General features: G+C 37.7%; 5 protein-coding genes, 1 long non-coding RNA gene, 3 other non-coding genes and 1 pseudogene across 30 annotated transcripts; 6 read left to right on the top strand and 4 right to left on the bottom strand.

Annotated features, from left to right (window-relative positions):
• Positions 1-21,315: 21,315 nt before the first annotated feature.
• TAAR1 (trace amine associated receptor 1) lies at positions 21,316-22,332 on the bottom strand. Its single transcript, XM_072638472.1, has one exon. The coding sequence runs from the start codon at positions 22,330-22,332 to the stop codon at positions 21,316-21,318; it is 1,017 nt and encodes a 338-aa protein (XP_072494573.1).
• Positions 22,333-59,094: 36,762 nt separating this feature from the next.
• Positions 59,095-88,721, bottom strand: LOC140526818 (pantetheinase-like). Of its 3 annotated transcripts, none has more exons than XM_072643360.1 (8): positions 88,580-88,721; positions 77,035-77,277; positions 75,388-75,518; positions 69,619-69,811; positions 68,333-68,624; positions 67,571-67,932; positions 66,432-66,599; positions 59,095-60,608 (listed from the first exon to the last, which is right to left on the bottom strand). In XM_072643360.1, the coding sequence occupies exons 2-8, from the start codon at positions 77,245-77,247 to the stop codon at positions 60,429-60,431; spliced, it is 1,539 nt and encodes a 512-aa protein (XP_072499461.1). In that variant the 5' UTR covers positions 77,248-77,277; positions 88,580-88,721; the 3' UTR covers positions 59,095-60,428. The 3 variants fall into 3 exon arrangements, with proteins under 3 accessions (XP_072499461.1, XP_072499460.1, XP_072499459.1); XM_072643359.1 differs by having other exon boundaries at positions 77,035-77,265; positions 88,575-88,691; XM_072643358.1 differs by having other exon boundaries at positions 77,035-77,265; positions 88,580-88,663.
• A 2,901-nt stretch (positions 88,722-91,622) lies between these two features.
• On the bottom strand, positions 91,623-128,979 carry LOC140526819 (vascular non-inflammatory molecule 3-like). 3 transcript variants are annotated; one of them, XM_072643363.1, is made up of 8 exons: positions 128,767-128,979; positions 113,027-113,255; positions 112,453-112,583; positions 99,974-100,166; positions 98,177-98,468; positions 96,224-96,597; positions 94,267-94,440; positions 91,623-92,007 (listed from the first exon to the last, which is right to left on the bottom strand). In XM_072643363.1, the coding sequence occupies exons 2-8, from the start codon at positions 113,237-113,239 to the stop codon at positions 91,885-91,887; spliced, it is 1,500 nt and encodes a 499-aa protein (XP_072499464.1). In that variant the 5' UTR covers positions 113,240-113,255; positions 128,767-128,979; the 3' UTR covers positions 91,623-91,884. The 3 variants fall into 3 exon arrangements, with proteins under 3 accessions (XP_072499464.1, XP_072499463.1, XP_072499462.1); XM_072643362.1 differs by lacking the exon at positions 128,767-128,979 and adding an exon at positions 128,172-128,281 and having other exon boundaries at positions 113,027-113,257; XM_072643361.1 differs by lacking the exon at positions 128,767-128,979 and adding an exon at positions 127,073-127,135 and having other exon boundaries at positions 113,027-113,257.
• Positions 128,980-134,708: 5,729 nt separating this feature from the next.
• On the top strand, positions 134,709-136,257 carry LOC140523826 (probable E3 ubiquitin-protein ligase TRIML1 pseudogene; annotated as a pseudogene).
• A 13,415-nt stretch (positions 136,258-149,672) lies between these two features.
• Positions 149,673-197,262, bottom strand: SLC18B1 (solute carrier family 18 member B1). Of its 17 annotated transcripts, none has more exons than XM_072643373.1 (18): positions 197,136-197,211; positions 195,529-195,662; positions 189,518-189,650; positions 189,081-189,176; positions 188,776-188,992; positions 186,420-186,559; positions 182,526-182,621; positions 179,763-179,836; positions 177,073-177,220; positions 175,786-175,942; positions 165,813-165,949; positions 164,175-164,276; positions 163,116-163,207; positions 162,020-162,115; positions 156,865-156,939; positions 151,917-152,010; positions 151,588-151,637; positions 149,673-150,247 (listed from the first exon to the last, which is right to left on the bottom strand). In XM_072643373.1, exons 5-18 carry the CDS (start codon positions 188,816-188,818, stop codon positions 150,172-150,174), a joined length of 1,380 nt encoding a protein of 459 aa, XP_072499474.1. In that variant the 5' UTR covers positions 188,819-188,992; positions 189,081-189,176; positions 189,518-189,650; positions 195,529-195,662; positions 197,136-197,211; the 3' UTR covers positions 149,673-150,171. The 17 variants fall into 17 exon arrangements, with proteins under 17 accessions (XP_072499474.1, XP_072499469.1, XP_072499467.1 ...); XM_072643368.1 differs by adding an exon at positions 190,181-190,321 and having other exon boundaries at positions 165,813-165,952; positions 188,776-189,176; XM_072643366.1 differs by adding an exon at positions 190,181-190,321 and having other exon boundaries at positions 165,813-165,952; positions 188,776-189,176; positions 195,529-197,262.
• On the top strand, positions 153,528-170,419 carry LOC140526824 (uncharacterized). Of its 2 annotated transcripts, XR_011974549.1 has the most exons (7): positions 153,528-153,870; positions 153,995-154,162; positions 154,922-155,152; positions 156,039-156,173; positions 162,915-163,015; positions 163,489-163,588; positions 167,893-170,419. It is a non-coding gene; the product is annotated as an uncharacterized lncRNA (long non-coding RNA). The 2 variants fall into 2 exon arrangements; XR_011974550.1 differs by lacking the exon at positions 163,489-163,588.
• Positions 197,263-197,301: 39 nt separating the features above from the next.
• RPS12 (ribosomal protein S12) lies at positions 197,302-201,050 on the top strand. Its single transcript, XM_072643381.1, has 6 exons — positions 197,302-197,425; positions 197,556-197,606; positions 197,880-197,996; positions 199,642-199,744; positions 200,213-200,314; positions 200,961-201,050. The coding sequence occupies exons 2-6, from the start codon at positions 197,593-197,595 to the stop codon at positions 201,021-201,023; spliced, it is 399 nt and encodes a 132-aa protein (XP_072499482.1). The 5' UTR covers positions 197,302-197,425; positions 197,556-197,592; the 3' UTR covers positions 201,024-201,050.
• Positions 198,506-198,577, top strand: LOC140530608 (small nucleolar RNA SNORD101). Its single transcript, XR_011976036.1, has one exon. It is a non-coding gene; the product is annotated as a small nucleolar RNA SNORD101 (small nucleolar RNA).
• Positions 200,062-200,145, top strand: LOC140530673 (small nucleolar RNA SNORD100). Its single transcript, XR_011976101.1, has one exon. It is a non-coding gene; the product is annotated as a small nucleolar RNA SNORD100 (small nucleolar RNA).
• LOC140530653 (small nucleolar RNA SNORA33) lies at positions 200,593-200,719 on the top strand. The gene has a single exon (XR_011976081.1). It is a non-coding gene; the product is annotated as a small nucleolar RNA SNORA33 (small nucleolar RNA).
• Positions 201,051-288,358: the final 87,308 nt, after the last annotated feature.

Raw genomic sequence — 288,358 nt, forward strand, 5'->3', positions numbered from 1 at the left:
TATCCTAGTAAAGCTGATCTTACTCAAGCTGTCTTCAGAGCAAGAACTGAATAAGGAAACTAATCTCAGTGTTTTATAATCCCCTCACTCTTGGCCCTTCCCCCCCCCCAAAAGGTCATAACATTTTGAATCCAACATATTAACCAGATTTGACTCCAGATGACTTTTAATGATTTCCAAAAATCAACTCTATTCCCAAAGGAAGATTTTTCCATCATTGAGTAATATTCCATGGTTCTATAGTTTTGTTGTCTGACTACAGTTATGACTTTGAATTACTACTTGTTTTAGGTCCATGTAGCCTTAAATTTAAACTCTCTTCTATGTATAAAACATAATGTTGAGTTGAGTAACAGCTGACCAAGAGAGCTTTTCATTTCACTCTGGGTTCCTTTATGTTGGTAAATTATTATTATAGAATTAGAAAGATTTCCTAGACTTGGTCTATAATCTACATAAAACTAGTAGTCTACTATTTTTAAATGCTTCAAAATATGTCTCAATTGAGTTGGTTATGAAGACAACAAACGGGCTTTAAGTACCCATGTGATGCTTATTTAAACTAGATTTCTGAAATAAGCACCTAATTTTTCTCAAACCTCAGTTCTTTCTATTGCATTCCCATGGGTTGTCTTTAAAAAAAAACAAGAAAACCAAGATGATGTAACATAATGAATAGAGAACCAATCTAAGTTTGGAAAACCTGGCTTCAAGTTCTGAATCTGGCACATATTGACTATGTAACCACGGACAAATCACAACTTTCAGTTTCCTGAACAACTCTCTAAGATATAGTCCCAGGTTTCCATTATAGGAGTGGTGATGAACTGTATGTCTGTCATCTGAAGACCCACCTCACTAGGTGCAGAACTGTTCATCACCAAATTGACTGCAAAGTGAAACAATTTTCCACCATAGTATAGCTGTAATCAGTTTTTGTGGAGTATATATCCATACCAATGAAACCACAAATACTTGATGGAGTGAAGTATTGCAGATATGAATACTAATTAGGGCTAAGTCATGAGTCATGTCTACATGTAGAAACTAGTTGACCACTTTGACTAATGACCCAAAATGCTTAGCTAATTGGTTCATGTAGACAGTTTTAGAGAAATGCTACAATTACATGTTTAATCAATAATCAATGAGCATTTATTAAGTAACTACTATGTCCCAGGCATTGGTGATAAAAATACAAAAATGAAACAATCCCTTCCCTCAAGGACTTTGTATTCAATGAAGGAAATAAGTCTATACAAAGTGAGTACCCACTTTACCCAAAATAAGTAAATAGAAGGTACTTAGAAGAGGACGTACTAATAGCTAGGCTTTCAGGAAAGCTTTCATGTAGAAGATCCTATTTGAGTTGTGTTCTGAAAGAAGCTGGGGATTCTAAAAGATGGAGTTGAAGAGTGAGTGCTTTATAAGGAATGGTTCTCTGGAAGAGGAGGAGGGAAAGATACAGTGGGAAGTGTAGGTAATGTAAAAATAAAAGATTTCCAAAAAAGTTTATCTTAAAAAGAATATATAGATTAATGATAATGGTAATGATATGAATATAAACAAACAAGTGAATGGTAGAATTGACACTTCCAGTATGCATTTTATGTCAGCCACATTATAAAATTTAAAACAGTGATCAAATCTAATGGTCCCATTTAGTAGTTAATGAACCCTTAGGGGTTCTCAAAGATGGTCCAAAGATTAAAAAATAGTTTTAAGTAATAAATAATTTTAAGTAATACTTTTATTTGATTTGCAAAAATATTAATAAAGGTGGAAATGTCCTGCCTGAATTTCAGCCAAAAAAATTTTGCACAAACTGACAAGTGGGATTTTAAAATGAATTTGCTGATTTAGGAAGTGTAGCCAACAATATTCTTCTTCTATTAATATCAAAGCATCTTCATGAGACATATTTTTCAGTCATGATAACCAAGTACTGAAATAAACTGAACTTAATACTAGAACTTCAAATCACTCTGTCATCATGGCAAATTAAGATTTTTTTCAAAAAAATAAGTATATTTAGTCACATTGTTCTCACAGAAAAACAGCATTAACACTAACATAAATACTAGAGAAATTATTTTTGCACCATTAAACAAAAATAAAATATCCTTATTGTTTATTCCTTATCTCACCTTTTAAATTACTTCTCTAAATGTTTTATAATGTATGTAATATTATTAGAGTAGTACATCTATATGTTTTTAAATAAATATATGCATATGATGGCTTGTATTATATATGTATATACATATGTATATATATATATATGCATATATATTACTAATAGAGGTGTGTGATCAAAAAAATTTGGAAAAGATTCGTATAGAGATGTATAAGTATGAATCATCTAAAATTATGAGGGCTCAAGCATTTCTTTATAAAATATAATATTTTATTTCCCCCAATTCCATGTTAAAACAATTTTAACATTTAAAAAATTTTTCATCTCCAAACTCTCTCCCTCCTTCCTTGCCTCCCCTTCCCCCTTCCCTGAGATGTGAAGAAATAAGATATAGATTGTACATGTGCAATCACAGAAAACATTTTGATATTAGTCATCTTGTACAAGAAGAATTAAATGAAAGAAAGTGAAAAATAACGTTTCAGTGAATATTCACGCAATATCACTTCTTTCTCTGGAGGCAGATAATATGCTTCATCCTAAGTCCTTTGGGATTGTCTTGGATAATTCTATTGTTGAGAATAGCTAAATCATTCACAGCTCTCCATTGTACAATATTGCTGTTAATGTGTATGGTGTTCTCCTGGTTCTGCTTATTTCACTTTGCATCAGTTCCTGTAAGTCTTTCCAGGTTTTTCTGAAATCATCCTGCTCATCATTTTTACGGCACAATAGTATTCCATCATTATAATATACCACAGCTTGTCTAGCCATTCCTCAACTGATGGGGGCATTTCTAAAAAAGATTACTTATTGATTAAAGAATGTCACCCTTAGATCTCTAATTAGGAACTCTAGAGTATGATTCCTTATCATTTTAATGTACAGATTTCTTCGTAAATACTGTGCACTTAATAAAGGAAAGTTAAAGTATGATTCATTTTGCTAAGCAGTAGAATTATAGCTTAAGTTCAATAATTTTACAGTTTTTATCCTTTTAATATATATATATACGTGTGTATATATATATATATATATATATATATATATATATATATATAATGTTTGGTCTCTACAGTCCTCTCACCAATCAAGTAAACTACATTTTCCAGTTCCTATAAAATATCCATAATGAAAACACATGAAGCAGATTCAACCTATCTATGAGTTAGTAGGGAAATTCTTGGAAATTGTCCAAAACAAAGGCTTTGTGACCTGCCCACCGAGATTTGACCCTAAGTCTCCCCATCTCCAAGTCCAGCCCTATGCACTATGCCACACTGATTCTAATTATATGCTCAAAAGTATTGGATTTTTTTTACTTTAAAGCAGCATAAGCATCTTTTGAAAGTGATAATACCTCAAATCATATAGGGCGTCTCAGTCTGCTTTCCTGACAAGAATACAGTAGAATAAGTAGTTTAATTTTTCAAAAGATAAACTAGGACTTAAAGAGGTAAAATAACTTGCTTAACATCACACAACCAAAAAGTGTCAGAGCTGGGATTCAGACTCACGTACTATGCTTTATGTGTTGTATTCTTTCCATGCTTTTTATATCAAATGCCTCCTGTTTAGGGTAATTTTCATGTTTTAATTTTACTGAATTAAATCTACTCTGACACCTCAGTGTGGGACAGAGATAACTTAAAGGCTTTGTAAGCAAAGGTCAAGTTCTGATGGTTTCTACAAAGCTAAAAAGGCTTCTAGAATAGCTCCTCTGATGGACTTTACTCTGGTCATCCGAGGACCAGTCCAACACATCTACGTTCAGAGCTGGTCCATCAGAGCATTATTTTTATTTTTATTTTTTATTTTCTTTTTGCCAAAGCAGCTAACCAGGACTATCTATTAAAACATGATACTTTGAAGCCACATGTACCTTTCTTCCCAAACCTTAAAAGTATTAAGCTTTCATAGTTCTTGAAAGAAGTAACAAATACTCCTTACTTCTATTTAGAATTTTAAGTGAACCATAGGAAATATCCCATAAGTCACTAGAGAATAATTCTACCTGGGTGACATGTGGAGGAGAGATGTATCCTGGCACAGCTAGAGAGGATCCCCCTTTCCAGCTCACTCCAAATATTCCTTTTGGTTCATTGAACATCATTAAAACAATGTGCCAAGTAAAGCAACATTTTTTTTCTAGTTATGTTTGAATCCCACCTCAGTCATTAGCTCTATTTCCCTGGGCAAGTCATTTAACCTCTGAACTTATTTGACAATCATAATGAGGATGGTGAAAATGGGATTAATAATAGTGTTTATGTCACAAGATTGTTATGAGAAGCAAATGAAATGTTTTGTGAACTTTAAAGCATTGGATAAAAGTGAACTATATTTAGGCTGCATAAAGCATCACTCTTATCAAAGAGTTTGGTGCTTTCCTTTGTGTTACCCTACACCTTTGTCCCACAGCATTCTGGATAAGTTTGGTATTGTTTTTTCCTACTGCTGTGTTATCTGCTACTATCCTATTCTCCCCACCCAGGTGACACATAAGATGATAGTTTTCTTTCTTGCCTATTGGCATAGGCAATACACCTCTCATCTGGTCCGCACATCTTCCTAAGTATTTAGGGGAAAGGGGAAAATAATCACACCCTTTTTCATTGGATTTTTATTTTACCATTCTCCCTTCCTCCCTCCTCCTCACTTGTGCTGGGCCATATGAAATAACTTGATGCTTGGAGGAGCCTTAAACACCAGGAGTACTGGGGGTGATGGACATTGCAACAATATTGCAACAGAAGCATGCGTTTAGGTCACCACTATTCTCCTGTGTAAGAGCTCCCATTAAAAAAATTGGCAGGTCAGGGACTGCAAAGCAACGGGGGAAAAGAGAGAAAACCCAGAATGTCCTGGCTGAAGCATCTTCGCTGCTATCTCCCCTTTTGAATGTGAGCTCCTGGAAGGTTAGGACTATTTTTTTGTGTCCTCATCACTTAGCATGCTGCCTGGCAAGGGTAGTAACAGATTCATAAATGCTTGCTGACGAATGACAGACCAACCGCCTTTGACAACTAAATGATGGGATTGTTCAGAGCTGAGTCCAGTCATTTTTTTTAATATTTTATTTTCCTTAATTACATGTAAAGACAATTTTAACATTAGTTTTTAAAAACTTTGAGTTCCAGATTCTCTCCCTTCCTCCCTCTCCACACACACCCCCACTGAGAAGGTAAGCAATTCGATATAGATAATATATGTATAGTCATGAAAAATATATTTCCATATTAGTCATGTGGTGAAATAAGACACAGACCACAATAAAACTGTAAGAAAAATAAAGTTTAAAAAGTATGCTTCAATCTGTATTCAGACATTGTCAGTTCTTTCTCTGGAGCATTTTTCATCCTAAGTCCTTCAGAGTTGTCTTGGATCCTTGTATTGATGAGAATAGCGAAGTCATTCACAGATGATCATCTTACAGTATTGCTGTTACTTTGTACACAGTACATTTCACTTTGTATCAGCTACTGTAAGTCTTTCCAGGTTTTTCTGAAAGCATCCTGCTCAGTACAATTCAATAGTATTCCATTATAATCCACAGTTTGTTCAGCCATTCCCCAATTGATAGGCATCCCTTCAGTTTCCAATCTTTGCCACCAGAAAAGAGCAGCTATAAATATTTTTGTACACATAGGTTCCTGAGTTCAGTCTCAGAGGCATGTGTTTCTTCTTCTAAGGAAGAACATAATTGTTACTCAACTGGTTTCATGCTTGTGTTTACTGGAGCCCCAGCTCAGGAACCAGGAAAAATCTCTGGGCAGCCCAATATACTGGTCTACATTTCATACTTGTAAGCAAACTTTCTATAATCTATCAAAAAGAAGTTTTAATTGAAAAGGGCTTTTTTTAAAAAAAATTGCATAGTCTCCAAATAAATTGAAAGATCTCAAATTCTCATTAGGTCCCATAGTGAGTATTCCCAGTGTAGTTAACAGTCTTAGTATGGAGTCCTCTAAAGCAGATAATAGTAATTTTGGTAATCTGGTAGACCCAACTGTATCTCAATTAATCTCACTTACCTAGGTCTTTAATGGCATCCTCTCATATTTGTTTTCAGGTATTCACTTATGGTATCTACTGTTGGGATCCATTCATGGGTGTCATATAGGAGTGATGAGGAGGCCCATTGCTCTACTTAAGAACTTTAGGTTAAACCCAAAGAGAGCATACTATAGTGGAATAACCCTTGGGTTTGGAATCTGAGATCCTGGATTCAAATCAGCATCTCTCATTTATTGTCTTGTGATCTTGGGCAAATCACTTAACCACTCTGTGCTTCAGTGTTCTGATATATAAAATGAAAAGTTTGAATTAGAGAACTCTGAGGATCCTAGGTAAGTATATCTTCTGGTTTGGTTGGAGTTATAGCTTTCTACAGCAGCACTTGTCTTACAAAAACACTGAATTGCAAATACATATGAAAAAACAAAAAGAAGTTTCATTAATCAGCAACAATCAAAAACAGCATGTCCTCCATGGCATACTAGACATTACTTCATACTGGAGCTCAGTCAAGAAAGTGTTATGTATTAAGAAAAAAAATAAATAAAAATTAATTGTAAAACAATGGAGGAGAAGGAAGAGGGGAGGAGGAGGAAAGAGAAGAAGAAGAAGAAGAAGAAGAAGAAGAAGAAGAAGAAGAAGAAGAAGAAGAAGAAGAAGAAGAAGGAGGAGGAGGAAGAAGAAGAAAAAGGAGGAGGAGGAGGAGGAAGAAGAAGAGGAAGAGGAGGAAGAGGAAGAGAAGAAAAAGAAGATGGAGAAGGAGAAAAAGAAGAGAAAGAAGATGGAAGAGAAGAAGGAGGAGAAAAAAAAGGAAAGAAGGAAGAAGAAGAAAGAAGGAGATGGAGAAGGAGAAGAAGAAGAAGATGGAGGAGGAGGAGAAAAAAGGAGGAGAAGGAAGAGGGGAGGAGGAGTAGCAGCAGCAGCAGCAGCAGCGGCAGTAGTAGTAGTGGTGGTGGTGGTGGTATATTCTCTGTTTCAGCAGGTCTACCCTTGGAGATTTTCTTTCTGTAGATCAAGTCATATGAAGTTCATAATCAAAAAACATATGCTTTACACTTCTGAAACCAGAAATTGGTATTCTCCCAAGGGAATATACTTTATTGTTTAGGAGCCCAAATGTGAAGTTATTGGTTATCCCAGGCTACTGTTCTTAATTGCTTAGATAATATTATTCAAATCATACAAGGCTATCAGATGCCTCCATTAGCTACCAGTGCCATTCAAAGTTAGGGTGTATCCAGTTTAATCTAATAAACATTTATAAAGTGTTACGGTGTACAAAACACCACACTAAGCACTGGGAATATAATGACAAAGCAAATAGTTTCTATTCTCAAGGTTTTTGGATGCTTCCATTATTTTAAACTATTTTGAGGTGGAAAGAGGAAGATTTCAACACAATCTATATTTGAAAACCTGCAGTGACAAGGTCCCAACTTGGTTCTTCACCTTACAATAAAAGTCATACTTGAAATATTGCAGAGTATTTGAAGCCTAACCAAATTACTCCAAGTACCACCCGCTAATGTCAATAAACATGGAGCTTTAATATGGTGATGTTCATTCATTTCCTGCACATGTTTCAATGTCAATTGCCTCTGAGTTCCTAGGCCAGGTATATAGAGGAGTGACTGGGTAGAATGAAGAATATGAGGATAGAAGATAATGCATTTTGCCTGATATGTTTTGCTGTTGTAACTAATTCTTAATTTTCTCATTTCCCCCCAAAACTAATATATTTGACTCATTAGTTCTAAACAGGAGAAAGTAAAACAGACATCTACAAATTTTCTATTCAATTTGGCTGGCATAGATGGTCAGTCTGGATAGTAACAGGGACAATTTAATCCCCCAAAGTCAATTCTGCCTCAGTTTTATAAACAGTAACAATTACATAGACCCAGACCATGACAACGTCCTTCATATCACAAAACTTTTCTGTCTCTCCCATCCATTCTGTCTTTTCCATTCTCATTTCTAACACTCCACTATAAGCCTCAATCACCTCTCATGTGCTTGCAATGTCTGCATTCCTTCTCTCCCTGACTCTACTTTCTTTTCCTCCGGTTTCCAATCCATTGTACATACAACTGCCAAAGTAATCTTCCTAAAACATAGAAGTTGTCTCATTACTCACAGGTTCGCAAAACAATGGTTCCATTGCTTTATGAATAAGATCCAAAATTTCTTGATAGACCCTCCTTGAAATGATCTCAACTCCAATTTCCAGGTAACTTTCCATTCTCTTGCATTTTATACTCACCATTCCCCAAACATACCTTGTGATTTCCAGCTAACATGTCTTTATTCACAAATTCTCTCCACCTAAAATACCATCCCCCAATTTTTATCAAAATCTTAGCCATTTTGAAGATATCAATCAGGTGCTTCCCCCTCTATGACACTTTCCTTGATATCACTTCACCCTCAGCTTGAAAGTAATTTCGCTCTCCTTTACTTACATCCCACTTCTCATATCATCTATTATACTTTCTTTCATTTCTCCTACTTAGAGAGGTCTTTTTTAGGAGCACAGACAATGCTTTGTTCATTTTTGTATCCCTCCTAATACTTAGTATCGTCACTTAACACAATATATTCTTCCTAAAACGTAGCATCACCACTTAATATAATGCTTTGTACAGAATAGATGTTCATTAAATGCTTCTTGGAATTAAAAACATCTGCTTCATGTATTTCAGTGAATGGAAGTGAGGGGAATTTGGTAACTTATTTAATTGTTTCAGGGGGTACAATCAAAGTCTTATCCACAAAGAGTATTAGTTTTTCAATGATATAAATGCCTAGTATTCTAGTAAGTAGATTACAAAAAAAAGATACTGAAGTTGTTATTTGTCTTCCTTGAATCAATGTAGTCAATCGCAAGTCCCCTACAACTCTGAGTGGCTACCCCCCCACCCCGCCCCATGCTGTGTCCCTTCTTGTAAGTTGGTCAGTAAGCATTTATTAAGGACTTACCATGTGCTAGGTATGGTGCTCAGTGCTACAAAGAAAGACAAAACCATTGGTTCTGCCTTCAAAGAGCTCATATTTTCTAAGGACAGAGACAACGCAATTAACTAAGGACATACAAGATATGTGTGTGTGTGTGTACATATGTATGCAAATAAACTTAGGTAAGTATATGTATGTGTATACACTGCGTAAATTGAAGGTAATATCTGAGGGAAAGCACTAGGAGAGAGAAATAGGAAAGATCTCTTGTAGAAGCTGGGATATGAGCTGAGTTCTGAAGGAAATGAGGGAATCAGAAGGCAGAAAGGAGGAGAGAAAGAATTCCAGGTATGGATGATAGCTGGTGAAAGGTCCCGAATAAGGAGGTAGAGTGATGGGATTCACGGAGCAGTAAATTTCACAGGATTGTAGAGTTTGTAGAGGAGAATAAAGGGTAAGAAAACTGGAAAAGTAGGAAGGGGCCGAGTTATGAATGCCTTTAAGGGTCAAACAAAAGATTTCAGATTTTCTCTTAGCTATGATTGGGAGCCACTGGAATTTACTAAGCAAAGGGTGAAGTGGTCAGACCTGCAGATGAGATTAGGAAGATCATTTTGCAAGCTTAGTGAAGGGTGGATTGAAGTGGGGGGAGAATTTGGGAAAGGAGCCCAGGTATCTATAATACTCTAGGTATAAGATGATGAGGGTCTGCACCAGTGTGGAGGCTGTGTGAATGGAGAGAAGGGAATGCATATAAGAGATGAGAAGGCAGAAGACTTGACCACAAATTGGACATGTGGGGTGAGTGCAAATGGGTAGAAACACCTAGGTTTCAAATATGGCTGGCCTAGGAAAGCAATGGTCCCCTTGACAGTAATAGGAAATGTGGAAGGAATTGGGGGGAAAGATAATGAGCTCTGTCTTGGATGAATTTTTGATGCTTATGGTACATCCAGTTTGAGATGTACAAAGGTCACTGTGTGAGCATTATGTATCTCAAGTGAGATAATATATGTTAATATATGCCCCTCTCCCTGTATCCTGGGCTATCTCCAGTCATCTCGATAAATATCAGGTCACTGGATCCAGATAGCTCTAGAGAAGAAAGTGAGGTTGGTGATCTTGCACAGCCCTCACTCTCTCAAATCAAAATCAACTGCAAGTCATGTCATCATTTCGCTGATATTATGGTCCTCTTTGAAAACAAAGGACAAACACAACCTGTGAGCAGACCCAGCTGCCTGAATGGGGATCCAGCTATCTGGGTAACTCAGTTCTTCTTTTCCCTCTCCCTCTCCCTTTCCTTCTTTCCAAAGATAGGTAAATTTTGGTGGCCAGAAGTTGCCCAGTTAACTTGGGGTTTGCTGGCTAGATTTCCTCCCTCCCCCCCTTCTCTTTCTTTCTTCCTTCCTTCGTTCCTTCCTTCCTTCCTTCCTTCCTTCCTTCCTTCCTTTCTCTTTCTTTTTTCTTTCTTTCTTTCTCTCTCTCTTTCTTTTTTTCTTTCTTTCTTTCTTTCTTTCTTTCTTTCTTTCTTTCTTTCTTTCTTTCTTTCTTTCTTTCTTTCTTTCTTTCTTTCTTTCCTTCCTTCCTTCCACCCCGTTCACTGATTGGACCACAATAGATCCCTGCCTAAGCTGCACTTAATGGCTGTTTTTTGGGCCCTCCTGCCTTACAGTGAATAACAACGGTAACTATTTCTCTTTAGAACAGCAACCCTGAGGGTCTCCCACTCCCAGATTGATTTTTTTTTCTAATTAAAGGGGTCATCCCTTGACTACTTCTTAAAGAGAACTATTCATTAAATGAGCATTATCTCTTACTCTGAGTGTCTGAAAAAGCCTTACCCTAAAAGGGCCAGGGTCTCCCATTGTATCCTGGGCCATCTCTAGTCATCCTGATGAATATCTGGTCACTGGATCCAGATGGCTCTGAAGGAGAAAGTGAGGCTGGTGACATTGCACAGCCCTCCCTCACTCAGATCAAAGTCAGCTGTAAGTCATGTCATCATTTTGCTGATGTCACGGTCCTCTTCGAAAACAAAGAACACAACAGTATATTAAATGCCATACGAACTTTAAAACTCTATATAACTATGAACTCTTATCAACATTATTATCCTATTACAGGATATAGTAGACTTTGGACACTAATTTAAGACAGAGCTACTGGTCCATGTCTCTTATAGAAGAGATCTCATTGGTTATGTGGTACAGTAGAGCACTGCTGTACCTGGAGTTAGAAAGACTTGAATTCAAATGCATCCTCAGACACTGTCTAACTGTGATCCTGGGCAAGTCCTCTCATTTCTGTCTTCCCTTAAGAACCTAAAGTGTACTCTGATACATTAATCTATAATGATGGTCTAAGCTCCTAAATTGTATATATGACCTAAATGGGACATTCTGAAGACGGTGTTCTTTATCTTAGTTATCAAACCTGACTCTAATAATAAAGTATGAAGTTTCTAACAGGCCAGCCTTTTGGTGGTCTTTAAATTACACTCAAAGAATCAGACCTGAACGTTGAAGAGATGTAGGGATAAGCAATGAAAATGACTTTTATAACACTTCGTTTTAATTCTGTGGTTTCATTCAAGCCTCACAAGTCTGAGCTGTTGTCACTCTTGTCTGGAAAAGGAAACTTAAGTTTCAGAGAAGCTGCCCATGGCAAGTAAATGACAGAGAAGGAACTCAAACCAAGTCTTCTAGCTCCATACCCAGTGCTCCTTCCACTATACCACTAATATTATAACGACATCATAAGTACAATGATCATCCTTCACAAAGCCTAGGGAAATTGATGGTAAAGGCCTACAGTTATATAACACAGAAAAATTAGTATTGCTCCTGAGGGGAGAAATGGGGGAGAGGTTTCTTTTCCCACTGAATTAGTCCAAAAATATTTGACTATACAAATCTAGACCTGTTCCCATAAGAAAAAGAAAAAGGAACTGGAAGAATACAAGGTAAAGGAGGGATAGAGATGATGGATGGAATCTATAGGCTGTGCTATAAAACCAGTGAGAGCATAAACAGTGTAATGTAATGCTTATGGTTTGAGGTTGTAATGGAGGGTGGGCTTTGGATTCAGGAAAACCAAGATTCTGGTCCTGCCTCTGACTATATTAATTTTGTAGCCATGAGCATGTTGCTTTTAGCTTTTCAATTTCCTAGGCAACTCTCAAGATTACAAAGGAGTTACAAGTCTGTATGGGTAAAGGAAGTTTTCATGCAAAGAATTCACCACACTAATGAAAAAGCAGGTCTGGGCTACCACCCACCCCCAAATCAAAATTTTTAATACTGTGTTGTAATTATACACTAGATCTTAATCATTCAGTTCTCTAAAATGTCTATTCCTGACTAGTGTTTAAGGCCATGCTTAAGAGATGAAAACTTTAAAACATTTTTGGAAGTTTTCAAAGGATTACAAATATATGATATTATCCTTCAAAAACTTTTTTGTTTTGAAGAAAAGATCCTGAAGAGGACACTGCTAATGAGCTCCTTAATCAAATGTGTTGATTGCTTGTTTAACAATGCCCATTGCACTTCATTTACAGTTTGACACTTAGAAGTTACAATGCCACCTGAGTCACTTCAACCCCTGATCTAGAAGGGTATGTGTACAAAGCGTCTCCCCCACTTGACTCTCATTTGCCAAAATTCTGAGATGAAACGTAGACCAAAGGGCATTATTAACACATCATTTTGTTATAATGACAAATAATCTCACACTTCTCGATTGGAACAACAGGTGTATTTCATTGGAGTTTGAGGAATAAGGCTCTCTGGTATTTGTCTCCCTTTTACAAAAACTGTAAACAGCTGTGTTTCTGGACTTTAGAGAGTCTGTAAACAGAAGGCAAAGTATTGGCCTAGAAGGGAAAACTTTAGCTGATGTAACTGAGACAAAGAGATGTCCTGTCCTAATTGTCTGGGTTGCGAATCTCAAGGAAAACAGTTTAGCATGTCAAGCAGGGATTCTAAGTATGAACAGGCTTATCTTTAACTATGTGGAAGGTGAATTTTGCTTTTTGAGTTCTAGAATCTAAATTGAGAAAGTTCCTCAGGAAATACCCTGTCCAGTTTATCAGAATTTGAATGCCCTCTAAAAGTATGGAGAATATACAGCTGCCTCCCTGATACAATTTTAGGACAATGGAAAGGTCCTTGTCTCCAAATTTGCTAGCTACCTTCCACACTCTAGATCAGGAGTTTTTGAACTTTTTTGTGTCATGAACCCTTTTAGAAATCTGGCAAAGCCTATGAGCTCCTTAGGATAAATTTTTAAAATTCATAGTTAAAGGAAATTTAACATTTCAGATAAAGATTAGGAAAAATAAAGATTTTTTTTTCCATTCAAGTTTGTGTACTTCCTGAAATCTATCCCCAAATCCTTGGACCTCAGTTCTAACGCCTAGAATTCCACTAATTAATGTTGGGAGAAGTAGCATATTAAACTGATTTAGTCACTTCCATTTCAGTCTGAATAAACATGTTTGGTCCATTCCTGAATATGATTTCTTTTAATTGTTAAACTGGGAAAGAATATAGATTATGAGTTTGATAGTGACACCCATTGGAGAAAGAGCATGGAAAAGGAAAACTAAGCAAGCAAAAAAAAATTCTATTAGAATCAGAATTTACTGCTGGAAAACATAATAAGATTATAGACTCATAGACATAAACCTTGGAAGTCATTCAGTATCACCCCCCTCATTTTACAGATAGTGAAACTTGAGTCTAAATAAATCCATTGGGCTAGCCCAAGGTCATAGGTAGGAAGTAGAAGACCCCGAATTCAAACCCAGATTTTCTGACTCTAAATCTGGTGCTTTTATTATGATCCACTACCCTAGGAAGAAAATAATACATAAAATTCAAAATACGTGCAACATACGGTTGGATTCGTCAAATTATACTCTGCTTAGTGCTGCTATTTCTCTGAGTTTAGCTAGAACCTGACAATAACTGTTATTTAGGTTCCTTTTGCCTGGACTGTCTTCCTTCATCCTTTCCACTTTCCATACCTTTCCCTCATTCCCCTGCTCTTAGGAATTTGCCTGCTCACTTGCCCTTGGCAATATAATATTAGTATAACTTATAGATGTTTGGAGGGGGTAAGGGATGGACATAAACCTTTCCTCCCCAAACCCCTAATTATGTTTAGCCATCATTTATCACAATGTATGTCCCATAGTAGGTACTTAATAAATTCTCATGGGCTTTACTTGACTTTAGCCAGATCATGAAAAGGAATCAATGTAGCAAGAGAGGTACTATATTTAGGCAATTTTGATGAATTTGCTTACATTAAAAAATACCTCTCCTAACTTCCTTCCCCAAAGCCTCCTCATGATCAAGCTGAGCCTATGCTTTTAAAGGAAATATGTAAATTCAGAGAAATCTACCAATTTAGAAAGACTTCATGTAAGAATCCAGCATCAGACTATCTAGCTATCTGGTCACTGGCATAACTGTTTGGGGATATTCATCTCCAAAGGGCTAGCCACTAGATGAAGAATTCTGAAGCTATAGCACCTTACAAACACTATCTAAAAAAAGAAGGGGAAGTAATCATTTCTATCAGTGGAGGTAGTACATGAAAAGTCATATATCTTTGAAATATTCAGGTAAGTCAAAAACTGCAATATCCTGGGCAAGCCAAAATTTGCAGTCCATGTTAATTATGTAATATACATATAAATATTTCATTTAATTAATTCATCACTAAATATGCTGAAAAACTAAAATAAAATGTCATAGAGATATCTACATTCTAGAAAACAGAATAAGAGTGAAACATTGACACTTTTACACTTTGATGGGATTGTGAATCCATGTAGGTGGGTGGTATGTATATAATCCATCCATGCCTTTTCATGATTCATTCCCGTCTGATTCATAATAAATAAATCAATCAATCCATCCATCAATGGATGCATCAATCCATAAATTCTCCATTCCTAACCATCTTAATGTAGTCAAAGCCTTTTTTATAAATCTTGAATATTTGGAGTGACCAGTGCAACATTCAGGCCTTTAGTCTGTTACCCCTCATTCTTATAATGTGAATGGTTGATTTTCTTTTATCATATACATCCTCAATATTTTTAAGACTACTTTTTATATGCAAGTCATCACACATTGTTTTGCTTGCACTGAATCAGAGAATACTACAGGACCTCCTGAATGAACTCCAATAGCCATTCACACAGCTATCCTAGTACTCTACCCAGGAACCACCAAGTAGATTTAAAATGTACATTATGACATACAGCTGAATGAACAGTTCACTGAGATGGTCAATAACTACATAAACCAAGAGGGGTGGGGGCTAGGTGGCACACTGGATAGAGCACTAGACCTAGAGTCAAGAAGTCTTCATCTTCCTGAGTTCAAATGTGGCCTCAGATATTTATTTGTGGTCCTGGGCAAGTTACTTAACCCTTTTTGTCTCAGTTTCCTCATGTATAAAATGAGCCAGAAAAAAGAAATGGAAAACCACTCCAGTATCTTTGCCAAGAAAATCCCAAAATGTGGTCACAAAGAGTTGGACATGACTGAAACAATACAATAACAACATATTTATAGATATATAGACATAGAGAGAAGGAAATGGCAAACCACTACATTATCTTTTCTGAGAAAACCCCAAATGAGGTCATGAAGAGTTGGACAGCTAAATAACAACAACTATATGTGTATGTCTATACATACGTATATATAGACACACATATGTGTATGCATATACATGTGTGTATAAGAGACAGAAATGGGCAGGGAGGAGGAAGGAGAATGTTCATAGTTGTTTGCAAACATATCAGACTATGAGCTCCTCAGGCAGTGATTGACTTGCCTTTACTTATATCTCCAATACTTAGCACAGCACCTGTACATAGTAAGAGCATAGTAAATGTTTTCTGACTCAATGACAGACTGATTATTTAACCTCTATGAACCTCATGTGATTCTCTAAGACTATAAATTAGATATGACTTGCAATCTGTTTCCATTACAGTTCCTGGACAAATTGACATTGAGCATCTACCACAATCTCACATTGCCTTGCTTTTACACTCCCATCTGCTAAAATAAGCTCCCCTCTGCTCTAGCTAAATGGTTTTACTCACTATCCTTGGAGTACATCTTATATTTTCTACTTCATATGGGCAACTAGGTAACATAGGAGATCGAGTGCTGAACAGGGAGTCAGAAATACCTGAGTTCAAATTTGGTTTTGAACCATTATTATCTATTTGACTCTGGGTTTATCTTCTACCTTAACCTTTCTTACTATAATGGTGGAAGCATAGGCACTGATGATGGTAGCATGGCATTTTCCTGGGAGTGGCAATTGCATTGTCATGAGCCTGTCATTCACTCCTTTTGACAGGCCTACTAGTCTGCTGATTATATTAGTTTTGATTGCAAAACCCACACCAACTTCACAGCACTCCCCTTCACTGTGCCCACTCCAGAAAAAAGGTATATCCAGCTCCAGCATCAGTAAGCTGTTCTTCATTTACCAAACTTGTTTCACTCAGGGCTGCTATTTGGACACTATACCTGTTGAGTTCTCTTGCAACAAAAGCAGTTCTTCTTTCAGGTCTACTGCATTTTGTGTTGTCTATTAGTGTGTGCACGTTCCATGTGCTGATGGTGAGGGGAATCATCTTTGCAAACAAAAAACCCTGATGAAGTCACAGAAAAATTTTATGAAGACCTAGAGACCCTTACCATCAATGTGCCAAAAGAGGACAAGCTTATAATTCTGGGTGACTTTAATACTAGAGTAGGCTCAGACCACCAGACTTGAATTGGAAACAGCAATAGCAATGGACATTTACTGCTGAAGACTTGTGCATCGCATGAGCTTCTCATCACCAGCACTATCTTCTGTTTACCTAAATGCAATAAAATTTCATGGATGCGCTCTCGTAGCAAACACTGGCATCTAATGGATTATGTGATTGTAAGGAGAAGAGACAGACAAGATGTGACAGTGACAAAGGCAAGGTGTGATGCAGAGTGCTGGACTGATCATAGACTTATCCTTTCTAAGCTAAATATTTGCATTCATCAAAAGCTCCACCCCCAAGGCAAAATGACTACCAGAAGAATTAATGTCAACAAATTAGATCTCTTCTCTGAGTCTGAACAGTTTGCTGCTGATTTGGAGGGAAAGTTGAGCCAACACACAGATGGCAACAGTAGAGCAGTAAAGGAGTGGGCAGCTCTCAGAGATTTGGTGTAGAGCACTGCATTTTCTCATCTGGGTCAGAACACTCACAAACACCAAGACTTGTTTGATGAAAATGATGGGGAATTCAGAAACTGCTAAATGAAAAATGAGAACTCCACAGGATTTACCAGCAGGATAGTTCATTCACCTCTAAGAAGGCAGTATTTAATTCCATCAAAAGCAAAGTACAAACAAAGCTTAGAGAGATGCAGGATTCCTGGCTCAGTAAGAAGGCAGATGAAATTCAGTTTTATGCTGACAGTAACAATCGAAAGCGCTTTTATAATTCCCTGAAAGCTATTTATGGACCAAAAACCTATGGTGCATCACAACTACTCAGTGCTGATGGAGCTACATTGATTAGTGATAAGGACATGATCCTAGAGAGATAGGTTGAACACTTCCATAGTGTTCTCAACAGACCATCATCAGTCAATGCTGAGGCCATTGACTGTTTACCTCAGGTTGAAGTCAATCCCTGCTTAGCTGAACTTCCAACTGAAGAAGAGGTTTTGGTGCCATTAGGCTCCTTTCATGTGGTAAAGCCCCTGGTGCTGATGCTATTCCAGCTAAGATTTACAAGGTAAGGGGACCATTGCTCATACAAAAGCTGACTGAAATTTTCCAGGTTATATGCCCAGAGGAGGTTATCCCCCAGGAGTTCAAGGATGCCTCCATTGTCCATCTCTATAAAGGTAAAGGGAATAGACTGTCCTGGGACAATCACAGGGGGGTCTCTCTTTTAGTCTTTGCTGGCAAAATTCTTGCTAGAGTCCTCCTTAATAGGCTGATCCTTCACCAGGAAGATGGGCATATACCTGAGAGCCAGTGTGGCTTCAGAAAGGGCTGAAGAACAGTAGATATGGTGTTTGCTGCCCAACAACTCCAGGAGAAATGCCAGGAGCACAACAGATGTCTGTACACAACATTTGTAGATGTGACCAAGGCCTTTGACACTGTTAATCATGAGGGCTTATGGAAAATTATGTCAAAATTTTGCTGCCCAGAGAAGTTCATCAATATTGTACTTCAACTTCATGATGGCATGTTTTCCTGGGTTCCGGATAATGGACAATGCTGTTGTGCCTTCCCAGTCACCAATGGAGTGAAACAGGGCTGTGTGTTTGCTCCCATGCTTGTTAGCATGATGTTTTCAGTCATGTTGATAAATACTTTCAATGAGAATGAATATAGCATCAAGGTCAACTACCATACTGGTGGTAAGTTCTTCAATTTGAAAAGGTTACAAGCCAAGACCAAAGTAGAGAGAGTGTTGGTGCATGATTTTCTGTTTGCAGATGATTGTGCACTCAATGCAGCCTCTGAAGCTGAGATGCAACAAAGTATGGATCAATTCTCTGCTGCCTGTGCTAATTTTGGCCTAGTAATTAACACCAAGAAAACACAAGTGCTCCATTAGCCACCCCCACACCATCCATACATAGAATCATCGGTTACAAGAAATGGAGAAGTTTTGAAAGCTGTGGATAAGTTCACTTACCTCAATGATCTTAGACAAAAATGGAAAGACTTGCATAAAATAAAAAAGAACAAAATAAACAGAATGAAGAAAACATTGTATATAAAACAAACATTACTGCTTTAAGAATGACTTTGAGAAAATAAGTCACTTTGAATATTATAAATACCCAAATTAACTGTAAAGGACACATGAAGAAAGATACTATCTGCATCCAGAGAAAGAACTGATAAATAGAAGTATGTATAGAATAATTTGTCTATTTGTGTGTGTGTATATGTGTGTGTCCAATAATAGCCATCTTAAGGGTGCGGCAGGGGAGAAAAAAAGGGAAAAAAATTTACATGGTAACTTTATTATATATTTAAAAAGAATACCAAGAGATACATGATAGATTTGCAGTTTCTTGTGCAACCATCTTTTTTTAAAATTCTACTATGTTATGGACATGTTTGTTTTATTCTATAAGTTAAAAAATTAAAATTACCGAAAAGAAAATGGTAAATCAGTCCATAAGAGCTCATAAAGGTTACCAAGTGAGAGAATGTAATGTAAAGGGACAAGCAAAAAGAGCTCAGGACACAGCCATGGGGTACACCCATAGTTGGGGGAGGGATAATTTAGATGAAGATTTAGCAAAGGATTCAGGTAAAGAGTAGTCAGACAGATAGGAGGAGAACCAGCAATGAGTAGTATCACAAAAACCCAGGAGGAGAGGACAGTCAACAGTGTCATTAAGATTAAAAAAGAAGACAGAAAAAATGTCATCAAAGACACAAGCAACTGGTGTAAAAGCAATGGCCCTTTTATTATTTAACTTTCATTTGATTTCTAGTTGAAAGTTTTCAATCATACCTACAAGAACTTTAAATTATCTTTGGATCTACAGATATTCTCAGTCTTTCAAAAGTCCCAAATAGACACTTCAGTATCTGTACCATGCATTGTGTGTCATATATAGCTTTTCTATTGATACATTCTATTACATTCTAGACGAAAAACATAATTTGTGCTCAATGTATTTTCCATATATTTTAAACCAGTCATCTTACACTGTGGAATTCTACCACACACCAAGAGAATTCAAAACAGAGAAGCTACTGACCCAGTTCCAATCTAAAACCATGGTTTTCCCAAAATTCTGTTGGTTTAACCTGACTGATTAATGTTTTCATAGCCTTCTTAGGTCAGACCAAGAGATCTGGAAAAGCTGAGATCAGAACTCTGATGGCGTTTCTACTTCAACATCCTCTTTTTATTTAGATAACTTACCCTCTGTACACAGTAAAGAGAATACTTTTTCTCTAACCACCTTCAATATATCAATATATTAAATTTAAGTGATCGCCAAAGAGGAAGAAGAAAATGTTCCATGGTATAGTAGTAACATTATGGGAAGCTGGACCCAGATGATAAAGTCAAGCTCTGAGCCATGCTGTGAAATTTCCAAGGCTCCAAAGATCTCCATTTAAACCTCCCAGAACTTATGGGTAAGTCCTTTGTTATCACTCCTAAGGATCCTCCCTCTTCTGCCTGTTTGCCACAAAAAAAAAGAAGAAAAAAAAGACGTAACTTTGTTCCTAGTCACGGTCTTTTTTTTTTTTTTTAAATTGTGGAAGGCTCACAGACTGCAGAGGAAGACAAGTTGTCAAAGCTTTGACGTCAAGTGAAAGTGTAGAAGATCAGGAAATTTGCAAATGTCTGGATAAAGTAATAAGAATTGTTGTCAGTCACATGCTAAATGAAATTAATGAAAAAAAGAACGAATTGGAACAAAAGGGCAATTTGATAAGGTTCACTGAAAAAGCAATAGATTATGTCTAGATATTTGTCCCCTTAATAGCCTGCTACAAATTTGGAAATACTACTTCATGTTAAATGTTATCTCATTAAAGAAAGAGTTAAATTTGTATTTTGAAAGATATATCAAGCAGAAAATTTGTAGTTCTGATAGAGATCGCAGATTAAATTTCATTTACCCACATGTGACAGTATCATGACTGCAGGGAGAGCAGCCAAGAGGAAAAGGACAGCCTCTTGAATGTTAACTGGAAAACTTAAGCATATAAATCATATTAGGAAAAAGAGAGAAGACTGAATCAAAGATATGTGTGACATTCTCATTTCTGACAAAGTGACCCATTAATTCTTGATACAGTTTGAAAAGAAACTCTTCCTCAAAGAAATAAAATATCCAGAGATGATTTAGTACTTGCACATTTTTAGGAAAAAAAATAACTATTTTAAACATATCCTCAGGAGAGAAGTTGTGTTGACCATCGAATAACTAGGAATAACCATAGCTACCATTATATTTATTAGAAGAGAAGATCAGTTACAATAAAACTTAACATATCTAATTTACTCTAAATAACTTTTTAAAAGGTCAATGATAATAGATGTCTTAACAAATTTCCATTTTTAAAAGTCATTCATTTCTTACCAAAGTATCAAAACCAATTTCAAGCTAAACATATTTCTAAGTATTTAGTCCTAAAAATAATTGGCACCTAGAAGAGTCCTTTTTGAAAACTTTACCAAGGAAAATCATCTTTAGGGCCCTCTGAAACCATGGGTAGAAAAATGCATAGACCATTGGATTCAAGGTAGAATGTAAATAACCAAACCAAATCAGTACATCATTTAGAAATGGTGGAATGGTGTAATCCACAAAAGGATCAATGACTGTGCAGAGAAAGAATGGGCACCAGCAAATGAAGAAAACTCCCATCACAATCCCTAAAGTTTTTGCTGCTTTCTTTTCTTTGATTCCTGAAAATTGTTGTTTCTCTTCAAATCCAATTTGGGGCTTCTTGTTTGACTTTTTTATTGATCTGGCTTGCCCTTTGGCAATAAAATATATTTTCCCATAGATACACAGCATAATAGATCCAGGAATATAGAAGGAAGTCATGAAAGCCAGGATGCCAGCTATTCTGCTGAAAAAGACAAAACAACCTCCTTTGCAGTGAATGTGCTTATAATACAGCTCTTCGGCTCCTTTTAAGTTTAGTTCCAGAAAGATCATCCCAAAGGCAAAAATGGCAGGGACAACCCAGCTTATTGCAATCATCACAAGCACAACCCAGACACTGATCTTGACTTTATATCTCAGTGGGTCACACACGGCATAGTAGCGGTCAATGGAAATGAAAGACAAGTGGAAAATTGATGCTGAGCTTAGCATAATATCTGTACTTGTGTGAAGTTTGCAAAAGACCTCTCCAAAGTACCAGCATTTTTCAACTGATCTAACCATGCTATAAGGCATGACCAAGCATCCCAACAGAAAGTCAACAGTGGCCATGGAATTGATTAGCATATTGGTTGGAGTGTGAAGTTGCTTGAAGTGTGATATGGAGATAATAACCATAAGATTTCCAGTCAGTGTAGTGAGAATCAGAAGTATCATTACACAGTACATGGGAATGCGGACGATGTTTGTCCAACTGCTTTTTATACAGGAACCATTTATGGCTTCATAACAAAATGACATTTTTTCAAGCAAGGTTTTCAGCCAGGTTATTTCCACCTTAGTGCATGAGATGCTATCTGAGCAATGTTAGTCCCACATCCATATTCAGAGTAGAATTGTTTCACCTTTTCAATTCAACATACCCATCCAAGAAACCTGAAAGAAGAGAAATCTAAATCATGAATGTGTCGATTACCCTGATAGAAGGAGCCATGACGTATAGATGAAATTTAACCTACTTTGGAAGGAATTTCACCTCAAAAACCAAAATTGCTAGTTATGGTTTAGATTTTAAAGAAAAAAAATGAAAAATATTTTAAATGTACTTTAAATGAATTGTATTGTCAACCCAATGGCTGCTATTACAGCATTTTGCTTCATGTAGCTATTTCTTATTTAAAACACATTTTTTTCTAGACTTTGGACTTATTAAACTTGAAGTTCAAACTTCTAGACTAGAATAGATGATGTTTCAACAACGTGTTATTATGATGTAGCTCTTTTGGATATGCTTCTACCTAGAAGGTAGAAGCAGGATGGTAAAAGTGGTTAGACGGTAGATCTTAGAATTAAGGAGAATGGAGTTTATGTCTTGCCTTGCTTCTTTCACATACTACCCCTGTGATCACGAGTAACTCACTTCACTTTTCAGTACCCTTGGAAAACTCTCCAAGATCATAAATTTATAATGCATTTCCAATTTGCACTGATGGAAAGAGTTTCCACACCAGGAGTCTCAACAAGACCCTAGGTTCCAACCAAAATAAATATGACAATAATAAACTCCTAGATAAAGAAGATCTCAAAGACACATTATTGGTTCTTTTAGCAACAAATATGACATATAAAAGGTTTCTAAGACATCTGGAAAGAAGGGGAAGATACAAATTTCTGAGATACTAACCATGGGCAAAAATGTTTCAAAGACATATTTTGAAACTGCTTAGAAGTGTTACAACACCCAATATACTATGAATTAGCAATCTTTTTTTATGCTTTCCTCACCTAAAGTGATGCTTTCTGTTTAGCTCATTGGTAAACTGACACTTTGGGGGATCATAGCTCCAAATTAATAATAGAAATTAAATTGAAAATAGGATTTACTTAATTTTTTTATCTATTTATTTATTTAACTTTTAACATTCATTGTCACAAAATTTTGGGTTCCAAATTTTTTCCCCATTTCTCCCCTCTCCCCACCCCAAAACGCCAAGCATTCTAATTACCCCTATCACCAATCTGCCCTCTCTTCTAACATCCCTCCCTTCCCTTGCCTCCATCTTCTCTTTTGTCCTGTAGGGCCAGATAACTTTCTATATCCTATTACCTGTTTCTTATTTCCTAGTAGCAAGAACAGTACTCGACAGTTGTTCCTAAAACTTTGAGTTCCAACTTCTCTTCATCCCTCCCTCCCCACCCATTCCCTTTGGGAAGGCAAGCAATTCAACATAGGCCATATCTGTGTACTTTTGCAAATGACTTTCATAATAGTCGTGTTGTGTAAGACTAACTGTATTTCCCTCCATCCTATCCTGCCCCCCATTGCTTCTATTCTTTTTTGATCTTGTCCCTCCCCAAGAGTGTTGACTTTAAATTGCTCCCTCCTCCCACTGCCCTCCCTTCCATCATCCCCCCCACCCTGCTTATCCCCTTCTCCCCCACTGTCCTGAATTGTAAGATAGGTTTTCATACCAAAATGAGTGCACATTTTACTGCTTCCTTTAGTCGAATGTGATGAGAGTAAGCTTCATGTTTTTTCTCACTTCTCCTCTTTTCCCTCCACTGAAAAGTCTTTTGCTTGCCTCTTTTATGGGAGAAAATTTGCCCCATTCCATTTCTCCCTTTCTCCTCCCAATATATTTCTCTCTCACAGCTTAATTTCATTTTTTTAGATACGATCCCATCCTATTCAATTCACTCTGTGCTCTCTGTCTCTTTGTGTGTGTGCGTGTGTGTGCATGTGTGTGTGTGTGTGTGTGTGTGTGTGTGTGTGTGGGTGTGGGTGTAATCCCACCCACTACCCAGATACTGAAAAGTTTCAAGAGTTACAAATATTGTCTTTCCATGTAGGAATGTAAACAGTTCAACTTTAGTAAGTCCCTTATGACTTCTCTTTGCTGTTTACTTTTTCATGCTTCTCTTCATTCTTGTGTTTGAAAGTCAAATTTTCTTTTCAGCTCTAGTCTTTTCATCAAGAATGCTTGAAAGTCCTCTTTTTCATTGAAAGACCATTTTTTCCCCTGAAGTATTATACTCAGTTTTTCTGGGTAGGTGATTCTTGGTTTTAGTCCTAGTTCCTTTGACTTCTGGAATATCCTATTCCATGCCCTTCGATCCCTTAATGTAGAAGCTGCTAGATCTTGTGTTATCCTGATTGTATTTCCACAATACTTGAATTGTTTCTTTCTAGCTGCTTGAAATATTTTCTCCTTGACCAGGGAACTCTGGAATTTGGCCACAATGTTCCTAGGAGTTTCTCCTTTTGGATCTTTTTCAGGTGGTGATTGGTGGATTCTTTCAATATTTATTTTGCCCTCTGGTTCTAGAATATTAGGGCAGTTTTCCTTGATAATTTCATGAAAGATGATGTCTGGACTCTTCTTTTGATCATGGCTTTCAGGTAGTCCCATAATTTTTAAATTGTCTCTCCTGGATCTATTTTCCAGGTCAGTTGTTTTTCCAATGAGATATTTCACATTCTCTTCCATTTTTTCATTCTTTTGGTTTTGTTTTGTGATTTCTTGCTTTCTCATAAAGTAATTAGCCTCCATCTGTTCCATTCTAATTTTGAAAGAACTATTTTCTTCAGTGAGCTTTTGAATCTCCTTTTCCGTTTGGCTAATTCTGCTTTTTAAAGCAATCTTCTCCTCATCGGCTTTTTGAACCTCTTTTGCCAATTGAGTTAGAGTATTTTTCAGGGTGTTATTTTCTTCAGCATTTTTTTGGGTCTCTTTTAGCAGGGTGCTGACCTTCTGTTCATGCTTTGCTTGCATGTCTCTCATTGCTCTTCCCAGTTTTTCCTCCACCTCTCTAACTTGATTTTCAAAATTTTTTGAGCTCTTTTTGAGCTCTTCCATGGCCTGAGCCCATTGGGTGGGCTGGGATACAGAAGCCTTGACTTCTGTGTCTTTCCCTGATGGTGAGCATTGTTCTTCCTCATCAGAAAGGGAGGGAGGAAATACCTGTACACCAAGAAAGTAACCTTCTATAGTCTTGGTTTTTTTCCCTTTTCTGGGCATTTTCCCAGCCAGTGACTTGACTTCTGAATATCCTCTTCACACCCACTTCACCTCCAGATCCACCCAGCTTGCGCTTGGGGGTCTGAGATTCAAATGCTGCTCCCCAGCCTCAGGGCTTCCATGGGGGTGGGGCTGCTAGTCAGTATGAGATCAAGTTCGGGTGCTTGGGTGGGGGCAGGGCCACCTCATGAGCTCATTTCCCTCAGGGGGTTTATGCAGAGACCTTCAACAATGGATCCAAGCTCATGCCTGCTTGGGGAGCCCTGGTCTGCTCCCACCTCCACTGTTGCCTCCCGAGGGGGCCTGAGTTATGGGGGCACCCCACTCCCCTCTCGACCCGCCAAAGAGACCCTCTCACCGACCCTTGTCACCTGTGGGTGGAGGGACCCGCGCGGCTGCTGGAGATTCTGTCCCTGAAGCCTGCTCAGATCTGCTCCCCGCTCGGATCTTCTCCTCTCGGCGCTGGGCGGCCAACTCAGGGCTGGGCTCTGCTCCGCGTCCGCAGCACAAAGAACCTTTTGCAAGAGGTTTTCTGGCTCTCTGGAACAGAAATCTCGTCCGCTCGGCTGTTCTGTGGCTTCTGCTGCTCCAGAATTTATTGGCAGTTCTTTTTTACAGATATTTTATGGGCTGTGGGTTCAGAGCTAGCGTATGTGTGTGTTTCTACTCCACCATCTTGGCCCCTCTAACTTGATTTTCAAATTCCTTTTTGAGCTCTTCCATAGCCCTGAGCCCACTGAATATTTATTTTGGATATTTGGGATACAGAAGCCTTGACTTCTATGTCTTTCCCTGATGATAAGCATTGTTCTTCCTCATCCAAAAGGATGGGAGGAGATATCTGTTCACCAAGAAAGTAACCTTCTATGGTCTTGTTTTTTTTTCCTTTTTGGGGGCATTTTCCCAAACAGTTACTTGACTTTTGGGTCCTTTGTCAAGAGTAGGGTATACTCTGGGAATCTGTGAGATCTCAGTTCCTCCGAGGTGGCACGATCAAGCATGTACTGGTCTGGACATATAGAGGGATTTTTATGCTCAGAATCTTAGCATTTACCTCTCCTCAGCCACCTGGCCTCCAGTTCCCAAGTCAGCACTGGGGGCTGATTTTCAGATAAGCTGGATGGGCAGGGCCGCCCTTCAGTGTGAGACAAAGACCAGCTCTCCCAGAGCCTCCACCCAGGGCTGAGGTAAGACTCAGCTGTTCAGTGCTCCCAGGGGTTTTTACTCTCCAACAATGGAGCTTCTGTATGGGCTGCTGTGCTGCCTCTGCGGATCGCTGCCTGCTGCTCCTTTCTCCCTTCCTGGCCAGATGATAAAACCGCTTCACTGACCTTTGGTGCCTGTGGGTTGAGGGATCTGAAGACCCCCTGCTGGGACTGGAGATTGCACCCCCGAGGTGTCCTCCTCCTGGAGTCTCATCACGCCTGGCCGAGGCTGGGCTGGGATCCACACTCAGCTCCACGTCTAGTGCAACCAACGTTTCCATGGGCCTTTCAGGTCACTGTGGGCTGGAAATCTCCTCCACTCTGTTGTTCTCCACTTCTGCTGCTCCAAAATTTGTTGAGAGTCCCTCTCTACAGGTATTTTATGGGCTGTGGGGAGGACCCTGCATAAGTGTGTCTTTCTAGTCTGCCATCTTAGCTCTGCCCCCTAGGATTTACTTTATAGGAATTTATTTTACTGGAAACTTGGCTAGAACATCTGCTCCACATACCAATGATATATTTTGGGGAGGGACAAAGTGCCTTTTGAAAAAATATTCCATTGAGTGGAAAAGTACAAAGCACTCTCCTTTCCCCCAATTTAATAAATCTCCAGCCTCATTGGTATAGTTACTCCCCCTAATTGCAACCTATCTATGACCTTTCCTTATGTGAGACTCTAGTTCATGTTTTCCTGAATATTCTCCACAGAGTGTCTTCCAACATACTGGAGACCTTACTTTTGATCTCTTACATCTTTTAGAAACCAAACACAGCAATATTGGCTCCAATGGCCAGATTATTGGCCAGACCATCTCTTTTTCTAGTTATACATCTTTTAGGATACTTCTGGCCACTTTTCATGTTGCTTCTTATTCACACCCACCATGCACCTCTGCTTTGGAATCAGGAAGAGTGGCATTTAAATTCTGCCTTGCTTTGCATAGACCTGCCTATGTATTGTACAAACCACAATTCTTTGGCTACTAGGGGGTTAATCCTTTGGTGACTATGCAGCATCAGCAGAATACTGATGTTAAAAAAAAGATGGGCCTTTGTTCCAGGGAAAAATTTGAGGTCACCGATTGAAACAGATGCCACTAAGGACAATGGCTTCAGTGGAGCTGTGCTTGTTGGTACCCCTTTGGATAGCAATAAGATTAGTACATATCATTTTTAACAATTAAGTTTTTAAATGTCCAGTTTAAACAATGAAATTATTTTGCTTAAAATAGGTGACTTGTTTATTTAAAGGATCTATTATAGCATTATGAGTTGCCCAGTTTTCTATGAATGGGACAGTATGGTATTTTATTCTCTTTGAGTTTCTCATATGCCTGGCTACAAGTAAGAACTATGATGTAGTAAAAAGAATACTGGTGACCTGACTTCTGGTACCTATTCTGCCACCTGTATGACCTAAACTAGGCACCTGACTTTCAGAGGTCTGTTTCCTTATGTCTATCATTAAAAAATTGAGAATCCTAGATGATCTCTAAGGTCCCTTCAAGCTCTTATGTTCTTTCTTTTCCATTTATTTTAGTCATGCTTGACTCTCCAAGACCCCATTTTGGGGTTTTCTTGGGGTTTTCTTGACAAAGATACTAGAATGGTTTTCCATTTCCTTCTTCAGCTCATTTTTATAGTTGAGGAAACTGAAGCAAACAGGATTAAGTGATTTGCTTAGGGTCACAGAGCTAGTAAGTGTCTGAGGCTAGATTTGAACTCACAAAGAGGAGTCTTCCTGGCTCCAGGACCAGAACTCTATCCATTGAATCACCTAGCTGCCCCTCTTGTGTTTATATATATATATATATAAAAGGTACAAAATACTAACTTAAATGAAATTTTCTTCTTCAGAAGATGACTTAGACTGGTATTCTTAACCTGAAGTCTATGAACTTAAAAAAAAATTATAACTGTATTTCAATGTAATTAGTTTTCTTTTGTAATTTTATTTCATCTAATTAAAAACATTCTAAGAAGAGGTCCGAAGGGTTCATGAAGGAAAAAAAATAATAAAATCTGGTTTAGTTTGGATAACTTAAGAAAAATATTCTTATCCAGTTAACTGGGATGTAAACCTTTGAAGATGTCCATATTTAATATCTGGATGGACAGAGCAAACAGCAACACAGTAAATACCATCAAAGAGATATGACTACTGGAACACAGTGCCTGGCACACAGTGAACACTCAATAAATGTTTACATGATTGATATTGATTGATTGAAGGAAAATCCAAAAGAGGTCCCAAAAGGTAGGTAAGATTGAGTTAAGTAAGAAGGAGGAGACAAGGGGAATTAGCTGTGAAAAGTTGGAGATTCTCATTGTGTTTTAAGAACAGTGGATATACTATTATTCTCATTGGAATATAGGTTTCATGTAGCAAAACAAAAAAGATAGGAATACACTTTATATTTCAGAGCATGAGACAGGGTACTATAATTCAAAATTTTCCAGACTCATCATTTTGCAAGTTAGGGGAGAAGAAACCTGGTGTGGGTTGGGTGGAAAAAAGGGGAGAAGTAGCTGGCAAAAGAGACTCCAGCGGGGACAGAGAAACACAACAAGAAAGGGAATGCGAGCAAGGGGACAACTGAGAGAAGGCATGAGGATACACAGTATGGAGATAAGAAAGACCAAAGAAAAGAAGATTTAAATTTGTAAACCAAACCCAGAACATAGTTTGGGCTGAATTCCAAAGTCTTTAGAAGCTCCATAGCTAATGCAGTAGCTTATCACTACCCCCTTCCCAACACCGAAAGAGTTTTCTAGAAAGATCAATTAAAGCAGGAAAACAGGTAAAGAGACAAAGAGCCCTGACAGGGACACAGGCCTGCTGGGATAATGTCAGCACAATTCCATGGCACTGAGCAGAAACTGTATTTATTACCAAGGTAAACTGTTTCTTCTATAAGAATAGAAACCACAATGCCAAATACAAATACATTTATTTCCTTACACATGTAAAAAGAAGAGGTAAAGATGAACAGGAAAAAACATGTTGACAAAAAAAAAACCCAGAATATTGTTATAACTATTCCATTGTATAGATTTCTATAATGTTAATATTAAATAATACAAATACAGCTAAAGGTAAATAAAAAATATCACAATATATATTGAAACAGCATGTAATATAGTAGCAATATTTTCTGAACCAAAAATCAGAACATGTGGTAGTTAGGAATATCTTAACGAGCAAACAAAAAAAAAGATTATTTTTTTTTAAGTCACATTAAAAGTAGATGTTCTTCAGCTTGGGATTGTCCCCCAAAATAAGGGTGCATAGTAACCATTACAAAAGACTGAGTGACCTTTTTAAAAAACATATAGGGTGCATAATATTTACCAAACATTATCTTTTTTAAAATGTTAAAATATGCCATTATTTACACATACTCAAACACATTTTGGTAGAAGGACAAGAAGGAAATGTTTCAAAATTAAATAATACCGTAAGTTCTAAAACCAAGGTAAAAGGTATATTTTTAAAAGTCTAACAAAAAAAGCATTAACTAAATATTATGGTAGAAATTTCAAATAGGAATTTGTCTTTAAAAATTCCATTTTCTAACATTATTCTTTCTTGCTACAAAGTCACTGAATAATTTATTCTGAATCTGATTTCCATAAAATCTGGACAACCTCCTTGACATGCTATACTTTCCTTATTTTTTTAAAGATTATTAGACAAAATGCAATGTTTTACACCCCTCCTGTATTTTATATATTTTAATAAGTGAATATTCAAAATAGAGTGAATATCTTTAAAAAGTATACTTGTAAAGCAATCTGTTTTCAAAAATATAAACATTCCTTTGGTTCAAAGGTTGAAACTAAAAGAAACTGAAGAGTGTTAAACAGTTGTAATTACAGAACTTTGTAGTTATACATTGAATTAACCTAAATTTTGATAGATTGATCATTCCCAAACCACTGCTGTTCCATTTGATTTTATATAAAACATAATCCCTCTCCCTCTGAACTATCTGAAATAGGGCCACTGGAGACTTTGGGCTCTATTTCCTCTGTAGTGACTATCTAAAAACATACCTTCTCAGGAATAGCTGGAACCTAATCAAAGAGGTCAGAAAGCAACAAGTGTCCATGAGTGATGAGTTCATATGAATCCACAGAACTGACTGCTGCTGATTTGAGCCTGTTGCTACTTAACAGTGAGCTGGATGACAGGATGACGTAAATATTAAACACTGGAAAAAGATAAGCTGATAATAAATCTTTCTGAAGGAAAGCTCCTAGGGCTGAGGATGATAAAGAAAAGTGCTTTTGTTCAAAAACAAAATCAGGGAGAAATGAGCAAGCTAAATAGACACATGAATATTACAACTTCCTTTAAAAATATTTTCAAATATGTGCCACCAATTACTGGAGTCATGACCATTAACAGGATATAGCTTCAAATACTTATCTATTGACATGGCTTTAAAATGTTACATTTTCATTTAAGTGAATGATCTCAACCTTGTAAAAGTGTGGCATGTTAAAATAATTCACAGGTGACTTCTACCACTAAATTGAAATAAATACCTAAATAACTGATTAATCAAGGCCAGATATTCCGATGTATCCAAGAGAATAGACAAACAAATAAAAATTTCTTTCTCTTGCGTTAATTATATCCTTTATTTGGTATCTAACATAGAATCACAAACCTTAGAAATGAGAGAAAAAAAAACCTTCTGAGGGTCCATTAGCCTATTTGCCCAAGATAAATCAGGTTTACCCCATGCTTTACCAGGTAGAGTTTCTGAGATTTTACTACTTAGTCAAAATAGGCTGTTTTGGAACAGCAGGTACTGGTAGCTGTTTATTCAAATGTATCTCCAGAGTGTAAGCAGCAAATGTTTCACATGTTGTGGCAACTGGTTATCATAAGGTTTGTTTAGGTGGTTAATCATTTAAAGGAAAAACTGAGATTGAAAGTAGTCCAAGCAAGGAATGGGTCAAGTGAAGGCTCCTGAAAGGTCCAAGATAGCTGAGGAGATGACCAAAAGAACAGAGAGAGGAGCCGTAAGCAAGCTAGGCTGGGATCAAGCAAGAAAGTGGCTTACAGGCAAATGATATTTTAATTCTCACTCCCAGCTTAAAGGCAGTCCCACTTCTTGAGAAATTTGTCTTTAAATTTTTTATTCAACCCCAAAATACTCAGAATTGGGTAAGGTTGTGTCTGGAGCAAAGGAAGAGCTCTCAGAGTCCAGGAAAACAAGCATCTCTTTACCTCTATACTCCACCCTCAGGCTTTGGGGCTTTTGTTGTCCATTTCCACCCTCATCCCCAACCAAAGGTGGAGCCTTTTAACTAGATATTTCCCAGAAAATATCAGCTTTGAGGTTGCCTCATGAGTCACTTCAAGGTGGAACATTCCCAAGTTCAAGACTTTGGAGATCAGATCTTTTAGAAAGAGGAGGGAATTTCCTAAGCATTGTTGCCTTTAGATAATAATGATGATGAAAGAAAACATATATATGTAGCACTTTAAATTTTGCAATTATATCATTTGATTTTTACAATCCTTTGTGTTAGGTGCTATTATATTTATTTTACAGTTGAAGAAACTGAGGCAGAGTTTAAGTGACTTGTCTAGGATCACACACATAGTCTCTGAGGTCTTGTTTGAACTGAGGTCTTTCTCCCTCTAGGCTCAGTACTCTATCTCCTATGCTATGCCTGATAGCCATACTGTTACTTAAAATGATTGTGTGGGAGGTGGCAACTCCCCTTTAACAACAAGTGTGGGTAGATACAAGCTATACCTAAGTTTTGTTTTGGAGATTTCCCAGACTATATGCTGAAATGAGGACATAATGAGTCAAAGAGGAAAAATAACCTTTTTAGATAAAACCCCAGGATTAAATCCCTAAGAGCAATTGATGGTATGAATCTAGAGTACGGGGTGAGGGGGCAGTCCTGGACCACTTGATATAGTTGCTAAGATTATATTTAGCTGTTTTAATGATGTGTTCTATTTTGGGATATGCAACGGTAGATAGCGTGAACTAAATACATCTTCTATGTATTGCCTCCCTGCAGGGACTACATATCTGGGGCAGCTTGAGAAGTGAATAAAGCTTCTCTGAAAATTCTTGCTCATGCAATTTCATGAAGGCCTTCCACTGGATATTTTAATATTTAAGAAATAATGTTATATCACAGATACTTTTTAATCCTACATCTCCAGGATTATTTCCATTATACTATTTCTTACACACAAAACATCATTAGTGTATTGATAGCAAATGTCACAAAAGGTAGAAGAGAGAAGATGGAAGAACAAAGAGATAAACATAATGGTCTTGGGTAGGAACCATTAGAGGGATATTCTAGGACAAACCCAATATATTAAACACAAAAAGAGGCAAGAGAGTAGGACCCCAAGAAACCTCTGAAAAATATTTTGAGCATTGACATTTGAAATTTAGAAAGCTGCCCAAACAACTGTACTGGTTCAAGAATAGGTGCCAATTTCTTCAATCAAACCCCCAAAACTATAGTATCCGATAATGAAGGTACTAGGTAGAGAATCTCTCCAGGGGTCTTCACAAATGCATAGATTACAGATTTAACCTAGATGAGACTCCAACATATAAGGAAGCTCTTCCTTACTCTCCCAATCCATTAAGTGCCTATTGTGTATTTCATATTATACTAGGCTCTAGGGAAATTTCAAAGATTAGGTAAGACACAGTCTCCATTCATTGAAGCTCATGGAGTTCAATTTAAAAACTGATATAAGGGGGCGGAGCCAAGATGGCGGAGTAGAAAGACGCACATACACATAGCTCTGAACCCACAACCCATAGAACGGCCACAGGGAAGTAACTCACGGCGAATTCTGCACCCAGAGGCCACGGAACATTGGAGCGAGGGAGATTTCTGTTCCGGAGAGACCTGCAAACCTCTCGCGGGGGGTCCTTCGCGCTGCGGACTGGGCGCTGGGACTGGGAGCTGAGTGCAGCCCTGCCGCGGTCGCGGCACTGAGAGGAAAAGATCCGAGCGGGCTTCAGGGACAGGATCTCCAGTGGCCACGCAGGTCCCTCCACCCACAGAGGGACCTGCAAACCTCTCACAAAAGGTCCATTGCGCTGCAGACGCAGAGCCCAGCCCAGACCAGCTGTGGCCTCAGCACCGAGAGGTACAGATCCGAGCAGGCTTCAGGGACGGGATCTCCAGTGGCCACACAAGTCCCTCCGCCCACAGGTGATGGGGGTCGGTGAGAGAGTCTCTTTGGCGGGTTGAGAGGGGAGTGGGGTGCCCCCATAACTCAGGCCCCCCCCCGGGAGGTAGAAGCTGAGAGGCGGCTGCAGACTGGGGCTCCCCAAGGGGGCAGGAGCCTGGATCCATTGTGGAAGGTCTGTGCATAAACCCCCTGAAGGAACTGAGCCTGAGAGGCGGCCTTGCCCCTACCTCAGCACCTGAACTTAATCTCACACTGAATAGCAGCCCTGCCCCCACCAAAAGCCCTAAGGCTGGAAGCAGCATTTGAATCTCAGACCCCAAACGCTGGCTGGGAGGATCAGGAGGCGAGGTGGGTGTGAGGAGAATATTCAGAGGTCAAGTCACGGGCTGGGAAAATGCCCAGAAAAGGGAAAAGAAATAAGACTATAGAAGGTTACTTTCTTAGTGAACAGGCATTTCCTCCCTTCCTTTCTGATGAGGAAGAACAATGCTTACCATCAGGCAAAGACACAGAAATCAAGGACTCTGTCAGCCCACCCAATGGGCTCAGGCCATGGAAGAGCTCAAAAAGAATTTTGAAAATCAAGTTAGAGAGGTAGAGGAAAAGTTGGGAAGAGAAATGAGAGACATGAAGTCAAAGCATGAACAGCAGATCAGCTCCCTGCTAAAGGAGAACCAAAAAAATGTTGAAGAAAATAACACCTTGAAAACTAGCCTAACTCAATTGGCAAAAGAGGTTCAAAAAGCCAGTGAGGAGAAGAACGCTTTCAAAAGCAGAATTAGCCAGATGGAAAAGGAGATTCAAAAGCTCACTGAAGAAAATAGTTCTTTCAAAATTGGAATGGCACAGATGGAGGCTAAGGACTTTATGAGAAAGCAAGAAATCACAGAACAAAGCGAGAAGAATGGAAAAATGGAAGATAATGTGAAATATCTCATTGGAAAAACAACTGACCTGGAAAATAGATCCAGGAGAGAAAATTTAAAAATTATGGGACTACCTGAAAGCCATGATCAAAAGAAGAGCCTAGACATCATCTTTCATGAAATTATCAAGGAAAACTGCCCTGAGATTCTAGAACCAGAGGGCAAAATATTCAAGGAATCCACAGAACACCGCCTGAAAGAGATCCAAAAAGAGAAACTCCTAGGAACATTGTGGCCAAATTCCAGAGTTCCCAGGTCAAGGAGAAAATATTTCAAGCAACTAGAAAGAAACAATTCAAGTATTGTGGAAATACAATCAGGATAACACAAGATCTAGCAGCCTCTACATTAAGGGATCGAAGGGCATGGAATAGGATATTCCAGAAGTCAAAGGAACTAGGACTAAAACCAAGAATCACCTACCCAGAAAAACTGAGTATAATACTTCAGGGGAAAAAATGGTCTTTCAATGAAATAGAGGACTTTCAAGCATTCTTGATGAAAAGACTAGAGCTGAAAAGAAAATTTGACTTTCATACGCAAGAATGAAGAGAAGCATGAAAAGGTGAACAGCAAAGAGAAGTCATAAGGGACTTACTAAAGTTGAACTGTTTACATTCCTACATGGAAAGACAATATTTGTAACTCTTGAAACATTTCAGTATCTGGGTACTGGGTGGGATTACACACACACACACATGCACACATGCACACATACATAGAGACAGAGTGCACAGAGTGAATTGAAGAGGATGGGATCATATCTTAAAAAAAATGAAATCAAGCAGAGAGAGAGAAATATATTGGGAGGAGAAAGGGAGAAATTGAATGGGGCAAATTATCTCTCATAAAAGAGGCAAGCAAAAGACTCATTAGTGGAGGGATAAAGAGGGGAGGTGAGAGAAAAACATGAAGTCTACTCTCATCACATTCCACTAAAGGAAAGAATAAAATGCCCACTCATTTTGGTATGAAAACCTATCTCACAATACAGGAAAGTGGGGGATGAGGGGACAAGCAGGGTGGGGGGGATGATAGAAGGGAGGGCATGGGGAGGAGAGTGCAATTCGAGGTCGACACTCATGGGGAGGGATAGGATCAAAAGAGAATAGAAGTAATGGGGGACAGGATAGGATGGAGGGAAATATAGTCAGTCCTATACAACACAACTATTATGGAAGTCATTTGCAAAACTACACAGATTTGGCCTATATTGAATTGCTTACCTTCCAAAAGGAAGGGGTGGAGAGGGAGGGAGGTAAAGAAGTTGGAACTCAAAGTGTTAGGATCAACTGTCGAGTAATGTTCTTGCCACTAGGAAATAAGAAATACAGGTAAAGGGTATAGAAAGCTATCTGGCCCTACAGGACAAAAAAGATGGAGACAAGGGCAGAGAGGGATGATAGAAGAGAGAGCAGATTGGTCATAGGGGCAATTAGAATACTTGGTGTTTGGGGGGGAGGGGATAAAAGGGGAGAAAATTTGTAAGCCAAAATTTTGTGAAAATGAATGTTAAAAGTTAAATAAATAAATTTAATTTTAAAAATTTAAAAAAAAAAACTGGGTTTAAATCCTAGATATGCAGATTGCTTGCCATCTGGGAGGGGGGAGAAGGGAAAGAGGGAGAGAATTTGGAACTCAAAACTTAAAAATAGAGCATTAAAAATTGCTTTGATATGTAATTGGGGGAAAAATAAAAATCTTATTTTTAAAACCCCAAAAAAATACAAAGTGGAAAAAAGTAATACATTCTAGCTATGACACCTACTTTAGGTGACTAGGGACAAGTCACTTGGCTTTCCTGAATCTCAATGTTCTCATCTGAATATTGGGGATAATAATACTTGTTCTGCCTACATAATAATGATGTTATGAAGATTCAATGAAATAACATAGGAAAGTCACTTAAACTGTGCAAAAGACCATATAAAAGTGACCCTTTAGTATGGATGCCATTTCCTTGCTATGTGCTCTTATAAGTATGTTAAAGAATAATAACAATTACCAATATTTAAACAACATAATAATCAATGACAGGAGTGTAGTGCTTTAAAATTTGCAAAGCACTTTAAAATAAAAAAAAAAACTGATATGAATTCAGCTCAAACTAAGCCAAATAAAAACTTCATATTTTTCAGTTAGGCTTATTCCCCTAACCCATGCATACGCTAGTACCCACGGTTCCCAGAGCTAGACTAGCTACTTCTCCCCTTCAGAGTTTTAGGGGTCTCCAAGGTATTGGGGGTTTCTTTCTCTCATTCCTGACTGGCTGTGCTTACCCAACTATTAACATACAGTGATTAGTGCTCCTAATTGCACTTAACCAATTAATATAATTTAGCTTCTACAACGGGATATTTATTACAAAGGTATATAACAAGAAGAGCAGCATAGACATATTTCCTACCCCCTCCAACACCTGGGAGTCCACTCTCTCCTATATCATCTTGATTTCTGGGGAGTGTGAGCTCAAACTTAAGTTAACTGCCACTTTGGATTCCTTTGATATGATTAGTGCCTTTTGAAGGCACCCCAGATATGACTCTGTGGGGAATCAACAGTCCATCTTTTTACTATATCATTGGCAGCTAGTTACAGAATATCTGTGTATGCTCCAAATTGGGGAGCAGGATCCTGTCATTACACATGCTGCACATGCTCACTAGTCCTCTCTTGTATTTATAATACTTGCCTCTGAGAACAAGAAATACATGTTCTAGTTCTTAAAAACAAACTTTAAAAAAGATTTTTTTGAAGTTTTATAGAGATACACTGTGGTGAAGTAGATAGCTGGACTTACAGTCAAGCAAGATCTGAGTTCAATAGATGCATTAGCCATGTGGCCCTGGTCAATTCATTTTACCTCTGAGTCTCAGTTTCCTCAAGTATTAAAAGAGGGCATTGGACTTGATAAGTTCCCTTCCAGTGCTAAATCTATGATCCTGCCATCTTGGTAGGGCATTCTCATATTTCTTCCTATAAGTAATAAAGTTCATTTGAAAATCAAAGTCTTTATTCATTTTACATACTACTTCCTCTGTTTAACAATTTCCTTTGAGAACTTCAGAGTAATTAAAAAAATAACTAAACTTAAAATGTGAGAAATCACAAAAGGTTTGAAAGTATTACTAATTTTTATAAATTGCTATCATAATGGTCAACTGAAAATTCTGAACATCATTATGGTTTGAGCATTTTACTACATCATCACCATCATCTTGGAGAACATTTGTTAGACAACTATTGCTTATATTTTATGCAAAGTTTCTTTCTCTAGTCTGAAACAAATAGCTCAAAGATGGATACCAGCAAGCGCCATGACTCCTATGTTCTCTAACCCTCTATTTTCTATGGTAATCATTAAGGCACTGACTATCACACTCTAATGACATGTGAATGTTGCATCTTCATTTCTTCTTTGTCTGAAGACAAGTGTATTGCTTCCTACTTGCACAAACCTGCCATCATTTTTTATAAACAAGTTACATCTATTTGTGGGACTGAGTTACTATTCTGCACCTTTAAAGGTGTAGAATGGGGATACTTATACCTACAATACTTTCCCCACAGGTTATTGGGAGGTTCAAATAAACTATAAAGATATATAATGTTTTGCAGACTTTGTATTAGCAATGAAAACCAAACACCTAGGCGCTTCAGCTTTTAAAACAATAGTAAGATGCTGAAGCTAGAAGTAGGAGAGAGCGTATTTGTCTTCCTTCAAGACCCTACATAACCATTTAGTAGTTACAAACCAAAACTTTCAGTGAAGTGAGCTGAGTGGTGAGATTGGGGAAGGCAGTGGAATTCCATGAAATAGTCCTATGACAATGGACTTCCAGTTAAAGATGGAAGCATGAAGGGTCACAGGTGAGCCCAGCCCTCCCACATATATACTACCAGTGCTCTAAAAAGTATGCTGGACCAAATAATGATCCAAACAGCAAGAACCCCAGCATACACAGGAAGGCCTTCCGTACAGATTCTTAGATCTGTTTTTCTAAAAGGAAAGCAACTTTTGAGGGGTCAACAATCACTTTAATCAAGCACTTAGATCATTCGCTTAATTCAGGGGGAAAAGTCAGCATCATAAACTTCAGAGAAATAAGGACCAACAGACAGTGCTTCCAACTGTCTGACCATAAGCAATACATATATCACAGATCAACAGACAGATCCAACTGTCTGACCATTACATACATACATAGTTACCAGAGAGAGAAGCACCAACATCTGGGTTTTCAAAGCCCGGGGGCTTATAAGCAGTTTCCCAGAGTCTTATCTGGCACACAAACCTTCTTCCAAAAACTAAGCCCCAAAACAAAACCTCACCTCAGAGTATTTATATACTTTACAGAGCCTGAAAGAGGACCCTCTAACTCAGTGCCTCAATAGAAATTAACAAAAGGTATTGAGGTCTATTAATGGACACTGAAGATCTTTGACTCTTCTCCCCACCCACCATTAACCTTAAGTTACCATTACAAGAATCCAAAGAAAAACTTGAGAAGTTTCTTTCTGAATGAGCCCAGGACTGCAATAAGGACAGAGAAGCTCTGAGCAGCCCCACCTGAGAAGCTATAGCATGAGCTCAGATGAATAGCTAGAAACGTATCAATACCTTGACTGGATATGGAGGATGGGGGCTGATATTGTTGTTGTTCAGTCGTTTCAGTCATGTGTGACTCTTAGAGACCCCATTTGGGGTTTTCTTGGCAAAGATACTGGTACTGGAGTGGTTTGCCATTTCCTTCTCCAGCTCATTTTACAGATGAGGAAACTGAGGAAAACAAGGTTAAGTAACTTGCCTATGATCACACAGGTAGTATCTGAGGACAGATTTGAACTCAGATCTTCCTGATTCCAGGTCCAGCACTCTATCAACTTAACTACTTACTAGAAAGAAAAATTGATTCCAAATTGATTCCAATATTCCTAAAGAACAAGTCTATGTCATTGTCTTATTCAAGAAGCTCCAGATGTTGCCCATTGCCTCTAGGATAAAATACAAACTCTTCTATTTAACTTTTATATTCCTTCATAATCTGACTCTACACCAGGGCTGGAGAACCTATGGCCTCGAGGCTGCATGTGGCCCTCTAGGTCCTCAAATGTGGCCCTTTTACTGAATCCAAACTTCACAGAACAAATCTCCTTAATAAAAGGAGGTATTCTGTAAAACTTGGACTCAGTTAAATAGCTATATCCAAAGACCTAGAAGGCCACAGATTTTCCATCTCTGACTAGATGGATATTTCCAGTCATATAGTGTGATTTCATACACTGTTTTCTAGGGCTTACTGGCCAACTTGGTGTTTCCTTTATGTGGCATTCCATCCTCTATGTCAGAGCCTTTGCCCAAGCTATCTCCCATGCTTGGAATTCTTTCAATAAGTCTGTCAACAAACATTTATTAAGTACTTCCTATGTGCCATGTACTTACTCAACTCTACCCCCCTCAGAACTCCCAGTTCTCTTCAAGGATCAGATCAAGCAAATTCCTTCAGAATTCTTCATTCCCCCAGTTGGTAATACTTCCTTCTCCCAAAAATTTGGTATATTTGTATATACTATATACTTATTGATCTGTAAGTATATAGTATCCCCACCACGGAATGTGAACAAACCTTGAAAGCAGAGACTGGCTCATTTTTTCTATTTGTATCTTTAACCCCTAGAAAAGTACCTGGCATATCATATAATAAGGCACTTGATAAATTTCTAGTGATTACTCATTGACAACTTTATTTAAAACTAGAAAAGTGGGAAATGCTAGCAGCTTTTTGCATACTATGGAGATATATGATTGTCATTAACTAATAGTAACTTCAACACCTTTTTTTTTTTAATGAGAGGTGGCATATGCAGCATAAAATGCACTGGACTTTGGGTCAGGAAGACCTAGATTCAGATCTTAACTTTAACGTGTATTAGTTATGTGACCGTAGGCAAGTCACTTAATTTGTCTCTTCCTTTGAAAAATAGGGATGGTAATACCTATAACTTTACCCATAGGGTCATCATGAGTTTCAAATAAGATATAAAATGTTTTGGAAGGTTTAAGAATGATATAAATGTTAATTATTTCTCATCCACTAAAACTTTTGTAGTTCATGTGTTATATTGGTCAGAGCAATATAAAGATATCCAACATTCAATATTCTAGCTAAAATAAAATGAAATATATTGAAATACACACACACACACACACACACACACAATGTACTTAGAAGGTATTTTATATAGAACATTAGTTGTTGTGGTTGTTTTAACAATGATTCAAGAATTGATCCTTTTTCCTACTATAATAATTATCACCAGACTCCTAGCAATACTACTAGCTCCAATATGTTTCCAATCAGTCCTCAGTCACACTACAGCAGCAAATAGGCCCCCAGTAATTGTCTGTAATATAATAGGATACAATTTCATTGTAGACAGAAAGACAAAATGTCACCCAGTCCTCATCCAACTTTAGCTAAGTAAATATCATAATCTGTTGATGGGCATTTTTTGTAGCTCTATGTAAATTGATATCCTTCTATCATCATCTACCAAATGGATCAGACATGGTCTATCAGGTAAATCAGCCACTTAATTGACAGGTGGGCTCTGTGCCCTGGCAGGGTTTCAAAGTTTCTGAAAAGCTCTGTTAAAGAAAAAATATTAATACAGTACTGTACTCTATGTTATGCGCAAATCTTCCAGAAACAATTAATTATTATACATTATTGTACTCAAGATTTCTAGTTGAGACAAATACAGAGAAAGGGAGGGAGAGGAGAGGAATAATAGGGAAAAAGAGAGAGAGAGAGATTATATCAAGATCTTGTCGGTGGGTAAGACCATCCACTTTATAGTGTCTATGCGTAGTTTGTTAATCTTTTATCTTTCCTTCAAAAATGGGTCAAAGACTTTCTAATATTAGCATATCACATGGTTGTGAAATAATTATGGTTCCTATTTTCCCCCACAGATCTCAGTAGCTTTTGGGCCTAAAAAAACAAATAAGCCAGAAAAGCCCAGGTCCCTAGTTTACCAAAAGGAAGACCTACTGTAACACCCAAAAGCCTTTTTTTTATACTGGGGAGTTTGGTCAATTTCCCGAATGTTCTCCCCAGTGTGAGTCACCACCAGTCCCTGTACACTAGGTCCAGACTCCTGTTTCTTCTCTACAATATGTGGTGCTGTGTAACCCAGATAAAGACCTTATAAAAACTGACCACCTTTTGTACCTCAGCTCCCTGACCTATTTCCATTTTCTCTGACTTCCCCTTGTATTCTCAGTATTTCCACCCAATAAAGCTCACTTGCTTTATTTTTATCTCTGCTAGCTCCCAGCACTGTGATAGTGCTCATCAACTAGGCCAGTTTTCTTTTTTAAAATCATCAGCTGTTGAACAGGGTAGAATAAATAGCCTTTGCATGAAGAATTCCATGTTCTGAGAGTAGGACCTTTCCTTTTTCCCTGACTTCAAGGCTTTGTCTAGGGGCCTGCCCAGAATCACAAGACTCTTAGGGCTGTATAAATGGTCCATGGGGTCTAATTCCCCACTAAGTCCTTACTGTAAGTAATGGAAAATGACCACAAAAGCATAGCAATCTTTTTTTTGCTATTTATTTTTAGTTTTCAACATTCACTTCCATACATTTTAAATTTTCTCCCACTCCCCTCCCCAAGACAACATGCAATCTCATATAGGCTCTGTATATATATATATATATATATGTATATATACATGTGTATATATACATATATATATATTCCTATTAAACATATTTTCACATTAGCCATGTTGTATAGAAGAATTAGGAAAAATGGGAAGAACCATGAGAAAGAAAAAAACAGAACAAACAAAAAAAGAAATTAGTCTGCTTCATTCCGCATCCAGATGCCATAGTTCTTTCTCTGGATGTGGATGGGTTTTTCATCTTGAGTCCTTTGGAACTGTTTGAGGACCTTGCATTGATGAGAAGAGCTAAGTCTAAAAGTCAGTCCTTGCACACTCTGGCTATTACTATGTACAACGTTCTCCTGGTCCTGCTCACTTCACTCAAACCTTTCCAGGTTTTTCTGAAGTCTACCTGTTCATCATTTCTTAAAGCATAAAAGTATTCCATTATATTCATATACCACAACTTGTTGGGTCATTCCTCAATTGATGGACATTTCCTCAACTTCCAGTTCTTGGACACCACAAAAAGAGTTGCTATAAATGCTTTTGTACTTGTGGGTAAAAGCATGGCAATCTTGTCAGCAGCAGAAGATTAGACCTAAAAATGAATTTATGATAATGAATAAAGCTACAGACAACAAAAAAGGTAAGATCTTTTGATCTATAAGGAGGAGGAAGATAAAAAGGATAAGACCTCTGCAAAAATAATGAATGACAGAAAGAAGGTGGGGTTAATCAGTCCTTATTTTGCTTCCAGTTTTCTCTGCCAAAGGGACTGGAAAAGACAACAAAAATGGCTAATAGAGTTGACACCTAAGATAAGTAGGGACATTGAAAGAGAACACCTGAATATTCTTGATGAGTTCATGACTAGACCCATATGGGCTTCATCCTAAAGTGCTGAAATATATTTCCTCCTGCTGATGTAGGCAGTAGCTGTTCAATGTTTACTTGTCTTCCCTCTCTTAAATTTTCAGATATTAAATGTCAAAAAGATATGGAAATGGAAAGGAGGAGGGAAGGTCTACTGCAAAGTGGCGGTTGTGAGAAGTCACATTCTGGTTGTGCTGACAAGACTTTTTAAAGAAAAGGACTTCCCAGGGCACATCTCTCACTACAAAGACGACTGAGGAAAAGGACTGTTCTTTTCCAGAGCCAGCCTTCTGTGATAACAGCACTGTCATATCCCTACTGCCAGTGGCTAGCAATTAGAGACAAGCAAGCAAACATTTAATCCCTTACTAGGTGTCAGGCTCTGGGTCAGGTGCTGAAAATACATACAAAAATGAAACACTTTCTTCTCCCATTAAGGGGTTTACTTTCCAATAAAAGAGCTCAAAATAGTAAATAACTATCATCAATAATGAAAGAAAACAGTCATCTGGAGCTTGGTAAGCGACAGAGACATACACTTTTCCCACTCTGACGCCCCACCCTCACCCACTATGATCTCTGAAACCAAGACCCAGGCAGAGTCTAACTCAAACTCTGAGTGGCACCTGGTGGTGTGTGCAGATATAACACTCGGGAGCTTTTTTTTCCCTAAGTTTTCTGAGTTTTGTAGCGTTCCTTTCCAGCTTAAAGATATTTTCTTGTCAATTATTTTTTTTTGCTGAAAAATATTTTTTTCTTCACTAGAATTATTCCTTTCCAGATGATGATCTAATGTTTGTTTTGTCACTAGAATACTCTACTTCTGACCAACTTAGTTTGTTCTACATTCAAAATTCATCTTGACTGGGGCTGCCAGGGAATTAATTTCTGCCTGTACTGGTATCATATACTATTAGTGACTGCTTGGAGTTACTGACAGAATTGTGATACTGATGAATAACGGTATCCATATTATGTACTCCATTGACTTTTATTGCTATTATGTGTATCATTGTGAATTTTATTGCTAATATATTTAGCATAGTGCTCTGTTGCATGTTTTATTCCTTATAATGATGCCTCATGCTTCTATTTGCTTTATTATGTTGTTGAGTGCATTAACTAGAATTTGAACAGAATCATGGCCAAAACTTTTTTAGGAATATGGTATGCAGTAATGCTCCTATAAACACGTAGAGGACTTTTTATTCTAACAGTGAACTCAACATAAATATAAGGATGTTGTTGAAGCCATGCTCAGATGATGACGACTCACCTAGATAAAGTCATTTGGAAACTATGATGGACACAACTGTTTCCCGTAGATATGTACTATGAAAATAATACTGACTTTGAAACCAGAAGACCAAGGCTGAACTTCCACTTCTGACATTGACTATCTATGTACTTTCTAGAGATGTCCACATAGACAAAGAGTTCAGCATTTGGGAAGCTTCTGAAAGAGTGTGGGTGAAAAGAGGTATTGGGCTGCATGCCACACTGAAGGTCTACAGAGCCATGGTGTGACTTTGCTGTTTTATGCCTGTGAAACCTAGATAGTCTATTGGTGCCATGTCAGAAAAATGAACTGCTTCTACTTGATTTGTCTTAGGAAGATTTTGAAAATCATCTGGCATTTAAGGTACTGGATACTGAAGTCCTCTCTCAAGCTGAAATGCCAAGCATTCAGACTCCACTGCAGGGACACAACCCCAACAAGCTAGTGACTTAGGACAAATGTCAAATGTAAGCTTACCTAAAAGACTATCCCACGGAGAATTCTCACAAGGTTAAGTCTCACAAGGTAGTTATAAAAAGTGGCACAAGGACTCTTTCAAGGTCTCTCTGAAGAACTTAAGTATCAGTTGTGAGACATGGGAGGTGCTGGCACAGGGCCATCCAGTATGACTTGCCCACATCAAAGAAGGTGTTATATTCCATGAGCAAAGCAGAATCACAGCAGCACAAAGGAAACATGAGCTGCAAAAATCCAGAGACATTTCCATTCTAAATGTTCCAATTTTTACTTGTGCTCAGCCTGTAGTACAGCCTTCAAAACTCATGTTGCAGTGATCAACTACAGATGAACACACTGTACCTTGACCCCAACATCAATGCCATTGTTCCTCTTCAAAAATGAAAGACAAATAATAATAATCTTAGGCAAGTTATTTGAATTCCCTTCAGTCTGGGGACTAGACTAAATGACTTCTAAAGGTCCTCAAAGATTATCTTCAATTTATCCTGTCTATGTATTTCTGTAGGGCAACTAAGTGGTACAGTAAACACAGCACTAGGTTTAGAATCAGGAAGACTCATCTTCATGAGTTCAAATCTGGCCTCAGATACTTACTGCCTATGTCACCCTGGAAAAGTTATTTAACCTTGTTTTCCGCAGTTTCTTCATCTACAAAATGAGCTGGAAAAGAAAATGGAAAATAATTCTAATATCTTTGCCCAGAAAACCCCAAATGGGGTCATGAAACGTCTCATACAACAGAAATGGCAGAAAAACAAAATATATTTCTGTAGCTACATGTTATCTTTTTCCAAGAAAATGTGAGTTCCTTAAGAATAGGGACTCTTGAGTAAGAAAACTCTTTCACCTGGGTGAGAGGAGAGCATGGTCCGACCCTGACCCCAGACCCAGGGCAGCAGCATTCACTTTTGGAGCCCTTGGAGACCCTGGAGGAATTGAGCAGCTGATTTGGGTCTCAATCCTGAGTGGTGGTCCTGGGGTGAGAAGGAGAGCTGATGTGGTGGTGGACATGGAGAGGAAACCCTACTTGCAGTTCCAAGGCAGAAAAGAGTGCTTATGGTTGCTCACAGACCAGAACACAGGCCGGGAAAAGAGTAAAATCTTCTCCTTTGATTGTGTCACCTTGGAGAAACTAAGAACTTACAGGTCCCTAGAGATATCTCACAGAACAGCTGCACAAACCTCTGAAGTTTAGAGTAGTAAACCCTCCACTCCACAAAGGACTCAAAAGTCAAGTAACTAGCAGGGAAAATGCCCAAAAAAGGGAAAAAAAATATAAGACTATAGAAAGTTACTTTCTTGATGGAAAGGTATTTTCTTCCATCCTTTCAGTTGAGGAAGAACAAAACATACCATCAGAGGAAGACATCAAAATCAAAGTTTCTACATCCAAAACCTCTAAAAAAAAATATGCAACAGTCTCAGGCCATGGAAGAGCTCAAAAAGGATTTTGAAAATCAAATAAGAGAGGTGGAAGAAAAACTGGGAAGAGAAATGAGAGCAATGCAAGAAAATCATGAAAAGCAAGTCAACAGCTTGCTAAAGGAGACCCAAAGAAATGCTGAAGAAAATAACACCTTTAAAAATAGACTAACCCAAATAGCAAAATGGTCCAAAAAGCCAATGAGGAGAAGAATGCTTTTATAAGCAGAATTGGCCTAATGAAAAAGGAGGTTCAAAAGCTCACTGAAGAAAATAGTTCTTTAAAAATTAGAATGGAGCAGATGGAATCTAATGACTTTATGAGAAACCAAGAAATTATAAGACAAAACCAAAAGAATGAAAAAATAGAAGACAATGTGAAATATCTCACTGGAAAAACAACTGACCTGAAAAATAGGTCCAGGAGAGGTAATTTAAAAATTTTTGGTCTATCTGAAAACCATGATCAAAAAATGAGCCTAGACATCATCTTCCAAGAAATTATCAAGGAAAACTTCTGTGATATTCTAGAATCAGAGGGTAAAACAGAAATGGAAAGAATTCACCAATCACCTCCTGAAAGAGATACCAAAAGGAAAACTCTTAGGAATATTGTAGCCAAATTCCAGAGTTCCCAGGTCAAGGAGAAAGCATTACAAATAGCCAAAAAGAAACAATTTGAGTATTGTGGAAATTCAATCAGGATAAGGATAACACAGGATTTAGCAGCTTCTACACTAAGAGATCGAAGGGCTTGGAATATGATATTCCAGAGGTCAAAGGAAAGAGAAGTAAAACCAAAAATCACCCTACCCAGCAAAACTGAGTATAATACTTCAGGGAGAAAAAATAAAATTTCAGTGAAATAGAGGACTTCAACAGCATTCTTGTTGAAAAGACCAGAGCTGAATAGAAAATTTTACTTTCAAATACAAGAATCAAGAGAAACACAAAAAGGTAAACAGGAAAGAGAAGCCTTAAGGAACTCATTAAAGTTTAAAGTTGAACTGTTTACATTCCTACATGGAAAGATGTTATTTGTAGCTCATGAGACCTTTTCCAGTATTAGGGTAGATAGAGGGAATAAATACATGTAGGCTTGTATGAGTATGTATATATGAGTATATTATATATGTGTAAGTATGATGTACATGGGTGTATGTGTATATGTACGTATATATGTATATGTGTGTGCATATACATATATATACACATGTAGAGGGCACAGGATGAGCTGAATATGAAGGGAGAATACCTAAAGAAAATAAAATTTACTGTTGAATGGAATATACTAGGAGTACATAGTACATAGGGAGAGGTAGAAATGTAGCAAATTATCTCACATACAAGAGGGAAGAAAGAGCTTTTACAATGGAAGGGAAAAGGTGGGAGATGAATGGAAATAAGTGAGCCTTACTCTCATGGGACTTGGCTTAAGGAGGAAAAACACACTTAACTGGATATGGAAATCTATTTTACCCTACAGGAAGGCAAGGGGGAAGGGAATAGGAGAGGGAAGATAATAGAAGGGACAGCAAGTTGGGGAAAGGGATAATCAGAAGAAAACACTATTCTGGGAGGATAGGTCAAGGGAGAGAATGGAATAAATGAAGGGCAGGATAGGTCAGAGGGAAATGTGGTTAGTCTTTTACAACATAAGTTTTATGTAAGTGCTTTGCATTGTTACACATTATGACCTATATTGAATTGCTTGTTTTCTCAATGAGGGTGGGCAGCAATGGAGGGAGAGAATGTGGAACTCAAAGCTTTAAGAATGAATGTTAAAAATTGTTTTAGCATGCAGCTAGAAATTAACCTATACAGGCAATGGAGTATAGAAATCTATTTTGCCCTACAAGAAAATAGAAGGGAAGGGGGATGGAAGAAAGGTGGATAATTGAAGGGAGGACTAGAGGAAGGAGTGAATGGGGTGCATGCTGTCCTGGGAGGGTGGGGAGAGATGGGGAAAAATTTTTGAATTCAAATTCTTGTGAAAGTGAATGTTGAGAACTGAAAAATAAATAAATTATACATTTAAAAAAAAGAATAAGGACTCTTTCTTTCTTTGTATCCCCATTACTTGGGGCCGGCCATCTCCAGTCATCCTTATCAATATCAGGCCACTGGACCCAGATGGCTCTGGAAGAGAAAGTGAGGCTGGTCACTTTGCACAGCCCTCCCTCACTCAAGTCACAATCAATTAATTGAAAGTCATGTCATCATCTCCCTGATGTCATGGTCCTCTTTGAGAACAAAGGACAAACCACAACCTATGAGTAGTCTGAGCTGACTGAATGGGGACTCAGCTGGCCAGTTCCAGTTGGACAACTCAACTCTCATCTCCTCTCCTTTCTTCTCCTCTCCTTTCCTCTCCTCTCCTCTCCTCTCCCCTTATCTGAAGATGTTTTGCCCAAAGGGAGGGAAATTTTGATAGCCAAAAGCTACATAGTTAACTTGGGGTTTACTGGGTAGATTTCTTTCTCAAAGATCAAGCCTTAAACTCAATTCACTTTGGATCTCATGGATTGGACAACAATGGGTCCCTGCTCAAGCACCACTTAATGGTTGGTTTTTGGGCCCTTCTAGCTCAGAGTGTCAATAGTAATTGTTTCTCTTTGAGCCAACAACCCTGAGTGTCTTCCCCTGCCAGTTTGATTTATTTTTTATTAAAAGGGTCAACCCTTGATTCACTTCTTAAAGAGAAGATTCAGTGAATAGGTATTACCTCATACAAAGTGAGAATATCAAAAGGCTTTAGCTTAAAAGGCCAAGGTCTCCCATTGCATCCTGGGTGATCTTAGTCATCCTGATTGATAACAGGTCACTGGACCCAGATGGCTCTAGAGGAGAAACTGAAGGTGGTGACTTTGCCCAGCCCTCCTTCCCTCAAATCAAAGTCGATTGCAAGTCATGTCATCATCTCCCTGATGGCATGGTCCTCTTCCAGAACAAAGGACAAACCACACACAATCTCCATTACTTAGAACAGTACCTGGCCCATAGTAGGTACCTAATAATGCTATTTCACTTGTCTCAATTTTTATCTTATAGATTCTTTGATCTTCTGACTTGATTGATGAAAACTGAAATTTTGAAAAAGGTACAGCACCACCCACAAATAGTATTGGGTCTAGATGTACAACATATGATCATCATTGGTTTAAGTTAAAAAAAATAGTTCTCAGCCATGAGCCTCTAAGCAAGAGCCATTTGAATTTTGGATTGATACAATTGAAGTAATGTAGTACTAGAAAGTGATACAGAAAAAGAGGGCAGATGTAGAGGTTATGTTTTTAAAAAACATTTAAGAATCAGTTTTTGGATTTGTGTAAAATCTGGAGTCATATGGCAGAAATGCTTACCCCAATTAAACATCTCCCTTTTCATTTTAACTACATTAGTTTTGTTTGTGTGAAATCTTTCAAATTGTAGGTGGTAAAAGTTATTCGTTTTTCATCCTGTGATTCTCTTTATCCCTCTATTCTCTCACGAAATTTTGCCCTAGTTATATGTGAAATATTTTTCTTTCATTGATCCTATAACTTTCTTATGTTGTCACTTTTTACGTGCAAGTCATAATCTTTTAAAGTTTAGCTTGATATATAGTGTGAAATGTTGGTCCAGATCTAACTTCTTCCAGACTTCTTTCCAGTTTTTCCGGGAGTTCTTCAGGAATAATTAGTCCTCACCCCCTACCATAGTATCTGGGATTTGGGGGCTTATCAAACACTTATGTGACAGCATTTGTTTCCTTCTGAATGTTGTGTACCCATTTTGTTCCACTGGTCAACTTTTCTATTTTTTAAACAATTATTAAACAATTTTGATCATTACTAAAAATAGCTGGCATTTATATTGTGTTCCAAAGTTTTCAGAGTGCTTTATATATTATCACATTGATACAACCCTGAGTTAGATGCTAAATGGTGCAACGAATAGTGTACCGGGCTTGGAGTCAGAAAGACTTCTGTTCAAATCTGGCTTCAGATACTTACTGTGTGATCCTGGGCAAATCACTTTACATCAGTTTACTTCAGTTTCCTAAACTGTTAAGTGGGGATAATAGTACCTATTGGTTTGATGACTTATGAAATTATGAAATGGGAGCAAGAATCTTTAGTTCTTTGACTCTTTGGGTGCTAACTGGGAAAGTTCATGATTAACAGCAGGAAACAGGGTGGCAGTCACATATTAGGTCTAGAGGATACAAAGACAAGTGGAAAAAGGGTTACAGAGACAGATGTCAGATGGGGGTATGGGATGATGGAGACAAGTAACATGTGGAAAAGAATAGGAAGAGAAAAGGCAGAGAGTATCATTCACATAATCTTAGATTAGATTTGGGAACACTGGGCAGCATGGACTTGCTGGAAAGGAAAGTGTCTTCAGGAGGGCAGGAGTTTGAAGTCTCAATTTTATAGGGTTTCAAAGAGAAATAGACTAACTGTTATCTGTTCGACCTTGCAGTTCATTGATTAATATATCCAAATCATCTCAAAACTATTGGTAAAACTTTAAAGTCATTATCTTAAAGTTATCAGCACCTTTCTGATGTTCTGCTGGTCTAGAACTCTGGAGGTCTGAAATTTGTCTGGAATTTACATATCACAGGACAGAACCCCAACAGCAGTGCCTAGATGAGTTCTGCTGATTCAGCACATGTTACCAGGAAGTGAATTTTGCTTACTACATAATACAATTCATAAGATGATCTTTGGGATGCATTGTACATGACTTCTAGATTCCTCTTTGCAATCTTATTTCCTGTTATTGCCCCTTCAAACTGGCTACTTATAAACTTGCTATACTAGTGGAAGGAGAAGGCAGCGGGGGTGGGGAGGTGGTAGGGTGGTGGTCAAGGGGACCAGAACAAGATACAATTTTATCACACCTACCTGGTAGTATAATTGTTAGGTTCAAATGACACATCCGTAAAGCAGTTAGCACAGTGCTTGACATCTACTAGGTCTTATTTATAAATGTTTATTCCCATCCCTTCTTTATTTGAGGCAGAGGTGTTCAGTAACTTGTCCAGGGTGACACAGATAATTAATGTCTGAAGTAACATTTGAATTCCAGATTGAATACTCTATGCATTATACCATGTAGTTGCCTCTGGTGATTGGTGCTTTGTGGCACTGTTTGAGATGTCACTACTAGACCCTTTCCTTTCCACTTTTTTCCTTTAGATTTTTGACTTTTTCTTCATCTAGTTGAATTTAATTTTTCTAGGAGCTAGATGTATATATACAAACATATGTATATATATATACACATATATTCTAGTATGTAGGTATTTATAGATTTTATATAAATATGTAATATATTTATATAAAATCTATAAAAACAGTATACTATATATCTTGAATTTAATTATTTCTAGTCACTAACAATTAGCTCAAGAATATGTGCAAAAGGTAGCAAATCACAAAAGTATATCTTAAAACCATACTACCAGTGACCAAACTAACTTCAGAATTGCTTACTTGTCCCCAAATGTTATTACTAATGCATGTGAATATAACTGTATATAATAGTAAGTATTGTACATAATTTATCTGTTAGCTGTGTAATATCTTCTGCTGTTTTACATCATTTGCTACTGCATTAACAGTGTTTCACACTGCTACATGCCTATGCGATATAGTTTGTACTATGAGTTAGTTTATTAAATTCTATGAAATACCACCTTCTGATGTGGAGATAATTACCTCAGATATATCTATTAAAATCTGCATTTATCATGATGCTTATGATGCATATTTGCACATGTTCATGTGTACTTCTTGCAGTTTTTCAGGGAATGAAAAATCATTCACAGAGGAATAAAATCCCTGCTCAAGCACCATCCAACTGCTCAGCACTTACCTGTCTTCCTCCTACAGTCTCTGGATCTCAGTTGAAAAAAAAAATATGGAAACATAGAACTGGAAGGACTAGAGGGGAGCTTGCCATAAAAGGCATGACCAGAAGTCATACTTGGGTCATACTACTGAAGGACTTTTTAAGAAGGGCTAGACATAGATATTCTCTCTCTCTTTCTCTCTGTCTCTGTATCTCTCTCCTCCCCCCATCTTTCCCCCTCTCCCCAGTCCCCAATGTGCAGCTTCTTCACATTAGGAAGAACCATGGAAAAGGACAAAAATTTTCCCCAAGGCCAACTTACCAAAATATTGAAACATCACACTTTGCTTGGCAGGTGGCCAGAAGTTAAGAGTTGATGATCACTACCACCAGTGTTCAAGACAAGGTAAGCTGAGTCATGGTTAGCTGGCTCACTCTCTCACCATGATGTCAGAGACTCAGAAGCACTCAGATACCAAAAGACCTTTGAAAATGTTTCTCCAAATGGAGTGTAAGGGCAATGGTCCAAGAGAACTTGGGATTAGAGATTAAAACTCTATGACTAGAAATGGCTGTGCTCAAAACACATTTCATCTTTTTTAAAAATTCTCATCTAAATCAAGAGTCTTGAACTGGTCATCGACCAGTACACAAGAATAAAGTCCAAATGGGTACATGATCTAGGTATAAAGGCTGATACTATAAACAAATTAGGGGAGCAAGGGATAGTGCATCTGTCAGATTTATGGAGAATGGAGAAATTTATGACCAAACAAGAGATAGAAAACATTATGAAGTGCAAAATGGATAATTTTGATTACATTTTTCACAAACAAATAAATACAACCAGGATTAGGAGGAAATCAGAAAACTGAGAAAGAATTTTTACAACTAGTATCTGTGATGAAGGCTTCATTTCTAAAATATATAGAGAACTAAGGTGAATTTATAATAATACAAGTCATTCCCCAATTGATAAATAGTCAAAGAATATGAACAGGCAGTTTTCAGAGGAAGAAATTAAAGCTATCTATCATATAAAAAAATGCTCCAAATCACTGTTGATTAGAGGGATGCAAATCAAAACAACTCTGAGGTGCCACATCACACCTATCAGACTGGCTAACATTATAAAACAGGAAGATGATAAATGTTGGAGAAGATGTGGGAGAGTTGGAACATTAATCCATAGTTGGTGGAGCTATGAGCTGATCCAACCATTCTGGAGAGCAATCTGGGACTATGCGCAAAGGGCTACAAAAATGTGTATACCCTTTGGCTCAGCAATATTGCTTCTAGGGCTGTGTCCCAAAGAAATCATAAAAATGGGAAAGGGTCCCATGTGTACAAAAAATATTTATAGCAGTTCTTTTTGTGGTGACCAAGAACTGGAAACTGAAGGAATTCCCATCAACTGCAGAGTCACTGAACAAATTGTGGTATATGAAAGTAATGGAATACTATTGCGCTACAAGAAATGATGAACAGTTGAACTTCAGGAAAATCTGGAAAGACTTATATGAACTGATGCTGAGTGAAATGAGCAGAACTAGGAGAACATTAAACATAGTATCAGCCACAGTGTGTGAGGACTGTTTCTGGTAGACTAACCCTTTCACAGCAATGCAAGGATCTAAAACATCCCCAAAAGACTTTTAAAGCAATATGCCATCCACATCCAGAGAAAGAATTATGGAATTGGAATGCAAAATGAAGCAGACTCTTCTCTTTTGTGTTATGCTTTGTTTTTTTCTCATGGTTTCTTCCATTCATTTTAATTCTTCTATGCAACATGACTAATGTGAAAATATGTTTAATAAGAATGTTATGTGTAGAATCCATATAAGATTGCATGCTATCTCAGAGAGGGAGAGGGAGAAAATTTAAGACTTATGGAAGTGATTGTTGATAACTGAAAACAAATCAAGTAATGAAATTTTTAAAAAAATAAAAAAATTAAATCAAGAGTTTTTAACCTGATGTCCATGTACTTAAAAAATATATATTTTGACAACTATATTTCAATATAATTGCTTCTCTTGTATTTTATTTTATGCTCTTATAAACATTATTCTGAGAAATGTCCATAGACTTTACCAGTCTGCCAAGAGTCCATGACACACAAAAAAAGTTAAGACTGATTCAGTGAATCATTTCAGGGTAAGGTGAAAGTTAATTATTTGGAGTCAAGCTAACAGTGGAAACAAGACTTGAGACCCAAACAAGTTGGGGCTAGATCAACTATAATAAGTTATAATATACTTAGGAAATAATTTATACCCCTAAAATTTAAATGTATCATGAAAACATAGGGAGTATATAGAGTCAAGGTATATTCTTATGATCCCTCCATCCCTTTAAGTCTTAGCTGAAGGGGCAAGTCCTATAAGACACCTTTCCTGATTCCTCCCAGTCATTGGTACTTCCCTATCCAAAGTTAAATCATATTTTTAATACATTTTTAATTTAATGGTCTATTGATATTTTCTCTCTCCTTAACCCCTTCTCCCCACTCCTACACCCCGTGCCATTTGCTGGAATACAGACTCCTTGAGGGACAGGAGTCTTTCATTTTTATGTAGGTAATACAACCCACATGGCACAGTGTGTGGCACCAAGTAACAGCAATAATAATAGTAACAGCTAGGTTTTATATGCTACTTTTTTAGTGATATTTTATTTGATTCTTCCAACAATTCTGTGAGATAGGTGCTATTAGTATCCCCATTTTTTATTTTAATTAATTTTTAGTTTTCAACATTTGCTTGTATAAGATTTTGAGTTGTGAATTTTCCCCCTCCCTCCCCTCCACCTTCCCGCAAGACAGCATGCAATCTGATATAGGCTATACATGTACAATCATATTAAAAACATTTCCACATTAGTCATATTGTGAAAGAAGAATCAGAACAAAAGGATGAGGAAACTGAGGCTGAGAATAGTTAAGTGATTCCCCTGGGGTTATAAAGCTACTAACTATCTGAGGGAGGATTTAAATACAAATCTTTCTGACTCGAATTCCAACACTTTATCCAGTGCCCTGTATAGCAGGTACTTAAAAATAAATGCTTCTAGAAATGAAATGAATTAAATGGAATGCCTCAGACTGAGACCTGTTAAAGATCTTAGCTTGAAAAGGCCCACTGAGTCCTGGGCCATCTCCAGTTGTCCTAATGGACCCAGATGGTTCCAGAGGAAAAAGTGAGGCTGGTGACTTTGCACAGACCTCCCTCACTTAAGTCTAATTCACTTGCAAGTCATAGCATCACCTTGCTGATGTCCCCATCTTCTAGAATGAAGGACAAACAAACAACTGCAGCAACTTACCCCGTGTTTCATAAAGAACTGGCAAATATGACTCCTGAGGCTTTGTCAGTGATCTTTGAAAAATCATGGAGAATGTGAAAAGCAAATTCCTGATTTTAAATTAAGAGGAAGTTGACAAACCATAGCCTAGGGAGTTAAAAATCAAAGCTGAATTGTATTTTGGGGATTGTTGGGGATCATCTAGTCCCAACTCTCTCATTTTACAGATGAATATAGCTGAAGTTCAGAGTTTAAATGATTTGCCCAAAGCAGTAAGAATTAAAGCTGGGATTCAAACCCAGATCCTGACTCCAAATCTAGTAGTCTTCCCATCGTACTTCCCATAATTTCACTTCTTTTCCCAAATTATGGCACAATTCTAGAATATATTATTAAAGGAATTATTAGTGAATATCCAAAAAAAGGAAATGGTGAACATAAATAATCAATATGATGGCAGACTAACCTTATTTCCATTTTTGATAGTTACTAAACCAGAAAAGTAGGGAAATGCTATCAATATAAATTTAGCAAAGCCTTTCACAAAGTTTTTACTGCTACTCTTATGGAAAATAGGCACTAGATGGCAGTAATTAGGCAGTAAATTAGGTAGACTCAGAACTAGGAAAATGGCCAGACCCAAAGAATAGTCATAGTCTGACATGAAGTTAGAAGGAGGAATATCATGAAGTGCCCCATGGATCTATACTTGGTCTTATGCTATTTGACACTTCTGTCATTAATAAATAAAGGACATAGGATATAAAGTGATCAAATTTGCGGTTGAGCCAAAATTAAGAGGTAACAAACATGCTGGGGGACACAGGCAGAATACAAAAGGATTTCTATAAACATGTATGAGATAGAATTTAGTAGGGATAAATGTAAAGTTTGACATTAGTAAAAAATTTTTGCTAATATAAGAAAAAGAAGACAAAGCTAGACAGCAGTGCATCTGAAAAAAAAATCTTGGGGTTTAGTGGAATGTATATATGAATCAAAAGTATAGCATGTCAGTCAAGAAAGCTAATGTAAACTCAGGTTTCACTAGAGAGGTATAGTGTCTAGAATTCAAGAGGTGATAGCAGAGCTATTCTCTGCCTCAGTTAGACTACATTTGAAGTACTATATTCTTTACTAGAGAGTAAATTTTAGGTAAGAGAAGGGAGAAGGAGAGGGCAAACAAGCATTTATTAAGTATCTACTATAATGCCAGATGTTGTGCTAAGTGCTTTAAAAGCATTATCTCATTTGATCTTCACAACAACCCTGTGAGGTCAGTAATATCTCCATTTTACAATTGAAAAAGCTGAGGTAATCAAAGGATAAGTGATTGGCCCAGAATAATTGCTAGTAAATATCAGGTCTTCCTGACTCCAGGCCCAATGCTCTATCCACTGTGTTACCTAGCTGCCTTGTGCAGTATAATAAAGGACCATGCATTCATCCCATATGAGTACTGACTAAAGGAACTAAAGATGTTTAGCCTGGAAGAACATATGATAGCTGTCTTTGAACATTTGAAGAGCTGTTATATGGGAGAGGGATTAAGCTTGGTCTGCCTGGTCCCAAAAGACAAACGTAATTGCTCTAAGTTGTAGAGAAGTTAACCGCCCAATGGAAGGATGCTATTGTTGTTTGCCCTTCATTTTCAAAGGGGGCCAGTGATATCATAGACGATATCTTGGCTTGCATATGAAATGCATTTAAGTGAGACAGAGTTGCACAAAGTCATCAGCTTCACTCTCTCTTCCAGTCATTGAGTCCAGTGGCAAGGCAAATGTCAAGACACTTGGTGATGGCCTGGGATGTATCAAATGACCTTGGAGTCTTTGAAGTCTGGCCAAGTGCTAAGAGCCTACTTTGGCTTCATGGCCTTCATGGCCTTCACAGCCAATGGAACAAATTGTTCTTATCTGTCTATTCCTTTGGGGAAAGTCTTCACATGCTTGAAATAAGCATCCTCCTAACTCATCAATGGGTTTGAGCCAATGTAAGGATAAATTTTGGAGTCATCCAAAAGTGTCTTGGGAATCCCCTCATTTGAGGTCCTTGAGGAAGGGTTGGATGACTATTTTGGGGGTACACTGTTCTTATTGAGATATGAGTTGGACTATCTGACCTCTGAAGTCCTTTCCAATTATGGGACTCTGATTCTGTGAAGGTTGCAGCCCTGGAAATTTATATTGGTAAACACAAGGACATAAAATAAACTTAAGAAATAAATTTTGCCCTTGAGGAATTTATATTTTAGTTGGGACAGTAGAGAAAACAAAGAATATATAACAAATTATAAAGCAACACACATATAGCTATAGAATAATGTCATTCAAATAAATACAAAAATATATAGTGAAATGATGAGTGCACATAAAGCCAGGAAGAACTAAGTTCAAATCCCACCTCCAATGTTCACTAGTTGTATGACCATGGGAAGTTACTTAACTCCTCTGAATCTGTTGCCTTGTTTAGAAAACAAGGAAAATAATATCTCTAGTACTTACCTCATGGAGCTTTTTTGAGGATCAAATGAAATCAAACATGAACAGTACTTTTTAAACCACAATGAGTTATGTAGCTATCTACTACTTTTGTTAATAATAATCCCAAAAAATATTTCAGTGAAGCTGACTCCCAAGAATATGAATTTATATCCTGATACTTTTTAGCCAATTATAAAAGTCACTTTATTCACTTGTGCAACCATCCATAGATTATTAAATATAGAAAATAGAATAGAAAATTGTTCTGAGTCAATTTTTATCTGAATTCCATCAAAAATTACAAAAATAAGATTATTATTATTATTATTGCTAGATGATGATGATGAAGATGAGTCCTACTTCAGGAGTATAACTCATCCCAGGGCAAGTCACTTACCCTCTCAGTGTCCCAAGCAACTCTATGAGATCATAGATAGTAGCAAACTTTTGAATCTACTTTGGTTAAACAGTTTTCCCACCCGGGGTTCCCTACACTGATGAAAACACAGGTCAAGACAAAATTATTATTGTGGTTGTTATTAATTCCTAACCAACTTTGGACAAGGTAGGGATCAGAACCTGATAAAAGCTTAATTAATACATATCATTTATAAAAAGTTTTTTTTTTTTTTTACTACAGACTCCAATAAGGAGATGACACTGCCAAAGAAATACAAAGTATGTCAAAGAGAAACTAAGATAGTAAAAAAGCTCATCTACAGGAGAAAAAAGTTACAAAACCCTCTGAATTTTTGTAGAGAATTTGTAAATATCAGTCCTAGTTAATTTTAAGTATCTAATAAATATTGAACCAATCAATCACAAAAGAAACAAAGATTTTTATGATGGTATGTTTCTCCATTTATAATTTATTGTTTCCTTTGATGGACAGTTTGACAATTGCATTTGTTTCTATATTTCACAGGATTCTAGTACACTTTATTTAAAAACAAGTCTGAACCTTATGATTGTAATAAAAAAAGTAAAAGGAATTGTTAATATCATACAGCAATAAAGGACTCAAGTGAGTGATGGAGAATCCATTTAGGGGCAGGCAGATTTCATACATAGATCTTAAGTGAATTTGTTCAAGGAACTGTAGTAAAGGATTCTGTTACTCTAGTAACTGTAGCAAGGAACTCTTTTGAAATATATCTATTTAAAGAAGCACTAGCATTTGTTATTTGTATATAGAAAGATGTGATAAATCAAAGACGGAATTAAAAAAAAAACCACAACACAGTTAAAAGAGTGAAATTTACCTCAGAAGTCAATAGACATGAGCCCAAGTGCCTGTCAAGAGAGTAAAATCCTGGATCGCCTAAATAGCAAGAAATTGGATACTCATCTTACTGTCAATGTCCTAACATATACTAAGATGAAACAGTACAAATATGAAATAACATAAACATGAAACAAAATCAATCTATAAATGTACTTTGAAGAGACAATTTTCAATTCCTGACTCTGCCATATGACTGTGTAAGTGGTCAAGTCATTAGGCAGGGGTCTGTGGACCACTTGTAAGAGATGGTATAAAAGCAGGATCCATGTTTAAGGCAATGGTTAGAGTAGATGACTATTTTTCACTTCAAGTCACTTCTGTGACTCACATCCCTGAGCATCAATTGCCACATTACAATACTGTATTACATATGAGCCAGTATAACGATACGAATATTGCTCATCTTCCAGGGATGCTAGGAGAATGGCCTGGCAGAATGTTTGTCCCAGGGCATTCTGCTTAAGATGTTATCTACACATGAAAGAGTGCAGCCTTTTCATTTTATAGATGTGGCAGCTGAGGCCCAGGGAGATTTGACTTACATAAGATCCCACAGACAGTAAATGTCAAGAGCAGAATTTGAACTCAGAATGTGTTCTTCCCATTGCTGATGGCAAGATGCACTTAGTAATAGAAGTGATATAGTTTAGCAAGTAGCACCAGTGGTCCTGCTTTTATAACCATGTGGTAGATTCTCTCACAGTACTTTCCAGTGACCTGTATCATTTGGTGGACTTCAATGTGCCACTGTGGTTCAATAACTCTTCAACACTACAGAGAAAGGTGAGGATTACACTAACCTAGACATTCACCTAAAAATTACTGAGGGTAGGAAAACTGTCCAGACATATACGTTCTTAGTATCAGAAGATAATAAATGGTAGACAATATAATATTCCTACCAAATGGCCGAGTACAGAACAAAAATCAGAGTTATTAACTTCATCAATAATGCAAATCCCAGATGAATTGAAGCACTTGTTGGTTTAGTCTTCTGATACTGCCTCCCAAATAGAGTCACCATTAAAAGAGGTTTAGATGTACCATTCTTGTTTACTATGCGTCCATCACTTAAAACCTAACCAAAAACAAACAAAAAAAAATGAGTTGCCTCCATTAAAAATAGACAATACTTCAACATGATATTACAGTAAATATCTCCAAATTCTTGAAACAAAAGTTATTAACAAATGGGTTAAAATGGTTTGTGGATCACAGCCAGGAATATTAAAATTGTCAACTGTATATATATTAAGTTATAACATATAAGATACGGTATATATTAACTGTTAATATATATTGTTAACTGTTATAAATGGAAGAAAACATAAAATAAAAATAATACCAGGTATCTAATGATGAAACCACTGTAACAAATACATGTAACCAAAACAAATTGCTAAGAAAACTGGAAAACAGTATGGCAGAAATTAAGCATAGACCAACATTTTAAACCGTATTCCACAATAAATTCAAAATGGATATGTGACATTAATTTCAAAGGTTATCCTATAAAAAATTAAAACAGAAACAGAGTATTCACCTTACATAGATATGGGTAGGAGATGTATTCTTGAATCTCCAAGAGACAGAGGCAATTATTAAAGTTGAAATAGATCACTGTGATTATAAGAAACTGAAAAATTTCTGCAACAAATGTATCTAGGATACGAAGGGAAGTGGTGAAATAGAAACAATATTTTTATCAGATTTCTTAGATAAGGATTTGGTATCCAAGAAACAAAAATAGCTAACAGATTAGATAGACAGACAGATAGATAACAGACAGACAGACAGACAGATAGATGATAGATAGACAGACAGACAAACAGATAGATGATAGATAGATAGACAGACAGACAGACAGATAGATAGATAGACAGATCTGATGAGTGCTCAAAGGACATAAATAAATTTTCAAAAGAAGAATTTCAACTTAACAGTCATATGAAAGAATGTCCCAAATTACTAAAACTATTATTAATAAGAAAAATGCAAATCAAAAGAACCAGAGCATTTCAACTCACACTTAGCAAACTGGCAATGACAAAACATAAGAATAGCAAATGACAGCGGAAAAGACCACATCTAGGGTATACAGGGCAACAAGCAAATACTATTATTTTTGAAGGAAGCAAAGCTATCTATATAAACAATTTGATTTAAAAATGTATTAAGGGTGGGCAGAGCCAAGACGGTACAGTAGAAGGACGGTCCTGCTCTTACCTCTACCTCCAAAGTCCATAAAATACCTGTAAAAAATGACTCTAAACAAATTGTGGAATAGCAGAAGCCACAAAATGACAGAGTGAAAGAGATTTCCAGCCCAAGACAGGAAAGGTCTGTTGCATCAGGCTCAGAGCAGAGAACAGTCCAGCCTTGGCCTCGTGTAGTGGCATGGAAAGGACTGAAGTAGGCTGGGCAGAGAATCCCAGGCAGCAGCTGCAATTCTGAGATTTCTCACCCCACAAACACCAAAGACAGTTTCAAAGGTAAGTGAGAAAACTCTTTCACCTGGGTGAGAAGGGATCAGGGTGCAGTCCCTAGCCCAGGTACCAGGGCAGCTGAAGTCACTGTGGCACAGCAACCATTTTTGGAGCCTTGGCCTAAAACCCTGGGGGAATTGAGCCTCTAATCTGGATATTGGCCCTGAGTGGTGGTCCTGGGGCAAAGATGAGCACTGGTTTGGTGGAGCTGGAGGTGGTTGTGGAGAGAGAACCCTACTCATAGATCCTGGGCAGAAAAGCTTGTGGTTGCTCCCAGACCAGAGCACAGGCCAGGAGAGAAGTAAACTCCTCACCCTTGATTGTGCCACCTTGGAGGAACTAAGAACTTACAGGACCCTAAAGTATACCTTCCACTTGACAAAGGATTCAAAGGTCAAGTAACTGGATGGTGAAATCCCCCAAAAAAGGGAAAAATAAGATTATAGAAGGTTGCTTTCTTGGTGAAAAGGTATTTTCCTCTATCCTTTCGGTTGAGGAAGAACAAAACATACCATTACAGGAAGGTAAGTCAAGGTTTCTTCATCCAAAACCTCCAAAATAAATTTGCAATGGTATCAGGCCATGGAAGAGCTCAAAGAAGATTTTGAAAATCAAGTAAGAGAGATGGAGGAAAAATTGGGAAGAGAAATGAGAGCAATGCAAGAAAATCATGAAAAGCGAGTCAACAGCTTGCTAAAGGAGACCCAAAAAAATGCCGAAGAAAATAACACCTTTAAAAATAGACTAACTCAACATGATCAAGGTATAAAGATTGATACTATAAACAAATTGGTGGAGCAAGGAATAGTGTATTTATCAGATTTATGGAGAAAGGAAGAATTTTTGACTAAGCAAGATATAGAAAGCATTATGAAGTGCAAAATGGATAATTTTGATTACATTAAACTAAAAAGTTTTTGCACAACCAAACCTAAAGCAATCATGATTAGGAGAGAAGCAGAAAACTGGGAAAGAATTTTTGCAACTAGTGTCTGTGATAAAGGCATAATTTCTAAAATATATAGAGAACTGAGTCAAATGTACAAGAATACAAGTCATTCCCCAGTTGATAAATGGTCAAAGGATATGAACAGGCAGTTTTCAGAGGAAGAAATTAAATATATTTATAGTCATATGAAAAAATGCTCCAAATCACTATTGATTAGAGAGATGAAAATCAAAACAACTCTGAGGTACCACATCACACCTATCAGATTGGCTAACAAGACAAAATAGGAAGATGATAAATGTTGAAGATGTGGGAAGAGTTGGAACACTAATTCATTGTTGGTGGAGCTGTGAACTGATCCAACCATTGTGGAGAGCAATTTGAAACTATACCCAAAGGGCTACAAAAATGTGCACACTCTTTGTCCCAGCAATACCACTTCTACGACTGTATCCCCAAGAGATCATAAAAATGGGAAAGGGTCCCACATGTACAAAAATATTCATAGCAGCACTCTTCATGGTGGCCAAAAACTGGAAATCAAGGGGATGTCCATCAATTGGGGAATGACTGAATAAATTATGGTATATGAATGAAATGGAATACTATTGCACTATAAGAAATGATGAACAGGAAGACTTCAGGGAGGCCTGGAAAGACTTATATGATCTAATGCTGAGTGAAAGGAGCAGAACCAGGGGAACTTTGTGCACAGCAACTACCACAGTGTGTGAGGAATTTTTCTGGTAGACTTAGAACTTCATTGCAATGCAAGGACTTTAAAAATTCCCAATAGTCTTTTAAGGCAAAATACCTTCCACATCCAGAGAAAGAACTATGGAATACAATCACAGAATGTAGCAGATCATTTTCTTTTGTATTACATTTTGGTTTGTTATATGATTTCTCCCATCATTTTAATTTTTCCACACAACTTAACTATGGTGAAAATGTATTTAATATGTATGTGTGTGTAGAACCTATATAAAATTGTATACCATCTTGGGGAGGGAAGGGAAAGTAGGGGGAAGGAGGGGGAAGGAGGGAGAAAAAAATCTAAGTTCTATGGTACTGACTGTAGAACACTGAAAATAAATACAATAAAAATAAACAAATAAATAAATAGACTAACCCAAATGGCAAAAGAGGTCCAAAAAGCCAATGAGGAGAAAAATGCTTTAAAAAGCAGAATTAGCCAAATGGAAAAGGATGTTCAAAAGCTCACTGAAGAAAATAGTTCTTTAAAAATTAGAATGGAACAGATGGAGGCTAATGACTTTATGACAAACCAAGAAATTACAAAACAAAATTACAAAATGCATGCAGTAATTTATTGATGAAAATTTGGAATAATTAACTTATAGCTTTTTGTATAAGAAGTATTGTGATTAAAAATACTGAACTTACAGAAATTGTCTAAATTTGGTTACTATTGTAGTCCACATGACCACTTGTGCCACAATTCCCTGAAGGTGCTGACCCCTGGCTTTCAAAGAATGAATCCCCCACTCAACCTCATAACTATAAGAAACAATATTCATCAGATATTCCCGGAAAGTTTATACCTTGATGGTTCACCTCACTTTTAGACTGCCTATAGTCTCTCACCACATTACAAATATCCATCGTTTTATTTCTGGAATGTATTTTCAACACTATTCAATAGCTGATACGAGATGGTAGAATACACAGAAGAACCCACTATCACTCTTCAATAACACATATTTTAAGAAAAACAGGAAATGTTGCCCTTTTTGTAATAGCATGTGTCAAAGAATAAAAATGAATAAAAATTTCATTATAGATTGTAACTCTATTTCAGCATGTTTTACATGAAAAAGGCCATTAATAGAAAGCCTTGATAACAATGTTTGTTTTCATGAAGTAGATAATTTTAAATATAATTTTTGTTGCATCACACCAAAATTTAAAATATTGTCTTAAAAATATTGTTATGTTGGCATGACAAATAAAGTAGACAATGGAAAGTTGATATTTTCTTTACATTTCATAGTACCATGTTTTATGACACCTCAGATATAATAGTGCTATCTTTCTCAAATTTAAAATAATCACTTTATATTAAATATGCAAAATACAGCTAAATTGTAATTTAAGAAAGTGAAACCAAGTGGAACTTACATTTAATTGTTGATACAATTTTATAACAATATTTTCATATTGAATTTGTACCATATTTTGTTTGTTTGCACTGTTGTTAAATACACATAAACACAAAAGGTACAAAATTAAAATATTCAGCTTCTAATATAATGCAGTGTAATAGAAGGCATCTTATACAATGAGGGAGAGTGTGAGCACACTTTGGTGGCAACTACCTATCTGTACCTTCTTTAAATAAGAGACTTTCACAATTTATTACATTGCAATCATAACATTAGTGAAGAAAGTAGCCTATTTTGTGAATTTGAATAAGGCACTCAGGATTTTGAAACTGCCAATATGAGGTATATTATAAATTCTAAGATGCAAATACACATCAAAAGTATGTAACTGCTCAGAATATCAAGCTGTTGTTAGCTATTTTTCAGTTATATCTGGCTCTTCATGGCCCCACTTTGGGGGCTTCTTGGCAAAGATGCTGGAGTGGTTTGTCATTTCCTTCTCTAGCTCATTTTACTGATGAAGAAACTGAGGCAAACAGGATTAAATGATTTTCCCAAGGACTATGCCTGGCAAAGGGCAATGAGAGTTTAAGTGACTTGCCCATGATCACACAGCCAGCATATATCAGGCAGGTGCTGGCCGACAGCAAGGTGCCTTTCAACAGCAGCTTACGCTGAGCTGAAGTCTGCTTTCTGGTGCATTATACCCATTATAACCACTTTATACTCATTATTCTAGTCTCTCCTCTGAAGAAAAGAAGTAAAAGTTACTTTTCCAAATCTAAATTTCCTATTTCCAGAGTTGCAAAGACAGTGATTGAGATGCCAAGTCTAGAGTCTCCTCACTGGAGAGAACACTGACCTTAGGGTGAGGATATACTGATTAGTTTTGCTGATTTTTTTTCTTTTCTCTTTCTTTTTTGTTCTTTATAAACTATCATTTGTTATATGGGATGGTTCTCCGGGAAGGAGAGGGGAGAGATACCAAAAAAAATTCTTTTGATACAAAAAATGAAAAATAGCCACAAAATTTAATTAAAACAAAGAAATAGAAGACTAATTTGACCACTTGTCAAATAATCACAGAATACTGGATGATTTACTGCTTTGTTCCCACATATAAATAAGCACTAATTTATGGCTTACCATTTTTACTTAGACCTGTTTTCTGTATCATAGTACTTCTAGTGTTCTTCAAATGCCAACTTACCCCTTACTAGCGCTAAGATATTTGTGACATTTCTGGGCATGGCGATATTCTTTCATTTAGATTTTACTGCACAAACCATTCCTTCATTTCACAAAGAAATTATCTGGAAATGCACAGAAGAGGCTCCTACCTCAAATTCCCAGGCCACCTGAAGCCCACTCAGCAACATCTCCGGAAAAACGTACTGAGAGTCAAACGTGCCGCTGAGAGAGAACATGTCAAATGAGGTAGAAGCATTCTCAGTGGGAAGCCCACACGTTTCTAACATAGTTGTTAAGCACTTCAACAGTGTACAAACCTGGATGGAACGGCAGCAGATCAAAAAATTAGTATAGACCATGTTCAAGCGCATAGAACTATCTTTATTCTTTTGTGAAGTAATCAAGCTTCCCTATTTGATTCAGCCGTTCTTCTGTCCCCAAATATGTCTGGAGCTCTTACAATTCACGTGATAAGACTTTTATGAAAAACGGGACAGCACATGGGTCCATTCAGGGAATATCTGAAATACATACTCATACATCTTTTCTAAGAAATGGAACAAGACCCTAAGTCCTCCCTATCAAAACCTGAAATTACCTGTGAGTGTGCTTACGACTATCATTATGAATTCAATACAATTCAACTTAAGCAAGCAGCATAATGTTTTAAAATAATGACTGAAGTAATTTATTTAATCTAAACATTTGTTGCTTATTTCAGAAAATGTCCACCTGAAGTTAGGAAGGGATCCTAGATGAGGAAACAGAAACCCAGAGAGGGTAAGTGACTGGCACAACATCACACAGCCATTCATTAAGAAAGCATGGAATAAAATCCAGATCTTCTAACTTTCCAGACAATGTATTTTCCATAAGACTACAATGCCCTTCATTAGGGTTCGGTGCCTAGAAGCAGCTGGGTGGTGCAATGAAGAGTGCTGGCTTTGGCCTCTGGAAGACCTGAGTTCAAATCCTGCCTCAGACCATTAGGTATATCACATTAGGTAAGTCCCTTAATCTCTTTCAGACTCAATTTCCTATTCTGTAAAATGAGGATGAGAATAATAGCAGCCACCTCAGGGTTGTGGTAAGAAGCAAATGAGATAAAATATAAATGCTTTGCAAAATTTAAGGCACTATATAAATACTAAAGGTTTTTCACTTTTTAAAAAAATATGTGCAAACTTTAAAGACTAATATTTAATACATAATTTAATAGATCATTTCTTATAAATCTCACTGTTCTAACAATCTTTTCATCTAACTTCCTTCTCCCCAAAACAATTACCTGTATATAATATTCCTCTTCAGCAACGTGAAGTCCATCAAAAGCCCCCAAAACATAAACTTCATTTGCTTTCTTCTCCGACATTTTGTAGCTCAAGTAACAACACAGTGTTTTCTGACAAACACTGTAGTTTCCTGTATCATTAATGAGTTCTTGGAAGGTGAACTTATCAAAAAGGATTGAGGATTTGAACTCCTCTTCCTTTGCTGAGAAAGGCTCTATGCTTTTAGCATAAGAGCTCCAATTCACTGGTGGTAAGAGTTTGGGATGTGAGTCCAATTGTGAAACGAGCAGTGTCCCATTCTCTGAATGCATATCAATATAATACACCTTGGAAGAATCTGGTGCATAGATACCACTCCCTGAAAATACCAAATAAGAAAGTTCTTTTCAGTTAGAAAAGTACAAAAAAATTATATAGCTTTCTAAATTACTATCACTCACAAAATATTTAAAATATTGAACAAATATCAGCATTGCCAGTGATTTCAGAGTTGGGATCAAGAGAAAGGGAAGTCGAGAAGCAGAAAAGTATTGGAAAAACTTTATCTGAACCTTTTTTTTGTCAATATTAAATGACAAATTAAGTATCCAAGTATAGAAAACCAAAGAAGAAAACTATAAAGAAATTAAAATCAAGATTGAGAATAGCCTAATTCAAGTGTGCTGATTCAAAAATTTTAAAGTCTGCATGTCACTTAGAAAAATTGAATTCTGAGAGCTTTACTACAAAAAATAATTTTTTTAGAAATTGTAAATTACCTGTCATTTGATTGACATCATTATGGATGTTCGATACCAGCAAATTAACTCTCATTCCTACAGCCCAAGCTGCATGGAATGCAGCAGGATATAAATATGGTAAATTGTTCATCCAAGCTACTGGTAACACAATTGTGTCTACTTTCAATGTTTCCACCAGAATTACTGCAGGGTCATGAAAAAGTATGTCAAAGCCCGTTAAAATGCCAAACTTTCCAAATGTTGTATTAAAAGTCACCAGCTCACTCTCCAATGGGGAATCAAACTGGACTTCCTTCGTTAGCATATATTTCTGTAATAAACACACATATACACACAAAGACATTTTATAAGAAAGCTGATGTGGATGCAGTAATGTGTCTAAATACATGCGGGCTTAGTGAAAGCTTATAGTAGTTGGATAGTATTGATTTTGCCTCAAACAGAAAGAAAACTTTTGGGGAAAATAGAGATAATGCATTATAGTGCCATATAATTCATCCATAAAAGACAATTCTTATGCATCCTATGGAAGAAAAACGTGAAGATGTTGTTTAAACTCCCTTAACCAAAGTTGATTTTAATAATTATCAAAAATGCTTAATTATAATTTTCTGTGGACAAGTATACTTTGACTGATCTCTCTAATCTGGTAGAATAAACTCTTCCCATTCTACTTCATGTAAAAAAACATGTAAAAAAAAATCTATGATTCCCTCAGCATAAATTTCTCCTGTTGTGAGTACTACCTCTACTAAAACAAAAATCAGTATCTTTAAATGGCTTACTAGATTAATCCTAGGCATGTCCTGAGGCATGTAGAGGTTAAGTGACATACTCAGGCTTCCACAGGTAACAGGTGTTAGAGGCAGGATTTGAATCCAGGGCTTGCTAACTCAGTCCAATATACTATCCACTGCATTGTACTACCATTCTCACTGTTTGGGACCAGCAAAATACAACAATATTTCAATTTACGGTAGCAACTTCTGTTTCTCATACATTCCAATTCATTTTAATGGTGACTTTTTGTTCAATAAGAGATATTGATGACATCTGTAGCTTTGTAGGGCCCTTCTGGACCAGGATATCATTTCCACTTCCTTTACTACTACTTGAAAGAATGAAGTTAAGCAATGTAGGTAAGTAACTTTGATAAAATTACTTCTAAAGTTCTATTGCTATTGACATAACCATTATTCTTATTGATAATACTAATCATCAATATTTTTTCTTTGCCTCCTATTTTATTATTGAAATTACTATTTGACATTCAGTTGCTGAACTACTTAAAAACTAATTCGTACCTTATAGTAACGAGCCACCAATTTCCCCTCTGAATCATACACCACATTAGTGTTGTACTGGTAATAGCCATTAAAGGGACACTTGGACACTGTGGGATCACATGTCTTTCTATCTGCCATGTTTGCTACCACATAGATGGAGTTATTCCTGGCCATGCAGCTGAGTCTTTCTTGCACTGGTGTGCTGCCAAATCTAGTATATGTTCAATGGGAGAAAAAAAAATGAATCCACTGAATTCAACAGCTAAAGAATTAAAAATGATACTACATCTTTGAGCAACTAAGTCATTTTGACTATTAAAAATACTCAAATTCACTACAAAGGACCTATAAAGGAAAATGCTATCTCCATCCAGAGAAAGAACTACTGTAGAAGTATATATAATATAGTTTTATACACATATACATATATATGTACACACATACACACAGGTATTTGTGTCTAATGGTAGCCATCTCTAAGGCAAGGAAGGGAAGAGGAAAAAAAGTAAGTTCTATATAATAACTTTATTATATATTTAAAAGGATAAAGTAAGTTGCACATAATAAATTTGCAGTTTGTTATGCAGTCCTTTCTTTCTATTCTACTGTTACTTTTGTTATATTATTTCTACTTTGTTAAATTTATATTTCAGAATTTTAAAACTATATTTGTGAACAGAAAAAAGTGATACTACAATAAGTTGTCTTACCCATAAACAGACAATTTAATAAGAAAGGCAGAGGGACAAAAAAGAAAGAAGATAAAAGAAAAGTTCAATGAGCAATATTCTCAAAAGAGGGCCAGTAAAGTAAATGACTCCAAAAGGGTATATACACTAAGAGAAAATCCAGGCAATGAGGTGTCCAAAGACTGGTAAAGCTGTTCGAGAGATGAAGCAGGTCCCAGGAAGCAATATTTGGCAAAGCGAATAAGGGCTAGCCTTGGACTCAAATAAACATGGGTTCAAGTCCTGCCTCTGACATAAACCAGCTATGGGACCACGGGTCTCTCAATGCTCCAAGCAATTCTTTATAACTCTAAATTGTGGCTAAATTGACAAAACACATTGGGAAAGGAAGTCTTGATAAATAGTATTTCCCCAAACTTGTAAAATTATAGGTCTAGACAGACAACCACCGCAACTCTCAAAAAAACAAAAAAGGAAGAAAGGAGTTAAGGAAAGGAGAAGGAGAGAGAGAGGGAGTGGGGAGAGAGAGAGAGAGAGAGAGAGAGAGAGAGAGAGAGAGAGGAGAGAGAGAGAGAGAGAGAGAGAGAGAGAGAGAGAGAGAGAGAGAGAGAGAGAGAGAGAGAGAGAGAGAGAGAGAGAGAGAAGAGAGAGAGAGAGAGAGAAAAGCAAATTGAAAGGAAAAAGGATAAGTCCCAAAGGAAAGTACAGTGAATTTGAAGTCCCACATTCTAGTTCTGGCTCTGCTATTTACAAGGTATGATCTTTTCCTCAACTATTAAGTAAGATGACAGCACATACTACCTAACCCAAGAGGCAAGGAGTTGTTATTATGAAAGTACTTTACAAAGTATAAAGCATTGTATAAACGTGTGATATTAATACCATGTGAGATAATATGTCATAGTAAAAGAATAATTAGAACTAATGTAATAAAATGAAAGAATAGAGGCACGTAAGAAAAGGAATTCTTGTTTCTCAAATAGACTGATTTTCCATAATAAACTAGGATTTTTGGGTAATTTAATAAGTTGATAATGCTGTTCTTAGAGTTGCCAAATTTCTCTAGACCCAACTAATAAAAAAAAAAAAGAGAGAGACAACATAATGCAACAGGAGCATTGGCTTTAGAATCAGAAGACGTAGGTTTGAGTCCCAGCTCAGCCAATTCAGTTATGCTGTCATGAGCAAGACTTCTGTGTGACCCACTTGAACCCCTCATCATCTGAAGAAGGATGAAATCCTGTACTAGCCAATGAAGAGGATGATTTGAGCTTTTCTGGACTAATATATCAATAATCCTTTGCGATACTCTCTGAGTAAACCCAAAATCCTTCTGCTGTATCAATATCAACAATCGCAAAATCAGATTAAGCTTGTACATCCCGAGTCAGGGGTACTACCTCACTTTATTGAAAAATGTAACCTTGTCTAACGAAAGGACAGACATCCTGAAGTCAGGGGCACTTCCTTGCTTCATGGCTTCATAATCTGTACAGCCTAACCCCAAGGCACCCTCAGTGCCAACTACAACTCTACAAGCATGCTTGATGGCGTGAAAGAAATAAACATAACCTAATTCTGTCTTTCTTAGACGGAACTCTGAAGGTTGACACCTTTAACCTTATCTGTAAAATGGGGATAATAATACTCACACTACCTATTTTTATAGCAGAGATAGCCATGCCATAATGGCTAGATGGGTCAGAATGACCTGGATTCAAGTATGTCTAATATTTATTGGTTATGTGATGAGGAAAAGTAACTCAAATTCTTTCCTGGGCAATTCTGTATGCATATAAATTTCAAGATAGTTGCCATTCTGTATTCATAGAGAGAATTTCCTTAAATGGAATTCCCCGTATCAGTGAAATTACAAGACAGGACCAAAAAAACCCAACTAATTCACAAGAATTGTTGTTGAGGCGGGGCGGGGGGGAAGTGTTTTGAAAATGTTAAAGCTTTTAGAAATGCAAGCATTATTATAGGTAAGTAAATTGGGGTCTTGAGAGGTTAAATGATTGGTCTAATAAAATATTTAAAAATCAGTCAACAGACTTCACAGGGTTTAAGACAGCAAACTGGCAAAAACGAAGTCAGCTCCTGCTTCTTTTAATACAATGGAAATGGGATATTGCAGCAGGTAAAGAGCATGAAACAGATATAAAATAAATGAAAACACGTTAATTTGGTGCCACCTGCTGGCAAATAACTGCAAATCATCTTTTATACCAAATTATATTTGCAGAGCAAACAATTTTTTTTTTTTAAATTCTCACATTTATAAGACACAAGTTTTCAAAGTGCTTTCCTTACAACTGGCAGGCTGGTAATGCAAGTATTATCTCCATTTTATAAATAAAGAAACTGAGACTCAGAGGTGTAGTATACTGTAAAATCATGGGAGTTAGCTGGAGTCAGAGGTCCTCAGCTCAAATTCTGGTTCTTTGCTAACTTCCTGAGTAACATTTCCCCTTTGGGGGAGGCGGAGGCCTCCACTTCCCCATTTACAAAATGAGAGGATTAGACCAAGATCACTTCCATTTCTAAATCTTCCATATCTAAATTAATGATCTTAGGGCTTTACTAGATCTAGTAAGTGACATTACTAGAATTTCATTCCAGCTCTCCCAACCTGAAGTCTAGCGCTATATCTGAAATAAATATGAACAGCATTCTACCCATAATAAGCAAGGAGATAACCATATTTAGAAAACTGTTTAAAACATACATAGGCAATGGATAGTTTTTGATTTTTGTTTGTTTGTTTTTTTTGTTTGTTTGTTTTTTTTGGAAGGAGAAAGAGGAAAAGGAGAAGAAGGAAAAATAGCAACATCTCCCAAGTTGTGCTCGAATTTTCAGGTTGGGTGTGGAACACCGATGGTAAGAGGGCATGGTGTGGATGAGGATCCTGAAAAGAAGACTGAGGAGGGGAGGTCAGACAGGAAGAAAAACCAAGAGAGAGCAGTGTCCTAAAACCTAGAGAGAAGAGAGTGTCAAGGAGAGTGATCAAGAGTCAAAGGCTACAGAGAGGTCACGGGGACTGAGAAAAAGCCATTGGCTTTGACAGCTAGGAGATAATTTGTAACTTTGGAGAGAGCAGGTTCAGTGGAATGATGAGATCTGAAGCTGGATTGTAAGAAAAGAGTTTAGCCACACAGGGTAAAAGAGATAAAGGATTATAATTAATGGGGATAGAGGGGTCAAGTGAGGATTTGTTTTGAGAATGGGGGAAACATGTAGGCAGTATGGAAGGAACTAGTAGACAGGGAGACACTTTAGTTAAATGAGAGAGTGTGGATAATGGAGGGTAGATGGGATAGAATGGGATCACTTGAGTAGGTAAAGGGGTTTGTTTGCCTTGGTAAGAGACGTGATAGTGGCAAAAGACACATAGGAGATGGGAAAGACAGGCAAAGAGGGAGCTCATGGTGAATGGTCCAGCAGATGGCACAGTGGATAAGAGTGGTGAGACTAATTTCAAATATAGCCTCAGACACATACTAGCTATGTGACCTTAAGCAAGTCATTATTTGCCTCAGTTTCCCCATCTGTAAAATGGGGATAATAATAGCATCTGCCCTCTAGTGTTGTTGTGAGGGCCAAATGAAATATCTGTGAAGTGCTTAGCACAGTATCTGGCACACCCTGAGGTACCATATAACTATCAGCTATCATCATCATCATCATCATCATTATTCTTATTATATTACTGAGCCATTTTTGGTGATCTGTGAAAGACTACAGAAAATGGAAAAGACTGGGGAAGGGAAAATGTCCCATTTTTTTAAAATGGAAGAAACAGTCTGTCTATAAACTGTAAACAGTAACTTTAATTCCTGGGGAAATTCTAGATGGACCCTTAAAGGAATGGTTGGTGAGTTTCTTAAAAAAAAAAAAAAAAAAAGGAAGTAGTAAGGCCTGAAGTAGAAACAATAAGGTTTTGCAACTGACTGGATATGTGACATGAAAGCAGGTGAAGAGCCAAGTAAAATGCTGAGGTTGTGGAACCTGGGACACAGGAAGGAGGGTGGTACCCTCCGCAGAAATAAAGAAATTCAGAAGAAGGATTAGTTTTTAAAGGAAAAATAACAAATTCTATTTTGGACGTGTTAAGTTTGGGATGTCTAGAGGACATCCAATTCGAAATATCCAAGAAGTATTTGGAGATAAATACCTAAAGCTCAGGTAGAGATGTTAAGGACTATTAAGGGGTCCCCTGAATTTGTTTTTTTGAGTTGCCATATTTTTCAGAAACAGTGGAACCAGAGGATGCAGGAGCCCCTGAATGTGTCACGGACAAAGCCCACCAAGCTGATATAAATTTGTTGTTTGCATCCCAAACTGCACTCCCTGAGTGTCCTTGAGAGTCAAGGCAGGTACCAGGCAGTCTGGTTTAGGCTAAGAAGCTGCTTGTGCAGCTGAGCTCAGGTAAATAAGCACACCATCCTATTTTCATAGTTTAGCAATTCCCAAGAAAAAAGAATGCAGCTTTTGCCATCACCTTGGTCCTCTTTTCTTCTGGTGGGGTTTTGCCCTTTTTCCACCTTTGCTGATTCCTTCCCCCTCCCACCTCATGCATGTCTCTTTAGGTGGAGATACCTGGTATCTCCTCCTTCCTTTGTTCTGATTCCATAAAAATACAAACTTCTGTATGATTGAACTCTTTGGGTCCACATGCATGTTCATTTCTCTTGTAATAAACCAGGCTTTCATGTAAGTTTCTTGAAGATGTGATTGCCTGTTGACAAAGACTAAGGATGGATATACAGATCAGGGAGTTATTTGCACAGAGATGATAATTTATTCCTTAAATGTTGTGGAAGTCACCAAATGAGAGACTATAAAGGGCAAAGAGAAGACTTAGGTCAGAACTTAAGGTACACCCATAGTTAGGAAGCATGATATGGATGAAGATATCTAATAAAGGAGACTAAGGAGGGAACACTGAGACAGGTAGAAGAGCCTAGAGAAAACAGTGTAGAGAAGAGACATTATCAAGGAAGTGAGGGCTGTCAACAATGTAAAATGACACAGAGCAATCAAGTTAAGGAGAAGATTAAGAAATGAAGGACAGAGGGCAGACAATATATTTTAATACCTGTAGCGGTCTATGCAAGGGATCCAGTTCACCTGTGGGTGTGGAATATTCTCTAGAAAGGGATAAATCCTTAGTCTATCAGAAATTAATCCAGAAATGCCATATTCTGGAGTCACAATGATATGTGCACCCTGTTGAAAATAAACTTAATTAATAAGTTTATATTAATAATTAATTAATAATCCCAAATAAGCTTCATGACAGTAATAATGTTGGCTAAATAACACCCACCCTTGTGCCACATCAGCTCCTTTATCAGCTTTCTTTAAGCAGTCTCCTAGTCTATCTCTTTAAAATTGAGCACAAATGGAATGCCTGTCCCAATTAATTTCTTGTTGCCTTTTTTATTTTTAACTCAGATTCTATGGCTTATAAATTTTTAAGAGTTAGAAGAGATCATGTTATCCAATCCCTGAATTTTATGAGAAAACTCAATTCCAATAGGAAAGCACAGCAGTAATGTACTATAGCTTTGGTTTTTGTTTTTAATTATTGGATTTAGATGACATAAGACCTGAGTCTCAAAATCTAATTCTGTTAAATTGTCACTTGTTTGACCTTAGCCCTTTCACCTTTTACCTCTGTGGTTTTGATTTCCTTATTCATAAAATTAGGGGAATGAACTAGATAATCTCTGAGGTCTTTTTGACCTCTAAGTTGTATTATCCATGGCTCTTAGTAATGACTGAATTTCTACACTTTTTTTAAAAATTCAACTATTAAGGAAATTAATCTTACTGTTATTTGAGGTGGGGGACATTGACAAATAAAACTTTTCTCTACATATCCCTGAAACCTATATAATATTCATTAAATCAGGACTGTAATTATAAAATTTGATTATAAACATTTATTTTTTTTAATTTAAGTATTAGTTCCCGCTTACACTCAAAGCAGCACAGAAATTCAGAGTTGGAAGTAACCTGAGCATCCATGCAGTCCAATACATGCCTGAATGAAAATACCAGACACATATTCATCCAGCTTCTACTTGAAAACCTCAAGTTAAAGGGATCTCACTTCCTATGTGGCCTATGTCACTTTGGGTAATTCTAATAGTTGGGAAATTTTGCATTACATAAAACATGAATTTGCCTCTTTGCAAATTCTCTTATTTCTATTCTATTTATTCCTGTTCTACTGCATCAATCAAAACAAACCTAACCTTTCTTCCAAATGGCATTCTCTCATATACTTGCAGAAACCTATCAAGTTCCCCCTAAGTTCTTGGCCATCCTCCAGGCTAAACATCCCTAATTCCTTCAGCTAATGAGCATTTGACATGAACTCTAGCCCCTTCATTATGCCACTTTCTTTCCTCTGCATGCTCTCTGGATTATCAAAGTCCTTCCAAACATGCGGTATTCAGAATACGGTACTTCAGCACAGAATAAAGCAGAACTATGCTCTCCCAACATCAGGACACTATGCATCTCTTGATGCAGCCTAAAATTATGTTAGCTTTTCTGATTGACATTATGCTCACAGACACTAAAACTGATAAACCTTTATCAGAAGAGGTATACTGTACTCTAGCCAATGACAACCACAAGTGAATTTCCCACTTCTGTTTCTGGTCATCTTCCTTCAGCGAAGGTTCCAAAGTTCAGATCTCCCTGTACTACAACAGAGTAACAGGAGAAGTACCTGCTTTGCTGCTGATATGATTGCTTGCTCCAAAATGTCCATGTTTTTGTTCATCAAAGTTAAGGCTTCTTCTCGGTTGAGAGGCCTTACACTTTCAGAAGGCATTATCACTGCGTGCTCATATACAGCTGCCTTAAAGGTATCCAGACAAGTGGCTTTGAAGGCACAAAGAGCAATAATTGCCAGATAACCCTGCCACTGAGAAGGAAGCATGATGTAGTCCAAGGATTTCTGAAAAACAAACTCATGTAGTATATATATGTATAAAATGAGGGAAAACTTTTATTATAGCATGTTAATAACTAAAGAATATTGGACAAGTTATAATTAAGCAATAACTATGTGAGTCCATGACTTCTAAATATGGTTTGTAACTGCATATCTTAGTGATCTTCAATGCCCAGATTAAATCCATTCCAAGACCCAACTCTACCTCAAAACCCAAAGCCTTGGTAAACTCAGCTTATCCTATGCAGTGAAGATATTTTAGCACATCGTTCACTTACCTCCCAGTTCCACTGTTCCTAGTTCAGGTTGGGGAAGGATTTAATTATATACCTATATAAAAAAATACTAAGACAACACTCTGCCTTGCACACAGTGGGCACCTAAATTTTGTCAATTTATGATAGCAGTGGATTACTTTTCTAAGTTTTGCTATTGGGTCTTGTTCTATCATATGGTACCATTAGCTTCACACACGGCAATTCCTCCCCTCCTTATCTCTCCAGAGTTGAAAGTTACTTGGATTTCCAGGCCAAATCATTATTTTTTTTTAATTTTCAAAAAATTGTTGTTTATTTTTAAGTCTTTTCTTTAAATTTTGGGTTCTAAACTCTCTCCCTGCCTCCCTCTTCTCTCAAACCCATGTAGAAAACAAGCACAAGACATCAATTACAATGTGAAATTATGCAAAATATACTTCCATATTAGCAGTGTTGAAAAAAGCAAGAAAAATAAAGAAAGTAAAAAAAACGTCAGTTTGCACTCAGAGTTCATCAGTTCTCTCTCTGGAGGTTGACATAATTTTTCATCATAAGTCCTTTGGAATTGTCCTGAATCACTGTACTCATTAGTACCAGGGTACTACCAGGGGTGGGGAACCTGGGGCCTCCAAGGTCATGTGTGGCTTCTAGGTCCTTGGATGAGGCCTTTTGACTGAGTCCAAGTTTTACAAAGCAAATTCTTTTATTGCCACCCCTCATCATCATTTCTTATAGCACAATAGTATTCCTTATAGCACAATCATATACTTGTTCAGCCATTTCCCAATTAATGAGCATCCCTTCAATTTCCAATTCCTTGCTGTCACAAAAAGAGGTGTTATAAATATTTTTATACAAATAGGTCCTTTTTTTATCTTCTTGTGGTATAGACCTAGTAGTGGCATTGCTGGGTCAAAGAGTATACACGGTTTTAGAACCCTTTGAACATAGTACTAAATTGTTTTCCAGAATGACTAGACCAATTCACAACTCCACCAACAGTATATTAGTGCAACTATTTTTGCACATACCCTCTGGCATTCATCATTTTCTTTTTTGTTTAAATTAGCCAATCTGATAAGTGTGAGGTGGTACATCATAATTGTTTTAATTTGCATTTCTCTAATTAACAGTTATTTAGAGCATTCTTTTATATGACTATAGATAGTTTTTAATTTCCCCCCTGAAAACTGCCTATTCATATCCTTTGATTTTATTTATTAACTGGGGAATGGCTCTTATTTTTATAAATTTGACTCGGTTCCCTATATATTTGAGAAGTGAGGCTTTTACCAGAGAAACTTGTAAAAACATTTGCAATTATTTATTATCTATGGTACCTTTTAACAAAATGTAGTTTCCTTGGTTACTCCTTTTAATTAGATCTATTTTTGCTTTTGCTTTGTCTGAGACCATGATTACTACCCCTAGCTCTTTTATTTCAGCTAAAACATAACAGATTCTGTTCCAGCTCCTGATTTTAACTGTGTATGACTTTTTGTTTCAAGTGCATCTTTTATAAACATCTTTGTTTACAGGTTGGATTCTGGTTTCTAATCCATTCTTCTATACTCTTCTGTTTTATGGGTGAGTTCATCCCATTCACATTCACAGTTTATGATTACTAACTACCTATTTCCCTCCAAACTCTTTTCCTTTGTTTATCTTTCTCTCTTTCTTTTTAACCCTGTCCCTTCTCAAATGTCTGTTTTGCTTCCAATAACTGCCTCTCTTAATTTGCTCTCTCTTTTATCATTTTTTCTCTTTTTGTTTATCCCCTTTTCCCTGTTGGGTAAGATAGATTACTATAACCAACTGAGTGAGTGTGTGTGTACATACAGGTATATGTACACCTATACGTACATATATATATATGTATTTTTACCTCTTTGAACCAATTCCAATGATAGTAAGATTCAAGCATTGTCCACAATCCCTGCCCCCCATTTTTCCCTCCCACTGTAGAAACTCTTCCTTGCACAAGTCTTTTATGTGAGATAATTTTCCCCATTTTTTCTCTCCCTTCCCCATTCTCCCAGTGCCTAACTCTTTCTCATCCCTTCATTTTTTTTAGATTGTCCCATGCCCTCTGTGTAGATTTCAAAATGTCCTAATGATGATAAAGTTCTTAGGAATTACATGTATCATCTTTTCATATATGAATATAAACATTTTAGCCTTATTGAGTCCCTTTTGATTTCTCTTTCATGTTTATCTTTTTATTCTTCTCTTGAGTCTTATGTTAGAATGTCAAATTTTCTTTTCAGTTCTGGTCTTTTTATCATGAATGCCTGAAAGACCTCTGTTTCATTAAATATTCTTTTCATTTCCTCTAGAAGGATTACATTCAATTTTGCTGGGTATGTTATTCTTGGTTGTAATCCTATCTCCTTTGCCTTCTAAAATATCATATTCCAAGCCATCTGCTTTTTTTTAATATGGAAACTATTAAATCTTGTATGATCCTCACTGTGACTTCACAATATCTAAATTGTTTCTTTCTTGCTGTTTGCAGTATTTTCACCTGTCCTGGGAGTGCTGGAATTTGGCTATAATATTCATGTGAGTTTTCTTTTTAGGATTTTGATAAGGAGGTGATTGGTGGATTCTTTCCATTTCTATTTTACTCTCTGATTCAATGTCAGGGCAGTTTTCCTTGACAGTTTCTTGAAATTTAGTATCTAGGTACTTTTTACAATCATGGTTTTTAGGTAGTCCAATAATTCTTAAATTATCTTTCCCTGATCCATTTTCCAAGTCAGTTCTTTTTCCAATGAGATATTTCACATTTTGTTCAATTTCTTTTTCATTCTTTAAACTTTATTTTATTGGTTTTTGATGTCTCATGGAATCAATACCTTCCACTTGCCCAATTCTCACTTTTAAGGTTTTATTTACTTCAGTGAGCTTTTGTGCCTCTTTTTCCATTTGGCCAATTCTGCTTTTCAAGGAGTTCTCTTCTTAGTAAAGTTTTGTGTCTTTTACCATTTGGTTAATTCTGTTTTTTAAGGTGTTATGTTATTCAGTATTTTTTATACTTCTTTAAACTGTTAATTCTCTTTTCATAACTGCATTACTCTCATCTCTCTTCCCAATTTTTCCTCTACCACTTTTATCTCTTTAATGCTTTGGGGAATTCTTGTTGGACTTCTGTCCAATTTGCACTTTTCTTTGAGACTTTGCTTATGGCTGTTTTCATGTTGTTGTCTTCTGTGTTTGTGTCTTGTTCTTCCCTGTCACCATAGTTACTTTTTATGGTCAAGTTATGTTTTTGTACTTTGCTCAATTTTCCAATCTATTTCTTGACTTTAAACTTTATGTTAAGGTTAGGCTTTGGTTGGTTTTAAAAAATCATGGAAAGACTTGGACCTATAAAGGAATTTTCTATCCACCTCCAGAGAAAGAACTAATAATTATTAGTATGTACAGTATGGTTTTATACACACTCACACACACACACATACACACAGATCATGTGTATGTGTGTGTATGTGTATTCATGTTTAATTGTAGCCTTCTCTAGGGCTGGGTGGGGAGGGAGGGTGAAAAAAATTAAAAGTGCATAGCAGAAAACAAAAGAAAACTTAGAAGGAAGCACAAAAAAGGCAGGTAGCTTTGAAAACAGTGTGCAGTATTTATTACATAGCTTTTCCAAAAAAAAAAATTAAAAAGTAAATAGTCTGAAATGGAAATTTATGGTTTTAGATTGAACCCTCTATTTGTATTCTGCTCTCTTTGTGTACATGGAAATGTAGAGTTTTTTCTCATTTTGTATTTAAATTTAAAATTAATTTAGAAAAATTTAAAGCAGAGATAGGAAACCTGAGGCCTCTGGGCCACATGAGGCCCTCTATGTCCTCAGGTGAGGCCCTTTATTTAGTCAAAGAGCTACACTTGAGGACTTAGAGAGCCACATGTAGCCTCAAGGACACTGGTTCCCCATTACTGGCTTAAATTTGCTCACCTTGTGGTAGGGAGGCACTGTCCCACGCTTCAGGCTATTTTGTCTTCTGTTTTCAGAACTAGTTCTGGGGGTTCTGCAAAATGTTGATGCTTCTAAGGTTGTGTGATCCTGAAAGAAGTGTATCCACTGTTCTCCTGGTCTATGCTCTGGTCTTTACCCAGGAAGGGCCCCTGCTCCCCTATGGCCATAAGGGCTAGCACTCCTGTATGACCAAGGTCCCTTCTCTCCTGTATCTATAAGCACTAGTGCTCCTCTCTGCCCTGGAACTATGACTCAGAACTATATATGGGCAACAGAGTTACCAAACAGTACCCAGTTCTGCACCCAGTGCCAGCTCAGGTTCCCCTATATTCTCTTTCTGACCAGTTGTCGAATCCCCTTACCACCTCTGGACTGAGAACTCCCAAAGCTGCTGCTGCTGCTGTCATAGTGGCCTCCAAGGCTCACCCCTGGGGTCACTGCTGTGTGCTCTCCAGACCAGCTCCCAGTCCAGTGTCACAGACCTCCCCTGCTGACCTGCTAAGTTGTCTTGTTCTGGAAATGTGTCTTCACCTGACCTTTTGTTGGTTCTGCTGCTCCAGAATCTAATCTGAGACATTATTCTAATACCGTTTGGAAAGGAATACTGGGAAAGTCTGCCTATGTTGCTGCCTCTATTTCACCATCTGAGTTCTACCCCAAATTATTATGGACAGCAATCCATGTTCAAAACTGAATTCATTCCTCCTGAAAACTTCCCCATTTCTGTTAATAGAAACACAAGTTATCTAGTTTGTTCTGTCTTGATGTTCTACAAAATTTCTCTAGCTTTTATTTCCTCTTTTTTGCTCCTGGTGCATGCCATCCTAGTTCATGCCCTTATCCTTACCCTAATTTTTACTTTCATAGCAATCAATCCTGTATCTTTTTAGACTATAAAAACTCATTAGTAGAAATAGCCTACAAATTATGTTTCCCTCCTCTAGGTTTACCCTTTTCTCTTTAGCACTGATACTCAAATAATCTCTCTAGGCCAACTTGATCACATCACTATTGAAAAACCTTCAGGGACTTCCAACTAGCTACCAAATAAAATACCCCATCTCTAGGCCCAAAAGAAAAGCTAAAAGGAATGGATAAGACTAGAGTTAAGCTTGAACCACTGAATATTCTAGTAGCCTTATCTGCTAAACCTCTGAAGCCAGAACATAAAACCGAAAAAGATACTCGCAAAGAAAGGAAAAAAGCTACCCAAAGGGGAGTTAGATATTGGTAAGAATGGGACCAACTCTACAGAAAATGATGGAGAGGTCAAAACAGATAAACACATATGAATTGTTGCTAATTTTTTTGCTAGTTTTAGTGACTGTACAGTTTAGAATATTTTTATTAAGTTTCACAAATTATTCACGCTCAGAGAAGAGCTCTAATTTATTGACATTAATTCTTCTGGTACTCATTTTGCCTTGGGGGTGGAGCTTTTGATAAATGCAAATATTTAGCTTACAAAGGATAAGTCTATGATCAGTCCAGCACTCTGCACCACACATTGCCTTTGTCACTGTCACATCTTGTCTGTCTCTTCTACTTACGATCACATAATCCATTAGATGCCAGTGTTTGCTACGAGAGTGCATCCATGAAGTTTTATTGTATTTAGGTAAATGGAAGACAGTGTTGGTGATGAGAAGATCATATGATACACAAGTCTTCAGCAGTAAATGGCCATTGCTGTTGCTGTTTCCAACTCCTTTCCTCCCTAGGACTCCCTGTCAAGTCTGGTAGTCTGAGTCTACTCTAGCATTAAAGTCATCCAGTATCATAAGTGTGTCCTCTTTTGGCACATTGATGAAAAGGGTCTCTAGGACTTCATAAAATTTGTCTTTGACTTCATCAGGCTTTGTCATGGTGGGAGCATAGGCACTGATGATGGTGGCATTTTCCTATGAGTGGCAATCGTTTTGTCATGAGCCTGTCATTTACTCCTTTTGGCAGACATACCAGCTTGCAGATTAGATTAGTTCTGATTGCAAAACCTACGCCAGCTTCACAGCATTCCCCTTCACTGAGCCCACTGCAGAGAAATGTATATTCAGTTCCAACTTCAGTAAGCTGGCCTTCTTTTGCCAACCTTGTCTCACTCAGGGCTGCTATTTGGATGCGATACTTGTTGAGTGCTCTTGCAATAAGAATAATTCTTCTTTCAGGTCTACTGGATTTTGTGTTGTCTATTAGCATGCGCATGTTCCATGTGTCTATGGTGAGTGGAATCATCTTTGCAGATGTTTTCGTATATTTTTTTGTGTTTCGACCACATAGTGGAATTGCCCACCTGCCGTGGTAATCAGGCAAGGGTTGGGTAAGCAGGCAATGTTTAGGATACCTTTTCTAGCCCCCTTCCTCACACCAGGAGGTGAGCAGTGTGATCCTCAAAAGGTTGCTCAGACACCCAGGGGGCTGCCGAGTTCCTCTACTGCTTCCAGTGAGAAACGACCCTATGGCCTGGGCCCCCTGTGTGCAGGGTCGTGACTACAGCTCCCAGTGTATCCACACCTGCTGCTTCATCACTTGCCTGTTGTCACAGAACTTTGAGGCATAATAGTGAAATGATATGGGTGATGTCTTTTGATTCATGTGTAAATTGGATTTAAGTGAGGCAGAGTTGCATGAAGTTGTCAGACTCACTCTCTCCTCCTGAGTTATGATAGTCCAATGGCAGGACAGAGCTAAGACGACTGGCAATCACTCAGAATGCAGTGGATGACCTTGGCGTTTTTGGTGTCTAACCAAGCTCTAAGCACTCCACGTCGCCTGCTTCATCTGCCTTCATGGTCATTGGAATAAATTGTTCTCATCTGCCCATTCCACCAGATAAAGTCTTCACATGCTTGGGGTAGACACCTCACCACTGGGTTTGAGAACCCTTGGTTACCCTCAACCTGGTTTGGCCCATCTGCTGAAATGGTTTACTGGGGTGTGGCCACTGCACATGCTGTAGCTTCTTGGGAGTCACAGGTGAGAATTAGGCAGAACAGGTAAGGAGTGGGCAGCTCTCAGAGATTTGGTCTACAGCACTGCATTTGCTCATCTGAATCAGAATACCCACAAACATCAAGACTGGTTTGATGAAAATGATGCGGAAATTCAGAAACTGGTAAATGAAAAATGAGAACTCCACAGGATTCATCAGCAGGACAGATCATCTACCCCTAAGAAAGCAGAATTTAATGCCATCAAAAGCAAAGTACAAACAAAGCTTAGAGAGATGCAGGATTCCTGACTCAGGAAGAAAGCAGATGAAATTCAGTTTTATGCTGACAGTAACAATTCAAAGCACTTTTATGATTCCCTGAAAGCTATTTATGGACCAAAAACCTATGGTGCATCACAACTACTCAGTGGTGATGGAGCCACATTGATTAGTGATAAGGACATGATCCTAGAGGGATGGGCTGAACACTTCCACAGTGTTCTCAACAGACCATCATCAATCAATACTGAGGCCATGGACTATTTAACTCAGGTTGAAGTCAATTCCTCCTTAGCTGAACTTCCAACTGAAGAATAGGTTTTGAGAGCCATTAGGCTCCTTTCATGTGGCAAAGCACCTGGTGCTGATTCTATTTCAGCTGAGATTTACAAGGTAGGAGGACCATTGCTCATACAAAAGCTGACTGAAATTTTCCAGGTTATATGCCCAGAGGAGGTTATCCCCCAGGAGTTCAAGGATGCCTCCATTATCCATCTCTATAAAGGTAAAGGGAATAGATTGTCCTGTGACAATCACAGGGGACTCTCTCTCTTAGTCATTGCTGGCAAGATTTTTTTCTAGAGTCCTCCTTAATAGGCTGATCCTTCACCTGGAAGATAATCATCTACCTGAGAGCCAATATGGCTTCAGAAAGGGTTGAGGAACAGTCAATACGGTGTTTGCTGCCTGACAACTCCAGGAGATATGCCAGGAGCAGAACAGAAGTCTGTACACAACGTTTCTGTATTTGACTAAGGCCTTTGGCACTGTTAGTTGTGAAGGCTTATGAAAAATTAAGTCAAAATTTGGTTGCCCAGAGAAGTTCATCATTATTGTACATCAATTTCATGATGGCATGTTTGCCCAGGTTCTGGAAAATGGACAAAGCTCTTGTGCCTTCCCAATCACCAAAAGAGTGAAATAGAACTGTGTGCTTGCTCCCATGTTTTTTAGCATGATGTTTTCGGCCATGTTGACAAATGCTTTCAATGAGGATGAACATGGTATCAAGGTTAACTACTGTACTGATGGTAAGTTCTTCAATTTGAAAAGGTTACAAGTCAAGTCCAAAGTGGAGGGAGTGTTGGTGCATGATTTTCTGTTTGCAGATGATTGTGCACTCAATGCAGCCTCTGAAGCTGAGATGCAACAAAGTGTGGGTCAATCCTGGGCTGCCTGTGCCAATTTTGGCCTACTAATTAACACCAAAAAAACACAGGTGCTCCATCAGCCACCACCACACTATCCACACGTGGAACTATTGGCTACAACAAATGGAGAAGTTTTGAATGCTGTGGATAAGTTCACTTACCTTGGTAGTGCACTTTCCAGGTATGTACACGTTGACAATGAGGTTGATGCACACATTGCCAGAATTAGCTCATTGTTTGGGAGGCTCTGAAGAAAGGTTTGGGAGAGAAGAGGTATTCGACTGACTACCAAACTGAAGGTCTACAGAGCCATTGTGCTGACCTCCTTGTTATATGTTTGTGAAACATGTACAGTCTACCAGCACCATGCTAGGAAACTGAACTGCTTCCATTTGAACTGTCTGAGGAAGATTCTGTGGATCACCTGGCATGATAAAGTACTAGACACTGAAGTCCTTACTTGAGCTGAACTGCCAAGTATTCAAACTATTCTTCAGAGAGAGCAACTCCAATGGGCTGGTCATGTTGTTTGAATGCAAAATGCGTGCTTGCCAAAAAGACTATTTTACGGAGAACTTGTATGGGGCAGGGGATCACATCGTGGCCAGAAGAAACCATACAAGGATACTCTCAAGGTCTCTCTCAAGAACTTTGGATTTGACTGTGCAACATGGGAGACACTGGCATAGGACTGCTCAGCATTGCGTGCCACATAAGAAAAGGTACTATGCTCTTTGAGCAAAGCAGAAGTGAAATAACACAAAGTAAACGTAGGATGCGCAAATTTGGGATATCCATCCCAATATGATCTACCAGATCATATGATACACAGATATGAACTATCTGTGCCCAAACTGTGGTAGAGCATTCCCGAGCTCATATTGGTCTGATCAGCCACAGTTGGACACACTGAAATGTCACTTTACACTCTGTCATTTTGGTCCTCTTGGAAGATGAAGGACAACAACCATTAAGTTTCACAAAAATGTAGAAACTGGGATAAACTAATTATTTTATTTAAGAGCTTCCACAACTCAGTTCTAACTTATTGTTTTTTACTTACCAAATAGTGCTCCCCTTCATGTACTCTACTAGTCCCCATCCCACATTCAGATAATGTCCTTAATGTGCCTTTGCCTAGAATGGATTCTCCAGTTCTGCTCCATACCCTGTATCCCTGCCTTCCCCATTCTCACTCATTAGACTATATACTCTTTATAAACCCACCTCAAACACCTAGCCACTCAATTCCTCAACCTACTCACTGACTGGATTCTCACTCTCTCTCACCCTCCATATCCAAACTGTTACCAAGGCCTGTCAATTTCACCTTTACAACATCTCTGGAATACACCCGCTGTCTCCTCTATGCAGGTCCTCATTACCTCATGTCTGAGCTATTGCAACTGATGGTGGGTTGGCCTGCCTCAAGTCTCTCCCCAATCTGATCCATTTTTCATTAGTGATTTTCTCAATTCCAGGTCTGGCCATGTTATTCCTCCCCACATCACCTGCACCCCTCCCCCTAAGTAAATTTCTGTGGCTTCCTCCATGATTAAAAACAATCCTCTGTTATTAAAATCCTTAATAACCTAGCCCTCTCCTACCTTCCAATTTTCTTAGATCTAACTCCCCACCAAGTATTCTCTGATCTAGTGAAACTGCCTTTCTGGCTAGTCTAGGAACAATGCACTCCATCTCTCCTTTCTGAGCATTTTCTTTGGCAATCCTCTATGCCTGGAATGCTCTCCCTCCTTATCTCCATCTACCTCTCTGGCTTCCTTTAAGTTCCAATTAAAATCCCATCTTCTACAAGAATCCTTCCCCAACCTCTCTAATTCTAATGCCTCTTGTCTGTTATTTTTGTTGTTCATACAGTGTTCACTCCTGCTTTAAGATGATAAAGTTGGCATTTTCATAACTACAGAGAGATTCGTGGGGCTGTTCATCAGGAAGGCATATAAGTTTGAACTAGACTTGGGAAGTCATTCAGTCAAAAATTCTGTCAACAAGAATCTACTAAAGACTGCATGTACAGAAACAATCATAGGAGCTCTTTTTTGTAGTTGCAAAGGGTGAGACACTAAGGAAGTTTCTGCCAATTGGAAAGTGGCTGAACAGAGGATGTTATAGGAATGTAATTTGTCATAACTGATGAGAAAGGGGATGGTCTGAGAGAAATTTGAGAAGACTTGCATGAATTGATGAGGAGGGAAATGCGCAGAACCAGAACAATTTATATAACCACCTGCTAAGGACAAACATTTCAAGACGAGGACTGATGAGGCCTCATCTCTTAACAGAGATGGATTAATTGAAAACATACTTTTTGTATAAGTCCAGTACGATTATGTGTTTTGCTTGAGGACGAATATTGGCCAAAGTTTTTTTTCCTTTTTTTTTCCCCCGAGTGAAAGCAAGATGGGAAATGATTCTTGACTTATGGATAACTAACAGATGTGGGCATACAATAATGGAATTTAGAGGTTGAGAAAGTGGGGAAAGGGAGTTATAAATGGGGGGGGTGGAAGATAGGAAGAAGGGTGGGGCAGTGGGAGAGGGGCATGGAGAGGGGTGTTGAGGGAGGGAAAGGCTTCAAACTGACGAGGTGAGAAAAGAGAGGAAGCGTCATTTCTGACACATGGCAGAGGAGGGAGGCGGTGACACCCGAGAGTGCTATTACCCTTTTATTTTCTGAAATACTACTTTACCTTACCAGGAAGCAGGCCTGAAGAAAATCTGGTTGCCTAGCAACAGCCTGAGCTTGACCACCAGCGGGACAGAGAATGAGGCACGAGGCGAGCGGGCCAGCGCACGTTGGAGGTGGGCTATCCTGTCCGCGTGGAATCTCTATGGTCTTCAGAGAGATCTTCTATCCCTCAGCTCCTCCCAGCCTATGGCCATCAGTTCCAGCCAGTCAGAATGTAGCTCTTGACACTCCTCTCTATTCCCCGCCCCTTTCTCCCACCTTTGAGTCTCTGGGAGCAAGAGGTCCCCCACCTGAGTCTCTGGGAGCAAAATTTGATCGAAGGAATGGGGCAAGCTCCAGTTAAAGTACCAATAGTGATGCTCATGCTGGGAGCATTTTAAGTTTGAGATGTCCTCTCCCAAAACAGCCCTGTGAAGGAGGCACTCAGGGTTAGCATTACCGTCTTCCAAGTGAAGAACGTGGAGTCATAGGATTAGATCTAGAAAGGACCTTAGAGGCTATGTTGTGTAACCGAACACCAGAGAGATGAAGGGAATTACCCAGCTTTACTTTGGGAGTAAATGTCTGAGGTGGGATTTGAAATAACGTCTTCCTGACTTGAGTCTTGACATCGTAACCTCCTAAACTTTAGTTGGGACTAAATTTGGGGAGTAGTTTTTTTTTTTTTTTCCACCTTCTGGTTTGGCCTCTCAGTTGTCTGAGTACTTAAAAGGTTAGGGTTTGGAATAAGACATTTTTGAAGAAGGGAATTTATTTTCCTTGATTGTGCATATTTGCTATGAGAAATTTCTTTTTTATTATAATGCAATGGAAGGTGGGAAGGTGAAAAAATAGTTTTATCTTAATTTTTTTTTTTAATCAGTGGATAGAGTGCTGGACCTGAAGTCAGGAAGAATCATCTTCAAGAGTTCAAATCTGTCCTCAGACACTTACCAGCTGTGTGACTTTGGGCAACTCATTGAATCCTGTTTGCCTCAGTTACCTCATCTCTAAAAAATAAGCTGGAGAAGAAAATGGCCAATCACTCCAATATCTTTGCCAAGAAAATGTCAAATGAGGTCACAAAGAGTTGGACATAACTGAAGAAAAATTTTTAAAGAATTAAAGTGGGATGAAACTGTGGATAAACTATTTTAGATTGTGAGTTGGAAAAGGAGAAAGGGAAGAAATGGGACATCCAAATGCTCCACCATAAGAAGAATGTCTCTAAACCCTAAGAAAACAGAGAAGAAGCAGGTTTTTTCTTTAGTTTTCCTAAGCGTTTCGTGGAAAGATGAGTTTATTCTTTTGGGGTCATCTTAACTTGTTGTAGAGAATACTCTGAGTGCTCCTGTCTGATGATCAGCTACTTTGAGGGCACTAGTTCTTACAACTGCCATATGTGGATCACACTATGGCTATGTGGAAAACTGCCATGTAGAAGACACAGATTAATGATGGAGAATGTTTTAAAGTTTGCAAAATTCTTTACAAATGTTTCTCATTTGATCCTCACAATAACTTTGAGAGGGAGGTGCTATTATTAACTCCATTTCACAGATAAGAAAACTGAGGCAGAGAGAGAGAGAGAGGTTCAGTGACTTGCTAAGGGTCACACAGCTGGAAAGTATCCGAATCAAAATTTTAATTTAGGTCTTCACAACTCTTAAGACCAACAGTCTTAAGCCAGCTAGCTGCCATCAGATTCCAGTAAGATGAATTGTTCTGCTTGGTCCAGTACAAGAGATTGGAAATCTGCTCTGCCCCTCACACATTCAACATCCTTACCCTTTTCATTTCTTCCTCAAGGATTAATAATCAATATTACCTATACTATTGAAAAGAACATGACATTTCACTTCTGTATGGTTCCACTCAGAATCACTCTGACTCTTCATTGTAGATTGCCTTTCCCTGACCACCACTCCTTTCTCTCTCAAATCCATTCTTGTCCGTTCTTTCCTCCATTATCTCTATACTGTTTCCTACTCTTAAGTGACTTGCCCAGTCTATATTGTTCAGAATCTGGACTCAAATCTGACAACAATTCTATGATTCTTCCTGATTCTAAGACTAGGTCTCAGTCCACTGCCCCATGTTATCTCTTCTCCAAAATATGTTGAATATATTTTGTATTTGTAATCATTCCTCTCCCTTTCCCCTTCTCTCAGTACATGCCTCTTCTATACCTTTCCATTCTTCTTTTGAGATGATCCAAGTATAATAGAATCATACCTAAGTCCCTCTGTCTAATTAGATCCCTCTAAGATGCCTTGTGGTAATAAAGTTTTAGGTGGTTACATGCATCATCTCTCCATATTAGAAGGTAAACAGTTTAACCTTCTTTAGTCACTTATGGTTTTCCACTTGTGTTTACATTTTTATGCTTCTCTTGAGTCCTGGATTTATACATCAAATTTTCTACTTAACTCTAATCTTTTCATCAGGAATGCTTGAAAGTCCTTGATTTCATTAAAGATATATTTTATTCTCCTGCAGGATTATACTCAGTTCTACAGGGAGGTAATTCTTGGTTATAAGCCCAGTTTCTTTATCTTTGGAATATCATATTCTAAGTTCTTCATTCCTTAGTTTTGTTGCTAAGTCTTATGTAATCCTACTGTGGCTCTGTGGTACTTTAATTCTTTCTGGCTGCTTAAAATATTTTTCCTTAACAATTTTAGCTATAATATTCCTAGGAGTTTTCATTTCAGAGTTTCTTTCAGGAGATGATTAGTGGATTCTTTGCATTTCTACTTTGCCCTTTGGTCCTAAGATATCCAGGCAGCTTTCTTTTATGATTTCATGAAACTTGATATCTAAGTACTTTTCTTCAGTAAATTTCGTTCAATAAGGTTTTACACTATTTTAAAACCAAGCTTTTAATTCGTTTTTCATGTTTTTCTTCCATTTCTCTCATTTAGTTTTTAAATGACTTTTTAGCTGACTCATTAATTCTTCTAGGAATTCTTATCCATAGAATCTCAATTCTAATTTAATATGTTCAACTCTAGAATTCCCAGACATCTGAGTTTAATAAATTATAAATCAAAAGATATTTCGCTGAGTGTTTAATCAATAGATATTTTATTATTTATCTCAATTGCTTTGAAAAGTGAAATGTTCTTGTCACACAAACAACAAGAAATCCATATCCAGATGGATCCAAGAAATACATATGTATACATACATATCTGTATTCATATGCGTATTTGTGTGCATGTGACTTGCCCAAGTTGGTAGCTGATTAGAAACGAATTAGAATTAGAAGCAATTAGAACCCAAGCCATTTCCTAGCTCTGTATTCTTTCTACACTACCTCTTGTAATGTATCAAGAATAACCACCCTGTCCTGAGAGAGGTGGGTCCTTGTCATATACTCTCCCACATAACGCCATCACTAAAATAGGCAATGGAACATCACTTCTGCTCTCCAGCCGACCATCACTCAATACCTAATTGAAGAAAATAAAGACAATGGGTTCATTATGACATAAGATTTAATTTCCAATTAAAAGTGAAATTATCTAGCTGAAGAAATATACCACAATTTCCAGTCTTGTGTTACTTTTTTTTCAAACCCAGGTGAAGAAGTCAAAGTTAATGATACTAAGGGGTAGAGAGGAAGGAGCATATTTCTGAAATAGGGCAACCAGCCTGTGCAAAGATAAATAATGAAAAAATCCCCAGAATTGTAAATAGGATAGTTTGGCTCTAAGAGAGAGTACATGATGGGGAAATAAGTCTGGAAAGGCATACTGGACCCAGATTACACAGGATTTTAAATGGCAAGCTAAGAAGCTTGAGTTACATCATAAAAATAATAAAGAGCCACTTATGATCTTGAGGAAGGGAATAACATGGTCAAACCTGTGCTTCAGAAGGATTATTTTGGTACCTGTGTGGAGGATGGATTAGAGACAGAAGAGACTGGCAGCAAAATTATCAATTAGGAGCCTGTTGAAATAGTTCAGGCAAGTTATGTGTTTTGGGTTAGGTCTGGTTCAGATCAGTCCTCTAGCCTAGTAATTTATGTTTGATATTAGAATGAAATGAGATGATCATAAGTAATTTAATAGTTAACAAAAGGTGATTTACTTTACCATAGCAGAAAAAGGATAATGAACAAGGATAAGCACTGAGGACACTCCAAGCTGATTCATACAAGCCAACCTCTCCTGCCTCTGAGTTGTCTCTTGTGATCCAAACATCAGATACCTGGAGTTCTTTATGACTGTTTTGTATTGATGTCACTAGTCTGTACTAGCAATAGCCTCACCTTTGCCAATCAACATGAAAAAATGGTTTCAGTACCTTTAAAGGAAAAATTATCTTAAACTTGCATGAGTGGGAGCATAACACTCCCACCACAGAGTGGTGATGACCTGAATTAAGGTAGTAGTCATATGAGTGGCAAGAAGAGGACAGAAGTAAGGGAAATGGAGTTAGAAATGTGAAGTCTTGGAAAATGGTTGGATATTCAGGTAGCCCCTCCACACGCAAGATTTAAAAAAGCATCACTTTCCACACTACTTCTATCTTCTATCATTCCTCCTACATCCCCTATGGTTGACCTGTATATCAATGATATCACTGTAGGATGAATTTGTTAGACTTTATTCCTTCTGCTTTGCTTAATAGCATTTTATTAATAGAGAATCTAAGGGGAAGAAGAGGGGGAGGTATTTATATAGTGACTACTATATGCCAGTCACTATGTGAAAAACTTTTACAAATATCTCATTTGATCCTCACAAAGACCCTGCAAGATAGATACTGTTATTATCCCCATTTTATAGTTGAGTAAAATAAGGCAAATGGAGCTTAAGTGACTCGCCCTGGGACCTACAGGTGGTAAGTATCTGAGGCTAAATTTAAACTCAGGTCTTCCTGACTCCAGACCCAGCTCTCTATCCACTGTGCCACCTAGCCGACTCAGTTTATCATAATAAGTTCTGTACCTTATCACAGCTTTCATGAGTCTATAACTGCTGACAGCCACAGAACTATGATATGGAGGAGTAATGATATAGGAGGAAGACCATTGGCCTGGGCAGATACAAGAAACCTGAATGCCAATTCTGGTTCTACCACAACTAGGTCTGTACCCCTTATGGTCAATTCAATTTCCAAATGTGTGAAATGAAAGGGTAGTACTAAAGAATTTCTGAGATTTCTCTCCTTCTTGCCCTCCATCCACCAAGTCTGCAAATTCTGTATATCTCACCAGAAACTAACCAGGACCTTGGCTACCTCATACTACCAATGAAGATGGTTTCAGTGTTCTGTTTTGACTACAAGAATCATGCCTCCAAAAGTATGAGGTACTAAATGAAAGCAAAATGATGCTTGAACAACTTGGAATCATGTTTCCTTCTCTACACCAATCCTATCCTGTTTCCATCCTGTTTAAAGAAACACATCAACCTTCTTGAAGGCAACATGACATAGTGGATGGAGTGTTGGACCTAAATTCAGGAAGACATGGGTCTTGATTCTGCTTTTGGTACTAAAGAGCTACTTGACCATGGGCAAGTTGCCTAACCTTAATAAACCTCAGTTTCCTTACCTGTTAAGTAATACCTGTAGAGCTTACCATACAGAGTTATTATGAGGTTTTACTGAAAAAAGGTACATAGAATGCTTTGCACACTTTAAAGCACAGTACAGATGACAAATGTTATTATTCAGAACGATCCAAACCACCATCCTACCTCATAGTGTTGCTCAGATGCAAGTTGAGTCCCACTTAGCACTACCTGTGGGAAGACATATCTGGTAGTAAACGTGCCACTAAGGGAGAAGGCTTGAAATTTGGTAAACGCTGATGCAATTGGTGTACCACATGTTTTTAAGTCAGTTGTTTGGCACTTCAATAATGTGCATATCTGGGTGGAAAAGATAAAACCATTAGGAAAAGATATGAAAATGAAAAGAAAGATTTTTTTTTTCCCGCAGCAGAATGGTACTAACATAGAAAGATGTTGAGGTTTTAAAAGTCAAGGGTTTTATCTAGATATGAAAGGTCATATTATAAACAAATTAGAGAAGCAAAGAAGAAAGTATCTTCCTTGGCTATGGATAGGAAGAGTTTATGACTAGACAAGGGATAGAAAGGAGTATAGAAAACAAATGGACAATTATGATTACATAAAGTTGAAAAGGTTTTGCACAAACAAAACCAATGCATTTTAAATTAAAAGAAAAACCATAATTGGGGTAGGGGAGATCCTTGTAGTTTTTTATGAAGATCTCCTATTCAAGATAAATAAGTAACTGATTTAAATATATATGAATGACAACCAGTCTCCACTCTATAAATGGTCAAAGGCTGCTTTCAAAGGAAAATATCCAAGATATCAACATGCATACAAAAATGTCCCAAATAATTAATAATTAGAAAAAGGTAGACTAAACAATTGCAAGGCTTCACCTCACACTTATAAGTTAGCAGGGGGAAAGGAAGGGGACAGAGAGAGAGAGAGAGAGAAAGAGGAAGAGAGAGAGAGAGAGAGAAAGAGGAAGAGAGAGAGAGAGAGAGACAGAGACAGAGAGAGAGAGAGACAGAGACAGAGACAGAGAGAGACAGAGAGAGACAGAGAATCATGGGATGCAGTACAGGAAGACAGATATATTGGAGCTGTAAATTGATTGATTTTGGAAAGCTATTTGGAGCTCAGCCCCCAAAATCACTAAATTACCCATACTCTTTGACCCAGCGATATCATTACCAGTCCCATGCCCCAAAGAGATCAAAGAAAAAGGGAAAGGATCCCTTATGTACAAAAATATTTATAACAGCTCTGTTGTTAAAAAAAAAAAACTACAAACAAAAGGAGAAAATTGGGGAATGGCTGAACAAAGTATGATACATAAATATAATAGAATAATATATGCCATAAGAAATAATGAAAGGAATTGTTTCAGAGAAAACTGGGAAGATATGAATGAACTTCTACACAGTAAAGTGAGGAGAACTTGGCCAAGAATTTATCCTCTAACAACAATACTGCAATCAACTTTGCAAAACTTAAGAACTCTGATCATTCAAATGACCCATAATGATTCCAAAAGACCAGTTATGAAGCATGTTATCCACATCCTGAGAGAAGGATGGGGGAATCGAGGTGCAAAATGAGACACATATCTGGACACAGCAAATGTATGGATCTGTTTTGCCTTACTATGCATATTTGGTACACTGATATTTTTCTTTCTTTCCTTGGGGATGAGAGGGGGGTTGGGAAAGAAGCTTTCAATAATGTTGCCCAAAATAAAAAAAAAGAAGAAGAAGAAAAGGAAATAAAAGGGAATCATTGAAAAGTTTTTTAAATGAGCAGAAGAGAATAAAAGGCATTTCAGAAGAAAGCAGGTAAGCAGGACAGTTTTGGGACTTATATGCTGAATTTATTAGATTCACTTAAAAAGAAAAGCAAAATGTCAATAAAAAAAAACTTTCATATACAGTTCTCTTTTTATCTTCTATTTTGCGTGTAGAAATTTTCTTTTTTTGTTCAGTAAATTCAGAATAAAAAATTAAATTAAATTCAGATAAATAAAAATAAAATTACTAGTCAATTAAATCTAGCACACTTTTAACAATGTGTGATATGATTTATAGAATCTAGCCAAAACAAAATCCTCTGTGGATGTTTTTAAAAGCAATATTACCTGGAAATAATATTCCCCATCAAAAGTGTGAAGGCCATCAAAAGCCCCTAGTACGTAGACTTCATCAGTTCTTTTCTCAGACATCTTGTAGCCCAAGTGACAGCAGAGGTCCTTCTGGCAAACAGTGTAATTTCCTACATCTTTAGTAAGTTCAGTGAAGGTAAACTCATCAAAAAAGACAATTCCAGGGAAGTTTGGCTGATCAGATGTGAATGGCTTGGCACTTTTGGCGTAGGCACTCCAATCTATCACTGCAGCGTAGTTGGGAGAAATTCGGGGCCGTGACTTCAGTTTTGCTAGCAACAGCTGACCACTTTCTGTTTCCATGTCATAGTAATAAACTTTAACTGCCTCTGGTGCATAGATTCCACTCCCTTAGGATAACAAGACACATTTTTATTAAAAACAAAACAAAACTTGGTTTCATCCTTGGGTTTATTTATTTTTAAAGTTGCCACAAATTCAGAGTACTAAGTGTCTCCCAGTGGAACTTAAGGAATAAAATCTAAAATTATTACATCATTAAAAATTCTTCATGAAAAGAGTACTGGACTTATGGTCAGAAGAGGGTGTGAGGTCTGGTACTGAACATCAGCTGGGTTGCCCTAAGCAAATCACTTAATCTGAGTGTTAGATTTCTTCCTCTATAAAATGGGGATACTATTTCTATCAATCATATTATCACGTGTTCCTACTTACTACTACCACTGACGACAGCTGATATTTGTGTAACTCTCTGAAGTTAGCATAGTGCTTGAATCGCATTCTCGTATTTGATTTGATAGGAATATAGAAATTTATGAAGAATTTGTGATACCAATGAGTGGACTTCCCAGAGTGAGAACTCTTTGCCAGTGTGCAATACAACCTGTAACTAAATAGAGAAATTCTAAAGAAATGATTAAAGCACATAAGGATTAATTGACTGGCCAAGGTCACACAGCAGTACGGAAAGTGTTTTGCACATTTTAAAGCACTGTAGAATTGTGAGCTATTAGGAACAGGACAAAGAAACAGGGTCAATATAAGGACTTCAGAGAAAATCCTAGTTTACAATAGTCATCTTATGGCACATCTGTTATCCAAGGGCCCATCTGGCTAAATAAAGAGTGCCTCTACTCCAGAAGTTTAGTTCTAAGGTAATATATTTTTCAACTGAAACTGCTCATGCATGAATGGATGGGTAAATGAATGAATGAAACATTTATTAAGCTCTTACTATGTACAAAGCAATATACTAAGCGCTGGAAAAGAGAAACAGAAAATAGAAATGTATAATTCCATGCTCTCAAAGAACTCACATTCTCATAGGAACTATGCATATGGAAGGTACCAGAATTAGAATATGCATTTACATTAGTAAAAGGAGTAATAACATTGACAAAGCCACAAATCCCTGAAGAATCGAAATAATATAAAAAGAAGTCTGAGTTCTTCTCTTTATATAGCACTTTATGATTACTAAGCACTAGAACATTTCTCATGGAATCCATGGAACAACCTTGGGATAGGAAATAGCACAAGTATTATTCTCCTCATTTTAAAGATGGCTTAATAGTTACCTTCCCAAGGTTACATAAATAGTTAATGGTAGAGTTGGGACTCATTCCCACCCAGAACCTTCTCTATCTAAGTACGTTGAATTCATTATACACAGATATTATTCACCATCTTGATAACTTGCTGGTTATTCAAATTATAACGTAGTTTAATAAAAAAATTTAAACAAAAGATTGGAAAATAATCTAGCATGAAAATAATATTAGTTATTCTATAGCTTTGAACAAATTGTTTAATTTCTATGACTTTAAATTCCCTCATCTGATGGAGGAATCCTTCATTGCTTAAGCACAAATTATTACAAAGCATAAATGCTGTAATAAGTAGAGTTAACAAGTCTGAAAAGTTAATGATTGAATATTATGGAATGAAATAAAAAAGATCTTAAATTACCTGTCATGTGCGAGCTGGTGTTATGAAGATTTGCTGCAAGGACATTGACTCCCATGCCCCTAGCCCAGGAAGAATGGAATGGAACAGCAGACAAGAGGGGTAGAGTGTTCATCCAGGCTGTGGGGAACAGTATGCTGTCCACTTGGAATTTATCCACCAAGACTACAGCAGGATCATAAAACAATATGTCGAAGCAAGTGAAAATGCCAAACTTTCCAAAGGGTGTATCAAAGGTCACATGTGGTGGGACTTTAGGGAAGTTGTACTGCACTTCAGGTTTAAAAAGATTGTACTATTAATGAAAGGGAGAGAAAAGACAATTAGAAATAATCTCCCAAACATGTATGTGTTTAGTATCATAAGAATGTTTCCTTCATACATGGGTCAAGAGAGTTGTATAAAGCTGGTATACACTAATGAAAGGAAATTTTACGTGGTATTTCTTCTGCCTAAGTGAATTTCAGCACTTCTACCTGTATCTCTTATATCTTTATCTTGCATGGGTATTTCTACTTATATCTCTTGTGTAAGTCCCCTTCTCTCCATTCACACTGCCATCATAATGGTGAATACCCTCCTCACTAACATTATTGTAGTAGCCTTCTGCTTAGTCTCCCTACCTCAGGTGTATCCCTATATCAACCCATCCTCTCCTCAGCTAACAAAGTAAGTATAGGACTGATCATTTCATTCCTCTTCAAAGTTGTGCATGTTCATATATTGAATTTCATTATTTTCTAGTCCAGTAGCTAAGGCTAGGGCCCCGGAGTGGGGAACCTGTGGTCTTGAGACCACATGTAGCCTTCTAGGTTCTTGGATGCCACCTTTTGAGTGAGTCCAAGTTTTACAGAACAAATCCTTTTACTGAGGTCATTTGTTCTGTGAAGTTTGAATTTGGTCAAAGGGCCACACTTGAGGACCTAGGGGGCCACATGTGGCCTTGAGGCTTTAGGTTCTCCATCCCTGGGCTAGGCAATCAGGTCTTTGGCCCAGTATGCTAAAGATTAGAGAGTACTGATAGCATTTACACTCCTTCAGAAGCATAGAAACCACTGTTTAATATAAAATTAGTAAGAACTATTTCTTAAAATAGGAAATGACCAGATTACATGACTCCTCTGCTAGAGAAACTCTTTCCCTTCACCCAACATTTAAAAGTGGAATGGTCTTGGGTCTTAGGGTGTTTGTTTCCCAATTCACAATAGAATTTGTGTTCAAAATTGATTTGATCATGTTTTCATCCTGTTCCTCCCAGGTATACATTTTAAGAAATTTGCCTCAAGTCGATTTTTGGAAGCTTGCTCCTAGCATGGAAAATGCTGGTTAGAATTTTGTGAAGCTAACTGGTTACTCTTCATATCTTCTCATTAAAAAGCACTCTGCCTATTATATGAAGAATGACAATAGCATTAGTGCTAGTGTTTTACTATGTTTATGCAAATCTGACACTGACAGTGAATAATCTCTCCTTTTAATCAATATCTGAGATATTTTTTGGGAGGATGGGGTCTGAATAATGTACACATTAGCTGGTTTTCACTTTGGGTTATACTGTCTTAAAGATGTTGGATGGGGTGGCCTATGTAATACAGTAATTCTACTTCCTTCCCATAGGTTACAAAAAGCCCAGAAATCCTATTATTAAACCCAATTTAAGTATCTCCCAGATCTCTCTTATCAATGATCAGAACCTTTGCGTGATGCTATATAGATTTCAATCTTTATCTCTTTCAAATAAGGAATTTAATCAATAGGAAATGAATGTTAATTATTTTACTGTACAAAATTACACCTCACCTTATGGTATCGGGCCACTAGTTTCCCTTCTGAATCAAACACCACATCAGTGTTGTATTGGTACCGGCCATCTGGTGGGCAGTTGGAGTCACTGGAATCACATTCTTTCTTGTCTCCCATATTTGCCACTACAAAGATAGAGTTCTCTCTGGCCAAGCAGCTGAGTCTCTTTTGCACTGGTGCGCGGCCAAATCTAGTTCAAGTTTGAATTCAACAGTTGTTTCTTTAGATAACTGCTTTGTTGAGCCTACATAAAAAGTATTACATCTTAACAGCCTAAGAGTCACCAAAGTTAGTGGAGAATATGTATTGGAAAATAAGTCACTTAACCTCTCTCTGAGCCTTCCTGTTCTAAACTCATGATAATATGAACACTCTCTTAAAGACTCTTACTGACATTTACCTTTCCATTAACTGTAGTCTACTTTAATAATCCAAGAGTGAAACTTTAGAGTGTAACCAGGTAGAACTGAAATGAAATGTGTCTTTTTTTTTTTTTTAGGTGAAAAGATAAATAGCATTTTCTCTTAATATGGTCCATGACGGCAACCAAAGGCAGGGCCTAGAATTTTAGTTATGGTACCAAACTGAAAGTATTTTTTTTTATACCCAAATAACCTGTACACCTACAAAAATCAAATGTGCATTATAACAACGCAAGAACAGAAAACAGAATAAATGGCTCAGCATAGCCATCATCACTATTAAACCTTTGTATTCTGGTGAGATAAGTAGATTGGAAGCCCAGAGATTTGAATTCTAATCCTGTCATCACAAAATAGATGAGTTATGTTGATCCAAGTCAAATATTTTTGTTCTAGTTCATCTTGTGCTGGCATAAGAATTTCACATCTGTCAAAATAGCATAAATGCTGTACATGATCCCTCTTTGTTGTGACCCCAATTCTCTCAAAAATCAATGTTATTATTATAGAGCGATGAATGTGAGAGATAACGGGAACCTCAGAGAGTACACAATACAACCTCTCAAACAACATTCTCTTCTATAACATATTCAATAATTGGTCATCCAACTTGAAGATCTCCAGTGAGGTACAAGCTACTCCCTCCTGAAGGATCCTATTACATTTTTCAAGAGTTCTAATTGTTTAGAAGTCTTTTCTGACATCTATCCTAAATTTGTACCTACAGATCTTCCACCTGTTTCTCCCAATACTGACCTCTGGTCCAAGCAAAGCCAATTGAATAATTTTTTTCCATGTGACTGCCCTCAAAAATTTAAAGGCAGCTACCATGTGCCCCCTAAGCCTTTTTTTCTCTCTAGTCCTGAACTCCTCCTTTATTGTAGCGTAAGAGAACATTAGAGGTTTTTTGTGCAGTATATCACAATGTTGATTGCTTGAAAGCCTGTAATTCATTAAAACTCCCAGATCTTATTTCAGCAAAGCTTCTGTCTAGCCATTATTTTCCCATCTTATATTTGTGAAGTTGATTTTTTTAACCTCAATGCAAAACCTTACATTAATTTTGACTAAATTCTATATTTTCATGTTCAATGATGTTTAAGTATATGATAAAAATCATTTTTAAAAAAAAATTAATCTTATCAAATTCATCCCAATGCTCTAATCCATCAAGATGTGTTTGTATCCTGACAATAGCTATATCGCCCAGGTTTAAACCATCTGAATTGTTTTTATGCCTTTATCCCAATCATTGATAAATGTTTTAAATAGAATAGGGTTAAGCACATGTTCTGAATGTACTACTTTTGGACTTTCTGATTTCTCTGTCATGACTTCATGTCCCCTGCCTTCCCCTGCCTGCCATGATCTTTTCAGCTTCCCTTCAGTCTTTACCCCTTATACTATAAATGCCTTAAGGGCAGGAACTATCTTTCTTTTTTCATATTTGTATCCCCACTCCTTAATACAATACCTAGCACATGGTAGGTACTTAATAAATGTTTATCAATTGTTGATTATTGACATATTCCTGAGAAACACCACAGAAGAACTCTTTTTCAAGCTGACATGGAACCATTAATATCTACTCTTTGAGTTCAACCATTCAGCCAGCTCCAAATCCTTGCTAAGATCATTGCAAACTATATTCAGAGTACTCTCCTGATCTATCAGTCTAGTATCAAAATGATAATAAGGCAATTCTGGTATAATGTGCTCTTGATGAAGCGCTTTGTAATCACTGCTTCCTTCTCTGGAAGCAATGATCATCAGATCATAATAGAATAGATTAAGAGCTGGAAAGGAAGTTGAAAGGCCCCCTAAGTTCCATTCTCCCATTTTACGGATGATAATCTGAAGCCCAAAGAGGGTCAGTGACTTTTCTACAGTCAGATAGCTAGTAGATATCTAAGGCAGGATTTGAATCCAGATTTTCCTGACTCAAAGTCCACAACTCGGTCCACTGGACTATGTTGTCGTACACTTAGATACATTTTGAAGCTGAATCACTTCTTGGCAGATATGTTGTAGAGGGTTTTGTCTCAGACAACATGATCACTGATTTCCTTCTGACTCTGAAATTCTTCTTTGTACTTCCTGAGTCCTCTGGTCCTCCACTTCAAAGATAATTAGTAGATTTAGAATGGGAAGAGGTCTTCAAATCTAATCTCATTCATTTTGCTGATGAGGAAATTCTTCAGAGAATTTAAGTGACATGCTGAAGGACTTTCAAGGAGTCAACATTAAGGCCAAAATTTGAACTCTGGCATTTTTTTTCCTCTACTCCAAGCTACATTTAAATCCTTCTTTGAACACTATTTTTTTCCTAAATGAACTCTTCTCATTAGAAATTAGGAAGAGTTGGATGGCATTCTTTGTACAGTAATTCTTCTTTATAATGCAGTCCTTTAGTAAATCTCCCTCCTACCTTTCTCTTTCAGATGAAATAATACACAGAAAAATGTAGCAAGAGAATTGAATTTTGAGTCAGAAGATTTGGGTTCATATCCTGGCTTTTTCACTTATTTAGGTGTAACCTTGGAAAATTGACTTCACTCTTCAGATCTTCAATGGTTTTCATCTAAAAATAGGGATAATAATACTTGTGAAGCTTATCTCACAGGTCTATTTTGGTGATCTAATGAAATAACATAAGTAAATACTTTGTAACTGTAACACCTTGTGTAATTATAGATGATCATCATCAGCATTCAGTTATATCAGTCATATCAGCTTTCTGGTTTATCAATTTAGGGAAATGAGAAAAATTCAGGACCATGAATCCTTCTGAATCACAGTCAAAGTATACAGTGAATGCTCTCTACACTGGGAAAGGCTCCAACAACCAGCTGAGTACTGCCATCACATGGTCTGATAACAAAATACTTGCAACATCCAGTGAATTCTGTTCAGAGACCAACACAGAGGGTCAGGGTTATGAAAGTCTCACTGGCTCTCTACTCTGTTAGTTCTAGACTAATTTTCAGGAGATAGCGAGTACCAAGTAACCAAATTCAACATTTGAACTTGATTTTATTCACAGGTGTTCCTGATAAGTGGTTTCTGAATAGTCACATTTTAAAGGCACTAAAGAAATTTGCTGTTCAAAGGGTAAGTGTCACAAAGTCTTTGCAAAGTTAGTAAATAGTGCTTGGCAAATGCAATTTTTAGTATAAATTACTGTACTGGTTTATTCGAAGCAGAATATTCCTATAAAGATCCTATCAATGATGACAATAACCTCAGTGGACAGATAAACAGACTTAGTTCCTTCTATTAAAAGTACTACTTTAAAAATAAAAAAAAAACATTTTTTATTTTGACATATAAATCACTTATCATTTATGATTTGTTATATAAAAATATTATGGAATGGCACTGGACCTGTCATTACTATAGTATAAAGAACTACCAATGAGGAAACTCCATCTACTAGTACAGATTGGCATCTGCTTCACGCTTTGTAAGTATAAAACATTTGTTCAATGAAAAAAGGTATGCATTAATAACATTAAAATGTCTGTAAATTAATCAGAAGCCAGACAGATTCAAAGAGCTTTTGTATATTAAAAATCCACTTGCATCAGTGGGATTTAAAAAAAAATTTTGTGCGTAACAAGTTTGTTTATAATAAATTTTGATCCTGAATGTAATAAAACATTCATTGTCAAAGTAGAAAGTTCTTTTCCTGTGTGTATGTTCCATCTTCCTCTGTAAAAGATGACATGTCATATAATATTCAGATTATAAAAAATTTGATTCAGTGAGTCAAGAACATTTGTGTGAATGAATCCTGATTTCTTTTTTATTTAATAGTATTACATATTTCCAATTATATGTATGGATAGTTTTCAACATTCATTTTTTTTAAAGATTTTGAGTTCCAAATTTTTCTCCCTCTCTGCTCCCCAAGACATCAAGCAATGTGATATATGTCCTACATGCACAATCATGTAAAGTATGTTTCCACAATGTGTGTGTGTTTGTTCTTTGTTGCCGAAGAAGACCATGCCATCAGAGAAATGATGACATGACTTGCACTTGACTTTGTTTTGAATGAGGGAGGGCTATGCAGGTCACCAGCCTCACTTCTCCTCCAGAGCCATCTGAATCCAGTGACCAGATATTCATCAAGATGACTGGAGATGATCCAGGATGAGGCAATTGGGGTTAAGTGATTTGCCCAACGTCACACAGCTAGTGAGTGTCAAGTGTCTGAGGTGAGATTCGAACTCAGGTCCTCCTGACTCCTGCATTGGTGCTCTATCCACTGCACCACCTATTGTTTCCAATAGAAACTTCTTGTAAAAGAAGGAATAGAACAAAAGAAAAAAAACAAAAAGTGAAAGTAATAAAGCATTAATTTTCAAGACAAAAAAGGAAATAATTTGGAAAAATTCCAGAGGAAGAACAAAAGAGTTGTCCAAAAGGCAACTTAGATTTTTGTATTTCTTTTTGTATCTTTTAAATTTAGTATTTTACTTTCCCTAGTTATATGTAAGAACAATTTTAACATTCATTTTTAAAACATTGAGTTCCAAATTCTCTCCCTTCCTTTCTCCTGACCTCTCTCATTCAGAAGGCAAGCAATTTTATATGGGTTATACATGTGTAGTCATGAAGAACATCTCCATAATAGTCATATTGTGAAAGAAAACATAGACAAAAAACCCTCACAAAAATAAATAAAGTTTAAAAAGTATGCTTCAATCTGTAGTCAAACATTATCAATTGTTTCTCTGGGGATGGATAGCATTTTTTACCATAAGTCCTTCAGAATTGTCTTGGCTTATTATATTGATGAGAATAACTAAGTCATTCACAGTTGATCATCTAACAATATTGCTGTTACCTTATACACAATACATTTTACTTTGCATCAGCTCATGCAAGTCTCTCCAGATTTTTCTGAAAGCACCCCACTCATTTTCTATAGCACAATAGTATTCTGCCATAATCACATATCATGATTTATTCAGCCATCATCCCCTAAATTATGGACATCCTCTCAGTTTCTAATTCTTTGCCCCCCAGAAAAGAAATGTTATAAATACTTTTGCACAAATAGGTCTTTTCCTTTTTATTTTTTTATCTCTTTTTGGGTACAGACCTAGTAGTGGTATAGCTAGGTCAAAGGGTATGCAAGGTTTTATAGATCTTTGGGCACAGTTCAAAATTGTTCTACAGAATGGTTGAATCAGTTCGGAACTCTACCAACAGTGCATTAATGCCCCATTTTTTTCCACATCCCTTCCACTATTTGTAATTTTTCTTTTCTGTCCTGAAGAAAATAATTCCTTAAAATTTAGAATTGGACAAATGGAAGCTAATGACTTTATGAGAAATGAAGAAACAATAAAATGAAACCAAAAGAATGAAAAAAAATAGAAGACAATGTCAAATATCCCATTGGAAATACCTGATCTAATAGGTATGAGGTACATCCTCAGACTTGTATTAATTTGCATTTTTCCAATCAATAGTGAGTTAGAACATTTTATTTCATATGAATGTAGACAACTTTGATTACATCATCTGAAAACCATTCATAGTTTTTGATCATTTATCAACTGGAGAATAGCACTTTTTTTTTTATTGATTCAGTTCTCTATGTTTGAGAAATGAGATCTTTATCATAGAAAGTTGCTTCTACAACATTTCTTTCACAATTAACTACATTTCCCTCCATCATATTCCCCTTCATTTATTCTAGTCTCTCCTTTCACCCTATCCCTCCTCAAAAGTGTTTTTGCTTCAGACTACCCTCTCCTCCAATCTACCCTCTCTTCTTTTAACCCCTATTGTCTTATCCTTTTCCTCTCCTTCTGTCTTGTAGGGTAAGATAGATTTTTATACCCAATTGAGCACGTATGCTATTCCCACATACAATCAATTCTGATGAGAATAAGGTTCATTCATTTCCCTCCATCTTCCCCCTATTTTCTTGTTTCTTTTATGGGAGATAATTTACCCCATTCTATATCTTTCTTTCTCTTTCTCCCAGTACATTCCTCTCTCACCCTTTAATTTTATGTTTTTAGATATCATCCCTTCATATTCAGCTCACACGTGTGTCCTCTGTCTATATATATTCCTCCTATCTGCCCTAATAATGAGAAAATTCTTATAAGTTACAAGTATCATCTTATCATGTAGGAATGTAAACAATTTAACCTTAGTAAGTCCCTTATGATTTCCCTCTCCTGTTTACCTTTTTATACTGCTCTTGAATCTTGTATATGAAAGTCAAATTTTCTATTCAGCTCTGATCTTTTCATCAAGAATGCTTGAAAGTCCTCTGTCTCATTGAATGTCCATTTGTTTTCCCTGAAGGATTATAGTGAGTTTTGCTGGGTAGGTGATGATTCTTGGTTGTAATCCTAGCTCCTTTGTCCTCCAGGATATCATTTTCCAATCCTGCTGATCCTTTAATGTAGAAGCTGCTAATTCTTGTTTTATCCTAACTGTGCTCCCACAGTACTTGAATTGTTTCTTTCTGTCTGCTTACAATACTTTCTCCTTCATCTGAGAGCTCTGGAATTTGGTTATAACATTCCTAGGAGTTTTCATTCTGGGAGCTCTTTCAGGAGGCAATTGGTGGATTCTTTCAATTTCTATTTTACTTTCTGGTTCTAGAATATCAGGGAAGTTTTCTTTGATAATTTCTTGAAAGACGATGTCTAGGAGGAGAAGCCAAGGTGGCAGAGTAGAAAGATGCACAGACGCTTAGCTCTTACCCCACAGCCCATAAAATACCTGTAAAGAAGAACTCTCAACAAATTCTAGAGCAGCAGAAGCCACAGAACAATGGAGTGGAGGAAATTTCTCTTCCAGAGAGACCTGAAAAATCTATGGGAAAGGTCTGTCATGCACCGGATCTGGAGCAGAGCCCAGCCCTGCCTTGGCCATGCCACACCAAGAGGAGCAGATCCAAGCAGGCTTCAGGGATGGAATCTCCAGCAGCAGCACAAGTCCCTCAACCCACAGGCACCAAAGGTCAGCGAGTTTGGCTGGCCGAGAGGGGAGCGGGGTGTCCCCATAACTCAGGTCCCCTCAGGAGGCAGCAGCAGAGGCAGCAGCGGACAAGGCCTCCCAAAGCAGGCAGTGGCCCACATCCATTATTAAAGGTCTCCTCATAAACCCCCTGAGGGAACTAAGCCCCGTGTGGTGGCCCTGCCCCCAACCTGAGTAGCTGAACTTAATCTCACACTGAATAGCAGCCCCACCCCTGCCAAAAGCCCCTAAGTCTTGGGAGCAGCATTTGAATCTCAGCCCCTAAGCGCTGGCTGGGTGGAACTGGAGGTGAGGTGGTAATGGAGAGGAAACTCAGAAGCCAAGTAACTGGCTAGGAAAATGCCCAGAAAAGGGGAAAAAAATAAGACCATAGAAGGTTGCTTTCTTGGAGAACAGGTGTCTCCCCCCCATCCTTTCAGATGAGGAAGAACAAGGCATACTGTCAGAGGAATTCAAGGCCTCTGCCTCCAAAGGGAACTTAAAATGGGCTCAGGCAATAGAAGACCTTAAAAAACAAGTTAACAGCTTACTAAAGGAAAACCAAAAAAATGCTGAGGAAAATAACAGCTTTAAAAAGAGGCTAACTCAATTGGAAAAAGAGGTCCCAAAAGCCAATGAGGAGAAGGAGGTTTTAAAAAGCAGAATTAGCCAAATGGAGAAGAAGATTCAAAAGCTCACTTGAACATAATAATTCGTTGAAAGAGACAATTGAGTCCAGGGAAATGAATGACCATGAGTTAAACCAAGAAGTTAGTAAACAAAACCAAAAATTTGAAAAAATAGAAGATGAGGTGAAACAACTCATTGTAAAAACAACTGGCCTGGAAAATAGATCCAGGAGAAATAATTTAAAAATTATTGGACTCTCTGAAAGCCATGATCAAAAAAAGAGCCTAGACATTATCTTCCAAGAAATTATCAAGGAAAACTGCCTGATGTTATAGAATCAGAGGGCAAAATGGATATTGAAAGAATTCATCATTCACCTCCTGAAAGAAACTTGAACAGAGAAACTCCTAGGAATATTGTGGCCAAATTTCAGAGTTCCCAGATCAAGGAGAAAATACTGCAAGCAGCTAGAAAGAAACAATTTGAGCACTGTGAAAATACAATCAGGATAATACAGGATCTGGCAGCTTCAACATTAAGGGATCAAAGGGCTTGGAGTGGGATATTTCAGAAGTCAAAGGAACTGGGATTGAAGCCAAGAATCACCTAGCCAGCAAATCTGAATATAATATTTCAAGGGAAAAAAAAATGGTCATTCAGTGATATAGTCGAATTTGAAGATTTCATGTTGAGGAAAAGACCAGATCTGTACTTAAAAATCTGACTTCCCAAGACAAGAATCAAGAGAAGCATGAAAAGGTAAACAGAAAAGAAAAATCATAGAAGACTCTCTAAAGCTGAACTGTTTGCATTACTACATGGAAAGAAAATATTTTTAACTCTTGAATCTTTTCTCAGTATTTGGGTAGTTGGAGAGATTGTACCTACACATATACACACACACACACACACACACACACACACACACACACACATACACATACACCTAGATAGATAGAGAGCACAGGGTGTGTTATATCAGAAGAGATGATATCCACATACACACAAAAAAAATAAAATAAAATAAAAATAAGGGGTGAAGGAGGAAAATTCCAGGAAAAGAAAGGGAGTAATGGAATGGGGCAGGCTATAACTCATAAAAGAGATAAGAAAAATCTTATTCAGTGGAGGAGATAAGGGAGAAGGGGAGAGGGGGGAAAATAGAGCTACTCTCCCCATGTGTGGCTGAAAGAGAGAATAACATGCTCACTAAATTTGATATGAAAATTTATATCACACCAGAGAAAAGTAGGAGAGGAGGCGACAAGTGGAGTGAGGGGAATGTTAGAAGGGAGAGCAAATGGGAGAAGGGAGTCACTAGAAATAAACACTTTCAAGAAGGGACAAGGTTAATTATAGGGGAGACAATAAGGGGGGATAGTGTAGGTCTGAGGGCAACATAATTTGTATTACACAACATGACTACTATGGGAGTCTTTCGCAAAACAACACATATTTAGTCTATATTGAATTGCTTCCCTTCTCAGTGGGGCTAGGGAGGGGAGGAGGGAGAGAAGTTGGAATTCAAAGTATTAGCAACGAAATTGCATATAATTGGGAAATAAGAACTACAGGGATAAGGATATGGAAATTTATCTTGCCCTGAAAGAAAAGAAAGAAGATGGGGATAGGAGAGGGGTTGGGTGTGATGGAGGGGAGGGTACATTGACGGAAGGAGTAATCAGAATACAAGGTATTAAGAAGCAGGGGAGGGGAGTGATGGGGAGAAAAATTGTACATGTTACAAAGTGAGACAAAAGCAATTAGTATTAAAACAATTGACTGCATTAATTACTGAGACTATATCAATGACATTTTTAGTTTGGAGAAAAGAATTTCAGTCTAAATTTCCTAGAGGAAGGTAACCTCAGGTAAAATTTGGCATTGATGGAAATAGTCAAGGTTGTAATGGTAAATTTGATTTTATGATTGCCATTTAATCAGGAGCTAGAACATGTATAGAAAGATGTAAGCCACTTAAGACTTGCCTCAAAAGATGTTCCTTAGCCAAAGTGAAACTATAATCATATTTTAAACCTGGTCATTGGAACTTGCCATTTTTAGATGCTATGGGACTATTAAGTGACTGTTCTTCTGAGTCTAAATCCAGGTATGGGAATCAAGAAAGGTGATCTGAGCCTCCAATACATGATGCCAGTAAGCTGATGAGATTCTGGTATGAACTGTATAGGTGATCTCAAGGGAAGGGTGGGAGAGCAGCTGTTCAGCATGGGCTGAGGTGGGATTCTCCTGACTCAATTTCCCCACTGACACCTGGAAGACTTTAAGCCTGACTGAATGCAAGTGGAAAATCTAATCCTGCCTGGAGATGACATGAAGTTGGGGGGATATTGTATCCTTGCAACATCCTTACTATTGGTGGCAATTTCTTATAGTCAAAAGGTTTGTGAGCTTAATACCAGATCTATTCAATTATAGATTATGGGTAGGGGAACATCCAAGGTCAAGTCTAAAATTAAGCTATTAGGCATAGGACTTTAGACCAACAACATTAAGTTAGGGTCCTTTAATTCTTAGTAATACTGTGGAGAAAATTAGGTCAAGAGCTTGTGAAGTTAGCAACATAAATATTATCTGTGTCTCAGTTGGTTAATGTTTTAAAAAAATTCTTTTGTGGTCTATATTTCAAATGGTTTAAAAAGATGTATCACCTGACCAAAAGTTTGAATTGCTTTATCTGTTATAAACTGTGTTAAAAATAAATTTAAAAAAAAAGAAAAAGAAAGATGATGTCTAGGCTCTTTTTCTGATCATGGCTTTCTGGTAGTTCAATAATTTTTAAATGATCTCTCCTGGATCTGTTATCCAGGTTGGTTTTTTTTTTTCCCAATGGGATATTTGACATTGTCTTCTATTTTTTTCATTCTTTTGGTTTCATTTTGTTGTTTCTTGATTTTTCATAAAGTCATTAGCTTTCATTTGTCCAATTCTGAATTTTAAGGAATTATTTTCTTCAGTGTGCTTTTGTACCTCCTTTTCCATTTGGCCAATTCTACTTTTTAAGGCATTGTTCTCATCTTTTACCATTTTGTCTATCCTGTTCTTGAGGTGTTCTTTTTTTGAATATTTTTTGTATATCCTCAACCAAGTTGTTGATTCATTTTTCGTGATTTTCTTGCATCATTCTCATTTCTCTTCCCAATTTTTCCTCTACCTCTCATACTTGTTTTCAAAATCTTCTTTTGAGTCCTTCCATGGCCTGAGATCAATTCATAATTTTCTTGGAGATGTTGGACTTTATTATCTTCTGGGTGTTTTAATCTTCCTTGTTACCATAGTAACTTTCTGTGGTCAGATTTTTTTTCTGTTCTTTGCTCATTTTACCAGCTTATTACTTGATTTTTAACTCTTTGTTACAGTAGGCCTTTACTTCCAGGTTGGGGGACATTCTGTCCCAAGCCTCTGGGATTTTGTGCACCTGGGTTCAGAAATATTTCTAAGGACCTGTAAGTTTTCAGTTCTTCCTAGGTGGTATGATCTAAGGAGAGGTGTTTACTACTTTCCTGGCCTGTTCTCTGATCTGTGACTGAACATAAGCACTCTTGTCTGCCCTAAAACTGGGAGGAGGGTCCCCACTGTACTGTGGATATAAGCTCTGGTGTGACAAGGTCAATTTTCTTAAATTCCCAACCCTGCTGGGAAAGCACTGCTATGGAGGTGAAAGATTCAAACAGAAGCTATTACAGAGTTCACCAGTGTGGTAATAGCTTTCAAACTTGTCTGTCAGGATTTATATTTTTGGTGAACAGTTGAAGAATAAAGCTATCCTGTCTTGTGATACATTGGGAGTACAACATTCTATTACACAGATACTTCAGATTTTGCATATTTTTAAATTAGTTTTTGTGGGGGTTTGGAACTATTATTTTGTTGGTGAAGTGAACCAATGATAAGTGTGGAGTCCGCTGTTATAGATTCCAGCAGTTCAACTCCTCTGTAACTCAAAGTTAGGAAACTGCCTAGGTACTGGGTAAAAGGGAATGGTGTTAAGTGGTCCATCGACATTCTGCTAGTATGTGTCAATAGCAGGACAAAAATCAAGTCTTCCTGATTCCAGTGATACTTTTCTATTCAGTATACCATACTTCCTCTTTATCATCTATAATTTATTATATGTAAATATTATGGAATGGCACTGGACCGGTGATTACTATAGTGTAAGGAACCACCAGTGAAGAACCTCTCTTTACTAGTACAGATTGGCATCTACTTTTTAGTCTTCTAGTCTTAGTTGCCTGGGGCATAGAGAGGTTCAATGGACAGGTCAGAGTAAGTGTCAGTAAGTGTCAGAGGCAAGACCTGAACCCAGGTCTTCCAGTGTAATCAGAGTTAATAAATTTACTTTAAAGTCACTGTACATTTTACAGAACTATATCTTCTTTGTTCAGATAGTAACAATAATTAAAATACCTGTTTGGTTCAGTACATGGAATCCAATTCACTTGAGGGTCTGGGATGTCTTCTAGGTAGGGGTAAATGGTTTCCCTTGAGAAAACCCAGCCATAGATTCCGTCTTCAGGAGTCACGATAATCTGTGCACCCTGCTCAAAACAATGGAATCATAGAATGCTAGATCCATAAAAATATGATGTATCCCCTTATATATATCACCTTATAAAGCCAGAGGCCTAGAGAGTTAATGATTTCTCCAAGGTTACACATATTGTTAATCAGAACACTTGAACCTAGTTCTCAAGAATCATAGGTTCAAATATCCATGAAGGATGACAGAATTATTGATATAAAACTATAAGGAAACTTGGAGATCATCTGATCCAACCTTCTCAAAAACCAGAATAGGTCCAAAGATATTAAAAGACTTTCCCAGTAGTAGAGTCAGGATTTGAACCCAAATCCCCCAATCCAACGTTCTTTCTGTCCCTATTATATCTGATAAAAATCAAAGCAGTTTCTCAATATAAACAAAAGCACGGTCTTTCAACTTTCTTTATGTCTTAACATCTTGCCCAGCAAGGAACCATACCTTTTCAGCAGCCAGTTTGATTGCTTTCTCCAAAACATCTAAGTTCTTGTTCATCAGCAACAGGGCATCTTCCTGGGAAACAGGTGTTTCTGTCCTATTTGGTAGTATAACATTATGTTCATATACAGCAGCAATGAATGTATCCAAGGCACCAACACTGAGGACACAGACTGCCAAAGCTATCACACAAATGGGAAAGCAGGAAGTAACCATGGCTGAGGTCGAGTGTCTCTGAAATAGAGATCATGAATACCAGAGTATTTATATATGGGAAAATAGCTACCTGGTGAGTCACTGTCAGCTAGTGGGTATGTCAGTAAATACATTATGCAATCCAACATTAAGAAAGAAGGTTGTGCAAGACAACTATTATGTCCAAAAGAAGTGAGAAGAATCAGGTAGTACACATACATAATATTCTTTTTTATATTTTTGCAAGCCCAAATCAGAACTATTGAAGGGTAAGTAATGAAGCCAATTCATATTTATTAATAGAGTAGTAATGTACTTATGCAATGAGAACCGGCCACTGAATGGGGCTTAAGAATTGCTCAGAGAACTGCTGAAGTGATGCCTCATGTTGATGATACTAGGGAGCTTACATCCAGGAAAACTGTGATGATGTGTCATTGAAATGCTTGGAAAGATGGCGAAGCTTATGTAGACAATAAGTACCTAGTTCTGGTCTACCAATCATATAGTAATTGTAATTGATTGACCATGGTTGTTTAGCTACAGCTACAGGCATATCCAAAAGTCACTTTTGGTTTATTCTCTGTTTCTTTGCTGGATTTCTCTCTCTTTGTTTGATGTCTGTTGACTCTTTCTTGCTGATGGTATTCTGAAGGTGAGAGATGAGATACAATTCTATTGGGGGAGAAGAAGAGCCCTATCTAAGGCTAACATGTGACTAGTGACACACGGGTCATGGTTCTTTTTGTCAATGTTTTTTTCATTTTTAGATAAAGAAGATAATTAGAACCTTGTTAGCTTTAAAAGGTCAGGAAAGCAAATCACCGGAGGTCAAGGAAGTCCAGGAGTCAAGTTTATTATGGATTTTCTAACTAGTCCAGCCAGCATCAATGCCAGAAGAAGAGAGAAACAGTCTTCCACACCCCTCCCAATGGTATCTGAGAACGGACTTATCTAATGCAATGCCACCTTTGGACATGAACTTACTGGGACTGATGTTATCTAGAGAATACATTACATCTGAACCAACTTTTCCTAGTAACTGAGGTGGTATAAAGGAAAGTATGTCTCCAAAGTGCTGGGAAGAAGTATCAGTGCTTCTATTCTTGCTATATACTAGAAGCAAGCTCCTTCTTCAATGAGTTCCATACCTGGCCCACAACCTTTCTTCCTCTCCAACTCCTGGCCTTATACTAAAGGATTTCAGCATACATATCATTGCTCCTTCAGACACGTTAACCAGGCAGTGTGCATCAATCAATTCACTTCCCATGGCATATCCTGCATAACACCTCAACTGCACAAAAATGATCACAGTCTTGACCTTTCCATCACCAAGTGTTCTATTTAGGAACTCTGAAATTGCCTCATCTGACCACAACGTATTGGCTTTCTACCTCTCCCCGTACCTTCCCATATGAAACTCTACTATTCATTCATATTAGCATGTCCAGTCTCCTACCCCTCAGTTCTCTCAGGCCATCATCCCTACAATTGCCACTCTCTCCTCTTTTTACCATCTTGATCTTTTGGTGAACCAGTTGAACTCTGCACTTTTCTCTTCTCTTGAGTCTCTGGCCCTCATATTGCTGATTGTGTCTTGCCTAGCTTCAGCCTTGGATCACTCCACCATCCATAGTCTTTGCTCCTAAATGCATGTTTTTGAATGAAGGTGGAGAAAATTACACAGTTGTTCTGGCTGGGTCCACTAAAAATTTATGTTACAAAACCTCAACTGGGTCCTCAAGGCTGCTAAACAATCTTATTACACATTCCTTATCAACTCACCACGCCACTCTCCACAGCAGCTCTTCTAAACATTTTCACCTCTTTTAAAACTTCCCATAATTTCCTCTCCCCTCATCTTAACTGAGAACCTTGAAGAAAGCAATGAAACTATTCACCAAAAGTTCCTACTTCTCCCTTCTTTCTCATATCACTCAGATGTCTTCTGCCAGTCTCTCCTCCTTCACCCCTGCCTCATATGAAGTGGTAGCCCTACTCCTTGCAAGGTCAAACCCCTCTACCTGAACAAATGATCCCATTCCATAACATCTCCCCCAACATATTGTACCCTTTGTTATCCCTACTCTATCACTTCAATCTTTTCCTGTCTATTGGTTCCTTGCCTATAGCCTATAAACATGCTCATGTCTTTCTCAACCTCAAAAAATTCTCACTTGATCCTTCCATTACCACTAACTATAATCCTATATCTCTTCTGCTTTTATGGCTAAACTCCTTGAAAAGGCCATCTACATTGGATGTCATTTCTTTCCTTTCAATCTCTTCTGAACCCCTAATATCTAGCTTCTAATATCATTCCACTAAAACTTCTCTCTCTAAAGTTACTAGTGATTTCTTGGTTGCCAAAGCCCATGGCCTCTTCTCAAACCTCAGTCTCCTTGAGCTCTCTGCAACCATTGACACTATTGAACATCCTTTCTTCCTCTTCTCTCTGGGATTCTGGAACATCACTCTCCTGGTTCTCCTCCTATCTGAGTGCTCCTTCTCAGTCTCCTTTGTTGGATCCTCATCTATTTACTCCATACTCCTGTCAGAGTTTCTGAATTTTGTACTATTGACCTCATTCTGCTGGATATGAACCTTGCCTGAAGAATACTAACTTGTAAATGAAAAGTCTTATGCTATAAAAAGTGATGTTTTAATAATCATTAAGCTGCTAGAATGGTAAATTATTATTTAGTTCATTCACACAGAAGTAGACCCCTGAGGCAGAGATGGAAAACAAATTGAGTTTGACTAGCTTCTCCTTATTAAAACTTTACATGTCCAATCTCTTCAATGCATACAGCATTGTATGAAGCACTGAAGGAGAAATAATGACCAAAATATCTGTTCTTATGGAGATTATAATTTGGTAAGAATTCCTATGTTTTCTTTTCGTTTGTTTGTATATAAATACTATCTTTACATTGCTGATTTATGTTCTCCTAGGTTGAAATGTCTAGGGATACAACGGTATTATGTGTAGGCTAGTTTCTGACTGGTACCCTGTTAGTTTAGGCTTGGTATCAGAATAAAAGAAGGCACCTGTAGTTCGGCAAACAATAAGGCTAAAGCATGGTAGCCCATGCCATTAACCCTAGCTGCTCGAGAGGCTGAGACAGGCAGATCTCTTAAACTTGAGAGTTCTGAGCTAAAATGAGTTATGCCCATTTAGCCTCTGAACAAAGTTCTGCATTACAATAGTAAAGGAGGCAGGAGGGAATCAAATTGCTTAAGCAAAAGAGAACTAACCCAGGTCAAAAACAGAGCTGCTCAAGACTCTGACAACCCCATAGCAAGATAGGGCTTTGAGAAGCTTTTGCACTTTCAGTCTCAGTAAGATTGGGAGATCCATTCTTTAATAAATAAATGTGTGTATGTATGCGCATGCATATAATTAACAAAAGGAGAGTTGATTAACTGTCACATTGAAAAGATATTCAACAAGGATACTTCAAGCACTTAGCTTGAAAAGATGCAATTCTGCCCCCTTTCTATATGGCAACACTCCTGGATGTGGAAATTCCAATAGTCCTGGGATATTCACCAAGTCTGAAGGTATCAGCTCCACATGGGTGAGCCTTTTTATGCTCTTAGGTGACCAGAAAGCCATGTCAATATGGCCAGAAGTTGGATCAAAAGTGGCATAGCTTGAGATTTATCCCCCTGGGTCAATTGTGTCCTGAGGACTACTTTGTCAACTTTCAAGGAAAAACCAACCTGACCTATATGAGAAAGCAAAGGAAAGAAATTCTTGTAGATAGTGATCCTATCATATAATACTCTTGGTCAAGGTCTAAAGGATAGTCTGAGGGACTATTCACCATTGAAATGCCATTAGGATTTTGACTGAACAAGTCTAATCTTGTCAATTTGAGGAATTCGGTATGCACAGGAATTAAGATGAAAAAGAGGGATCTTGAGTGACTAAAAAAAAATGGAAAAGAACAAAAAGCAAAAATTCCAGGTTTTTCCTGCTTTGGAAGAATCAAGTACCAGACCTCAATGATTTGGTCCACCTGGTATGTGTAATTCTCAATGCATTTCATGTTGTGTAATAAGGATTTTTAAATAATTTTTAAAGAACAAAAGTTGATTTTTTTCTCCCTCCTAATACCTTCAGTATTGGGGGGCAGGGGGGAGATAAAAATACAATCCTTATTAAAAATATGCCTAGGGGGGCGGAGCCAAGATGGCGGAGTAGAAAGATGCACATACACAGAGCTCCGAACTCACAACCCACAGAACGGCTAGAGGGGACCAACCCATGGTGAATTCTGCACCCAGAGGCCACGGAATATTGGATTGAGGGAGATTTCTGTTCCAGAGAGACCTGCAAACCTCTCGCGGGGGGTCCTTTGCGCTGCGGACTGGGCGCCGGGACTGGGAGCTGAGTGCAGCCCTGCAGCAGCCGCCACACCGTGAGGAAAAGATCCGAACGGGCTACGGGGACGAGATATCCTGCGGCCACGAGGGTCCCTCCACCCACAGAGGGACCTGCAAACCTGTCGCAAAAGGTCCGTCGCGCTGCAGACGCGGAGCCCAGCCCGGACCTGCAGCGGCCGCGGCTCCAAGAGGTACAGATCCGAGCAGGCTTTAGGGACAGGATTTCCAGCGGTGGCACAAGCCCCTCCACCCACAGGTGAGGGTCGGTGAGAGAATCTCTTTGGCGGGTCAAGAGGGGAGTGGGGTGCCCCCATGGCTCGGGCCCCCCCGGAAGATAGAAGCTGAGAGGTGGCTGCAGACAGGGGCTCCCAAAGCGGGCGGGAGCCTGGATCCATTGTGGAAGGTCTGTGCATAAACCCCCTGAGGGAACTGGGCCTGAGAGGCAGCCCTGCCCCGACCTGACCATCTGAACTTAATTCTCACACGGAATAGCAGCCCTGCCCCCGCCAAAAGCCCTAAGGTGGGAAGCAGCATTTGAATCTCAGTCCCCAAACGCTGGCTTGGAGGACCAGGAGGCGAGGTGGGTGTGAGGAGAATATTCAGAGGTCAAGCCACTGGCTGGGGAGAATGCCCAGAAAAGGGAAAAGAAATAAAACTATTGAAGGGTACTTTCTCAGAGAAAAGACACCTCCTCCCTCCCTTTCTGACGAGGAAGAACAATGCTTACCATCAGGCAAAGACACAGAAATCAAGGATTCTGTGTCCCAGCCCACCCAATGGGCTCAGGCCATGGAAGAACTCAAAAAGAATTTTGAAAGTCAAGTTGGAGAGGTGGAGGAAAAACTGGGAAAAGAAATGAGAGGGATGAAAGAGAAACATGAAAGACAGATCAGCTCCCTGCTAAAGGAGAACCAAAAAAATGTTGAAGAAATTAACACCTTGAAAACTAGCCTAACTCAATTGGCAAAAGAGGTTCAAAAGGCCAATGAGGAGAAGAATGCTTTCAAAAGCAGAATTAGCCAAATAGAAGAGGAGATTCAAAAGCTCACTGAAGAAAATAGATCTTTCAAAACTGGAATGGTACAGATGGACGCTAAGGACTTTATGAGAAAGACAGATATCACAGAACATAGCGTGAAGATTCGAAAAATGGAAGATAATGTGAAATATCTTATTGGAAAAGCAACTGACCTGGAAAATAGAATCAGGAGAGACAATGTAAAAATTCTGGGACTACCTGAAAACCATGATCAAGAGAAGAGCCTAGACATCATCTTCCATGAAATTATCAAGGAAAACTGCCCTGAAATTCTAGAACCAGAGGGCAAAATAAATATTCAAGGAATCCGCAGAACACCGCCTGAAAGAAATCCAAAAAGAGAAACTCCTAGGAACATTGTGGCCAAATTCCAGAACTCCCAGGTGAAAGAGAAAATATTGCAAGCAGCTAGAAAGAAACAATTCAAGTACTGTGGAAATACAATCAGAATAACACAAGATCTAGCAGCCTCTACATTAAGGGATCGAAGGGAATGGAATAGGATATTCCAGAAGTCAAAGGAACTAGGACTAAAACCAAGAATCACCTACCCAGCAAAACTGAGCATAATACTTCAGGAGAAAAAATGGTCTTTCAATGAAATAGAGGATTTTCAAATTTTCTTGATGAAAAGACCAGAGCTGAAAAGAAAATTTGACTTTCTAACACAATAATGAAGAGAACCATGAAAAGGTGAACAGCAAAGAGAAGTCATAAGGGACTTACTAAAGTTGAACTGTTTACATTCCTACATGGAAAGACAATATTTGTAACTCTTGAAACATTTCAGTATCTGAGTACTGGGTGGGAGTACACACACACACACATGCACACACGCACACATACATAGAGACAGAGTGCACAGAGTGAATTGAAGAGGATGGGATCATATCTTAAAAAAAAAAATGAAATCAAGCAGTGAGAGAGAAATATTGGGAGGAGAAAGGGAGAAGTTGAATTGGGCAAATTATCTCTCATAAAAGAGGCAAGCAAAAGACTTATTAGTGGAGGGATAAAGAGGGGAGGTGAGAGAAAAACATGAGGTCTACTCTCATCACATTCCACTAAAGGAAAGAATAAAATGCACACTCATTTTGATAGGAAAACCTATCTCATAATACAGGAGAGGGGGGGACAGGGGCACAAGCAGGGTGGGGGGGAGGATGGAGGGGAGGGCATGGGTAGGAGAATGCAATCCGAGGTCGACACTCATGGGGAGGGAAAGGATCATAAGAGAATAGAAGTAATGGGGGTCAGGATAGGATGGAGGGAAATATAATTAGTCCTATACTACACAACTAGTATGGAAATCTTTTGCAAAACTACACAGATTTGGCCTATATTGAATTGCTTGCCTTCCAAAGGGAAGGGGTAGGGAGGGAGGGAGCTAAAGAAGTTGGAACTCAAAGTGTTAGGATCAAATGTAATGTTCTTACCACTGGGAAATAAGAAATACAGGTTAAGGGGTCAAGAAAGCTATCTGGCCCTATAGGACAAAAGAGAAGACGGAGACAAGGGCAGAGAGGGAGGATAAAAGAGAGAGCAGATTGGTCACAGGGGCAATTAGAATGCTTGGGTTTGGGGGGGGAGGGGATAAAAGGGGAGAAAATTTGTAACCCAAAATGTTGTGAAAATAAATGTTAAAAGTAAAATAAAAAAAAAAATATGCCTAGTCAAGCCAAACAAATTCCTGCATTGGCCATATCTAAAAAATATGCATCATTATCACCCAGAGTCATATATCACCCTTCTGTCAGGAGGTCAGTACCATGCTTTCTTATGTAAGGAAGCAGCAGTTAGCAAGAGCAGCACCAGAGACATTGAAGCCACAGAACAGGTGATGACACCTTTGAAAGAACTCTATCAATCTAAAAAACTAATCAAAAGTGAAATAATAAGAGAGGCTGAGCTACCCTTCCCAAGTAACATTTCATCTTTAATCAGGAGCTTCCCAGAAATATCTTTTTTTTACTCAGTAAAGTGCAAAGGGGAGAAGGGAGGAGAACAGGAAATTGTAATGATGGGGAATTTAAGGTATTAAGGGAAAATGTCTATTTTGCCATATATTGTGCATGTATTGGGAAGGATGGAGGTGGGGACAGGGGTGAGGGTGGGAGGGGAGCACTACTTGCTCTGTTGCATAACAATAAAGTTTATACTTGTTCTAGTTACTTAAGTACTGTTTTTCTGTAAATCCCCACCAGAGTCTTTGCTGTGATGGAATCCAAGCAATGAAGCCAAATATAGCAAGCATCCATCAAGGCTTTTTATAAATTACACAGAAGGGAACAGAATTTAGTTTAGAAGGAAACACAGGTTAATAGGATGTCTTTGAAACTATTTATTAAAAAAAAAAGTTGTATGTAATAAATACTCCTGGTTTCAGATAAAATCCTCTTTCTGTTCTTTGTATATGGAGCTTTTTTGGCATTTGTATATGAAATTTTTTTGCATTTGTCAAGTTCAGAATTACTAAAAAAATTACTAAAATTACTAAATGTTTTAAAGGTCACAGAATATTAGAACTGGGACAGACCTTAGAGATTATCAAGTCTAGTTCCTTCATTTTATAAATTTCCTCACAGCCTAAATGTGTCTCTCTTTTACTCATTGTCCTTCTGGGACCAAAGATAACAAGTCTAGTTCCTCTTTCCCATGTCAACCCTTTGAATACTTGAAAACAGCTATATTCTCCTCTCAAAAGTCCCCTATTCTTCAGGCTAAGCATTCTCATTTCTTTCAACTGATCCTCATATGGCATGGTTTTCAATTTCTTCATATCATGGTCACCTTTGCTGCACCTTCCTGAAATGGGATGCCCAGAAATGAGCCTAGAACTCCAGAAGCACTCTGACTGGGACAGAGAAACTATCACCTCTATTTTTCCTGGTGTATTGATAATGCATTTTTGCTTATTCTTAATATAATTTTGCTTCTTAATAGGAAGATCATCCCCATCCATTAAGGGGCCTACCCATTAAGGAAAGTTTGATTAGGGAAGATTGGTAGGAAGGCTCACACCTTTTGTTAATGAGATACTGGTTCTCAAGGGTTGTGATGCCCTCTGGCTCTAAAAAATGTATAAATACTCTGAGGTGAGGTTTTACTTTGGGGTTTACTTTTGGGAAGTGTTTGACCAGATGAGATTTTGGGCAGCCACTAAGGAGCTCTCTGGTCTTTGAAAACCCAGATGTTGGCATGTATGTAATGGTCAGACAGTTGGATCTGTCTGTTGATCTATGATGTATATATTGCTTATGTCAGACAGTTGGAAGCCCTGTCTGTTTATTTTGATTTCTTTGTATTTTCACTGAAGTTTTCCCTCTGAACTAAGTGAATGATATATGTGCTTGATTAAAATGATTGCTGACCCCTCAAAAGTTGCCTTTCCTTTTAGAAAGGCAAATCTAAGAACCTGTGATAGCAGGCCCTCCTGTGTATGTTGGGGTACTTACTTTTATGCCTAGTGACTCTCCCTATCTTAATGCAGATTAGGAAGCGCTCAAAAACACTAATACAATAAATTCCAAACAATCCAAGAAATCATTAGATGAGCAAAAGAGTCATCATCCTCACCTTATGGTAAAGAGGCACCAGTTTTCTTACTGCATCAAAGACTACATCACTGTTGTACTGGTAATAACCATGAGGGGGGCACCTGAAATGAGTGATTATATGGTTTCTTGTTTCCAATATTTGCCACCACATAGATAGAGTTCTCCTTGGCCAGGCAGCTGAGTCTTTCTTATACTGATGTTTCACTAAATCTGGTTAAAATTTGAATTAATTTGGTAATTAGCACTACTATTAAACTATAAAATGTTTCTTATCATTTCATTGTTGCTATCACCACCATTATTATTCCTCCACTAACTCCTATCCTGATGCCTAAGCCTACATTTTCAGAAGCTATAACAAGCGGAGCCTAAACTCTAACAATTCCTGCCAAGTGGTTTGTGTATTTATTGGCACAGATACTTTACTGACCTAATGTGAGTTGCAACTCCTCTATACTTGAATAAATGGTCATAGTCATAGTCAAAAATTCATCATTCTGTGGCCAACTGGTGATGAGTCTCTTTAAGTTTAGCAAAGCTGTTCCTCAGTTGATATACAGTCTGTTGCTATGATCGTAAGTAAGGCTTTTCCAACTTGAAAGGAACCACTAGAATTTTTACTCCCCTGGCAGTCTTCAAGCACTCAATCCCTTACACCCAGATAGGGCTTTGAAACAGGATATTGACAGAGTGGTCTCATTTTCAACACATTGAAGGTTCTTTGATCTAATTGATAGGGTATTTCCTTCAGTAGTACAGCTCTCAGCCCATCTATGAGGCAGTTGATGGTGCAGTGGATAGAGCACCAGGCCTGGAGTCAGAAAGACCTGAGTTGAGTTCAAATCCAATCTCAAACACTTACTACCTATGTGACCATCAGCAAGTCACTGAACCCTATTTACCTCAGTTTCCTCATCTGTAAAATGAGTTGGAGAAAGATATAATAATCCATTTTAGCATCTTTGTCAAGAAAATCCCAAATGGCATCATAAAGAGTCATATAAATGGAAACAACAGATCTCCTAGACTGTTATGAGGACCAAATCAGATAATATTTGTTAAGTACTTAGCACAGTGTTTGGCAGAAAGTGTGTGTTATGTAAATATTAGCTATCATCATCTCCAGGAACTACTATCTATGTCCTTCTATAACTTCCATAGTGGGGCCACCCACATGCTGAAGACCTTCCCTCTAGATTTCTTTACATTTCATGGCCACTAATGGAGTACATAGGCTCTCCATAATGACCTGACCACCTCCTTTTCTGGCCATAAATTCCTCTTCTGAAACCTTTCAGATCACTTTTGCTGTGTCACTGGTAATATCTTGTAACCCACTCGTTCACTATATGCTTCACTATTGACTTCTAGGTCACTTACCATTTTGAAGGCTGATTTCTAACCAACCATTACTCAACTGAAACTGCACTCTCCAAAGTCACCAATATTCTCTTAACTGCTAAATTCAATGGCTTCATCCTATTGGACATTTCGGCAGGTTTGGTTTTGTTTTTTTACTCAAGGTGGCATTCATATTAGTATAGTGTTCAGAACAAGGGAGGTGACTGTCACCCTACACTGGTCTGACCATATCTGGATTATTATATTTAGTTCTGAGTGCCACCCTTGAGGAAGGAAATTCACCTTTACTTGGACCTTTTAACCCTCAAGCTATCATCCTAAATGTATTCTCCCTTCCACAGTCAACACTTAGAAAAATTTATCTGATTTTTGCCTCTACTTCCTTATCAGATATTACCAAATAAGATAATAATTGTAAAATGCGTAGCCCAGTGTGTAGCACATAGTAGGTGCTTAACAACCATTCTCTCCAACTCTCTCCTTTCACCCTTTCTGTCTCTGTTTCTTCATATAAGCAGTTCATCATTTCAAGAGTGCACTTGCTTCTTACCTCATTGTCTCAGAATCCTTATATTAAGATTCAACTCACTCGCTACAGGAAGCCTTTCCAGGTTCCCCCACTGTCTCTGTCCTCAAAATTACCTCGTATTTACTTGAGTACAAACATCTTGTACCATAAACTAAGGAGCTTGTATTTTATCCTAGATATCGTAGAAAGTCGCTGAAAATTCAAAGTAGGGGAAAGCAATGGTTAGATCTATGCCACAGCAATAGACTCCCCCAGCACATAGAAGATGCTTAATAAATGTTTATTGATTGGCTGAGAATAAGCTTGAGAACTAGGGCTCTTCTACTCTTCTATCCTTCTTCCCCTTCCCCTACCCCCTGCCTAGTATAGTGCGTTGCACATAGTAGGTACTTAATAAATGCTTATTGAGTTGATCTTAACTTAGAGATATTCAGCCTGGAAAAGAAAACTGCACTGTGGGGTGTCCTGAGCTGGGCCTAAGTCAGGCCCCTTCACTGGTGATTTAGGTTTGATATTGGAGCAAAATAACATATTCGTAAGTCATTTAACTATTAACGAAAATAGATTTACTTGGTCATAGGAGGACAAGGCTATTTGAAAAGGAGAGGCCTTGAGGCCACTGTGATTCAACTCAATGAAGTCCCCCTTTTTTGTTGCCTTCACAGTTTATTAGTCAAGTAGTGCTCAAGAGTTTTTAGTGGTTGCTCTGAATTTATATGATGACGAAGTCTTACTCACAGCCTAAACTTTTAGACCCCTGAGTCAACCAAGCCTCAAGAAATGTCAGATCTCAATATTTTGTAAGGAAAAAACTAGCCTAACTTTTATGGGGGGAAGGGGTTACAATGTTGTTCCTACCGCAGAACCGTTATCTGTAGAAGAGAGAATAAATTTGTTTTATTTGGTATCTGTGGAGAAGTACTGGTACAAAACAAATGTCTGCTTCCTATGAAGAAAAATATTAATAATTAAGAGTTATTCACAAATAGAATGAGATATCTCAGAATATATAAGCGAGGTTAAGTAGCACTCTTCAAGAAGAGGCCATAGGGAATGGTTGTCAGGGATTTTGTAAGGGAGATTCTTGTTCAGATAATTTGGACTAGATGACTTCTGAGGTCCCTTTCACCTTTGAGATTTAATGACTCCAAGAACTAGAGTACAAGGCAAAATGAGGCAAGTGCAAAAGAAAACTCCCCAAAATGCTCTGAGTGATTTGATTTGGGAGAGATCACTCCTAGCTGGGGTAATCAAGAAAGGCTTCATGCAGGAAAAGCACTGGAGTAAGCACTTGGAAGAAGGGAGGGATTTTTAACAAGTGGAGATTAGGGGAGTAGGAGGGAGGTCTGTTTCAAGCACTGGGAGAACAGATATAATAAAGACACTAAGAGAACAGAGACTACAAGAAGAGGAGACAGTGAGTAATCCAGTTGGGTTGGAACACAGTGTATGAAAAAGGAATAGTCTGTGAGAAAGGTTAGAAAGATACATTGGGACCAAGTTGTAGAAGGTCTTGATTGCCAAGATAAAAACCATGTGCTTTATTTAGTAAGCAATAGGGATCCATTAAAGGTTTTTGAGTGGAGATACCCCTCAAACTAGGAAAGGGAAGTGACCATAGACAAATAACCCACATAAAAGCTGATTGCAGCAACAGGGGTGAAAGTCAAAGTTCTAAAAGGACTGTTATCAGTGAGAGTGAAAAGGAGAGAATCAATGTGGAAATTGATTAGATGCAGACAGCCTAACTGATCTCTGAGGGTGAAGTCCTAACAAAGATTTTCCCTTTCAGCAAGACTGCCTTTAATGACTTTAAAGTTTTATCTCATCTCTCCTGTCTTCTGGAATTCCTGGTTTCCTTGTAGAGAGATCAAGAATCATCTTCTACTCATAGACTCCCAAAGTTGGCAATATAGCCTCCTGGGAGGGAGGGATTGCTGGAACTGTAAGTGGGGAGGGGAGGGTAAGTAGCCTCAGGTGTAATTGGCGAGGAGGTGTTAAATAAATTAGGGGGCAGTGGAAGTATAAGAAGAGAAGAAAATTTTGAAAAAACCGTTTATACATGTTCATCTGTTGTGTTAACAGAGTTAAAGTTGTAGCGATTACATTATTTTCCAAATAAACACACAAAATGCAAGTTATTCAGTGGTCAAGTCCACCAATAGGTTTTAAAAAGGAAGTGTTGGCAGGGGAATGTGTCTCTAGTGCATTGGCAGGAATATGTTCTTGTAATGACTTGTTTATAATATATTGCTACATGGTTACATGACTCATTAAAATTTCAGTGCAGGAAAGAAACCACAAATTTACAATACATTATTAAATTTAAGATGCATCATTTAAAAAATATGTATATATATATATTAAAGAAATGATACAAATTAAAAAAAAATCTTAAAGAGTTAAAGAAAGTAGATTTCCAGAGATTATTGAGTACATTTTTTTGAAAAGGGTGCGGTAGGCCAAGTAAGCTTGGGATCCTCTGTTCTACATGATCTCCCCAGCTATTAGTGCCATCCCTCTCAGAATTGCCTTTTATTAATATACTTACACATGTGCATGTTATCTTCCCCCTTAGAATGCTCACTCGTTAAGGGCAAGAATTATTTCATTTGTGTCTCTGTGTTCCCATTACCTAGCACAGTACTTGGCATAAAATAAGAAATTTGAGTTACTGTGACTCAGATGGTGAGGTGCTGCAGTAGAGAGAGCACTAGACGTGGAGCCAGGAAAATCTAAGTTCAAATCCTGCCTGTTATTTACCAGCTATGTGACCCTATGCACATAAATGCCCTCATCTTCAGTTTCCTTATCTGTAAAACGAGGATAAAAATACCACTTAACAGGATTGTTGTGAAGGTCAAGTGAGGTAATATACATCAAACACTTTGTAAGGCTTGAAGTTCAATGTAAGCGCTATCTATTACAGAATCATAACTCTTTGGTTCAAATATCAAAGGTAAGGGACATACCTGTGAGGTTCTGCACATGGAATCCAATCAAGATGAGGGAATTCATATTCATTATAAAGGATTGCTTTCTGGGTAACAGGAGAGGAATGTATTGGGAAATGTAGGTGACATAAAAACAAAATATATCAACATGATTTTAGAAAGAGAAATAAGAATACCTATTATACTAACGTACAGATTACTCATCATCTATTAATCAACCAGCAAGCACTTATTAAGTGCCAGGCATTGTGCTAAGTACAAGGGATTCTAAAAAGGGCAAAAACACAAAAACGGCTACTATTAGGGGGCTTACATACTGAGAGAGACAACATGTCAATAAATGAGTGTGTGTAAGGCATATACAGGGTAGAAAGAAGGTAACTTAGACTTGAATGAAAGGCTCCAGTGACTGAGGGGTCTGCGGAAAGTTTCCCATAGAAGGTGGAGTTTACCATGGGATCTCAAGAAGCAGAGATGACAGCATTCCAGGCATGGGAGACAGCCAGTGGTACTTACTCACCAAGCTATTACACTGGCTGCCCTAATCTCTCAGCTCCCTGATTCCTATAAATCTTGTTATAGCCCCCAAGAACAGGTTCTTGCTAAGCAGAGGGGATACACACACACTCTCCTCCTGAGGGTGGTTCCAGACACCCTCAGGCCAACTTTTCATACCAGGAGAGAGCTAAAGGAAGCTCCTTTTTGGCTTACACCAGGCCACTCACTTAGGAAAGAATGCCTAAGTCCCTAATGAAACCCATTTTCACGTTCAAAAAAAAGTCTGCCGTGCCTGTCCCATATGTGCCCAAGTGAATGTTGAAGGAGCTGTCAAACCCCCTCCCCTCTAAAACCTGATCACAGAAGGTGCACTTATCCAGGTGAGGGTTGGCACTCACATGCAAAGGCTTTAAGGTTGTTTTTGCCCTAGCAGACACATTTCCCAAATGGGTCAAGGATTTCCCCACGCAGAACTAAAAAAGCCCAGAAGGTATCAAAAGTCCTCCTCAAGCAAATCATTGCCCAATTTGCTCTGTCCCATTCCCCTGCAAAGTGACAAAGCACCTGCCTTCACTTCCCAAGTAACCCAAAGAGTGGCTGAGTCACGAAAATTACTTACCATTTACACACTGCCTGGCAAACTCAATCATCAGATAAAGTAGAAAAAATGAATCACACTCTCAAACATGTTGACCAAATTATGCCAGGAAACTGGAGAGCACTGGGTAAAAGGTCCTCTCTGTGGGGTTACTACCGGTTCACTTCACTCCCCGGGATAATATTAAACTTAGCCCCTTTGATCTCCTGTACAGGAGCCTTTCGTCACATCTGATGTTCTTGTAGACGCAAAACAGCATTTAATCACCCAGTTTACAATGCACCTTGGAGCAGTCCAAAGACCCTGACTGAATATGCTAATGAACATCTCCCAAAATCAACCTTTCCTTGCAGTAAAGTTTTTACCCCAGTGCACCAGGGAGTATGATGTTTTGAGTATATATATACTTAAATATTTAAGTATACTTAAAGTCCTGGAAGGCCCAGGGGAGTGAGCACCTGGATACAACATGGAAGGGGCTCTCTCTGGTCATTCTTACAACTCCTACTGCTGTGAAACTCAAGGGCCTCTCAGCTGGACCCATGTGTTTCACATTAAACCTGCACATCCCCCTTACTTTCTCGGGTGGCCCAGACACCCCAACCATTCCAGCCACCCCTGTGAGCCACTTGAAGACCTGAAATTGCTGTTCTGGAAAGAGTCGCCCAAGGGGACTGCGAAAGGAAATGGGTGAAATCCTCCGGGTGATCCTGTCTCTCCTCTGTGCACTCCTCATTAATTTTTTCTTTATTTAACTCCCACTACTTGCTCTCATTTGCTGCCTTGAATCATTTATTCTGTCCTTGAAAATGTTCTTTTACTGCACTCCCCCATGTTTGTTCTCTGCCTGGCTTGCTGGCCTTTTGCCCAGGGTTGGCATGACACTGATTCCTTTGAAGAAAGTGAACCATGGGCAAGGAACTCCTTGGTTTATGTGAGGGTGTGGAATGTGGTGACATTCAGGATTGCTAGATCTGCTACTCATACCTCCATAGGAGACCTAAAAGAGGACCAACTGCAGTCCATCAATAATTCATATCAGGTTGAGCTCAGAGTTGAAAAAATATGAGAGAAGGTAGGATGGATTAAAGGACTGCACCATGATCTAATTTCCAGTGGCTCCACCTCTACCTGATTACTTTCCATTCTTTCCCCTATCCTAATCCCACACCCATGATTTTCCTTCATTTGTTATTTGGGCCTTGTATAATAAATCTCTTGGCCTTCTTTGTCTCCTCCAGACTGGCCTATGTCAATTCCCAGGTGGTCCTACAGGACAAACACCAACAGAAATCCGAGCGCCCAGTTTCAATTACTCATCTTGTGCCATTTACTTCCACCTCCCTCTCCCCTCTGGGACCCAATGAGGCAGGAACAGCTCTATGCCAGCCTGAAGAAGTTACAAAAGTAGAGACTCTCATCCCTTTTCCTAAATGATGGTGGGTCCCAGCTGTTTGAGGGGGGAATGATAATATCTTCAAACTGCCCTCAGCCCTAGTATTCTAACTTCCTTATGGGACACAATGAACAGTATGCCCACTGCCCCTAGCTAGCCACTGCTCCCACATCCAATCCACATATTTGAACAGGTGTGTTCTTGTACCCAACCACAATCACATCATCCATTTAACCCAAGACAAGACAACAGTATCTAACTATCCATCTTGAACAGATGACCACAATAACTAGCCAAACAGAAAGCAGCATGACCAAAATGTTTGACCATCGAACCATAGAAGGGACTCCCTCCTCTATTAATTAATCCCTTAAGAAACCCCTCCTGCTTTTCTAATATCACTCATATTCCTATATTCTATGGAAATTTTGATTGTGTAATCAGCATCATATACTCTATAAAATTGTCTGTCTTACCTTACTGAAATTGTAAGTTCCTCTAAAGAACTTAGCCACTCACTAGAGCATGAAATTGTAAATCCACAATAAATCTCTCTAACTGACTTGTACTCAGCATGAGTCTTTGGAATTCTTTGAGACATTCTACCACATCACAACCTGACCCTCACCAATATCTCATTGGAAAAAATACTTGATCTGGAAAATAGATCCAGGAGAGATAATTTTAAAAGTATTGGACTACTGAAAGCCATGATCAAAAAACAAAACAAAACAAAACAGCCTAGGTGTCATCTTTCAAGAATCTCTCAAGAAAAATTCTAGAACCAGAAGGTGAATCAGAAATTGAAAGGATCTACCAATAACCGCCTGAAAGAGATCCCAAATTGAAAACGCCCAGGAATATTACAGCCAAATTCCAGAGTTCCCAGTGATAGGATGCTTGGGTGCTTGTGCTTGGACCCCATTTCCAAGATCACATTTCTCCCTAGCCTCAAAACACCATGCCTGGCAGTTTTCTCCCTAGTCCAAGAACACTATGCCTTCAATTACTCATGAGTGGGCCCCAGTAAGACAAACTATCTTTCCCCACTACAAGAACCAGCTATAGAAATTCCCTTGTAAAAACAGGACTGTCTTATAACCACAGAATGTATTGATTCCCACAGTTACCACACACAATCCAGAGGTCAAGCTATAGACATCAGTTCTCAAAGCTATCTTGCGACAGATATAACAGATCAAACATATATTCCTTAGGAATCCCTTCCCCTGGTTTCCAGTAGTGAATGACACCTGTGACTAAGGTTGTATATTATTGCCAAATTAGCATACGTGCCAGATAATCCACTCCCTGCTTTTTCTATATAAGCTTTAGCATGATTTCTATTAGGTTGCAAATTCCTTAAGGAGCTTGGTCCACCATATTGGTGTTACAATAAACCTTTGCCAACTTGTTTTAAAGAATGTTTGAGTACTTGAATTCATTCCAGAAGACCTTCTACTGTACTTCAGTCCTTGAAGGATCCTGTGAAGCCCTTCAAACTTCATCAACAGGGCAAGGAGAAAATATTTCAAGCAGCCAGAAGGAAACAATTCAAGCATTGCGAAGATACAATCAGAACAGCACAAGATTTAGCAGCTTCTACATGAAAGGAGAAGAGGGCAAAAGAACTAGGATTACAACTGAGAATCACCTGCCCATAACCCATGGTGGGGAAATGAACATTCAACGAAATAGAGAACTTTCAAGTATTCTTGATGAAAAGACCAGTGCTGACTTGAAAACTTGACTTTCAGATACAAGACTCAAGAGAAGCATAAAAAGGTAAACAGGAAAGGTAAACAGGGACAAAATAAGGTTAAAATGTTTACATTCCTACATAGTAAGGTGACATTTTGGCCATTAATAGGTCTTGGGGAACCGTGGAGAGTGTGAGTTCAATTGGTTGGTAAAACTGGAGGCTGGATTTGCAAGGGGTTCAGGAGCGAATGTGGGGTACAAAAATGAAGGCAATGATTATAGAGAGATTATTTCTGAGAATTTGACTATGAAAGGGAGAAAAGAGATAATACAGTATAAAAGTACTATAAGCAAACTTATCCACAGAGGGGAAAGTGCTGAAAGAAAAGGGGATGAAAATAAGAATAAATATTTTAAGAATGGAGGAAAACATAAGCCTAACACTAATAACCTTAAATGTGAGTGGATTAAATATCCAATAAAGTGAAAGAATAGTAGAAGGGATAAGAAGTGAACAAACAATTCAAGAACTTGGATGTGAAAAAAATTAGAGAACCTTTTGAATGGTAACACTAAAGGATACACAACCACCCACCCACTCACCCTGACACAAATATATGTTCTCAGCACCACATGGTTTCCTTATAAAAACTGACTATGGGCTAAGGGACAGAGAATTTATAAATACAGGTAAAAAGAAGAAATCTCAAATGCATGCTGTGCAGACCACAACAAAATAAGACCAACTAATAAACAGGACACAAGCGAAGGATATAAGTAGAATATAAGGTTTAATGTAAATTAGAATGGGAATCTATATGTCTCACTTTAGTCTATCTTCTGAAATCTAATCCCACATCACCAACTACGTGTTGAAAATCTCTAATGGGATTTCCCTCAGGAACTTCGAAACCAACATTTTCTTTTCTCTTGTATTTTTTCCCTCTAAAAACTCCTCTCTTTCTTAGTTTCTCTTTTTCTGTTTGGGGAACTACCTTCCCTCCAGTATCGTAAGTTCACTTTTCTGATTTCATTTTTGATTCTTCACTCTCTCTACCACTACTTACATCAAATCAGTTACAAAGTCTTACTGTATCCACCTGCACAATATATCTCACACCTGTCCTTTTCGATCACACAGTCAATAGCCTAGCAAGGGTCTTATGACTTCTTAATTAGACCAGTAGACTCAAATAGAAAGAGGGGCCACTAAACCATGCCTAAGGATCCCTGTGGTCCTAGAGTGTCTTAGATAAAACAGATACTAATATTATCCATATTTCCACAGTATTTTTATGTATTCTATTAAATGTTTCCCAAATACATTTTAATCCAGGTAGAACCACATGTGAGAGTGTTTTAGGCTATGCATTTGACATCTCTGATTGGAAACATGACATTCAAAGATGGCACATTAGAGGGAACAGAGATGAATTCCCTCAATATTTTCCTCCAAACAATTTTAAAATAATTCCACACGTGGATTTTGGAGCAGAAGAGTTTAAAAAAGGTCTCAGTTAGACATTTTTTGACCTAAGAAACCTTAGGAAGCCAGCTGGAGAAGTGTGTGATACTGGATTGGAAGCCTGAGGGTAGGGGTGGGGGTTCACACACTCCAAAGCTTCTGTAGCAGCAGCAGCAGCAGCAGTGGCAGCAAGGATAGAAGCTTCAAAAGCTCTCAGGCCAGTGATAGTGAGGGAGTTGGATAGCTGGTCAGAAAAAAATGACAGCAGACCCTTGGTTGGCGCTGAGTAGAGCTGGCATTGATTGGCAATTCTATTGCCCAAATGCAATAGTGGGTCATAGTTCAATGGGGAAGACGTGAGTGCTGGGGATTAGCCACAAGGAAGCAAGGGTCCTGCTCACAGGTCCAAGGCAAAGAGAGCATTACCACTTGTGACTGTTGGGGACAAGGGGCCCTTACTGAGAAAAGAACACATTCCCTCCTCCACTCCAAATGCTGATGTCCCAACTAAAATCCTACTTCCTGTAGGAAACCTTCCCCAATCCCTAATAATTCCAGTATTTTAATTTCTCTTTTAATTATTTCTTGTATAGATTATAGATATCCTGCTTTGTATATATTGGTTTGCATGCTGTCTCCCCATCATGTCCCTGTTCATTTTCCGTCATTATCATTGTTTAAATCTTAAATTAATCCTGTGAGTTAGTTGCTATTTTTATATATTTTTTTCATTTTAAAGATTAAGTCCTGAGGCAGCTTAGATGTTACACACATGTATTTAATTGTAGTAACTCTATGTAGGAAGTCCACTAGCACTTCAAAATCAACTTCTGAACATTTGAAGGGAAATTCATCTCCCATCAACCAGGCCATCTACCAAACTTATCAATTTATATTAAGAATCTATGCCTCAGGTCTTGATCCTTAAGATGAGGATAGTAAAATATTTATGATCTAAATCAAAGGACTAATTAAAGATTCAAAAACCATAATCAATGTAAAGCACTTTAAAATGTATGAATTTCTCCATTACATCAGGAACTACTCCTCTATGAACATCATACTTTAATTAGTATTACATTGATTTGTACTCTTGTCTAATTCCCCTTAATAGCATGCTTAAGAAGAATTCCCATTTTGCTCCCTCAAAATAATACTGTTTGCAGGGTTTTTTTTATTTCATTTTTATTTTATTTTTTTACTTAATATATTTTTTTCCAATTACACATAAAAAGCATTTCAACATTCATTTGTTGGAAGATTTTGAATTCCAAATTTTTTCCCTCTTCCTCTCTATGCTTCCCCTTCCCCTCACCCCCAAGATGACAAGCAATCTGATATAGGTTAGACATCTGCAATCATGTAAAACATATTTCCACATTAGTCATGTTGTGAAAGAAACAGAACAAATGGGAAAAAAACAGAAAAACAAAGCGCAAATTGTATGCTTCCATCTGCATTCAGACCTCATCAGTTCTTTCTGTGGGTGTAGACAGCATTGTCCATCATGAGTCTTTTAGAATTGTCTTGGATCATTGTATTCCTGAAAAGAGCTGTCAATCATAGGAGATGACAGCAGTCTAACTGTTACTGTGTACAACGTTCTCCTGGCTCTGTTCTCTTCACTCAACATCAGCTCATGTCAGTCTGTCAAGGTTTTCCTGAAATCTGCCTGCCATCATTTCAGTAAAGAATATTTTAAAAGTATTTGCTGAAGTCAACTCCTTGAGCTGTGAAGCTTTTGCCTTGCTCAGGACCAGGTGTGAACCTGGGACCTCTGGAACCTGATTCTCAAGTAGAACCTAGAGTACCAAGGTGTGAATCTCTGGAGTTAGCACCTACCAGGTATGAATCAAGAGAGGTGGAGTCTGGGGGCTCTGAAGGATATAAAAGGGACGCATCATTAACTTCAGCTTCAGACTTTGACTCTTGGGAGCTCATATCTGGAGCTATAGAGCCTGAAGGAAATCCAGCAGGTCAACAGAAATAGAGAAATATGGCCGCAGCTCATTTAGCTGAAGACCTCAAGGAAGAGTTGACCTGCCCTGTGTGCATGGACTACTTTAACCATCCAGTGACCTTAGGCTGTGGCCACAGCTTTTGCCACTTGTGTCTCCTCAGGAGCTGGGAAGAAGCTGACCAACCCAGCTTTTGTCCTGAGTGCAGAAGGGCCTTCCAGATAAGAGATCTAGAGCCCAACCATCGTCTACGGAAGCTGGCCAGCATAGCCAGGAACCTCAGGCCCTACTTGCTGCAGATCAGGGAGGAAAGGATCATGTGTGAGAAGCACAAGCAGGAGCAAAACCTGTTCTGTGAGGAGGACCAGTCCTTTCTCTGTGTATCCTGTTTCCAAAGTCAGGAGCACAGCACTCACACAGTGCAGCCTCTCAACAAGGCTGCAGAGGCTGCTGGAGACAAGCTCCGGGAAACTTCAGATCTTCTCTGGACAGAAGTGGAGACAATTCAGAACAAGCTGACTAAGGAGAGACAAAAAGAAGAGATCTGGAATAAACAGACCAACTCTTGGAGGGAGATTGTTAGAGCTGAATATGGAAGATTGCTTGATTTCCTCCAGGATGAAGAGAAGTGGTACTTTAATAGACTGGCCTGTGATGAGATGGAAACCCTGCAGAAATTAAGAGAAAGGGAAGTCAGGCTCTCACAGCACCTTCAGAAATTAAGGGAGGAGATCATAAGCATTGAACAGATCTGCCAGGAATGCAATCTCCAGCTTCTACAGGTGGCAGGAAAAACATTTAGGAGGATTAAATCACTGCTGAGTGACCATCCAGAGCCTGCCAGACATCCATTGACCATGACTTGCATCACTGCGATGTTTGAGTTGATGAGAAAATTCAGGGTGAATGTGACCCTGGATGCTGACAGTGCCTCTCCCTATCTCATCGTGTCGAATGATTTGAAGACAGTCAGAAACGGAGGATGCCTGCAAAATCTACCTTTCACTCCAGAACGATTTGAAGATGAAATCATTTTGGGGGCTCAAGTCTTCACCTCTGGCATTCACTATTGGGAGGTTCATGTGGGAAACAGTCAGCAATGGACAGTTGGTGTGTGTAAGGAGTCAGTGAGCAGGAATGCTGATGTCCCACTCTTTCCTGGGGATGCATTTCTGATTACATATATACAAGATGAGGATACTTACACTGTGATCAGCAATTCCTCACAGATACCACCACAGTCAGTGTACCCTATCCGAAGGGTAGGGATTTTTCTCGACTATAATCAAGGCTTGATTTCATTTTATGATGCCCTGGAGAGATACTTTCTACTGAGTTTTCCATATTTTCCCTTCTCTGAGCCTCTGCGACCAATATTTTCTCCTTGTCCCCCAATAGGGGGAGAAAGTTCAGTTCCAATGTCCATCATACCATGAGACTTTCATAGCTGACCTCTCTTCTATCCCAGAGTCTTTATGACATATACAGTACCAAACTCTCAACTGGGTTCATGATGGCTGATAGAAAAGCATTTTTTCCTTAGTGAATGGATGTGATTCAACATCCATCATTTGAGTTCAAATCTAATTAGACAAATACAAGTTCAATTAAGAAATAAAGGAGACTTTTCAAAAAGACCACTATTCTCTTTTTTATTAATTTTATTTCAAACAAATACCCTTTAAGAAAAGAAGAAACATTATAAAATTAATACAAAGTAAGAAAAGAAAAAAAAAAGATTGCCATGTGCAGAGTAAGAGGATATAAAATATACAGCAATACATCTCCATTTCCAGAAAGCCTGTATAATAAATAAATGCTGCACATTGTTTTCAAAGATGTCCATCTTTTCTTTTTTTCTTTTCTCTGCTGCGCACTTTTTACTTTGTGCTTTATTCCTGCTTCTTTCCTCAGGCAACAACTGTTTGTATATGTAGACACACACACACACACACACACACACACACACACACACACACACACACACACACACACACACACACACACCCATACAGACATTTCTATGGTTAACAAGATATTAATGACCCTGAGAATGAGGAAACAGCACACTAGAGTGAAAGTGCCAGTAATCAAGTAGCAGGTTAATTCATGAGTTTTGTTATGAGGAAGAGATTTGCAAATTGTAGTAGTGATGGCAGAGATTACATGTACATATATATATATATATATATGTACACACATATATACATATATAATATACTTATATATGTATATATGTGTGTATTTATGTATGTGTGTGTGTGTGTGGAAAAAGAGTTATAAAGGGGGATTAGAAACACCCCGCACCCCACCCCCCAAAGCAGGCAAATCCCATAATCACTAAGCTTCAGATGTCCTGAAGTTCTGTAGGAACAGCATTGTTTCAGGTCCTTGGGGGTTTGTCACTTGATGGGTCACAGACCCAGAGTTCTGGGACAGCCACAGGTTCTAGACTCCTTGATTAGATTCACTTAAGATACACAGGCACAAGAATGCAGTGATTGTGAGATACTTGTCAAGATTTTGATTGACCATTTCAAGCTGCATTGTGAGCTTCTGACTCAAAAGTTAGAAGTAATTCTGAAAAATCTAAATTATTAGTATACTCATTACATAAATCAGATTGATTATTAAGAAAATCATAATTCCCTTCACATTCCCTACTTTTTGTCAAAGGTCAGAACGACTCTGAAGATGGATGAGGAATATTCATCTGAAACATAATTTTAAAGAGAAACAAGCTTCAGAATGTTTTGGCCCCTCCATTCCATAAATCTTCCACTTGCTTGTTTAGAAACATTAAGGTCTTCCTCTATTTCAGAGGACTGGTTGACATAAACACAACTTTCTTTCCCAAGTTGGTGCAGGCCCCTCCCCTCCTCCAGTCATTAGGGTGTCCAGCAACTGACTCTTTTGTAATACCATGAGGACAAGTGAATTGGCTTGTATTTGGAGACTGGTGAGAAGCTTGCCCGTACTATTTCCAGGCCCATGGCTAGTTCTGCCAACAGGTTCCTGACAGCCAGGTACAACCTCCCAAAGGTGACTGCTATACCAATAGGGGTCCAATGGAAGACAACAGGGCCCTAATGGGCAGGAAAGCAAGCCTTGTGTGCCACTGGAGGGACAACTTTAACTGGGGAGGACCTACAACGGAGTGGTTCCCTGGGAATAAGGACAAATTGAGCAAAATGTAGACAAAGCACAGAAAGCTTCCCAGAAGGGAGGGAGGCATAGTTTGGAGCCATGTAAGAACAGTCCTGTGGATAGGAGTGGGACTGGGGATGGAGAGGATTTCAAAGGCAAAGGCATGGGTATCAGAGGGTGAATCCCAGGCAGAGTGAGTGAAACTCATTGAACTCAGTGCCTGCAGGCATGAGTGTTTAGCTCTAGCATGGTTGTGGAACCAGAGGCCTTTCTGGGATTCCCATACTAACCTGGAAATTGAATAGATGCTTTCACAGTGCCTTTGTTGTGGTAAAGGTCAGAGGTCTGATGCCTCATTTGGTATGGCAGGTCCCCCAACTCCATTTGCTACAGGGGGCTTTTGCAGTGTTATAAGATGCCTCAGTCTTAATCAGGGAAATCTGTAGCCAAAGGAGCTGGCCAGAGGAATCAATGAGGCATTTAGGAAAGCAACCCATGTGGAGATCAGAATAAAGGTGAGGGCCAATGCTCCTGCTCATGCCCTGGATGAAGACCTGTGTTTCTAGAGAGACCCCAGAGTGTAATGAACCCTGCAGGTAACAGTCTGATGTGCTAGGGGCCCTAAAGCCTGTTGTTAAGTCTATAAATTCTTGTTTAAGGCATTCCTTTATCTTATGGGCAGTGTGGTGCTTGTGACTGTGGTGTTCTGAGAACGGGGATAGAAGTGATGGTAGGGGACACTAGATGCTCCTTCACATAAGCTGCTGTTCTACTAAGCAGATGGGGGCTGGGTGGATTCTCCGTCTGGAGAGGAACAGGGGTTTTCAGGGCATGTCTTGGAGGGCCAGTAAAATAGACCCCTCCCATTGGGGTCATGATCTGGGCTTCTAATGGGGTGGCTAGGGCTAAGGGGTTGGGACCTTGAATAACATGCCCAACAGGTAGATCAACTGAGTGTTTGACAGAAGCATTGTATGAAGCTTGTTTTCGAGAGTGAAGGGATTACGAGTAGGACAAACATTCTGCAAAATGACATGCCAGAGACTATTGCAGTAAGAAGAAAGGAAAGGCTTAATTTGCAGAGGGAGTTAACTGCAAACCTCAGGCCATGTCCCATTTCTTGGTTCTGTAGTCTATGCCTGCTGTCCTCTTCTTTTCATCCTGGGGTGTTGGGAACAGTTGTCTACTAAAGATGTTGGTTGCCTTGCACCCCTATTAATTTTTAGTGTCAGGTCACCTGTTGGTTGTGCCATGCAGGTGGGTGGTACTGCCCTTTTGAGCTGTGACAGGTGGATCCAGGACTCCACTCCCAGAGTTTGGCAGCAGTGGGGGTGGTGAGCAGGACTTCAAAGGGGCCTTTCCATAGTGACTGCAGGGAGTGTTTTCAGAGAGGTGGTTTCTAATATACCCAGTCACCAGGTGGGATCAGGGATAGAGTCTCATTTGGTATATCTAAAGAAGGAGACTGTGAGACAAATTGGTAAGTCTGATATTTTCTGAGCCAATGAAATACAGGAGTGTGTGAGGGAGCCTTTGGCTGCTATGATTCTCACCCATAGGTAGAGTGACATTGGGCATCCTGTTACTATCTCATAGGGACTAAACTTATAGGAACCAAAGGGTCTAGATCTAAGGCTTAGCAGGGTATAGGAAAAGCTTTGGGCCAGGGGATATCCAGCTTCTCAAAGAATTTAGGAAGGGAGGTTTAAAGTATCCCCTTAACTCTTTCAGCTATTCCTGCTGACTGACTGGGGGTAGTGGGTCTTAGGAACCCCCCATAATGGAATGAGTTTTTCTAAGAGGATTTCTGCAACCCCAGAAGCTATGGCAGCATGACAGGGCAACACTTCCACCCATGGGGAAAACATACAGACCATAACCAGGGCATTTTTATCACCAAGGGCAGGTGGCAATTGAATGGAGTCAATCTGCCAAGTTTCAAAGAGAGGAAAATGCTCATGGGTGGGACAAAGGGTTGGATGCGGTATGTTGGGGAGGGTGGGACATATCAGGATGGGTGACCCATAGTCCCATAGTCTTATCAAGTTAACATCCCTACTTCGGTAGCTTTTCTTGCCTTGTGATAAGCATTCTTTTCTGGGCAGTGGCTATTTCTTCTTTTGTTAGGCTAGAAGGATTAGGGAGGCCCTCAGGATAAAATGGATGTACTCAGGCTGTCCTTAGGGGGAAAGTGAAAGTTCTACAGAGACCTGTACTACAGGAGCCACTTCCTCAGGAGTTTCGAGAGTTAAAGCTGTGGTTTTCACTGCTGGGTCAGCCAGGTCATTTCCATGGGCATGAATGCTGTTTTCTTGGCTGTGTCCTGGAATTTTAATTACTGCTATGGCCTGGGGAAGCAGTAAACAGTCTAATAGAAAGGAAACCCACTTCTGATTTTTACTGGGCTGTCCTGAGGAGCTGAGGAAGCCTGGTTGTTTCCATAGCACAACAAAGCCATGGTCCAAAGTCTCACCTTTACTTTCCACCTCAGGTAAATTGGTGTACTTACAACTCCATTCTCTCCTTTCTCAGAGGTGAATAAATCAGATAGGAATACTAACTCCACAGCAATCTGTGGGGCACTGATAACTGACCCAACATCAGGAACATCTGAAGCCCACAAACTGGAGGTAACTTGATTAAGAGCCAGATGGTCAGAAGAGGCTAAAGACAAGAAAAACTTAAAGGAATGGAGACACTTTCAGATGTGGAGGGTGTTGGAGATAGAAGACAAGGAAGTATTCCCTTCTGGGTCAAATGAAATAGTGGCCTGTCCTAATAAATGGCTAGGGACCAGGAAAAAAAAAAGATTGAAAACCTCTGATCCCTCAAGAAAAAAGCGGGGTGGGGAGAATGGTTCTGAGACATGGGCTACAATGGTCTTATTTAGCAATCTCCACAACTGAGATACTCTTTTAAAAGTACATATTTATTTAGTTTGAGTTTTCAAGATTTACTTTTATAAGAGCTTTAGTTTTAAGTTTTCTCCTCCTCCCCAAGATGTTGTGCAATTTGATAGAAGCCATACATGTACAATGATATTAAACATATTTCCACATTAGTCATGTTTTACAGAAGAATTAGAACCAAAGGGAAAAATGATGAGAGAGAAAAAAGGAAAAATGGCGTGCTTTAATCTGCATTCAGACCCCATTGTTCTTGCTCTGGATGTGCGTAGACTTTTCTATCATGAGTCTTTTGGAATTGTCTTAGATCATTTCATTACTGAGCAGAGCTAAGTCTATCAACTTGATCATTGCACAGTTTACTGTTACTGTGTACGATGTTTTCCTGGCTCTGCTCACTTCACTTAACATCAGTTCGTGCAAGTCTTTCCAGGATTTTCTGAAGTCTGCCTGCTCATCATTTCTTATGGAACAATAGTATTCCATTAGATTCATGTACTACACCTTGTTCAGCCATTCCCCATGTGATGGGCATCCCTTTGCTTTCCAATTCTTGGCCACCACAAAAGTGCTGCTATAAATATTTTTAGTCATGTGAGTCCTTTTCCCATTTTCATGATCTCTTTGGGGTACAGACCTAGAAGTGGTATTGCTGGATCAAAGAGTATGCACAGTTTTATAGCTCTTTGGGCATAGTTCCAAATTACTCTCCAGAATGGTTAGATTAATTCACACCTCCATCAACAGTGCATTAGCGTTCCAATTTTCCCATATCTTGAGATACACTTGACTCCAGGGGAGGAAACTGAGGAAGGCAGAGGGGTTTAAAATTGAGAGTGTGGAACCTGTGCCAACTAAGGCAGACTTTTCTTGCTTCTGAGTGAGCCAGGAGCCTTCTCCAATGGAAGCACCTTCAAATTGGACAACTCAAAATGCTACTTCAGTGGCCATGGCAGCAGCCACAGGAGCAGGGCAACATGTGCAAATGCATCAGCAGCATTGTTAGGGGCAGCATTAGTGGGAGCAAGAGCAGGAGCCATAGCTGCTTCAGAAACTTTCAGCACAGTAACAGTCAGGGAGCTGCATAACTTGTCAGAAAGAAACTATAGCAGATTCTTTGTTGGCACTGGGTACAGCTGGCACTGACTGGCAACTCTATTGTCCAAAGGCAATAGTGGGTCATAGTTCAATGGGGACGAGGTGAGTGCTGGGGTCAGTTACAAAGAAGCACAGGGACCCTGCTCCCAGTTCCAAGGCAAAGAGAACATTACCATTTGTGGCTGTAGGGGACCAGGGGACCTTATTGGGTAAAGACCAGAAGAAGAGAACAGTGACCATAACTCTCCCAGGGTTACATCACCTTGGAGATACCAAATACTTGCAGACCCTCAGAATTAGCTCTGAAAACAACAGCATGAAAAATTCCTGAAGCTTGAGACAGAACCTCCCCATGCCCGGGTGAGCAGAGCTCAGCTTTAACATATTTAAGTTCAAAGTCAAGAAACAGGCAGAAAAAGTAAGAAAATAATAAAAAATTAATTTGACCATAAAAAGCCACTATGGTAGCAAAGAAGATCAAGACAAACTCAGAATAAGACAATAATGAAAACAAAACAACTACAAACAAAGTCTCAAAGACAAATATTCATTAAAACCAAGCTTAATAAGAATTCTTGGAAGAGTTAAAGAAAGAGATGAGAGTAGTAAAGAAAAATAAAGAAAAGAAATGAAAGTGTTGATAACTTCTTCCTACTCTTCCAGTTTTCTTATACTTTATTCCCTGACACTTCAGTCCAGCAACGTTGCTTTGTTGGTTGTTCCACAAACAAGACACTTCATTTTTTGGCTCTGGGCATTCTCTCTGTCCCTCATATCTGGAACACTTTCCCTCCTCTACTCCAACAACTGATGTCCCAGCTAAAATCCTACTCATTTATAGACATGTACATTCATATGCATCTATGTAAGATCCTACTTTACTTATCCTCTGAGTGGATAGCCTCTACCTTCACAAATCCAAATATATTTTTCCAAGTCCACCAATTCATCATTTCCTATACCATAGCAATAGTCCAACCTTACTCTATCTAGTTATTTTAAATAGTCCAAAACACCTTTAATGAATATAGCTGACATATAGTGTAGTTTTCCTATTTTTCTCTTTTAGCTTTAATTTTGTCTGATATTGTGATTACCACCACTGCTCCTTTTTCCCTAACAAATTCTACTCCTATTCTTTTTGTTTGTGAGTATCTCTTATTTCCTATCTATGTTTGCCCCAAGGTGCTATTCTATCTCATTTTTAGGGAAAATCTTCAGAGCTTGGAATTTTCTGCCTTACTTCATTATCTTCCCAGAATCTTCTCCTCCAATGTTTCTTAAAAGGAAAAAAAAATGCATATGTTAAATTGCACCCAAATATTTACTTGATGGAACTGACCTAAATCTAGGAATATAGAATTTAAAATTTTAAAAAGAAAAAGGAAAAGCTAATAGTATATCATGCTATCTAAAGTGAATATAACCAAGAAACAGACAGACAGACAGATAGACAGACAGACACACACACACACACACAAAGACTACAACAGAATATACCAGCTTGGTAATGAGAAGAGCTGAGAAAATGTGCTTTAATCCATCAACAAGCATGTAATCAGTACCTATGATGTGTCAGGATGGCAGCTCGGTAGCTCAGTAGATAAAGCAGTGAACCTCGAGTCAGGAAGACTTGCGTTCAAATGCAACCTCAGACAGTTACTATCTATAAGACCCTGGGCTGGTCACTTAACTTCTGTTTGCCTTAATCCGCTGGAGAAGGAAATGGCAAACCCCTCCAGTATCTTCGCCAAGAAAACCCCATGGGCAGTATTATCATGCCACAGTTTATGGGACCATGAAAAGCTGAACATGACTGCATGCCTGAATAACACCTAGTGCTGGGAAACATACTAGGCAGAAAGTATTAAACATTTGCGGGAATGAGAATTTCATACAAATTCTAATTTCTTTTTAAATCCCAACTGGGAAAGTAAGCATGTCTCAAAGCAGGTGTATCAGTATTCATACCAGGAGCTGCTGTACAGTAAGACCAATAACACCAGCACACAGTAGGGCTGCCAACACAGGTTCTTGATCTGCTTTTCTAAAGGAAAGACAGCTTCAAAGAGGTTAATAAACTAACTTTAATTAAACAATACAGAAGCATAAGGATATATAAATAGACAAAAGTGAGTATCCAAGAAAGAATTCAATAGACAGGGCTCCAACCGCCTAAACAAAGTAAAGGTAAATACATCACCAGATCAAGGAACACAAACATCTGTGTCTATATTTACATTTATAGCCGGGGTGGGGGTGGGGCCCTTAACAACAGATACTCAGAGTGTGGCATGGAAGCCACAAAGACCATTCTTCCCAGGAATGAGCCCCCAAATTAAATACATGTGTGTGTATATATGCACACACACACATATATGTATTGATTATATAACAGAATATATAAAAAAGACTTGACCCCTGATTGGCTGAAAATCTTGAAAACCCAAGTGGTTAGTGCCTAACAACAGCACTTCTCAGGACTCTACAGGACTCAATATATCACAGCTGAGCCAAAGTTCAAAGCAGCAAGACATGTTGTGACTGAAATACCTTTGTATGTTTAGACCTGGGAACACAGTTCTTGTTCCAAAGAAAAAGGAGATACATGTGGTCACATAGGTCAATCAGGGGACAGGGAAGATCTGATATTTCATTAACCCCATAGCAGGTCAAAAAGGACAAGAGATGCTCAGTAGACATTCACCTATATTCTTAGACAAAATATCAGAGTATTTTCAGGATGCAGTAACTTTCCCTCACTAATGCCTAAATAATTTATAGAGCCATGTGCACCAGAAACAGAACAATTTTATAAAGAGTTGGAGGGAAAAAATTTAGTCTTGCATTAAAACATATTTTTAAAAATTGCTATTTTTTCCTGTCTTTTTCAAAGGATATGACTGTAACAGTAAGATTATTCAGTGAGTCAATCAGAATTTATTAAGAATTTAATATGGGTCCAACCACTATGTCAAGCTCTGGAGATACAAAGAAAGGTTAAAAACAAGGCCCCTGCTTTTAAAAAGCTCAAAATTCCAGCAGCAGAACCAATATGCAAACAGTAAAATACATACAAGATATTTTGTCAAGGCAGTTCTGGGGTCTTCAAGGATAGGCCTGGGGCCCAGGGCTGCCATCTTTGCAGGCAGGCTGCTGCTCTTCCTGGAGAGCTTCCCTTGGCCCAGCCTTGGTACCTACAAGGGCCTCAGCAGTCTGGAGCTGCTGGGCACCATGGGCAGTGCCTATCCAACCCTCAGTGAGCCAGAGACATGGCTCAGTACCTGCTGTCTGATAGCCTGTTCCTGTATGGGTTGGTAAATAGAACTTGCTGTGCTCTGGCTTTGTCTTCCTCACTCACCTTTGGCTGAGTTTTGATCACCTACAGACTCTGGAGCCTTTTAAGGATAAAAAGTAATTGATTGGTTGTACAGCCACATAAGAAAAGAGTTTCTCAGCTTGCTGATGGCCAGTTGTTGAGAAGCCCTTTATGTTGCTTCCTTGTCAGAGGCAAAGTGGTTTGACCTGCACAGGTGAGAGGCAGGTGAGAGTAAGAAACCTGTATACTGCTGACATTGTTGCTTGAGAGTCAGTCTCAAAGAGGATGATGACATCAGGGAGGTGATGCCCTGACTTTCAAATGAATTGGATTTAAGTGTATAGCCTGCTACCAAAACAGTGCTAGTATGTCACCCTTACTGAATATTGACTGAATTGGAGCCCTGGTTGCTCTTGTAGATTTATTTTTACATGCATAATTAATAAACTGATTTTCCTTAGTAAAACCATTTAACACTTAAAAAAAGGTCCCTTGGTCCCTCTCCATCTAGCATATATCCCACCATGGCACTCATGTTACACGATGAAGGTTGCTTTCTGTACAGTTCAAAGGCATTTACAAAAATTAAATTATATTAAAAATACATTTCCACATTTTCAAAATAGCTTTGTCAGGATAGCATTAATAAACTAAATGGACTTTTAAAAATAATACTGCTTGCCGTTTCTTGACATTGGTGGCCAAGCTATCCAGTGTGCTGTATTTAGTCCTGAGGTCCTTTGTTTTCCTGCCACCACACCAATGAGCAGCCAGGTCCCAGTGTTGACTCACCTGACTGCTAAGCTACTCTCTTGCCGTGGATTAGTTGTGGTCTGCGACGTGATGGGCTATACTCTTGGAGTGCACATTCTCTTCTTTGTATGTGTATTATATTGATGGAGCTCACTTTGTTGTCCCTGGATCTTAGGTCCCATGTTTACATGCTGCTGTTTGGCAACATGTAGTTGTCCATGGTCAGCTTGGTGATCTTTACACAGCTACGTTATCTGTTCCATGAGGTACAAAGCCGAGTCCATCACCACAATAACTCCTTGCATGTGTTTGGAGATACGGAGACCAGGTTTGCAGTTGTCACTTCTGAAGAACTAGCTGTCAATAGTGATGGCTGTGCCACCTGCTGGCACTCCATGCAGTCTGTCAGGAAACTGCCCTGCAGACACCTCTTTCACAAACATTTCAGAATACCTGATTGACTTGCTTTCAAGTTTAGCCCAAGGAAATACCATGAGTAAGGAAGAATATTCTGTTTACCTTGAATTACAGATATGAAGTGGTCATCAACATAAATTAGTATATCAGTCTAGATGAGTAGGCTTACTTATTAGCTGCTATATTTTCTTTAAATTTTAGTTCCCTTGTCCATCTTTCTCTTCAATTTTTTGCATAATGGATCCCTAGAGATCTGGATCTCTCAATTCCTATATGTATTTGAAGTTCCTTGTTTAGCACTTTCAAATCTTTAAGGGAAAGAGGATAATACCACCATAGATCCTAAAATTATAGAGCTATGGTGTTTAGCTTTCTCATTTTACAGATGAGGAAACTGAAACCAGGGTTTGTAATTGATCTAAAGTTAAGTTGGTGATGCCACTTCATAATAAATTGTATGATTCCTGGTCTAGGTCTCTTCCTACTATTTATCATTTGTTATCACAGGCATTTTTCATATGTTGACTATGTGTGGAGCGCAGTTTTCATGATGCTGATAATAGTAATTGACATTACCTTAATGCTTTAGGCTGACAAAGCAATTTTCAGGCATATCATTTGATACAACCTCTGCATTTAACTGATGAAGAAACAGAGGGTCAGAGATTTATTGTGATACAACCAGGAAGTTTGGGGACAGCCTATCTACCCTGAGCTTTGCTAGTTCAGTCTTCTTCTCTGTTCACAACAACAAACTTTCTCTACATATTTGTATTATCTACACATCACAGGATTTGGGGGAAGATACAATGAGACCATTTTTGTGAATCTTAAACACTATGTAGGCACTGAGGCACAAAGCAGTGTTAGAAGACACAATTACTTAGTCAAAGCGGTTTCTAACTTGTTAGGGAAATAGAATATTTACTTGAAAATCTAATTACAACATAGGTAGCACATATTGAGTCACATGTACGAAACTGATTGAAAAATATGCCTTTTATATAATAGAATTATAACATGGCAAGGGAAGGAATCAAGGAGGAATTGGACATGAACTGGGCCTTGAAAGAGGATAGGGCTCACACAGATAGAGGGGAGGAAGGAAAGGACCATTCTAAGTGGAAGGAGAGTATATGTTTCTTTTCTGCGAAAGATTAGTAGGTAAATTGGATGCCACAAGATTTTTTTAATAAATAATTATTAAAGAAAAAGGTTTGAAGAAGTAGGAAAGGACCAAGAAAAGTTCTTGAAACCTTGGGATAAAGTTTTTTAATATATACTAGAGATTTTATATACTTGATATATAGGGTTCTTTTAGAAAGATTAATTTGTCAGTGGGAAAAAGAATTCTACCCTGAGAAGAACTGTCATTATTTCCTATGGAAATTTAACCATTGTAGGGCAATCACTCCACTTTGGAGGTTAAAAGAGCCTAGAAACTTCCTCAGCTAGCCAACATTTGGTGTTCTTGCCAACTAGAAGACACTTGGCAGTCAACAGCTTAACTAGTTTAGGATACTAAATAATCCATAAAACTTAATAAGGAAGAATGATCTTGATTTATGAGCAGTATCAGCTCAAAACAAGGAAAAGTGGTAAAGGAAAAAATAAGATTGCAAAAAAGTTGGTGTGAGACTCAAGTAAATCAGGTTATTTCAAAGGCATTTAAAGAACAAAAGAGAACAGAAAACAGACCAAAAAAGGAAAATATTTTTCAATATGACTTTAATAAAGTTTTCTTCAGTCACAATGGAGCTACTACATTAGGCTACTACTTCCCCATTAGATTGTGAGCTCCTTGAGAGCAGGGACTGTTTTTTGCCTCTTTTTGTATCCCCAGCTCTTAGCATGGTGCTGAGGTTATCACATAGAAGGTGCTTAATAAATGTTTTTGACTTAGAAAAAAAAAAACTTTTCAGTCGTTTCTGATTCTTCATGACCCCATATGGGATTTTCTTGGCAAAGATACTAGAGTGGTTTGCCATTTCCTTCTCATACTCATTTTTACAGATGAGGATACTGAGGCAAACAAAGTTAAGTGACTTGCTTAGGGTCACACAGCTAGTAAGTGTCTCAGACCAGATAAGTTTTCCTGACTCCAGACTCAGCTCTCTATACACTGCACCACCTTGCTATCTCATACAAGATATAGACAGTGTAAAAGAGAGGTATTCTCAGAGAAAAGACACTTTCTGGGGGAGGGAGTATATCTGGAAACACAGCATTTGAGCTGAGTATTGAAGGAAACTTGAAAGCAGCGAGGTGTGCTGGGTCTGGAGTCAGAAGACCTGAGTTCAAATCCCACATCAGACACTTATTAGCAGTGCGACTGTGAACAAGTCACTCAACAAACTCTGCCTCAATCCACTGGAGAAGGAAATGGCAAACCACTCCAATATCTTTCCCAAGAAAACCCCAAGGATAATATTGGCATGCTGTGGTCCATGGACTCATGGAGAATTGGACACTGGACAGCAACAATAATTTGAGGGAAACTTAAGGAAAATAAGAGAGAACATTCCAGTCACAAGGGACAGCCAGTGCAAAGACACAAGGAAAAGCAAATAAGATATCAAAAGTGTAATAAAACTAGAAACGTAAGAAGTGACCAGGTTGTGAAGAGGCTTTAAATATCAAGTAGAGGACTTTCACTTGATCCCGGAGGGAACAGGGAGCCACTGACATTTGCTGAGCAGGGAGGTGACTACACAGAACTAAGCTTTAGGAAAATCACTTTGGCAGCTGAATAAAAGATGGTTCTGGAGAGAGGAGAGACTGGAGGGAGGGAAATCAGTTTGAAGATTATTGCAATCATTCAGGCAGGAAGTGATAAAAATCTGAACGAGGATGGTGGTTATTTGTGTGTGGAGAAAAGGTGATGTCTAGAAAAGATGTGAAGGTAGAAAGGATGAGATCTGGCAATGGGTTGGATATGGGGGGGAGGAGGATAAATAAAAGGAGTCCAAGATGATCTCAAGCTGGATCTAGGGCAGTTTCTGTCCTCCATCTACAAACAGAAAGTACTGCACCTGACTGTCTGTCTAGGACTTTTAATTTAAATAACAGGAGTTTTCAAGCCTATTATTTTAATAGAAAACCTCTGAGGTAAGTGATCTCTCCATTTTACAGATGAGGAAACTGAGCCTAAGGTTGCCAAGGTTGGATAAATCTTATTATGTAAGTCGATACCTATATGTTATAAAAAGACAAACTTATGTAATGTTATTCATGTGCCTTTTGAAAGTACAACATATTATTCTTTTCTTTTCCTTTCTTCTTTTTTAAAGAAAGAAGGAACCATTTAGATTTCAACTATAGTAAGAAGGAATTTTCCTTTCTGAACCAGATAGACAAATGAGTTAAACACTATGAAAGAAGATCTTTTATTTAATTTCAAATTCATTCTTTCAAATATTTTGAATCATTGTTAAGTTCACTGAGGGTATCAGTTACCCAGAGGTAAGTTGTCATTCTCTCTTCCCAACCCCCTTATAAAAAAGTGCTATTACAGAATGATTGCACTTACAGTAAAACATATACTGAAGTAGTAAGAAATCTGAATAAATTCAGCCACCCAGCCCAGAAGCAAGGAGCTTTGACATAAACATAAAAACAGATCCACATATCCAATATCTGTCCTGTACAATGTGCACCAAATAACTGAAGATGGCCAACTTATCGGGGCACTGACTTCCTAACTTTGGATCATAGAAAAGGTAGTGTCAACTCGTTTAGAAGGCTGGTTTTGGGGTGCTGTGTTCTGTTTGTGGGCTCTTCTTTCTGAAAATAATGTTTCTGATTTGTAAAAGTAAATGAGAATGCAGCTTCAAGCATTCTAGCCATCCGCGGTATGTAAGGCTATATCCCATGGGGCAACAGAGATGTTCTTTCGTCTCTTTCCTCTTCTGTGTGGAGGGTATTTTGGAGTTCACATCTACAGTTTTTTTAGAAATAGAGAAAGGCATTACATTACAATGTTTATTTTGTAATTTATGTTTTATTTTCATGAAAGATCTTTCTTCTCTCCCTCCCAACTCCACTCTGCCCAATGAGAAAATAATCCAATGTCTCTTAAAAGGAAAAACTGAATATTTTAAATTGCACATTACTCTTGCCAAGTAATATGAATTCATCTCCTTGGAACTAAACTGACTCTAGGAATATAGCATTTAAAGTTATACTACTTTCATTCCCTCAAATCAAAATTTTAAAAAGAAAAGCTGATAGTACACAATGCAGTGCATAACCAAGAAAAAAATATACAGAAAGGACAACGATACAACATAACTGAATTCTGTGTAATTATAATGATCCAGTCTGGCAATTTGAAGGGCTGAGAAAATGTTCTTTAATTACTCAACAAGCATGTGATAAGTGCCTACTATGGGTTGGGCACTATATTAGGCAGAAAGACAAACAGGAAATAGTTTTTCCCTCAAAGACTTTACATATAAGAGTATGTTCAAATACATTTAAGATAATTATGGGGTAGGTACTAGCAGTTGAGGGAGATCAGGAAAGGTTTGATGGAGGAAGTGGTGATGAAATTGGGGCAGCTAGGTAGCGCTATAGTGCACAGAACACAGGACCTGGAGTCAGGAAGGCTGTGAGTTCACATTTGACCTCAGAGACTTCCTAGCTGTATGACCCTGACCAAGTCACTTACCTTGTTTGCCTCAGCTTACTCACCTGTAGAATGGGAATATTATAAGCATGTTAAATAATATAAATATAAAATGGGGAGAACAGCACCTGCCTCTCAAGGCTGCTGTGAGGGTAGCTTACAACAGTGCCTGGCACACAGCAAGCACTACAGCTGGAGATGACGAGAGGGCATGCATCTAAGTAGAAGGGAAAGCCTATGCAAACACAGGGAGAAGGGAAACAGAAGGTAGTGTATGAAAGACAGTAAGGAAGTTACGCTGGAGTATAGGATGGAGAGTAGTTCATAATAATACTGGCAAAGTAGTTTGAGACCAGATTATTAAGGGCTTTAAATACCCTAAAAGAGGAGTTTGTAATAAGCAGAAAAAGAAAATCCTCCTTCATTCCTGGAGGTGAGAAGACTTTAGTTGAGGTTATTGCATATGCTGTCAGTTAAGGTCCATTTCTTTGTTGGTTCTGTTAAAACTATTTTTCCTTTTTAAGTCTTTGTAGAAGGCTTATTGATTTGGGGGGGAGGAGAAGGAACATACTTGACAAAATGTTATGGAAGAACAAACACAAAAATCATCAATAAAGGACAAACAAACCAGAGCAAACAGTTTAAAGTACCTCTTTCTTTGCCAGTGCTCCACAATATAATACAGTCCCATTGCCAGTCCCTTTAACAGAATAACAGTAGCTAGTTAAAATCACTTGTACAATATACAGGTATTTTTATATGAAACTGTGAACTTCCATCACATAGTTTTAAATGGATATTTAAATTTATCCAAATTGTGCTAAAATTGCCCTGCTCATCTGTGTTCCTTCTGAAATTCTTTCTGTTCTCATCTATGCATTTTTCATTGAAGTTCTTTCCTTTTTCTTTTTTTTTTTTAAATTTGAACTTATTTTCCACAAGCACTAATATAACATATGAGAAAAGGATGATCACTTACAGTAATTAGAGCCCAGAGTCCTTGTATAGCTGCAGCCCATTCGAAACCAATTTTTTCATATAAAAATCCACCTAGTGTTGGTCCTATGAATGCTCTAAAAAAATAAAATAAAATAAAAGGAGAAAACAAAAGGTACTCTCAGAAAGTTGTGTTTTTTTTTTTTTAAACTCAAGAGAACCTCTAATTCTTTGGAATTTTGCTTACGTGGTAATTTAGTTGAATTGCTGAAAGAAAAATTATCTTTTTAAGGTTATCAAACCACATGCATTTATTAGTTAAATGTAGGACTTGAGTTAGGAATTCTACTTCATAGAATCTTAAAAATTTAATTCCTTAAAAGCGGATACCATATTTATCACATGCCTTTTATGTTTTTAATCCATAGGCCTACAAGTGGTATTTTTAATTATGTAATTTGTTTCAAAGAATACCTATCATGTTAGGTATGGTAGAATATACAATGACAGCATGAAATATGGTCCTTGTATTCAAAGAACTTACAATCTATTTTCAAACAGTCATGAATTGTTGCTGTTGTTACAGTATGTGATTAAAGTTCCAACATGAACAGTAAAGACAAGTGCTATAGAAATCTTGAGAAAGGAGAGGTGAGTTGTGAGTGGACAGAAGGGACAGAGGAGGTCTCTGGGAATGAATGTGGAAGGACAGTGTGAGCAAAGAAGGCAGAAATGTATACTGTGACATATGATAGGATAACAGTGAGGAGAAAAGCACCTGCTTAAAGTCAGCTCTGAACTGGGAAATGTGCAAAGCTGGATCAGTGGATGGCTTCTAAACTGCAGGGGAGAAAGTTAGACTTGTACCTGGAGTTGACAGGCAGTCACCTCAGCCTTTTGAGTAAGAACAACCACCATGATAGTCAGAGAATTTTAGAAAGATTAGTGTGGCAGCTGTGTGAAAGACTGAGTATGGGTAAGAATTTGGACATGAGGAGACCAGTTAAGAAGTGATTGTAGACTTTTGAGTAAATAAAACATAGTAGTATTAAGCTGAATACAGGGTTTATTTTCTAATTAGCTTGAAATAAGAACATATATATGTATATGGACACAAATAAACACATAGGTATCTTTAAATAGTATGGTGTAGTGGATAGCATCTTGGGCTTGGAATTAGGAAGATTGGAGTTGAAATACCACTTGTGACACTTAGTAACTGTGGGATCTGGGCACTTCACTTTACCTCTCTTTGCTTCAAGAATTTCTTTTGGGTTTATCTACAGGTCATAGGATGGAGAGCTTACATTGGGAGCTCCTCAGGCTCACAGATCACAGAGCCTTTCTTGGAGTATTGTTGTACGCGTGTATACATATCCACACAAATATACGTATACATATAAAGAATTAGAGAAGAGGGTGTGTGTTTGAATGTGTGCATATATGAAAATATTAAAAGATTAGGCCTGGAACTGATCTATTAGGCAATTGGCATACATTGCTTAATAAATCGATATGCTTGAAAACTCAAGCTATTGTTTTCTCAGTCATTTTACCTTTCACCCACTACAGTTTCTGGCAAAGCCAGCCAGGCTGGAACAGGACTCTGACCCTTAGGCTGACAGTTTTCTGAAAAACTCCCTAGAGTTCTCTGGCTACCAAGCTCAAGTAAGGTTTAGGGTACAGTTATACATTAAGTTTGTCCCAGAAGTGGGGTGATGTGGTGTTGATTACCTTTTCCCCAGCAGAAGAGTTAATAATTAGAGTTTTCCCCAGGAGAAGGGAAAGTTTAGGATGAAGTTTAGGTTAAAGATTAGGTTTTCCTCCAGAGGTGGAAAAGAATTATAGATTCTCATAATAGTAAAATACCAAAGGGTTTCCCTCTTAGATAGATTTTGGTAGCATAACACCAGGGAATGCTCCTAATAGTTACAGGAATGATTAAACAACACAGTTGAATTATGTAACATCTGACAAATATGCAAGAGATTCAGCTGGTAGTTTATTTTGGTCCTAATTTGGCTCTTTTCATTACTAGAAACTGAAAATAATTAAGGCTAGCCAATACATGTTTCTTATCATTTTGTCTGTTTTTGTTTCTTTGTCTTTTATTGTGTTTAGTGTTGTTTATAGGTCCTGCCACCTTGAAAGATTTCCAAGGGGAAAATGCAGACAGCCAGAAAAACTGACAAAAAGCTGCACTCAAAGAGTTTAAAATGCTGAAAACGAGTAATGAAGTTTCACATTTGAAGCAGTTGTTCCAGTAAGCAAGACTGGCTCTCACTTTAGGTAGGAAATTAGATTTTAAGGAGAACCCCCCCAAAAAACAAAACAACAACAACAACAACAAAAAAACCCTGTAAGACACTTGCATTTCAACTATAGTCATCTTGGATTATGAAGGTAAAGCCAGATAATCAAAAAAAAGGAAAACTTTTTCCTAGTTTGTAGAACTGTTAAAAATATCATAGCAGATTGTGGAGGTTTACAGATTAAGGAGATTGTAGATTAATCATTTTAAGATTGCATGGGAGTAATGCCAGGAACTCACCCCTTCTCTTTGATAGAACGCTTAACAATTGAAACTTAACGTATGCTAAAATATCTTAATGAGTTGTGAAGTACCACTCTGTAGAATTTGTTTTAAGGAAAAATAACAATTTAATTTTGTAAAAGTTTCCGGGGTAAATAACACTTAGATCACTTTTTCTCAGAAGATTGATAGAGCTATTGTTTTAGTGGATTTAAGGCAGCTGGTGTGAAAATAATCCCAGAGTGAAGGAAAAAGAAGCATGCAATTTGTATTTATAGCCACCTCTTGTTAACCTTTCCTTGACATGAAAAGGGAAAGCTTGTTTAAATTAGGGAGCAAAAATAAGTCAAATCTAATTAACCAAAAAGGGAGGGATCTTTTTAGCCCCACCCTCCCACTCCAGGTAAGAGAAATTCTCCTCTGACTCCTAACCTACCTTAGAGGACTGGCCCCCTCCTGACTACCCCAGCTCAGACACCCTCTCCCTCTGACTTTGTTCACTCCTCTCATCTCAGATCAGGTTCCCAAATAAACGTGCTGGACAACAACAACAAAATGCTGGAAATGCGTGGAGAAGATGAACCTGAGTTACACTCCAGTCTCAGAAATTTATTAACTGTACGACCTTAAGCAAGTCATCTCTTTGTCTTAGTGATCTGTAGAGGAAAATAGTATTGGTACCCACATCCCATGCTTGCTGTGAGGGCCAAAGACTGTGAAGTGCTTAACATGATGACTAGCATATGGTAAGCACTATATAAATGTTGACCATTGTTATTCCTATTATTTCTTTAACTGAGTGTAATTGCATACCAGGTTTTAGATGTGATTAATATGAAATATCAAAGGTAATAAGATTAATGACTTTCTACGTAAGATAATTTAGAAATGCATTCAGCAAAATCGACATCCTGTGACTGGTAACATGTCTTGTTCCATATTTTAAATACATGATATTGTATATGTTATTATTGGATTTCTAAATTCTCTTATACTGTGGCATTTGGAAAACCACTGTATCAGAAATGCTGTTAAAACAATAATTTTTTTAATCTTTACGCTATTAAATTATGAATTGAGCTTTTAAAAGAATGTGATAAAAACTTCTACTTGAAAACAAATATTTATTGGGGTATATTTTGTTTTTAAACAGATAATAACAATAATAAGTTTACTATAATAGTGAGTTATCATTTGAAAATTTTTGGATATAACATAATAATCATGGAAATATACAGGGTGTTTTAAAGATGTAACTTCAATATATTAATATGAAGTCAACTGTTAGCTATTTGCTGCATGTCTGAAAACCCAGAATGTGGTTATTTTTAATTTATAAAGAATAAATGAAATGTAACTATTAGGGGAACATGAGATGGTAATAGTATTCAAGTCCTAACTTGTAGTTAGTGAAATTTTGTTATTTGAGGTAATAACTCTCAGGATTATAATTTTGTTTTGAGTTTTGATTCCAGGGATGCTTGCCTAAATTGTAATGATACCAATAATAGAAAATGGCTGCAGTGTAAGAACTGCTGTAGGTGGGAAAAGCTGAGGAGACCACCTTGGTGTGGCCTACGTTAGAATCATCTCAGTTCAGTTTCCCCATTGTGCTATTTCCTTTCTGAACAGGAAATTTCCTCACCTGGTTAATCCTGACCCTGCTTTTGATATCCTGTGACTACATGACACAGAGATGTACATTCATACACACAGATCTGGGAAGGGACTTCAGAGGTCATCTAGTTCAAGCCCCTCATTTTAGAGGTGAGAAAACTGGGGTCAAGAGGGGGAAGGAGGGGAATAGGAGCAAGCATGCATTTGTCAGATGCCTACATGCCAGGGGGCAGCTAGGTGGTGCAGTGGATAGAGTACCAGTGCAGGAGTCAGAAAGACCTGAATTCAAATCTCACCTCAGACACCTGACACTCACTAGCTGTGTGACCTTGGGCAAGTCACTTAACCCCAATGGCCTCATCCTGGATCATCTCCAGTCATCCTGATGAATATCTGGTCACTGGATTCAGATGGCTCTGGAGGAGAAGTGGGGCTGGTGACCTGCACAGTCCTCCCTCACTCAAAACAAAGTCAAGGGGAAGTCATGTCATTATTTCTCTGATGGCATGATCTTTTTTTGGCAATGAAGGATGAACACACACACACACACACACACACCACATGCCAGGCACTGTGCATGTTACCAATAAGAGACATTAAGAGACTTTTCCAAGATCATATAGTTAGTAAGGAGGCAGAAAGGAGTTCTAAATTCACATCCTCTACATAAAATCAAACCCCTTCCAGTGTTCCAAGATGCTTAGGAGAGGATTTCAGGATTCAATGGATTGAAACTGATATGTCAGTTCTTATATGTAAATCTTATACTGCTAGCACAATAAATGTTACATGAAAAAACAAGTATAAGTATAGCTAATTCTATAGGAAAATAATTTCTTACCCAAGTGACCACATTGCACCAAAAAGCCCAGACACAAGTCCCAATGTGCTTAGTTCTTCTTCAAATCCATTTTCACTAGAGAAAGAACAACCAAACATTTATTAAGCATAAGTGTTAATAGCACATGGAGAGATAAAGACAATGACAAAAACCTTTGTTCCTGTGTGCTGCCTCAAGGAGTGATGCTAGGAGCGTTTTGGACCTCTGTTTCTGTCTGACTTCTCTGGGGTGCTTTACCAGTGATGGGATCACTTGGTCACTTTTCTTGCCTAGTTCAAACTGATGTCCAGAATAGCTGGACTGACCTGCAGCTTCAACTGCATGTATCTGTGTATCTGTGTGCCTGTTTTCCTATAGCTTCTCCACCACTAACTGTCCTTTTTTTCTTATATTTTTGCCAATCTGCATGGTATGGGATGAAACCTCAGAGTTGTTTTTAATATTTAAATATATAGAATTATTATAAGGGAAGCAGAAAAGTGATAGCATCTGTGGGGAGAAACTCCAAGTTTGGAGGAAATTAAGGAGAGGGGAAAGAAGGACATTCCAGGCATGGGGAACAACCTGGGGAAAGGTACAGAAGTGACAGATGAGATGCAGTGTAAAGGAAGACAAAGAAGGGCCATTATGGCTGAGGAGGGTAGATGAAGGAAGGCAAGAAGTTGGACCAGATATCAAAAAGCTTTAAAAGCCAAAGAGAGTAGTTTATATTTTACACTAGATGCAAGAGGGAACTGATGTGTTAGTAAGTACCTGTGGCTGAATTTGAACTCGGATCTTCCTGCCTCAAGGCCCAGTCCTCTATACCTAGCTGCTGGCATAGAGTGCTAGAATGGGAATCTGGAGGAAGATCCAAGTTTAAATCTAGCTTCACAAACTTAATGTTCTATGACCCTGGCCAAGTCACTTAGCCCCTATCTGCCTCACTTGCCTCAACTGTAAAATAGCGTTGATAATATTACCTAATCTCCCACGGTCAGGTTATGAGGATCAAATGAGATCTCTTTGTATAGCACTTAGTACAGTGCTTGGCATATATTAGGTGCTATATAAATGTTTATTCTCTCCTCTCCCTGCCTCCCTTATCTACTGTGCCACCTAACTGCCTCAATTGATGTAGGACTACAGCTCAGAAGAAAGACTAGGGCTAAAAATCTACAGCTACAAGTCAGCTGCACAGAGATGATGTATTCATTGAACAAAGTTGAATCCATTACCACAGATATCATCAAGACTACAGAGAGAAAAGGGCCTTTTGGGTCAGAGCCCTAGTGCTCTCCTGTGCAAATGGAGTCAGACACAGATGATGTTCTAGCAAAGGACATTCTAGTTCTGCCACTATAACTTGATAACTTCTGCTTTGTGGTGTCCTCTATTTGTCTGCGTCACTCCCTACAGATTTCTGTACCTGTCATCATCCTCTGGCATCTGGGTCACTCTCCTGTCATTCTCAAGCAATCTGATATTTGGCTAACAATCTTCTCTATTCCCAATCCCTAGCCTCAATCTTGGGGACAAATATTCATGTTATCCCCATGAACAGTCTGGCCTCAGTTTCTTAATCTCTTCAGTTCTCATAACCTGTATCTCCATTCCAGCTCCTATGCACAGAGGTAGTCAAACATTAAACCCCAACATCACCCATAACTCTATGATCTTGATCTTTCTGTGATCCTTGTCTCCTAACCTTTCATCTCCTCCTCTGCTCTACTCTTTTTAAACTTAGTCCCTCCAGTTGGCCCTTTCCATACAGGCCAGTACAACTTTGTTGTAGCCCCCCTTTGTTCGTTTGACCCTAAAGTCAAGAAGTTTAAGAATACACTGCTGACTTTTATTCGCTTACTCCCCTCTCCTTCAAACCCTGCCAATCCTAGGTCACCCCCTCCCACCACTCCCACCCTCTCCTTTCCTTGCCCTTTGCTCAAGTTGCTGAATGCTACAGGAAGGCATACAACACCACTGATGGGGAACCCTATAAATAATGCTATCTAATCTCACTTGGGCCCTCGTTGATGCATGAAATTACTTTAAAAAGTGATATATTTTGCTTTTTTCCACCTTCATTATAAACATATCCTTACCCAATGGGTCATCTCTTACAACAAAAAATATGAAAGGGGAAAAAAATAGCTCAGCAAAATGTATCAGCTAAAAATATATCCAATATCCTAAAATCATAATCCCTTACCTCTGCAAAGAAAGGAGAAAGGTGTATTTTTTTTAGTCTTTGGGACAAGGCCTGGTGATCAGAATTATATGGCATTTGGTTTCTTTGATTGTTGCTGTTTTTTTTTTCCTTTTGTAATATTGTAGTCATTTAAACAGTTTTTCTGGTTCTCCTTATTATACTGTTTCAATTCAAACAAATTTTCCTGTACTTCTCTAAGTTCATCATATTAATCTTCTCTTACAGCACAGTAATATTTCATTACACTCACATAATGTAATTTGTTTGGTCAGTTCCTAAATCAATAGGCACTTTCTTTGTTTCTGTTTCTTTGCTACTACAAAAATACTACTATCCATATTTTGGTATGTATGAACCTTTCTGTCTTTGACTTTGTAGGGGATATATATCCATAGGTGGAATCTCTAAAGATTGTGAACATTTTAGTTACTTTTTAAAGCATAATTCCAGGCTGCTTTCTAAAATGGTTGGACCAATTCACAGCCCCACCAACATTATACTATGATGACTGTCTTTCCCCTGTGCATCTGTCATCGACTGTCTTCATCCTTGCCAACTTTAGGGATGTGAGGTGAAAAAGTATTACTTTTATTTTCATTTCTCTTTTTATTAGTGATTTGGCACAATCTTTCATATAGTTTTTAATAGTTTGCAATTCTTTTATCCTTCCCTGAATGACCACCAAGTTTCCTGAAGCAGCTATTTCAGACTTCCCCTTCAATCCTCAGTGCCACCTTCTCTTTCATCAAAAACTTCTGTCCATCTCCAGTAAGGAAATTAAGGAAATGCTTTGCAAATGCCCTTACTTCCCCTGTTCCACACCAGCATCTCTACACAGCTAGAAGCAACATCAAAGTTGCTTAGCTCCAGTCATAGAGGAAGAAATGGGTGTGTTTCTGGCCAAGGTTGACCTCTTCTTGTGCAGCTGATCCCACTCTCCTCAGGAGCTTTGCCTCACTGATGATTTTTCTCTTTGTTTTCTTCAAACTCTCCCTGTCCACTAGCTTCTTCCCCATTGCCTATAAACATGTTCAGGTATCCCTTATCCTTAAAACAAAAAAGTAACAACAACAAAATACCCCAGTGTCCATTGACCCCTTAAGAAATCATCTTCTCTCTCTCCTGAACTAGCAGAGTGTTCTGTACTCACTGTCTCATCTTCCTTCTGCCCACTTACTTTTCAATTCCTTGTAAACTGGCTTCTGCTCTCCCAGATGTTATCAATAATAACTTAGTCACTAAATCCATTATTCTTCTCTTAGTTCTCATTCTTCTTACCCTTTGCAACTCTGAACTTCCTCTGAGAGATCTCTCCTCTCTCCTCCTGGCTTTAGTGGTACTGCTTCCTCCTTCTTCTATGTGATCCCTCCTTAGTCTCCTCTGCTAGTGCATCATCCATCCCATTTCCCACTCTCTAAGTATGGCCATCTCCCAAAAGGCTCTGCTCTCTCTGCTTTCTCTCCTTTAGTGATTTAGCTTGTTTTTCCCATGAGTTCATTTACTTCTAGAAAGGAGATTTCAAAATCTATATAACTTAGTTCTCCATTCTATAAAATTCCAAAACTATCACCAAATGCTCTATCGAAACATTCACCTGCATTTCCTTTGGCTCAAATTCAATATGCTTAAAACCACCCTGTCTTCTTCCCTAAAATCTGTACAACTTCCCTAATTCTGTCTTCCCAGTCCCATCTTCCCAGTCACCTAGGTTCAAAAACTTTCATTCTTGATTTTTCTCTCAATCATATTTCCCACCCTCCATCTCATCAGCTGCCACATCCTGTTGACTCTACCTTGTCAAACTTTGTCATCCATGCCCTTTTCCACTCATAGCATCACAACTGTAGGACAGATCTTAATACTCCTTAACTGAACTGTTGATCCAACAGATCCAGGGTCCCACCCATGTGAGGGTTCCTATCATCAGAGCAGGCCACTGCCCCATCTATACTTTTCATTCTTTGTGATTCTCATTCCTATTTTTCCATAATGCTTCATAAAGCATTTGTCCAGTATGCTAGGGGTCTTTCTCTAGGTGCTCTTACACTTCATAGACAGCAAGGAAATACCTAGGCAGTCCATCTGTTGTTGAGTTGATTCAGTCTGGTCTGACTCTCTGTGACCCCACTTGGGATTTTCTTTGGCAAAGATTACTGGAGTGAGTGGTTTGCCATTTCCTTCTCTAGTTCCTTTTATAGATGAGGAATTGCGGCAAACAAGGTCAGGTGACATGCCCACAGTAACAAAGCTAGTAAGTGTCAAAGCCCATATTTGAACTCAGGTACTCCTGACTCCAGGGCTGCATCCTATCTACTGCGCCACCTAGCTGCCCTTGTTATCCCTTCTCATTTCACAGAAGATTCAAGATTTAGAGGTAGCTCAGAAGCCTTCTTCTTTAACTTCCTCATTTTAAGTTTTTCTCATAATGATCATTTGAGATGCCTATCAGGCAAGGAGGTAGCAAAGCAGATAGAGCGCTGGACTTGGAGTCTTGAATACTGACTCAGTCACTTTCTAAGTGTGTGACTCTGGGCACCTTACTTAATTTCTCTCAGCCTCAGTTTTCTCATCTGCAAAATGGGGGTATAACAGCACCTACTTCACAGAGATGTGAGTACCAAATAAGAAAACATGTAAAGCAGAGATAATATATGTAGAGTACTATTAAAATGCCTTAATTAAGATCATCATTGTTATTATCACTATCATCATCATCATTAAAGAAACTGAAGCCTACAGAGGACGTGTGACCAAGGTCACATATGTAGTATCAGAGGCAGGATTTGAATCCAGGTCCTGATCCCAGAGTCAGTGCACATTCTGTTATGCCATAATGACTCCACATGGGCAGCTCATCTCCTTTTCTAGTTACACAGTTTTTCCACACAGTGAAACTAAAAAAAGTTTCCAACAGTTGTTATTACTTCAAATACATAAACAGTCTAGTCAACTGAAATGATCACTTACTATGCACAACTGAGTACCTCTGGGAAAGTTGGTATTATACTCATTCCAGCAGAGATGCCATTCACAACCAGTACTAGGACTAAGAGCCAGAGCTGACTGCCAAAAAGAATTAAGAAAAAAAAATTAGTGTTTCAAAGAAAACAAAAACTTAGTAGATTGTGCTAGTGGGATCAAGGTCACAAGTTAGTTAGCTTTACACAGAGAAGAACTGCTGTTGGTCATTGACTCTAGAAGCCATTCTTCACTCTATCAGAGATTCACTGGGATCACGTTGGTGTCACGGTGCCTGGCAGGAAAGGGGAATGCCTGAGTGTAAATATCAGAGGAACCATCACTGGTACTAAGAAGATATATAAGCATATATACTCCACTGAAACCATTGATCTCCATATTTCAAGAGTAGTCCATTTACCTTATTTAGCCTTTTCTATCATATTTCCTCCCCTTCTTCCTGTCTTCAGGTCATTTCCAACATCTTTTGATGTTGGGCATACCTTTCAGTCTTGCTTCTCCTATGGCATCTCTGGAAGCCAAGTATATGGTAAATCCTTGCCATACCTACTACATATCTGAATTTTATACCAACAAATGTCTTTTGCAGTAGTCTTTTTGGTAAAGTTTGGATTGGTTGTTGTGCTAAGTTGGGAAGAAATCCAGCTCCCAGAGTCTTTAGTGACTCTTGCCACCTCAAAAGGCATCCAGTTCAAGTTCAGCAGCACTGTCATATTTCCATTATCAGTGCTTTAAAAAAAGTTTCTTTTAAAGGGCAAATGAGAGCAAAAGCTAATCAAGTTGGGTGAGCTTTTGTTTTTATCAGAGCATCAGAACTGTCCCTTTTATTTTGGCACACAAAGAAATGAAATGGATCATAATCAATTCTTTCATTTATTCTTAGTAACAGATCATTGAAGAAGTTCAGATCCTTGTGCTGTCAGTCATATGCAGGTGCTGGTCAGCATTCCATATGGCCCCAGCCTCAAAGCTGATACAAAGCAGGTAAAACTAAAAAACGGTATCTCAGATTAATTACAGTAACTTAAAGGCTTCTCAATGATACTTACACAATAATTATGAGAAAAGAGAAGAGAAATTTTACCTTTCAATATGCAAAATGGGAACAGGTCCTAAAAGCATATAGCATACTGCTGTTATTATGTTTCCAGAAACCAGGAGCCATTTCCTCAGGTACTAATAAAGAAAAGGCATAGACAAGATGAAATCCATAGAAGTAAAAACTTTTTACTAATAGAACAGCATAAGTTAAAGGCAAGACAATATATTTATAAGACTCAAGTGAACAGAAAAACCAATTCCCCTTGCATTTTGAGAAAATAAATGAATGGTAAACTGAATGGAGCCAGACTTGTGTGGCATTCATCAATGACAATCATCACCATAATAATAACATTTATATGGTATTTACTATATGCTTTATAATTCTCTCATTTTTATCACATTACCCCTCAAAGGAAATGGTGAGGGTGGAAGAAGATGAAGAAAAGGCACTTGTTTGCTTACTATATACACAGTTGTCAATCTTAGAGATGTCTTCTGAGTTATGGTTTTCAGGTAAGTAAAAAAGGTTCAGAATTAGAGAAAGTTATATTTATATGCCTATGTCTTCACCAAATCTCACCTTAAAAAAGGCTACTTATTAAATTAGAAGGGAGACATGAGGTAGGAAAGGATCTCTCCTATAAAATTACTTTTTAAAAAAATCCATAAATTGTAAATTTTGCCTCATATAAGTCGTTGAAAAGGAGCTAAACATTACAAGGTAAAATAAACAAGAGATTCAAAATCTTTCACAGCTTAGTCCAAGTTAAGGAACGGAAGTGGCACTCGGTGATCTCACATACCACCAATAGCTATTTCCTTGGTCAATTCCTTCTCCTGCAAGCAAAATCCAAATTTTGTGCCTCCCAAAATTAAAATTCTATGTTTAGGTCTATTCTTTCAAAATCTAGAAATGAAAGAATTAAAAAGAAAAGAAGGAAAGAGGAAAGGAAAGAGGGAGACAGACAGGAAGGAAGGAAGGAAGAAAGGAAGGAAGGAAGGAAGAAACCTTAGCCAGGGATATGTTTATTGGTGTTTTACAACCAGAGAATGTGAAAACACAAAGGTAAATGTTTAAGAAGAAATAAAGAATACTTACTGGAATTTTATCACTTAGCAGTCCAAGGAGGGGTGAAGAAATAGAATATGATAATGCCAGCCCTAGAAATACGAGCCCCACATATCCTGCTGACAAATTAAACTGCAAGAGAAATATTGCACTGAAGTCATGATTAAGTCATTGATCTAATTCGGGGTTCTTAACCCATCAGGAATCTGCAGGAGAATTTTAGAAGGTCTCTGAATGTGTATGGGAAAAGTTACATTTTTATTTTCAGTAACCTCTAAATGAAACTTCCCTTATTAATTAAGAATTTAAAAACAAAGCATGTTTCTGAAAATGAGTCTATTTACTTCACAGGATTTACTAAAAGGATCTATGATCCCCAAAAAGGTTAAAAACTTCTGATTCTTCTAACATCTCCTCTTTTTGTCCCTCCACCATTTTTCATGCTCCTATTCTTTAGTAAAAATCAACTAATAAAATTAAGACCCTTTCTTATCATACCTTCTAATTCAACTTATATAAGCTTCTCCCCCCCCACTCCCAATTTTTCCTTTCTACTTATTGGGGGCTATAGAGAAGCAACTTGGGACAGCAAAAAGAGTACTAAACTAGGTAGGAGTCTGAAGGCATCCTTCTTAAACTCTGAGTGCTTCTCACTAGCCAGGAACTGACAGGTCAGTAACCTCTCTGGGATCCATAAAGGAGGAATAACTATGCACTCAATGATGTGTGTATGTGGAATCCCTCTGAAAGATGTAAAGCACGATACAAATGTAAAATGTTGTTTAATAGTTTAGTGTTTTAAATGTTTTCTTAGTGCTGATATTACTGGTTTCATCTCTTCTTCCTCTCCTTCCCCCTAGAAGAAACTGAAGTCTATCACTAAGAAAATATATTAGGAAACAATATTTAAAGCAATTCAACTTCTCTAAGAAGTTAGACCTTTAGAAAAAATCATGGTAATAGGATACAAAAGCCCGAATATGGTGCTTAATCATTTAAATATCAACAAAATATTAATGATTAAGTCAATTTGGTCTCTAAGCTAAGTCAGTTGTCAGTATTAGTTCTTTCAAAATATTTTAATGGATCTAATGCTTTCGTGAATGTCCATCAGTGCAGATCACAACCCATCCAAGCCTTCTCATACTTTACAATCCTTTTCTATGTTCTCTCTCCAATAGATACTTCACAGACACTTTATCCAACATATAACAATGAAGCATTTGGACTAAACCTTCAACTGAAGGCCATCTAAAAAAGATTAGGGATTTCGCTGCTGCCCAGGAAGCTTCTGAGGTCACTTTGTCCTTCTCATAGTTACTATCTTTCCAAGTGAGAGTGTTAACTTTTGTAAAACACTTTTAAGGTCTGCAAAAGCCCTTTAAAAACATGATTTCATTTGAGCCTTATATTTTACAAATGAAGAAACTGAGGCCCAGAGGAGTTGAATGACTTGCTAGTAGTCCCAAAAGTGGTAAATGTCATAGAGGGAATTCCCAAAGGTCCTTCTTGACTTCAGAGGCAGCACACATGCCACTAAACCAGACAGGGTGGAGAACTCTGAGCTCATGGAAAACCTTCTTATCGTATATCCTTTCCTAAAAGTGGAGTAGTAGGCAGCTTATGGTTATATGCGAAAGTGAACATTTTTATACTGATATCACTTACTTTCTTCAGTACAAAAAGAGACAGTGTAGGATCCAAAAAGCCAAAGCCTCCACTTAACGAAATGATGACAAATGATATAAGTCCAATTTTGGGTAGAGCAATCAGTTTCCAGAATGAGTGTTGACTAGGAGCAGAATCTACTGAGCAAAGAAAATAATAGGAATAACTCCTGGTAATTTTAAATTTAACTTTTAAAATTTATTAATAATGTATTTGTATAATCATCTTTACATTATTTATATTAATTATATATTAATATAATTATATAAAACATATTTTAATATAATAATATAAATGTTAATATATAATCATATATTAATATATAAAATATATTTATATTATTTTTCCCTTCCCCCTATCTAAAGATCCAATCCTATGAATTATGAAATGCATACCTATGAGATTTGATAGTCTTCAAGTCCAACTTTCTCATGTGAAGACAGGGGTTTAGAGAACTAAAATAACTTGGCTAAGGTCGCACAGTCACTTAGTGACATAGCTGGGACAATACTTTTTACAAACTGGAAAGGATTGGAAAGCCTTATTCAAAAGGATCTCCCATATTTTCCCCACTAGCCTTTAAAGAGCACATAACATTCCTAACCAGCTGTGAGAATTACCCTCTTGGCTTGATAAGTAGTGATTAATTAATCAATGTCAATCCAGAGAAAGAGCTTCATGCCCTGGTATCTAACCTTGATTGACCTTGTGTTGAACCAATCTATCATCAGTGGTTTGGGTGATAGCACACTTGCAAATGACCTAAAGCTTGGAGTGATAGACAGTGAAGGCACTGTCTAAATGGATGACAGAGTTAAGATACAAAACGTCTCTAAAAATTAAGTAATGTGGCCTTTAGATAGAAATCTAAAACTATTATACTTATTTCTAGTAAAATTTAAGGCCTACACTTAAAACAAATAAACAATACTGTCTACACAAAAACAGAAATGGAGACAACACTTCATGTGAAAAAGTCTGGAGGCCTCAGAGTCCTTAAAGTTCAATGAGTCAACAATATGACTTAGCAGTTTAAAAAATACAATTTTAAATTGCACTGAGAGACATAATGCATAGAACAAAAGAAGAGCCACTCTCTCCATACTCTTCCTGGATTAGAGCACATCTAAAGTATTCTTGTGGTTACCACATTGTGTAGAAATGGCATTGAAAAACTGGAAAGAGTCCAGAGAAGGGTGGCCAGGATGGTAAGAGGAGCAGAGACCATGTTACATAATGATTGACTGAAGAAGCAGGGCGGCGTATGGGAGAGTCTCCTAATCAGAAGTTCTGCTAGGTGCAGGGATGTGTTTGTTCTGTGAAGTTTGGATTCAGTTCAAAGTGCAGCACTTGAGGACTGAGAGGGCCACATGTAGCCTTGAGGCTACAGGTTCCCCTACTCCTGCAGAGCATGCTAGATTTGAAAGCTGGAATATTCCAGTCAACAGAACAGAATTGAAAAAGGATGGGATGCCACCAAGTGGCTAAAAATGGTGCCTGCATTTTTGGAGAAGCAAAAACCAGACAATTAAAACTGCCTTTTTTTTTGAGTTAACTTTAAAATTCAAATGCACATTTTGAACTGACTGATCTTTTGAAGAAAATTTAGCTAAAATCTTAAAATTCAGCCAGTGATATTTATTGATTATCTATTCTATAACGAACACTCTCTCTATGTATGTATGTATGTATGTATGTATGTATGTATGTATGTATGTATGCTGGAATAAGGACATAAAAACCCTTTCCCTTAGGAATCTTAAAAATGTACTAATGCTTAAAGAGATGTCCAGAAACAATAACAATAAAAATCTAAAACCTATCAGACTATGCAAACAAACAGAATAAACAAATTAAACGCATAATACTAAGCAGTTGCTAGATTCACTCGAGGAAGTAAAGGTATATAAAATTAACCAAGACTATTTCAATCCCTTCTTTCTAACATCTTCAGTCTCTGCTTCTTCACTGGCTAATTTATTTCCCTCTTCAAAACAGACACAAGTATCCTCTATCCTAGAAGCTTCTTTTCATTTTAATTTGCCCTCTGTTATCATTTTTCTTTGCTTTCTTTCTGCAGGTAAAACTGCCCTCGTGTGATCTCTAGGAGATCCTTCCCTTTCTCCCAACTCTGGTGAGCCTACTAAGACGGCTGGTGCTCCTACTCTATTGAAATAGCCTTCTCCAAGCACAGTGACCTTTTGGGATCTTTCTTGTTCCCTCACTTTGCTACCTTGAAGATTTTATCTACTGTGATGGTAGGTCAACTGAGCATGACGTTGAGAAGCAGAGGTGTTGTGAAGAAAGCAATGGGCTTGAAATCAGGAAGCATGAGTTCAAATCTTGCTTTAGACTTGACTTAAAATCTGGATGACCCTGGCCAAATCACTTAACCCCTCCGATCTCCAGTTTCCTCAGATGTAGGTTGGGAACATTACACCACCTACCTCACAGAGAGTGTGAGGATAAATTGAGATGATTTATGTAAAGCACAGCGTAAACTTGGTCAGTCACGTGTAAGATTCTGGACTTGAACTCCGATCATCTTGACTCTGAAGCTGAATCTCTATCCACCATGTGATCCTGCCTCTTTATCAGTTATTATTATAATGCTAATAATTAATGATAGTATCATATAACATAAATAATTTTCCCCCTCAGCAACTGATTTCTAAGACCCTTTCAACTTTTTTTCAAAATTATTATTTGTTTTCAGTTTTCTACAATCACTTCCATAAGTCTTAAATTTTCTCTCCCTCCCCGAAGACCCTTTCAGCTTAAAAATTTTATGAACCTGCTGTCAACATCAACAATCTCTTTCCCTGTTTCCCTGTCCTTTATTCCATGCTACCATTGAACTTCTTCAAGCTGTTTGTAGTTAGCAGAAAACTACTCCAATATAATAATAAATTCCCAAATCCAAGGTCAACCTCAACTTTTCAGAAGTTTTCATCCATTATCACATTTATCATTTCAAAACCAAAATTAATCAATGCTATATAGTGAGAGAAAGAATATTATGTTGAGAATTAGGAAACTTCGATTCTAGGAAAGTATAACTTTGGAAAAGTCACTAGCATCATTTTTTTTTCCCTTTTCAGAGGCAACTGGGATAAAGTGACTTGCCCAGGGTCACATAACTAATAAGTGTCTGAGGTTGGATTTGAACTCAGGTTTCCTCTGACTCCAGGGCCAGTGTTATGTCCATTGTGCCACCTAGCTGCTCCCAGGTTTTGTTTTCTTATTGAGAAATAAGGAATTAGAATTGATTGGGGATCCCTAACTCATAGACCATAATATGCCCTTAAATAATCAAGATATTATTGATAAATATCCAAGCTGATTACAATAGATGCTTCTCTGCATCTTATCAACCTTTAATGGTTTCCAGGGATGAAAATAACCATAGCAAAGACAACCTTCCTCTCCCCCAATCTGTTCTGTTCCAGTTCTTGACCAGGTGATGTAATGTTTGGGAAAATAAAATTTTCTTCACAAAAAAGTATAATCATCATTAATGATTCTATAAATGAGAAGCATGAATTCTAATGACATTTGTATTATCAGAAACTTAGTTACCTGAGATAAGCAGCTCAGGTACTTCACTGTCAGCAGGCTGTTGCACTCCTCCCCTGCAATTTACCCCCTCAGCAACTGATTTCTAAGATCCTTAAAAATTTTATGAACCTGCTGTCAACATCAGCCCCTCCTCCTGTTTCCCTGTTCTTTATTCCTTGCTACCATTAACCTACTTTAAACTGTTTGTAGCTAGCAGAAAACTAGTATCTTTGCCAAGAAAACCCCAAATGGAGTCATGAAAAGTTGGACACAACTATCAACGACCAAACAACAGATGCCTGTCTCCCAATAGCTTTCCTGTCCGCATCCCATCCGCATCAGATTAATCTTCAAAGAAAACATCTCCTTCTTCACACCATCTCCCGGCTCAAACATTTTTTCCCTATCTCCCCACTGCCTAAAGGAAAAAAGTCACACTTCCTAGTGACATTCCAGGCCAGAGTTCAATTCACTGCCTGCCCCACCACACACACCTTATTTTCCTGACTTTATTCACACCATTCCATCACTTGTTCTGTGCTCTCTGCCCCATTTTCACCCATCAATACATTATATCCTTCAAGTCTCAGTTGAAATTACTCCATGAAACCTTTCCTGATCATTACAACAAGAAGTGATTACTGATCTTTCTGCATCATTATTGCAAGCCTGTTATTAAACAATTTATAAGCATATACCCCTAAATGTGTCTTTGATATTTAAAATAAAATATATATACTACTGTACTAATAATTATGCAAATTATAAAACTTAACCAAAAAAAGAGAATGAGATAAAGATAAAACAATATTTGATGCTAGAGTCACTAGGAATGCCTGGAGTTTATTATTAGGGGAGTAACATGGTCAGACCTACCCTTTTGGAAAAATCACTTTGGCAGCTGTGTGAAGAATGGATTGAATATATAGCAATAGTCCAGGTGAAAGGTGATAAAGGCCTGCATTAAGGCAGCAGTTATGTCAGTAGAGAGAAGAGTTCAAGATGTAAGAGATACTGTGGAAATAAAAAACAAGACTTGACAAGTGATTGGAGATGTAGGATGAATGAGTGAGGAGTCAAGGATGACACTGGGACTGGGAATCTGGGTGCTTGGAAGGCTGTTAGTGCCCTTTACAGGGATAGGAATATATGGAAATGGGATGGATAGAGGGAGGGAAGTGAAAGACAACGTAAAGAGATCTGCTACGAAGATCTAAGCCCATTACAGCTTGCTTATCTTGTGGGACCCAGTTGGTTACACTGAAAACAAAAAGAAGGGTGGGGTGGAAGAGACAGAATACAGGAAATTCTTATTCCACATAGCAACTCACTTGGAGGGGAGAGGCTTAAGTCAGCTACAGCCACCAAGTGACCTGGGGGCAGGGGGTAGATTCTACTTGCATGACCGCTGCAGATATCAGAGCCACAGTTATGTTATAAGTACTATGTAGGGCTGAAGCTCAAGAACAGGCATTAGACACCAGTAATGGGAAAATGTGAAGTAATAATAGGGGAAGGGCATGGTACAATTGTGTTGAAGATGAGCCTGTGATTGGCTATCCTTCCCACTTTCTGATTCTCACATATCCCTTACAAGATCATGCCATAGACCCCCAAAGTGTCACCTGGTTGCCTCACATCTAAAAGTTATTTTACTATAGTTATTTGTAGGTTGAAACGACAACTTATTAAGCTATAAGTAAAAACAAACAAACAATACTGTCAATTGCATCTAATATTGGTCCATAGGATTATAGATGAAGAGTTTTCGCAGGGACTATTTAATAAAAGCTTTACAAATCTTAGCAAGGCACAGGAGGCAAAAACAAAATTTTGCTGGATTCTGGCAGAGAGGCATTTAATTCACTGAAAATAAACCCTGCAATTTTAAATATATAGAACAGGTCAAGTCTTAGCTCCTACCCTTATGACCTTAGAAAAATTATTTAATTTCTTTAAGCCTGTTTTATTATCTGAAAAAACGGATAATACTGCTTCATTCATATACCTTATAAAGTGATGAGGAAAGGCCTATAGGAAGTTACTCTGGTAGTATTTTGAGTATATTACCAATGGATAATTGTACAAGAGAATCCATGTAAAAGACAGCAGAGATATATGAATGGAAAAGGAAAAGGAGCTGGGTAGCAAGTGTGAAAGGATAACATACAAAAAGCTCACCTACTTTATTGGTATATATGCCATGCCAAGACTTTCTGAGGAAAGACTCTGGCACACTGGAAGGACCTATAACCCTGCTTCCTAGAGGGTTGTAAGAAGCAGGAGAGGGGCTACTGAGTGGGCTCCTTTGGAGTTAGGGATTTTTCTTTGTTAGTTTGGGTTTTCACACAGACTGAAGAGGAGTGGATGGTTGTAATCTGGGAGTACTGACATCAGTGAGAACATAAATCCATTAATATAACCAAGCAGCAAATCAATTTAAAAAATTTTATTAAATACATACTACATAATCATCCTTCTCTCAAGAAGCTAGCAAAGACCTAAGTAGCTTTGCTATAAGTATACTGCAGGAGGTAAACAACAAGATGGAGGCCTAGATGTTTTTTGATCCTCATGATGTCTTAAACCTCTCCAAAATAGTTACTGTGCCCTAGAGATAAAGAAATTTCAACTGTCTCCAGTCTAAGACACCAAAAACCCAAATAAGGTAATAATCTGATGAACTACCAGCAGAGAAGAATCTCTGACCCCTTACAAGGTCACTCAGAAGTTCTCTACATACCTCCTACAATTCTCCACGAAGCAATTGTATAAGCTGAACCACCTGTTTGCAAAAGAACTCAACTTTATACCCTGACCTATTCTCCTCTTCCCCAGTGCCACAGAGGTGCAAACAGAAAAATTAGTTCTGCCAAAACAGTGATCAGCCAGAGACCAAAGGGAATTGAGGTAGGATGTATGTGTGATTGTGTGGCATTCCATCAATCCTGAGGGAAAGAGCACAGTATCCATCAGGGGTCCGTTCTATTTCCCCAAGAAGTCACCTGAGGCAGAGACCTAAGGTGGTAATGGTGAATTACTCAGTGTAGGGGGAGACTGAGACACTTTGAGGTCCAAAACCCAAGGGAAACTACCGTCAAAAAGTGAGCTAAATAAGAAAATAAAGGGAAAAAAACCCTGAAATTAGCAAAGATCTCAGGAGGAAAAAAAACCACTTAAACATTGAGCATAAGTAGATAAACCAATAGGGAAGATAGCAATAGCAGAAGAGAATGTGGCCTCCAGGTCAAGTAGAAGAACTCAGCACCTATGAATAAATATTGCAAGACAAAGGAAAGGAATCAATGCCTAATGAGGCAAAAGAGCCTATGGTTCCCTAAGAGAGCATGGGACCACAGTAGGATGTTCTTACATGGTTTAAAAGAGAAATAAGGATTGTGAAACTATAATTCATGCCCTGAATGACAAAGATAATTGGCAAAAGAGGAAAATTTGAATTCACAGTGGCCTTGCCAAAGAGACAAGAGAGGATAACCAGTTGGGAATGGAAATACACAGAAGCAAATGACAATCTAGAAGAAAAAAAGCATAATGCAATAACATTAAAAAAAAGCAGTATCCCCATACAAGCAAAATATATTGAAAAACTGCATAGAGACAACGTAGCTATTACAAGGTTCCCAGGAGAACACAAGTCAAAAAACCTGAACGCTGTATTGCAAGAAATAATACAAGAATACTGTCAAGAATTTTTGAACTCTGCAAACAAACTACCAATCAAAAAAAATCTAAAATTACCTCTAGGAAAAATCAAAAACAAAAAACTAGGCTGAAAACTCCAAGACACAGGGTAATTAAAAAATAACCCCACTGAGATGCAACAAATTGGAAAGTGACCTTGAGAGACTTTCAGATACAGAAGAAAAAATCAAATAACATAAGACTAGAACCACAGAAGGAATGAGAAAACTATATTCCATAGCAAAGGACTTCAAGAAGCAGCCCAAATTTACCCTACAAATATGAATCTATTAATAAAAAAGGTGAATATTCAATAAAAAGAGGTGTCTGAAACATCCCTAGAGAGAAAACCAGATCTAAAGAAATTATTTGCTTCTCAAATACCACAGACAACAGAAATACAAGAAGAGGAAACAAATACAATAACCAGGGATAATAACAACATAACAAGAGAGAGACCACTGAAACATTTCTTTCCAAATGTACCTGAGGTAACAATGACAAGGGTAAGAGCAGAAATCAGATATAAGTGATTGTGGAGAAACAGTCCTGACACATCATGGAGCAAGTCTCATAGCACTCCACCTACAAGTGGGTAAGGTCTTTTTACAGAATAGGAGGGCACAGAAAAAGGGGATGGGGCAGGAAGAAGTTGGAGGGGAATACATGATATACCCTAATCAAGTTAAAGGCTAACAATGAAACAACGAAAATATCCTGAAGTCTCTCAGGGAGAAGATATCCTTCCAAAGGATGAAAGAGGAGGCAAAGGAAGAGATTGAAAAAAGGGAGAAAGAAAGGAGAAATGTTATTTCAGCGGTAGGAGGGGAGTACCACTGATGAATGCTCCTTCTAGAAAAAAGAAAGATTCTATAAAGGGAAATGGGCACCTTACAATAGGTAAGATCTGCAGGGATTTAGTGCTTAGAGACCATTCATCCTGCCTTAGGGAATCAGAGCTCCTGGGGATACATGACATCTAGAATGGAGGAAGAGCAGAGACCCAGGGAAGAGATTTCAAGGCAAATGGGGAAAAAAAATTACTAAAGGGATGGTAATGGTCAATAACGACTTGCACAATCAAGGACATAGGAAAATTCTTATCTAGGATAATCTTTCTATCACTGATGGGAAAGTGGTATTTATAAGAGTGAGAAATAGCAGAAAAAAGGAGGCCAGGGGGCAAGATCTACCATACAATGACAAAGAAACTGTATAGATGAAGATACCCAAATAGGTATACCTTTGAAGTTTTAATTTCATGAGGAACAGAGAGACTAAAAAGGCCTAAATAAGTACAAGGGTCATGAATCAAAGAATAAAAATCTAGAATACACAGAAAAAGAAGAGAATTGAAGGAAAGAAATTATTTTTTTAAAAAAGTGCTGAAAATTTAAAAAATCATGAACAAAACAAGTTGAAGGGAAGAAGGGATACTCTACTTGAACACTTAATTGAGAGAAAAAACAAGAGAGAATCAAAAAACTAGATAAAAGCAAGAAAGGAAAAGCCTCCTCCGAAAGCCTATAAAGGAAGAGAAGGTACAGCCTGCATTCACAGTTCCTCACTTGGGAGTTCCCAATGCCAATGAAATTATAGGCCTGTTCCTTTCCTCTAACACATAAGAAACGACTCCTTTAAAAGATAACATTGGAATGTTATTAGATCTTTATTTTTAATCGAGGGATTAAAAATAAATAAAACAGAATAAAACCAGCAATTTTCCCCTACTCAGTACTAAGAATGGAGAGGAATTTAATTGGTATATAGAATTTCTGGATGAGGAAACTCCTTCTGAAATGCAAGTCAGCACTGGTATCTGTGACTTAATTGAGAGAGGAAGTATAGTGTGGAGAAATGGGAAACTGGAATGTAAAGAAGGGAAAGGAATTTTGACTTGAGGTAGCAAAAAGTGACAGCTGGGGAAGGCATGGCCACTACAGCACATGCTGAAGGCAAACTTTGCTTTCTTTATAAGTTTACTTATAGCTAGTCTCATACCTAACAACACAGTTTTCAGAACTATGTCCTGCAGGATGGTGAGATTTTCTTGTCTTGTGGGTTGTCATTTGGAGTTCCCTTTGCTCTTATACTATGTCATTTCATTGCTAAAACATAACTATTATTTTTTAAAAATGGAGTATACCAACCTGTCACTTATTACCCTGTCAGCTTAAGCAAATCATTTAAATCTCTATGGGTCTCAGTTTTGTCATCTGTAAAGGGGCCTATACTCAATGGAAGAGGTTACTAAACTGGGATTTTTAAATTCTTTTGTGTCATGGACTCCTTTGGCAGTCTGGTGAAACCTATGAGCCCCTTCTCAGAATAACGTTTTTAAATGAAAAAATACATAAGATCACAAAGGAAATCAATTATTTTAAGATACAGTAATCAAAATATTAAAAAATCAAGTTCATGTCATACAGTTACAAAATATAAGAAAATCAAGTTCATGATCCCAGGTTTAAAACTCCTGGATTAGATAATTAGATGAAAACTCCTGGGTTAGATTACCTTTTGGTAATAAAGATATAATCCTATAATAATAGCTGCATCTTCTAAAGAGGAAAAGTAAAGAATCTGTAATTCATAGTACAGACATAGCTTAATATAAATCACATGTTCATCAACATCTTGGGGAAGGGGTATATATTCACAAGTCTCTTCTATCTGGTCAAACATCAAAAATGAGTAAGAAATGCAGTCTTACCATAATTAGGTAAAATACACATGTTGATTGGCACCATCAGTAGAACTAAGCATCCAAGAAAAATAAAGGGGACTTCATAGCCAAAGGTTTGGTACAAAAAGCCACCTAGAGGAGGTCCCAAAACTAGGCCCAGCCCAGAAAAGATTTCAAGGCTTCCCTAAAAGTAGGAAAATTAAAAAAAAATCAAAAAACACCAAGTCAATGTGTTTCACTGGCAGCATTAAAACTACTGAGTACTTAAAGACCACCCAAAAGTAAACTACTATAAAGTCATTTCCCCTCATCAAAGTTTAAGCTAGAGACAGTTATTTTGCTGATATGGTAGCTTTTGGTAATAAAAGGTATAGGTGTAGAGCTTTTAGGTGGCAAGCCTGAGGAGCGGGTGCAGAGAAAATACCCCACCACTGATAAGGTGCTTCTTCAAGGAGATAAGGCGGCCCTTAAAAGTGAAGTATAAGCTTACTTGTAAGAAATGAGCAGCAGTACAGAATCTAGAAATCAGAGTGGTATGTGACACAACTGTCTGTATGGTTATTTTACATCCATGCATTATATAATCTTCAAGAATTCCATGGTAGTAGGGAGGCCCAAAGGGTTGTCTTTTCCCATACAAGGAGACCAAAAGAAGCATCTATGGACCTATAGTTCTGAATATTTCAAAGTGGAGGATTAGGATTCAATATTCCATGTTGTGCTACAGATCTTATACAAATGCAAATTGGGTGATGGTGGCTACATTCATACTTTTACCAAGCCAGAAAATGAAATTTAGTTTCAAAGAAAATTAGAGGTGAAGGAAATAATTTGGCTTTTACTTTATATTTATATACCTCTATCTTCAGAAGGCTGTAGAAAATGAGTTACACCTTCCTAATCAACTCCAAAGAGTCATTAATGATAATTCTATGGCACTGGAATATAAGATAGGAATGCATTATTTTTTTGATCCAGATCTGTGATTTCATCCACACTGGGGTAAAAACTGGTGAGAAAACCCTTTCTACAAAGGCAGAGGCTGAACTATTTGGCAAATTATAATTTTAGAGGGCTGCCTGGGACATTGAAAGGCTAAGTTCAGGGTCACCCAATGAGTATGTTTGCAGAGTCAATTTGGGTCCTTCTTTCTCTGAGGCTCTTACTTTCTAACCTGCTTCTCAAGAACCTAGCATAACGAAAGTTTCAGGAGAAGAAAACATTAAAGTGCATGGAAAGAAGGACCCACAGCCTCTTTGGAAGTGGGAACAACTCAGGAGCCAACAAAGATTTGGCACTCACTTAAAGACATACCATCACTGTAGCTACATTATTTGGAAAAGCTTTGGCAAGAATAGAAGACGATGCAGTCATTGATGCAGCAAAGCTTATTGCATCCACCACTCTCACGAGAAAACACATAGTAATAAATACTGGTCCATCAGAAGCTCGGTCCAACATACTATAAAAGAATAAAGGCAATTCTCAAACATACTGCATTCTGCCCCAGTCAAAAGATCAGCATGACAGCCTGATTAGCAAAGCAAATGTTCAATTTCTTTAAGAACTGAGGGACAGGTATTAAAAAGTTTGCTTTGGGTTACACTCTCATAGTAAAGAAGAATACCAATTTTTAAGAATTTGATTTGTCTTGGGGTGACTCAGTTTCTTTTTTTCCCCCAGCTCTTGAGATAATGTTCAGAGAACACACAAACAGTTCCACAGTGCCTGGCACATAATGAAGTATTTAATACTTGTTGACAGATTGATGAATGAGGGTGCAAACTGAGCATCTTCAGAGTGATTTGAAATCCCTTAGTACCACCCTAAACATAGAACAGCTTGGGCAGGATCACTCAGAATGGCTACAGGTTCCTCAGCTTAGACTTTTAACTTTCATAACTTTGAGCTGCCCTCAAGTCCCTGGCCCTGGCTGGCCAGAGGTAAGGAGAAGGTACCTCTGATACCTTTCAGAGCAGGCTTGCTGTCAGTCACCAGGGTCTACACTACATTAAAACTGTAGTAGCTTAAAGGGGACCTTTATGGTAATCAAAGTTTGATGGGACTTAAAAGTGGACTTTGTAAAACTGGAACCACATACTATTACTGATCTAATAAGAATGCCAGAGCTCAGCATAGCAATATTTCTTCTGTTCTCTTCCAACTCCTCTCACTGCCTAAACTAATTTTCAAAAGGCAAGAAAACAGAGTGAACATAAAGTAAGTGATAACATTATATGTGCGCTTTTAAACACATCTCCTACTACTTTCTTAAAAGTCTAGTTTTCATTGCAACAGAGATGAAACAGGATACAGGCAGTTTGACTAGGTTCTAACTAAGCTTTTGGCTCTTTGTGGTACCCAAGTTAATAATCTTCTACATCCAAGCTGGATTCTGTTTTTTCTTGCCTGGGTTCTCCATGTTTCAATTCTAATTATGTTGTAGTTGTTTTAATTAAATTATTTTAAAATGTTTATTATTTATTTTTAACATTCTTTTTCTTTTTAAATTCTGAGTTCCAAATTTCTCCCTCCCCACTGTCCCTCCATCACCCACTAAAAAGGCCAGCAGTATGATAGGATATCAGTTATACATGTGAAATGATACAAAACACATTTCCATATTATCCATGTTGCAAAAAAAAGCAAGAAAAATAAAGTAAAAAATTATACTTCAGTTGGACTAGAGAAATGTTTTGTTGAGAATAGAAGCAGGCATGGATTCTCTTTTGTGGCCATTACCTCATGATTTAATCCTGGGCACACAATACTAAAGGGCACCAGGCCAAACCAGTTGTATGCTTAATTTTATTCCTGGGGAATGTTCAGACTAGGTTTCTAAGACATCTGAGAAAGAGAGCTGACACTTGAATTTTACCTAAAGGGGAACAAAATGTGGTTGCTAGTTATAGAAGGTAAATTTTGGATTGGTTGTAGATCCATGGATCAGTGACTCACAGTCTTACTTGTGTCTCTCTGTCACATTACAGGTGAAAAAGTACTCAGAGAGGTTAAATGGGGAACATGACCTTGTTTTAAGAGTTACTGAAAATTCATGTTCATATAACCCAAAAGAGTTTTGTGTCCCACCTGGCTGAATGAGCATTTGGTTGTTGTTACTGTTCAGTTATTTTCAGTTATGTCCAACTTTTCACGACCCCATTTGGGTTTTCTTGGCAAAGATACATGAATGATTTGTCATTTCCTTCTCTGCATATTTGACAGATGTGGAAACTGAGGCCAACACGGTTAAGTGACTTACTCAGGGTCACACAGCTAGTAAGTATTTGAGTCCAGATTTGAACTCAGAAAGATGAATTTTCCTGACTCCAGGCCTGGTACTCTACCCACTACGCCACCTAGTTGCCCACTGATTGAGCATATATGGAACTAAAGATATTGGGGGTATGTGGCAAGCAAAATGAAGGAAAACCATGACTCTAGATGTTTGCCTTTCAAAGTAACCTCTCTCCACGCTGCCTTTGAATGATGGCTGCCAAAAATAAACTAGATGCAAAACACTGAAACCTTCTAGGAGTTGTCTGGTAAATGATTTTTACATTTTTACTTCATTTTAATCAGATGATTATATGACTATGGTCCCTCAATACATATATGCCTTCTCTCTACTAATTTGCTCTCACACTTGTTAGCAAAAGACTCCACAGTTGTTTATTGTATATCAGTTGTGGTTTAACCCTCAATGAACTGTGACATTCTTGAGGACAATACATATTTCCAGTTCTAGCTTTTCCATTTATCTATTATATTACTTCAGACAAGTTATTTAACCCATCTGAGCATCTTGAGAATGAAAGAAAAGCTCTTCATCTTTAACCTTTTGCCATCTCTCCCATTAGTACTTAACATAATTTCAGTCACACAAGAAGAAACTGAAATAAGTTTTTGCTGATTTAAATGCACCCACACAAATTTCAAAATGAATACAGATTTTGAAGATGATGTTCAACCTAACTGCCAAGCCCAGAAAGCCAGATACTTACCCAAACAGAATTGTAGCTCCTCCTGAGACAAACATTCCTGCCACAAACATGAACTTTGCTCCAATGTATACAAGCTATAAATTGTTAAATAAGAGTAATGAGTTAATTACTCCAACTCTATATCTATGTTAACAAAACTGAGTATCCATTATATCTAATACTGTACTAAGAGACTCAGAGGACTTATCCTCATATCTCCCATGTATCTAGTACATTGCATTTGACATATGAAGTATTTAATAAATGTTTTCTCAATGAATGAATTTACAGAGTATGGGGCAGATTATGTCATATAACATCTAGCATTTGTATAGTATTTTGATGTTTGCAAAGTGCATTACAAAAAATTTCTCATGTTATTCTCACAACCCTACGAGATGGGTACTATTATATTATCCTCATTTTACAGGTGAAGAAACTGAGGGAGACAGATGTGGCACTCTACCTCCTATTAGATCGAAATATGAAAACAGCTGTCTGTTTTGCATCTTTTGGGTTGCTATTATGTATCAAGTCAGGACAAGAGAGCTTCAACCTTATAGGCTAATTATTTTAAAATATTAATTAAATTTAATTAATTCATTATACTGGCTACTCCTTCTTGTCTTGGGTATACTCCCTTCTTACTTTTGCCTCTTGGAATCACTACTTTCCTTCAAGGCCTAACTCAAGCACCACCTTCTATGATAAGTGTTTCTTGATACCCTCAGCTGCTAGCCTTCCCTCCCAAGACTAGTGGCATGACACATTCACCACCCTGGACTATTTCAATAGCTTGCTTTTTGGTCTCCCTGCCACCTCAAGTCTCTCCCTGCTCTGGTCCATCTGGAGCAGTCAAATTGATTTTCCTAAAGCAGAAGTCCAACCATGTCACATTTCTACCCCTTCTCCCAACAAATTAACTCCATTGGCTTTTTAGCACCTCCAGGATCAAATATCAAATCCTCTGTTTGACTAATAAAACCCTTCATAACTTGGTTGCTTCCTATCTTTCCCATCTTCTTACACCTTACTCCCTGCCATGTATTCTCTGATCCAGTGACACTGGTCTCCTCGTTGTTTCCTAAATATGACACCACCTCCTGATTCAGCATTTTTACTGGCTGTCCACCATTCCCAGACTCACTGTCTTCCTCCTTATCTCCAACTCTTGGTTTCTTAGGCTCCCTTCAAATCTCATGCTGGGGATTTGAAATCTAAAAGCGTGTTTACAGAGTGACTACTTTGCATTCATTTTGTACATATATGTATACTTATACAGGTCGTCCCAAAAATATTAGTCTAGCTTTAAACTACTAAAGCTTAAAATTTCAATGTATGGGACTTCCTGTATCCCTTATGGAAAGGACTTTTTCCACTTTTATCTTTGTATCTCCAGCACTTAGCACAAAGTTAGTCAGTTAGTCTGTCAGGAAACATTTGTTAAGCACCCACTACTATATGCCAGCTAGGTGAAGTGAATAGAGTGCTGGTCATGGAGACAGGAAGACCTGAGTTAAAAATCCAGCCTCAGACACCTACTAGCTATGTGACCCTGGGCAAGTCAGTTTCCCCTATTTGCCTAAAAATACCCCTTCTGTATCACTGCCTTGCATAGCTCAATGAAATCATGAGCCCAAGACAGACAGGTCATAGTGGAGAGCTCTGACAAAAAAGGTGATCCACTGAAGAAGGAAATGGCAAACCACTCCAGTATCTTTGCCAAGAAAACTTCAAGAGGGAAAAACCAGTCCATGTGGTCACAGAAAACTGGGCAGAACAATAACAATGTGCCAGACACTGTTAAGGGCTGGGAATACAAAGAAAGTCAAAAGACAGTGCATACTCAAGGAGCTCAAAGGAGACAACTTGAAAAGTAACACACAGTAAGTGCTCATTGACTGATCAGAGACATACAGGGTATGATGAGGCTTTGTCAAACATGCCCAGATCACCTAGGCTGCAGAAAACCACAGCCCCTGCCATCTTTCACATGGAAACCTCCATCTTAGGTGATTTGGACATAATCAGCAAAACCCTGTTCTGATAGTATTAGAGCAAAGGCAGCGGACTTGTTGTTTGGTACAGGGATCTACAAGGTGAGGAAATTCACCACAAGCCAGATCACCTTCTCTCTCCCCTCAGTGAGCACTGAGAGACATCCTCCAAATGCCAGATGTGGAACTTGAACCCTGGTCGTTGGGGATTTGAGGCCAGTTCTTGATCCATTCTATTTTCTGATGCCTCTCTACACAGTACTTTTAAAATGCAATTATATACTTAAAATGCAATTTAATATTTCAAAAATTTTGTTTCATCAGTGTTGGTATTTCTTCTGCCAATATATATTTCAAGTTCTAGCTTTTCTATTTATTTACTGTGCAACCCTGGACAAGTTATTTAACTTGTCTAAGCATCAGTTTTCTCATCTGTCAAATGGGGATAATAATACATAAAATACTTGCCAAACTCTTTTGTTGTGATCAAATTAAACAACATGCAAAATAACATAACTACTCATCATTATATAAATATGTGCTATTATTATACTTGGGAAATACATACAAATTAATTTAAAAGACATAGTTAAGACAAAAAATTCTTTACTTAAACCATTGTTTCTGAGATCAAGAGTGTAACTAGAAGAATAACTGATGGTATTATTTCTTTTACCCAATATATAGCACTGATCACTCCTATATAAAATGGAATGAAGGACAGATCATTAAGAAAACATGATTATCATGCAACTACAATTTACATACTAACTCTAACAACACTTACATATTTCCCAAATAACAAGGATGACAGCAAGTTGAACACAGCATAACATCCAAAGATCATTCCAATAACTGTATTGCTGACATCTTTTTTTTCAGCCTTTAAAGGAAAAACAAAATATTAGCATAAGCAATGCAAAATAAAATCTTTAGAATTATAGTCTTATTTTCTAAGCCCTAGCAAAGAGAGCACTGGATTAGGAATTAGAGAAGCTAGATTCAGATTAAGACATTTAAAATCACAAGATTAAGATCAGCATCTACTGAGAATAAAAACCCAGCATTAACATTGATAGGAATGTGGCAGTGACTTGGAGTCAGTAAGACCTGAGTTTGACCCTGCTTCAGACACTTACTGGCAGTGGGATTTTTGTCAAGTTATCTGACCTCTCTGAGTTTCAGTTTGTTCATCTGTAAAATGAAGGGATAAGATTCTATGGCATCTAAGTTCCCTTCTAGCTCTAAATATACGATCTTATGATCATTATATTAATATTCCATCTTAGGAGAAGGTGGTCCTCTTTGATATTAATTGCAAAGGATTATGCTCCAAAACCCTACTTTCTTCTTAAACAGCTAGGAGACACAGTGGATAGAGATTGGACTTGGAATCAGGAAGATGTCTTCCTGATTTCAAATTTGGATTCAGATATTTAGTAGCTAAGTGACCCAGCAAGTTACTCAATCCAGTTTCCTCATTTGTTAAATGAGTTGGAGAAGGAAATAGTAAACCACTCCAGTATCTCTGCCAAGAAAACCCCAAAGTGGGGCTGTAAAGAGTTGGATGTGACTGAAAAACGACTGAACAATGGATATTATCCATGAATCACTTAAATATGAATCATCAAAACTATTTTGTTTGCACCACCTTTTGATATAACTAATTTCATAAAGATGCTACCTGCTACATAAAAACATGCTTTTTTTGTGTCCTAAGTTTACTTCTTCCTGGATACTCTCTCACATTATGGGCCACTGCAAATAGACTCTGTCACCCAATCTCCTCAGAATCCCTGTGTCACCTCCCACTCTTCACTTGCCCTCATCTCAGAAGGAGGAGATGATCCTGCTCTTTGCCAAAGCCAGCCTCTCTTGCTATGCCTTGATCCCTTCCCTTTTCATCCCCTCTTGCTAAAGTTATCATCTCCCTTCTCTCATCTCAATCTTTGCGGATCTACTTGTGCTTTCTGAAGAGTCTCCTAATTGATTTTCCAACCTCAAGTGTCTAAATATCCTCCCAACAACTCTAGGAAACAGGAGGCACTTAATAAATACTTTTTGGTTGATACCCTTCCTGCACTATACAGTACAGCCAAATTGGCTTTCTTGTTTCTTGCACACAACACTCTATCTCATTTCTTTGTATTGGTTGTCTTCCATGCCTGAAATATACTTTCTCTTCACCTTGGCTTCTTAGAATACCCTGTTCTGCTCCACTGTCACCTACATGAAGCCTTTTAAGATCCACAGATACTAGTGCCCTCTTCACCCCCGAATTTATACTTTGTGTACATGTGTTTCTATACTTATTGTCTTACCCAAGAGGGTAAGCTCTTTGAGAGCAGGAACTGTCATTTTTGTCTTTGTATCACCTATGCCTAGTAGGAACATAATGAATGGTTGATTGGTTGCCTATTACCTACAAACACACAAAGGAACAACTACTACCCCCCAAAAAACCAACAACAAACATCCAAACAATTTCCTTCCATTCCAACTCTCTCTCTCTCTCTCTCTCTCTCTCTCTCTCTCTCTCTCTCTCTCTCTCTCTCTCTCTCATATCTCCTTCTCTGCTAAATTCCTAGAAGGGAGAAAAATCTCCACTGTCCCTTGTCACTTAGTCCTCCCATGTAATCAGCCTCTTTGCTGAAACTTCCCTCTCAAAGACTCTCAATGCTTTCCTAACTTGTAAAGTTCAATAATATCCTTTCAAAATGCATCTAAAGTTTTCTGCAGCATCTCACTTTTGAGTTCCATCTCTTTTCCTTGATTTCTTTTGATGACACTGCTCAGTCCTGAGTTTCTCCTTACCTCCCTGGCTGATCCTTGTGTATCTTCTCCTGGTTTTCTTCCTCTTCCTACACTCCCAAGTTCAGTCATCTCCTCCAAATCATGCCCTTCTCTTTCTTTTCTTTTCTTTCCACACACTCTCCCTTAATGATCTCATTTGTTCTCATTTCCTCAATTATCATCATCTCTCAAGTCCTGCTTGATATCATCCGAATGCCTTGCCATCATCTCTAACTCAAAATACCTAAAACTAAGTCATCCTTTTCCTTCTAAAACAGACTATTCTTCATAATTTCCTCACTCATTCACCATGGTAAGACCATTTACTCAATGAATCAATTTCCAAACCTTAGGTCAGTCTTGGTTCTTGCCTCTCCCTCACTGCTCCCAGATCCAGCAAGTTTTAGAGGGTCTGTTGATTGTCCTTTTCCAACAGCCCTAGTATTCAATCCCTCCTTTTCACTTCCACCACATGTTAAAGCTCTTATCACCTCCTGCCTAGCTTCAGTGTTTCTCATCATTTCTCTCAATAATTTGCATTTTTATGTTCACATTTTTAATCTGCATACATGCATATCTACTGTTTCCCCTGTAGAATAAAAACCACATTTTATGTGACCTATTAATCACACAGGTGATTAAGAAATTTTGTGAACTGTTTCTATCAAATTAATACAAGGAAGAAAACAGGCTAAGTTTTAGGAATAAAATGCTGAGAATCTAGACTCAGAGTGGTTTTGGAGAAGGGATAATAAATGGAACATAGGACATTTAAACCTGTAACATGATTATTAGGGAAACTAAGGCAACTAAGGCAAACTAAGAGGTTAAGTAACTTGCCCAGGATCACATAACTAGCAAGTGCCTGGGGTCAAATCTGAACTCAGGTTTTCCTGATACCAAGTTCAACACTCTATTCACTGTGCCACCTAGCACTGTGCTGAAAGAAATTAAAAATAAGACTTATTTCAGAAGCATTAATGACTTCCAAATTTTGTAAATAGAAACTGGTAAGTCAGTAAACCAAAGTCTAATAAAACACTAGGGTAAGTTATTCTCAGTTATTCTTTCCTGTCAAAAAAAATAACTCAAAAGAAGGAAAATTAGAATGTCCAGTAAAGTTCCACTCAGAAGAAATCAATTATATAAGCCAGCCAACTCCAAGAAACTGTCTATATTCTTATGGTAAAGGATTTATTTATATCAAAATGAGAAGCATCTGTGTTATATGGCAGAGCACACTGGACTTGAAGTCTGGAGGACTTGAATTAGTATCCAGCCTTGGCCACTTTCTAGCTGAGTGACCCTGGGAAAGTCACTTAACCTGCCTCAGCCTCAATTTTCTCATCTGTAAACAGGGGATAATAGCACCTACCCCTTAAAGTTCTTGTGAAAATACATATAAAGCACTTTGCACACCTTTAAGTTCTATGTAAATGCTAACTCTTTTTATAGTGGAAAGAACATTAGCCTTGGAATCAAGAAGACCTGTATTCAGTTCTGTCTCTAAGAAATTCTGGCTATGTGACCATGGACAAGTCATTATATCTTTCAATGCTCTAGACAAGTCTCTGAGAGTATTAAGTTGCAGAGAAGGTGCCCACCTTAATTGATGGGTAAAGGGAGTTTCCCTTATTCAGGAATTCTCTGTCCCAGTGAAATCTTAGTTCTCTATTGCTTTAGATAAGTGGGCTTCTGACTTAGTGTAATATCTTTTTGCTAAGTTAAGATTTTATCTACTGATATTTGTTCTAAGACATTTAAAGCTTCTGTATAATATAAAGTACAACATATGCCTTTTTTTCTTAAGAGGACAATTAAGCTCAGCATTTACCTCTGTCCTTTAACGGGGTGTGGGGAGTAAAGATATAAAAAAAAAACTTCTTACCTCATTAGGGAAAAATGGTCCCAATATTGAATAGCACATCATTGATCCCAAATTAATAGAAGCAGCAGATATTAGTGTAGAAAGCTGTTCTCTTGAAAGACGTCTTGATTCTTTTCTGACAGCTTCTGGCTGGCCATCATCTTAAATACAAACAATCTGAGGTTATATAAATTGAGGTACTACTAGCCAATTTATTTACACATTAGCTTCTCTCTCTCTGTATATTTATCTATATATAGGTATAGATATATACATACACACATACATATATACACATATGTAGATAGATATAGATACATACACATATATACTATAGATATACACATACATATATTATACTCAATACTATTTTTATAAGAAAATTAACATTAACAATAGTTTAAAAAAAGAAATAATCAATTAGTTTTTGCAGTTGAGATACACAATATCCTTCTTGTTTTACTGTAATTTTAGAGACATACCATTTTCATTTTTATCTATTTGGCAATAAATTTTTCAAGCTAGAAATTTACAAAAGCATCTAATTAGTTTAAAGGGAATGTTATACAAAAGACACATATTTTTTGTTTTTGTTCTGTTGTGTCCTACTCTTCTTGATCCCATATGGGGATTTCTTGGCAAAGACACTGGAGTTTTTTGCCATTGCCTTCTCCAGTTCATTTTACAGACAAGAAAGTGGAATAAACAAGGTTAAATGACTTGCCCAGGGTCATACTGCTACTAAGTGTCTGAATCTGCATTTGAATTCAGGCCTTCCTGATTCCAGGCCCAGAACACCATCCATTGTATCATCTAGTTGCCTCATATATTCTTTAGTAGTGCCCCAAACAAGGGAATTAATTTCTGAACTTTGCTGTTGAATTTACAAATCTTTTTTTGACTAGTTTCATATGCTAGAATAGATTAATTTTTCATACAGAATTGAGTGGTAGTTCATTATTTTTCATTTAAAGGCATCAAGGGAAATGAGGGTACAGGCAAATAAGTAAAATCAGACAGTGGGAGAATTACAGGAGAGAATGTATGCTTTAACAAAAAAAAATTCCTATAAATCTGGAAGTTATATCACATTGAAACTAATTAATATATTCATGTATCTTTTATTATTTTAAAATTTATTTCATTTTATTAAAGATCTCCCAAATTCAACTAAAAAATTAACATTCATTTTTTTAAAAAATTGAGTCCAAATTCTCTTCTTTCAATTCCTTGAGAAGGCAAGCAATATTATATTGGTCATACATATGAAATCATGCAATATATATATTTCAATATTAGCAATGTGCATACCTTTTAATTTAGTTTTTATTTTCAGGTCTATGGTATTCAAATTAGTTATTATGCTCATGTAACTTTTAATTAGGGCACCTAGGTAATCAAAGTGGATTGAGTGCCAGGACCTGTATCTGAAAGACCTGAGTTCAAATCCTGCCTCAGAAGTGTAGTGGCTGTGTGACCCTGAGCAAGTCACTTAACCTGCCTCAGGTTCCCCTTTTGTAAAATGAGCTGGAGAAGGAAATGGCAAACCACTCCAGGATTTTTGCCAAGAAAACCTCAAATGGGATCAAGAAGAGTCTGAAAGACTAAACAACAGCCTTCCAATTTAGCTTTTAATTCAGGACTACAACATTCAAGTTAGTTAATAGACTCATGTACTTTTAATTTAGCTTTTATTTTCAGAACTAGATCTTCATTTAGTTAAAAAGATGTGAGAACTTCCCAATACTTCGAGGGTCAGTTACTAAGAAACTGTCATTGATGCAGAAACAGTTGCAGCTTGTCTTCTCTAAATGTTTCCAAAAAGCTGCATTGGTTAGTAAATAACTAGAATGGTCCAATTAGAGAAACCTTGAGGGAAATGATTGTATTTGCATAAACCAGGATATCCATGAAATTCACCAAATAGATACAAAACTAAAATCCAACAACCAAATCACTTTGCTACACACTAGCAAATCTGGAATAGGAACTACCGAAGGAGACCGGAAAGGATCCCAGAAAAAAATAGAATGAAAAATAGCTGGAGGGCGGAGTGAGGAAGGAGAAGAGGAAAGGAGTAGAGTGCCGGGGAAGAGAGGAGACATAAAGGGAAACAGAGTCTCCTTGCCAAAACTCCCGGTTGGGAGACACTATAGTGAGTGGATGTCACGGCTACGGAGGAGCTCACAAGTCATCTATCCCAACAGCCCAATATCCCACAGGAAATGACTATTGTGACAGTCACGAGGACTTCTCTCCGGACGAAAGGATCCCGAAGCTCTCCTCCAGACTCGGACCTCTCTTTGGGGAGGGCAGGGGAGGGAGAACCCCCTTCGGAAGGTTCTCAAAACCACAACTGCGCCACTTCTCTGACAACCTGAGGTTAAGTTGCTCTCCGGCGGCTGCAGAGGTTTGTCCATCCCTAGCCTGCGGGGCCGGGAACGCGGCGGCTTCTAGGGACGGAATCGTGCCGGAGGGTTCGGGATTCTGCCTTCACCCGATCAGCGCCCGCTTCTCCGCGCCCTTCATTTGTGCCCGAGCATCCTTCGAGCGCGGGGAGGTTCTCGGCCTCTCACTCGAGGGTAGAAGGGTTCCTGGAGGAGATGGAGGTGGGGGGGGTGGTGGTAGCTTTTTTCCCCTTCTTTTCTTTCTTTTTTTTTTTTTAAAGGTACAGGCCACTACCGTAATTGCCAAAGAGAGAAGGGGAATTCAAGCCTAACCCACGTGGTACTACTTCTGTTTGGTTTAACACTGGCATATAATCGAACCTCTTTCAATCTAAAAAAAAAAAGCACATGTCAATTAAAAATCAAGAAAAAACAAAATATATGCGTGGAGTTTGATGTGGGAAATTAATATAGGTTATTGTGGTGAAAGACAAATGCTGGGCTTTTAAATCATGTGCCTTCTCACCCTTTTAAAATTGCTCTAAAGCACTGTAAAAAGCATAGAATGTTTAGAAATGGAAAAGAGCTGAATATAAAGATAAATTAACCCCGAAGGTCTTGGGTTCTAAGCTATTGGTATCAAACTGTTAGTGCTTTACACACTTCGACTCCAAGGTTGTGCCTGAATTCAACAATGAGATATAAGAATTAGAGTGCTCAAATTCTACTTACAGCCCGGTAAACTTGAAGCCTAGTTCTTTCCAGAGCCCCCACTCAATCTTTGTAAATCATTGTCTTCATGGCCCCACCTTTTACCTGGCAATTATTACTGAAGTTGAAAGTACTGATATGATATGTGATTGATCTGAAAAAACATGTGACAACATACGAATGTATATTAATTTGACTACTGACAATTAAATTTGGGGATAATACAGATTCAGTTTATTTTCCTCCCTTTGGAGGAATTTTTACATCATTGAAAGCCCTCAACTCAACAATAACTTGATCTTAGACACTCTACTTATCTTAGACCAAATAAAATAAGAAATCGAAAATGCAGAACTCAAAGGACTTGAATAGTACTTACAAATTGTAGCTTTGTGGTGGTAGGTAATATATTGTTAAACAAAGTTTGTTTATTACATGTGATTTTCAATAATCTGTCCCATTTTGGTAAGAAAGACGAATGATAACCTGAGATAACCTCAAATTTGTGGTACTCTTATATGAAATTTTGCTCCTTTACAATGGCGAACTCATAAGCTTCATCCTAGAAGCAAGGTTCTGGAAGGCTCTGCCAATGTAGCACACCCATATCAACAAAATCAGAGAGCCCTGGAGAACTGCATACCCTCCCCTCCAATAATTGTACCAATTCTACCCAATTCTTACCTTTACAACATTGTCCTGTGTGAACCTTTCCCCTTTCTTTCCTCCAACTACTACCACCTCAGTTCACATCTTCCACACCTCACATCTGTGGTATTACAATAGCCTCCTGCTGGTTGGTTCATCCTACACTCTGTGGTCTTCCTAAAGTGTTCAGACTAGGTTATCTCCCTATTCAATAAATTCCAGTAAATACCTATCACTTCTAGGATCAAAAGTAAAACCTTTCATGTGGTTTTTAAAGCCCTTCCTAAACTGAGTCCTTCTGGGATCCAGTGATACTGCATTCTTTCCATAAGATGAGCTCCAGGCTCTGGGGTTTTCATGGACTGTGCTTTATGCCTGGAATGTTTTCTTTCCTTACCTCTGCCTCCTAGCTTCTTTCCAGTTTCAGCAAAAATTCCACCTTCTTCAAGAATATTTTCTTGGTCTCCCTTCACTCTGATATTGTCTCCAATTTATATGGTATACATTTTGTTTGTACATATAGTGAGGGCCCTAATAGTTTAAATAATGAATCCTTTGAAGTGATCACATTATTTAAATTTGCACTTCATCTGTAGTTGTTTTCATGCTGTCTCTACCATTAGACTGTCAACTTTTTGAGGGTACGGGCTGCTTTTGCCTTATTTGTATCCTTAGAAATTAGTAACCAATAGGTACTTAGTGAATACTTCTTGACTTGACTTGAAAGATGGGGAATTCATTGCCCCTAGATCTATGATGTCCAGATCTACATGTTACAGCTCCAGTCTCATTGCTGCCTGCTGCACTTTCTAAAAGCCCACCTGTGAGCTTTCCTGAACACACTGGGGCTTTCTCAGGGGAGCCCTCTGCTCATGGTCTCAAGTCACAGAGCTTTGTAGGCTACACATGTTTTTCTCTACTCTGTTTATTCTGGGATAATACTCTACACTGGCACCAACGACATGCTGGAGTTAGCTCATACTGGCTAAGAGTTGATTATTAAATTTTCATGATTAGAATTTACACCTCAGAAATTGGCAAACGCTACAAATCAGGGCTTGACTAACTGTTTTGCTGATTACCTAGCCTTAAGAAAGTGATGAAAAAATATTAATAAGGAAGATTAAACTTAAAAGTGCATCATATCTACATTTTTTCCCCAGAGCTGGTTATTAAACATTTATTAGCACACCCCTGACAATTGATCCTCTTTCCTATTTTTCTTCGTCTTCTGGCTGACCTCTTGTGTAGTTTTCTCAATGAATTTCTTGTTCATTTTTTGGTGTGGTGCAAACTTAAAGTTTTTGCTGAAGTAGTATGTGGGAGCTGAGCAGTTTGAATGATATTGTCTAGCTGCCAGATGTATGATCTTAAAGACATCTTTAAGAAACTGATCTAAAATAGATAATACAATTAGTATGGCTTTCATGGTTTAAAAATATCCATTGATTTTATCAATTTTTTAGCATTAATGATTCCATTCAATTTTAGGAATTCATTAAATACTTATTATGTGTAAGGCTGAAGATCCTCCGAAGTGCTTAAAATATAAGACAAGATAAGGACATGAATATATCTGAGAATGAGGTAGGTGCAAATGCAAATGCAAAATCCAGGGAAATAATTTGGGGAATGAATGAATGAAAAAACATTTTTAAAGTACCAAATATGTTTTCAGCAATTTGCTAAGCACTGGGATACAAATAAAAACAAGCAAGACAATCCCTCTATCTTTGGTGCAGTGAAGACAGCCCTAGACCTGGAGTCAGAAAGACCTGATTTCAAATGAGATGTGTGGCCCTAGCAAGTCACTTAACTTCTACCTGTCTAAGTCTCCACATTTATAACATGGGTAATAATAGCATCTACCTCCCCAGGACTGTTTTGAGGATCAAATGAGATAAATACTTGTAGTACACTTAGCACAGTACCTGGCATACAGTAAGGGATTACTGAATCCTCCTATCCTTCCTCCTACCCTAAGGAACTTACATTCGAATAAGAGAAGACAACACCTCTGGGAGGGCTGGGCTAGTGCTAAGGAAGTTTAGACTCCAAAGAGGAGTATTTTGAACAGAAAAAAGAGACAGATCAGTTTCACTTTGGATATGATCAGGGAAGATTTCATGAAAGATGTAGCATCAGAAATTAGGTCTTGAAGGCACAGATTTAAGGCTGGACCGGACTTTAGAGGTCATCAAATCTAAACCCTCTCATGTTATAGATGAGGAAACTAAGACACAGAAAGGTTAGTGTTTTGTCCAGGGTCATACAGCTAGCAAGTATTAAAAGAAGAATTTGTAGTGCAGGTCTTGACTCCAAGTCCAGTGCTCTATCTAACCATTATATCATGCTGCTTCTCATCAGGATGAGAGGGATTTCTATGGATAGTCTTGGGAGGAGAATGCTATATTTATCCCTAATATGGTGACCATGTGAGTTAAGCCACAGAACACGGGACAGAAAGTAGTCTAATTTAAGGGAGGCAGCATAAGGAAGGAAGTGGATAAGGTTAAGAAGGGGCAACTTGGGGGCTCAGCAGATTGAGGCCTGAAGTCAGGAAGACCTGAGTTCAAATCTAGCCTTAGATACTTACCAGCTACTGTGACTCTAGGCAAGTCACTTAACCCCATCTGACTCAGTTCTCTCATTTGTAAAATGAGCTGGAGAAGGAAATGGCAAACCATTCCAGTATCTTTGCCAAGAAAACCCCAAAAGGGGGTCACAAAAAGTCTGACATGATTGAATAACAAAAAAGATAAGGTAATTCCAGGCAGGTAATTCCAAGCTAGATTATAGAGTATCTTTAATGGCTGGGACTAACACTCTATTCATTAGACAGGTAGGAGCCACTAAACCTTTTCAAGAGAGGAGAATACTAAGATTATCTGTGCAGCATCGTGAAGGGTAGATTGACTGGAAAGGAGTTAGACCTGAGGAAAGAAGGGCTTTTAAAAGGTTATTCTGTAAATAAGGTCCAGGGAGGACAAGATGGGGGGTTTAAATTAGGGTGGTTGCCTTGGAAGTTGAGAGAAGTCCGAAAATGAGGAAGATGACCATAAAGGCCACCTAGGCCAATCCCTTAGTGGTTTTGTTTTGTTTTGTTTTTCCTTCCCTTAATAGGCCTAGAGAGGTTCAACAACTTTTCTAAGGTTATGAAAGCAGTTTATGGCAGAGTGGCATTCTGACTGAAGAAATGATTTCAATCTAGGTCTTCAGACTCCAAAACCAGCATACTTTCCACTACACTATACTGAATCCAATAAGGGTTCAGAAGCAACAGAATTTTGTAACTGATTAGAAGGATGGGAATGAGAGAGAGGGAAGTCAAACTTGATAGCTGGGATACTCAATACTATGGTGGCCATTTACAGAAATAGAAACAAGTTAGGGGGTAGAGAAGTTTTAATGGGACAAACAATGAATTCAGTTTTTGATATAATAAATTTGAAGTACCAGTAGAACAGCCAGATTGATTTGTCCTGCAGGCAATAGGTCATGGGGACAAGCTGTTGGTGAAAATTTGGATTCCAAGTTATGAAACACCAATATTTAAGGGGCATAAGGAAGAAGAGTCAGAAGAGGAATAATTAAAGAGATTATTCTAAATAAACAGTTTTTTATGAGCTGTTTTGGCTACAGTTTTTTATGAGCTGTTTTGGCTATAATTTATATTTTCTACAAATCTTGAAATAGCAGATAATAAAGTTATGGTTACTTGCTGTCTGTCCCCCTGGACTATTTGCAAGAAGCCAATGGCAACAAAGCCAAATGGATTTATGAAGAACATTCTTAGCTGGAATTATTAAGAATTATAGAAAACCCTCCAAAAACAGAGGATGACCTCTGTTTCCACCCCTTTATCCCAAATTTCTGGTCTTTTCCAAAAATATAGTATTTCCTTCTTCCTCTATGCTGTCCTATAGTAACATTCCCCTACTTATACATATATTCCCCCCTCAAACCTCTCACTCATACTTCCCCTGGTAACATCCCTTCAAGAGGAACCATGGGCTGCAGCCTTCTGTAGACTCTGTGTGTGTGTGTGTGTGTGTGTATGTGTATGTGTGTGTGTGTATGTGTATGTGTGTATGTGTGTGTGTGTGTTCATGTACCATTTAGGGGAAGTGACCCTAGAGCAAAGGGATCAGCCTGAGTTTCAAATTATAGCAGGTAGAATTTAGATTAGATTTGAGACTGATTGATCAGTTAACAAGCATTTATTAAATGCTTACTAGATAGCTCTGTGAACTAGATGCAAACTGCTCGGCTCCCACATACTACTTCAGCAAAAACTTTAAGATTGCACCACACCAAAAAATGAACAAGAAATTCAATGAGAAAACTACACAAGAGGTCAACCAGAAGACTAAGAAAAACAGGAAAGAGGATCAATTGTCAGGGGTGTGCTAATAAATGTTTAATAACCAGCTCTGGGGAAAAAAACTATAGATATGATATACTTTTAAGTTTAATCTTCCTTATTAATATTTTTTCATCACTTTCTTAAGGCTAGGTAATCAGCAAAACAGTTAGTCAAGCCCTGATTTGTAGCGTTTGCCAATTTCTGAGGTGTAAATTCTAATCATGAAAATTTAATAATCAGCTCTTAGCCAGTATGAGCTAACTCCAGCATGTCGTTGGTGCCAGTGTAGAGTATTATCCCAGAATAAACAGAGTAGAGAAAGACATGTGTAGCCTGCAAAGCTCTGTGACTTGAGACCATGAGCAGAGGGCTCCCCTGAGAAAGCCCCAGTGTGTTCAGGAAAGCTCACAGGTGGGCTTTTGGAAAGTGCAGCAGGCAGCAATGAGACTGGAGCTGTAACATGTAGATCTGGACATCACAGATCTAGGGGCAATGAATTCCCCATCTTTCTCAGGACATAAGACAGGGCCCTGAAGATTCAGCATTCTGAACCTCAAAGGTCCATTTGAATTAACTCCAGAGGTTAAAGTTCAGCCCAGGAACACCCACCCTGGGTGAGACCAAATAGGGTTAATCATCTCACTCAAAGTGTAGCATGGGACAGAAACTAGCCCCACAACAAAGCTCCCATTCAGGAACTGAAACTGCAGAAATTAAGAACTCTAAAAAAAAAAAAAAAACAACAACAACCAAAAACCCCACTAACCAATATGAAAAGTTATTGTAGATCTAGAGATATTTAAAAAAGATACATAATAAAACTGGGTTCAAATCCTGGCTCTCTTATTTATTGTGTGACTTCAGGAAAGTCATTTAATCTTTGTGGACCTCAATTCTTTATCTGTTGATTTTGTGAGTTGAATCAAATGATTCCTAAGGTCTTTTCCAGCTCTACATCCATTACTCTATGTTCAGGGACTCAAACAACTCTATGTCTACACAGTTTTCCCATTCTCACCTTTAGAATCATACTTCTATAATAGCTTGAAGAGATTTCAAATAACACGTTAAATCCTCCTTATTTTACAGATGAAGAAACTTTTCCTCTTATGCCTTCAAGCCCCTTCTCCAGTTTCTGTGTTTCCCTAGTATCTTTGGGAAAAAAAACAAAAAACAAAACTTCTTGAATCATATGCCAAAACTCAATACACATTGGGTGTGAGAAGTTGCTTGATATAATTTTTAGGTCAACAAGCAACTTGCTAAAACATCACTTAGTAATTATAAACCTGTTAGTTCAAGACAATACAGCTTTTAAGTAAGTGTCCATCAACTTCCAAGACGCAGTGGTACAGTGGAAGAATGTGTCGACATTTTGAATGAGAATGGATGTGAAAGCACTTTGAAAAAAAGAACACCTCACTCTTGTGATATTAATCTTGATTACTGTTATTATAACTCCTTTAAATAAGAAATGTGATTATTCATGTATAAAACAAAGCCTACACATCACTTTTTTTTCCTGGTCAGGAATTCTAAAATTATAAAAAAATTATACAATAGGTCCTTCTCCACCAAGGCACTCCCCTCCCCTCTTTTTTTCCCCAGAGTAGTTAGTTATACTTCGCTATTTTTCTTTTCTTCTTTATTTGGGGCTAATAGTAATTCCGCCATAGTAAAATTCAGGGTTGCCCTTGTACATAGTTTTCCAAGATCCCCCAGTTCCATTCCTCACCCCAACACTAGGACACCGAATGGCAAGTAAAAGATAGAAAATATAGTTAAGTTGGGATTTTCACCTAAACAATGCCTTTCAATTTTCTACCATGAAAATTGGATAAAACATCACAACTTATACTGTATTCACCAGACTACATCCAGAAAACAAGCAGTTTTCCAAGTGTTCTATTTTTTATTCCTGTTGCCCGTGATTAACATGAAATCACCCTCCCTTCCTGTTTTTGACCAAAATGAATTTTATCATTTTTTTTTTTTGGAGAGGATATTTTTAATTTTTTTTTCAAATTTAGCTGAGTTAAGAAAAATGTTGAAAGCTGTGGAAGAGGGAGAACTTGGCAAGGTTTTATCACCAGTCCTCCGGAAGATGAGGGCAGACTGGACTTTCTCTGGAGAATAAACACTTATTAAATGCCTACTGTGTGCCAGTCTTTCAAACGGGATCCTCCTAACAGTCCTGGCCAGGTAACAATAATAACAGCACACAGCCCTCAGGCCGTGCTAGACGCTGCGCTGAGCGGTTTACGATCCCTTTCTCGCTTGAACCTCACTACCCCGGGAGCAGGGGCGCTGGGATGACCCCATTTTACAGATGATGAAGTTGATTTGTGGGCTGAATCAAAGACTCCTACGGTCTTTTCCAGCTCTCCGTCTACTACCCCAGGTTCAGGAAAGCAGAGGCTACGTGACAAGCCCAAAGTCACACCCTTAGTGTCAGGGGCCACTTCTGATCCGAGGTCCTCCTGACCCCTGGCCCCGCGCCCTGAATACTATGAGGTGCAAAGTCTGTCAGAGCGTGGTCAAAAGGGAGACCCCACGTATCCTGCATCTCTGGGGAGGACCACAGAACGCATGCTAAATACTCAGGATTAGAAAGGAGCGACCCACGTGCAGATCAGGACATCCACGCACACCTTCTCCCGGCCTCATCTCCAAGTCCTATCCTGGGCCCGGGAGAACAGACCTGGCCTGCCCAGTCCTGTGCCTGACGGTCGTGCCCGGAGAAGATCGCGGGACACCAAATCTGGAGACCCGGCAGTACCACAGCCACCTCTCTCCGAGGAGGCTAATGAGCATGCGCTCGAAGGGGTCCTGAGCCCTTTAAATTCTTTCGGGCGGGGAGAGAGGCCCTCTTTCCCTGTCGCCGCTGAGTCGAGCGGTAGGCAGAGGCTCCCGGGGTGAGTATGGGTGGCGGGCGCGCGCGTTGGGAAGTTAAATTTTTATCTTTTTGACTTCCGCCGTGGGCTCCTGCGGTGGGCGCAAGCAGCCGTGGACCTTTCCCTTGACGTGCTTGTGTTTTTATTCCAGTGTTTTCAAGATTTAGCTTCACCTGTGAACCGCTGCCATGGCCGAGGAAGGGTAAGTGCGGGGCTTGCGGGGGAGGGGTGAACCTTAGGTGAGGCTCTCTCCGGAGGCTTGTTGGGTCTACGGGTTCGAGCCGTGGCCACGTGTGCTCCTCGGCCGCAGCCTCCATGCCTCGGTCCGGGTTATCCCTGAGCTTGCTACCTTGCATGGCTAGGGACGCTTGCCTCCACGTGGCCGGCAGTCTCGGGTGGAATTAGGAAGAATGCCGAGGCCTTCGTGGAGTGGTAGATGAGCCCCGGTTTGACGAGATCCCTTCGTTGGTTACAGCATTGCTGCTGGAGGTGTAATGGACGTGAACACCGCTCTCCAAGAAGTGCTGAAGACCGCGCTCATCCACGACGGCCTAGCTCGTGGAATTCGAGAAGCTGCCAAAGCCTTGGACAAGTAGGTCTCGGGGTTTTACAGTTTTCAGCCAAGTATGTCATATTTGATAACTAGTAGGGGATTCCTAGCTTCTAATGGTTGATGCTTAAACGTTGAAGTTTCCAAGTGGAGAAAAATAAAAATCAAATTTGTATTCCCACCCTTTTAGGTATTGGGAAGGGATAAAAGACAGATTGTCCGTAAGGAGATTTTATTCTACTGAATATTAATATATGTGCTTTGTATTTTAAACGAGTTGGTTTTTTGAGGGGAAACTTTGTGCAGTTCCGTAGACTGAGGCCATGTAGTAGACACTCAGGTTATCTAACTGTACAAGTAGATTCTTAACTGACTCAAGATTTTGTAGAATTTTAATAACAACTCAGGTACAGAGCTGTGGTCATTCTCACAGATTTTATAAAGGAATGGAATATCCTTTTTGATTTTGACTGCAGTTTACTTGATATTTGTGAAAGTAGGACTGAAAATTTTGTCTAGTAACTCCTGCTGATGTTTTTGAAATCTACGGTGTTTGAATGATGACTTGATTGTCGGATACCCCTTCACTCCGTTTATGAGTGATAAATGATAGTCTGACAAACCTGTAGTGATTGCAGTTCTTTAATCTAACTGGAGGGAAAAAAGTTAAGACAGGTTCTGAACCTTTTTGTGTAATGTAACATTTGTCAGGCTGCTAAAACCTGTGTCCCACCTTCTCAGAAGTCTTAAGTGCATAGAGTAGCATTACAAATGAAGTGAGTTGTATTTACAAAAAGTTCATGGACCACACAGATTAAGAATTCCCAATCTATTCATGATATGAATATATTTTTTGCACTCTGGACTGGAATCTAGTTTTGTACTCAGGAATATAAACTAACCAAAATAGTTAGCTTAATTCATGTTACTTGGTACAACTGATTGAGTAATCAAATATTATTTGGACAAGAGCCACTAGTTAAAATACACTTGATGGTCGTAGTTGAAAGTATTTTTTTTTCTATACTAGTTACCTTGGCAAAGTAACTGCATGTGTTAAATACTACCTGATTTGGTTTTGAAAATTGTACGTTTTGAAAGCTTTCTAAATCAGATGAATTTCAAGTCAGTTCAATTCACTTTGGTATAGACTTGGGCAGTTCAATCCATTGGAAACATCGACTGGATGTACTTCAGTGCCTGTCATGAGTCCCTTTCAACCTTAGCACCTTGGGAATGCTGCTGCACAATTTAAAAATGGATTCTAATTCGATGTCTGATCCAGCAACAGGTAACAACCCTCTATATCTGCTGGTTGATCCTAATGTTAATTATCATCTCCAAGTCAAATAAAAACTGAGACAGGCTAAAGTTTTAAGAGTGCATGCTTTGTTGGTTGCCCATAAGCTTTTAGAGCTCTTCGGTCACAACTAAATGCAGAAAATTCAAACTTAGAGAAGCACAAATGCCAGACTTAGGCCACTATGTTGGGTTGCTATTATAGGACTGGATGAAACCTGGCATATAGCACTTTGCTGGGTATTTTATTGGTAGTATCATGCTGTTTGTTGCCAATGTAGCCAGTGTTTTAAAAAAACTTTCAACATTAAGACAAACTGTATGTAAGCATGACAGGTTTTTAACAATGCTTTTCTAGACTGTAACAAGATTTTTTTGTGTCTTTTAGACGCCAAGCCCATCTTTGTGTTCTTGCTTCCAACTGTGATGAACCTATGTATGTAAAATTGGTTGAGGCCCTGTGTGCTGAACACCAAATCAACTTGATCAAGGTGAGATTTTTAATTGCCAATTTCTATCAACTATAACAGGACCCTGATAAACTAAGATTTGGTCAGTTGCTATTACTAGGAGATAACATTTTTAATTTCCTTTTTTCTCCTTAAAGTTTGCTGCTTCATTGCCTTTAGTTATTAAACAGGGATCTAAAAACTTTGGATTTACTTTTCTGGACTTCTTTGGATCTTTGCAAACCAGTTGTAGTAATGCAGGATTGTATTTTACTTATTTTCTTGTTTGCAGTGGTTAAATGATAAAACTTAAGGGACGAGAAAGTTCTGTTGAAGTTAGTGGGATCCGTTTTGAAACTGCTGTACATGATGACAACTTGGCTCCCTCTACTGATAATGTTGAAGAGAACAGCCATGTCACCCAATACATCTGAGCGTACAGCATCTACCTACCTTTTTTGTTGTTGTGCCAGCCATAGTGCCATGTTCAACATGTATATTTTTTAACAGGTTGATGACAACAAGAAACTGGGAGAATGGGTAGGCCTCTGTAAAATTGACAGAGAGGGAAAGCCCCGTAAAGTGGTTGGCTGCAGTTGCGTTGTTGTTAAGGTAAGTTGATGTTGTTTTTCACCTTTTAGTCATCAGCTTTAGACCACTGAGCTTAAAAATTGACTTGCTTTCTTGTTTAGAGGAAGGAGCTGACATAAAACTTTCTAATTTCTAACAATGTGAGAAGGAAAGCAGTTGTGGAAGAAATGGTTTGAGTTCCTTTATTTGAAATGAAAATTTTTGTAGTGATTTTTAAAAAAAAATATTGTACCTACTCTTTCTTTTCATATGTCATTTTAAGCACATCATCAGACAAAGAATGTTAAAAAAAATCCTGAAAGCCAGTGAAAATTACATCTGGATTACCTGAATGTGTTTTTCAGAAGTAAAATGCTGGCAATAGTACAGCCATGGTACGAGCCTCAATGACTAAGGTCCTTGAGGTCCCTGAGAATGGCTACATCATATCATTCATTCTATAATTGGGTTTTGGATGTTATCATAGAATTTGAAAGGGTTTCTTTTTCTCTTTACAGTTTTTGCTTAGTAAATGTTAACTTTTTGTTTTATAACATTAAGTGTGTGTATTCCTGAAGAAATTAATTCTATTCTTGCTAGTTTAGTAATTTGGTAATTGAGCTTAGGGTTGTGAAATGTGAATTCAAAAATTTTCATAAATTTAAAAATGCTCCTTAATTTCTTTTAGGACTATGGCAAGGAATCTCAGGCCAAAGATGTCATCGAAGAATATTTTAAATGCAAGAAATAAATAAATAAAAGCCTTGGTCTGATTTGATTTGTTGTTTAGCTGTTATTTTGGATAAGCCACATTACTTGATTTTGCCTAAAAGTAGTTATTTAGCATTTTCATATCTCATTTTTAGGGACAGTTCTTGAGCATGAAACGTGGGTTTTTCAGGGAAACAACTTTTCCACTAATATAAATCTGAGACTTGTTTACTTATAATGGTATTTGGAGATGTCTTGACCGTTGCCTGACGCTAGTAATTATTTGACTTGATAAATTTGGATTTCCATTCATCTAGATTAAAATAAGATTGAGGAAACCTACATTAGAAAAATATGCTTTTTAGAATTTGTTCTTGAAGTTATCAAATCTTAGTTGTCATATCTTAAGAGTTTCAAGAACACAATGATTTGAATCCAGTAATGTATGTGGACAACTTAAGTAACTCAGAATCCTGTTCCATACAAATTAGAGGTGTGGTGTATTTGTATATCTATTTAACAGGATCTTGGAGGGGGAAAACTTGTAAATTGGCAAATGTTGTAAGTAATGTTAACATGCAAAGAGCAATAGCTCTGGGGCATTATTCCTGGTCCTTCTGTAACTGCAAGTTTGAGGGTGGCAAATTCATAAGGGGGTAGGATGATTTTTTTCCCCCAAACCATACCTATATTAAGTTCTAGACTGCTTCATTCAAATACTAATGATTAGTGTAGTACTTAAGCATATTAGTTAAAGTGGCTTTCATAGATTCATAATACAATTTAAAATTATTCTTGCCTAGCTCAACACCAGATGGGCAGTAAAGAAATAAGTTTTGAAAGTCACAACATAAGTGCATTTCATTCTTAATCAGGAAAGGCCCAACTAGAATCAGTAAGAGGTACAGGCTTTGAAGTTGAAAATAATTGAAGACTGCGAAAAGAGGGATGAGGCAACGTTAGTACTTGTTTTCTGCAACCTAAACAAAGGTGCCTTCATTTAATGGTAAATGGAGAATAGGAGTAGGAGTCTTGTCTATTGTGAGGGTAAGAGCGTTTACCAGGCTCTTTTGGGGTCTACCCAGTATTGGATCTAAAGAATCAAGTTTTCTTATATGAGTCTGGCATGTTATTGTCTGGCATCTAAACTGTCAAGAATATAGGCCCTCTTAATATGTTGTCAAATTTTGTTAATTCTGTGCCCATGAAATCACTTAAATTGATTTCACGTGGGTACAACCCTAGTTAATGACTAAATAACCCTTAACTGGAGTATTGCTTTAGTGTTCTAATGGAATTCTCTGCCTCTTCTCCATTTCCTGCACAATAACTTAAAATTTGGGGAGAATTATGAAACTTGAAGCTTCAGTACATATGTATGATAAAATACAAATTTCTAGGTTTGACATAGTTGTTCATCTGTCTTCACCATATCTTAACTAAACTTACACATTATTTGGCCTACAACAACTTGAGTTTCGGTTAAATGGTTTTCCTTACGCAATATTCCACCTGCCTTTTTGGATATCCCTGGAGTGTTCTCTGCCTCCTGTAGTCCCTAGCTCACTTTAAGCCTCAGCTCCAGTGCTACTTCTACAGGAAGTTTTTCTAAATTCTGCCAGTCAATGCTGTGCGAAAACAATGTGTCTTTTGTCTAGTTTATCTGCATCCATGCATTATAAACTCTAGTTAGTGGTTTCTACCACCACTAGTACAAATTAGAAATCTTTATTGAAGACCCTTCACAACTAGACTCCCAAGCTGCCTTTGTGGGCTTTAATCTAGTACAGGGGCAGCAGAGTAGTTTGAGCTAGTCCTGGAGTCTGGAAGATGAAATCTAACTTAGTTCAGATCTGGCCTCAGACGCTAGTTGCTGTGTGACCCTGGACAATTCACACTTAACCCTGTTTGCCTCAGTTTCCTCATCAGTCAAAGTAGCGGCAGAAGGAAATTGCAAACCACTCCAGTGTCTGCCAGAAAAACCCCAAATGGGGTCATAGAGTTGGACCTGACTGGAGTGACTGAACTATATATACTTAGGTGTAGTTTCCATTGGCTTTACTGTTCATCATGTAATGTGACTCACATCGTCATGCTTTTTTTTTTTTTAGTTTGGTATTTGTCCTGCCTGCCTCATACTTCCCCATTTTTAATGAAAAACATCAAACAAAACATTTCCTATTGCTTATGTATCTGATACACATACAGTATATGAATTTTGAATCTACTGGAGATGCATAGCACATTTCATCACAAGGCCTTTGAGTTGGGGTTAGTCATTTCAATGAATATTTTTAAAAGTTTCAGGATTGTTTATCATTGAGAAAAATCCTGTTTCCTCACTTTGTATTGGTACAATTATTCCCAGATTTTTCCGAAACTGTCCTCATTTTTTTCAAAGTTAACACTAATGTCATTTTCACAATTTTCCTTACCCTTTTCGTTTCTTACTGAACGTGAGTAATTATATTAATTCACTATAATTTGTGCAGCCATTCTCCAATTAATGAGTGACACCCCCACCCCAGGTATTTTACAGTGTGTGTGTATTGGGGAGGTGGTTTATGTGTCTCAGTTGTGTGTTTAATAATGGTTGCTGGGCTAAATGATACATAAGAGTTTAGTAACTTGGCATAGTTCTGTGTTGCTTTTTTAGAATGAGTGTGCCAGTTTAAGAGCTCCACCAGCAATGTGTCGTTTTATGTGACTCCTCTAACATTTGTCAGTTTTGAAAAGTCTTGATTATTGATCCTGTAGTGGAACCTCAGTTGCTTGAATGATCTGGAGCACTAATTCCTATGTTAGCTTGCATTTATTCTTTGAAAACTGCCAGTTCATATCCTTTTGACCATTTTTCAGTTGAGGAATAGCTTCATGCTGTTCCCCATCCCTGGAATACACTCCCTTTTTTTCTGTTCCTGTTAGAATCCCTAGTTTGATAGGACCTTGATAGAACCTTTGATAGCTTCCCCCCTTGTTCTGTAACGGGGAATAGTGTTCACTGAAAGCTGTTTCCCTTGGTATACCTTCCTATAATCTACCAGCGTCTGAGACTTATCCAACAACCTCCAAAGAGCTAGAAATGAGTATTACCAGGAGGGCAATACGTAGTGAGTATGAATGGGTTGAGACATATAACCAATAAGAAACTTTAAAGAAGTAAAAGATGTCATCAGTGGTTGCTGTCTGAAACTGAATTTGAACTTGGGTATTCCTCACAATAGCCCCAGTTCTCTGTCCACTTCCCCAATGAGGGAGGGCTGTGCAGGTCACCAGTCTCCTCCTCCAGAGCCATCTGAATCCAGTGCCCAGATATTCATCAGGATGACTGCAGATGACCCAAGATGAGGCAATTGAGGTTAAGTGACTTGCCCAAGGGCACACAACTAGTGAGCGTCAAGTGTGTGAGGTGAGATTTGGACTCAGGTCCTCCTGACTCCTGCACTGGTGCTTTATCCACTGCACCACCTAGCTGCCTCAATTGTTATTATTACTATCTGAACAAAGAAGATATGGTTCTGTAAAATGTAAAAGCTGCTTCAGTAAATACTTGAGAATTAATGAAGTGATTACTACATGCCAAGCACTGGGGACAAATGTGTGAGTGAGAAAGAGAGACAGGTTATAAAGGACTTAATGTAAACAGCATTTTACATTTGATCTTGAAGTCATAAGGAGCCTTTAGAATTGAGTAAAGGAGGGACAGGGTCAGACCAGATCACTTGAGTGTACAATGGATTGGTATGGGGACAGAATTGGGGCAGGAAGACCAACCAGCAGGTTATTGCAATAGTTCATTTGTGAGGTGATTAGGGCTTTCACCAGGTTGGTGGCAGTGTCAGAGGTGAGAAGAGGATCCATTTGAAAGAGTTACTAAGCTAAAATTGACAGACCTTGACAACAGATTAGATAGAGAATGAAAAATAGTGAAAAAATGAGGATGGACTACTCACGCCTGAGTGTTTGGAAAGATGATGGTTGGTTTCTTGGACAGTAGTAGAGAAAGTGTTTGGGATGGAAAGATAAGAGTTCAGTTTTGGACCTGGAGAAAGTGGAAGGATGGGTACTACCAACCAACTTCTTTATGACTTCACAGCCTCTATTTCCTTTAGAGTCTGGAGAGAATGCTGTTTCTGATTCAGCCCTTAGGGGATTGAAGTAGAAAGGAGTTCATTTGGGAAAAAGATTACTAGCCCTCACAGACAAGGTACCCAAAGGGATAGAATGTCTATTGAGATTTAAGATTCAGCATCCTGTCCTTAGTAGTGGCTGTTCAGATCTTACCAAAGACTTAAGAGGCCTAAACCTCCCTTTTTGTAAATCAAACACCAAGCTCAAAAAACTAAATGCCCCGCCCCCAAAAGAAAACAAACCCAACTTAGAGGGTCTTCCTGGGCAGATGAAAGCTGTTGACTTCTTATTTTCCTCTGCCTGGCTCAGTATTCACTGTGCAGAACCAACACTAAATCCTCTGTGAATTAGACGGACTGGGACATCTTGTAGTCAAATTGTAATAATGATCTCTTATTTCTTTGTTTAAATTATGGTAGTCTACACACATCCATGTCTTTCCAGTCTGTCACTATGGATTGTGGGGCTGGATGATGATACTACTGATTTCATGAGGCTTCGAAAGTCTTCCATCTTCAAAAAAGTTTTTGAAATGATCCTTCCATTCTGCAGGCACTGAAGGAAGGGATTCAAACAGTCTAGCAAAAAGAGATCTTATCCTATCTCAAAAAGAGAAAGGTGAGGAAGGAATGCGTTTCAGACATGGTGAACCATCTGCTAAACAAAGGAGGCAGGAGATGGAATACTGCACATGGAGAACACCCAGAGGCCAACTTAAGTGTAACAGTGCATATGATCTGAGAGTGGAAATGCAGGGAAGGGCCGATTATGAAGGGTTTTTCAATACCCTAGAGGCAGTAGGGACACACTATAAAGATTTTTGAATGGGAAGTGTTGTAGGTTTTAGTAATATAAATAAATTATGTATTTAAAAATTCAGTTCACCACGCATTTATTGAGATCCTGCTATGTGGCAGGATTTTTGCTAGGTACTGAGGTCGTAAAGAGAGAGGAAATATTGTCCTCAAGGATCTTACCTTCTATTGGGGAAAACCACACGTACTGCACTGACTTTAGGGAAACCCTATATTTTATATATACTTCGTATATTATACTTAGTGCAGTTTTAAGCCTATTAAAACTTAAAACCTACACTAAGATCTGGTATACCTTGTATGTGTAGACTTTGCAGTGTGTTATGTTTGGGCCCTCTGGGCCAGGACTGCCATATCTTCTTAGGGTTCTCAGGCATCCTGAGGGATTTGTTTGTCTTTCTTTTCTGCTATTGCCTTAAGCCCCTATCAGTTCTGTTTCCCATGTTTTTAGGAGCCCAGGGACTAGCACCCCAGTTCCATTTAAACAGATAACACTGGGCAACTTTTACAAAGGCTATATAACAAGAACAAGTGTACAACATCTTCCCCTGCACTTGAGAGTCATAATACACCTTGTACCACCTTGGTCTATTGTGGGTAGGTGGGAAGTGGTAATTGGACTTGAAGTTGATCTCCGTTCTCACAAAGTATTGATCCACCAAATTTCATGTATGTGGTGGTGCTTAAGGCCTCTGCTTGGCCAGTTTCTCAAAGGTCACTCCATGCTTCTCAGTATATTGATTCTGGTCTGCCTGCAACACCTAGCCTAGATTCCTAGACTTCTGTTGCTTGTGTTCCCAGCCTTTGAACTCCCGAGTTTGGAGTTTTTGCCTAGAACAGAAAGGAAGGGACAAAAGAAGATCAAGGAGGTCCCATTTTGGGGGAACCATATGGCCTTGCTGGAGGGCAGCCATATAGCCATTCCTTCTCCTTACCCTGTGGTCTCTCATCTGGTACTGTGAGGCAAGTGGAATCACCTCTTCCCCCATTGCTAGGGCAGCCAAAATCCTGCTGGAGCTGAGTCAGGCACTTTTGAAGACAGTTTACTTTACTCAGCTAGTGGAAAAAGCCTCCCACTTATGTGATAGGCCAATCAGAACCAGTTATAGACTATTCATGCATGTACTTTCCTCATCATCCCAATTCGAGAAGTAGTTCCCTACTGTACACTGACTGATGGGGTCTTGCATACACCAGACCCCCATGAAAAATATTGGTAGGTATCACAAAATTTGTTACTTGCTTTACTGAAATCCAAATAAGCTATGTCTGACATTTCCTTGGTTCAGCTATTTCTATACAAGTGGATATAGAATTCTGGACCTGGAGTCAGAAAAGACCAACATTCAAATCCTGCCTCCCGTTTTTAATAGCTGTGTAATCATAAATGTGACAATGGCCCAAGCAACTCTCTTTAAGACCAGAAGTTTTTTGGTTTTTTTTCCCCCCAGAGGCAGTCAGGTTTAAGTGACTTGCCTAGGGTCACACAGCTAGTAAGTGTCTGAGGCTGGATTTGAGCTCAGATCCTCCTGATTCCAGGATCAGTGCTCTATTCACTGCACCACCTAGTTACCCTTGACCATAAATCTTAAAAGTCTTAACTTGGAATCTATCTGCAGCCTCCATTTGTGAAAGGAGACAAAAAAATCACAAAAAAATCAATACTGATTCTAATAAATACTTCAAAAAGGAAAGGAGGTTAGTCTAGCATGACTTTTTAAAATAATGTTTTTATTTTTTCTTAATTACATGTAAAAGCAATTTTTAATAATTTTGAGTTCCAAATTTCCTCCTCTCCTCCCCCACCTTGAGAAAACTAGTATTGTTCAATCATGCAAAACATTGCCATATTAGCTGTATCATGACTATTTTAAATGAACTTCTGTTAGGTTTTAGTAATCATTGCTTCCTTTTCTATGGGATCACAAAATGCCTTTAACGTTGTACTCTATAATTTTCCTAGGGATCAAAATCAAGCACATTGGCCTACAGTTTTCAGAACTGACCTTTTCCTGCTGCTAATTAGACATCTTACCTATAGTGAGCATAATCTGTGCCAATTGTGATACAAGTGTGATGATTATTTCTTTGTGCCAGCCCATTCCTGGTGCTGCTGGTATTGCAACTGCAAAAGATTGCTTTGATGGTTACTGAAGCCACTTCCTTCCTGGCTTTGGAGGATCTCATGAACTGAAGTTCATGAGGTTGCTGGGACTACTCCATATCAAAGTTGCTGATCAGTAACTTAGTTGGAAAAAACAAACAAAAAATATAAGAAAAGAGAGGCAGCCCCATCTCAGGTACAAGCTTTCATAAGCAGAACACAGGGACCAGGTCAGGATAAGGCTTGCTCCAGATGCCTCCCTCTGCCTTCCACTTTCATGAACAAATATCCAAATTGCCCTCAGACATTGAAGCTAGAAAGATAGAAGAGCCCTAAGGATCAGGTCACACCTTTAGTATACCACAGAGTTCTAACTCAACAGCACTTTGAAAGACTATTATCACACCATTCAAACACCTGACAATATGACCAACAGACAGTTATCAAACGACATCTGTGCATCTTCTGAAAGGGGAGAAGTTCATTTATTGACTACACCAGATTAAGGGTAATCAATAGGCCTCAAACCCATTGGGGAGTTGGCATATTTACCCCAAACATGTGAAGACTTTCCCCAAAATGGGCAGAGGAGAACAAATTGTTCTAATGGCCATGATGGCAGCTGAAACAGGAGCTTCAGACATTGAAGATGCCAACATCACCCACTGCCTCTCTGTCATCTTGACTTTTTTCTTGTTACTGAACTTTGATGACTCTAGAAGGGAGAATGAGGCTGACAACTTTGTACAACTCTACCTCATTTAAATCTAATTTCACTCTCAAGTTAAGACATCACCCCATGATGTCATTGGTCCTCTGAAAATGAAGGATACACAACTGAGGGGTGGTTTATATATGTGTGTAGATAGATATACACATTTTTTTCTCTTGCTTTCATCTTTTTTGAATGTGCTTTTTGTAGATGTAAGCATATCTTGGACGCCCTTGTGCAATAGCATTGATTTAGATAGCATTGTCAAAATTCCATTTTTGAGAATCTCTTACCTCTTTTTGGTAGGCTTGTCTTAGACCATAGGATCATACCTATCTTTTCCTTTGCATTTTTTTTACCTCCCTTAAAATACATTTTGGAATATATTTGTTTCCCCTGTGTATTTGTAAGATATCTATTACTAAAAAATTAACAAGTACCCAAAGTTGACCAGTGGGCAACTAGGTAGATAGAGTGCTGGCCCCGGAGTCAAGAAGACTCATCTTTCTGAGTTCAGATGTGACCTCAGACACTAGCTATATGACCCTGGGCAAGTCACTTAAGTCTGCCTCAATTCACTCATCTATAAAATGATCTGGAGAAGAAAATGGCACTCTACTCTAGCACTACCAAGAAACACTGAAGAGTCAGACATAACTGAAAAACACCTCAAAAACAAAGTTGACCAAGTCAACCATTTTCAACAGGATATTTACCTGCATTAACCTGTGGTTCTAGATGGAAGCCAGCCTCTTAGCTGTTTTTTTCTGAGTCGTTTGCTATCGTTGTTTTCCTCTCTCTTTTTTTAAAGGAGCTGGATAGACCAGTATTGGAGAGTGAGACATTCAGTTTCTGTGGAACAAGATTTCCTTGGAATTTTAAAGTTCAATCCGTAAATGAACTATATATTAAATACCTAGTATGTACTAGGCAAGGCAGCTAGGTGGCACAGTGCTGGGCCTGACAGAGTGCTGGGGCTGGAGTCACGAAGACTTCTCTTCCTAAGTTCAAATCTGGCCTCAGATACTTAGTACCTTGGTGACCCTGGGAAAGCCACTTAACTGTCTCAATTTCCTCATCTGTAAAATGAACTGGAGAAAGAAATGACAAACCACTCCAGTACTGGCCAAGAAAATGCGGTCACAAAGAATCAAATGTGACTGAGAAATAATAGCTGAGTGTACTAGGCATTGTGATAAATGGTAGGGATACAAGCACAATGAGTGAAGCAATCCCTACGTAAGGAGCTTACATCCTGTCTGAGAGTCAAGAAATATGTATATGTATGTATGTATGTATGCATTTTTATATGTTCAATAGAGAACAGACATAAATAAATACAAAACAGTGTGATACAGGATAGTTCGAGAGGGAGACCTCTAGAAGATGAGGGGACCAGTAAAGACTTCCTTAGAAGGTGGTGCTTGAGCTAAGTCTTGAAGGAAAAGAAGTATTCTGTGGGATGGAAGTGAGGAGGGTATGCATTCTAGGTACTGAAGACAGCTAATGGAAAAGCACTAGAACCAGGTGGGGAACATAGAGAAGGACAGTTTGGCTGAATCACAGATTTCAGGAGGGAGAGTAATGTCCAAATTAGGCTGGAAAGATGGGTTGGGGGCAAGGTGATAAAGAGCTTTAAGAGCTAAACCATAATTTATATTTCATTCTAGGAACAATAGGAAGCCATTGGAGAAGAGGAGTACCATGGCTGATCTTGCTTAAGCAAAATCACTTTGTTAGCAATGGGGAGGGTATATTAAAGTGGCAAGGGAATTGAGGCAGAGACACCAAGTAAGCTGTTGAGATGACTAGGTGAGAGGTGATACAGTCCTGAACTAAACTTGTACTCGTATTAATAGGGAGAAGGGTTCTCAATGAAATCTTTTAGAAAGACTACCTCCATCCCCAGAGATATTAATGTTTTGCAACATGGATGTAAGTTAGACCATTATTCTTTTTAGGGACATATTGTGTTTGTTTTTAAGAGACAGGAGCCAAATAAGAATACAGCTCAGGACCCCCTCTCTCTTTATCCAGTCTTTCTCCTCCACTGGCAATCTTCAAGCAACAACTGAATGATTACTTTTTTGTTTTTTGGAAAAGGGAATTGTTTTTGAAATATGGGTTGGACAATATAGCCACTGAGGTTCTTTCCAACTTGGAAATTATTTGACTTACCAAATGTGTTTTGAGCATGTTTTTAGAATTTAACAAAATTATGAACTTAAATATCAACAAACACAAAGATTCCAATTTGCAAAGAACAAAAATGGATTAAATATGAAACCATGAAATTTGGTATATAGTTTATTTTTAAAATAAATATGTAAATTGAAAGGGCAGTATCAGAATTTCCCTTTTCTATTGTGTCCTCCTCTAAACTCGTTTCTTTTGTTTCAAGAATTTTAATTTTAAAAAATAGAATTATTGATATTTTTAAAAATTTTATATCATTTTTAGTTCTGAAGAAGCTCTCTCCTTTCCCCACTCAAAGATCCATTTATTAAATAAAGAATAAGAAAAGAAAGAGAGGAAGGAAAAAAATAGTTCAGTGAAATTAACTAACACATTGACCAGGTCTCACATTAAATGCTGTGATCATGCTCACAGTTCCCACCTCTACAAAGAAGGGAGGGCAGTATAGTCTTCTATCTTTTCTTTGTGGCAATTGTAGTATTCCTAAGTACACAGTGTTTACTTTGGATTTTTTTCTACCATGTATATTTTTGTAGTTTATATTATTTTCTTGGTACCACTTACTTCACTTTACACCAATTTGTGTAAGTCTTCCTATATGTCTTTTGTGATTGCTAAGTGTTTAGTTGAAGTCTTCTGCTCTAATGGGGCAGGCGGACAACCCTTGAAACGCTGTTTAGCCTAGCTTCTTGCTGTGAAAACAAAACATGATATGAAAATTTTCTGTAAGACTTTCTAAACAAGGTGGAATATCTTATTTTAAATAATTATCTTGGGAGAGTAGAAATGTAAATAGAAACTCAGTTAAGGTTTAATTGCTCTTCCCTGCTGCAGATATTAATGAAAATCTTAGGTGTGACACATTGGGAATTTCTATAATTTTGAGAGTTAGAGCAAGAAAGAAAAAAATATGCTTGTATGTTGTGTGTGTGGTGGGGGTGCTTGTTTTGGTGGGGGGAGGGTAGCTTGGTGGGGCAGTAGTTAGAGTGCTGGGCTGAAGTCATGTAGACTCATCTTCCTGAATTCAAATCTGACCTCAGACACTTATTAGCCTTGTGACCCTGGGCAAGTCACTTAACCCTTTTTGCCTTGGTTTCTTCATCCATAAAATGAGCTGGAGAAGGAAATAGCAAATCAGTCCGGTATCTTTGCCAAGAAAACCCCAAATAGGGTCACAAAGAGTTAGAAACAACTCAGCAACAAAGTTTTTTCCCCTCTAGAATTGATGACTGAATACAAGCATCACTAGCAAAATCCAAATTTTGATACTGACTTTGAGTATCCAATAAAAATCGTCATGCTAGAAATTACTTTTGAGTGTGTTAACGTATAATTTAATTTTTACTGTATGGCACTGAAGTTTTCATATCTTAAATCTTTAACCCATTGTGGGAGCAGAACATCTGAATTCAAATCCTCTTTCTAATCTCTGTGACCTTGGGTAAGGCACTTAATCTCTCTAGGCCTAGTTACATTTCCTTGTCAGAATTCAGGAATTGGACTTGATAACCTCTCTTCCAACTCTAAATATATGATTCTGTAAAATAATATTTAAAATTTTATTACTATAAATTCCCAACTCATTACTTGTAGAAAAGTCAGAAGTTTCTCTAGTGCTTTGGGAGATATATCAGCTAGAGTTGGAGTTGTCATATCAGAATATAAATTAGAAACTTGTACTAGCATATTCCTGGATGATGAAGAAAAGTTTTGCTGATGGTCATGAAGCACTGGTCCTGGTATGTTGATTATGGATTCAGACCCTATTCTACTAACCACGTTGGGAATTTGGCTGGAATTCTTTGAAGGTCAAAAGAACAGGCTAATTCTAGAAAGTGGATTCCTTCCACTCCAACCCTTTTCTCTTAAATGAGAAAATAATAAATTTGACCAAAAATTTTTTTTCAGAAGGTGAGGGTGATCATCTCTTTAATTTAAACATCTCCATCTTCCCTTGACCCTTTAATATATCAGATTCATGTCTCCCTGGCAAGGAAAATGAATCTTTCCAATTGGGCCTCTCTTGGAGTATGATGGTGCCAAGCTGTCTCAATTTCCCTCCACTTCAACTTCACCCTAGGGAACTGGGTGGAGCAATATATATCCCATCACAATCTGGGGTACATAGCTCTAAGAGCCTGAAAAAATAATTTTAAAAGCCATTTTGAGGCCTGGGAGCACTAAAGAGCATGTGAAATCAGGGAAACTATTTTTACACTGCTATAACTCCTCTTTGAAGCCCATTTATTGAGACATATGCGAACAGTACAGTATTTTAAGAGTGAGGTGCATAAAACATTATACAAACGCAGCATTTGTCTCTCTATTTTTCCTTCTCTCAACCTAACCATACCTAAGTAAAATTTACCAAAGGATATAAAACTCCTGTTTATACCTGGTTGGCTTGTTAGGGAAAGAACCTTTAAAAGACCTGTGGTGCTTCTCATTACTGCCATACTGGGTTAAAAGGAACAACGTGCATATATATATTTAAAAAAAAATGTGTGGGATCAATAAAGGGAAAAGAAAATATTAATGTACAAATTAATTCAAAGTTGAAATTTGGCTTTTCAATTTGATGCTTGATAATGTGTCAATTTTCATGGATCAGCAAATATATTATCAACTCAGCAACACAGTGGGTCTTGCTGAAAGGTACTAGTGTATGCTTAGGTAATTAATACTGTTACACCATTTTTTCACTAAGGATTAATCATTTGAGTAAGGGTAAAAGAAAAACTGCATCCTTCCCCATTTTGAAATAAAGGAGTCTAGGTTAATCAATTAAACAATCACTGACCATACAAAGGAAGGAATAATCTTTGCTTTCCATGAGCTCATATTCTTTTGAGGTCAAGATTTTATTTATGAAATATTTTATTTTATTTATTTTAAATATTTTATTTATTTATTTCTGTCCACAAATTTTTTTTCCATTAAATCATAATGCTGTTAAGATGTTGATGCACTATTATATATGCGGAAGTAGAGAAAGGTTTTTGGAACAGTAAAGGATGTTTGTGAGAATAAATTTCATAATGCCCTCTGTGAAGTATGTTAGGTCATTGTTTGAGTGCTAGATAAGTAGGTCATTTTGACGTGTTTTTTAAAATTGAAGTAAGTTGCACTCAGAGTGACATAGTATATTGATTGTATTATAAGCCAATGGTCTGTGTTGGTTAGAATAAGTCTAGAATGTAGGGGGGTAGTCCTGGAGTTAGGTGGGTTCACAGCTGTCCTTTGAGTCTTTCTACAAATGTGACTATGGGTAAGCCACGTCTCCTTTCTCAGCTGTACTTGCCTCATCTGTAAAATGGGGATAATACCTGGGGAAACTTCTCAAATGAGGTAATGTAGGCAAAACGCTGTATAAATTAGGTAATTTTATCATTAGTGGATTGCTTGGGGTAGATGTCCAGAATATTCACATGCATAATTCCTTATGAGTAATTGATGCTTAATAACCATTTCTTAAGCTGAATCGCATTGAATTAGGTTTACAAGAAATCTAACTTGCTTCCAAGTTGAAAATTAGTATGCATTTTCATTGGGAGGGACAGGAAGGAAAAAGGCTCACATTTTAGAGTACAAGCAGTTTTTTGTTTTTGATTTTTTAGGATGAAATTAAATCTTCAGTGGACATAAAGTCATTTTTTTCTAAGCTTTGTGTTTTTATCCAAAAACATCTTTAAAAAATTGATAGCATGATGACAGTAAAAAAAAAATCCCATGTTCTAAGAGGCTGTGAAACCTGTGGATGCTATCAATCAAGAGTTGACCTCATCTTTCATGTAGTAACAAGAGAACATAAAGTACTTTATGTTTTGGCAAGCCACACATTCTCAATAAAAATGGTACTTTATTGGACTGAAAAATGCCAGTGATGTTTCCTCTCTGATGGGCAAACCACAGAACAGTAGTTGTGATGCTGTAGATTTTACTTCATTCATTAAAGTAAAAGACTAGTCCATATCACCTGTGCTATTTTTGAGGTATTTTTCTAGTCAAGTATCCATCGATATTCAGAATTTGCATCAGTCAATTTGGATGTGATATGTTATAGCATATTTTTAAAGGGAGAAAAAGATGCCCAATAGTAACATCATTTTTACTTCTATATTCAGATAGGAAATTATCAACCAGGAAAGATGGTCTCCAGGGATGTGACCCCAAGAGATTTACTCTGTTTAACATTTAAATTAGTGACTTGGATAAATATAGAAATGACATGCTTATTGAATTTACAGAGGACACAGTATTATAAAAAAGACTAGAGCATTGGGACAAACACAATGACTTTTAACGGAGATCAATGCAAAGTCTTAACACTCGGATTAAAATTTTCAAGTATAAAAGTGTAAGTTGTGAGAGAAATGGCTAGAAATGAGTTCACCTGAAAAAGATGTAGGGGTTTTGGTGGAACACAAGCTCAGTATGACTGTGAGCTCAGTTACAGCAATATGGCAGTCAAGAAAGGCAATGCAAGCCTAAGTTAAGCGAGTTGGAGCGTCCATGACCAGGGAGGTAATAGTACCTGGCCTTGTTCTGGGTCAGACTATATCTGTAACATCAATTTCAGTTCTGAGTACCATATTTAATGAAGAAGAATGATGTGCTGGAGAGCTTCCATCCAGAGGAGGGCAACGAGCGTGATTAAAGGCTGCAAGTGTGAGGATTATTTGAAGGAACTGAGGATATTTATCTTGGAGAGGAAAAGACTTAAGGAAGATATTGTTACCTGCCTTAAAGTGTTGGAAGGGTTGTCATGTGGAAGAGGGAATAAATAGACTTGTTTGGTTTAGCCCCAGCAGGCAGAACCAAGGAATGATGGGTAGAATTTGCACAGAAGCAAATGGAGGGCTGAGAGCAGACCATACATACTTCCTAATAATTAAAGCTATCTCAAAAAGGAATGGAGGTAGGGAATTTCTCCCTCAATGGTTGTTTCTGGGCAAAAGGTGCATGACTAATTATCATTAAAGAGAAGTGATAGAAGGGTGTGGATTGTACTATGTGACCTCTAAAGTTCCTTCTAACTCTGACAGTCTGTGATTCTGTGAAATAGTCTCTTACCTGAACAAGAAAAAAAACAAAAAGCAAGCTAGTGTTGTACTTAGCAGAGCTCTAAGATTCTTTCCAGCTCTAAAATTCCTTGATTTTATGACTTCTGTGGAGGAGTGAACCTCATGACATGCCAACAGGAATTATGTGAATGTTGGAGTTCTGCTATCTTAAGCCAATCCTATACTAATTTATGCTTTTTTTAGCCTTTGGAAGTGAGCCCACTGGCCAGGGGCTTTGTCTAATTCTAGGTTCTATGTAAGGCAGAGCAGGTTGGTGTCTGACTAAGGCATAATTGCGCACTATATTTTTATTTTACGTCCTAAAGTTAGCTTTTCTCGCCAGATGATTACAGAATCTTTTTTGCTGTTCAGTCATGCCTGACTCTTTGTGACCCCATTTGGAATTTTCTTGGCAAAGATGTTGGAGGGATTTGCCATTTCCTTCTCCAGCTCATTTGACAGATGAGGAAACTGAGGCAAACAGGATTATAAATGTCTTGCCCAGGGTCATACAGCTAGAAGTGTCTGATAATTAAAATAGCTATGGGAAAATTATATATGTGGCTTAAATAGTTCTCTTTCATTTTTTTGGATACAAAAATATATGCTATGTTGAAGATGTGAGTAAATTTGTGTAATACTTCCCTTGCCTATTTAAATTTTTAGCAGTGTTATTGATATCTTTTGGTTTTATATGACTGTCATTTCTAAATCTATTCCTTTTACCTTGCCCCATCTACAAAGTCATCCTTGATAACAGTGAATAAAATTTGAAAGGAAAAATAAATCATCAAAACTGGCCAACACATCAACACATTATCTGTAGTTATCCACACATAAAATAGAATAATGAGAGGTGTATTCCCGTATCTCTTCTTTGGGACCAAGGTTGGTCTTAATAATTATACAACATTCAGTTTTGATGTTATTGCCCTTTCCATTTCCAGCGTTGTAATCATTGAGTGTATTGTTTCCCTGTCTCAACATTCTTTACTTTCTGTCAGTTCACATAAGTTTCCCTGTGCTTCTCTGTAATTTAAACAGTTTGTTACCCAATAATATTATCATTACTGAGCCATGGCCTATATCATAGCCATTGCTCAATCTAAGGTCATATACTTTGTTCCCAGACTTTTGCTACTACAAAAAGTGATGGCATAAATATTTTATTATATATGTGACATTTCTTTTTATCTTTGACCTCCTTGGGATAAACACTAATAGCTAGCATTTATGTAGTGCTTCCTTGTGCCAGGCATTGTGTTAATTGTTTAACAAATAGCATTTAATTTAATTCTCACAACAATCATGGGAGCTAGGTGCTATTATTATCCTCATTTCACAGTTGGGAAAACTGAGGCAAACAGGTTAAATGACTTGCTCAAGGTCATACAACTAATGAGTATCTGAGACCATATTTAAATTCAAGTCTTTGTGACTTTAGGCCCAGTATTCTATCTGCTCTGTCATCTAGCCACAGGTCCCGGAGCCAGCATTTAGGAACATTTTAGTAACTGTCTAAGCATAATTCAAAATTGGTTTCCAGGATAATTTGGACCAGTTAATAGCTCCACTGACAGTGTATTAGAATGCCTATTTTTCCACCAATGCTTCAACATTGACCATTCTCATCCTTTGTCATCTTTGACATTTTGCTAGCTATCACTACTTTAATTTTTATTACTGTTTTTGTCTTTTGCATATGACTAGCTTAAGAAAGCTTCTTTCTTGCTTCTTATATTTCTTAAGGGTGTGTAGATTGTGTGGTTTTTCATATCGAATCTGTGGTTAAAATCTTGATATGGCACTGACCACTTTCATATTGTAGAATTTATTCAAAATAAATTGGAGGTTTTGAATTACCAGCTGCAGGGCTGGAAGTAATAGAGAAGACAGAGAAATATTGATGAGCATTGTCCCTTTTGAATGGTTATAGTTAGTGTTATTAAAAAGTTTGGTACTGGAAGAAACATTAGATATATAGTTCAACCTTTCGTCACAGATGAGGAAACTGATGTCTAGAAATGAGGTGATTTGCCCAAGTTATCCTGTACTTTAAACACATTTATTATTTGTAGAATATTACTTAGAAATTTCTTTCACATTACGTTTTATTTATTGATGTGTATAATTCGTATATGTTGGACAGCAATATAATGCTGATAATCTTAATGCCCGTGAACATTGAATAAGAAAATCTTAGTAGTAATTCATTTTTCTTCCAGAGGAGCCCTTCACATATCAAAAGAATATGGAATGATGAAACAGAGTTTTCTGAGTACCCCTTCTGCACAGAACTGCTCACTTGTTTCCTTACAGGCTCATGTAGTATCATTTAAATATGCATGATTTGCCAGAATATGAAGATAAAGGTGTCAAACATGTTGCAGCCCTCCCCAGTGTACCCAAATCAGATTAATATATAATTGAAAATTATATAACAAAGTAAATAGATACAGCAATAGAACATAGATAATGTTCCTATGTGACTTTCTAAGTCACTATGCAGCCTTCAGGGATCTTTATCTATGATTTAGTCTATTTGATTTTGATACCATTAGTATACTAAGTTAGATAATCCTCCAACTACATTTGCTATTAATTTGCTTTTTGATATTCTAACTAGTATGCATGTCAGGACTGAGAAGTAGAGGGTAATGAGGAAAAAGAAATGGGGGATCCAGAGTTACATCCTGGGATGGGTTGGTAAGAATGTGAATAATTCCTCTATGTGAACAGTTTTGATGTAGTCCTAGTGACTTGAAGACTAAGCAGACTCCTAAATTCTTACTCTGAGTAGTTGGATTCTCATCCTAGGTTAGAAAGAACAAGTATTTATATAGTACCTACTATATGCCAGGCATTGTGCTAAGTGCATTTTACAAATATTATCTTATCTGATCCTTACAACAACCTTATGAGGTAGGTGCTATTAATACCCCCATTTTAGAGTTAAGGAAACTGAAGTTAAGGGATGTACCCAGGGTCAAAACAGCTACTGTCTGAGGTAGGATTTGAATTCAGGTCTCCCTGACTCCCAGCACTCTATCCATGACACCACCAATTGCCTCCTAAGGCCAGAAGGGAATTTTTGTTGCAAAGTTTAGGATTTGGGCATTGATTTCAAGGGACATGAGATGACAGAAAAGAAAAGGAACAGTAGTGAAAGTATGTTAGGAAAATAAGATTTAGCAAATAAGTGCCAGCTCCCAAGAAGTGAAAAACTTGAAAGGCAAAACTATTTGATATCATGTGTCTCACAAGAGGTTGGAATAAATTCACATCAAACCCCAGCCTGACATTTGTTTTTTTTGTAGGTAATCATGATTAAGTGACTCGTTCACGGTCACATAGCTAGTAAGTATCTGAGGCCAGATTTGAACTAAGATCCTCCTGACTCTAGGGCTGGTATGCTATCTACTGCACCACCTAGCTGCCTCCAGCCCTTCACATTTCTAGATCAATCTACCCATCAACAAGCATTTATCATGTACCTGCTACATGCCACTCACTATATTAGACACTAGGCATATAAAGATGGAAATGAATCTCTGTCCTCAAGGAACTTATAATCTATCATTCTTCCAGTAATAGAGAAGCAAACTATTGAAAAGTTTCTTTAACTTGATTTCTTTTCCTTATATAAATAAAATTCCATTTCTTGACATTCTCAGAGAGTCAGCGAGAGTGTGTTATTTTTAAAAAAATGATTCAGCTACTTTCTTTTATCTATATTTAAAACAATAATTCATGGAAGAGGTTTTTCTAAATCTATTTTAGCTTTATTTAACTAGTTTATAGCAGGAAATAGATTATCTAAATGGAAGTGCTGCAGGGAACAATGTTTAATAAAGCCTTAAAAGAAAAACTCAGTTCTGAAAGTAACCCTTGAGAACTACTGTGTGTTAACTACCTCTTACAGAATGTGAAGGGAGGTCTCTATTTAACACTTCAGCTAATCTAAAAATATTTAGACTAACACAAAATTCCATGAAAGCTCATGCTTTAAAGTGTAGCTTTTTGTAACTTGGAAAAAAATTTATTTATTGAAAAGTCAGACTTTCGTAGCTTCTAGTTTTACATGTTGTGTTTCAAAGGGTGATTGATCACTTGACATTCTAGGCTGTGAACAGGAGATGGCAGCGTGGCTACAGCCATCAGCAGGGATCCCAGCCCTCCTCAGGTCCAGCCTGGCGAAGGAGATGTGGCAGCTGATTGAGTTCTTAGTCATAGCAGCCAGTGCAACAGCAATCAATCAGAGTCCATCAACCTGGGGACACAGGAAACAAATTTCAAAAGGAACTATTTAATGCTTTTCAATGCTGTAGATTTTTACACATATTTTCCAGTAAAATAGCCCCTCCTCTTGTGGAAATGAAATGATTCAAATGCTTCAGTTTGGAGAAATGTGTGTATGAAACAAAGTGCTTAGCTATATAGCAGAGGCATTTTTATTCTTTTTCTTTTCATTAAGTAGTAATTCACTAAGAAAAACGAGGTGCCCACCGCCTCTCAGTAACACATATCCTAATGGAGATTAATTAGGAATAGGATTTCAGATTATACAAATTTATCCAGGAACATAAACTACTGATATGTCTTGCCTAGTTACTAGTTTATAATTAAGAAAGTTGTTTATAATTATAATAGTATATAATTTTAATTAATGTACAGGGAGCATTGTGTCATGGATAGTCAAGTCTTAGAGCCAAGAAGATTCTGAGTCTAGCCTGTGATACCTATTAGCTCATAGAACCATAGAGTTAGGGCTGGAGGGGGCTTTAGAGGGTATTTTAAAGGTATAGAAACTGAGAGCCAGAGAGTTAAGTGACTTTCCTAAGGTTATGCCATTAGTAAATGGCAGAGGTAAGTTTTGAATTCAGGTGCTCTGACTCCACATTCATTGTTCTTTTCCTATACATTCCATGTGATCGTGAGCAAGTTGTGTAAACTCTCAGTACCCTGAAAAATTGTTTAGGTTACATTACATACACCTATCTGCATTAGTGTAGGTGAAGCAAGTTTCAATTCTGGGACTTGCTCACACAGATGAGGACTCCCTACCCCCAAAACATCAAGGTAGTGAGCAATGGAATTTTCTACTTTTAATGTTTCAAGTGTTCAAGACACTTTGGAACAAAAGAATGAACCTTCCACACAGTGCCCAAAATTGTAATGTACAAATGTAATTCAGTCTTGTTCATAATAGCTTTTGTTATATTTATTTATGTGTGATATAGAATTCCCCCCACCCCCCGACTTTAATCAATATGAAAACCTTAATTGATAAACAGAAGAGCCCAAGTGAGGAGACAAATCTTTTGAATCCAGATCAGTGACTTAGAAAATAAGAAAATGAAGGCTTATTTTATTACCTTTAAAACTATTGATCCTGATATGTTTCAGAGATCTATGATTCTATCCTGTGGAACCTCAAAAGAGGAAGTCACTTGTACTCTAAGAAATGAGCATATAGGGCCACAGGTTCTATCAGGTGACAAATGATAGTAAGAACACAGACATTTTCTGTTCCTGTTTCACCTGGAAACCTCCCTTTGGAGGATTTTATGTGCAAATACATGGTCAATTTTTGTAAAGGTGCCATTCAGTGTTGAAAAATATGTATACTTCTTTCCTATTCTTTTAATAATTACCACTGATCTCATATTTATATTTTCTAAATCCTATTCATGTCCTCAGTTTATTTATCATTTTTCTCCCAAACTATTAGGAGAATTTTACTATTCTTCCTTTTGATTAATTATTCATTTAAGTACCTAGATTCCATGCCATATGATGCATATATGGGTATATCTATATTCATATATATATGTACTGATTGTCTATGGTGATTTTAGGCATAATGTGGTTCCCCTATTTTTCCATTTTATTTGATTTTTATTATTGCCCTCTTTGAGATTATGATTGCTACTCCTGGTTTTTTGGAGTTTACCTAAAACATAACATTTTGCTCTAGCTTTTTATTTCAGTTCCATGCAACCATATTCATTTCAAATATATCTCTTGTGTGCATCATATGGTTAAATTTTAATTCATTCTGCTAGCCCCTTCTGTTTTATGGGCGAGTCCATCTCATTCAGAGTTATAAGCATTAATTGTGTATTTTCCCCCATTATATCCTAGTATATTTTTTTCTCTCATTGCTCCCCTCTACCCCCTTTTTACAAAAAATAAAAGAATGTAGGTGAGAGAAAAAGTGGTTATTTATAAGTGATATGATTGGCTTCCATTCCACTGCCCCCATGTCTTCCCCTCATCCAATCCTCAGTCACCCCCTTTATCTTTCTTCCTTTCTTTTTATTTCCCCCTCTGTAATCCAGTCTCTGAAATTAGAATTTATCTTGCTTATGACTAATCTCTCCCTTATTCTGCCTCTTACTTCTGACATCTCATCTTCCTAATCCCGCTTATTTTCTTGTAGAGTTGCATGTTTTTCTATACTAAACTGTGTTCAAACTTCCTTTGTCTAGTTCATATGAAAATGAAGTTGATGTGATTCCTATTCCTACCACCTCTTCCTCCCCATTTGTATAGTTTTCTTCTCACATGCCATGGTTACATGAGATAAATTTCACTTCCTTTCTCCCTCTTTTTTTTCCTAATGTATTCCTTTTTTCTACCATTTTTCTGCTCTTAAGATAATTAAAATATAACAGAATCACTTCCAGGACCTTTGCCTCATACGTTTTTTTTTTTCTACCACCCTAGAAGATATTAGGTTTCTAAGGGGGAATATTTGTTTCTTTTCCTTTCTTCCTTTACTTAATCATACTTAAATACTTAATCATAATGTCCCTTCTAGTCGCTCAAATGTGCATCTTTCCACATTTCTCTCTTAACTCCTCTGTTTGCATTTCAAAGTAAGTTAGTTGGCTCTGGTCTTTTTTCCAGGAAAGACTGGAAATCCTGTATTTCATTAAAGTCTTTTTTTTCTGCGTGGGATTTTTCTCATCTTCTGGTTAAGTTATTCTTGTTTATATGCTTTTGTTTTTTGTCTTCTTGAATATCATGATACAATCTCTCCTTTCTTTATGTAGTAGTCTCAGTTCTTGTGCGATCCTCTGTCTTTCTATTTTTTTAACTTATTATTTCTGGCTGCTTGTAGTGTTTTTCTTTGATCTGAAAACTCTGGAATTTGGCTAAGATGTTTCTGGGAGTATTTATTTTGAGATTTCCTTTAGGAGGTGATGGGTTCTTTTTTTATTTTTACTTTTATCCCTGATTCTAATAGGTTTGTGTAGTTTTCGTTCTTAAGTTTTTGAAATATGTTATGTAGTTGTTTTTACTACCAGTGTTTTCAGGCTGTTGGGAAAGTCTTAGGTTGTTTCTCCTTGACCTGTTTTATAGGTAAATTATTTTTTTATAGGAAACACTTTGAATTTTCTTCTATTTTGTAGTCTTTTGATTGTTTTCTAATTTATCTTGCTGTTCAATGAAATTTTTATATCTGTTTAGTCTAATCATTTAATTTTGTTTCTGTTTAGTCTAATTTCAAATTCTTTTATTTGGTTAAGACTTTATATCTTGTTTTCTTAGTTATTTTCTCCTAATTCTATCCCCAGACCAAGGGTCCCCAGAGCCAATCTTCTGAGTCATGAACCCTCTTTGGCAGCCTTGTAAAGCCTGTAGATCCCTCTTAATATTTTTTAAATGTGTAAAATAAAATACATAGGATTAAAAAGGAAACCAATTTTATTGAAATACGGTTGTCAAAATAGATAAAAACAAGTTCAGAGATCCAGTTTAAAAATACTTGCCCTAGAACCCTTATTTTCTTTATCCACCTCTTTTTTCCCTTGAGAGACCTCACTTCATTTATAATATTTTGGTTCATTTCAATTCAACAAGCATTTGTCAAGTACTTATTATGTGCCAAGTGCTATGCTAAATGCAGCAGATAGTTCCTGCCCTCAAGCTGCTTCCATTCTAACTGGGAAAGACAGCATGTAAAAGAAAGCTGAAAAGGGTAAGTAGGTAAGTAGGTAAGAGACAAAAACAACATGGAAAAATATGTTTGGGGATCAAATGAAAGAGGCCAAAACATTTTAGGTTATTCAGAAGCCTAAGGCTTATATGTCATAGCTCTTTTCTTCAGGCAGACTCAGAAGGCTTTGAATGTGGCAAGCACCTAGCAACATCATTAAAAAATGAATTTGACTGTATCTTGACAGACAGGAAGAGAGTGGTTATAGATGTAAGGGTCGTTTAGTGTGCAGTCTAATCATTGAGTCATTAGAGCAAAAGTCAAACTAGTTATCAAATTAGAAGAAGAAAGAAAGAGAAATTGTGTATGGTTGCATCACCTTGAGCTGAGAGTTTTCATATGAGTTTTCAACTTCAAGGAACATACTCTCATCATTTCTTCGAGATGTTTAACAGCGCGAAGGTCACCACAAAGGAAATCCTAAAGATCACAAAAAACACTTGGGACATAAAACACATTCTCCTTGTCAAGGAAAGAAACATTGAAGTCAAGGGTAATGATGCTTTAGAGTACAAACTCATTTATGTAAATCATCATGGAGGATGGTAATGGAAGCCTAGGAATAGTATTACCTTACAAAAACATGATAAGCAGTTGAAGAGAAAACATGGCTGGAGAGAATAGCCCCAAATCCAACCAAGCTAGATCATTTGTAAATGGGGTAGCTTAGGTGGTGCAGTAGACAGAGCACAAGACCTGAGTTCAAATCTAGCCTCAGTCACTTGCTAGTTGTGGGACCCTGGGCAAGACACTTTAGCCCTGATTGACTAAAAAAAAGAAAAAAAAAAAAGATAATTTAAAATGAAACTAGAAGGATAGTCACAAACATATGTGAAAAGGAACAGATATGCTGGTATTTTAGAATGATTCATTTTTACTGATGATGCTAGTTTATCAACCATGTTGGGACTCCTCTGCCTCAGTCCCCAGTGTTCTGTGTAAAAAAGGTACAAAGATCACAGACTTAGAACTGAAAGAGATCTTACAGGTATCTGGTATAACCTTTTCATTTGACAGATAAGGAAACTGAACCCCAGAGTGGTTGACTGACTTACCCAATATCAGTATTACCCAATATTCAGACTTACCCAATATTCAGTAAATTTTCGGAGATGGCATCTGAAACCACATCATATGAATTCCCACTGTACCATTCTGCCTCCAAGTAGATGAAATTGGGAGGAACAGCTGGACCTGCTCATCCATCCGTAAACACTTGAATAAATTCATAAGACTTCCTTGCTGGAGGTCATACAATTAAGCTAGAAGACGCAGCATGGTGTAATAGAACCTGGACCTGGAGTCAGAATAGCCCTGAATTCAAATCCTCGCTTTGAAATTTACTCGCTGTTGTTACCACAAGCAAGTCATCTAACCTCTGTCTGAGAATCAGTCTCTTTGTAAAATGGGGGTAATATCTATATATCTACTTCCCAGAGTTGTAGTGAGGATCAAGCAAGATAATATACTTCACAAAGCAATTTAAAAGCTTTAAAACTCTAAATAAACATCAGTTATCATATTTATTGATTTTTACAATATCTTAAAGAAGGAAAGCTTCTAAAAGAACAGAAAAGACCACATATGATCTTTTACTGGAATAAGGCAAATGTTGAAGCATTAGCAAATACCAGCCCAAGATGTCGTTGATGAGAGGAAATCTGGGAAGCTTTTGCAGACATTTTTCTAGAGCAGACCACAATTTATAATTACATATTTTCTCAACCATGAGAGGTGGTGACTTAAAAAATCTTCCTCTATATCTCCTTATAGATATATATGTATATGTATACAAATATACATATACATGCATAACTATCTATCATGGCATTACAGGTGTCCTTTGAATAATATTTCTTACACGCATGCCATATACAAGATTTTTTTGGCAGAATTAAAGAGCAGTAATGTTATCTAGGAATCCACCAAATGTTGAAATCAAAACAGTCCTAAAAAAGGAAGACATATTTACCTAAGATGATTGCCAGTGTCATGGAAGATGTCCTTTGGAAGAAGGATTTCCTAAGATGGAGGAGGTTATTGAATGAATGAAAAGGCACGTATTGAAGGTCTAGGAAGTGTAAAGCACTCTGCTAAAGTTTGGTGGTTGTTTTTTCTTCTTTCTAAGAGGACGTGACATCATGGAGGTGATGCCATGACATGCAAGTGGATTGGATTTAAGTGAGGGAGGGCTGTACAGTCACCAGCCTCACTTTCTCCTCTGGAGCCACCCAGGTCCAAAAGTTTGGGAATACAAATGGAAAAGTAGATAATCCGTGTTCATAAGGAGTGCACATTCTTTTTTTTTCTTGTGCATATGAGTTGTGGCAACTATTGCCTTCACTATTACATTACACCTAGAAGTCACTTTGTTCAACAACAAAAATCCACATCACTGAAACTCAGCTTCAAACCAAATTTCAAGCATTGCATAATGAGACTCCTCCAGAAAACGAGAGAGGCAGGTATATGGGGCATTACTGCTTTCAGCCCAGTTCAGTATCAAGCCCGTGGACCTACTGCTTCCCAACCAGAGGTCCTAGCTCAATATCAGTGGAGGAGTTCACATCCTAATAGGGGGAGACAATATATATAGGTAGGTTCAATTGCAGGATGATTAGAAAGGTCCCATGATCCCTAAGGTACAGTGACAGAGTGAATGGTAATGCATCTTTAATATCATTTTCACTGAAGAAAACATACCTGCCTCTGACAGAACAATTTAATGGTACCAAGGGCTTTGGTGTTGTTTTTCCTTCAGTAACTTTGGTTGATGAAGAGATGGCGACTTTAGTGCCCTATAGAAATAATTGCCAGGGATTGTTTTCCAGGATGATTGCTGCAGGGGGCTGGGGTGTGGGGGAAGGAGGCAGTAGCATTCCTGGGGCTCTTGGACTTCACTGCCTGAATGAATGGCGGTTATTCAGTGATTGGTATTGGTGGTGATAAGGAAAGTATGTCCCTTCCTACATTAATTACTCCTGTATCTGATAGCTGTGGAGTCCAGTCTGGAAGCACAGCTGTGGTACAGAAGACAGTGCTATACCTAGGTTTTGGGTTCAGTGTCCTTTACTATTTCCATCAAGGTCTGAAAGATGGTTGTGGTCACAGTGGTGGCAATAGCTTGAATAGCCTGGCACGTGCTGCTTCCTATCTGTCCCTCAGGGCGATTTGTTGTTTCATCTAAGCACCTCAAATGCTCCAGTTTTCAAATGCCATTGTACTAATTGCATCACACTCTCCTTGTAGAATACTACAAAGCTTTCTCAGTGAAACCCACAGCAATGTGAAAAAGATTGGACTAACTGACCACAATGGAAAAAACAAAGTGGAGAAAAGTATATTGCCTGGACCAAGGCCTCACTGGAGAGGCAGTCTATGGAATTCATGTTTCAAGATATATAGCAGGAACTTTCACAGAGAATGTCATGGACCACTTTGTTTATTTCTATGCCACTCATACAACTAGAAAATGTTCAAGCTTAAAATGGAATGTGTTTAAAGAGCCAAAATTTAACATGAAAACATTAAGGGTGAAAAGTGTATCCTTTTAGAAAGCATTTGTCTGCTGCATATTTGCTATTTATGTGTTAAAGTGGCCTCCTGAGGGATAAATGTGCTTTTTTGGATGTAGTGATCAGGAGGTTATCTTTACTCAATGTATTAACTACAAATATTTGTGTTATTTATCTCTAATACAAAATAATTGTAAATAAAGAGCAGGGAAAATGGCATACTATTGATAAATAATAATGAACAACTGACTACACAGGGCCCTGGATCATAGCCACCTTGCTATACACAACCTGCCCGACTACAGGAAACTCACCTAACAGATTCCTCATTCTGTCATTTTCAATTTCTGTGACAACCTTAATTGGCTCCTGAAAGCACAGTACTTTTTTTTTTTTTGCTGAGATCCATGTAGTGTAGAGCAAAGTTGAAGCAGCGAGGTGATATAGTGGATAGAGTGCCAGACTTGGTGTCAGGAAGACATGAGCTATAATCCTGCTTTATATACTTACTATGGGATCCTGTGCAAGTTATTTAATCTCATTTAGTGTTAGCTTTCTCATCTGTAAAATGGAAATAATAATCGTACCTACCTTACGGAGTTGTGAGGATTGAATTTGAGACAATATATCAAGCACTTTGTAAGCCTTAAAATGATATATAAATATTAGAAATTATAGGGGATGTTGTATGATTGTATGCTGTTTAAGTAATATTGATTCTTTTCATCTTACTGAAGGATTAGTTTGGTTTTGGAATGGAGAGGTGAAGTAGAGTAGAATAGGCAATAGAATAGGCAAGGAAAAGCGTCCCCTGCTTAAAATGATCAATCTCTCTTTGAGCCTGTCAGTGTTACATCTGAATTGTGGAGAAATTTCCTCGTTATTACCTCAGCCGTGCTTGAAATGAAATGATAAAACCAAACTATCAGCAATGAGGCTCCGCATCATGGCTTGTTCAGTGGCATCAAAGAGGTGCAACTCTGAAAGGGAGGACCTTTGGGGATGAGGAGTAATAGGAGGCCACCTAAGCAGCTGCTGGATAGCATGGGGTACCTGTGGGTCCAAGAAACAAAAGGAACAGACTGACTTACAGCAGCTGTAGAATGCTGGGAAAGCGCATCAGATGACAGGGTGACCCCACAGTTAGTAACCAGAGATGAAGTGGCTATTTTTGAGAAAAAGGTGACATTCAGCCTGTGAGGTACAAAAACAGCAGGCTAGACAGACAGCAGCTCTGGCTGCAAACCAAAACACTCTTCGTTGCATGGAAAAAAATTGTTGGTCATGCATAACCTTTCGGCTGCATTTGTGTTTATGGTTAGCAAAGACTTCTTTGTATATAAAGAATATATATGTATATGTGCACACATGACCTGTCAATTCAATATAATACTGACCCTCATGCTCAATAAAGATTTATGGAATGAACAAATGAATGAAAAATTCTCCAACAATTAGCCGGCTAGAAGAATCTACCTTTACTGAAACTTTTTAATTTAACTGTTCTTATTTATTTATAAGTATAAACTTTTTATTTATTTATTCAGTCATTTAGCTATTGATTTATTGATTTATTTGTTGCTGCTTTATTTAACTGGTGGCTGCTATCTTAATTAGGAAAAAGGGTTTCTATTAGGGAATATGTATTGGATCTGTGATTTCATTAGTATAAGGATTCCTCCCCACAGGAAGGAAAATCCCTCTACCAATACAAGTCAGAACTTTCTTTGAAACTTATAGTTTCGGAGATGTACCTAGACATTGAGAGTTTAAATGACTTTGCTAAAGGTCATATAGCTGTAGTTGTCAGAGGGAGGATTTGAACCCAAGGTTTCCTGGTTTTGAACCTTGTTTGCTATCCATTATCTCTTTAGCATGATTAGCTATTAATCTATTTATGAACCAAAATCCTATGGTACATCACAACTACTCAGTGCTGATGGAGTCACATTGATTAGTGATAAGGACATGATCCTAGAGAGATGGGCTGAACACTTCCATAGTGTTCTCAACAGACCATCATCAGTCAATGCTGAGGGCATTGACCGTTTACCTCATGTTGAAGTCAATCCCTGCTTAGCTGAACTTCCAACTGAAGAATAGGTTTTGAGGGTCAATAGGCTCCTTTCATGTGGCAAAGTACTTGGTGCTGATTCTATTCCAGTAAAGATTTACAAGGTAGGGGGACCATTGTTAATACAAAAGCTGACTGAAATTTCCCAGGTTATATGGAAAGAGGAGGTTATCGCCCAGGATTTCAAGGATGCCTCCATTGTCCATCTCTATAAAGGTAAAGGGACTAGGTTGTCCTGTGACAATCACAGGAGAGGTCTCCCTCTTAGTCATTGCTGACAAGATTCTTGCTAGAGTCCTCCTTAATAGGCTGATCCTTCACCTGGAAGATGATCATCTACCTGAGAGCCAGTGTGGCTTCAGAAAGGGCTGAGAAACAGTCGATACGGCATTTGCTGCCCAACAACTCCAGGAGAAATACCAGGAGAAGAACAGAGGTCCGTACACAGTGTTTGTAGATCTGACCAAGGCCTTTGACACTGTTAGTTGTGAGGGCTTATGGAAAATTATGTCAAAATTTGGTTGCCCAGAGAAGTTCCTCATGTATGTCAGTTTCATGATGGCATGTTTGCCCAGGTTCTGAATAGTGGACAATGCTCTTGTGCCTTCCCAGTGACCAATGGAGTGAAACAGGGCTGTGTGCTTGCTCCTAAGCTTTTTAGCATGATATTTTCATCCATGTTGTTAAATGCTTTCAATGAGGATGAACATGGCATCAAGGTTAACTACTGTACTGATGGTAAGTTCTTCAATTTGAAAAGGCTACAAGCCAAGACAAAAGTAGAGACAGTGTTGGTGCATGATTTTCTGTTTGCAGATGATTATGCACTCAATGCAGCCTCTGAAGCTGAGATGCAACAAAGTATGGATCAATTCTCTGCTGCCTGTGCTAATTTTGGCCTAATAATTAACACCATGAAAACACAGGTGCTGCATCAGCCACCACCACAACATCCATACGTGGAACCATTGGTTACAACAAATGGAGAAGTTTGGAATGTTGTGAATAAGTTCACTTTAGTAGTGTAGTTTCCAGGGATGTACACGTTGACAATGAGATTGACACACGCATTGCCAGAGCTAGCTCAGTGTTTGGGAAGCACCGAAGAAAAGTTTGGGAGAGAAGAGGTATCAGCACTGTTGTGCTGAGCTCATTGTTGTTTGCCTGTGAAACATGGACAGTCTACCAGCGCCATGCCAGGAAACTGAATTGCTTCCATTTGAACTGTCTTAGAAAGATTCTGAGGTTCACCTGCCAGGATAAGGTACCAAACACTGAGGTCCTCGCTCGAACTAAACTGTCAAGTATTCAAACTCTGCTTCAGAGAGTGCAACTCCAATGGGCTGGCTATGTTGTTCGAATGCAAAATGTATGCTTGCCAAAAAGACTATTTTATGAAGAATTCACAAGGGGCAGGTGATCATATGGTGGTCAGAAGAAGCAATACAAAGACACTCTCAAGGTCTCTCTCAAGAATTTTGGATTTGATTGTGTGACATGAGAGACATTGGTGCAGGACCGCTTAGCATGGCATGTCCACATTAGAAAGGGTGCTGTGCTATATGAGCAAAGCAGAATTGAAACAGCACAAAGGAAATGTAGGATGAGCAAATTTGGAGTATCCACCCTAAATATTAGCATGTACTATCTGTGCCCAGCCTGTGGTAGAGCATTCCGAGCTCATATTGGTCATACACACTGAAACTTGACTTTATCATGGTGGTGTCATTTTGGTCCTCTTCAAGAACAAAGGACAACAACCAACCAGCACTATTAGCTTATAGGAAACAGTGTTCTTTGAGCTTGGCCAAGCTTAAAAAAGTCATGTGTTTCAAGTATTAATTTTTTTGATATATTAGCAATCCCTGATGTTGACAAGTATAGTATATTAATTTACTCTTCATTGCTGCATATTAGCTGCAGCACACATATACTGTAGAAGTGTATCTGTGCTAGATGTTCAGTCAAAGCACAGCAGTAATGATGTTAAAGTCACTGGTTTGTGTCTCACTTGAGTGACAGACTTTCTTTGGTCAATATTTGCTTCCATAGACTTGATCGACAAGGCCAGGAAATAATAAGGATGAAGAGTCAGTGAAATGTCTTTACCACAATAAGACAAGTTGTTCTAAGCACGTCCCACTGATGGTGAAGCATCATCTTCACATGTAAAGAAAGAAAGCAAAATGTCTTGTATGTGTTACATACCAAACTGAGTGAATGGGGAATATTATTTGCTCACTTTTAAAAGCCCTATTCTATATGCCATCCTAAAAAACGAAACAGAAGAAAAAAAAGTGGGGAAAATGTGTTCCAGGAACTAAGTTGGATCCATATGTAGGTGTAGTTGAAACATTAGGATTGGGATTAAAAATGAACTCATATATAGCATACTTTACATCCTATATAATAAAAGGCTGCAATCTGATATGCCACACATCTCCATTAACCTCTGACATTGAATTTGTTCTATACTGATTATTTTTTCATTGATACAAGTGTTTGGAGAGGAATTAAACAGTTTTCCTTCACAAATGTTTTGTTTGATTTACAGCGTTTTGGGTCCAGTATTCCCGCTTAGAATACTTTACTGCTGAAATCTTTAAATAAAACATTGGTTGAATTCCCATAGGCCAATGTACATCCATTCTATGTTTAGCTCTTTGTTCAGACTTATTATTTCAGCCTCCAAAATGTGTTTTTACTAACATAATAGTGTGATAAATGCAAGAAGTGTGTGCACAGCTTAAAACATTTGGAAATGGTTCTGCTAGAAGCTTTTCCTCTAGGCAGTTTATTTTCTGTATAAAGGTATGCTGTGTTCTCCTCTCTGCTGTCCCATGGGCTTCTGAACGGTGAGTGAACACTGCAAATGCTAGTTTTCTACTTAAGATGCAGATAGTTTTAATCCTTGATTAGCTCTTTGTGTTTACAGTTTTCTTCCTATTTACCTGTGCATATTCATATCTATTTCACTTTTATTCTTTGCAAATTCTTATGGTTTGACAAGGACAAAGATTTTTCTGAATTAATAAAATTCAGTCCTACTAATAGGGTACTTTTGATGCTTATTCAGTTAGCATCAAAAAATTCAAATTTGAAAACAATTTGTGCAACATTGATGGAAATCATCTTGGATATGTCTTCATCCTACTTTTGGTATGCCCATACCCTCAATTCTTCACTTATTGACTAGAGCCTCAATATCTAGGGCCTCTCTTTAAAGACAGTATCTTGGGTGAGAATGGGGACAGTACTCAAAGCTTAGCCTCAGACCACTCTGTATCAGAGTTCTTTAGACAGATGGGATGCCATTCCAGTACATCCAGGAAGATGTCCCATTAGAAAGTAAGGAAGTTCTGAGGGAGAATGTCTAGGACTTAGTCATAATTTTAATCTTTTTCTCCCTTTGGGTGTTTCTTTACTTCTTCAGTGAGTCATTCTAACAGCCTAGCATGTTGCTCCATGTTTTTGATATCTGTTGCACTATCAAAACAATCTTTCTGTTTGTACCAGGAAGAAATCAGCTGAAGTATTAACATCTTCCCCTGTATGTTCTTTCCAAAATGTTGGAGGGAAAAAGTTTGGTGTCAGCAGCTCCTTACATCCTTATGAAGGATACATCTGGACACTCAAACTGCTTTCTCTTTCTCCTTCTTCTTGATTCTCATTCCCAGAATTCTCCAGAACAATTCCATGAGTCTTCATATGCAATTCATGGCCCCAGCAGCCAGTAGGATCCTGGGAAAACAGTATCTTCATGGCCACCCTGATATAGAGTCAGATTATGATAGGGAGTTACAATAACATTGAATGTCTCAGCAGACTAATGGAGGAGTCTTAGCACCCCTTACATCACAGTACGTGGAGAGATGCCAAATTTGTGTCATTCTGGCATGGAAAATACCTTGGAGTTTTGGAAGCAATGTCAGTATGATGCAGGTTTTGGTAAATGCTGCCCAAAGCTAAAAGTAGGAATCTTAGAACCTATAGCAAAATTATTCAGGGATGTAGGGAGGATCATTATGGGCTTCAGGAGAAATAGTCATTCTGGCTAAAGTCGTGCTGGCATAAAAGGCAAATTATCTTCATCTCCATGTTCTGCTAGTCTGTAACCTCACTTCTTCAACCTCTCCTCAGACTCAGCTTCCTACCTAATTTTCATGAAGGCACAGACAATGGATTCAAGATATGGGGACAGAAGTCTCCAAAATGCTGTAGGGAGGAAGCATGCATCTCATTTTACCAGATCCTGGATAAGAGCTATTATATTCAAATTATGACTCTGGTCCCAGCAATCTGGAAAGTACACACAGAGAAGTGAACTTCTATTTAAGGACCTGCCTAGTTAAGTTTGGAGAGGGTCATCGCTAGAAATTTGGTCACCAGTTGATGACTTCTTTTGGCGGTAGTAATCATTAAACCATTTAGTAGAGTATTCGAACTTGCTTGCAATTTGCATCAGTGATAAGCACATGATTCTGGATCTTTTGAGATACTGATGTAAACAAGACAAGCCTGAAGAATGGGCTTTATGGTACACCATCTCTAGATCACTCTTTTCGACATTTGTTCATAGGGTCATGGCCAAGAATATAAATACCACAAAGCAAGCAATCACCATAATAAACAACTCATTAGCATGTCCTCCTTCAGGTAATAAAAAAAATATATATCAGAAGCATTTTATAACAAAAGGATACCCAAAATAATCAGTATGTCTTTTCTCTTCAATAATAGAATAATGGGTAATTTGGAACACATTTTGATGGGGGTATAATTTGAACTAGGTCTTCAGGTAGAAAAATATTTTCTTTCTCATGCTTTCATTTTGGATATCCATCCTGAGAGAACAAAACTGGATATTTATCATTGGAACTCTTGTGTTAAGCTTTTCCTTCTTTTGATGAATGTGGCCTCCTGAAAGAGGTGCTCTACTCAAGCTTGAAGCCAGAGTTCTTTTAGTCCTTTTCCTGAAAGAAAAACAAATAGATTTTTGGGAAAAAATACTGTCAACCCCTTAATCCTTCATTTTCCATCTTCTTTTCCCTGAGTAATACCTTGGCTATTTTAGTCTTTAGGGATGCATTGCTCATTTTAAAAATAGCAATAAATGTTCCAAATATGCATTTTATGTGTGCATGTATGTCATATATGTGTGTGTATATAATGCATATATAAATGTCTATATTTATATAATTATATGCATGTGTATATATGTATAAACATATGTATATATGCACTATATATGCATATGTGGTGGAGAGATAATTAATATATGTGAACAATTAGTCATTTATGGATTCACCACTGAAAGCACCCACCTAGTTCCCATGTGTTCTCTTTCCCCAGTACTTTCCTTACTGAGAGGAAATCTGGACACCGCCTTATTGGATTGATATCTTTAATAATCATCAAGACTATAAATCACTTGTTTTCAGATCCCTGTTTTCATTATTACTAAAATATAGAAATACCTTTTTTATAAAATTCTCAAAATCTAACAGATCAAAAGAGATTATAAATTTTATGTAATACTTTTCAAACCTTAAAGCACTATATAAAGGAGAATTTTTGTTATTATTATAAATTCTTCTTATGATGTTGTCCCATATCCAACAGTCATTCAAAGGTCATTTAGTGACAATAAATAAATACATCATCTGTATCAAGACAAAGCATTATCATAACACCACAGGTGACAGAAAACAATCAAGCAATGTTAGTCTTGGAAAAAAAAAAGATTAGTACAATTTTTGAGTAGTATGATTACCTTGAAAGAGTATTCGGATTGATTTCAGGAGATCTGTGTGCTAGTTCCTGCTCTCCCAGGTAAGTATGAACTTGAGGAAATAACTCTGGAACTTAGTTTTCCTGATTTTCTTTTTAATAATGTTCAGGCAGAGAGGTGACAGAGTAGACAGAGTGCTGAACCTGGAGTCAAGAAGACCTGAGTTCAAATCCCATCTCACACATTTCTAGCTGAGTGACCTCAGAAAGTTTCTTAACCTCAGTTTTCTCATCTGAAAAATGGGAGTAATAATAGCATCTACCTGGCAGGGTTGTTGTGAGGATCAAATAGTAGCATTCATAAAGTGCTTTGTAAACTTTAAAGTGACATATTAATGTTAACTATTATTGATTTTTAAAGTATCACCTAAGGTTCTAAACATGTGCCTTTTTACTTCTCTAGCCATAGAATCATTCCCATTATATAAAAAGCAGACAGAGAGAAAAAAAGAGATTCATCAAAACTAACCAAAACATCAACCTGGTCTGATAGCATATGGAGAGTTCCACACCCATAGTCTCTCCCATCTGTATAAAAGGGAGAAAAGTTTACCTTTTCATTTCTTTTTCAGGGTTGTGCTTGATCATTATAGTTACATGGGGTCCACTTCTTTTTTATGGTTGTCATTTTTTTTCTATTTGCATTCTTGTCATCATTGTACATATTGTTTTCTTGGCTCTACTCACTTCACTTTTTGTATCATGTAAGTCTTCACCCCACTTCTCTGTAATCTTCAGATTCATTGCTTCTTACATTACATCCATGCACCACAATTTGTTTAGCCATTCCTCAGCTGTGGGGCAGCTAAGTGGTACAGTGGATAGAGTACCAAGCCTGGGGTCAGGAAGACTCTGATCTCAGACATTTAGTAGCTGTGTGACCCTGCGCAAGTTACTTAATGCTGTTTGTCTCAGTTTCCTCATCTGTAAAATGAGCTTCAGAAGGAAATGGCAAACCACTCCAGTGTTTTGCCAAGAAAACCCCAAATGGGGTCATAAAAAGTCAGATATGACTGAAACAACTGAATAACAACAAAGACCAATGAAATCACAGGTCCAGACACATCTCTACAAAAATTGTGGCTATACATATTTTGATTTACTTTTCTTTCTATCTTTTATTGGTTTTCCTCATTTTTAAGATTTAGTTTCCTCATATATAAAACAGAAAAATACCACTTATAATATAATATTCCTACTAGAGGTATTTTGAGGAAAACATTTAGTAAACCCTAAAGTTCCATAGAACATGGGAAGAATGTATTACATACAAAGCGATGTATCCCCAATGTGTCATGTTGCCTTTGTGGTAAGTTTTCTATGATCATCATGCTAAACTCTGTTCGCTTATGCTCAGTGTTCTGTTTCTAATAAACATGTTCTATACACAACTTTAAGCAATCAGAGAGGATATTGTTAAAGAGCATCTTTTAAAAAAAAATTTTGTTCCTAAATTTCTCATCATAGCTTTCAGCTACCATTTCTGAGGAAGCCATTTTTTATAACAAAGATGGGAAAAGAAGGCAGAAAAAACAGTTCAATTCAAAGCTTCCCTTCATGATTCTGACTAGCAATATGTGCTGGTTTAGCATTTGGGTTTTGGGAGAATGATAGGACCCCTAGCAACTTTTCTGTTGTGTTACTCATTGCTTGAGGATTCTTGAGTTTTGCGATGATCAAGTAATTCTCATAGTGACTGAAAGACCAGTGGACCTTTAAGATAAGGGAATGATTCCATTCTTGGTTCTTTCTTCCTTAAATTCTCCAATGTATCAGGCATTTCCTTCTCACTAGGTTTCTCATGAAGAGGATGGGGGAAGGACAGAGCCCTTTCCCCTCCATCTAGGTCATATGATAAACTCTCTTACTTGGCAGCTAGATCTAGGTGAAATACAACTTGGGACTTTGTTTGCCTTTTCTAGTTTTTGTTTCCTTTAATGAGTACGTGACCAAACATTGGCCTTGAGATGGACATTTCTAGTATTGGAGGTGATTGTGAGTTCAAGGGGTCTTGAAATTCCAGGTCCATTGAATGGAGCTGACTGAGAGGAGGGGAAGATTCTGCATCAGAGAAGAATATCACCTACAAGATGAGGGGCTGCAGCTTATCTGGCCAGTGGAAATGGACTATAATGGCTCAGTGCAGAGTCAAGGTGAAAATGAAAAATGCCTATTTAGCAGTCCAGAAACTGATGAGATTTAATGATGAGATTTAAGTATCAGCTTCCCAGGAGAATATAGCAGTAGATCTAAATTAAGTTACTGAATCTTATTTTAAACCTTTCTGTATTTTGCATGTAGGAAATAAATGACTGTCCCACACCTGACTCATATTGTACATAGAGTTCCTTGAGACAAGTTAAAAACTAATCTTTGAGTACATCATTCCTAAGAAGTAATGAGCTGAAAATCATGAAAAAAATGAGTGTAACCTTTCTCATTAGATCCTATGCTCTTAGAGGAATGAACCAATTCCAACTGTGGGCAATATTCCAGGGTTTAGAAGACTCCTAAGAGAGAGGGAGTGTGTTCACTATCTTAGCTCCTTTGTTCCACTGGCAGGGGAGGGTGAAAAAAAGAGCAAAATGGGTGAAGGGAGGGAAAACACTGGTGAAGAGGTAAACTATCCATCTCAAACAATAAACTTTATTAACATTAGCCTGAATTAAATCCTTGTATCTGGAATGTGTTATCACATTTTTGGAAGATGTTTCATGATGGGGCATTCACATAGACTAAAAATTAAGATATCTTTGATTAGAAATTCATTGGTTAAGACATAATAGGACCATTTATGAGCAGTCATATGAAGCCTATGTGAAACAGGAGGTTTGCTTTTAACTGCTTCCCAACTCTTCTTTCTCTAGCTATTCCCTCCTGATTTTTCTACCCTTAATCTAAGTGATCATTGCTGCCAAGAGCCCTACACACCAAAACTGTTTTTCTCTTTTTCTCCTTCCTTGCATCCAGGGATGTGCTGGAGAATGTTTAACAACCAACTTCACCAAAGCTCAACATATACTTTTAAGTTTAATTTGCATTTTTAGCATTTTTGTCATTACTGTCTTAAGTCTAGACAACCAAGAAAATGATAAATCAAGCCCTGATTTGTAGTATTTGCCAATTTCTGAGGTGTAAAAGCTTACGCTGAAAATTTAACAATCCCTAGCTGGTATAAACTAACTTCAGCACACCCCTCCCAAGCTCTCCTACCTAGAGTGTTTAGCCATTTAGTTCACTCCCAAGGAAGCATGTGATTAACAAACACTAAAAACTTTAGATTAAGCCTCCTAGTAAAATTTGCATTTTAAAAGAGAACTCCTAGAGATTTAATTCCTTAACTTCAAAAGAACTAAATGGAGAAATTTTAGAAACTGAAAAGCAAATTTATTAGCTGAGAAAAAGAATCCAGAAGTTGTGGATAATTGAACAATAGCCCTCTTTTGTGTTCTAAAAAAACAAGGAATCTACCACAAGGCTGTGTAAATGATAATAATAATGGTGGTAATAACAAATAATATAAACTAGCATTTATATAGCACTTGAAGGTTTTCAAAATGCTTTATAATATTTTACTGTTTGATTCTCACAACAACTGCCAGGGTGATTGGCACAGCGATACTAAACATGACACATCTTTCCCTTATAGTTTGATTGGAGTCGGGGTGCTATTATTAGTGCTATTATTATTCTCATTTTCTCTGGTCTTTCACCTATTACTGACAGTGGCTCAGTAATATAATAATAATATTAGTACGTTATATATGCTATAACATTATTAATAACAATTATTATTATATAGTGCCTATATGTGTCATGCACTATGCTAAGCACTTTACAGATATTATCTGATTTGATGTTCACAACAATCCTAGGAGGTAGGTGCTATTATTATCCCCATCTTACAGATGAAGAAATTGAAGCAAACAGAGGTAAAGGTGACTTGCCCAGGACTACACAGCCTGTAAGTGTCTGAGAAGAGATTTAAACTTGAGTCATCCTGATTCCAAGTCTAGCACTCTGTGTACTGTTCCACCAAGCTGAATGTATTATTTTCTGAGTAATTAAGAAAAGAAATATTTTAGGAACTGGACACTTATTCTCACTTGTAATTTGCATTCCCTGTGTATATAAAGGAAGCTGTGTTGTGGTGTATTGGGTAGAGACCTGGCCTTGGAGTCAGGTGGACCTTGATTCAATTTCTGCCTCTTACTATTACTTGAGCAGATGCTGATCAGAATTGGTAGAGTGATTTTCCTCACTGGGAGTTCCCTATACCATCACAGGCCCAGTGCAAAATGTAGGTAAGATGCCCACTATTAATATTCATTACAAGTTCTCCCTGGTAAACATCTACCTTTATGAGTGGTAGTTATTGTGTGAGAATGAAGAAAAGTTGAATGCTTACATCAGGTGGATGATTTCTTGTAAATTGATCAGCTGAAAGAGAAGATTTAAGCCCACAAAAGGAAGATTCCAGGCAAGCTTCATGAAGTATTACCTCATATACCATATAAAAATACTTTTAAAATAATAGCCCATTTTAACAGGAAGCTAATGTTTTTAAAGGAGGCACAGTCATAGGGGAGTGATGTAAACAAAGCTTGAGTGGGAAGTTTATACCCTTCTATGGAAGGTATTTCAGTTTAGATAAAAGATGACTAAGTGGGTTAATTGGTTGACATAGGGAAGAAGCTCTGAAATCTGAATTGTCTTCTATGTGTGTGGTCTATCCCAGCTAATTCTCCTCCCCTTCATCAGTATTCTTCAATTTGATGCAACCCGCCTAAAAAAAATCCAGCATATGGAAATCTTATATGGGGTGTTAAGTGATAGCATCCATCTTACCATCCTCAGATTCTGGTACCAGAATATTCATTGTTTATATTCAAGCCTTCTCATGTTATATTGCATAGAGCTTATCTTACACTCTTCTAGAGAAATGTTATTACTAAACTAGCATTAAAAAGTATCAGTAATGCTGCCCTTTTCCTACTAATGTTTTCTTCAATCACTTAGTTGTCTCATGTGTCCAAAGAGTGGGATGAACCCTAGTGAATGTTAATTGATGATATGGTGTGCCCATAATGATCCTGTGCTTGATTCACACTCATTTTAAAATAGTTTTAAGCTGGGTTGCTTTGCAATGACCTCTTTTTTCTTTGGATTCTGAAATTTTTAAAAAGAAAAAAAAAACTGTACTTGGCCAAGGATCAGAAATTAATTGTATTTGTATATCATAGAATCTTAAAGCTAACTGGGGCCTCGAGTTATTTTATACCAGTTATAACTGTGGTAGGAACAATATTCTCTAAGGTCCCTGCCATATGTACTAGGTTATTTTTTTTCTAAAAAAGGAAATCATTTCTGAGACTTAATTGGTCCAAGGGAGTAAGGCTTCAACTATTAAAGTAACTTTTGGTCTTAATATAAAAGCCTTGCCCATGAGGAGTCACAGACAAATCAGGCTTGACACAGCTGACTAGGCATGCCACCATGGTAAATGCAGAGACAAGGGATCGTGCCCAGTTGGACTAATACTGCATCCTTGCTGAATGTTGTTCTCCTGCAATTAAAAAAAAACTTTCTTTTGTTAAATGTTAGATGGTCAACAAGTGTCCTATTTGACTGAGTCAGAACTACCCTGAAACAAATTCTGTGAAGGAATTCACTGTATATAATAATATGTTATGTTATGCTATGTTGATATGTTTATAATACATTATTATGTATTTATATAAGTATAAAATATATTCAATGTAATATAATATATGATATATATACAATATAATATATGTAATACTAGCATCTACCTCCCAGGGTTATTGTGAGAATCAAATAATATAATATTTGTAAAGTACTTAGCACAATGCATGACACATAATAAGTGTTTAATAAATATTTGTCTCCTTTCTTCAAAGTAAATGTCCTTTTCAAAATCCATATTCCTTGATAATGACTAATTGTAAATAGACTGGGATGCTAGTCATTGGCAACTAAAAGTGTGTGCCTGAGAGGTGCACAGTCACTGGGAGCTCAAGCTGGAGATGAAATACCCTTTAAAACCCTGAGTGTATTCTGGATTCCTGGAACAGGGGCAGATATAACCAGCTTGGCTTTGGGTAGTGAGACAGAGCATACTTGATCTGTTTGAAAACTTTCCATGGCAAGGAATTCACTCCCTCAAAAACAGCCCATTCCATTGTTGGTTAGCCTTGAGGGGTGTATGGGATATTCAGGGAGGACTAGCACCTCTGGTGTCAGGGCTTGTTGAGACTTTTCAGGGCTGCTCATCATCTTGGTGGATTCATCCAGCTCTCACCTGTGGCTCCAAGAAGCTGCAGAATGTACAGTGACCACACGCTGGTAAAACCGCTCAGCAGACAGGCTGAACCAGGTTGAGGGTAACTGACAAGCCTCCAACCTGCCAGTGAGTTAGGAGGATATCTACCCCAAGCATGCGAAGACTTCTAGCTGAGGAATGGGCAAACAAGAACAATTTGTTCCAATGACCAAGAAGGTGGATGAAGCAGGCAGACTCTGAACACTTAGAGCTTGGTCAGATATTGAAGACACCTAGGTCATCCACTATACTGGCCCATTGCCAGTCATCTTGTCTTTTGTCTTGCCACTGGACTTCGATGACTCTGGAAGAGAAAGTCTGAGGACTTTATGCAACTCTGCCTAATTTAAATCCAATTCACCTGGGAGTCAAGACATCACCCAGTGGTAGCCATTGGTCCACTTTAAAATGAAGGAGAAACAAACAACAGTCCTAAGAGAAAAATTTTCTCTTATGATGACTTGATATTTTTTTGTCTTCTAGCTTCTTTCTGCTTGTTATTTAGAAGTACTTGTAATAAATCTTTCTTCTTATTTTGTCAATGTTCATTTTAAAAGGCAGGAATTGGGAAGACACCCAGAACTGAACACAATATCCAGATGTGATCTGATCAGGATTCTAGGTTTGGAGCTGAAAGTATTCTTAGAGGCTATCAAATCCAACCCCTCATTGTACAGGTGAGGTGATGGAGGCCCAGAAATATCAAGGACGTTATTCAGATTTACATAGTAAATATTTGAGCCTCTAACCATATCACATCACTGATGAAGATTCATCCTGCACTCCTCATATAGATATTAATCCCCACCCTTCCAAAAAAAAGCCCACAAAAAACAAAACACATTTTCTTTTTAATGTCAGCTGCATTGGTTTTGTCCATGAAAAAAAATAATTTTATGCAAAAAATGTCTGTTTTATTGTCTGTGACCCTCTCCCTTATCTGATCATGAACTCTTTGTTAGCCATAGTGGTACTTATACCAACATGTAGAAGGCTAGCACAAAAGTAGAAGAAACTCTACAGGCCCAGAAAAGTAAATTTCCATTGGGAAATACCAAGGAGAACAATTGGAAGTTTTTGTACTCTCAGCTTTCTATATTCATTCAATATTTTTCTAGTTAAATTCATCTCTATAATAAATCATATCCTTTAATAAATCTCACTAGAAAAACATGAGTTGTACATTGGGTTTTACTTTCACTTTTAAGAGATGTAAAGGTAATGTTTACCTCAGAGCTAGTCATTTAGGGGTCATTTGTAATTAAATGTTGGAGGACAGGAGGAGATCCTGATTTCCACTCCAACTCATAATTAGCCTCACCATCACTTTTTATCATTTAATATAGCACAATATATTAACACAGTATAATTTGATAATAATTATTATAATGATAGAATTGACATAGAGTTTTAAGGTTTTGCAAAGCACTTTAAACATGTTATTTCATTTTATACTCATAACAATCCTGGGATGTAGGTGTTATTATTATCCCCATGGCATCTTTTACAATAGTATGATTTTATACTTCCTGTACTAAGCTATGGACCATCTCCAGTCATCCTGATGAATATCTTGTCACTGGATCCAGATGACTCAGGAGAAGAAAGTGAGGCTGGTGATGTTGCACAGCCCTCCCTCATTCTAAACAAAGTCAAGTGCAAGTCATGTCATCGTATCTCTGATGTCATGGTCCTCTTCGAAAATAAAGGACAAATACAACAACAATAACAATTTTGTAAATGAGGAAATTGAGACATGCAGGTTAGATGACTTGATTGGGGTCAAACAAATAGTGTTTAAGGTTGGTTTCAAACTCAGGTTTTCCCTACTCCAAGTCCAGCATTCTATACACTGTACTACCTAGATGCCTTTGTTAATCAATTTCTTAATTGATAGTCATCCCATTTGTTCGTAGTTATTGACTGTTACAAAAAATAAGCTGCCATAAATATTTTTGTTCATATGCATCCTTTTCCCCTTTAAAAATATAATATATATACACATAATATATCTATGTATATATATATAATATGTAATATATGTATGTGTATATTACATATATATATATATATATATATGTGTGTGTGTATGTGTGTGTTTTGACCCAGTAATACAACTAATAGCTTTAAACCCCACCCCCCAAATATATATAATAGCTAAAACTAATAGTGGTATTACTAGGTCAAAACTCAGTTTAGTAACTTTGAGAGCATGGATCTTGATTGTTTTTCAGAATGCACGCATTCACACTGCTTCACCAGTTGTGAACTGTGCTTGTTTTAACATAGCCCTTCTAACAACTGTCATCTTCCCTTTTTTGGTTATGTTTGCCAATCTTATAGGTGTGAGATAGAACCTCAGAATAGCTTTTAATTCACATTTTTCCAATTATTTGTGATTTGCAAAGTTGTTTTGTATATTTATTGATTTTTTTTCCTTCAAAGGCTTCTTATATCCTTTGATTATATATCTATTAGGATATGGCTCTTATAATTATAAATTTGACCTAATTTCTTATATATTTGGGAAACAAGGCCTTTATCAGAGAAACTTGCTGTAAAGATATTTTCCCTTCCAGTTAGCTATTTCTTTTCTCATTTTAGGTGAAATAGTTTCATTTTTGTAAAAACTTTTAAATTTTATGTAATCAAAACATTCCATTTTATATTCTGTAATCCTTTCTATCTCTTTTGGTTATGAGCTTTTCTAAAATCTGTAAATCTGACTGGAGCTTTCTTCTTTGTTCCTCTAATTTATGATGTCATCCTTTATATTAATAAGTCATGTTGGAGAGCAGAGCCAAGATGGCAAAGTAAAAGCAGGGATCTGCCTGAGCTCTCCACCCAAACCCTTCAAAATACCTGTAAAAAAATGACTCTGAACAAATTCTACAGCAGCAGATGCCACAAAATGACAGAGTGAAACAGATTTCCAGCCCAAGACATTCTGGAAGGCTGACAAGAAAGGTCCATTGCACCAGACTTGAAGCAGTGTGGGCCATGCTGGCTGAGCAGGTCGCAGGGTGCTGAATCACTGGGCCATGGTTTCCAGACTTTTTGACTCACAAACGCCAAAGACAGCTTCAAAGGTCAGTGGGAAAGCACTCTCACTTGGATGAGAGAGGAACATGATCTGTCTGTAACCTCAACCCCAACCTCAGGGTTGCAGCAGCCGCTATTACAGTGGCTAGCTGCTTGTAGAGCTCTCAGACTATAGACAGTGGGGGAATCCCGTCACTGATCTGGGTTACAGTCCTGGTTGGTGGTCCTAGGGCAAGGAGAAGCACTGGCATGGCAAAGCTTGTCGTAGCTGTGGAGAGGGAATCCTACTCACAGATCTAGGACAGAAAAAAGTGCTTGTGGTTGCTCATAGACCAGAGTGCAGGACAGGAGAGGAGTGAACACCTCTCCTTTAATCATACCACTTTGAAAGAGTTGAGAATTTACAGGTTGCTGGAGATAACTCTGAAAGCAGCTGCACAAAGTCACTGAAACTTGGGGCAGTACACCCTGCACTTAACAAGGAGCTCAGAGGTCAAGTAATTGACTGGGAAAATGACCAAAAGGGGGAAAATAAGATTATAGAAGGTTATGTTCTTGGTGAAAAGGTATTTTCTTTCTACTAGGAAGATCAAAGCATACAATTGGAGGAAGACAGCAAGGATTTTGAAAATCAAGTAAGAGAAGTAGAGGAAAAATTGGGAAGAGAAATGAGAGTGCTGCTAAAAATCATGGAAGACAAGTCAATAGCTTGCTAAAGGAGACCCAGACATCATTTTTTCAGGAAATTATTGAGGAAAACTGCTCTTATATTTTAGAACCAGACAGTAAAATAGAAATGGAAAGAATCCACCCATCACCTTCTGAAAGAGGAGTTTCCAAAAGGAAAACTCCTAGGAATATTGTAGTCAAATTCTAGAGGTCCCAGGTCAAGAAGAAAATATTACCAGCAGTCAGAAAGAAATAATTCAAGTATTGTGGAAACACAATCAGGATAACACAGGATTTAGCAGTGTCTACAGTAAGGGATCAGAGGTCTTAGAATATGATTTTCCAGAGGCCAAAGAAGCTAGAATTAAAACCAAGAATCACCTACCAGCAAAACTGAGTATAATACTTCAAGAGAAAAAATGAAAAGTGTATCTATATTCTGAAGTGAGGTTTTGCTTTGGGGACTTACTCTTTGGAAGAATGTTCATGTGATATGATCAGATGAGACTCTGGGTAGCCCTTAAAGAGTCCCCTCTTTGAAAACCCAGATATTGGTGCTTCTCTCACTGGGAACTATGTATATATATATGTAACAGTCAGGCAGTTGGATTTGTCTGTTGATCTGTGATGTATGTATTGCTTATGTTCATACAGTTAGAAGTCCTGTATGTTGTTCCTTATTTCTCTGTTTGTATTATTTCTGTTGGTGAATGTAATTAGGATAGATTGTTGACCCCTCAAAAGTTGCTTTCCTTTTAAAAAAGTAGATCTAAGAACTTGTACAGCTGGCCCTCCTGTGTATGCTGGGTAGACAAACTTCTGATATAATTTAAACATTCTATAGTTATTTTAAATGAAATTTCTCCATTTCTTCCTGCTGAGTTTTATTGATGCTATAAAGAAATACTAATGATTTATGTGGATTAACTTTATACCCTGTATTTTTGCCTAATTTATTGTTTAACTAACTTATGGTTGATTCTCTATGGTTTTCTAAGTAAATTACCATATCATCTGAAAAAAAGATAATTTTGGAGGAGCCAAGATGGTGGAGTAGAAAGATACACATATGCTAGCTCTGAACCCACAGCCCATAAAGTACCTGTAAAGAACTCCCAACAAATTCGGGAGCAGCAGAAGCCACAGAACAACAGAGCAGAGGAGATTTCTGTTCCAGAGAGATGTGAAAAACTGACCCGAAAGGTCCGTCATGCCCCGGACCCAGAGCAGAGCCCAGCCCTGCTTTGGCTGCGTGGCACGGAGAGGAGCGGATCCGAGCAGGCTTCAGGGACAGAATTTCCAGCAGCCACGCAGATCCCTCCACCCACAGGAGCGGGTCAGTGAGAGAGTCTCTTTAGCTGGCTGAGAGGGGATTGGGGTGTTGGGAGGCAGCAGTGGAGTCAGCAGCGGACATGGGCTCCCAAAGCAGGTAGGAGCTCAGATCCAGGTCTCTGCATAAACCCCCTGAGGGAACTGAGCCCTGTGAGCCCTGCCCCCACCCTAGCACCTGAACTTAAGCTCACACTGAATAGCAGCCCCACCCCCGCCGAAAGCCCTGACACTAGGAAGCAGCATTTGAATCTCAGACCCCAAGCACTAGCTGGGCAGATCTGGAGGTGAGATGAGTGTGGAGAGGAAACTCAGAAATCAAGTAACTGGCTGGGAAAATGCCCAGAGAAGGGGGGGGGGGGGCGGAAATAAGACCATAGAAGGTTACTTTCTTGGTGAACAGATATCTCCTCCCTTCCTCTCGGATGAGGAAAAACAAGGCTTACCATCAGGGAAAGACGTAAAGTCAAGGCTTCTGTATCCCAAATATCCAAAATAAATATTCAATGGGCTCAGGCCATGGAAGAGCTCAAAAAGGATTTTGAAAATCAAGTTAGAGAGGTGGAGGAAAAACTGGGAATAGAAATGAGAGAGATGCAAGAAAAGCATGAAAAACAGGTCAACGCCTTGCTAAAGGAGACCCAAAAAAATGCTGAAGAAAATAACACCTTGAAAAATAGGCTAACTCAATTGGCAAAAGAGGTTGAAAAAGCCAATGAGGAGAAGAATGCTTTCAAAAGCAGAATTAGCCAAATGGAAAAGGAGATTCAAAAGCTCACTGAAGAAAATAGTTCTTTCAAAATTAGAATGGAACAGATGGAGGCTAATGACTTTATGAGAAACAAAGAAATCACAAAACAAAACCAAAAGAATGAAAAAATGGAAGAGAATGTGAAATATCTCCTTGGAAAAACAACTGACCTGGAAAATAGATCCAGGAGAGACAATTTAAAAATTATGGGACTGCCTAAAAGCCATGATCAAAAAAAGAGCCTAGACATCATCTTTTATGAAATTCTCAAGGAAAACTGCTCTGATGTTCTAGAACCAGAGGGCAAAATAAGTATTCAAGGAATCCACCGATCACCTCCTGAAAGAGATCCAAAAAGAGAAACTCCTAGGAACATTGTGGCCAAATTCCAGAGTTCCCTGGTCAAGGAGAAAATATTGCAAGCAGCTAGAAAGAAACAATTCAAGTATTGTGGAAATACAATCAGGATAACACAAGATCTAGCAGCTTCTACATTAAGGGATTGAAGGGCGTGGAATATGATATTCCAGAAGTCAAAGGAACTAGGACTAAAACCAAGAATCACCTACCCAGAAAAACTGAGTATAATACTTCAGGGGAAAAATTGGTCTTTCAATGAAATAGAGGACTTTCAAGCATTCTTGATGAAAAGACCAGAGCTGAAAAGAAAATTTGACCTTCAAACATAAGAATGAAGAGAAGCATGAAAAGGTAAACAGCAAAGAGAAGTCAAAAGGGACTTTACTAAAGTTGAACTGTTTACATTCCTACATGGAAAGACAATATTTGTAACTCTTGAAACTTTTCAGTATCTGGGTAGTGGGTGGGATTACACACACACACACACACACACACACACACACACATACACACACATACATGCACACACACAGAGACAGAGAGTACAGAGTGAATTGAATAGGATGGGATCATATCTTTAAAAAATGAAATTAAAGGGTGAGAGAGAAATATATTGGGAGGAGAAAGGGAGAAATGGAATGGGACAAATTATCTCTCATAAAAGAGGCAAACAAAAGACTTTTTAGTGGAGGGAAAGAGGGCAGGTGAGAGAAAAACATGAAGTTTACCCTCATCACATTCGACTAAAGGAAGGAATAAAATGCACACTCATTTTGGTATGAAAACCTATTTTACAATACAGGAAAGTGGGGGAGAAGGGAATAAGCAGGGTGGGGGGGAAGATGGAAGGGAGGACAATGGGAGGAGGGAGAAATTTGAAGTCAACACTCTTGGGGAGGGACAAGATCAAAAAAGAGAACAGAAGCAATGGGGGGCAGGATAGGATGGAGGGAAATATAGTTAGTCTTACACAACATGACTATTATGGAAGTCATTTGCAAAACTACACAGATATGGCCTATATTGAATTTCTTGCCTTCCAAAGGGAATGGGTGGGAAGGGAGGGATGAAGAGAAGTTGGAACTCAAAGTTTTAGAAACAACTGTCGAGTTCTGTTCTTGCTACTAGGAAATAAGAAATACAGGTAAAGGGGTATAGAAAGTTATCTGGCCCTACAGGACAAAAAAGAAGATGGGGACAAGGGAAGGGAGGGATGATAGAGGAGAGGGCAGATTGGTGATAGGGGCAATCAGAATGCTCGGTGTTTTGGGGTGGGGGGGAGAGGACAAATGGGGAGAAAATTTGGAACCCAAAATTTTGTGAAAATGAATGTTAAAAGTTAAATAAATAAATTTAAAAAAAGATAATTTTGTTTCATCTTTTCTATTCTTATTTCTTTAACTTTTTTTAATGTGAATTCATAATTGCTTCCTCTGCTCTTTTTCCTTCAGCTGAGGCATAACAGATTTTGCTCCAGACTTTATTTTAACTCTGTGAGAATTTTTGTTTCAAGTATTTTTTTCTTTGAAAATGACATACTACTGAATTATGTTTTCTAATCCATTTTGCTCTCCCCTTCTTTTATGGGTTAGTTCATCCCATTCACATTTACTATTCTGTTCACTAGTTATATATTCCCTCCGTTCCGTTCTTATACATTTTCCTTTCTTTGCCTCTTTCTGTTCATGGAAGGCAAATGCATGTAAAAGAAAGGCATTAACAAAACTGTCATAAAATAAATTTTTTAAAATGCATTGTGATAGAAAAAAGTGATTAGAGATTCTTTTATGTCTTATTTCCTTTTTAATTTGAAGATCCTTGGCAGAAATGAACATGAAAGAGGAATTGAATAGTTAGCTTTCTCTTCATCATTCCCTTCCTCTCAAGGCCTAAAAAAACAAATTTTTCTTTTCTTTTTTTTTTTTTAAAGATATCAGTTCATTCTAGCATTGGTCTGTTTTATGCCATTCATTTAATGTCATTATTATGAATTATCTCTCCAGAATTTGGACATATCATTTGCAAAATGACATGTAGGGCTTGCTCTATTATAGAGCAAGATTTTCTTTAATAATTTAATGTACAACAAAATTAATAATTAAAATATATTGTCCCTTAAGAAAAATGAAATTGTCATTTAAGAAAAAGTGCTTAGTGTAAATTTTCAAAAAAAAAAGAAAAATAAAAAACTATTACTGAGTGAAAAAAGCAGACTTTTATTGACTTAATTTCAAGTGGGAATGTAGTGTGGAATAGTGAATAGAGAATTGGTCTTCAAACCAAAAAGATCTGGGTTCTTATTTCTCTAACAGGCTGTATGGCCCTGGGCAAATCACTTGATCTCTCATCACTCAATAAAGCTTTCTGAATTTCAGAGGGGGAGTTGACCTGCAACAGTAGAGGGAAATTCCTCATGTTCATTATAGCAGTGAAATTGTAATTTCAGTCTCTATCTCTAACTATAAATATCACATTAATTACTATATGTATGTGCATATACACAGGTATGATTTGTGTTAAAAATAATTTCTATTAGCATAGGATTTTACCTCATCAGAATACATACTCTCATCTTTTCTCTGAACACATTTGTTTGAGAGATTCATGAAAAAGCAGAAACAGCAGTGAATCTGGAGTCAGAAGACTTGGTTTCAAGTCCTGGGTCTGACACTAACAATATTTGCTCCCTCTGACTCATGATATAGAATTATGAGGAAAGCATTTTGTAAACCTTTAAGCATTGAATAAATGTGAGCAATTATCACTATACTTTTTCCTTCAAAGAGAAAGAACATTAGGCTTCAGTGGTGACTCAGGATATTTGCTTTATAATTTTTACAGTGCATATATTATACATAATACATACACATATGTATATACATATATTTACATAAAACAGCTCATAAATTTAGTAGACTAAGTTTCAATGTCAATTACAGATAGGACTGTCTTTGAGAAATTAGGGATAGAATTGGCTTTCAAAATAATTAATGCATGGTGAGGGTAGTCTTATCTCTGGAAGAGAAGTGGAGGTGGGGGGAATTAAGTTTAGTCAACTAAAAATAAGAGAAAATAAACAAAATTTTAAAAAATCTGCTTCCAAAGCAAATCCCAAGTTAGGGCTTCGGATCCTAACCTGATTTTCTTGCTACAGGCGCTTGGTATCTTGCTTCTGGCTTTCTTTTCCTTAATCTCTATGTCTTTGCACACTATGCTCAATCAATCAGAATTGCATAGTCATACAAACATGGAATTTGAGAGTTGGAAGGGAGCCATGTAGCATTAGCTATACAGGAAAGAAATCTCCACTATTAACTCAACAAATGCCCTGTGTTGGCACTGGGAAGACTTTTTTTTTCAAATGAGACAGTTTTTTACCCTTACAGAGCTTATGTTCTTTCAGAGAGATAAGAAAATATAGGATATACTACATACAATAAAATAACAGTAATTTGGAGCAGCGTGAAGGTCAATAACTGGGGAAAATTAGGAAAAATACCTCTAGAAGGAGGAAGCTTTCTGCTGTCCATCAGCACTGACTCTGTGAACTAGACTGGCCATTATTCTTTTGAGAAGACAATCATTAATCCTATCCGTTTGGCAGACAATAAGAATTTATTAAGCACCTACTATGTGCCAGCACTCTGCTAAACACTTAAGATATCAATAAAGGCAAAAGACAATCCCTGCTCTCAAGATGTTCACAATCTAATGTCTGAAAATGAGAGCAAGGATCAGTGTGCAGGGCATCTGGAGGAGAAATAGCAACTTGTCCTATTCTAGAACACCCTAATTTGGGAACAAATATTCTGTCCTCCGTAGCAGATTGGCCTCCAGATTTTTTTCAACCACACTTGGTTTGCGTAATTCATTTAAGACATTTCTAAACATCAAAGGGACAGGTATGCTCTTAGTTAGCAAATGTTTATTATACTGTAGACCGTACTATGAGATTCCAAAGCTTTATTTGATAATTGATTATCTGTAGAAAACCAGAAGAAGCCAACTGACCAATAGTAAAGTAGAAAGTACATTGACTTATGACAGTGGAATTCTAGCTGTGCCTCTGTTGTTAAGTGGCCATATGACCTCAGGCAGATCACTTAATTATGAGGGAGCTTAGAAGTCAGCTAATCTATCCTGCCTCCTTCAGGAATCTCTTTGGGAGCACTGCAGACAGTAGTCATCCATCATCTCCTTGAATACTTCCAATGATGGGGACATTCTTAGTAAAAAATAGTCTCTAGTTTACCCAGCTACAAATGAAAGGGTTAAATTAAATAATGTCTCAGGTCCCCCTTAGGGCTAAAATTCTAAGATCCTCAGGGAATGTGCCTGAAATAGGAATTGAACCCTGGAGAACAATATGGATTAGATAGAGAAATCATTCACATGATGTGATTGTTCACATCGTAAGACATTTACATAGGTAAATATTATATAACTTAGAATGTGATAAGGGAATGACTATAAAGTATTATTAGAATAAGAATGGTTTCAGGTTTTAGTTAGTTTCATTCTTGCCTGTTATCATTTATCTCCCTAACTCCTATCGTTCTGTCATGTGATAGTTTTTTGTTTTTCTTTTTCATAGTAGCAATCTGAATTTTTAGTTTCATTTATAAAAGCCATGAATGTAAGATTTATGATATTCTAGCCCTGCTGATTTCTCTGTTAAGCCTTCTGATAATACAACAAAGTTATCACTAGAGTTTTACTAGTATTATTATTTTCCAAAGGGTTAGCTAGCTCTCTGTCTAGGAAACCTGGTGACAATGATAAACTTGCCCAAAGTACACTCATGTAGTTTGTAACATAACCAGAAAGACTTGGGGGAAATCACAGCTTTATTCCTTCTGAGGATTCTTGTTATTGACAAATTGTAAGAGTCTTCTTCAGTGCCACATTGTAATATAAAATTGCAATTTCGTTGAGCTAGTCTAATGACCTCATAAACCAGAAGAGCAAACGCTGAGTAGTTTATCAATGTCAACAATATGCTTGCCAGATGAAATTTCAGTCTCAAGGGCAGTTCTTGAATGTATGTTTTTCATTATTATAATTTACCTCTAAAAGAGTACATTTCTATTAAAAATATACAAAGAAAAATGTAAAGTTGAAATGGAATTGTCTTCTGGAAAGATGCAATCAACTGCTGCCAATGTGTTTTCTAAGCAAAAATTTTATTCTTGATTCAATTGATTCTGAGAGGCAAATTTTTCTAGAAGTCCACCACAGGAAAGAATCATTGTCTGAGAAGTGAAATTATTTTGAGATGTTTTTTAGGCTAATTTCAAGGCAGATTAACTGAACAATCTAGTAAAAATGCATTACCTTAGACACTACTGATAGAGGATATATAATAATTCAGATATAGTCTAAAGTTAAATTTACCTGCATTTTGCCTTTGAAGAAGATGTTGCTCAGAAAACAGTATACCTGATATGGTAAAGAAAAGAGATCACTTCAGATCAGATTTCTCAAGTACCTCTTTCATTTTACATATTTATTAAACACTTACTATGTTCAATTTACCATCCTTTGGAATGTCATCATGTCTCTGATGGCATGGTCTTCTTTGGCAACGAAGGACGAACACGAATGTTCAATTCATTGCACTACTAGGTGCTTCCAGAATATAAAGATCAAGAAAATATGATCTCTTCCCTCAAACAGTTTATCCTTAAACCCACATCACTCTGGTTTTCATAGATTGGCCAACAGTAAGTCCCAGTCCAAGCCTTACTTGGTCATTGTTTGGATCCTGATAGCTCAAAATGAGTTTAAATAGCAATTGTTTCTGTTTTGGCCGGAAACCCAGAGGGTCTTCCCCTTCCAGATCGATTTTATTTTTTTTACTAGGTAAAAGAGGGCATTCTTTGCCTCCTTTCTACCTAGCCTTAATCACTGAGTGGGCACTGCCTCAGACAAACGGACCTGGGAAAGACCTTAGCTTGAAAAGATCAAGGTCTCCCATTGTACCCTGAGTCATTTCTAGTCATCTTAATTTATATCTTGCCACTAGACTCCGATGGCTCCAGAGAAGAAAGTGAGGCTGGTGACTCTGCACAGTCCTCTCTCACTTAAATCCAATTCACTTGCCATGTCATGGCATTACCTCCATGATGTCATGGTCCTCTTTGAGAATGAAGGACAAACAGCAACAATATGTTAAGTGGAGATAAGAATCTATATAGGCAAATATTATATAAATTAGAATGAGATAAGTGAAAGAGTATAAAGTGTTATTAAAATATACCATTTATTTGTTATTGTTGTACTCACTGCAAATGACTATATTCATTAAAGCAGGTTTAGCTAGACTTGGATCTGCTCACACATGCAGAGATCTCAAACCCTTCATAAGCTCTGGGTCCCTTTCTCTTCCACTCCCTTAGGAGATATCTTAGGAGTCCTATGCAGAGACTCCTGTGCCATTTGGAATTCTCATATCCATCAGGTTTTGTCATCATTGTCCTCAGACTTTAGAATGACTCCATAGAAGTTATTAGGATTCCGTGTGACCTAAAGTTCACCTGTTGCACCAGTCTAGGGCCACCTGTCTCTCTGTATGACCTGAATTTTTATTTACCTCACAAATCAAATCTCAGAATAGGGAAGAACTTCTGAAGCCTCTGAGCACCTCACCTGAGCTCCTATAGATATGTACTTACTTGCTCTCAGCTTCCACAACCATGTCGCCCTTATCATGCTCATCTTATCAAGAATTGGTAGTTAGCAGTTACCTTCAAGATATTTAATCCAACCTTCTACCACACATAGAAATTACCACTACATATCCCAGGCAGATAGTTATCCAGCCTCTTCATTCATATTTGCGAAGTTACCTTGCCAGTAGACACACTTCTGTGATACTTAGCACTGGCTAACTTAGTATAGGTTGACATCTTCTGTAGGGTTGATGAGCCTACTGAGTCAGGCACCTTCTACTAAAAAAATCCTCATTGACTTCTAGGATAAAATAAAAAATCCTCAGCCTGGCATTTAAAACCTTTCTTGATCTGGCTCCCACTTACCTTTCTAGTTTCTTTTCCTTTTGGAAATTTTTCTTTTTCTTTCTTTTTATTATGAATTTAACAAACATGAATATCCAAGTACAAAGAACAAAAAGAAATTACATGTGACACCATGAATCTCTAGTATGTGCATTATTTTAAAAAATATTTGTTAAATTTAATTCTTTATTTGCTACATTGCTCTGCTTGTCTTTATTTCCTTCTTTTCTGCTAAGTTCTGTGTATTTCTTTTAGCTTTATTGGTGTTCTTTCTTTTTGATGTTATTATCAATGCCCCCATCCTTCCCTCAATAAATTTTCCTCTCTCACCAAAATAAAGGCCCTCCCTTGTTATAAATAAATTTAGTCAAGAAAAATAAACCCAAATATTAGCTATATCTGAAAACACATTTCAATCAATTAATCATTCGGTGTTTATTAAACATCTATTATGTGCCAAGCACTATGCTAAGTGGTGGGAATACAAAAGGAAGCAAATGACAGTCCCTGAACTAAAGAAGCTTACAATCTAATAAGGAAGAAAACATGTAGACAAATATAGTCAAAGCAAGCTATTTAAAGGATAAATAGGAAATAATAAGCAGAAGGAAGGCACTAGAATTAAGAGGGATTGGGGAAGGCTTCCAGAAAAAAGATGGGATTTTAGTTGGGACTTGAAGGAGGAGAGGTTAGTAGTTGGAGCAGAGAAGGAAGAATGTTCCAGGCATAGAGAATAGCCAAAGAAAATGCGTGGAGCCAAGAAATGGATTGTCTTGTTTGTGGAACAGTGAGGCTCAAGAGTCACTGGATCAAAGAGTATGTATGTATAGGGCAATAAGGTGTGGGAAGACTGGAAAGGGAGAAAGGGAATAGGTTGTGAAGGGCTGTAACCTGTCAACTCTCTGCCAAGAGGTGGGAAACATGGATCATTAATAGTGTTCTGGAATACAGCTCTATCACTGTATTGACTATAATTTTCGAATCTTTATTGTCTCTAATGTTATAGTCATTGTATGAATTGTACTGGTTCTGCTCACTTGTTTGTATCAGCTTATACAAGTTTCCCAAGCTTGCTCTGTATCTATTTCCCCATATCTGATATTATTCCCTTACATGTACTCTCAGTTCTAATCAAATCCAGTTGTTATCCATTTCCTACACACAGAATTCCATCTTTCACCTGTGCCATTTGCACAAATAGTACCTTCTCCCCTAATTTCCCAAATCTAGAATGCACTGCCTTCTAGCTTGAGAATCTCTAGCTTTCTTTGAAGCACATATCAAGAGCCAGCTTATATATTAGACCTTTTTCTTATTTCTCTATTTGTTACCACTCTTTCTCTTGCATTACTTTATATTTACCCATTTATATTGCATATTTTATCTTCTCTCCTTTCCCTCAACAGATGTAAACTTCTTGAAGACAGAGACCGTTTCATTCTTATATTGGTATCTCTAGTACTTAGCACAGTGCATTGTGTATATTGAGTGTTTAATAAATGTTTAATAAATGAAGGGGATAAATTTTCCCTTCATTATTTTTGTATTTGTTCTTGTTTCCTCCTTTTGTGTTATCCAACTGGAAGGCTGGGATCAGGTCAAATTTTCTAGTGAAAAACTTAACCTCAAAATGTTTCCCTTTACAACACAAGTTATGGTACCACAGTTTTGGGGGTTTATGCAGATTTGCTTAGGTAAGGCAGAGAGAGTACAAATCCTAGAAAGCTGTTTCTCACTAACCTGGCTTCATAAAACTATCCAGAGTCATTTTTCACAATAGTACTGAAAAGCAAAGAACTAAAATAGGTATTAATCTGCTGCACTACTTACTAGCCCAGTCTTCAGATCTCACTTCTGCGTGCATTTAGGTGCAGGGATGTATCCCAGGAGAACAAGAAGTAGCAGGTGAGGGGGTTAAATAAGCTCCTTAAAATGGTCTCCACTCTCCAATGGCCCTGTTTTGAAAACCTGGGATTAGTCACTAGAAATACTGTTTATTCCATTATTAAAACGAGCTGGGTGGATAACTCTCCCTTTTATCGACTGGATGTTTTTAGAAAGTGAGTTGCACCCATGTGACTATAAGTCTTTCTATTAAGTGTGAACTTTGCATTCAATTGTAATTGCAAACAAAATATGGTTTACTAGTAAAGAATGCTGAACTTATAACAAAATGTGCCTTTTATTTGTACAGGAATGTGGATCTTAACCAAATGTGTCCGCATGGTTCCAATTAAGCTGGGGAACGTTTAATGTAAAACTTAAATTGATGAAAATAACCTAACTTTTTGACAAACCAACAAATGGGAGTTGAGAATTCATTGTGCATATAGTTTGACTGGTCTGGGTAAATGTCAGTTAGTCATCAGTTTTTCGCTCAAAAATATTACATTTGAAAAGAAAGCAGGATCAGTGTGAAAGTAATTGATGTTCTTCAGAACTTACATATAAATAGAAAATATAGAACTTACTCATGACTAGATGGACCTTGAAGGTAATTGTTTATACTTGAAATTTCCTTGTTGGAATTTTTGGAAATTCAAGGCAAGTTTTGAGGGGATTAATCTATTGCACTCTGATCAACAATTTGTCAAGTGACTTGGCAAAATGTCCCATCAACAAGGCTTTCTTCCAGTCTGTACAGATTAAAATGACTGTCTTTGTTATGCTGAGGATATTGAGAGTTAATTGTTTTTTCTTTGATTCTGTTCCTTCAGTGCATGATACTCCTGGCACACGCAGACAATAACTCTAGATATATTTGTGAATGAAAGTGTGGAAGACAGGAAGGGAGAGTTGTGCTACGTAAAGTAAGAATAGAATGGTCCCTATGGACCAGTACGTGGTGATACCCTCACTACTTAGAAGAGAGATTTGAAGTTTCTTTTGAATGCAATATGAAATTACATGGTTAAAAATCAGATTCCATGGATGGGATCATATATCTAAAGCTATTAGAGATCTCAGAGGTTTGATCCCCTCATTTATAGATGAGGAAACAGAGGCCCAGAATGGTTAGGTGATTCAACCAAGGTCACTCAGGTGGTGTCAGGTCATATTCAAACCTAGTTCATTTGACTTCAAAGTCAGTTTTTTTTTTTTTTTCTAGTACACCACTCTGAAAAGAAAGAAAAAAATCTCTTTTTCCAGATGAGGAAACAGGTAAAATGATAATAAGGTATATTATTCCCTAAGGTCAGATAGATGGTTAGTCCCTTTTTTAATCTTTCCATCTTAACTATGAAAACCATCCAAAAGTACATGTACTTTTGGATTTGTGGAAAATGGCAAAAAATTTAAGTCAGAAGTCCAAAATGGAGATAGAGACTATTTATTTTCATCACTCTTACACTAGTTTAGCATAAGATAGGTACCTACCTAACTTGGGTACACGGCCAATAACCTTTGTCCCCTGAGTCTTTACCCTAAGTCTACTCTTGGCCAAAATGTTTGACCTGCGAGCTTTCATTTGCCTGGGAACCCTAAGCCAAAAAGAAGCTTTAGGGTGGCCTGTCTTCATAGCCCTTTTCATATCCTAGTACCAGCTAGACCAGAGGTCCAAACTTGGCAAAGGCCCAGCCAGCAGCCTACTCCAAATCCTGTTAATACCATAAAATGTTTTTCTTCTCACAACACTGGGGTATAATCAATTTGCATCATGAAGTGGCCACTCAACACTTTTGTAAATTGTAAAATTATTTTTTTTTGCACATTGCTGTAACTCTGCTGTCTTTTGGTCACTCTCAACCTGGAATTAGAAACCTTTCCTCAACACCCATGTGGAAGTAGAGCAGTTTCTCAAATGTCAATTCAAATTCACCTGAAAAAGCTCAAGCCAGACTAAATTACAAAATTCATCTTTATTTTGACCCCAAAATTTCACATGTCTACTCAGGGGGCCTATTTTAAAATTTAACTCCATAAGGAGGAGGAAGCTGAGCTTTCCTTGGATTAACCCCTATTTCAGATAGTTAACTTCATACATTCTGTCAAGTTGTTGTTGAAATGATTGGTGGGGTGGCCACATCACTGGATCAAGAAATCACCCTGTCGAACCCCCAGTTTAGGAGAAGAGCAGGTAAGCCTACAGAGTCTGCCTGAGTCCTTGGGTATCCTGAAGGTAGAGGGGAGAGAGGATTGTTTTTACCCTAGATCTAAAGAACTCTAGGTAGTCTGGAAGACAATTACTAACCGACGGTCTCAGATACTTGACACTCACTACCTGTGTGACCTTGGGCAAGTCACTTAACCTCAATTGCCTCATCCTGGGTCATCTCCAGTCATCCTGATGAATATTTGGTCACTGGATTCATATGACTCTGGAGGAGAAGTGAGGCTGGTTACTTGCACAGCCCTCCTTCACTCAAAATTAAGTCAAGTGCAAGTCATGTCATCATTTCTCTGATGGCATGGTCTTCTTTGGCAATGAAGAACAAACGCACGCTACAACATTTTCAGGGTTCTTCCACTGGATTCTGGTAAGTTCCTGGATGATACCCTAGGCTTCAATGAAACCAAGACTTCTAAGATCCCTAAGGATAAATCAGAACTTCTAAGGGAGTCTTGGAGAAATCACCCTTGGTAGAGGTGTGTAGATTAAACCCTAACCAAAATTAAGAAGTTAACAATGTTGGTCACAAACATAATCTCTCTGCATTAAACTGGTCCCCTCAGAGGGCTCTACTTCGAACTCCAAAGCAACTGGGTTGTTTTACAAGTTCAAGGTGGAACTCCATCCCTCAACCTTTTTCTCACTGAGACTGACCTATCTTATGCTCGATTTCCTCAAGTTCCTGACCTCCTAAATGAAGGCTAATTAAATAATAAACTCATTCATAGTTGTGGCTTACAGTGTGAAGGTAGGAAATCTCATTCTGCATAAGTAAAAGCTAATAGGATATACCCACTCACACTTCTCCAAAATCCTTTGGGTACATATGTTTAACAAGTTCTAATTCTCAACTGTACTATCATCCAGTCCATGGTTTTCCATCCTATTTACAAAGACAAGTCCACCAAATCCTCCTCTAATAGCTCATTATGACATGGAAATGAGTCTGAATTCTTAGAGTTTGTACCATGGGATAAAAACTCTATTAGGTTCAATTAATCTGGAAGGATTTTAAGTTTGGTCTCAATAATAGATTATATATTTGTTGTTTAAGGATTAGCCTCGATAAGGTCTGAGGGGTTCATCAACAGTTGACTGCAGGTGAGGCTTTTTGTGTTGTTCAGAACAAATCTTGCAGACCATGTACTAAATAATAGATGGGTTACAGTTTGCATCAGTGGAGGGAGTACTCATATCAGCAAAATCATATTCTTAAAATACTGTAGTACGCAAATATATCATAAGCAACTTTGTCCATCGCCTTGGTGAAATTAAGTTGTAGTATATGTACATCATAAAGGGTAGCTTGCATAGGGGACTCAGACCTTAGAGTCAGTTCTATCTAGGTTCAAGTCTAATACTACTATAGGCATCATCCTGGGCAAGTCATTTAATCTTTCAGGCAACTTTTTGAGACTATATGCACAGGAGTTGCTGATCTGTCTGAGAGGACACAACGGTCTGTAGTGATGGAATCATGGATCTGGTCTGTACCTGTTCATTCTTTTTCCTTCCTGACCCCTTATAGGGCAGTTAGGTAGTGCAGTAGATAGAGCGCTGGCTCTGGAGTTAGAAGGATCTGAGTTCAAATCTACCTTTTGACAGTTAGGGCAAATCACTTAAACTCTATTTGCCTCAGTTCCTCATTTCTAAAATGAGCTAGAAAAGGAAATGGCAAACCATTCCAGTATCTTTGCCAAGGAAAACACTGAATTGGATTATGAAGAGTTTAAAAATAACTGAATAATGATAAAATCCCACTTATTCTCCATATAAATCATTCCCTTATCTTACTATTAAAAAGTGAAATTATTTTAGTAAAACTTGATTTTAGTTTACATGGACTCTCAGTAATAATGATTGCTTTGTTTTTGAGGTGTTCACTAATACTTCCTTAATAATAATGTTTTACCATTTTGATGGGACTTTATTCAGGGGTGTTGTGATTCTCAAATCAGATAATAGATGCAAAGCACTTTGCAAATCTTAAAGTCTTTATAATCTTAGTTGCTATTATTATTCTTAATCTACAGCTTGTAGAACTCCAGTTTAGTAATTGACTCCAATCCCATAGCCTTCTACTGCATTCCTGTTGAACTCAAGCCATGTTCATAGAGCAATATAGGGGTATGCTTGTTTATATTTAACAACCAGACTCTCCCTGGGGGGGGAAACATTCATCCACATTTTAAAGTTTAGTCTTGTGTGATTAACATTTTCTTACATAACAATAAATCAAGTTCTGTTTTGTAGCAATTATTAATTTCTGAGGCATAAATGCTCACACAAAATTTAACTCAATTTTCTTGCCTCAATTTCCTCAACTGTAAAATGGGGACAATAATAGCACCTTCCCTCCAGGGATGTTGTGAGGATCAAATAAAATAATATTTAGAAAATACTTAGCATGGTGCTTGGCACATAGTAGATACTATAGAATTGCTGTTATTATTGCCCTTTTTCTTGTCCTTTGCATTTTTAAAGCCTCTCGGTTTTTTTTTGGGGGGGGGGGCTTCTTGATGGTACTTTTATGGGTGAGAGGGTCATGGGATCCATAGCTTTAAATATGTAAGGGATATTGGAGGTTCTTCAGTACACTGCCCCCCCCCCCCATTTCCTTTTACAAACCAGTAATCTGACACTGAGAGAAGTTAGGGGACTTGTCCTAGGTCACATAGGCAATAAGTGGCAGTTAGGATTTGAATCCAGGTCCTTGGACTCTATTCTTTTGTATACCAGCTCATCTTTGGTTATTTTTTCCTCCTCTCATCTTTTGTACATAGTTTTACAATGTGATTTCATCAAAAAGTCCCCTCAGCAATCATATTGATTTTGTCTTAAAATTATGATAAAATTATCTAAGTATTGGGCTAAGAGTCTTAGTGAAGAGACAGGTGGTGTCAAAGTAACAAAAACCTAGATCCAAACAATTAATATTCAGTCAGCAAACATCCCACTTCTGACGCATGAAGGCTGTGCGACCCTAGGCAAATTATTTAACCTCTCAGTGCTCCAGATACTGATACTATAAATTACAGGGGAGGTGCTGATCTGCATTGGAAGAGGGAGTTTCCTCACCTGGGCATTCCATATAAACTGTTAAACCACAGTTCCGGAGGAAGAGTCTTGTAATTGGGGTTGGGATGGGGGTGGATTGGGAAGATTTCCTGTAGAAGGCAGCACTTGATCTGAGCTTTGAACAAAACTAAGTGTTCATGAGTCCAGTCTTGTACATGATGGACTTTCTCTGGCCCTGTTGGGTCTGTATTTGCATATGATGAAAATGTCAAAGGCATTATGAAAAAGAAAGCTCTCAGCTTTCACTCCCTTTTGTGCAATTGGCTGCCTTCACTAAAGGAATTAAAAGAAGTTCTTTCCCTTAGAATTTTGACTTTCTCATTTTAGTCCTGTTCTTTTTTCTTGTTCATTGTTTCTCCTCCATAGAAAGTAATAACTATTTGAAGGATCATCAACTGAATCTGCTACTTAAGAGTTCAAAAACTACTTAACTACAACATGACATCTCTGTTTATGAATTATGTACCCAAAAAGGTCCTTGATTTCATCAGTGTGGGCACTAGCCTTCCAATGCAGAACAATGCACCTCTTTGTCTAATGATAATAATAATATTTATGTAGCACTTTAAGTTTTTCCGAGTGTTTTACACTTATCTCATTTGATCCTCACAACAACCATGGCAGGTAGGTACTATTGCTATTCCATAAACTAAGATGAATAGGTTCAGTGACTTGTCCAAGGTCACAAAGTTGAACAAGGTCACATACTTGTCGAAGGTCACAAAATCTGAACAAGATTTGAAGTTTTCTTGACTCCAAATCTAGCATTCTACGCACTGAGGTACTTAGTTGCCCCTAACTTTTAATTTGATGCTGTGGTCAATAGGATACTAATATCTAGCATTTATAGATAACTTTAACGGTTTGCGAAGTGCTTTAAAAATTTTGTCTAATTTTACTCTCACAACAATTCTGGTAGGTAGATGCTATCATGATTCCCATTCTGTGATAAGGAAACTGAGGCAGAGGCTAAGTGATTTGCTGGGTCACATAGCTTGGTGGCACAGAGGATAGAGCATAGGGCTTGCAAACAGAAAGACCCATCTTTCTGAGTTGAAGTGACCCTGGGCAAGTCACTTAACCCTGTTTGTCTCAGTTTCTCATTTGTAAAATGAACTGGTGAAGGAAATGAAAAACCTGTATCTTGCCAAGAAAACCTGAAAATGAGGTCATGAAAAGTCAGACACGGCTGAGATGACTGAACAACGACAAAACAAATAGTAATTAATAATAATAATGATAATAATATTGTGGTGGAGGCTAGATTCCAGGCTCGGATCACTATCCACTGCCTGCCACCTACTTGCTTTATATAATACACGTATATATACACACATATCTATACACGTGAGTACACATATTATTTGTATGTGCATATACATACATGTACAAATATATACATAAACATACTATATATTATATATTCTATGTATTCACATATATAAACATTTTTTCTCTCTCTCTCCCTCCTTCCTTCCCTTCCTTCTTAACCAAACTTATTGAACTAAGTTCACAATTTAGCTGGGATGAGAGATATACAGTTTTGTTACTGGATCTATCCTTGAAGTTTACCATTGGATAATACCTGCCAGAGCTTGGACTCTGACGGCAGACACTATAATTCATTATAAGGTAAAATGGTGATTGTCTCATCACTTTTCCCTTCACCCCATCTCATTAGGTAGATGGAGATGATCCATACTCACTCCTGTAGATTTGGCATTCACTTCCTGGTCAGTATGCTTAAGCTGGTTGGTCACTGAATGCTCCAAAATCAGAGGCAGAATTCTTCCAGGGACCCTAGAAAGTCCCTTTTCCTAGCTCAGTGCTCTGTGCCTGCTATCTGTACTCACCAGCCTCCAGGCTCTTTAGCATTTATTTCTCCATGTCTCTATGTGACAGAACTCACTCAAATAAAAAGATATGGGCAATTAAAGAGATTAGGAAATGTTTTCTGTAGGAGGTGGCTGTTGAGCTGAATTTTGAAGGAAAGTAGGCATTCAAAGGATCAGTCTTGTAGTTGATGGGCTTAGAGTATCATTCTCTTAAGCACATTATAACCTCAAACCCAGAATAGCAAGAAACAGAGCGGCCTAATTGAGAGGAAGAATATTCCCATAACTAGACATACACTCACATGAACCCACATACAGAAAGGTCATGACATTCTTTTAAAAGTCTTTTGTTGGAGAAACTAGTAAAAAAAATCCTATCCAAATAATTTCAAGATACATATATAAAGGGTCTGGGAGTTAATCTGTCAAGACATAGTTAAGATCTACAAATATAATTAGAAAAGTTTTTAAAGAATAAAAGATTATAGGTAATCTGAAGGATATTCATGGCTCATAGATGGCTTGCTTAAAATAGTTTGCAAATTTATTGCTATATCAATCAAACTAATGAGCAGTTAGCATAGAGTTCGACTGAATGATTATGAAATTCATTTTGTGCTCAGAATAAAAGAATTAGACTTAAGAGAAATCATGAAAAAGTAGGAAGGAAAAAGACTAGTGTTTCTGTATAACTGTATAACAACAAAAATAGTAAGAATATTATAATAACACAAGATAAATGTGGTTAAATAATTTATATAAGCTTGTACATCTAAGAAAGTATCTGAGGCAAAATTTGAACTCAGGACTTCCTTGCTCCAAATCCAGTAGTCTGTCTGCTGTGCCAAATAGCTTCCTCAAGACCACCCTTACCTTCAATAAGGAACTTATATCTGGATGGTAGAGACAACATGCAAATAAATATTTACATACAAGATATATAGAAACTATTTGGTAATCCTCGAGGGGAGTGCTCTGCTAGCAAAGAGGACCAAAGAGGTCCTCTTGCAGAAGATGGCATTTTAGTTGGGTCTTGAAATGAGGGATTCTAAGAAGTAGTGGGCAAGGAGGCAGAGGATTCTGGGACAAGTAGTACAAAGGGAGAGATAGCTGAGCTGCTATGTCAGAGATACGTGCAGTTACTGCACTTCCCTGCACAGAGTAGGTATTTAATAAATGTTGATTGAATGAGTCTATTCAATCCATACATACAATTCAACTTCTAAAATTTTGCCCGTTGCTAAGCATTTAGATGATATTGTATAGAATGTATATATCTATTTCTCATATATTCACATATATAAAATGGATAATGAGATTGATTTCCTTTAATCAGGCACTAAAACAAATGCACCGAAGAAACTTATTTGCCAGTGGATGTGGGGAAAAAAATAAAATTTTGAAATGAGGAGTGAAACTTTTGGTATAAAAACAGAAGGGGAGTGAGTCCTAGAAATTTCTCCAGAAGTCAGTAGTGGACCTCAAGAGAGAAATTTTGAAAACTTCTTTTTACACATGGTGGCTACTTTCTTCCACCCAGGTATAACAAAGAGCATTTTGTTAATAGAGCTATTTATTTCAAATGGCTTTCATAGTGTAAGTAAGACTCCAGGGGTGAGAATGTATGCTTTCCTTCTCTTCTCCGCCATGAAAACTCCTTAGAATTTCACTCTACCAGCTTATATTTCTCTCATTTTTCCAAGACCAAAGCTTAACTAAATTCTCAGAGCAGAACTCAATAAAGATATGAGTTGTTAGAAATATTTAGCCACTTGGTCTTGTGACCACAACAAATCGTTCACTCAAACAGAACACGGAGGGTTTTTATTTTCTGTTATAGGAAATACAATCTGGGCAAGATGGTGAATGTTCCCAAATGGGTGATGTTGGTGGGTCACTGCAAAGTTAATTCAGACTTACCTTGGGCTTCGGCTCCCCTTGTCCCCACATCTTCTTTTTGAAGGAAGTATGTGAGCATAAACATCTACATCTTCATCTTTAGAATACATAAATACATACAAATGAAGGTTTGCATGATTTGCACTATTTTTTACATAGTTTTAGAAGTTAATGGACATTAGAAAGAAGACCAACTGGTGCCAAATAATCAGCAATGATTTAGAGCTGTTTAAGCCCTCAGGACATATTTTTATACTTTCCCAGAAGTTTGATAACTAAAGACTATAAACCTAGAATGCTTTGTATTAATCCCTGTAGGGTGTCACTGTTCACCACTCAGATTTTACAGTATTTTACAGAGACCTGCACAGTTTTGTTCATGGCTCAAAAAGAAAAGTAATTTCTCTTTCCCTTGAAATATTGGTGTATGTTATAGTCTAAATGTTTGTGCACTTTAGAAGGAAATTGTATACTCAGTGAAAATACCATATTTTCTCTTTTGAAGATTAAAATGATATTACTATGTTCTTAAGTGTGAATAACTTCCCTGGAAGAAAATAATTACCTTTCTTTGTTTCCTTCTTTCACATATATTGGGCTGGGAAGAGAAGAAATTTTTTTCACATTTGTAAAATCTGAGGTCCCAAAGAATGAGTTACAATGAAAATACTTTTATTGTTATTTTGTTTTTAACTTTTATTTATTGTTTTTATTTTAGTATATTGTTATTGTTATAAATACATTTATGTGATTCAGATCTTAAAATAATTTTAAAAATTTCTGAGCTTTAGGTGCATTCAACTACATTGAATGATATTATGAAAGCTGTACATTCAATAGTAAAATAACCTGTGTTCTCATTTTACAAAGTCAAGACCAAATAATTTTTTTTGTCCTAAGGAATAATACATTTAGGTCCTTATTTATATCTGTACTTACCTGGCCACTCAAATGCATTGTAGGTAGGTAGGATGACGTCCCTACCACCATTTCTTCATAAATCTGATACTCCCTTCATGAAAATCACCTTAATGTTCTCAACATAATTCTTCTCTTTTTTTGAAATGTACTTTTTATTTTCCTTTTTTCAATTAATAAACATTTTTTCCCTCTCCCTCTTTTTTCCTCTCACCTCCTCACATATGGAATAAAAAGATAATTGAAATCAAAACTTTGTAGAAGATACATATAGTCAAGTAAAATGAATCCCCCACTGGCCATGTCTGAAAACACATTTCTTATCCTGAACCTTGAGTCCATCACCTTTTTGTGAGGAGGTGTGAGGGTGTGAGGTAGATTTGATCATAGATCCTTTATAGAGAATTCCCCAGGTTTTTTCTAAAACTATTCCTTTTATTATTTCTTATAGTACAATTATATTCCATTATATTCATATTTATTCAGTCATTTCCAAATGTGAACACTCTAGTCACCCCCTTTCCTCCCCTTTCCACAAGTCATTTTTCCTCCCAAGAGTAAACATCCTATCTTTCCTTCTCTGCCAGACTTCATCCCTTCAAGATGAAGCAGAAAATCTGAAATCATCAGGGAGTCTTTTCTTACTAGTGTAAGACCATTTACCACCCTGGACCATAGTATTTTTTAAAAAGACAATTGATGTTTATTTTTAAAGGTTTTTATTGATGCCACTTGTTTTCTCTACTCCAGATAGTCCTTGTCCTAGAATCTACTTTTATAGCAAAAAACAAACAAAATATCAGATTAAGCAAAACCAACTAGCATTTTAACTATATCTGATGCATATAGAGCATTCTGCAATTATAGTCTTCTACCTCTATAAGGAGAAGAAGGAAATATGTTTCATCTTAACTCCAAGTTCATGTGCGTTTTATTTGTTTTTACTAGGTACGAAAACTACCCTCACTTTTATGTGCATGTTCTATGTTTAGAAATACATGCATATATATACATTAATACATATACATATGTGTAGATGCATGTATATGCATGTGTATGTATGTGTGTATGTCTATGTCTATGTCTATATATTAGCTTCTTGGTAGAGTAGATAGAGTGAAAGGACTGGAGTCAGGAAGACTCATCTTCCTGAGTCTAAATCCAACAGACGCTAGCTATGTGACCCTGGGCAAGTCACTTAACCCTGTTTGCTTCAGTTTCCTCATCTGTAAAATCAGCTGGAGAAGGAAATGGTAAACCACTCCAGTGTCTTTTCCAAGAAAACCTCAAATGGGGTGAAAAAGAGTCAGACACAACTGAAATGACTAAACAAAAAATTATCTATCTATCTATCTATCTATCTATCTATCTATCTATCTATCTATCTATACACACATATATAAAATACACACACACATATATACACACACATACATATACATATTCATATATATATTCTGTTATTTTTGTGTATCACCCTTGTTGGAGTTACTATTCAAAATCATGTTGGCATTATCAGGTTGTGGCCCCAGAAAAGCAACTACTTCTCTCAGGATTCCAGGGATAAACCCAAGGGGCTAGCCTTCTCGTATTACTGCTCCAAACCCATATCAGTGTGTTCCTTCTTTAAAAATCAGCCAACCAGACCTAATTAGCTTTTAGCAAAGACATTTTACTAAGATGATACAATAAGAACAGTTGCTACAATGTATTGCCTCCCCCCCAGACCTCGGGTGGACTCTTCCACAAATACTCAAAAAATCCATGAAGAGGTTGAGTTTAGTCTTAGAGAACAGGGGTAGTGCAGTGCATATGTAGAGAGCATGTGTGGCAAAGGGATAACAGCTCCTGGTGTGGAAGTTCTTTTCTCCCTTTGCAAGATTCTTCTGGAGGAGAAGTGAGTCTGGTGACTTGCACAGCCCTCCCTCACTCTAAACAAAGTCAAGTGCAAGTCATGTCATTATTTCTCTGATGGCATGGTCTTCTTTGGCAATGAAGGACAAACACAGACAAGGTTCTTCTAAAGTTACCTTTAGGTGTAGCTCTCTGCTGAGATCCAAGAGTTGGTACCTTTTTAGAGTGCTTAGCTGCCATTTCTTACTACCATGAGTGGTCATGCTCCTTGAAGATGCCTTTCCTTGGGAGAATATCACTCTGCATTAGTTCATACTTGGTGTGTCTCTCTACTTTTGAATTAGCTGCTACCACTACTATTGGCCACTACTTTGGTGGACACTGCTATGACCATCATTTAGGCAGTCGTCTCCCCATGTCAGCAGCATAACTAGAAGCTTTGTTTAGGATATCTATAGTTCCTTTTGTAAGACCTTAAAAATGACTATAAATGGAAAAACAGGATGATATGTGATTTTTCATCTTATTTTACTGTGAGCACTTGCTCCAGTACCAGCAGCACTGAGAGAAAAAAAATGAACAAGAGGAACTGCCCTTACCTTACTTCTACTTAATTGTGTGTTTTTTTATTAAAGAATACATTTGCCAGATTTACTATCGTTTCTCATAAACACCTGCAGTTGAACCTGTCATTTTTTTCTGGCATTCCTTTGCTTTTGGTCTAAAGACACAATAAGAGTCACAGTGGAAGGAATGATTTTTTTTTTTCTAGTGGAGGTCTGGGAGTTCCATCACCTAATTCATTATTAGGAAGACTTCTGTGTCTACCCATTAGGCAAGAGCCTAAGAGTAATTGGATGTTATGTGTAGAAGAACTTTCAAGTTAAAAGAGATATTAGAGATTAATATAGTCCAACTCACTTTTTAAAAAATACTCAAATGAGGACACTGTGCCCTAAGTCACATAGCTAGCTAGTTAGCCTGGGACAGAGTCTACTGATTCTTATTCCTGTGTTGTTGTTTAGTCATTTCAATCATGTCCAACTCTTTGTGACCCTGTAGACCTCTGTCCATGGGGTTTTCTTGGCAAAGATACTGAAGTAGTTTGCCATTTCCTTCTCTAATGGCAAACAGAGGTTAAATGACTTGCCCAAGGTCACAAAGCTACAAAGTTTCTGAGGCTAGATTTGAACTTGTCTTCCCAATTCCAAGCCAATTCCAAGTTCTCTCTGCTGTTCTATCTAGCTGCCCCATTCATGCATACCAAAATGTTATTTGGAACAGGGGCTAATTTTGGTTCCCTTTCCATAAACAATAATCATATACATCACTTAAGATCTCATATGAAGCCTTATTGTGGCTTTATTCATCAGCTTAAGTAAAACCCTAGATCTTCATTATACCTTGGCTAACTGCAACAGTCTGGCAATAGAATGCTTCAGTTAGTAGAATTTTCTGCTTAAGTGAGGTTTTGTCCCTTCACATCTATGACTATCTAAACATCTCTGGTAAAACTTTTTAGTAGCAATTTTCCCCAAATCCACAAGATGGCACAATATTAACTAAACAGAGATTATTCATTGCATGGTTTTTCAGAAAACGTGGGATCCTGTAAACTCAGGTTTTCATAGCAGAAAATTTTGTTTTTGTTTGTTCATTCTTTGGCATTTGAAATGAATAAAGGCTATTTTTGTTAATTATGCTTACAAAGTGTGAATTTTTTTCTACTTTATAAAAATATCTCTGGATACTTTTATTTTATTTTGGTTTTTAATTCTAAAGTATTGTATTTAAAATAGAATCACCAAACAATGTGGTTTAGGTACTTGACAGAAGTTTTGCAAATACTGAACTTTTAGCACTGATAGAGAATGACATGTTAAGTTTTATGACCCTTGCTAGGGACAAACAGCCTAAACTATGCTACTAAAAAGACTATGCTACTAAGTCTTTTTAAAGTGACTTCTTGAGCAGAATTTTCTTTTCTCTGAAGGCTTTTTAAGATAGCTTTTGAAAATAGCACAGGAGTACTTTGAATCTTTTGGGTTGCTTTGCAATTCATCCTTAAAAGATGCTAGTGATATCTTGTTGTTCAGCTATTTTTTTTTTTTTTTGTCAATTATGTCTGACTCTTCATGACTTCATTTGGAACTTTCTTGGCAAAGATACTGGAATGGTTGGCCATTTCCTTCTCCAGCTCACTTTACAGATGAGAAAACTGAGGCAAACAGGTTTAGGTGATTTGCCCAGGGTCACACAGCAAGTAAGTGCCTGAGGCCAGATTTAAACTCAGAAAGGTCTTTCCAATTCTAGGCCCAGCACCCTATCCACTGCCCACCTAGCTAATGACTTAGGGGCAGTTAAGTGGTGCAGTGGATAGAGCACCAGTGCATGAGTCAGGAAGACCTGAGTTCAAATCTCACCTCAGACTCTTGACACTCACTAGCTGTGTGACCTTGGGCAAGTCACTTAACCCCAATTGCCTCATCTGGGTCATCTCCAGTCATCCTGATGAATATCTGGTCACTGGATTCAGACGACTGGAGGAGAAGTGAGGCTGGTGACCTGCACAGCCCTCCCTCACTCAAAACAAAGTCAAGTGCAAATAATATCATTATTTCTCTGAAGGCATGGTCCTCCTCCGCAATGAAGGACAAACACACACAGCTAATGACTTAGATACTGCTTAATTCAGTTTCTCTATAAATAAGTGATGAAGTAGTGGAAGGAAAAGATCCTTGTGGGGTGGAGAAAATGTCTCGAAATGGGAATCAAGGATGTGTAGGATTGGATTGTTGCAGAAGAGATAGGAGGTTGCTACAGTCAGAAAGGTCAGCATGGATAAAAGTAGAGAGATAGAAACAAATAGAGCATGTACTTAGAAGAGTAAAAAGACAGGTCTAACTGTTGCAGAGCAGAAAGGGCAGGGGAAATAAAGTGGGCTGTGTAAGTAAAAATAAGGCTTAATTAGTATGATGAATGCCCTTGGTGGAAGGATTTGAATTTCATGCTGAAATATGAAATTTGTTTTAAGGATTCCACATAAGCAGAAGAACTATATGATGAAATTGTTATTTTAGAAAGACTTATCTAGCACTGTTTTATATAAGACAGATAAAAACAGGGAGAAGCTAAAACATACTAAGAGATCATTTCACCATCCCAGGTATGAAATGATGAAGGTCTGGACTCTCCAGTATAGTCTTAAAAGACTTTAGAGAGAAGATGAATTCAAGGTCTATCCTGCCAGCATCAGGAGGGCTTAGTGACCTACTGCATAACTCTGAGGTTACAAGCTCAAGGGGATAGGGGCAATGGGGAGAACAGGGAGCATTGGCGAAGTTTGGGAAATTGAGGAAGGAGTTGACTTAGGAGAGTAGATGATAGATAAATGTTATTTTAGAAAGCTTCCTAGAAAAAAAGCAGCTAGAAACACAATGTTGTAGCTCAAATGAAAAATGGGTTCAGGAACCATCTTTGAAGACATACCAGTTGAAACTATGAGGCTGAATGAGTTATCTAATGGAATTACTAACAAAGAAAAAGAGAGAAAGGACTTGGAGCTGTCTATATTTATGGCATGGAAAGAAGGAAAGTAGACAAAAAAGAAGAGACACAGTAGTCAATGAGATGAAGAGAGCCATGTGATAGAAAGCATTTTTAAAGACAGAGATCATTAGTGATCAATGGCGTGAAGCAGAGGAAGATGAAGACTGAGATGAGATTTTGAAAGATGGACTAAGACTGTAATGGAAGCTATATATCCAAAGACTCAGAACTCAATGTGTGGTGAGGAAATGGAAGCATAGTAAATACAGATCCTTTTCAATGAAATTTATAGCACTTAAAGCCGAGAAGTACCTTAGGGATCATCTACATTCTGGTTCAATTCTCACATTTTATGGATGAGGAATGGGACAGAAGATAAAATGAAGTGACTAACCTAAAGCAACACAGCTGCGATCCAAACTGACGTCCTCTGATTCCAACAAATGGATTTATTAAATTTTCAACATGTTGCTTTGGAATTTGAGCTGGTTTTTATTTTAACGGGAGTACTGTCTTATTGTGAATTAGATCTACTCTTTTAGCTTCCTAAACCAATTCAGGAATGATACAACATGCTTAGTAGTATGTTCCAACTGCATCACCTATTTGTTTACTTTCTGTTTGCAATTTAAGATGCTGAATTATTTTTAACTTTTAATTAAAATTTACTTTTTTTCCAATAAAAAAACCCACTTATTTTCTCTACCTTTCACTTTTCCTTCTGTTATAGGAGAAAACAAAACAAAACCTTAAGGTGTTGATTTTAGCTTACAGTGTATGCCTACATTGACCTAAAAAACAAAGTTTTCTTTTGTATTTCATTCAGCTGAAAAACATTATTCAACTTTTAAACTACAATTGTACTTTATGTGACAGCTGTAGTAAATTTTGGTCAAGAGTCAAGGTCAGTAAGTAATTCCCATGGGGTTTTCTACATGCTCTAGGGCAGAATCATTACAAAATAGTTTGGATGATTTCAATTGAACAACTCTGTTGTGGTCTATTCATTCCATGGCATCACTGGCAAGGACTTAGAAGTATCAATCACTCCAATCACCCCATTGTGTAGATGGACCATGGCTTCTTGGTTCAATTGAAAGTGCCAGATTTTGTCTGGAATAGTACAGGGATTGCTCTGCCAGTGAGAAACATGAAGCCACAATTCTTGCCTTAGTCTGTGTCCATACACATAGAAAGAATCTAGAGTGTTAGGTTCTAGTCCCGGGTTCTCTGTGTATAAGCTCTCTCACTTATAATAATAATGTACATTCTACCTTATCTATAATCACAGGGGTGTTATAAAAATGAAATGACATTTCAGTTCAATTCAAGAATTATGTATTAGGCACCTAGTACATTCCTGGGACTTGTGACACATTCAAAATTCTATTATTACTATCATTGCTACTATAATGTGGAACACTAAGCCCAATATCTAGAAAACAGGGGTAACTCCTTTTCCTTTACTTAATTAAATGCTTTTGCCATAGGTTCTTTCAATTTTCTAAGTATTTCATGAGAAAAAAATGTTTAAAATTTCATTTATAAAGATAAATTTTTCAATGCTTCACTTAGCAAATAAGACATAGCTTCATTTGCCTTAAAGATTTTTATCAATTTTCCAGAGGTTTCTAATTTATACTCAAAGAATAGGTCATCCCATAAGAGAAAACAAACCACAGATATCTTTGGTTGGGAATATTTTTGATGAAAGGCAGGATAGCATAATGGATAGGACAGCTAGCTCCACTTAGAGATCAGGAAGATCTGGCAGGTTCAAATACATTTATGTGTGCATGTATGTATATGTGCATACACACATACATATATGTATCCACAGATACACATATATTTTGTTGTTTTTCAGTTGTTTCAGTCATGTCTAACTCTTTGTGACCCCATTTAGGGTTTTCTTGGCAAAGATACTGGAGTGGTTTGCCATTTCTTTCTCCATCTCATTTTATAGATGAGGAAACTGAGGCAAACAAGGTTAAGTGACTTGCCCAGGGTGACGCAACTAATGAATATCTGAGGCAATAATTGAATTCAGGAAGATAAATATTCCTCACTCCAGATCAGGCACTCTATCCATTGTGCCACCTACCTACATATATGTAAACATACATGTATGTATATGTATTTATGAGTATGTGTATGTATGTATACACACATATGCATATATATACATATACATATATAATGACTGGTCAAATTATTTAACTTCTCAGTGGCTCAGGTAAGACTCTCTAAGACTATAAGTTGGTGTTGATTTACACTGATAAAAAGTTTCCTTTCTGGCAGTTCCCTATACCAATGAAATACAGATCTCATCCTATGTAGGTATTTTCCAGATTTCAAGGAAAAAACATTTACTAGTTTACCTCTTATCTATGAGACACTTGGCTGAGTACCTGTAATAAAGAAACAGATATGAAGTGGATTTTGCTCTTAAGGAGCTTACTATACAATGGTGAGGCTGGGGGAGTAGAGATGGATAAGGATAAGGCAAAAAAAAAATGCACAGAAAAAGGTCTAGAGATTGTGCTAGGAATATATGGCACAATATATAGGGATAGATATTTTAGGAAGGGGAAATCAATTTTACCTGGGAGGTAGTGGAAAGGAACACTTTATGGTGAGCTACATCTGAGATGGGAAAGTATAAAGAGTGGAGATTGAAGGGGTGTGAGTGTGTGTGTGTGTGTGTGTGTGTGTGTGTATTGTCTAGTTCAGGTATGCAAGATGGCATGAACAAAGACAGAACTAGAAAAAGGACAGGATGAGAAAGGGAGTGGAGAGTTCTCTAGTTTGGCTGAAATATGGATCACTTGAAGGTGAGTAGTATCAGATAACTCTGGAAAAGTAGATTCTGTTCAGATTGAACAGGTCCTCAAATGTCACCGAGAGTTTTGGATAGATAATAGATGTCATTTATAGGTAGATATAGAAGGGAGTTCCTCCTAAAGTAGACCTAGGTCTGGTTCTCCAATGTAATTCCATAGGAGGTTGGACAAGTAGAGATTACTTAGGAACTTTTACCTCATGAGGCTTAACCTATCCAGCTTCCTATTTGCTTAAAGGGCTCGTCTACATTACATCTGGAGGTATGCAAATTATGACATGTATTAATATCCTCTCTTATTTATAATAGGTAGCATTTGTTTGGCACTTTATGGTCCACAAAGCTCTTTACATGTATTATGTCATTTGAGATACTTAGAATTTAAAACATCATACAGTCAAGAAGTAATTTGATCCTCACAACCTTGGGAGGAGGGTGCTATTGTTATTATCCCCATTTTACAGCTAGGAAACTGAGACTGAGAGAAGGTAAATTATATTCTCAGTCTCACATGACATGTAAGTGACTGGAGCAGGACTGAATCTTCCTGATTCCAAGTTCAGTGCTCTATCAATTACACCACTGAGCTGCTATGAGAATATTATTGAAATATATCTCTCTTGATTTGGGGAAATTCAAATGAGATCTATGTTTACTATTCTTCCCTGCCAAAGCTTGAACCGAAGATTTCCCTCCATTAATATCTATCATTCTTTCAAAGGGTCAAAGCCTCTTCCCAAATGTCTATCTACATCAGCATTATTAGCCTCACAAAGAAAAATGTAGGATTCTGCTTGTTATTCCCCCTACTTATTAAACATACAGACATATGGAGAATGCAAAGCAGAGTCAAGAAGTAAATAATATGAGTAAGTACTAGCTGCTATTGGCTAGCAAAAAGAGGGAAAGACCCTGGTGTTTTCTCCTGTCTCGTCTTCCGCTAACTAAGTAGGAAGCAGGGTAGAGTCAGCAGCTAGCTTTCTAATAGTTTTGAGAGTAGTCACTGCCCTCCCACTTCCCAGGGGAGCAGGGCAGTAGAGCAGGTATACAGAGATCAGACACACACATGTGTTTGACCTTGTCCTCTGCCATCCCTTCTGCATTGTTCAGTTTCTTCTTCCCAGAAACCACAAAGGCAAGTTGGAAAAGATGCCATCAAATTAGTGTACTTTGAGACAAAGTTTATTTGATCATTTTTGGGACAGGATATTCTCATTGCAATATTTTCTGGACAATAACTCAAAAATTGTGGTAACAAAGATTAGTTATAGTTTGGTAGAAAATAGGGAGCTATTGAAAGTTTCTGAAGAGAGACATGAATCAATCTGAGCAGTTTATTACAAAAAGGAATTAGGTATTTATTCTAGTAGTCTATGTGAGAAAAAAGTGAGGGTGTGAACTAAAGTGGTCAATGTGGGAGTGACCAGAAATGGATGTATATCGTATATAAGACATGTCACAGGGGAATTGGTATAATTTGTCAGCTGATTGGACATAGATTTTGGTGACTTCAGATAAATTCAGAGTGCTGAATCTGAATGACGTTGAGCATGATGGAAACAGAAACAGAAATATAGCTGTTTGGAGGAGAGTGGACTTTGAGGAGAATCATGGTTTAGTTTTGGACAAGCTGAATTTGAAGCAATGGTGTGGCTACACCTAGAAATAATAATAAAGGTCTTGTGATTTGGAACATGACTGTGGAAGGGCATTCTTAATCTGAAGCAAACAAGAAGGACAAAAGAAGAAATGGAGTAGTTTTTCAGAGGTGGTCCCCCATGACTGGAATGCCTTCCCACTTCTCCCCCTCAAAGAATCTCTAACTTCCTGTTAGACAGTTCAAGTGCTACCTCCTATACATGGAATAGATGTCTCCTAGGCTACTTGTTCCTTAACCCATGGAAATTATTTTTATATATTTGATATTTACTTAATTATTTTCCTATTGTTTCTTCCCTATAGAATTTAAACTCACTGAGGGTCTTTTTATTTTTAAATTTTCTTTCACTGTAATGAAATATGCATTATGATAGTACAATAATTAAATGACTATACCTTTTTTAGGCTCAATCAATCAACAAGTATTTATTATGTGCTATGTGCTGAGGGGCTAAAAAATGTAAAAACAATTCTTGTCCTCAAGACAATATACATAAATTAGTACATATCCAATAAATACAGAGTATGTGGAAGTTAGCCTTAGAGAGGAAGGGGCTAGTCTACTGGATTCCAGGAAAGGTCTTCCATAAGATGGAATTGACCTGCCTTAAGGGAAACTTGAAATTCTAAGCATCAGTTGTGAGGAGGGATGGCATTCTAGCCATGGAGACTAGAAATGGAATGTTGTATGTGAGGCATAGCAAGTAAGCCAGTGTGGCTAACCCATATGGTACATAAAAGAGAATAATATGCTAAAAGACTAGAAATATAAGAAGTGGCCAGGTTGTAAAGAGCTTTATATTTTAAATGAGGGCATTCCTAGAGGAAATAGGGAGATATTGGGGTTTACTTACTCATAAGGAGTTGATGTGATCAGATCTATGTTTTATGAAAATCACTTTAGCAACTGCATCCTTATATTGGAACAGGGAGAGATTTATATCAGGTAGGTCAATGGGAATTTTATTATAATAGTAAGAACCAGAGGAGATGAAAACTTGATGATGAGTGAGGGGATGGGGGCACCTGTAAGATACGTTGTAGAGGGAAAAGTTACATGATTTGGAATTGATTGGCTATGTTCAGAACAGGGTTCCTTTTCGGGATAAAGGGGATGAGTTCTGCTTTGGACATGTCTAGTTTGAGATGCCTATAGGACATCCTGTTCAAAAAGTCAGCCAGATGTGAAACTGGACTTCAAGAGAGAGACTAAGGCTGGATAGACTTGAGAATCAGGGAGTCCTGAACCCATGAGAGCTGATTGGAGCATCACGAGGGGATTTAGAAAGAAAAGAGAAATCCTAGGACAGAGTGGGAGACACAATGAGTAAGCGTGAGGTGGATGATGACTCAACAAATGAAACTAACAAGAAGAGTCCTGATAGGCAGGAGAAAAACAAACAAACAAACAAACAAACAAATAAACAAAAAAGAGCTGTCATAAAATCCCAGAAAGAATTAAGGAGAGAAAAGTGGTCAGCATTGTTAAGAGGAATGAAGATTGAGAAAAAGTCATTAGATTTGGCCTATAAAATGTCACTGAGAACTTTAGAGAGGGAAATTTCTGTTGAGTGATGACTTAGGCATCTAGCACAAAGAATTACCACATTTCAAATGTATGATAATACTTAGCATTCATATAATGCTTTAAGATCTATAAAGTACTTTACAATATTTCATTATTTTGTCCTCACAACAACCTTGGGAAGTAGGTGCTAAAAATAGCCCCATTCTACAGAAGAGGTAATTGAGATAGACAGTTATTAATTACTTGTCCAGAGTCATATAGCTAATGTTCGAGGTCTGATTTGAACTAGTTCATTTTGACTTCAGATCTGGCTCTCTATTCATTGTGTCATCTAGCAGAGATGTGTTGATTCAGTGGTTAGCACAGTGCCTGGCATACAACAGGCATTTAACAAATGTTTGTTGACTGCTTGATCAAATGAATATTGTAGTGACTCAACATCAAGGGTTCAAGGAATTGAAAGTAGAAGAAATGGCATTATTAACATTACTGATCAAAGGGTCCAGATTAGATGAGGAATAGTAGAAGAGGATTGATATATAAAAAGAACTGGGTAGAGATAGAGGGATCAAAGATCATGAAGAAGATAAAGAACATGTATGGGAGATGTAAGAGAACCTGAGAAGTGAAAGGACAACTAGAGTTAGTGCAGGAAATTTCAAGGTTCAAGAGTAGTTTTGAGTGATAGTGAGGTCTAAGATGTGACTGATTCCAGGAAGTGAGTGAAGGGTGGATCTCAAGGTCAGAGGAGGTGAATAACTTAAGCAAGTGACAGGTAAAGGTATTAAAGATCATTCAAAAAACATATGGATATTGAGGTCTCTGAAGATGAGAGGAGGAGCATGGGTGCTGAGGAAGACTGGGCACAACATTTCCCCTTCTATACTTCAGTGAAGCCAACCCACAACACTTTGAATTCATGCTATGTAAATAGAATACCATATGGGAATTTAGGTTAGAAGACTTTCTGAAAGCTATATTGGGTCTATGGAATATGCAATCTATTTTGACTTTTTGAAAATTTGTAGTTATTTAATTATTGTATTATTTTAAATTCCAATACTTATGTCTCTGTTGAATACTTGGGAAAGATCTTAAAGATTTTCTGTTCTAATCTACTCCAACTTCTCTGCAGTTCCATCTTACAAATAATATAAGCTTACATTTATATAGTTCATTATGTTCTACAAATTGCTATGGTCATAGCAGCTCTATGAGTTGGTAATGTAGGAATTACTATCCTAATTTATAAGTGATAAAACTGCATCTCCAAAAGGGGAAGTGATTTGTTCAAATTTGGATAGTTGGCTAGTGGCTGAGGAGGGGTTAGAACTCACTTCTATTGGCTCTGGAAGCTAAGGCTTAGCTTTTGATGCTGGGTATCTTTTCCCTCACACACATATACAAACACACACACACACACACACACACATACACACACACACGCTTTTCCAATTTTAGTTACCTGGATACTTCTTAAAGTTTTCTTTTTTTCCTTTTTATTGTTCAATTCAGGCTTAATAAAAGCTAACCAGTTAACCTTTAGGAAAAGGTGGTATATTTGAGTCTTTAATTTTTAATAAACTCTATTATCTCTCTGTGGTAATGGGGAGACAGGGATAGAGAAAGTTAAACATTCCTATCACTCAAACCCTTAAAAATACATTAGTTCTCCTCCAACTAACTTTTTACAAATTGATCACAATTGGTAAGCAGTGAAGTGAACATTTGCATTTCTTCTTCTATCATTGCCCTTGCTTTTGGAGGGAGTATTTATAAATAGTAAAGTAGAAAAAAGGAAGAATGCTTATCGAGCATATGGATTACCCAGATGCTTTCCTTTCCTCACTGCGTGTTAGTCTTCTCCCTTTCCTGTCAAGAACACATTAGATTAGGTTGACTAAGAGAATTTAGAATTTCTCTATGATCCTAGTTATATGATAGTACTGGCCCTTATAAATTCAATAACCATTTTATTAAGAGCCTACCCTAGATTAGATGTAAGAAAACAGTCAATACCCTCAAGAATCTTGCATTCTACTTGTGAAAGGGTAAATAACTTGTGTACAGAAAAATACAAAATAATTCCATAGGTGGTCAGGAAGGTGTGTCCTTGGGCAAGTCACCCCATTTGCCTCAGTTTCCTCATCTACAAAATGAACTGGAGAAGGAAATGGCAAACCACTCCAATATCTTTGCCAAGAAAACCCCAAATGGGGTCATGAAGAGTTGGACATGACTGAACAGCAGGGAAGGTAGAACACTAGTAAATCAGGGCACCAGGAAAGGTCTGGAGGAGGCTCTGAGGCTGATCCTCAAAGAAATCTAGGGTTTCCAAGAAGTAGAGCTAGGGAACAAGAACATTCCAAGTATGAGGAATAGCCTGTGGAACCAGTTTTTATTTTCAGTAGATTTAACCTTGGCCTTAGTGAATCTGAAATGAATGGCAGTGTTTCTGTCCAAATATTACACAATGGTATGTAGAACAAAAACAAATAAAAGGAAGAACAAGTTTCAGGGATTATCTTAGAAAAGCCCTCATTAGCTCAGAAATGCTTGGGGATTTTGTTTTCTTGAGTGTGAAATATTAAAGGCTGTAAAATATATGATGCTGGGATAATTTTGAGTTAATGTTTCTAATCCAAAAGAGGAGTGAAATTTGTTTCCTAGCAGTGTCATTTACTGGATGGATTACCCTGAGCAAAACACCTCTCTGAGCCTTAGTTACATAATCTGAGAAGTGAGAGGGTTTGTCTATGTGATTCTTATAAGGTTCTTCCAAACTCTGTCATTCTATTATTTATAGATCACTGCCACAGTTTTATAGCTGGAAAGGACTTTAGAGGTGCCTGGCACACAGTTAGTCTTATTAAATAAATGTTGTTGAATGATTGATCTAGTCCAATAAACATATAAGTCTTCATCAGGCCCATAAAGAAAATCTCTGAAGTTTGTAGGAGCTCCCAAAGCTTGTACTCTGCTATAAGAATTAAGATCATTTCCAGACCTCAGTGAGGCATCAGAGTAGGATAATGCATCTGTTCCTTGATGGATCCATGATTTCTATCGGTGTAATTACAATTTACCCACATTTTTTTCATCCTTGGTAATTCTTATCAATGTCTTCATAGAAATCTTCCATAGAAGAAGATGCTGGGAGCATCCCATTCGCAACCTGCTGGGGATCTTCTTGTAGGTCCCTTAACATTCCATGAGTACCAATGAAGTACATGAACTATTCATGCTTCCCTGCTTCTATATGATTTCACTCACCTTCTATTCTGGTAATATATGTCCTTGGCTTTGGATTTCAAGGCATTTCTTATACACAAGTCACTATTGGTAATCTGCTATAACCTGCTTATATTTACCAAGCATCTGTATTCCCCTTCAGGTTACTTATAATTTGGATTCTTTGGAGATCATGATGTAGTATCATTTGCTGCTGCATAAGGGCAATGGGAGAATATTGATATTAAAATTATGATTGTTTTCCAGGGAAGAGTTATATGAACTGATGCAAGATAAACTTAGTAGAGCCAGAAGATCATCGTACCCAATAACAGCGATGTAAGATGATCAACTGTGAATAAGTTAGCTATTCTCAGCAATACAATGATCCAACACAATTCTGAAGGACGTATGATGAAAAGCGCTATCCACATGTAGAGAAAGAACTGATGGAGTCTGAATGCATATCGAAGCACATTTTTTAAGCTTTTTTTTTTTTACCTTTTTCTGGTATTGTATTCTCTTTTACAACATAGCTAATAGTATTTTGCATGACTATATATTACTGACCTTCTCAAGGGGAGAATAAGGAGGGAGGGAGGAAATTTGGAGCTCAAAAATTGTAAAAATCAAATGTTAAAAATTGTTTTTACATGTAATTGAGAAACAATGAAATAAAAGCATTTAAAATTTTTTTATGTTAAGGATTAACATGGAATAATTGAAAATTCTGAGCAATTTCTTGAATGTATCCTAAGATACATTGCCCTTCCTATTTGATTCTGTTCATTGTCCATTTGTAATTTTTGTTAAAATATGTATTCTGATAGATTAACTCAAAGGGTTACAATTGAGTTTCATGTCATAATCTGAGTTATTTATATTTTTGGTGAATGAGTAGGTTCTTTTCTTTTAAAAATTAGCTTTATTTTCATATACTTTTGATATCTTCTCTATTCATGGTTGTAGCAATAACATTAAAGAGCTAGAAGTCTCTAGTATTGTTGTTCATAAGCCCTCCTCCAGTCTGCTCCCCAATGATTATAAGCCACTAGCCTCAATTAGTCTATAGAAAAGGGTCTTTAGTGAGAAAAACAATTGGTATGAAAAAAAGTCTCCTATAAGTCTAAGGCACACTCTCCCATAAATATATGCAGAGTCTGCAAGGACAGTAGGCACAAACTTAAAGTATAATAATGCTAAGACATATATGTAGAAAACACATGTGACCAAAAGGATAAGTCATAGCTCTTGGTTATTAGACATGCTTTTTTTCCCTTCATTATGTTCTCATGAAGTTTCCCATAGGTGGAGCTCTCTGCTGGGTTCCAAGGGTCACTGTTATAGAGTTCTGAAGCTATTTTTCCTCAATGGCTTTGGTTTGCCCTTGTTTTGTCTCTTAACTCCCTTACAATAAAATCAATTCATCAATCCGAAAGGATTTCGTAAGCAACCTCTATGCTTCAAACACTGTGCTAGGTGCCAGGGATACAAAATAGTATTGTCCCTACCCTCAAGGAGCTTACATTGTAAAGGGGGAGACAACACACATGTATAGGTATTTACAAAAAAAGGTATAAGATATTCAGTCTTGGGGAGAGGGAGGGAAGTAATATCTGGAGGAACCAGAAAAGAACAGAAGAAAACACTTGAGTTGAGTCTTGAAGGAAACAGGAGTTCTCAGAGTGAATAGAAAGTGTATAATGAATAGTTCAGCATGGGGAACAGTCAGTGCAAAGGGAGATGGGAGATGGATTGTTGCATATGAGGAACTGTAAGAGACTTGTTTAACTGGAACATAGAGGTCATAGTGACTAGTAATGTATAATAGGCTAGAAAGGTAAAATGGATCAAGTTATGAAGAACTCCCCCAAATGGGGGAATTTTTATCCTGGAGCTAATAGAATGGTACCGAAGTTTAGTGATTAGGGTGGCAACATCAATAGATTTGCACTTTAGGAAAAATAATTTGATGGCTGTGTGGAGTTTGTACTGAGTTAAAGAGACTAAAGGCTGGGCAATCAGTGAAGTGGCTATTGTAATAATCAGGAAAGAGATGATGGAAGCCTGAATTGGAGTGGTAGCTGCATCAGTAGAGAGAAGGGGTTGTTGTGTATGTGAGACATAATGTGGATGTATAAATGACTGGAAGATTGGTTATGTAGGGCATGTGAGAGTGAGGAGTCAAGGATGGCACTGAAGTTGTGAAACTGGGTAACTTTAAGTATAGTTATACCCTTAATAGAAATGAGCAAGTTTCTCTGAAGGAAGGATAAGGAATACCTAACGAATTCAGTTTCTGACTTGTTGAATTTGAAATCCCAACAGAATATTCAGGTTGAAATATCTAACACTGCAGGGCCAGGAAAGGGACTAGGACTGGAGTCTGTCTATCTATCTATCTATCTATCTATCTATCTATCTATCTATCTATCTATCTATCTATCTATCTATCATCTTCCTGGTAGTTATTGGTACTGGTATGATAGCTAAATTGATGACAGGTGATGAAACACCAAAAAAGAGAATGTAGAGAGAAAAGTAAAGAGGGTTTGGGGACCTTGGAGTATCCCACCATTAGTGGGCATGACAGGAATAATGATTGGAGATTGGAGAATGTGTACTCAGACAGGTAGACTTACCCATCAGACTGTAGTGTCTGTTCTTGGCAGCAAAATCATGTGTTTCCTGGCTGAAGTATTTTATGGACTCTTGTTATGTGATTTCTTTCTTTCTTTCATTTAACTGAGATTTTATTGGCATAAGAAACTCCCAGTGATTAATCTCCCCTTCCAATTCAGATAGACTCCTTCTCTGCAGTTTATAATTTTAGCGAGTTGCCTGACTTTCCCAGGGTCAGAAGTCAGTAAGTATAAGAAGTAAGATTTGAAATAGATCTTCTTGACTTTAGACTATCCATCCATCCATCCATCCATCCATCCATCCATCCATCCATCCATCCATCCATCCATCCATCTATCTATCTATCTATCTATCTATCTATCTATCTATCTATCTATCTATCTATCTATCTATCTATCTGTCTGTCTATCTATTGTCTATCTATGTACCTATTCATCTATGTATCTATCTTCTGTGTAACAGTTTAAACTATTATAAAGAATATTGATAATCCAAGTCAATGTCATTATTACCATCACTCATTTTTTAGCTAATAGCTTGTTCAAATCATTTGGCCTGGAACTGCATTAATTACATGCAAGTGTTCTTATCTTTTCCTTTCTTCTAATTTGGTGTCAATTTTTAATTTTATTCTAACAAATTGATGATTTGACTGTGCAAAAACAGTTGAATCAGAAATCACCTGGGGGAATCAATAAAGTGACAAGTGCCAGTTAGATATGTGGGACTATTCTCTGGAATCTCAACATTATCAGTGACTATATCATCTTAGGCATCTGGGAGAAAATATTTAAATTTGAAACTTGACTTTTATAATGTGTTTTTGAAGGAAAAAGAAAGGAAGCTCTACTTGTTTCTTCAGGAATTATTACATGAGAATTGCATAAGTTTCTTTTTGTTGTTTTTTGTCCAGCTGAGGACAAAAAAAAAGTGCATCAGGTTTTTGGCTACTCTTTGGTTTATTAAAATTATCTGTTTCTTTATATGGAAAGCTAACTCTTGGTTAACTTTGTTGTTGAAACTGAGTCTGGAGTGGATCCAAGGGCTACTTCTAGATGCAGAAAAGGATTTGAAGGAAATGTCAAGATGGGGAATTAATAAAAGGAGTAACTCTTTCTATAACCTTTGCTCAAATATAAATCTAAAAGGAAAGTATGAGTCTTGCATTTTCTATAATCTAGAGGGAAAGTATGATTCTTGAATTTTTTACCTAAGCTAGGCAATAGATTTTAGCAATTTCACAGCATTGCATATTAGGTGGGAGCACTGAATCAAGAATTAGGAGGACATGTTCAAAGTTTACCTCAAATACTAGCTGTATGATCCAGGACAATGATTCTTCATGTGATTGCCTTTAAGCTTCATTCCAGCTCTAAATCTATGAACCTCTGACTCTAGAGTGTGAAATTGGACCTCTATCCTTAATATATAGCCTGTATCATTCCACTAAAAATTCTATAACTCATTGATCTATTTGACTCCTAATCATGCCTGTGCTGGCTGTTGTCCTTCATTCTTGAAGAGGACCAAAATGATATAACTATGTTGGAGTCAAGGCACAGGGTGTCCTTCTGTGACTGATTAGACCAATGCAATCTTGGAATACTCTTCCACAGGTCAGGCACAAATAGCCCATATGAACATTTGGAGGGGAAATATCTCTAAATTTGTGCATCTCACATTTCTTTTGAGCTACTACAATTCTGCTTCGATCATAGAGCACATCACTTTCTTTGATGTCATATGCCATACTGGGCAGTCCTTTGCCAGTATCTTCCATGTCACTCAGTCGATTCCAAAGTTCTTCAAAGAGACCTTGAGAGTATCTTTGTATCACTTTGTGTGACCATCCTGCGAGTGCCTTGCCTTGCATGAGCTCTCCATAAAATAGTCTTTCAGGCAAGAAGTATGTTTGGCATGATAACAGTGTGGCCAGCCCATCTGGGTTTCACTCTCTGTAGTAGAATTTGAACACTTGGCAGTTTAGCTTGAGAAAAAGACCTCAGTGTCTAGTACCTTATCTTACTAGGTGATGTTCAGAATCTTCCTAAGACAAATTCAAATTCAGTTTCTTGACATGGTGCTTGTAGACAGATTGTCTCGGTTTCACAGGCAGGCAACAATGAAGTCAGCACAATGACTCTAGACCTTTAGTTTGGTAGACTAACACCTACACCTAACACTTCTTCTTTTCCACACTTTCCAATGCTGCCTTTCCAAATGAATCATTTATGGCATTTTGGCAAAGATTTGGTGTGTCTTTCTGACGTACACATTCATATGTAGCATATAGGCTTCAGGAAACAGTTAAAAAAGAGCAAAAGATACATGAAAGTAACAATGAGCCAAGTTCTTGTATTTTAGAGATTGGTCATTCAGCTTTGCAGTCTCTCATGGAACAGAATTTTTGTGAGTCTGTGTAAATTGCTACATTTTGTCACAGGATCCCCAGACCCCAAAGTGCCTTGACTTATACGTCCTTCAAAATTTGGGTGAATTCGTCTTAATGCTTTTAAGGAGATATTTTAAGCTAAAGGCTTAATGTGAATCTTAACATTGTATCACCTATCTCCCAAAATTAAGTAAATATATTATTAAATGTTTAAAATACTACTATAAAGAGGGAATGTATGCCATTTCTGCCTTCCTAATTCAAGAAGAGGAAAGAGAACTTTGTTCCATGATGAAACAGCTGTGGTAGAGTGAAGGATTTCCTAGTCATATTGAGTAAAATCTCCTGACATATAACAGACCATTCTGACTTCTAAAACAAGCTATTTAAATAAGGTGATGACAGACTATTTACATATCATGGGAAAGCAGTATTACAGTCTCTTTCCCCCACTTTCTCATTGAAATGGTCCTCTTTAATTTTCTCTTGTGATGAACAAGTTTCTTTAAAATCTTATTCCTTCATTATCTTATTAGAAAATATAACCTTTATTTTATTTTATCTTATTTTAGAGCAATATTTCATATTTCATATTCATATTTCAACTTGTCAGTCCACAAGCCAAATTTATCCTTTTATGAAGTCCAGAGTTTATAAAATTGTGTTTTCTTGCTTCCTTTAATGAGGAGTAAAGTTAGAGGAAGTCAAAGGTGCACGCTGTGGTAATAGCTTGGGGAATTCATGACTTGAGAGCACTAAAGGAATGTTTTTGCAAAATTCCGAGGAAGGCTAAAATAAGGTTATCAAACCATGTTCCACAGAAGAAAAGTTTAGGTCTAATACCAGAAAAAGCTGAAAGGCACTTTCCCCTTATTCCTGAGGGAGTTAAGATGCCTCTGAAATTTTTCTTTAATGTAAGATACACACACACACACACACAGAGTTCATTTTTTCTATGATAATATGGACATGATTCACAAAATAAGTGAAAAATATCTTCACAATTATAATGATAATGATGACAAGCCACATGTATATAACACTGAGATTTAACAAAATAACTTGGTGAGGTGAGTATATAATTGTCGAAAGTGAGGCTCAAAAAGTTACATGACTTGTTTAAAGTTGCAGAGCTAGAAAGAGCCAGAGCCAAAGTGCTTCTGAAATGCTATGAAGCACAATCTAGGATTTTTCACACTAATGAGGGGAGACTTTAGTAGTGATTGTGCTCCTATAATGTGCCATTTCAATGTTACTCTTACTCCTATGATATTTTATTCTACTAACAGTAACTTCCTATTGATTAGTATTTCTGTTTCATTTATAGCCCATTATCATGATGATTCTAAGGCACTTTAATATCTGTAAGTGCCTTCTGAATTATCTGAGAAAGATTAAATTTGTGTTTAAGAGAATTTTATCATTAAGTACATTTTATTGTACCTCAACTCTTTGAAAATGCAATCATGCATTCTGCTCCAACTCCCCACTGGCTGTTTACCCCTTCCTCTATTTTCTAGCTATCTTTTAAGCTTTCTCCTCCTCTATGAAAATGTAAAAAGAACATGTTATTTTCTTGTATTTATATCCCCAGCACTTAGCACAAAGCTGGCACATTGTAAGTGCTTAATAAATACTCTATCGTCTATTTATCTGTCTGTCTGTCTATCTATCTATCATCTATCTATCTATCTATCTATTTATCTATCTATCTATCTGTCTGTCTGTCTGTCTGTCTGTCTGTCTGTCTGTCTATCTATCTATCTGTCTATTTATCTGTGTCTGTCTGTCTGTCCATCTGTCCGTCTATTTTTCTATCACAAAAGGATAACTCTATAAAATAGAATATGTGATTAACCAAAATTCTCCATTCCCAAACTGTGATAGATAACAGAGTTTACTGTACTAAAAGCCTCTATAA

The sequence above is a fragment of the Notamacropus eugenii genome, chromosome 2 (genome assembly GCF_028372415.1).
Source record: "Notamacropus eugenii isolate mMacEug1 chromosome 2, mMacEug1.pri_v2, whole genome shotgun sequence".
In the NCBI taxonomy this organism is placed as follows: Eukaryota; Metazoa; Chordata; class Mammalia; order Diprotodontia; family Macropodidae; genus Notamacropus; species Notamacropus eugenii.

Bases quoted from the DNA above. Each gene is read 5' to 3' on its own strand.
- TAAR1 (XM_072638472.1), bottom strand. From the start codon at position 22,332: ATGTCATTTTGTTATGAAGCCATAAATGGTTCCTGTATAAAAAGCAGT.
- LOC140526818 (XM_072643360.1), bottom strand. From the start codon at position 77,247: ATGCTTCCTTCTCAGTGGCAGGGTTATCTGGCAATTATTGCTCTTTGT. The intron at 75,519-77,034 runs GTACTTCTCCTG...TATTTTCAACAG, and splicing joins TCATATCAGCAGCAAAGCAG to GGTGCACATATCATTGTGAC. The intron at 69,812-75,387 runs GTATTAAAATAT...AACATATACTAG, and splicing joins CCTTGCATAGACCGCTACAG to ATTTGGCAGCACACCAGTGC.
- LOC140526819 (XM_072643361.1), bottom strand. The intron at 96,598-98,176 runs GTAATTTAAGAT...TGTTATCCTAAG, and splicing joins CACCAGCTCGCACATGACAG to GGAGTGGAATCTATGCACCA. The intron at 92,008-94,266 runs GTAGGATGGTGG...TTCTTCAATTAG, and splicing joins CATCTGAGCAACACTATGAG to GTATTGAGTGATGGTCGGCT.
- SLC18B1 (XM_072643370.1), bottom strand. From the start codon at position 188,818: ATGGACAAACCTCTGCAGCCGCCGGAGAGCAACTTAACCTCAG. The intron at 165,953-175,785 runs GTAAGACTGCAT...TTCTTTGCTCAG, and splicing joins GTGTATTTTACCTAATTATG to TAGATTCTGCTCCTAGTCAA. The intron at 152,011-156,864 runs GTAAGAAATTAT...TTATTTTTTTAG, and splicing joins GGTGCAATGTGGTCACTTGG to AGCATTCATAGGACCAACAC.
- RPS12 (XM_072643381.1), top strand. The intron at 199,745-200,212 runs GTGAGATTTTTA...ATTTTTTAACAG, and splicing joins ACCAAATCAACTTGATCAAG to GTTGATGACAACAAGAAACT. The intron at 200,315-200,960 runs GTAAGTTGATGT...AATTTCTTTTAG, and splicing joins GCAGTTGCGTTGTTGTTAAG to GACTATGGCAAGGAATCTCA.